Below are 218,908 nucleotides of genomic sequence, written 5' to 3'. Positions count from 1 at the left end.
TTAAAGAAGCAGTAGCAGGACATTTGGAAAAGCAAAATTCGGTCATGCAGAGTCAGCATGGATTTATGAAGGGGAAGTCATGTTTGACAAATTTGTTGGAATTCTTTAAGGATGTAACGAACAGTGTGGATAAAGGAGAACCAGTGGATGTGGTGTATTTGGACTGCCAGAAGGCATTTGACAAGGTGTCACATAAAAGGTTACTGCACAAGATAAAAGTTCACGGGATTGGGGGCAATATATTAACATGGATAGAGGATTGGCTAACTAACAGAAAACAGAGAGTCGGGATAAATGGTTCATTCTCTGGTTGGCAACAGGTAACTAGTGGGGTGCCGCAGGGATCAGTGCTGGGACCCCAACTATTTAGAATCTATATCAACGACTTGGAAGAAGGGACTGAGTGTAACGTAGCCAAGTTTGCTGACGACACAAAGATGGGAGGAAAAGCAATATGTGAGGACACAAAAAATCTGCAAAAAGGACATCGACAGGCTAAGTGAGTGGGCAAAGATTTGACAGATGGAGTATAATGTTGGAAAGTGTGAGATCATGCACTTTGGCAGAAAAAAAAATCAAGAGCAAGTTATTATTTAACTGGAGAAAGATTGCAAAATGCTGCAGTACAGCAGGACCTGGCGGTACTTGTGCATGAAACACAAAAGGATAGTATGCAAGTACAGCAAGTGATCAGGAAGGCCAATGGAATCTTGGCCTTTATTGCAAAGGGGATGGAGTATAACAGCAGGGAAGTCTTGCTACAGCTATACAGGGTATTGGTGAGGCCACACCTGGAATACTGCATGCAGTTTTGATTTCCATATTTACAAAAAGACATACTTGCTTTGGAGGCAGTTCAGAGAAGGTTCACTAGGTTGATTCCGGGGATGAGGGGGTTGACTTATGAGGAAAGGTTTAGGTTGGGCCTCTACTCATTGGAATTCAGGTGATCTTATCGAAACGTATAAGATTATGAGGGGGCTTGACAAGGTGGATGCAGAGAGGATGATTCCAATGATGGGGGAGACTAGAACTAGAGGGCATGATCTTAGAATAAGGTGCCGCCCATTTAAAACAGAGATGAGAAATTTATTCTCTGAGGTTTATAAATCTGTGGAATTCGCTGCCTTAGAGAGCTGTGGGAGATGGGACATTGAATAAAGTCAAGACAAAAATAGACAGTTTCTTAAACGATAAGGGGATAAAGGGTTATGGGGAACGGGCAGGGAGGTGGAGCTGAATCCATGATCAGATCAGCCATGATCTTATTAAATGGCGGAGCAGGCTCGAGGGGCCGTATGGCCTACTCCTGTTCCTATTTCTTGTGTTCTTGTGTGTCTGCCAATTTCACCAATCTATGTCCTCCTAAAGTTTAATAGACAGGCTAAGTGAGTGGGCAAGGTGGTGAGAGATTCAGTATAATGTGGGGAAATGTGAAATTATCCACTTTGGTCGGAAAACAGAATGTTTTGTTGGTATGCAGAGGGATTTGTACTTGTACACATCACAAAAAGTATAATACAGGTACACCAAGCAATTAGGAAGGCAAATGGTATGTTTATTGCAAGGGGGTTGGAGTACAAGAGTAAAGAAATCTTGCTGCAATTATACAGGGCTTTGGTGAGATCATGCCTAGAGTACTGTGTACAATTTTGATCATCATACCCAAGGAAGGATATACTTGCCTTAGAAGGTTCACTAGATTGTTAGGATGAAAGGGAAGTCCTATGAGGAGAGATCGAGTAGAATGGGCCTAAATTCTCTGGGAATACACGACAGCACCCAGCTCTACTTCACCACCACTACTCTCGATCCCTCCACTGTATCGAAATTGTCAGATTGCTTGTCCGATATCCAGTACTGGATGAGCAGAAATTTCCTCCAACTAAATAATGGGAAGACCAAAGCCATTATCTTCAGTCCCCACCACAAACTCCATTCCCTAGCCACCGACTCCATCTCTCTCCCTGGCAACTGTCTGAGGCTGAACCAGACTGTTCGCAACCTTGGTGTCATATTTAACCCAGAGAAAAGCCTCACATATCACGTCATCACTAAGATCACCTATTTCCACCTCCGTAAAATCACCCGACTCTGCCCCTGCCTCAGCACATCTGCTGCTGAAACCCTGATCCATGCCTTGGTTACCTCGAGACTTGACTATTCCAATGCACTTCTGGCCGGCCTCCCATCTTCCACAATCCGTAAACTTAAGCTCCAAACCTCTGCTGCCCATGTCCTGACTCGCATCAAGTCCCGCTCACCCATCACCTCACACCTCTCTGCGTTGAATTTCCTCTGCCATGTGTCCACCCATTCTATGTCTTCTTGAAGTTTATTACTATCTTCCCGCACTTCCAAGTTTTTTGTCTTCTGCAAATTTCAAAACCGTACCCTGTACCCCCATGTCCCATCAACATCATTATAAGCGGTCCCTCGAAACATCCAAGTCTTTAATGTATATCAAAATCAGCATTGGTCCTAGTACTGAACCCTAGGGAACTCCACTGTATACCTCCCTTCAGTTTTCTATGCCTTAGCCAATTTTGTATCCATGCTGCTACTGCTCCTTTTATCCCATGGGCTTTAATTTTGCTAACAAGCCAAGTATGTAGTACTTTATCAAACACCTTTTGAAAGTCCATATACACATCAATGGCACTGCCCTCACCACCCTCTGTTACCTCAATCAAAAAACTTAATCAAGATAGTCAAACATGATTTGCCCTTACAAATCGGTGTTGGCTCTCCTTTATTAGTCCATGCTTGTCCAAGTGGCTGTTAATTTTCTCCCAGATTATTGTTCCTAAGGGTTTCCTCACCACTGACATTAAACTGACTGTCTGTAATTGCCAGGTTTCTCCTCTTTTGTGAGGAAAGTGTGTAACATTTTCAATCCAGTCCTTGGCACCACCCTGTCTGTATCCAAGCAAGATTGCGGTCAACACCTCTGCAATTTCTACCTTTACTTCCGTCAGCAATCTTGGATGCATTCCATCCGGATCAGTGACTTATCCACTTTAATTACCGCCAAACTGTCTAGTACCTCTATTTAAAAAAAATCTCATTCAGTATCCCAGCAACCTCCTCATTTACAAAAGCTTTGGCAAAGCCCTCTTCTTTGGTAAACACCAATGCAATGTACTCATTTAGTACCTCAGCCATGCCTTCTGCCTCCACCAATAGTTCACCATTTTGGTTCTCTATTCTGCCCCATCATCATCATAAGCAGTCCCTCGAAACAAGGATGACTTGCTTCCACGTCAAAAAGGGATGAGTTCAGAGGTGTTTCAATGAAGGATCTAATATTCCAGGTCCCAAACTACATATTGAAGGGTGGAAGATGCCTGTGCATGGATTTTTTTTTAAACGTGTGGTGACTGTTGCACACCAGCCACCACATGGGCTTAACAGAGCTAGGTCTTTGTGGTCCAGTTGCAAGGATTAACCAAGACAACTGGAGACCAGCTCTGCTGCAAGGACCTAGTGTGTCTCAGCTCTCCACTGACAACTGTTTTACTGTTAATATGCCTATAGAAGACCTTTGCATTCCCCTTTATGTTAGCTGCAATGAATTAAGCAAATAAATACGCATACTGCTTGACTTGTCAGGAGTGGGATATACTGAAATTGGGGGTCAAATTAAAAAACTCTTCCATGGCTAACAGTCATTAGCATTACAGGCAATTGTGACGGATATGTAACATACAAGTGTCATACAATTCCTATGGGAGATTTTAATGGAACACATTACCTATATAAAAATATTATATTGATATTCCTCTACCCATGTATTTTATTATCTCTTAACTTTTTTTTAAAAACTTAGGATGCATAGCAAACTGTGATTTGATGTAGTCCTAGTGGGGGTTGTGAGGCTCTCCGGCACTGGGAGGGTGGCCATAGACTTTCGTAGAACTGCAGAGGGCTGCTGGAGTTCATAAGCATGGCAAGCAGTATGAACCATTGTGGATGGAAACCTGGGGCGTGCCGTAATTAGGGGAGTGCACAATGAAATGGTGGCTCTGGTATATTTCTGTGTCTTTAATCAGTGAGGGGAGAGCAGAGGGCATAGCACTGGTGGGGGACAAGGACCAGGGTTTGGCAGCACTGGTAAGGAAGGGTGCTTGCTAGGCCTGACCGCAATGATTCATAAATTTCTAAGAGATCTTGGACGTATGTCCGTTTCTCTGTGGCACACACGTCAATAATTAGAATGTTTACATTTTCTAACTTAATAAAACGTGTGTGATGCTATGACAGAAACTTTCAAAATTCAATTCACTTATTTATTTTGGAAAAAGAAAAAAGTCCTCAAATGAGGACAGTAAAAGACACTGTTCCTTCATGTCTCGATGTGTGGCCCTCAACTCAACAAGTTTTCTGAAGTTAAAAATAGCTTTATTGAAATGGGCAATAAATTTTTAGTTGAAACATTGCTCAATTTCTTTGCCCCAGTCAAATCATTTTCAAAAACACTCAAATAAGAGACGTAATTTTACTTCACGCACAGAGAAACGTAGACAGGGTAGAGTTTCTACTCATTTACGGCAGTGATATCAGAGCAACCCGGTGGAAGCGTCCGAACCAGCGCAAAAGATCGGGGAATTTTAAATTTAATTGAGTTATGCCCAATATCACATATATTCGTGTTTTCCGCGATCTTTTATGCTGCAAGATTCACTTTGCACAAAACTGGCTGTGCCCCAGGTCAAAATTGCGAGATTCCACTGGTTCCGATGTCTCTTCAAATTGCGCTCAATTTGTTAGGTGCACAAGCACTTTAAACGTTTTTCACATCAAAAAATATTTCATTTACTGAGAAACTGACCCGTGTACACCAAAGAAACTAATACATGGTTCATATATATATATATATCTTTTTAAAGTCATTTTCAGTGTTTTAAAATCAGGTGGAGGACTGGACACCCTTACTTATTTTTGCTGATGAACCAATTTTTAGCTGAATAAAACTACACCAGGGTACCATTCTTAAATAAATCAAGGAATACTTTTTCATTGAAAAAAAAACAGTACATTCTATTACGGTGCCTGACTGTGCTGGTTCAAGGAAGATTGTGTGTTTGCGATTATACTAATGAAATTTAGCGGAAATTTGAACTGTAATCTAATTAACGCAATTGGTGCAATTTCCCAATTGCATCCAAAGCGGAAACTCTACCCCAAAATATCTGTAACTCAAAAATAAAATTAAATAAAAGGCATAATTAGTCTGCTTCATTTAAAATCTTTTTGTTACACAAACGTACACAGCCCATTTTAAAAACACTCAATAGAAACTTTACCTGAATAAAGGCTTTTGAAATTTGACCTCCAGCTTATCTTCATATAATCATGAAAAACAGCCATTCATGTATGCTGGATACAAAGATTTAATTTTTTTTAAAAAAGCTAGTGAAGATGAAAATAGATAAATACCTTCGAAACCCACCGAGAAGGACAAGGACAGCAGGCAGATGGGACCACCATCTCTCCAAGTCACACATCATCCTGACTTGGAAATATATCGCGCTCCTTCATCGTCACTGGGTCAAAATCCTGAAACTCACTCGCAGCACCTTCATCGCTCGGATTGCAGCTGTTCAAGGCGACTCACCACTACCTATTTACCAATAAATGCTGGGATTGCCAGCGACTTCCTCATCCCATGAATGAATAAAAAGGAGCATTTAGAAAATAACAAATTTTCTCAATATACAGTAAACAGTACATTAAATACATTGATTGCAATTAAAAATCCATTGTAAAAGTGTGTGCACAGTGAAACCTGTAAATTATAGACACCTTGGGGACTGGCATTAAGCTGTCTTATTTTTGCAGGTGTGCATTATTTTTAATATATTATATGTACTGTAAAAATTCTCAGTCGAATGGAGTGTTCTTTACCGAGCATCCATAGCGGCAGACAAACCGGTCTATCCCTGGTAAAGAGCCGTACAAACATTCAATCCCAGAGATAGAGCGGTTTCTCGGTCACGCTGGATGCTAGGTAAAGAGCCTCCACATTGCACAAAAGCCGTTCCTTTCACAAAACCCGCTGCCGCCTTATGTTGACTGTTTTAAATTGTAAAGGGGCTTGGTGCATTCAGGGCTGTCCGTAGTTTGTCATTTGCAAGTGTTTCTTGTATATTTTACCATGCAAGTTATTTGGATCTCTCAATAGTTTCCGTTTTTTTTTTCAAAAGGAGTGTCCGTTTATACAGGTTTTAATGTACTTACAATATCCCATAAGCCTGTAGGTGGCCCTGTGGTATAATGTTAAATGTAACAGGAGATAAGAAATATGAGCAGTAGGCCATTTGGCCCCTTGAGCCTGCTCCACCATTTAATAAGATCATGGCAGATCTGATCTTGGGCTCAGCTCCATTTCCCTGCCCGCTCCCGATAACCCTTCGCTCCCTTAGCGTTCAAAAATCTATTTCCACCTTAAATATATTCAGATCATTCAGGTTAAAATATTGGATATCATATAGCATTCCTGTCATTATAAAATAACATGATTATCATGGGCAGTCCCTCGAAATCAAGGAAGACTTGCTTCCACTCTAAAAGTGAATTCTCAGATGATTGTACAGTCCAATTTGGGAATTACAGTCTCTGTCACAGGTCGTTGAAGGAAAGGGTGGGTCCGAAGTCTGGTTTGCTTCACATCCTTCCGCTGCCTGTGTTTGTTTTCTGCATGCTCTCGGTGACGAGACTCGAGATGCTCAGTGCCCTCCCGGATGCTCTTTCTGCTCTTAGGGCGGTCTTGGGCCAAGAATTCCCAGGTGCCGGTGGAGGTGTTGCACTTTATCAAGGAGGCTTTGAGGGTGTCCTTGAAACGTTTCCTCTGCCCACCTGGGGCTCACTTGCCGTGTGGGAGTTCCGAATAGAGCGCTTGCTTTGGGAGTCTCGTGTTGAACATGCGGATGATGTGGCCTGCCCGACGGAGCTGCTAGAGTGTGGTCAGTGCTCCGATGCTGGGGATGTTGGCCTGATTGAGAACACTGATGTTGGTGCGTCTATCCTCCCAGAGGTTTTGCAGGATCTTGCGGAGGCAGCGTTGGTGGTATTTCTCCAGCACTTTGAGGTGTCCACTGTATATGGTCCACGTCTCAGCCATATAAAATACCATATCCTTTAACTCACTGCTAAAATGATAACACTGAAAGCACATATTTATCCCATCATGTCACACTTTGTGTCACACCCAATTCACAAGCTTCCTGCAGTTTTAGTTCAAATTTCTATTCGTAAACAAGCAACAATTAAGGAGGTAAGAATATATAGATCAAAATGTGAAGAAATAGTGTCTAGGAAACTGCCAAAGCAGTGAGGTAAACCTACCAAGAAGAGAAAAGGAGATAACGAAGCAAAGAAATTACTCAAAATATTTTGTAAAGTTGATTTAAGCTGCTACCGTGAACTTTTCCAAGCTGAAAATTTACCAGCAAAAGTAACATTTATTACGCAAGGAATCCATAAAATGACAATTATGAAAAAACATGCTTATTATTACTCAGAGTTGCTTGTAAATTTCAAAAAAATATTTTCTTGGGAGGCCTGATACTCAATGCAGCCTAAAGGCCTAGAATTTAAATTCTTCACATGGACTAACTGTGGTGAAAATGATCTCCCATGGCTGAGGTTTCCGCTGGAGTTCGATGACATACATGCACTACATTGCATGTATTACTTCCACTATTGGTAAAGCAGCTGGAAGGGCTCCTGTTGTGGCTGCTTTCATCGCCACCATAGCAGCCGCACCACTGTACCCCAACCCCCGCAGTGTTGTGAAACCTTCTATTACTCCCAGATTCCCACACCCAAGTATTGCCAAAATGGAAGGGCCTCGGTTTTCCCCTTCCCCAAACTGCTGCTGAAGCTGATGCAGCTAAACCTCAAGGTCCCCTTTCAATACTACCAAACTGAAACACCTCTACAGTGTTTCCAAACTTCAGGACCTTTTTAAATGCTCCATTTCAGTTCACCCAAGCCACAAGTGCCAAGTCTTCCAGGTCCTATGCCTCATAATGGCTCCCACAAAGCAAAGCCTCTACAGCACCCCACCCCCCCCCCCCCCCCCCCAACAATGTGGCAACCTAAAGTGTACCCTCAAGCACCCCCTCCTTCCTCAGGGCCTCTGCCTCCCCATTCCTGCCAGCCTCAATCTCTAGACTCCACTTTCTCTCATTTGTGTGTGTTCCATCACATCCAGGAGAGCCTCTCCCTTGGTATATGTAGCCCAAGCATATTTTTGTGTCTCCTGCACTTTTAAAAAGCTAAGAGCTACATATTGAATATGTAGGTTTAGGAGCTGAGTTTCTGTGCGGATTCTCCCCTTGCCTGTTGCAACTTTGGCGGAAGAGCTACGGAAAACCTGGAAATATGGTGCAAGTGATGTTTCTGGCAGTTCTCGGATTCTTCCACCTAAGTTATGATGGATGTTATCAAGGCCACTTACAGAAATTTAAGTTCCGGTAAAATTACCAGAATACTATACAATGAACATTGAATTTGGCTTATTCAGTCCCCATAAAATCAGTGGCCCTGATATTATATTCAATGTTATACATCATAAAACAGTGTATCCTCCGAGTCATAAAGAGTAATGACATGAAAGATCTATTGGTATTTAAATAATTTGCTGTGTCAAGGATCCTAGTGCCTGTAACACACCTGGCAAGTTGCACACAATTTGAATAGCAGTATATTAAATGAAGAACATGTTTAGTCAATTAATAACTAATACATGTTTTCTTTTAGACAAGTAAATGCAGTTCATATTGCAATGATTAAATAAAATAATTTGGCACAGATCTCTAATATTCATTAAATCAAAGCAACACGATTTGGAATGAATGAAAGGAGAAAGGAAGAGAACTTGCATTTATATAGTGCCTCATCACTTGTCAAAATCCCAAAAATCCCAACTTCAAAAAATGAATGAGTTTGTGCACTTACTGTTATCTGGATAAATTGAAGTAGCCAATCCAGACATCGCAAGGTCCCACATAGAGCAATGAAATGAATGATTATAGTTAAGCTTTTCCTGCTATTGGTCAAGGGAATCATTTTAAACTAGGACACCGGAAGAATTTCCTGCTCTTTGAATAGTGCCATGGGATGTTTAATGTTCACCTCAATCACTGGAATGGGCTTAGTTTAATGCATCATCTGAAAGGCAACATCTCTGACAATATAGCACTCCCTTAGTACTGTAATGAAGTGTCCACCTAGATTCTATGCTCCAGTCCTTGTATGGAGATTAACCCACAATGCATTTTATGGGTCACAACTACAACATTTAAGGTTTCAGTTTCCCTTACAGGGTAATGGGAATTTGAAGCCTGCCCATAAAGCAGACATCAAATATGCAGGAGCACCAACTCCTAAAATAGTTCTGGCACAAAGTCAGACCAGCATCAGACTTGCTGCAAATCCAGTTTTTATTCCATTTAGTGAATAGATCCAGCAACTGTGATCATAACCTCTTGGTAAGACTTGTAAATAACTACTTTATCAAAATAATCTTTTGTCAATTTTCAATAGTTTGTTTTGTACAGTCCACCCTGAATATCAAGGCTGTGTGTAGCGTAAAGCTCTTGATCTCAGAATTTTTCTTTCTACAAATTGAAGAAATGTGATGATAAAAAAAAACTACAAATGGTTAAAAAAGCAATTAATTTTGAGAAAGAAGTGGAACAGTTCAAGAGCACTCATTAAGTTTAGGCAATGAAAATTCTATTGCATCTTTCTCCACTTTTGACCAACATGCTACATCACCCGTTTTGCTGCAGACCGTGGACTTGCAGAGTCCTGTTTTGGTAATGAATATGATTCAGCAAGCAGGATACTGCGTTTTCAGATTGCTGTTTCTCAATGAACGGAACAACTTTCAGCCAAAAGCTCCATGGAACAATACACAATTTGAACTTCAATTCGGTTTATTAGATCTGTGAAATATTCCATGATCAATCATTTTTTCACATTGTAGTAATGTATCCTCTGATCAGCAGTGATGAAGCAGATCAATGCTAAATCCAACTGAAATCCTCATTACTACAAAAGGCCATTACAAAGCATTAAGCAAAGTTCAAATTAGGCCAAGTCCAACAATCTGTGTTCTTGAATAAAGAAGTCCCCTCAAATTTCTTCTGGTGGGGTACTGTACTGCTTTTAATGCAGTTTATTTTTGGCAGTTCACCACAACGATAATTATTATACCCAAATAATTTTTATGTCTTTCGTTAACCTCTCACACATCATCATCAGATGTATCGCTGCTGCTCGTCTCTATGTCATCATTAACAGTAGGCTTATAAGTGCTCTTCCACGTACTAAATTTTAAGTTACAAGTCAGGCCATTTTTCAGAAGACCATTTTTTCGAAGGCTGTTTGTCCGCAGCTGAAAGAAGAAAAATAAAACAATTATATAAAAACATCTAAAAAAATAAACTACACAGAACATAGAAATTTACCATTTCGGCCCATCGAGCCCGCACCAGCCGACAAAGAGCCACACGGCCCTTGGCAGCAGCCCTAAAGGTTACATATAAGCCTATGAACAATGACGGAAAGGCAAAGAGCACCCAGCCCAACCAGTCCGTCTCACCACAACTGCGACATCCCTTATACTAAAACATTCTACACTCCACCCCAACCGGAGCCATGAGATCTCCTGGGAGAGGCAAAAACCAGATTAAAAACCCAAACCAATTTAGAGAGAAAAAAATCTGGGAAAATTCCTCTCCGACCCATCCAGGCGATCGAAACTAGTCCAGATCATCACCCTGGCCGTATTCTATTCCCTGCAGTACTTACCATTACATCTGCGCCATCCAACAAAATGTCATCCAGTCTAATCCCAATTACCAGCTCTAGGTCCGTAACCCTGCAGGTTACGACACTTCCAAGTGCCCATCCAACCATTTCTTAAAAGTGGTGAAGGTTTCTGCATCCATCATTCTTCCAGGCAGCAAATTCCAGATCCCCACAACCCTCTGCGTAAAGAAGCCCCCCTCAAATCCCCTCTAAACTTTCCACCAACCCACCTTAAAACTATGCCCCCTTGTAACAGACCCGTCCACCAATGGAAATAAACCTTTACTATCCACTATGTCCAGGCCCCTCATTATTTTGTACAACTCAATGAGGTCTCTTCTCAACCACCTCTGTTCCAATGAGAACAAACCCAGCCGATCCAATCTGTCCTCATAACGAAGATTCTCCATTCCAGGCAGCATTCTAGTAAATCTCCTCTGCACCCTCGCTAATGCAATCACGTCCTTCCTATAATACGGCGACCAGAACTGCATGCAGTACTCCAGCTGTGGCCTAACCAAAGTATTGTACAATTTAAGCATAATCTCCCTGCTCTTATATTCTATGCCTTGGCCAATAAAGGCAAGCATTCCGTATGCCTTCTTAACCACCTTATCCACCTGGCCTGCTACTTTCAGGGATCTGTGGACAAGCACTCCAAGGTCCCTTTGTTCATCTACACTATTAAGTGGCCTACCGCTTAATGTGTATACCCTTTCCTTATTAGCCCTCCCAAAGTGCATCACCTCACAGTTCTCTGAATTAAATTCCATTTGCCACTGCTCTGGCTACCTGACCAGTAGATTGATATCCTCCTGCAGCCCATGACTTTCCTGTTCATTATCAACCACACAGCCAATTTTAGTGTCATCTGCAAACTTCTTAATCATACTCCCTATATTCAAATCTAAATCATTGATATATACCACAAAAAGCAAGGGTCCCAGTACTAAGCCCTGCAGAACCCCACTGGAAACATCTTTCCAGTCACAAAAACATCCAATCATTAGCCTTTGCTTCCTACCTCCAAGCCAATTTTGGATCCAACTTGACACTTTGCCCTGTATCCCATGGGCTTTAACCTTCATGACCAGTCTACCATGTGGGATCTTCACTACCCTCATCGACCCGCTTGGTTACCTCCTCAAAAAATTCAATCAGGTTAGTCAGACACGATCTTCCCTTAACAAATCCGTGCTGACTGTCCCCAATTAATCTTTGCCTTTCCAAATGCAGATTTATTCTGTCTTTCAGGATTTTTTCCAACAATTTTCCCACCACTGAGGTTGGGCTGACAGGCCTGTAATTACTCGGCCTATCCCTTTCTCCCTTCTTAAACAAGGGTACTACATCAGCAGTCCTCCAATCCACCGGCACCATACCCAGATTCAAAGAGGACTGGAAAATAATGGTCAAAGTCTCTGCTATTTCTTCTTTTACTTCACTCAACAGCCTGGGATGCATTTCGTCCAGGCCTGGGGACTTATCTCCTTTCAAAGCTGCTAAACCCCTTAATACTTCCTCTCTCACTATAGTTATTTCATCCAGAATATCACACCCCTCCTCGATAGCAGTATCTGCATTATCCCTTTCCTTTGTGAAAACAGATGCAAAGTATTCGTTAAGAATCCTCCCAACATCTTTTCCTCCACATAAGGATTACCCTCATGGTCTCTAATGGGCCAGGCCTTTTCTTTAGTTACTCTCTTACTCTTAATATATTTATATAACATATTAGGATTTTCCTTAATTTTACTGGCCAAGAATTTCTCTTGCCCTCTCTTAGCATTCCTAATATCCTTTTTAATTTTGCCTTTTAACTTTCTATATTCCTCTAAAGATTCTACAGTATTTAGCCGTTGATATATATATATAATTTTTACAACCACCTTCTCAGCGTTATCCAACATTTATAAAGTGAGAAGGCATACAACAACCTGTTCCCAAATCTTTTGCTAATACCACTCTTGAATCTGCCATTAAATGTAGGGGAGGGGTGAAGATTGACTCAACCGTTGATTTTCTTTCCCTCTCTCAGGGGGAACATATCAATGAAAAGTGGCAGGGAGGAGTGAAAGAATGAGGTAAGAAAATTACAGGAATAAATACACTATCCTACTATGCCTCAGTGCAGTGAGTGCACCAACCTACAATTTAGATTTAACGGTTTTAAATTGATGATATATGGTGTGATGAAAAAGGCAACTACTCCTGTTCCAGTTTTCAAATCTGTGCTTCACTAACCAAGTGAGCTGCTAGCAGTAACTAACTGTTAAGATTTCCTTCCAAATTCTGCTACATTTTTTGAATCAATATACTCAAATTACAACTCTAGTGTTAAAATAAAATATATTTTAGTTGTGGACCAACATTTTGAAAAACTATACTGAATGCAATCACACAAACTGATCCCTCTTAGAAGATTTTGGATTAACTTAGGTCAGCACAAATCCTAATCTAAATAATTCCAAATGTATGTTCTTACATAAATATTGATAAATATGTCTTTTATCCCATTTGCAATTTTTAGTTTTATTTTGTGATTAATAATAGTGGCTTAAATTTATGTGATACTGTACAAGTATAATTTCTCCGTAATCTGTTCCCTGGTAATTATGTAATGTCACAAAGGAAGATAACGCCATCTTGTAAATACTATAGCACTGAAACGACGTTTCTGGTAACAATGTGGATGGGAGTTTGCATTTTTATAATAATTTTTTCCAGATATTGAGAAATGAATTCAAATTTGTAACCTTGTGGTTTAGAAGAAATTCATAAACCACTGAAGCCTCACTCCTATAGTTTATAAATGATAAAGATTAAATTGCAGCCTGACAACTTAATTTTAGTATTGTACCTCTTGAATCAGACGGTTTTCTTTATTCCATCAATCTACAAATAAAAAGTTATCCAAGTTTCCAGCACAATATAATACAGAGCATTCTAAGGTGTTTAGTGCAAAAATAATGAATTATTCAGTCATGTGAATTAGGCAATGCAAATAACATAGGAAGTAGGAATAACTCAAATTGGATGTGCAAACTTCAGGAATCTAGTTGCTGAGAGCAAATCAAAGTTTGATTTTAAAAACAATGTTATCGATATCACATGTTTGATTTCCCAAATTCCAGATTCAAGGCCTTTTAAAAGGCATCAAGTATTTAATTTTAAGAGCATATTACTGTAGCACCAAATTAAGTTACTTGCATTTGTGTATAGCTTAGAACAATAAACAATTGTTCAATTCTACTTTAAAATAATACAAGAAAAGAACATTATAACTTTAGATGCTCCAATAGTGTTGCTTATTTGAACATGATGCAGGGTGTCCTCAAGTGTGAAGACATGGTTCACTAATGTCCTTTAGGGGAGGAAATCTGACGCCCTTACCCAATCTGGCCTATATGTAACTCCAGACACAGAGCAATGTGGTTGACTCTGAACTACCCTCTGAAATGGCCTAGCAAGCCACTCATAAGAACATAAGAAATAGCAGGAGTAGGCCATTTGGCCCCTCTAGCCTGCTCCACCATTCAATGAGATCATGGCTGATCTTCTACCTCAACTCCACTTTCCCTATATTCCATGATTCCCTTAATATCCAAAAATCTATCTGTCTCTGTCTTGAATATGCTCAACAACTGAATTGCACAGCCCTCAGGGGTAGAGAATTTCAAGGTTTCACAATCCACTGAGTGAAGAAATTTCTCCTCATCTCAGTCCTAAATGGCCGGCCCCTTATTCTGAGACTGTGACCCCTGGTTCTAGATTTCCCAGCCGGAGGAAACATCCTCCCTGCATCTACCCTGTCAAGCCCTATAAGAATTTTGTGTTTCAATGAGATCACCTCACATTCTTCTGGACTCTAGAGTATATAGGCCTAATCTACTCAATCTCTCCTCAAAAGGGACAATCCCCGCCCCATCCCAAGAATCGGTCTGGTGAAACCTTTGTTGCACTCCCTCTATGGCAAGTAAGTATATCCTTCCTTAGATAAGGAGACCAAAACTGTACACAATAATCCAGGTGTGGTCGCACTAGGGCCCTATATAATTGCAGCAAGACGTCTTTACTCTTATATTCAAATCCTCTTGTAATAAAGGCCAACATAACCATTTGCTTTCTTAATTGTTAACTTTCAGTGATTTGTGTACAAGGACACCCAAGTCCCTCCGAACACCAACATTTCCCAATCTCTCACCATTTAAACATGCTCCGCTTTTCTATTTTTCCTACCAAAGTGGATGCTAGTGCTGTTGGGGAGGAATTCTAAACTAATATGGCAGGGGGATGGGAACCTATGCAGGGAGGCAGAGGGATATAAAGAGAGAGAGAGAGAGAGAGAGAGAGAGAGAGAGAGAGAGAGAGAGAGAGAGAGAGAGAGAGAGAGAGAGAGAGAGGCAAAAGATAGAAAGGAGAATAGTAAAAGTGGAGGGCAGAGAATCCCAAGGCAAAAAACAAAAAGGGCCACATTACAGCAAAATTCTAAAGGGACAAGGTGTGTTAAAAAGACAAGCCTGAAGGCTGTGTGTCTTAATGCAAGGAGTATCCGTAATAAGGTGGATGAATTAACTGTGCAAATAGATGTTAACAGATATGATGTGATTGGGATTACAAAGATGTAGCTCCAGGATGAGCAGGGCTGGGAACTCAACATCCAAGGGGATTCAACATTCAGGAAGGATAGAATAAAAGGAAAAGGAGGTGGGGTAGCATTGCTGGTTAAAGAGGAGATTAATGCAATTGTTAGGAAGGACATTAGCTTGGATGATGTGGAATCTATATGGGTAGAGCTGCAGAACACCAAAGGGCAAAAAATGTTAGTGGGAGTTGTGTACAGACCTCCAAACAGTAGTGTTTGGAGGTCTGTACACAACTCCCACTAACATTTTTTGTTGGGGAGGGCATCAAACAGGAAATTAGGGGTGCATGCAATAAAGGTGCAGCAGTTATCATGGGTGACTTTAATATGTATATAGATTGGGCTAACCAAACTGGAAGCAATACGGTGGAGGAGGATTTCCTGGAGTGCATAAGGGATGGTTTTCGAGACCAATATGTCGAGGAACTAACTAGGGGAGAGGCCATCTTAGACTGGGTGTTGTGTAATGAGAGAGGATTAATTAGCAATCTCGTTGTGCGAGGCCCCTTGGGGAAGAGTGACCATAATATGGTGGAATTCTACATTAGGATGGAGAATGAAACAGTTAATTCAGAGACCATGGTCCAGACCTTAAAGAAGGGTAACTTTGAAGGTATGAGGCGTGAATTGGCGAGGATAGATTGGCGAATGATACTTAAGGGGTTGACAGTGGATGGGCAACGGCAGACATTTAGAGACCGCATGGATGAACTTCAACAATTGTACATTCCTGTCTGGCGTAAAAGTAAAAAAGGGAAGGTGGCTCAACCGTGGCTATCAAAAGGAAATCAGGGATAGTATTAAAGCCAAGGTAGTGGCATACAAATTGGCCAGAAATAGCAGCGAACCCGGGGACTGGGAGAAATTTAGAACTCAGCAGAGGAGGACAAAGGGTTTGATCAAGGCAGGGAAAATAGAGTACGAGAGGAAGCTTGCAGGGAACATTAAAACAGATTGCAAAAGCTTCGATAGATATGTAAAGAGAAAAAGGTTAGTAAAGACAAACGTAGGTCCCCTGCAGTCAGAATCAGGGGAAGTCATAACGCGGAAGAAAGAAATGGCAGACCAATTGAACAAGTACTTTGGTTCGGTATTCACTAAGGAGGACACAAACAACCTTCCGGATATAAAAGGGGTCAGAGGGTCTAGTAAGAAGGAGGAACTGAGGGAAATTCTTATTAGTCAGGAAATTGTGTTGGGGATATTGATGGGATTGAAGGCCGATAAATCCCCAGGGCCTGATGGTCTGCATCCCAGAGTACTTAAGGAGGTGGCCTTGGAAATAGCAGATGCATTGACAGTCATTTTCCAACATTCCATAGACTCTGGATCAGTTCCTATGGAGTGGAGGGTAGCCAATGTAACCCCACTTTTTAAAAAAGGAGGGAGAAAACAGGGAATTCTAGACTGGTCAGCCTGGCATCGGTAGTAGGTAAAATGATGGAATCAATTATTAAGGATGCCATAGAAGCGCATTTGGAAAGAGGTGACATGATAGGTCCAAGTCAGCATGGATTTGTGAAAGGGAAATCATGCTTGACAAATCTTCTGGAATTTTTTGAGGATGTTTCCAGTAGAGTGGACAAGGGAGAACCAGTTGATATGGTGTATTTGGACTTTCAGAAGACTTTCGACAAGGTCCCACACAAGAGATTAATGTGCAAAGTTAAAGCACATGTGATTGGGGGTAGTGTGCTGACATGGATTGAGAACTGGTTGGCAGACAGGAAGCAAAGAGGAGGAGTAAATGGGTACTTTTCAGAACGGCAGGCAGTGACCAGTGGGGTACCGCAAGGTTCTGTGCTGGGGCCCCAGCTGTTTACATTGTGCATTAATGATTTAGACGAGGGGATTAAATGTAGTATCTCCAAATTTGCGGATGACACTAAGTTGGGTGGCAGTGTGAGCTGCGAGGAAGATGCTATGAGCCTGCAGAGTGACTTGGATAGATTAGGTGAGTGGGCAAATGCATGGCAGATGAAGTATAATGTGGATTAATGTGTGGTTATCCACTTTGGTGGTAAAAACAGAGAGAAAGATTATTATCTGAACGGTGACAGATTAAGAAAAGGGGAGGTGCAATGAGACCTGGGTGTCATGGTACATCAGTCATTGAAGGTTGGCATGCAGCTACAGCAGGCGGTTAAGAAAGCAAATGGCAACTTGGCCTTCATAGCCAGGGGATTTGAGTACAGGGGCAGGGAGGTGTTGCTATAGTTGTACAGGGCCTTGGTGAGGCCACACCTGGAGTATTGTGTACAGTTTTGGTCTCCTAACTTGAGGAAGGACATTCTTGCTATTGAGGCAGCAAAGGTTCACCAGACTGATTCCCGGAATGGCGGGACTGACATATCAAGCAAGACTGGATCAACTGGGCTTGTATTCACTGGAGTTCAGAAGAATGAGAGGAGATCTCATAGAAACGTTTAAAATTCTGACAGGTTTAGACAGGTTAGATGCAGGAAGAATGTTCCCAATGTTGGGGAAGTCCAGAACCAGGGGTCGCAGTCTAAGGATAAGGGGTAAGCCATTCAGGACCGAGATGAGGAGAAACTTCTTCACCCAGAGAGTGGTGAACCTGTGGAATTCTCTACCACAGAAAGTTGTTGAGGCTAATTCACTAAATATATTCAAAAAAGAGTTAGATGTCGTCCTTACTACTAGGGGGATCAAGGGGTATGGCGAGAAAGCATGAATGGGGTACTGAATTGCATGTTCAGCCATGATAATATTGAATGGTGATGCAGGCTCGAAGGGCCGAATGGCCCACTCCTGCACCTATTTTCTATGTTTCTATGCTTCACATTTCTCCACATTATATTCTAATTTGTCACGTTCTTGCCCACTTACTTAACCTGTCTTGAAGCCTCTTTGCATCCTCCTCACTACTTAAATTCCCACCTAGCTTTGTATCATCAGCAAACTTGGATATATTACATTTGGTCCCCTCATCCAAATCATTTATATATATTGTGAATAGTTGAGGCCTAAGCACCAATCCTCGTGGTACCCCACTAGTCACAGCCTGCCAACCTGAAAATTACCCGTTTATTCCTACTCTCTGCTTTCTGTCCATTAACCAATCCTCAATCCATGCTAGTATATTACCCCCATCCCATGAGCCCTAATCTTGTTTAAAAACCTATTGTGTGGCACCTCAAATGTCTTCTGAAAATCCAAATACACCACATCAAAAAACTCGAGATTTGTTAAACTTGATTTCCCTTTCATAAATCCGTGTTGGCTCTGACCAATCTTATTATTTTCTAAGTGTCCTGTTACCACATCCTTAATAATAGATTCTAGCATTTTCCCTATTACTGATGTCAGGCTAACTGGTCTGAAGTTCCCCGTTTTCTCTCTCCCTCCTTTCTTAAAGAGTGCGGTTACATTTGCTACCTTCCAATCCATGGCAACCATTCTAGAATCTGTGGAATTTTGGAAGATGACAATCAATGCATCCACTAATTCTATTACCACCTCTTTCAAAACCCTAAGCCATCAGGTCCAGGGGATTTATTAGCTTTCAGACCCATTAATTTCTCCAGTACCATTTAAAAAAAAAACGAATACTAATTTTTTTTCAGTTCGTCATTCTCGCTAGACCCTTGGTTCTCTACTATTTCCGTCAAGTTTTTTTTTGGAGTCTTCTTCTGTGAAGACAGACACAAAGTATTTGTTTAATTTCTCTGCCATTTTCTTATGTCTCAGCTTGATATTAATGTTTTTCATTGCACTTTAATACAACAGAGTATAAGAATAAAACCGGACAGACCACCCAGCATCAACCTGGGCACTGGCTTCAAACACGACAACGGCACATCCAGCCATGTCAACTCTGCAAAGTCCTTCTAACTAACATCTGGAGACTTGTGCCAAAATTGAGAGAGCCGTCCCACAGACTAGTCAAGCAATAGTCTGTCATGGTCATACTCAGAGAATCATACCTTTCAGCTAATTTCCCAGACTCAACCAACACCATCCCTGGGTATGTCCTGTCCCATGTTCCCTTTTAGCTGCACGGATGGATGGCCCCGCAGCAAGTTTGACTGAGCCGTGCAGTGAAAGAAATCTTCCGCTCACTCCCTCGGGTTCACAACGGGGGTTTTAATAACAGAGCAAAGTCGCAGCAGCCAAGTATCCAATCAGGGAGAGGGGGCGGGGGCTTACCTGCCATTAACGACAGCCCGCTGCACTGATGTAGCTGCCGTCAACGCTAACCAATGCAAGGGGAGGTGGGGGAGGTCCTGAGGTTCCGGTGGATGAGCCAAAAGCAGACGAGGGCCGACAGGTGCCTTCCCTGTGCCTAAATCACTCGTATGCCCATCATGCCTGTGCCGGCTCCTTGAAAAAGCTATCCGATTAGTCCCACTTCCCTGCTCTTTCGCCATAACCCTGCAAATTTTTCTTTTATAAATATGTAAATTCCCTTTTGAAAGTTAATATTGAATTTGCTTCTGCCGCCCTGCATACCGGATCAGAACAACGCCCTGTGTAAAAAAAAAAATTCTTATCTCGCCTCTGATACTTTTGCCAATCACCTTAAATCTATGTCCTCTGGTTACCGACCCTCCTGCTCGTGAAAACAGTTTCTCCTCATTTACTCTATTAAAACCCATTCACATTTTTAACACTTCCATTCAATCTCCTCTTAATCTGCTATGTTCTAAGGAGAATAACCCCAGCATCTTTAATCTCTCTAGATAACTGAAGTTCCTGATACCATTCTAGTAAATCTCCTCTGCAGCCTCTCCAAGGTCTCAAGATATTAGAATCCAACCTGGGATTGCTTGATATGAAGAGGGGAAATAGGGATTATCGCCATTTTTGGGCGATAATCGCGGTAAAACTTTTTAAAAAAGTGCTGGGGTACAGTTACCGCCGGACCTCGCAAAATTCGCCAAATGACCAACAGCAATAGCGATAAATCCGGCATTGCACAACAGAATGTGTGCGCCGGAGCGGAAACTTTCGATCGAAAAAAAAATTGGACCATCTGCGCATGTGCGAATTTTTTTTCTCCATTTTTTTTCTTCTTCCCGCGTTTCTGGTCAGTTGTCAGGGAGTACCCACATGCGCAGTACACCCAGGGCTGAATCAGCCTATTTTAGATTTCAGTCAGTCATGATGAAAGCAGGCAGAGAGCGAGGAAGTTTAGTAATGAGGCCAACGAGGCCCTCGTCACTGCTGTGGATAGGAGATGGGGGAGAGGGGGAATTAAATAGGACACATGCAGGTAAACACCTCCGAGGTTTTTCGGTGTATTTGGACCAGCATTGCTGAGGAGGTGTCTTGTATTGACTACATCAAAAGGACCCACACCCAGTGCCGCAAGAGGGTCAATGACTATAGCAGGATCGCCGAAGTAATATTTTTATTGATGCACTCCATTACTTAAATTATAAATCTGATGCACGTTGGTATAGGTAGGCTTAGTGTTGCACCTTATTTGCCATGAATGATCGTTACACATTATTAAGACTGCTTTCTGAGATCTTAAAAGATGTTTCTGCACTTCGATGTCTTCCTCATGAACCATGTGCAACTTCTAGGGCCATTAAACAGAGGACTGTATTAAATGCACACAGTATGGTATAAGTGCTTTGATGGCTATGTGTTTGTGCCACAAGAGCAGATGGGCCCTCTGGTAACCATTCCCATTGTCAGCTTTGCAGGGAAAGTTGTCCCACAACATCCGGGAGCGGCGACGGACAGGCAGCAGTCCGCTGATAACAATGCCTCCGACAGACCTGGAGGAGCGAGTGGCTGGTCTGATCGGTGCCTTGGAGGTCGACTGCCTGTGGGGGTGCTGAGCCCCTATTTGAAATTGAGGGCAAGTCCTGCAAAATCCCTGGGCTGGGTTGGGGCAACATGATGTAGTGTCTGTGAACTAGGATTCGGACAATGTGATATAGTGTCTCTGGACTACATATAATGGAGTAGCGGCAGTCCTTCAAATCAGCCTGTGCTCTGTGACCTTACTCAGGTCACCCTGCCCCCTCCCCTGCTGCTAACCATGAGTCTATTGTTTTCTATTTCCAGATAAGGCATCACATGCACCACATCCTCCAATGGAAGCCTCCACCTCAGCCTGTCATGTGGGGTGGAGGAGGGGGACGAGGGCGAGGGTGAGGCCGAGGAACCTCCACAAGAGGACCAAACTGAGCAACCTATTTCGGGGGGGGTGGGGGCAGTGCACTCGACATTTCTTTTTTCTCCGGTCAGCAGCTCGTCTGAGGAAGAAACATTCTCGGGCTTTGATCCATCCAAGGCCCCGGGTACAAGTGGCATGCAGCAATGCACTACTGGAGTTGAATCCCATATGCCGTCTCTCCGGAGGGTGCGTCGGCAAAGCCGGTTTGCTGACAGACAGGCTGACGCACACCTGGACATGGTGGGACTGTCAAGGGAGAGCGTCCAGCTCACCCAACAGCTCTTAAAGTCTTGGGTAGGATTCCCGCAAGCATTGCAGCACTATCCGCGGACATGAGGGAGGGCATGTCACAGATTGTCGGTGCGAGCCGCGAAACCACCAAGGCTGTCAATGCCCACGTGCAATTGATGGCCTCCATCTTTGACACTGCAGTCCCCAGTGTCACACCCAGACCAACATCACTTGTGAATGGAGAGGCCAAGCAAGATGCTCACCGCTCAGAACCTAGGCCTTCCATACCCAGAGCTGCCCCAGGGGATCCACACATGGAGTCTCCATTGTCTCCCCCTATTCCAGCAGGTCTCTGGCCATCTTGCTGCACAAAGTCTTGGTGCCACCTTGGGTAGGTTCATGAGATGAGGGAGTGGGGTTCGGGTGGGGGGAAAAAGGCATTCGGTGCAGGGGTTGTTGTTTTGTTGCTGGTGCTATTTTATAAAAGTTTTTAAAGTTTTCCAATTCACAATAATGCTTAATAAATTTGATTCCAGTTTTGAAATGTTTAATAAATTTTATTCAAGTTACTGTGAACTGTCTCATTTGCAGACTAAGAGGGAGAATAAACAACATAGTGGGATCGAGTGACCAGGCAACGGTCAAACGTGCCGTTCACTCAAGTAAAGCATTAAATTATGAGTTGCTGACGTAAGGCTTTTGCAGCGGTGAAAAGCTCCAATAGGCCTCCTCTGTGGTGGAGGGGGTGGGGGTGGCATGGGTTCCTCGCCAGGCTCCTCGTCCTCCTCCTTCCCCGAGGTGGTACTGCAGCCCCCAGTGGCAAATCCTGTTCCCTCATGATGGCCAAGTTGTGCAGCATGCAGCACACCACAATGAACGCAAAAGACCTGCTGAGCGGAGTATTGCAAGCAGCCTCCAGGGTGGTCCAGGCATCGGAAGCGCTGCTTGAGCACTTCAATTGTCTTTTCAACGATGTTGCGTATGGCTATATGGCTGTCATTATAGCGATGCTCAACTTCTGTCCGAGGGTTCCAGAGGGGGTCATGAGCCTGGTGGCGAGGCCGTAATCTTTGTCCCCCAGCTTCCAGCTCTGGCCTTGTGGCTGACACTCAAACAGGCATGAGCTACTACTCTCACGCAAGATGAAAGCATCATGGATGCTCCCTGGATATTGGGCATTTACTGCCGTGATGTGCTGAGTATGGTCGCAGACGATCTGTATGTTCATGGAGTGGAATCCCTTCCAGTTTCGGTAAACCTCTCAATTGAGTAAAGGTGCTCGCAGGGTGATGTGCGTACAGTCAATGGCACCCTGAACCTTGGGGAAGCCAGCAATTCATCCAAAACCTCTCATTCTGTGCCTCCTTGGTCATTGGCAAGTTTATGAAGTCCATCCTGTGTGCGTACTGTGCAGTAATCACCTGGCGAATGCAGCGATGTGTAGCGTACTGCGAGATGGAGCATATGTCCCCTGCTGATGCCTGAAAGGAGCCAGAGGCACAGAAGGCAAGTGCTGCAGTCACCTTCTCCTTGACGGGCAGTGCATTCCTGTTGCCGCTGGTAGGCTCTAGGTCTTGCTTTATGAGCTGGCATATCTCGGTGACCACCTCTTTTCAGAAGCGCTGCCTTCTAATGCACTGTGCTTCAGAGAGCTGCAGGTATGAGCGATGTTGCCTGTAAACTCGAGGGGGGGGGGGAAAAAGAGAGTAAGGCCTCCTCCCCAGACGTCTGTGAGCTCTTAGATTACGCTCAAAATGCAGCTCAACGCTGCATACAAAAAGCAGCCAAGAATAATGGCTGACATTTTTTTTTTTTAAATGTCCTGAAAAATCATTTAAAACAAACCATAAACTCACATAAAATTTCAGTGTGTAAAACGCAGCCTTCTTCTCCCAATCCTTTTATGCAACAAACTCAGTTTTCAAGATGGCTCGTTAGCGTCGGGTGCGACCTGGGTCCGACGGTTCTTTTCCGGGCGGGTTTCCAGGAGGGCGATAAAACGGGTGATATCGCCGAATTTTCCGCCCGGGTCGAAAGCGCAGCGTTGCACGCCAATTGAAGTCATCAAAACGCTTTTTAACAACATTTTTTTTTTTTTTTTTTTTTTTTTTAAATCGGGCAGCCAGTAAACATAAACTTAGAAAATAGGTGCAGGAGTAGGCCATTTGGCCCTTCGAGCCTGCACCACCATTCAATGAGTTCATGGCTGAGCGCCAACGCAAAACCAATGCCGATATTTCCACCCGGGCACAAAATGTTGTGCGACTCGTTTAGCGCCCCTAATTTGGCTTCGCCCGGGCGATAAAAATGGTCGCAAAACTGTCGAAATTCTAGCTCACAAAATTAAGATATCAAGTCATGAACGCTTCAAAGACTCAAATGTATTTGTGCAAGGAACAAAAATAATTAAAGACCTGAATTTTCTGTTGTTGCTACTGTTGGTGGGTAGGGTGTTGTTGTTGTTAGCTGCCATGGACAAAAACCTCAGGAGTTTGTGGCTCGCCCAGTATAAATAACAATTAGAGGGAGCATTGGTCCCGTCACATCTGCAGGACAGAACCACTTTGGTATTTCGTCAGGGGGAGTAGCCCTCGGAGTCCTCGATGTTGACTCCGGACACCATGAACTCTCATGCCATCAGGTCAAACATGGGCAAGGAAACCTTCTTCTGATTACCACCTAACTCCCTCCCACGGCTGATGAATCAGTACTCCTCCATGTTAAACACTACTTTGGAAGAAGCACTGACGGTAGCAAGGGCACAGAATGTACTCTGGGTGGGGGACTTCAATGTCCATCACCATGAGCGGCTCGGTAGCATCATAACTAATCATGATGTGCAGAGTCCTGAATGACATTGCTGCCAAACTGGGCCTACGGCAGGTGGTGAGAACCAACACTAAGGAAAAAACAACCTGACCTCATCCACATCAACGTGTCGCAGATGCATCTGTCCATGACAGCATTGGTTGGAGTGATCACCGCACAGTCCTTGTGGAGACGAAGTCCTGTCTTCACAGAAGACACCCTCCTTCATGTTGTGTGGCACTACTACACATGCTAAATGGGATAGATTCAGAACAAATCTCGCAGCTTAAAATTGGGCATCCATGAGGCACTGTGGGCCATCAGCAGCAGAAATGTACACCTGTACCACCACAATCTGTAACCTCATGGCCCAGCATAGGCCTCACTCTACTATTACCATCAAGCCAGTGGACCAATCCTGGCTCAATGAGGTGTGTAGAAGAGCATGCCAGGAGCAACACCAGGCGTATGTAAAAATGAGATGCCAAACTGGTGAAGCTACAACACAACTACATGCATGTTAAACAGCAAAAGCAGCATGTTATAGACAGAGCTAAGCAAACCCTGCCACATCCAGTCGTTAATGATGGTGAACAATTAAACAACTAACAGGAGGAGGAGAAGGCTCCATGAATATCCCCATCCTCAATGATGGCGGAACCCAGCACGCGAGTGCAAAAGATAAGGCTGAAGCATATGCAACCAGTTTCAGCCAGAAGAGTTGATTGGATGATCCAGCTCGGCCTCCTCCTGAAGTCCTCACAGAAGTCTTCAGCCAATTCAATTCACTCCACGTGATATCAAGAAGCGGCTGAGTGCACTGGATGCAGCAAAGGCTATGGGCCCCAACAACATCCCAGCTGTCGTGCTGAAGACTTGTGCTCCAGAACTAGCTGCGCCTCTAGCAAAGCTGTACAGCGACAGCACGGGCATCTACCCAATAATGTGGAAAACTGTCCGGTCCACAAAAAACAGGCAAATCCAATCCGGCCAATTACTGCCTCATCAGTCGACTCTCAATCATCAAAGTGATAGAAATAACCTGCTCACCAATGCTCAATTTGGGTCCAGACCTCATTACAGCCTTGGTCCATACTTGTACAGAAGCTAAATTCCAGAGGTGAGGCGAGAGTGACTGCCCTCGACATTAAGGCAGTGTGGCATCAAGGAGCCCTAGTAAAACTGAAGTCAATGGAAATCAAGGGGAAAACTCTCCACTGACTGGAATCATACCTAGCACAAAGGATGATGGTTGCGGTTGTTAGAGGTCAATCATCCCAGTCCCAGGATATTGCTGCAAGTCCGAGGCCCAACCATCTTCAGCTGCTTCATTAATGACCTTGCCTCCATCATGTCAGAAGTGGGGATGTTCGCTGATGATTGTACAGTGTTCAGTTCCATTCCCAACTCCTTAGCAAATGGAGCAGTCTAGGCTCGCATGCAGCAAGACCTTAACAACATTCAGGCTTGGGCTGATAAGTGGCAAGTAACATTCGCGCCACACAAGTGCCAGGCAATGACCATCTCGACCAAGCGAGAGTCTAACCACCTCTCCTTGATATTCAATGGCATTACTATCACCAAAGCCCCCATCAACATCCTGGGGGTGACCACTGACCAGAAACTTAACTGGACCAGCCACATAAATACTGTAACAAGAGCAGGTCAGAGGCTGGGTATTCTGCGGTGAGTGTCTCACCTCCTGACTCCCCAAAGCCTTTCCACCATCGACAAGGCACAAGTCAGGAGTGTGATGGAATACTCTCCACTTGCCTGAATGAGTGCAGGTCCAACAACACCCAAGAAGCTGGACACCATCCAGGACAATGCAGCCCACTTGACTGACACCCCATCCGCCACCTTCAACATTCACTCCCTCCTCCACTGGCACACCGTGGCTGCAGTGTGCACCATCTACAAGATACACTGTAGTAACTCGCCACGGCTTCTTCGACAGCATCTCCCAAATTTTCGACGTCTACCACCTAGAAGTTCAAGGGCAGCAGGTGCATGGTAACACCGCCAACTCCAAATTCCCCTCCAAGTGACTTGGAAATATATCGCCGTTCCTTCATCGGCGAGTCAAAATCCTGGAGCTCCCTACTTCAGCACTGCGGTAGTACCTTCACCACACAGACGACAGTGGTTCAAGAAGGCAGCTCACTTCCACCTTTTCAAGAGCAATTACGGATGGGCAATAAATGCTGGCGTCAGCGATGCTCACATTCCATGAAAGATTGTTTTTTTTTTATTCATTCAGCCAAGGATTTTTGTTACCCTTCAAGATCCTGGATGGTAAATCATGTGATCAACTGGTCATAACATAATTACAGTAACATTCTCAGTAACTCGACACCAACTTTGCTCACTCTGGTCAGGTTAGGACAGGCCAAAATGAAACCTTGCTGTTAAAAAATTAATTATAGGTCACGGCCTGTTAAGGGAAATGTGTTAACACTGTGTAGAGAAAGGCGCATCCTTTGGTGAATGTAGCAAATACCTTCTAGGTTTGAAGCATTTGTAGTCAATGTTGGGATAGGCTTGAAATACTCACCTCGGGAAGGAGACAATTATTACATTTTAGACCATACCAAGAAAGTCCAAGTATTCTTTCCAACTCTAAATCACCCAGTGGGGTAAGAATGGATTAGGAATATCAATCAGGATGTTCCAGGAGAAATCTAGAATCCTAAAACTTAGACTTAGCTAAATTAAGAATGGTTGGTAACAGCTGAACCAACACTATGGGCAGCACAAGACATCCAAATGCCTGGACTGTCGTGATAGGAGGGAGTCAGCTCAAGATAAGCAACTGCACTTCAGCTTCAGAAAAAGTGAATTTACATGATGTGTTGCTTTTTAATGAACTGTGGAGGCTGCTAAACAGTGGGGACCAAGGAGTTTTTTTGATTAAAGTAGTTTGTTTTGTGTGTCTTCACAATCGTATCTTGGAGAACAGTCAGAAGCAGTGGAAGAATTCACAGACCGATTTACAGTCCGACAGGCTCCTTCCACAGCCATAAACATCTCATATCTATCGGTAGGGTGGCTGGAGGGTATCTCCGGGCTTCTAAAATCCATACAACGATGGGGGGATGGGGGCGGGGGGGCGCAGGTCCAGCCACACCCACCAGACTTGAGTATCCAGCTGGGTTCCAGAATGGAGAGCCGAATCTCTGATCTCCACTTGCCTGGACTGTCTGCAGCAGAGTTCAAACCCTGCACCTTCTGACTCCAAGTCAAAGGCTCACTCCTAAAACAGCCACCCCTCCAACTTGACAATTTTAAAATTCTGTCATCTTGGCATATTGGTTCGTAACTATTTAATCCAATTAACATCCAACAAGGTACATGACTAAAAATAGAAAAAAATTTTAAAAAAGGGGAAAGAGGAGGTTAAAGATTGGAGAATTGACCCAATTCTTTCTATTAATGAGCAGGATGTCGTTACCTGTTCACTGATGGCCTGGAATTCCCTCATCTCATCCTCTGTTAATGGAGCACAAGTTTCATCATTTTCACTTTCTTCCTGCCAACCCATCTCTTTAAGTAGCCTAGAAGTAAACAGGAAGTATTTAGTAGAAGAATACTAAACTATAGATTATACCAAGATGAAGGAAATTCAAGCTCAAACATTATACATTTATTGCATAAAACTCTTCACTGCCATCTAAAGGCTCATTTTATTTTAAATATAATCTAGCCACAGCAAATACAGGACTTCAGTTTAAGGTTCGTCATTCGTCAGCTGCCATCAGTTGTTTTCAGCGTTATCTAGATCATGCCAAGTTAGAATTGTGAAGTCCAATGCATGGACAGAATGCAAACTACGAAGTCTAATTATTGAATACAATATTTTTCCACATGTATTAAACACTGAATTGTTCTGTCTTCTTAACAGATGCAAATATTATACACCATAAGCTAATATCTGGGATGGTAAGCAGTGCAGTCGGAAAGAAAACAAGGCGATGGGAAAAGAATCCCTGGATGGTTATGACAATTACAGGTCAGAAGGTGCAACAGTGACAAAAAAAGTAAAAATCTGAGATAGAAAGGATCTGTAAAAGGGGAATGAAAAAAATCCCAAATCTAAAATCATGCCGATGTACTGTAAACAGTGCAACTCTTAACAGCAAAAGAACGAGAGACGGAGATGGAAGTTGCATTCGGACATGGAAACAATCAATGCTCCAATTGGACAGTTACATTCATAGCACCTGGCAACATAATGTCCAGGTCCTGCTGGAGATTGTAGGAAGGCAAGTTTCTTGCAACTTGTAATTTTTACTCCTTCGCAGTTTTGTGGCATCTAATCAATAAGAAATTGAAGTTTAAAATTTTAAAAGTTTGTTGATACGATTTTACACACATACCTATGCTCAGCTTCCAGCGAACTTGATAAAATATTAGATTGGGGGAATGTTGATGGGTGAATGGTTGTCTGGGATAGAACTCGAGCATTTCCATTCTCCCTAGGATCACCATTTTTATCAAAATTTCGATTTCCATCTCTCTCTTGATGAGTATTCTTGTTTTGTTGCATGTGAAACATTTCATAATCCTGCAAGTGATAGACCAAGAGAAATAAAAATAAATCTTGCAAGCCAGCTGTTTTCTATCATTTATTTCTTAAAAATCAAAGTACACTTCTGGAGTGACAAAAAAGTTCTAACTTTTAAAGTATCACTTTGATAGTGCAACATGTTTTATCCCAGGTAAGCAGGTATTTTACTTTAAAATAGAGTTTGAGACAAAAAATGTCCAGTTGATTGATCAACAACAATTTCTACTTTGAAAGTAAAAGCTAATTCTATAAGTTGATGGAAAATGGACTCACTCAAAAAGCATAGCACTTTCACCTGAGTCAGAAGGTGCAAGTCTCACTCCAGAGACTTGAGCACAAAAATCTAAGCTGACACTCCAGTGCAGTACTGAGGGAGTCCTGCACTGTCGGAGATGTCGTCTTTTGGATGAGAGGTTAAACTGAGGGCCTACCTACCTTCTCAGGTAGACATTAAAGATCCCGTGGCACTCTTTCGAAGAGCAGGGGAGTTATCCTAGACAATATTTATCCCTCAATCAACATCATTAAAGCAGATTATCTGGTAATTATCACATTGATGTTTGTGGGAGCTAACCGTTTGTAAATTGGTTGCCACGTTTTCGACATTACAACAGTTTTTTAAAATTCATTCACAGGATGTGGACGTCGCCGGCAATTTATTGACCATCTCTAAATGCCCTCAAGATGGTGGTGGTAAGCTGCCATCTTGACTACAACCAAGTGGATTGCTCGACCATTTTAGAGGACAGTTAAGAGTCAACCACATTGTTGTGGTCTGGAGTCACATGTAGGCCAGACCAGGTAAGAACTGCAATTTCCTTCTCCAAAGGACATTAGTGAACCAGATGGACAATCCATTACTGTTGATTCCAGATTTTTTTTTATTTATTTAATTTGAATTTAAATTCCTCAGCAGTGGAGGGATTTGAACTCGTGTCTCTGGATTATTACTCCAGGCTTCTGGATTACTAATCCAGAAAATTAACCTCTATGCTACCGTACCCCTTAAAACTTGCATATAAATAGTGACAACATGTCAAAAGTACTTAATTGACTAAAGTGCTTTGGGACGTCCTGAGGGCGCTATATAAATGCAAGTTTGTGTTTCATTTTCAGAACTGAATAATTATAGGAAGTCATCATCATAGACGGTCCCTCGAAACGAGGATGACTTGCTTCCACGCCAAAAAAGGTGAGTTCACAGGTGTTTCAATGAAGGATCTAATATCCCAGGTCCTGAACAACATCCTGAAGGGTGGAAGATGCCTGTGCGTGGATTTTTTTTTTTTTTTTAAACGTGTGATGGCCGCTGCACACCAGCCACCACAGAGCTAGATCTTGGTCCAGTGGCAAGGGTTATCCAAGACGACTGGAGACCAGCTCTGCTGCACGGGCCTAGTGCACACACGTATCGCAGTGTGGGCTGGCCCGTGCTGCCCCTGGGTCCCTGGCCCCGAACTCACGCCTCTCCTGGGCCCCGATCACATCCCTCCAGTCTCTCGCCGCTCCTGCTGTATCTGCCCACGTTCCAATCATCGACCTGGACCTTGATGACGTCACTCTTCACTGCGGTCGCCCTCCTGCACCAGCTCGCGCTGTACCTTGCAGTAGTATGCCGCCACGCTGCTCCCGGGCCGCCGCACCTCCGCTCCTTTTATGACCACTAAATTCCTAATTTGCACATTGACAATTGTTCTTTTTGCTAGTACAGTAAATGGACATAATTCAAATAATTACATATATATTCTTGGTAGAGCTGCATAACTTTCAGCACCGTGGTCTGCAGTAAAGAGCTCGGAGAATGCTGGGTTCAGACTGCCAAAAAGGTACAAAATATTCATGGGATCCCATGAACCCAACATTTGCCTTACAACTAATGTGTGTAAATCGCACACATTGCCTGTGAATGCAATACCACTGTTCAATCCAGCATAAACATTCAAAGCAGAAACATGCACATATCCGAGGTTACACAATGAAACTTGTCCTTACCATCCTCGTACAATTTTAGCAGTTTAGATATATATGGACGATCCTCGTCACTCTTGATTAAAACAAAATCTCCAATGCTGATGCACTGTCTGGTGGAAGCTCCTTTACATGCTATCTGAATACCTTCATAATGTGAATTCTATCCAATTTAAGCCCACTGACTCCCACAGTTACCTGGACTACACTTCCAGAGGATGATCTGTTGAACGTGGAGGCTGGTGGGGTGAAAGGCGAGGACAAGGGGAACCCTGTCAAGGTTCTGAGAGGGAGGGGAAGAGATGAGAGCAGAGGTGCGGGAAATAGAACAGACACGGTTGAGGGCCATGTTAACTACAGCGGAGGGGAATCCTCTGTTGAAGAAAAAGGAAGACATGTCAGAGGCACTAGTGTGAAAGGTGGTGTCGTCAGAGCAGATGTGACGGAGACAGAGAAACTGGGAGAATGGAATGGAGTCCTTACAGGATGCGGGGTGGGAGGACATGTAGCCCAGGTAGCATAGGAAATAAGGGAATGTCTTATAATCCAATATAAAATATACTCCACTCTCCTGCACATCATGGGGTACAAAATTAGCTGCATACGCTCAAGATGGGTCACCTCATCTCCTTTGGGGAGGGAACTGAAAGGCTTAAACAATACACAGTGAACATGCATGAACAATGCAACTACAACCTCCAAATTGGATATTTCACCTCTCACAATGGTAAACTGGAAGGTTTACATTAGAATTTTCAGGTCCTTACACTCAACCAAATTCCTCTCACGCCTTTTACGTAAATATTTTTTCCCCTGATCTCAGTAAGCAAACATTTACGCCAAGAATTTCCTTGGCACGGTTTCCGCTCTGCGAGGAAATTCCCAGCCATAGTCCTTTCTTGAAAATTCATCATCCTATTTTAATTACAGTTTCATTTAATTACAGAGAGAGTGGAGAGCACCAGCTCCAACTGTGACAGGAGGGAGAGTGGAGATCACCAGTTCAAAGTGTCACAGGAGCATCCAGTCGTGCCCCGGTAACTGCCCCCAAAGGAAGTGGTGTGTGGGAAATTGCACTCCGCTTCCATTGAGGGGTGGTAAGGCCAATTCTGCGGCGGGAGCAGGACTTCCATGCTGGGGGCTAAAATTCCCGGCCCCAGAAGGTTACTGCCCCCAAGATGGGAGCCTGTGCGGAGAGGCAGAGGGAAGACGGGTGCGGGGGATGGAGGGGAGAGTGGTGGAGGTGGGGGGGCGGAGAAACCCAGGGCGGGGGACGGGAGGGGTCACATTGCAGCGGAGGTCTGGGGGGCGAAGTGTGTTGGAGGGGCGGGCCTGGGGGCTCTGTGCCTCGGTGCGGGGAGTGTTCAGTGTGGGGTGGATGGGTCGACTGCGCAGATGGCGGTTGGTGGATGTGGTGTGGTTGGCGTCGCGGGGGCGTGGCTCCGGGCTGGCGGCTCGACATCTGGGGGTGTTCGGCATTTGGGAAGGATTCTGACGGGACGGGATGGGTTGGGTGTGGGGGGAGTGTTCCCGGTGTTGGGTAGGTCCGGAGCCGGGGGGGGGGGGGTGGGGGGGGAAACACAGTCTTGGTATGGGGGGTGGGCTGTTTGGGGCTGGGATGGGGAGAGACTGCTTCATTCGGGGAATTGTTGACCTGTGGGGTTACCTGCCACAGAGAGTTGTTGATGCCAGTTCATTGGATGTGTTCAGGAATTGGATGTGGTCCTTGCGGCTGGGGGCGTGGGGGGGGGGGGGCTGCTGGAGTGGGTGATCAGCCATGATCTTGTTGAATGGCGGTGTAGGCTCGAAGGGCCGAATGGCCTACTCCTGCACCTATTTTCTATGTTTCCATGCTTCATCAAACTAAATGAATTACAGAAATTATATTAGTCTATAAAAATATTCACCAAAAATAAACCATAAGGGATGTTCTGTGTATAATGAAGACCAAGTTAAGCAGGCCCAAATTCACTGGTGGTTTATTATCCTGAAATAAAAGTCCACCATATATTGTATTTTTTTTTAATCCAAGTTTCATTGATTTGTAGCACAGAGTACCAAAATAAAAATCCAGTATGCATTTGTACAGGTCTGGCAGCTGTTAAGAGGGTCATTCATTGACAATAGATACCAGGCTTCAGTCTGCAACAGCGAGAGAGGGGGAGGCGGAGAGAGAAACTCAACAAGCAGATGTTTGTTGCATCAAATAGTCTAGAACATTCCCAACAGAAAAATATATTAAGCACCCATTTGTGAAATAGCCCAACAAAGTCAGCTGCTGTTCTAGATCTAATCCTTGGTAATGATTCAGGCATTTTACACAAGCTTGGTGAGTAAACATGACTTGAATGAGTGTATATTAAAATAAAGAATAGCTGAGTATCTATTAAAAGAATGAATAGCACCTTTCACAACTTCAGGATGTCCCAAAATACTTTACAACCAATGAAGAAAGTCCTTTTGAAGTGTAGTCATTGGTGTAGGAAATGCAGCAGCCAATTTGCGCACAGCAAGGTCCCACAAAAAGTAATTAGATAATAACCAGATAATTGAAAGTTCAGAACTGAATGCAATTAATGGTAGAATCTAGGCGTGAACATGTTGATGTTCCCGTAAGTGGAAGGAATCTGCTGGGACCTCTCCAGAATCCAGGGAATTTTGGTAGATTACAACTAATGCATCCAATACCTCCGCAGCCACCTATTTTAAGGCCCTAGGATGCAGGCCATCAGGTCCAGGGGACTTGTCCACCTTTAGTCCCATTAGCTTGCCTAGTACTTTTTCTCTAGTAATAGTGATTGTTTCAAGTTTTCCCCCCTCACAATAGCCCCTTGATTATCAATTATTGGAATGCTTTTAGTATCTTCTACTGTGAAGATCAATACAAAATGTTTGTTCAATGTCTCTGCCATTTCCCCGTTTCCCATTATTAATTCCCCAGCCTCATCCTCTAAAGGACCAACGTTTACCTTAGCTGCTCTCTTGCTTTTTATAGACCTGTCTGTTTTTATATTTCTTACTAGTTGACTGTCAAACTATCTTCCCTCTCCATTATTTTTTAGTCGTCCTTTGCTGGTTTCTAAAAATGTCCCAATCCTCTGGCCTTCTACTATTCTTCGCAACATTGTATGCCTTTGTTTCCTATTTGATATCATCCTTTACTTCCTTAGTTAGCACAGATGGTTCATCCTTCCCTTAGTCTCTCTCACTGGAATATATCTTTGATGAGAGTTATGAAATAGCTCCTTAAATGTTTGCCACTGCTCATCTACCGTCTTAACCTTCAATCTATTTTCCCAGTCCACTTTCGCCAACTTTGCCTTCAAACCTTTGTAATTGCCTTTATTTAAGTTCAGAACCCTAGTTTCTCACCTTCAAACTGAATTTGTAATTCTACCATGCTATGATCACTCTTCCCAAGAGGATTCTTTTTATGAGATCATTAATTAATCCAGTCTCATTGCACATTGCCAGATCTAAAATAGTCTGCTCCCTGGTTGGTTCTACAACGTATTGTTCTAAGAAACCATCCTGAATACACTATGAACTCTTCCTCAAGGCTACCTTTGCCAATTTGATTTGTCCAATCAATAAGGTTAAAATCACCCATGATTATTGCCGTATCTGTTACAAGTCTCCATTATTTCTTGATTTATACTGTGCTACACAGTGTAGCTACTGTTAGGGGGCCTAGAGACGACTCCCACCAGTGACTTATTTCCCTTATTATTTCTTATCTCCACGCAAACTGATTCTACATATTGATGTTCTGTGCCAATATCATTTCTCATTACTGCACTGATCTCATCCTTTATTAACAGAGCTACCCCACCTCCTTTTCCTTTCTGCCTATCCTTCTGAAATGGCAATTACCCCCGAATATTCAGTTCCCCGCCTAGGGCACCTTGCAACCACGTCTCTCTAATGGCTACCAGATCATATCCACTTATTTCTATTTGTGCCATCAACTAACTCATCTATCATGTTATGAATGCCGCATGCATTCAGATTAAAAGCTTTTAATTTTGTCTTTTTACCATTTTTCCCTACTCTGACCCCATTTTCTGTTGAATTCTTATGTTTATACATTCTGTCCCTTCCGGTCACCCTCTGGATACCATTACCCCTATCGCTACCCTGCTCTATTGCCTTCTCCTTTCTTTTTGACTTTTTAAATTTCCATTCACCTGATCCCTCCCACACCCACTATTTAGTTTAAAGCCCTATCTACAGCCCGTCTTATTGGATTCACCAGGACACTGGTCCCAGCCTGGTTCAAGAGAAGCCAATCCCGACGGAACAACTCCCTCTTAGCCCAGTACTGGTTGCCAGTGCCCCATGAATCGAAACCCATTTCTCCCACACCAATCTTTGAGCCATGCATTTATCTCTCTGATCTTATTTACACTATGCAAATTTGCTCGTGGCTCAGGTAGTAATCCAGAGATTATTATCTTTGTGGTTCTGCATTTTAATTTAGCCCCAAGCTGCTCATACTCCCTCAGCAGAACCTCCTTCTTTGTCCTACCTATGTCATTGGTACCTATTTGGACCATGACAACTGGATCTTTGCCCTCGCACTCCAAGTTCTTCTCCAGCCCATTTCCTGTCCTTAACCTTGGCAGGCAACACAGCCTTTGAGATTTATGCTCTCGGCTGCAGAGAACTGTATCTATCCCCCTAACTATACTGTCTCCTACTACGACATTTATTTTACTCCCCCAACTTGAATGGCCTCCTGTACCACGGTGCTGTAGTCAGTTTGCTCATCCTCTCTCCAGTCCCTGTTCTCATCCACACAGGGAGTAAGAATCTCGTACCTGTTGGACAAGAGCAAAGGCTGAGGTTCATCCTGGGTCCCCATACCTGCCTCACTCAGTCATACCCTCCTGTCCCAAATTTGAACAATTTAACCGAAGGGGTGTGACTCTTCGCTGGAACACAGTGTCCAGGTAACGCTCCCCCCTCCCTGATGTATCAATGTTCCTCGAGCAGCCAACAGTTACTGCCGATGTGGTCACCGTGGATCGACCAGCTCAGGCATGCTGCTGCTGCAACACATCGCCTGCCCTGCCATCTTTATTGTATTTTATTAATTAAGTTTTCAAGTTTGGAAATACCAATTATCTATGTTTAATTTTTAATCCCAGCTCTTAATTTAAAGCAATACCCAAGTTAAGAAAAAAAGAAATACTGACCAACCAATCACTTATGTGCTTTCCTGCGACGTCACACTTTGATTTATTTTTACTTCTCTCCCCTCACAGGTCCGTTGGGGCTACTCCGGGCTAGCTCTTTTATCCCCACTCTGGTCTGTTGTTCTCGCACATTCTCCAGATCATCAATGCAGGCTTCTGGATTACTCGTCCAGTAACACCATCATACCCAATGTACTGATTAGGAGGCCATCTGGCCCATCTAGCTGATCAACTATTAAATCACTAATGTGAATTACTTTACAAAATAATTCTGAACGTGCCTTTTAAGAATTTGTACCAAAGTGTCCCTGTCCTGCAATCATAATTTAATTTAAAATTGTGCTCCAGATTAACCTTTCCATTCCACTAAATACCTTACATACTTTCACATTTACCTTCTGTCAAATTTTTCTAACCTATTCTCATATTTCTTACACTGAAGTTCATTCTTCTTTGCACCACTTCCAAGGCTTGGATGTTTTCCTTGTGCTATGGTGACTGGAACTGAATATAGCACTCAAAGTGCAAGCTGGCGTCAGTACTACACAATTTTATCAGAACACCCTTATAAACAGTCTTATAGTTTACTGATTGAACATAGAAACATAGAAAATAGGTGCAGGAGTAGGCCATTCGGCCCTTCGAGCCTGCACCACCATTCAATAAGATCATGGCTGATGATTCACCTCAGTACCCCTTTCCTGCTTTCTCTCCATACCCCTTGATCCCTTTAGCCGTCAGGGCCATATCTAACTCCCTCTTGAATATATCCAATGAACTGGCATCAACAACTCTCTGCAGTAGGGAATTCCACAGATTAACAACTCTGGCTGAAGAAGTTTCTCCTCATCTCAGTCCTAAATGGCTTACCCCTTATCCTTAGACTATGTCCCCGGTTCTGGACTTGCCCAACATCAGGAACATTCTTCCTGAATCTAACCTGTCCAGTCCCATCAGAATTTTAGATGTTTCTATGAGATCCTCTCTCATCCTTCTAAATTCCAGTGAATAAAGGCCCAGTCGATCCAGTCTCTCCTCATATGTCAGTCCAGCCATCCCAGGAATCAGTCTGGTGAACCTTCGCTGCACTCCCTCAATAGCAAGAACGTCCTTCCTCAGATTAGTAGACCAAAACTGAACAAAATATTCCAGGTGAGGCCTCAGCAAGGCCCTGTACAACTGCAGTAAGAACTTCCTGCTCCTATACTCAAATCCCCTAGCTATGAAGGCCAACATACCATTTGCCTTCTTCATTGCTTGCTGCACCTGCATGCCAACTTTCAATGACTGATGTACCATGATACCCAGGTCTCGTTGCACCTCCCCCTTTCTTAAACTGCCGCCATTCAGATAATATTCTGCCTTCGTGTTTTTGCCCCAAAAGTGGATAACCTCACATTTATCCACATTATACTGCATCTGTCATGCATTTGCCCACTCACCTAACCTGTCCAAGTCACCCTGCAGCCTTTTAGCATCCTCCTCACAGCTCACACCGCCACCCAGTTTAGTGTCATCTGCAAACTTGAAGATATTACACTCAATTCCTTCATCTAAATCATTAATGTATATTGTAAAGAGCTGGGGTCTGAGCAGTGAGCCCTGCGGCACTCCACTGGTCACTGCCTGCCATTCTGAAAAGGACCCGTTTATCCCGACTCTCTGCTTCCTGTCTGCCAACCAGTTCTCTATCCACATCAGTACATTACCCCCAATACCATGTGCTTTAATTTTGCACACCAATCTCGTGTGGAATCTTGTCAAAAGCCTTTTGAAAGTCCAAATACACCACATCCACTGGTTCTCCCTTGTCCATTCTACTAGTTACATTCTCAAAAAATTCCAGAAGATTTTTCAAGCATGATTTCCCTTTCATAAATCCACGCTGACTTGTACCGATCCTGTCACTGCTTTCCAAATGTGCTGTTATTTCATCTTTAATAATAGATTCCAACATTTTCCCCACTACTGATGTCAGGCTAACCGGTCTATAATTACCCGTTTTTTTCTCTCCCTCCTTTCTTAAAAAGTGGTGTTACATTAGTTATCCTCCAGTTGTGCGAGGCCCCTTGGGGAAGAGTGACCATAATATGGTGGAATTGTACATTAGGATGGAGAATGAAACAGTTAATTCAGAGACCATGGTCCAGAACTTAAAGAAGGGTAACTTTTAAGGTATGAGGCGTGAATTGGCTAGGATAGGTTGGCGAATGATACTTAAGGGGTTGACTGTAGATGGGCAATGGCAGACATTTAGAGACCGCATGGATGAGCTACAACAATTGTACATCCCTGTCTGGCATAAAAATAAAAAATGGAAATAAAAAAGGCTCAACCGTGGCTATCAAGGGAAATCAGGGATAGTATTAAAGCCAAGGAAGTGGCATACAAATTGGCCAGAAATAGCAGTGAACCCAGGGACTGGGAGAAATTTAGAACTCAGCAGAGGAGGACAAAGGGTTTGATTAGGGCAGGGAAAATAGAGTACGAGAGGAAGCTTGCAGGGAACATTAAGACGGACTGCAAAAGTTTCTATAGATATGTAAAGAGAAAAAGGTTAGTAAAAACAAACGTAGGTCCCCTGCAGTCAGAATCAGGGGAAGTCACAACGGGGAACAAAGAAATGGCGGACCAATTGAACAAGTACTTTGGTTCGGTATTCACTAAGGAGGACACAAACAACCTTCCAGATATAAAAGGGGTCAGAGGGTCTAGTAAAAAGGAGGAACTGAGGGAAATCCTTATTAGTCAGGAAATTGTGTTGGGGAAATTGATGGATTGAAAGCCGATAAATCCCCAGGGCCTGATGGACTGCATCCCAGAGTACTTAAGGAGCTGGCCTTGGAAATAGTGGATGCATTGACAGTCATTTTCCAACATTCCATTGACTCTGGATCAGTTCCTATGGAGTGGAGGGTAGCCAATGTAACCCCACTTTTTAAAAAAGGAGGGAGAGAAAACAGGGAATTATAGACCGGTCAGCCTGACATCGGTAGTGGGTAAAATGATGGAATCAATTATTAAGGATGTCATAGAAGCGCATTTGGAAAGAGGTGACATGATAGGTCCAAGTCAGCATGGATTTGTGAAAGGGAAATCATGCTTGACAAATCTTCTGGAATTTTTAAGAGGATGTTTGCAGTATAGTGGACAAGGGAGAACCAGTTTATGTGGTGCATTTGGACTTTCAGAAGGCTTTCGACAAGGTCCCACACAAGAGATTAATGTGCAAAGTTAAAGCACATGGGATTGGGGGTAGTGTGCTGACATGGATTGAGAACTGGTTGTCAGACAGGAAGCAAAGAGTAGGAGTAAATGGGAACTTTTCAGAATGGCAGGCAGTGACTAGTGGGGTACCGCAAGGTTCTGTGCTGGGGCCCCAGCTGTTTACACTGTACATTAATGATTTAGACGAGGGGATTAAATGTAGTATCTCCAAATTTGCGGATGACACTAAGTTGGGTGGCAGTGTGAGCTGCGAGGAGGATGCTATGAGGCTGCAGAGCGACTTGGATAGGTTAGGTGAGTGGGCAAATGCATGGCAGATGAAGTATAATGTGGATAAATGTGAGGTTATCCACTTTGGTGGTAAAAACAGAGAGACAGACTATTATCTGAATGGTGACAGATTAGGAAAAGGGGAGGTGCAACGAGACCTGGGTGTCATGGTACATCAGTCATTGAAGGTTGGCATGCAGGTACAGCAGGCAGTTAAGAAAGCAAATGGCATGTTGGCCTTCATAGCGAGGGGATTTGAGTACAGGGGCAGGGAGGTGTTACTACAATTCTCCAGGGCCCTGGTGAGGCCACACGTGGAGTATTGTGTACAGTTTTGGTCTCCTAACTTGAGGAAGGACATTCTTACTATTGAGGGAGTGCAGCGAAGGTTCATCCGACTGATTCCCAGGATGGCAGGACTGACATATCAAGAAAGACTGATCAACTGGGCTTGTATTCACTGGAGTTCAGAAGAATGAGAGGGGATCTCATAGAAACGTTTAAAATTCTGACGGATTTACACAGGTTAGATGCAGGAAGAATGTTCCCAATGTTGGGGAAGTCCAGAACCAGGGGTCACAGCCTAAGGATAAGGGGTAAGCCATTTAGGACCGAGATGAGAAGAAACTTCTTCACCCAGAGAGTGGTGAACCTGTGGAATTCTCTACCACAGAAAGTTGTTGAGGCCAATTCACTAAATATATTCAAAAAGGAGTTAGATGTAGTCCTTACTACTAGGGGGATCAAGGGGTATGGCGAGAAAGCAGGAATGGGGTACTGAAGTTGCATGTTCAGCCATGAACCCACTGAATGGCGGTGCAGGCTCAAAGGGCCGAATGGCCTACTCCTGCACCTATTTTCTATTGTTCTATGTCCAGACAAACTGATCCAGAGTCGACAGACTGTTGGAAAATGGCCACCAATGCATCCACTATTTCTAGGGCCACTTCCTTCAGTACTCTGGGATGCAGACTATCAGGCCCCGGGGATTTATCGGCCTTCAATCCCATCAATTTCCCACCTAAAAAGGATATCCTTCAGTTCCTCCTTCTCACTAGACACTCGGTCCCCAAGTACTTCCGGAAGGTTATTTGCATCTTCCTTTGTGAAGACAGAACCAAAGTATTTGCTCAACTGATCTGCCATTCCTTTGTTCCCCATTATAAATTCACCTGAATCTGACTGCAGGGACCTACATTTGTCTTCACTAATCTTTTTCTCTTCACATATCTATAGAAGCTTTTGCAGTCAGTTTTTATGTTCCCGGCAAGCTTCCTTTCATACTATATTTTCCCCCTCCTAATTAAAATCTTTGTCCTCCTCTGCTGAATTCTAAATTTCTCCCAGTCCTCAGGTTTGCTGCTTTTTCTGGCCAATTTATATGCCTCTTCCTTGGATTTAACACAATCCTTAATTTCCCTTGTTAGCCACGGTTGAGCCACCTTCCCCGTTTTATTTTTACTTCAGACAGGGATGTACAATTGCTGAAGTTCATCCATGTGATCTTTAAATGGTTACCATTGCCTATCCACCGTCAACCTTTTAAGTATCACTTACCAGTCTATTCTAGCCAATTCACGTCTCATACCATCGAAGTAACCTTTCCTTAAGTTCAGGACCCTAGTCTCTGAATTAACTGTGTCACTCTCTATCTTAATAAAGAATTCTACCATATTATGGTCACTCTTCCACAAAGGGCCTCGCACAAGATTGCTAATTCGTACTTTCTCATCACACATCACCCAGTCGAGGATGGTCAGCCCTCTAATTGGTTCCTCAACATATTGGGCCTGAAAACGATCCCGAATACACTCCAGGAAATCCTCCTCCATTGTATTGTACCAGTTTGGTTAGCCCAATCTATATGTAGATTAAAGTCACCCATGATAACTGCTGTACCTTTATTGCACACATCCCTAATTTCTTGTTTGATGCTGTCCCCAACCTCACTACTACTGTTTGGTGGTGTGTCCACAACTCCCACTAACGTTTTCTGACCTTTGGTATTCCGCAGCTCCACCCATACCGATTCCACATCATCCAAGCTAATGCCCTTCCTTACTATTGTGTTAATTTCCTCTTTAACCAGCAACGCCACCCCACCTCATTTTCCTTTCTGTCTATCCTTCCTGAATGTTGAATACCCCTGGATGTTGAGTTCCCAGCCTTGGTCACCCTGGAGCCACGTCTCCGTGATACCAATTATATCATATTCATTAATTGCTGCCTGTGCTGTTAATTCGGCCACCTTATTACGAATACTCCTCGCATTGAGGCAGAGCCTTCAGGTTTGTCTTTTTAACACACTTTGCCCTTTTAGAATTTTGTTGCAATGTGGCCCTTTTTGATTTTTGCCTTGGGTTTCTCTGCCCTCCACTTTTACTTTTCTTCTATCTTTTGCTTCTGCCCCCATTCTACTTCCCTCTGTCTCCCCTGCATAGGTTCCCATCCCCCTGCCATATTAGTTTAACCCCTCCCCAATAGCACGAGCAAACACTGCCCCATGGACATTTGTTCCGGTCCTGCCTAGGTGCAAACCGTCCGGTTTATACTGATCCCACCTCCCCCAGAACCGTTTCCAATGTGCCAGGAATTTGAATCCCTCCCTTCTGCACCACTCTTCAAGCCATGTATTCATCTTTGCTATCCTGCAATTCCTACTCTGACTCGCACGTGGCACTGGTAGCAATCCTGAGATTACTACCTCAAGTCCTACTTTTAATTTTTAACTCCTAGCTCCCTAAATTCAACTTGTAGGACTTCATCCCGTTTCTTACCGCTATCGTTGGTACCTATATACAGCACGATAACTGGCCGTTCACCCTCCCCCTTCAAAATGTCCTGCACCCTCTCCGAGACATCCTTGACCCTTGCACCAGGGAGGCAACATACCATCCTGGAGTCTCAATTGCGGCTGTAGAAATGTCTATCTATTCCCCTTACAATAGAATCCTGTACCACTATAGCTCTCCCACTCTTTTTCCTGCCCTCCTGTGCAGCAGAGCCACCCACGGTGCCATGAACTTGGCTGCTGTTGCTCTCCCCTGATGAGTCATCACCCTCAACAGTACCCAAAGCGGTGTATCTGTTTTGCAGGGGGATGACCGCAGGGGACCCCTGACTACCTTCCTTCCACTGCTCTTCCTGTTGGTCACCCATCCCCTATCTGGCTGTGTACCCTTTACCTGCGGTGTGGCCAACTCACTAAACGTGCTATTCATGACTTCTTCAGCATCGCGGATGCTCCAGAATAAATCCACCTGCAGCTCCAGTGCCGCAATGCGGATATACTTACCTCACATGTAATGTCCCTGACTTCCCACATAGCACAGGAGGAGCATAACACGTGTCTGAATTCTCCTGCCAATCCTTAACCCTTAGATTAACTTAATTTGGCAACAACAATGATAAAATTTACCTACTGAAAGGAAAGAAAAGAAAAAACGACTCACCAATCACCAGCCAATCACTTACCCCCTTGGCTGTGACATCACCTTTCGATTTCTTCCTACTCTTTGTTTACCTTCTGCCCCTGCAGCTGCACCGGCTGGCTGCTCGACTGCCCGAACTCCTCCTCGACGAGCTTTTTATAGGCCTCCGACCCCGAGCTCCCGCTGCTCAACTCATATCATAGAATCCGTGGGCCCAAATTTCCCCATGAGTTGCACCATTTTATTTTGGTGTAATTTGATTTTTCTGGTGTATCTTTTTAGTTGCAAATATGGCCATTTAATTTGCGCCAGTGTAAGTGAGTTAGTTAGGTTTTTTGGGCCCAATTTTGGCCATGAGTTGCATCAATTTTTTTTGGAGTAAATTGTTTTTTCTGGCGTAGGTTAGAAAATGGCATTTTCCCAAAAAAATTTGCTCCAGAGTAAGTCAGTTAGGATTTTTTTTAGGTCAGTGTTTTTTTCCCAAAAGGGGGCGTTCCCAGACACTTATGTCAGTTTTGGCCATTTATACCACTTTGGTCAGCAAAAACGTATTCCAGATCTACTTAGGTCAGTGTATGTGGCCAGCTCTAAAAAAACCTTGTGGGCAGTTAAGAAAAAGAAGCACACAGTCAACAGACATTAGGGCAGGGATAGGGAACTGGAGAGGACCTCAACATACAAGCAGCAAACATTAAGGAAAAGCTCAAACCAATAAATTACAATTAAAAAAGTAGTAAGTCCTACCTTATCTTTAAAGTCTGCCCGGCAAAGGCAGCCGGCTGGCCTGTGTGTGAGGCCATTCGGCCTGGGATAATGGAGGGAAGACGCACTGGAGAAGTTGCAGCTGCTGCTCGTTTAATCGCAGGGGGGGAGGGGGTGAAGAGAGAGAGAGCCCGCCGAGCCACCCGAGAAGCTGCTGGAGTTGCATTTAATGTGGGGGAAGAGAGAGCCCGCCAAGAAGCTGCTGGAGTTGCGTTTAATGGCCGGGGGGGGGGGGGCGGGGGGAGCCCACCAAGCCACCAGAGAAGATCTGCCCGAGAAAGGCAGTGGGCCGGCCTGTGTGTGAGGCCATTCAGCCTAGGATAGTGGAGGGAAGTTGCAGCTGCTGGAGCCAAGTTTTCTTTCTATCTCTGTCTATTGCGCATGCGCACACATTGGGGCTGGCACCAATGCGCATGCGCAAAGGTGCCGGCAGTGTTTTTGGCGCGGGCGTTTGGCTCCGCCCCCCACTTAAACATCGACGCCATGCCAGGACTGTGGGGACTGCACTCAGCGGCCAGGATGGGGCGGGTTTTTACCGGCGCCGTTTCCAGTGGGCAAAGTCCGTGCGCTTAAGGTCAGTGCGTCGACAAAACTTGTTGGGGAAAATCTAGCCCTTTGTTAGGTCAGTTTTTTTCCCAGCCACTTACATAATTTATGCCAATTTGGCCAGAAAAAAGTTGTACTAAACTAACTTAGGGCAGCGTATGTGTCCACTTTTGTCCACACAAGACCTTACTTACAGTTAAGGAACCGGTGCAAGTAACAACATTTCAAGCACCACCAAGCACCAAACAAAGCACAAGCAGTAATAACCATTCAATAAAAACTAAAGAACTGAAGTAAATAATTAAATTAACAAAGAGCTGAAGTAAATCCTACCTTCAACTAAACTCGCATGGCTGACCATGCAGGAGTCCCTTCGGCCTGGGATAGGAGAGGGGGCTGCCAACTTTCAACCCTTTTCGGGCAGGAATTTTTTCCCTTTTTGCCCATTTTTCGAATTTTTGGTCGGGCTTTAAAAACGGAAGCCTGAAACCTAGCAGAGGCATGGGGCTTCGGCTCCCTCGCGTGAAGGACCGCAGACGACTCCATTTAGCCCCGAAAGGAGTTCGGAGATCGAACTGACTTGGGCGCACGCTCAACGGTTGGCAAGTGTGCTCGAGCCAGGCGGGCCACGTGTGGAAGGACACAGAGGTCCAGCGCAACACACGGCACTATGATTCTAAGCATCTTTGCACACTGACATTTTCAAAGAGCTTCACACATAAATTATTTGTAAAACAACCTAACTGCATGTTGCTGGTTACTGATTGATACACAGGATGGGATGTAGATTAAGCACATGGCTGTCACTGTATATGTGCTTCTTTAATATGACAAGACCGCCACCCAACCAAATGAATGCAAAGCCAGCCCAGCATGGCAAGCAACATCGCTACACGACAAGCCATCCTCGGTCCAAACCACTAGACTGCAGACAAAGACGACCAAACTCTCCCCCCTCTCTCTTGCCCCGATCAAAACTCAGTCGCACCAAACCGGTTTCTTGTAGCCCTCAGCAGCCGACCTGTGCGGCAGGCCATTCGGCCTGGAATAGGGGCTGGATGCGTTCTGCAGGCATCATCACCACAATCATGGGTCGGAGCTACTGCGCATGTGCGACCGCTCTACTGCGTACGCGCGCAGCTGCCGGCAGTTTTCAGCGCAGGGCTGTAGCTCCGCCCCCCATTCCACGAGGAACGCCGCGCCAGGACCTGGGACACACAGCAGAGCAGCCAGAATCATGAGTAAGTTTTCGGCGCCGGTTCCAGCGCACAAAGTCAGCGCATCTCGGGAGAGTGCGCCGAAAAAAAGGGGTTGGGGAAATTTGGGCCCATAGCACAGGAGGCCGCCACTCGGCCCATCGTGTGCGCGCGCTGGCTCCCACACACTCACCTTCTGCCTGTAATCCTGCAAGTTCCTCATCCTTAAGTACTTGTCCAACTTCCTTTTAAAAGTATTTATCAAATCAGATTCCCCCACCTTTTCAGGTACAGCATTCCAGATCCCCAAAACTCAAGTGAAAATATTTCTCCTCATCTCCCGATCAAATCTTTTGCCAATAATTTTAAATCTATGACCTCTGGTTATTGACTGACTCGCCGAGGGAGCAGTTGAAATAGGAGCAGCAGTAGGTCATTTGGCCCCTCGAGCCAACTCTGTCATTCAATAAGATTATGGCTGATCTGATCATGGACTCAGCTCCACTTCCCTGCTCGCTCCCCATAACCCTCGACTCCCTTATCGTTCAAAAATCTGTCTATCTCCATCTTAAATATATTCAATGACAGCCTCCACAGCTCTCTGGGGTAGAGAATTCCACAGATTCATGACCCTCCGAGGAAATTCCTCCTCATCTCAGTTTTAGAAACATTGAACCATAGAAAATAGGTGCAGGAGTCGGCCATTTGGCCCTTCGAGCCTGCACCGCCATTCAATGAGTTCATGGCTGAACATGCAACTTCAGTACCCCATTCCTGCTTTCTCGCCATACCCCTTGATCCCCCTAGTAGTAAGGACGACATCCAACTCCTTTTTGAATATATTTAGTGAATTGGCCTCAACAACTCTCTGTGGTCGAGAATTCCACAGGTTCACCACTCTGGGTGAAGAGGTTTCTCCTCATCCCAGTCCTAAATAGCTTACCCCTTATCCTTAGACCGTGACCCCTGGTTCTGGACTTCCTCAACATTGGGAACATTCTTCCTGCATCTACCCTGTCTAAACCCATCAGAATTTTAAACGTTTCTACGAGATCCCCTCTCATTCTTCTGAACTCCAGTGAATACAAGCCCAGTTGATCCAGTCTTTCTTGATATGTCAGTCCCGCCATCCCTGGAATCAGTCTGGTGAACCTTCACTGCACTCCCTCAATAGCAAGAATGTCCTTCCTCAAGTTAGGAGACCAAAACTGTACACAATACTCCAGGTGTGGCCTCACCAAGGCCCTGTACAACTGTAGCAACACCTCCCTGCCCCTGTACTCAAATCCACTCACTATGAAGGCCAACATGCCATTTGCTTTCTTAACCACCTGCTGTACCTGCATGACTGATGTACCATGACACCCAGGTCTCTTTGCACCTCCCCTTTTCCTAATCTGTCACCATTCAGATAATAGTCTGTCTCTCTGATTTTACCACCAAAGTGGATAACCTCACATTTATCCACATTATACTTCATCTGCCATGCATTTGTCCACTCACCTAACCTATCCAAGTCACTCTTCAGCCTCATAGCATCCTCCTCGCATCTCACACTGCCAGCCAACTTAGTGTCATCCGTAAACAACTGGGGCCCCAGCACAGAACCTTGCTGTACCCCACTAGTCACTGCCTGCCATTCTGAAAAGTACCCATTTACTCCTACTCTTTGCTTCCTGTCTGCCAACCAGTGGGCAACTCCTTATTCTGAAACTATGCCCCCTAGTTCTAGATTCCTCCATGAGCAAAACATCCTCTCTGCATCTACCCTGTCAAGCCCCCTTGTAATCTTATAAGTTTCAATAAGATTACCTCTCATTCTTCTAAACTCCAATGATTATCGGCCCAACCTTTCTTCACAAGACAACCACTTCATCTCAGGAATTAACCTAGTGAACTTTCTCTGAACTGCCTCCAAAGCAAGTATATCCCTCCTTAAACAAGGAGACCAAAATTGTACGCAATACTTCAGGTATGGTCTCACCAACACCCTGTACAGTTGTAGGACTTCCCTACTTTTATACTACATCCCCCTTGCAATAAAGGCCAATATTCCATTTGCCTTCCTAACTACTTGTTTTACCTGCAAGCTAACTTTTTGTGTTTCATGTACAAGGACCCCCAGATCCCTCTGTACCGCAGCATTTTGTAATCTCTCCCCATTTAAATAAGGATTTGCTTTTTTATTTTTCCAACATTTTGTAATTCAGTATTTGGACATTCGGTGGATAACCTCACATTTTCCTAAGTTATACTCCATCTGCCAAATTTCTGCTCACTCACAGACCCTATCTATATCTCTTTGCAGATTCTGTGTGTCGTCCTCACAACTTGCTTTCCCATCTATCTTTGTATCATCAGCAAATGTGGCTACATTACACTTAGTCCTTTCATTCAAGTTATGAATATAGATTGTAAATAGTTGAGGCCCCAGCACTAATCCCTGTGACACCCCACAAATTAGTTTGCCAACCGGAAAATGACCCATTCATCCCAACTCTCTGCTTTCTGATCGTTAGCCAATCCTCCATCCATGCTAATATATTACCCCCAACCCCGTGAGCTCTTATCTTGTGCAGTATCCTTTTATGTGACACCTTATCGAATGCCTTCTGGAAATCCAAATACACCATATCCACTGGTTCTCCTTTATCCACCCTGCTCGTTACATCTTCAAAGAACTTTAGCAAATTTGTCAAAACATAATTTCCCATTCATAAAACCATGCTGACTCTGCTTAACTGTATTATGATTTTCTAAATGTCCTGCTACTACTTCCTTAATAATGGAGTCTAGCATTTTCTCATCTTGAAAACCTCTATTAAGACACTTCTTAACCTTCCCTGTTCCAAGGAAAATAGTCCGAACCTTTCCACCCTATCCTCATAACTGATGTCGTTCATCTCGAGTAACATCCTGGTAAAACTCTGCTGCTGTGGGGGTGGGGGGAAATTGCTGCTGTGGGGTGGGTGGGGCGGGGGGGGGGGGGGAGAAGAGAAAGAGACTGAAGAGTGAGAGAGACAACATTTTTATTTTACAGCTAAAGATGCATACCGCCAACTGAAGATCGACTTAAAACCACCTTTTCCAGGGTAGCATGTCGGTGGTAAGTGATGAATTTTGCAATTTTGGGCGACATGTCGGCAGTGTGCATGGGCAGACGGTATGCATACCGCCCGGCGGTATGCCGCTGATGAATTTTCCGTCGGGCGGTATGTAGATATTTTTTTGCTGAATTTCGTGATTTTGGGTGCTATGTCGACCAATTTCGGTCCTCATATCTCTAAACAACATAGAGAATACTAAATTTTGGTTGGTTAGTACCCTGTAAATATCTGTTAATCCAAAAAAGATACATGTACAATAATATACTAACAGATGGCAGTCTAACCTTTGGTTACTTGACATCTGTGTGGTGCAACTAACTCATAGTAATAACAAAAAGTTACCATGCAATGCAGCAGATAATAAAAGGAGTAATAGAAAATTAAGTCAATGAGATGCGTTTAACATCTAGGCACAGTTACCTTTTCTTTATCTATATTGTCTCCATCATCATGATACCCTTCACCAGGTTTGTCCTGTTTCAACATCTTCAGAAACTCACTCTTCTTGTCAGAGCGCATGCGTGTCAGTTTCAACATACGAGGTTGACTTGCTATATCAATTGGTGAAGAAGAATTCGAGCGACTACTCTATTTAAAGAAATTGAATCAGTAAATTAATTCAAAGATGATATACAACACATTTAACAGACGAATATTGCATTTGTTTATGTTGATGGGTGTTTAAATGTACTATTTCGAGACAGCTGACAGAAATTCATTCAAAACTACAGAAAAATGTCATAGATCGGAGATAACACTGCAATAAAAATGTCAGCAGTGAACATGTAGTGTTTAATTTGGTACACAAGTTGCAACTCTATGCACATTTTTAAAAGATACATCACTGTCCTTGGGGACAATTTAGCTTTAAAACTAAAATGACAATTATAATATGAATATGACTTATGAATGAATGCAGCGATAATGTGCCGACTTGAGAAACACATTGGTGCCCATAATATACATTTACTATTAAACACGTTAGCGACGCCCACATCCCATGAACGAATTTAAAAAATGAATCAAGAGGGACAATCTACATCTTCATGAAATCAAGATAAAATAAAACAGATTTGAGGGAAGATTTTCCTTTCACCTGTTTCCCGCAGTAATTGCGGCACAGGTTTAAGCGTTTTAACAGGAAAATGGGCCGAATCACAGAATATGATTTCCAATATCCAGGACAATCCTGTAATCCTATACAATAAAAACCCAATTTGACTTAATCAAAAAATCAAAGGGCCTTTAACTGTCAGAACCATGGGATTCTGAGATTGTCTTTGTTCCAGCACATTCTAAGTAATTAAAATCACTCTCAGGTATCCACTATAGATGTAATGTAAAACATTTGTAACTTTTTTTTTAAATAAGGGTAAGTACTGTAGTTACTGGTTTGTGCCTATAAAACTGACTCATAAACACATGTTTTTCTGATGGAAATATCTTTGATTAAAGAAAGATATATTCACGTTTCCTCAATTCTAAAGAACTGAGGATTTGTAAATTATTGAGTTGACATGTGTACTTAGAGGATGACCATAGTACGTTACATTTATCATTTGAGTCCCTTTGCTGAGCAGAAGAGTCACTGCAATGGTCAAGACTTGTTTTAGGCCAAATCATAAATCTTGTTCTTTCTACTGGATGATAATATATGTTGGAAAGAAATCAGGTAATTTAAGCTACATCTATTCAGCACTTTATAAATAAAGCTCATTTTTAAAAATCATCCTTAGATAGTTTATAAATTAGGATAGAAAAAGTATTTTCCATTATTCCCATTCGGAAACTTTAACATGCTTCCAAAATTGTATACAGGCAGAATTTTTGCATTGCATGAAATTCTCCCTTCTAATTCTTCCTATCTGACACATTAATCTAGCCAGACTCTGTAGCTGAAGTGTACAAATGTTTTCCAATAAGTATGCCACTTGAATTAGAATTTTCATACAATGAGTGAAATGGAAATGTGACACTTCAATTCTGCACTTGGGTGAAGATGTTTCCTTCGTCATTACTGTCGGATGTCATTACAAAATCAACCACTTCGGTTTTAGCATAGCGACAGACCAAAAAATCAATTCGGTTACATCAACAAAAATGTGGTATTGGTCCTCCATGAACAAAAAGCTGCTTTTATATTGGATTTAATGGCATGCTACACCAATGTGCACGTCCAGTACTGCCAGGGGTAAACCCAAAGCAAATAAGTCACATTCATTAAGTCTGGCCTCTGGGAATGTTTTTTTTTTTAAATGCAGCTCTATAAAGGCCAAACGAAGCAAATTTACACAAATTTGGCTTCCAAAAATAATGATTAACTTTCCAACAGTGCAAGTCTGTGCATAGAACTAAGAGCGCCAAATAGAACTATGATCTTAAATGATTGTGATCATTTTAAAATGTGTTTTACAAAAGTATTTCAATAATTAATTGATGCATAAAAATTATACCTCCTTTAAAGAGTTTGGTGATGAACTGAAAGTCTGAGGTACAGGTTTTAGGAGAGCATTGAAGCTGACAAACGGAGTCCCATGTTTGTTCTCCTTTGCTGAGCTTTTCCACTGTGCAGGCTAAATAGAAAATCAATAGTAAGTGGCATACAATTTACAAATAGAACCATTAATGGGGGGGGGGGGGTTTAGAGACAGAAAGATTGAGAGAAACACAGATCAATCAAGAGAGAGGGGTGGGGGAAAGAGGGGAGTGAGAGGAAGAAAAGGATTAAAAGAGCGTACGAGAGAAAGAGTTACACACACTGCTATATGCTTTATATGTAGAATAAATGGGTTTTAAGCAATTAATGGCTACAATCTAAATCAAGGGATTCACAGAACTTCAAATAGCACGACTCAAGTGGTTTGTGGTCATTATTTGAATCACCAGATTAAGTTTCAGTTCTGTACTTACTGAACCAATTTTTAACAAACTAGTTACAAATTTGATTTTTCTCAAACCAAATTGTACAATGATGTAATTAGGAAGGTGTGTGGTCGAGAATCAATGTTTGAGAAGGTATGATGACTTTAATACAGAAATATTGTCACAGTTTATGGACGATATAATGAGGGAATTATTTCCCAGTGGGATGCACTATTACAGGTAATAAGCAGCTAGCTCATATGAGCAGCACATTGCATTGAATTTTGGTTAGTTTGCAATGCCATCTCTACCAACAACTAACAAATATAAATTAATGAAAATGTGTCACCTATTCAGGTATAACAAGTCACCACCACCTCCAAATTCCCCTCCAGGTCACACACCATCCTGACTTGGAAATATATCACCGTTCTTTCATGCCATTGGGTCAAAATCTTGGAACTCCCTATCTAACAGCACTGTGGAAGTATTTTCACCACACGGATTGCAGCGGTTCAAGGCGACGGCTCAGCACCACCTCCTCAAAGGCAACTAGGGATGGACAATAAATGCTGGCCTTAGCAGCGATACCCACGTCCCGTGAATGAAAAATTTAAAAATAATGCTTATTATATAAAAAATGCAAATTAAAATATTTTGGAATCAGATGTCTATCACACCTAACACAAGAGGTTAGGTCAGGTCTCTAGGTGACTGGATATGTACCGGAAAACTGGAGAGTAGCTCCTGTAGTACCAATTTGTAAAAAGGGATATAGAAGGATAATCAGGTAATTACAGGCCAGTTCATTTATCTGTGGTAGGGAAAAATTGTGTCTTTAATTAAGGAAAAAATTACCATATATCTAGATAAAGGGAAAGAGATATAGTCAGCATGGATTTTAAAGGAATGATGGTGGTTGACCAACCTCAATTTTTTTTTTTTGAGGAGATAACAGACATGGTAGATGGAGAAAATGCAATGGCTTTTGAGCAATTAATGACTTTTGGAAAGTCTTCAACGAGGTATGCACAAGGGATTTTACTAGAGAAGATTAAGAGGTATGAAATTGAGAGGACAGCAAACAGGATCAATAATTAATTAAAAGGGAGTAGGAGTTAAGGGCATTTTTTCCCCCCAGAGTGGTTGGAAGCAGGTAGTGGTTTCCCTCAGGGTTCAGTTTCAAGGCCACTGCTGTTCATTCTGTACATTCCATGCTCCAACAGCCCTCTCCATAAAGAAATTTCTCCTAGCCGCGCTCTCCACTCATTGAGTGACAATTTTAAATTGCTGACCCTAGTCATTGGCTCGCTAACCAGTGGATATAGTATTTCCCTGGTCACTCTGTAAAAACATATAATTTCAGTAATGCCAACTCCACTGTCTCATAAATGAGACTTGCTTAGAAATCATGAGTTGCTATTTTTTGGTTTATAAACCTAATTAATGATTTTATTTAATCTCCAACAGGTGAGAAAAACCATATTAAGGCATCAGAAAATGGTTTATAAACATCTTTTAAAAATCCTACCCATTATCACTACCCTTCACCTGGTGCCCAACACAACCATCATACAATGCAGTCCCTGCAGCTGCCAACCAAAGGTAAGTTTTGGCGGGAAAAAAAATCAAACACCTTTCCATGGAGACAGGAGTTGCAATCAGTGAACATTTATGTGATTGATTATGTAAAAACATTTATCTTCCATTTAGCTGATAGGTAACCTTACAGTTTCAGCAACATGCCTGTTGAATACTTCACCACATGACACCTGTCTGCTCTTCCGGGAGTAGTTTTAGGCTTGGTGGCTCCTGCTGGGAACACTGGTATCATTTCAGGCATAACCCTCCATCACCCACCTACACACTACTCAACTGCTGAGTGTTTCAGGGATTTTTCTTCCCCCTCTGCTGTTTACCGGCCTGTCTGCACAGATCCCAGTTTGAGAACAACTGGATTATTCTTCCATTGTCCAAATACATGGGATGACTGCGGTCATATCCAATTAGCAAATTATAATAACAAGTGTGTTCAGATTGAACTTGGGCAATGCTACATTACCGAATAATGGCATATAAAATCACTTCAGTAAACTGGGCGAGTGGGCTTAGCGACAGGAATAAGAACATGAGAACATAAGAAATAGGAGTAGGAGTAGACCACCAGGCCCCTTGAGCCTGCTCCACCATTTAATAAGATCATGGCTGATCTGATCATGGACTCTGCTCCACTTCCCTAACCCTTTCCCCATAACCCTTTATTGCTCAAAAATCTGTCTATCTCCGCCTTAAATATATTCAATGACCCAGCCTCCACAACTCTCTGAGGCAGAGAATTCCATAGATTTACAACCCTCTGAAGGGTAAGTTTACCAATTCTATACTTCCAGTGAGGAAGTATGCTCAAATGGAGCGTGACTGTGAGATGGGGCTAGAGTGTTGTAGTCCTTTATCCAACCCATGCTCCTATTGAGTACCACTATCCCTGGGAGCATAGGATCGGAGAATTTGCCTTGCAAATGATTGAAATGAAGCCCTGCATGCCATAATGGGAAAGAAAATATACTGCAGGAAGTGCCATGAACAAATTGCCATGTATTGTAATGACTTTTGTCACTGGACTCAAGAAAACCATCTGGTGCAGCCTAAAAACTTGAACACCCTCCTCATCCATCTACCAGTCTCATCCCTTCTCCTCTCTCCTCTCCACTCCTCCCCTTTGTCTCACCCCCTTACCTCTGGTTTCTCTCTTCTGCCCCCTCCTTCCATTATCTCTCTCTCACATCTCTGTCAATTGTTCTCCCCGTCTCTCTCAATCTTTTTCCACTACCTCAGTTTCTTTCTCTCATCTTTGTCTCGCCCACCCCTTTCTCTGCATCTCTATCTCACTATCACATGCCCTCTGTGTCTACCCCGCTCTCCACCTGCCCGGTCTCTCTCTCTCTCTCTCTCTCTCTCTTCCTCCCCCAATCCTTTCTCCTCTTCCCCTCCCCCCGGCAATCTTTTGCAACCGCAGCTCCATCCCTTTCTCTCTCCCTCCAACGGTTTCGATCTCTTTCCCCCTCCCCCAAGTCGCATCCTCTCTCTCTATAGCCCCATCTCTCCCATTCCTCTCTCTGTACCCCATCTCTCTCTCCCATTCCTCTATTTGTACATTCCACCCTACGTAAACTAGAGGTAATTCAAATCTCAGCTGGCCATGTCCTGATTCGCGCTAATTCCCACTTAGTCACGACCCGTGCTCGCCGACCTACATTGGCTCCCAGTTAAGCAACGCCTCGATTTCAAAATTCGCATCCTGGTTTTCAAATCCCTCCATGGCTTCGCCCCTCCCTATCTCTAATCTCCTCCAGCCCCACAACCCCATACCCCTCCATTTCTGTGCTCCTGTAGTTATGCCCTCTTACGCATCCCTGATTATAATCGCTCAACCATTGGTGGCCAGACCTTCTGTTGCCTAGGCCCCAAGCTCTAGAATTTCCTGCCTAAACCTCTCCACATCTCTCCTTAAAACCTACCTCTTTGACCAAGTTTTTGATCACCTGCCCCAATTTCTCCTTATGTGGTTCGTGTCAATTTTTGTGTCTCATAATACCTCTGTGAAGTGCCTTGGGACGTTAAAGGCCCTACATAAATACAAGTTATTGTTGTATCTCCACCCGTCTCACATTCCTCTCTGTACCCGCTTCTCTCTCTGCATTAATCTTTCCCACCTCTTTCTCTGTGGCTCCATCTCTCTTCCATTCCTCTTTCTGTACCTCCATCTCGCCCGGTCACATTTCTTTCTCGCTCTGTACTTCATCTCTATCTCCCATTCTTCTCTTTGTACCTTAATCTCTCTCTCTCCCCCAGCCACTCTTCCCCATCGCGCGCCCGTGGTCTCGCTCTCTGTACCTCCATCTCCCTGCCTATCTCTCTCTCCATGGCCTAGAAATTGGATATAGCCACAAAACGGGCAGTGTTAAGGCCTAACAATGTTAAGCTGTGCCACCGCAAAATGGTCCAGGTAGCATGCAAAATTTGTGCTCACTCATCAATATAATTACAGTCTTGATTTCATTGCTAAAACTGCTGCACATTTGCTTAATGCTAAACAGGTGGACCAGTATCAGGGCCACTCTAATTCCCAGTCATGTGCGGCACAGGCTTTATTTAGGATTTTATGGGGCGGTGCACTGATGTTGCAGCACCTCACTGTCAAGGCAGTTCCAACTAGAAGAAGAAGAAGAAAGGAAGAAGGAACTACAAAGCCATGGTGGAGCGTCCACAAAGGGAGATAGCGTGTAGATTATCGAACACAGGTCTGGAGTCGCTGGTTGTGGTCGCGGAGTGGAGGTAGGCTGTCCCCTTCCCATAGACTAGAAGGAAGCCCTAGCCACAAACCTTCCGCGGATGTGGCAGGAGATAGCCGCCAATGTGACGGCCAGCACTGTGGTGCCAAGATCGGCAATCCAGTGCCAAAAATCGTTTAATGACCTCACACGAGTGGTCAAGGTGAGTGAAGGCATCAGCAAATGCCACATCCCACCATCTGCACTGCAAGCCTCACACACTGCTCAATGCACCGTACCCCCAGCACTCACCTACCAACAATCTCTACCTATTACCACTCACATCTCACAATCAGAACTTCACTTCACCCTTACAACCTTACCACTGCTGCAACACTCACCCATATCTCACACGTTGCACACACGGATAGTTATTCAATTATGGGAGGCACACTTCACTTTCTTTTGCAGGCCAAGGTGGCATACAAACGCCGTGAGCAGCAGCAGGTTAACATCCAGGACCTCAGGTTCAGGTGAGCAGAAATTTAACAAGTCAAAGAGAAAGGAGAAGGCAATGGAGTAGAGTAGCGATGGGGGAAATGATAACCAGACATTGACAGGAAGGGACAGAATGTATAAAAATAAGAGTGCATCAGAAAGTGGGGTCAAAGCAGGGAAAAATGGTAAAAAGACAAAATTAAAGGCTCTTTATCTGAATACACATGGCATTCATAACAAGATAGATGAGTTGACAGCACAAATAGATATAAATGGATATCATCTGATAGCAATTACAGAGACATGATTGTATGATGACCAAGGCTGGGAACGGAATATTCAGGGGTATTTGACAATTCGGAAGGACAGACAGAAAGGAAAAGGATGCGGGGTAGCTCTGTTAATAAAGGACGAGATCAGTGTAGTTGTGAGAAATGATATTGGCTCAGAAGATCAAGATGTAGAATCAGTTTGGGAGGAGATAAAAAATAAGGGGAAGAAGTCACAGGGGGCCGATAAACTATGCCCAGCAAACAGTAGCTACAATGTTGGATAGAGTATAAATCAAGAAATAATGGAGGCTTGTAAGAAAGGTACAGCAATAATCATGGACAATTTTAATCTTCATATTGATTGGACAAATCAAATTGGCCAAGGCAGCCCTGTGGAAGAGTTCATTAGAGTGTATCCGGGATGGCTTCCTTGAACAGTATGTTGTGGAACCAACCAGGGAGCAGGCTATCTTAGATCTGGTACTGTGTAATGAGACAGGATTAATAAATGAACTCATAGTAAAGGATCCTCTAGGAAAGAGCAATCATAGCATGGTTGAATTTCAAATTCAGTTGGAAGGTCAGAAAGTTGGGTCTCAAACGTGTGTCCTGATCTTAAATAAAGGCGATCACAAAGGTATGAAGGCAGAGTTGGCTAAAGTGAACTGGGAAAATAGATTGAAATGTAAGAGGGTTGATAAGCAGTGGCAGACATTAAAGGATATATTTCATAACTCTCAGTAAAGATATATTCCAGTGAGAAGGAAAGACTTTGAGAAGGGAGAACCATCCGTGGCTAACTAAAGAAGTAAAAGATGGTAGCAAATTGAAAACAATGGCATACAATGTTGCCAAGATTAGTGGGAGACCAGAGGATTGGGAAATTTTTAAAACCAGCAAAGGATAACTAAAATAAGAGAGAAGATGGATTACGAGAGTAAACTTGCAAGAAATATAAAAATAGATAGTAAGAGCTTCTACACTTATATAAAAAAGGAAGAGAGCAGCTAAAGTAAACGTTGGTTCCTTCGAGGATGAGACTGGGGAATTAATAATGCGAAACAGGGAAATGGCAGAGACTCGGAACAAATATTTTGTACTGGTCTTCACAGTAGAAGACACTAAAAGTATCCCAATAATTGATAATCAAGGGGCTATTGGGAGGGGGGAACTTAAACAATCACCAGAGAAAAAGTACTAGGCAAACTAATCGGACTAAAGATGGACAAGTCGCCTGGACCTGATGGCCTGCATCCTAGGGTCTTAAAAGAGGTGGCTGCAGAGATATTGGATGCATTGGTTGTAATCTACCAAAATTCCATGGATTCTGGAGAACATAAGAACATAAGAACATAAGAATTAGGAACAGGAGTAGGCCATCTAGCCCCTTGAGCCCGCTCCGCCATTCAATAAGATCATGGCTGATCTGGCCATGGACTCCGCTCCACTTACCCGCCCGCTCCCCATAACCCTTTATTCCCTTATTGATTAAAAATCTATCTATCTGTGACTTGAATACATTCAATGAGCTAGCCTCAACTGCTTCCTTGGGCAGAGAATTCCACAGATTCACAACCCTCTGGGAGAAGAAATTCCTTCTCAACTCGGTTTTAAATTGGCTCCCCCGTATTTTGAGGCTGTGCCCCCTAGTTCTAGTCTCCCCGACCAGTGGAAACAACCTCTCTGCCTCCATCTTGTCTATCCCTTTCATTATTTTAACTGTTTCTATAAGGTCACCCCTCATCCTTCTGAACTCCAACGAATAAAGACCCAGTCTACTCAATCTATCATAAGGTAACCCCCTCATCTCCGGAATCAGCCTAGTGAATCGTCTCTGTACCCCCTCCAAAGCTAGTATATCCATCCTTAAGTAAGGTGACCAAAACTGCACGCAGTACTCCAGGTGCGGGGCCTCACCAATACCCTAAACAGTTGCAGCAGGACCTCCCTGCTTTTGTACTCCATCCCTCTCGCAATGAAGGCCAACATTCCATTCGCCTTCCTGATTACCTGCTGCACCTGCAAACTAACTTTTTGGGATTCGCGCACAAGGACCCCCAGGTCCCTCTGCACCGCAGCATGTTGTAATTTCTCCCCATTCAAATAATATTCCCTTTTACTGTTTTTTTTCCCCCCCCAAGGTGGATGACCTCACACTTTCCGACATTGTATTCCATCTGCCAAAAGAGGCCCCAGCTGATGGGAAAACCGCAAATCTAACGCCCCTATTTAAGAAAGGAGGGAGACAGAAAGCAGGAAACTATAGACCAGTTAGCGTAACATCGGCCATTGGGAAAATGCTGGAGTCCATTATTAAGGAAGTAGCAGCAGGACATTTAGAAAATCATAATACAGTCAAGCAGAGTCAGCATGGTTTTATAAAAGGGAAATCATGTTTGACAAATTTGCTAGAGTTCTTTATGAGGATGTAACAAGCATGGTGGTTAAAGGGCAACCAGTGGATGTGGTGTATTTGGATTTCCAGAAGGGATTGGATAAGGTGCCAGGTAAAAGGTTACTGCACAAGATAATAGCTCACAAGGTAGGGTGTAATATATTAGCATGGATAGAGAATTAGTTGATTAACAGAATGGGTCAACATCCGGTTGGCAAACAGTCACTAGTGGGGTGCCACAGGAATCAGTGCTAGGGCCTCAACTATTTACAATCTACATAATGATTCGGATGAAGGGACTGAGTGTAATGTAGCCAAGTTTGCTGATGATACAAAGATGGGTGGGGAAGCAAATTGTGAGGAGGACACAAAAAATCTGCAAAGGGATATAGACAAACTAAGTGAGTGGGCAAACATTTGGCAGATGGAGTATAATGTGGGAAAGTGTGAGGTTATCCACTTTGACAGGAAAAATAAACAAGCAATAATTATTTAAATAGATTACAAAATGCTGTAGTAGAGGGACCTGGGATCCTTGTGCATGAAACACAAAAAGTTAGTATGCAGGTACAGCAAGTAAGCAGGAAGGCAAATTTCAAAGTTGGCCTTTATTGCAAGGTGGGTGGAGTATAAAAGCAGGGAAGTCCTGCTACAACTGTTCAGGGTATTGGTGAGACCACACCTAGAGTACTGCATACAGCTTTGATCTTTTTTAAAGGAGGGATATACTTGCATTGGAGACAGTTCAGAGAAGGTTCACTAGGTTGATTCCTGAGATGGGGGGGTTGACATATGAAGAAAGGTTGAGTAGGTTGGGTCCATACTCATTGGAGTTTATAAGAATGAGAGATGATCTTATTGAAACATACAAGATACTCAGGGGGCTCGACAAGGTAGACGCAGAGAGGATGTTTCCACTCATGGGGGAATCTAGAACTAGGGGGCATAGTTTAAGAATAAGTGGTCGCCCATTTAGAACTGAGATGAGGAGGAATTTCTTCTCTGAAGGTCGTAAATCTGTGGAATTCTCTGCCTCAGAGAGCTGTAGAGTTCATTGAATATATGTAGCAGAGAAGGTTGAGGGGAGATTTGATAGACGTGTTCAAAATCATGAGGTATCTGGACAGAGTACATAGAGAGAAACTGTTCCCATTGACAGAAAGGTCAAGAAACAGAGGACACAGATTTAAGGTGATTGGCAGAAGGAATGAAGGCGTCAAGAGGAAAAACTTTTATCTTTAAACGCAGCAAGTGATTAGGGTCTGGAAATGCATTGCCTAAAAGGGTGGTGGAGACAGATTCAATCGTGGCTTTCAAACCTGAAAGAAAGAAATTTGCAGAGCTATGTAAGGGTAAAGGGCAAGGGAGTGGGACTAGCTGAGGTTCTCTTGCATAGAGCCTGCACGGACTCAATGGGCCAAATGGCCTTCTTCTGTGCTGTAACCATTCTATGATTCTTAAATCGTAGATTGATACAGCACAGAAGGAAGCCATTCAGCCTATCGTGTCTATGACGGCTATTTGGTAGAGCTATCCAACTTTCACATACCTCTGCTCTTTCCCCACAGCTCTGAAAATGTTTTCCCCTTCATGTATTTATCCAATTCCCTTTTGAAAGTTACACCACTGTTTCAAACAGTGCATTCCAGATCACAACAGCACACTAAAAAAAAAATCTTTCCTCATGTGGCCTCTGGTTCTTTTGCCAATCACCTTAAAACTATGTCCGGTTACTGACCCTTCTGCCACTGGAAACAATTTCACCTAATTTACTCCATCAAACCCATTCATGATTTTGAACACCTCTAAAATCTCCTTTTAACCTTCTCTGTTCTGGTACAATTTTAAAGGGGGTGCAAGGGACCTTGGGGTGCTTATACACAAATCTTTGAAGGTGGCAGGAGAGGTTAATAAAGCATATGGGATCCTGGTCTTTATAGAGGCATAAAGTACAAAAGCCAGGAAGTTATGCTAAACCTATATAAAACACTTGTTCGGCCCCAGCTGGAGTATTGTGTCCAATTCTGCCCCACCACACTTTAGGGAGGACGTGAAGGTTATACGAAGAGTCTGGTGGCAAGCCAGTAATTTTTTCTACTCCTCTTTAGGTTCACCTTCCCGCCCCGCCCCAAGTCCTTCTAAAGTAATGTACAAAGCTTTAGATGCAGACACATACAAAACTGGAGTAGTGAAGTCAAACACAGGATTACAAATATTAAGTAATATTTAGCATGGCATTATTATTAGTAATTTACTTGGTAGAAGATATTTAGGATTTTTAAATCTTGACAATTAAAACCAAAAAAGTCAGTGAAAAACTGTCATGCAAAGTACTAGATGAATGCTTTTGCAAATAATCTCAAAATAGAGTACTGCTTTAATCTAGACATTTAGCAATATGCTGTCTTAAAAGTTACCTACACATTTAAAAAGCACAAAACTGGAGTTTTGAACTCCAACCTCTATTGGCATCTGAACCAGGCTACACTTAAATGGATGATGAGAGAAGAGGCTAGAATGCTAAACGTTCATGTCTGAAGAGGAAATGGATACATACATTGAAAAGAAATGGAATGGTAGTTAGAAATTTTCCACACCACAAATTAAACTAGGATTGTTATTGTCGATAGAAGTGATGTCTCAACTTACCTTTGCTGGAGGGCCAGCAGTCTTGGGAACCAATCCCTTATATACACTGGGTCCTGTCCCATTCTTCGCAGGCTGGGGATGAGATCCCCCTGTCAGAGGGTATCCTGGTAGTATTGGTTCTTCTTTGAGGACCTTCTTAATGACCAGCATTTTGGACGTTCTAGATTTTGGATTTGGAGGATTTTCTACATCATAGAAAAAATATATATGTAAACGTGAATCTGAACAGATGACGGTAGTTATCAAAGCTGCTACTGATTGCTCAAATCGTAAGGTTTGCAAAAAAAAACCCCCATCAGTATGATTGAAGGTGAAAAAAAAGTTTTGTTTGCACTGTTCTTGAAGTGAGATGGGGGCGGGGGGAGGGGGGGGGGGGGAAAGAGAGCTGAGGTAGGAGTTGAAAGCAATGGCAGCTGTGAAAATTGAATAACATGGCAGATAGCAAGAGATGAGATTTCTTTAATCCACTGTACACTGGCTGATAGCATAGCAATATCAAAAGCAAAGGACCACGGTTCGCGATCAAGATTCATATCAACGTAGAAAATAGCTGCAGGAGAAGGCCATTCGGCCCTTCCAGCCTGCACCACCATTCAATATGATCATGCAACTTCAGTACCCCACTCCTGCCTTTTCTCCATACCCCTGATCCCTTTAGCCGTAAGGGCCACATCTAACTCCCTTTTGAATATATCCAACAAGCTGGACTCAACAACTTTGTGGTAGAGAATTCCATAGGTTCACAATTCTCTGGGTGAAAAAGTTTCTCCTCATCTCGGTCCGAGATGGCTTAACCCTTATCCTTAGACTGTGACCCCTGGTTCTGGACTTCCCCAACATCGGGAACATTCTTCCTGCATCTAACCTGTCCAATCCCATCAGAATTTTATATATGTTTCTATGAGATCCCAGCTCATTCTTCTAAATTCCAGTGAATGTAAGCCTAGTCGATCCAGTCTTTCTTCATATGTCAGTCCTGCCATCCCATCTGGTGAACCTTCGCTGCACTCCCTCAATAGCAAGAATGTGGTCTCATCAAGGCCATGTACAACTGCAGCAAGACCTCCCTGCTCCTATACTCAAATCCTCAAGAAAAAAAAAAATCAGGAATTAGTGATTGGGAAACACAAAGCTTGGATTTAATATACTGTGGAGCAAGGAGGAGAAGAGGCGAGCCAGCATCTTTTCATCCAGCATGCTGATCCCAACAACACAATCATTAAAACACTTGAGTACTGGCCATGGTGCAATACTGAGCCACATGAATCCAAGGTAAAAGATGGGACTGGATAGAATTTGGTTGAAGAAACAAGGAATACTCCTAGAGAGAGAATGTCAGATGAGAGAATGTGATGACTGGAGTCCGAAAGGGCTGTTTCTAAGCCAATGCCTAGAAACTGAAACCAAATGCAAGTTTATCACACGTGCTTACAACAAAAATGAGAGCAGGAGAGGCAGTAAACGCAGAAAAAGATTTATGCAGTATATAAATGGAGAGAAAATGGCAAGTGAAATATAAATGCAATTATTTTTTATTCACACGGGCGTTGCTGGCAAGACCAGCAGTTAATGCCCATCCATAATTGCCCTCGAGAAGATGGTGATGAGCCACCTTCTTGTCTTGCTTTGCCTTTTCAGAGGACAATTAGGAGTCAATCCATTATTGTGGGTAGAGAGTAACATATCGTTGGCAAATTTACTTTCCTAAAAGGACATTAGTAAACCAGATGTGTATTTAGGACAATCTGGTAGTTATTTGGTCATCATTACTGGTACTAGCTTTTATTCATTCAAGATTTATTTAATTAACTGAATTTAAATTCCCCAGTTGCCGTGATGGAATTTGAATTCATGTCTCTGGATTACTAGTCCAGTAACATATAACCATTATGTTGCCTTTTCCGGTAAATAAAAATATAAAGCACAGCACATTGGTGAAAAAAGTATATAATGAATAGATTTGAAAGAATTAGCACTGAGAAACTCAAAAAGGGATCTAGATGTAATCATAAATTCATCACAGTAAATATCTGTACAATATAGTGAAACTATTAAAGATATTAGAATGCTGGGATATGCAGTCAGACCAGGATTATAGAAGTTATACCAAGGCTTTGAAATGTCAGATTACAAGAGTACTGTGTTCAATTTAGTACCATGTTGCAAAAAACAAGTACATGCATTGGGGAGGTACAGAGATTGACATAAAAACTGATTCCAAGTGTAAATAGGATGAACCATGGGTGAAAGAAGCTCAAACTTCAGTGAATGGGGGGGGGGGGGGGGGGGAAACGACAGTGGGACCTCATCAAAGTATACAAAATATTAAAATGGGATGAATAGAAATATATAGGAGTATGCCACGCAGCCCTTTGCACCTCTTCCACCATGCCATTAGAATATGACAACTCCATTTTACCTGCTTTTTCTCCATTTTACTTTGAGCATAGAGCTGGATAAATCGCAAGCAAGTGGAAGAATTTGATGATAGTAGGAATCAGCGGAGAGGAGGAAGGTGGTTTCTCAAATCCAAATCAAAAGGAGGACTCCTATGTATCCAAGATATAGTTTCTATGTAGGGCTCAATTTTCCCCAATTATCTGTGGCGGATTTTTGGCGTGCACCGTTTTTTTTTATGGAGTAAATAAAAATCTCTAAGTTTCTCCAAAGTTTCTGCGCCAGCGTAATTCAGTGAAGTACGCTTTTTTTAGGTTATATTTTTTTGCGTCATAGGGGGCGTAACCTGATGTCTGCACCAGTTTTTCAGATTTCAGCAAGTTTGATCAACTTACATTTTTCTTAGGACGGCGTATGTGACCACTCCCAAAAAACCTTCTGGGCACTGAAGAAAAACCAGCGCACAGTAAAAAAATCGACGCAGAAAGACACCATTGTTTATCGTCGAAGTTTTGGTGGCAGTCAAGAAGGCAAAGAATATGCATCATAAATATTAATTGTTTCAAAGTTATAAGGGAGAAAATGAAAGTCTAATGCAATTCTTTAATTTTTTTCAAAGTACAACGCCACCATTGAACGTCTCCTCCCCAGGCTAGAGTGTCGGCCGGGAGAATCGCTCCCTCGCCCAGACACAGGGGCTCGGGTTCAAAAGAAGCCCAGAGGGTGTGGTGGAGTGGAAGCAGAAATGAACTGCCAGCCACTTATATATGGGATGAGAACCCTTAGGTTATACAGCAGCTTCAAAAGAAGCCCGGGTTGGGGGTGGGGTTCGGGCGAGGGAGCAATTCTGCCGTCTGACGCGCCAACCCTCAAGCCCGGTGTAGAGACGTTCAGTGGTGAGGTGGTACTTTGAAAAACATCAAAAATTAAAGAATTACATTCAATGTCTTCATCGAATGCCTAGTTTCCCATTCTAAGCAAGCCTATTGTGCATATCAGGGTGTGGTCCATACTAGGGCGTGCACCTTGGGGAGAGAGAGAGAGAGAGAGAGAGAGAGAGAGAGAGAGGAAAGAAGGTATGAGTGCTTTGTCCTGCTGTTATGAGCCTCTTGCAAAGCTACAATTAAATTATGGGGGCAATATTGACAATGCCTACCTCGTGCAAGCCTTCTGCATGATGGTGCTGCGGAGGAAAAGAATGATTAGGCATCATCACCTGAGGAGTACGTAGGATGATGAGCAGGAGGCCGAACTCACATCGGGTATATTGAGGCAGGCGTTCATACCTGCACGATGCAGACTGTGTGAGAAGGCTGCATTTCCGCAAAGAAGTTGTAACCGAGATCTGTGAGTTAATAAAAGCGGACCTGCAACCTAGAAGCATCCGGAGGACTGCTTTGTCAGTTGAAGCCAAGATTACAGCTGTACTTTCATTTTATGCATCTGGATCATTCCAGGCCACAACTGGGGACGTGTGCACCATTTCTCAACATGCAACATATATTTGCATTCGGCAGGTGACTGCTGCACTATATGCCTGGAAGAATGACTACATAAAGTTCCCCATGACCGCCCAGGCAATGCATGGCAGGGCTGTGGGCTTCTCCAGGATTGCTGGCTTCCCAAAAGGTACAGGCTGCATTGACTGTACCCACATCGCCTTGCGGTTACCTTTGGAGGATTCAGAGATGTACAGGAACAGAAAAGGCTTTCACTCCGTGAACGTGCAGCTTGTCTGTGACGACATGCATCGCATCATGGCAGTTGATGCTTGATAGCCTGGGAGCACCCATGATGCGTTCATCCTACGCGAGAGCGATATATCTGCCATGTTTCAGCAGCAGCCAGAAGGGCAGAGCTGGCTGCTGGGGGACAAAGGGTACGGCCTCGTCACCTGGCTCATGATGCCTCTACACATAACCCGGACAGAAGCTGACTGGGAATACAACATGTCGCACATTGCGACGTGCAGCATAATAGAGAGGACCATTGGCATCTTGAAGCAGCGTTTCCAATGCCTGGACCATCCCGGTGGCTACTTGCAATACGCCCGAGATTGTCGGTCAGTTCACTGTTGTCTGCTACATGCCGCATAACTTAGCCATCATGAGGCAGCAGCAGCTGGCAGTAGAAGACCCACTGGAGGCGAGAGTGGCTGATGATGAGGAGGATGATGCAGATGACGAGGAGGAGGACAATGAGGACGCCATGCAACTACCAAAACCCGGAGCATGACGGCGGGCCATCGTGCCCCTTCTCCCGCATTCTCCACTCCTCTTTAATTCTCTGCCACAGAAAGTTGTTGAGTCCAGTTCGTTGGACATATTCAAAAAGGAGTTAGATGTGGCCCTTACAGCTCAAGGGATCAGGGGGTATGGAGAGAAGGCTGGGGTGAGGTTGAATGATCAGCTATGATCATATTGAATGGTGGTGCAGGCTCGAAGGGCCGAATGGCCTGCTCCTGCACCTATTTTCTATGTTTCTATGTTTAATATGATTGCTCGAGCCTTGCTCCATCAGCTCATCCATGAACGCTTTGATGCCTGAAGGCTTAGTGGCAACTATTCCAAATGGACCATGTTTACTGTTTGGACCTGTTCCTTAATGTTGTGATGTCTTAATGGAACAAATAATGGAAATGATTCAGTTATAACTTAAAATATATTTTATTCAAAAGTGTAACAATTGTCTATACTTAACTTAAATAAAAATATTCTTGTATCAAACTTTAAAGTATTCACTTACAAACTTTAAAACTTGTAAAGTTACACCACTTACAAAAATCTTCTAATTTGAGAAGTTACAACAGTAACAATATTAACAACAGCAGCAAAGAAAGGCTGCATCCATCTCTCCTCCACCGTACTGTAAAACCGCCTGCTACGCTTGGGCTTGGTGACTCCACCCCTGTCCGCAAGCGGTGGCGCAGCTTTTCTCGGGTTGGTATCAAGCTTATTCTTTCGAGCATCTCGGGTACTGCGCATTTCTTGATGGGCATGGGCAAGCAGTAATGTGGAAGGCCTGGCTGGGCCTCTTCAGAGGTTGGTCTGGGCATTGGAGTGGGAGTGGCAGTTGATTCCCATCAACAACCGCGGGGTCTGGGCGTGTTCCATTATTGCAGCAGTTACCTCCGACATTCCCTCACTCATGTACCCAGTGTATCAGCTACCTGCGACATTCCATTCCTAATGTGCCTGGACAGTGTTCCCAATTCTCACAAGAGTATTGTTACTTTTCCTGACAGTCACGATACCTCATCACCCACCCCACTGATGGTGTCCAGGAGTGATCGCGTAAGGTCAATCCTCTCCCCAGTCATTGCCATCCTCTGAACCACATCTGTTAGATCCTGCACCTCAGGAGAGCGCTGTCAAGCTCTCCTTCTTCTTCTCCTCACCCTGGGTGTGGCTCACTGCATCCCACTGGGACCTGCAGCCTCGGACAGTGGGGCCCTGGATGTGGTTTGCTGCACCGCACTGGAACCTGCAGCATCAAGACTGTGTGAAACCATGAAATGTCCCACTCGTACCACTCAGGAAAGGGCCTGGCACCTCAATGGACGGCACCTGCACCGCCTCCAAAGTGAGTACAACAGTGGGGGTTTCATCCTCCCCCTGCCCCTTCCACCCATGCTCTTGGTCTGGAAGATGTTCTCCTCTTCAGGCTCATCCACATCTGAATCTTCTGCATCGGCTTCAGCCTAGTCAGGGTTGGCCTCAAGTTCTTCAAAATATAACACAACAGACAAATGGTTATCAGCAGAGGAGGGGGCAGGGTGGCATGAGTAGGCTCACACAACGCAGACAGCAGACTCATTTGAAAGACCTTAATGAATGATCGCACATTGCATCAATTGAAGCGTAGCTGATGGAGACATCCCCATGAACCGAAGCATGGCGAGCCCATGCATTACTTAATATTTCGCAAAGCCAGACTGTGGAATATGCAGGACTTACCCTCTCCCTCGAGTGTGGGCCCAGCTTGTGCAGTGGTGATTGCTCTTCTCCAGGCAAGACCCATCAAAGCAGCGACCCTCTCTTCCAAGGGTGTCAGTGGGTGCAGATTTGCTGGGCCTCCTCCGGTTCACGTTCTCTCTCTTTTGTTGTGTGCCACCTTCCTCTGCAAAGATGAAAATATAACTTTTTAGAGAGGGTGTCTTTCCGCTGGGTGGGACATATACAGATGGTCACATTTACAATTGCAATTCGTGAATAAATGAAAATATTACTTACACTAACTGCTTAACCAAGGTCCTGCCACTTCTTTATGCACTGGCCTCCGGACCTCGGGATGGTCACCACTGCACAGTAATCTTGTGAAAGTTGGTTCCAGCGTTTGTTAATTTCTTTTGGTGAAACTTATTTGCCCTCTGCTGGTGTCCATTTCATGCCATCTGGCCTCAATTAGAGTAACTTAGTCATGAGTGAAATTCTTGGTCCTTGAGCCACGTTGCATATTGCAGCTCTGATTTTAAAGTTCTCACACACCACTCAGAATTAAAGTTCTCATACACAACTGGCTCTTTAAAAATGGCTGAATGCAGATCGGGAGATATACTGGGCATAGGAGCCCATAGCAGTCACATAAATAACATCATTTTTTTCCCGCACATGCACAGACATTTGGCTCCACCCCCGGAAGCTAAAGGAAAGGCTGCGCGGTGCCAATTTCAAAAATTAGAAAGGGGAAATTTATGGGTTTTTTTGTAGTGGGGTCCAAAAAAAGTGGGTGTAACTCTTGAAATACACCAAAAAACGGCATTGGGGAAAACTGAGCCCTTTGTGTTGATCTCTGTGGTTCTTGTTAAACACAAGTACATTTTTGGCTTTTTTCTCTCTAATTTAAGTCAGTGGGTTAAACTAAAGTTTAGTTAGTCGTCTATTAAATTGATGTATGGCAAGGCACCCCAGTCCCGTCAAATGCACAATCTGTGCCATGTGGGAAGTCCAGGATACTTCCCACGTCCTGGACAAGCTGGAAGTCATCGGCCAGAGGAGCTTGAGCTCCAGGTTTTGGGAGCTTGAGCAGCGGCTGGCATCACTACAGTGTATCCGCAAGGCTGAGAGCTTCGTGGATAGCACGTTTCGGAAGGTGGTCAACCCGAAGCTTAAGAGTTTGTAGGCAGAGAGACTGCTAGATAGACAAGGAGGACCAGGGAGACAGTGCAGGAGTCCCGACTGCATCTCACACTCTAACCGGTATTCTGTTCTGAATACTGGTAAGGGCGATGGTTCCTCTGGGGCGTACAGCCAGAGCCAAGTCCACAGCATGATGAGTGGCTCAGCTGCAGAGTGCAAGGGAAAGGGGGGAGGGGGGAGGGGGGAGGGGGGGGGCAGAAGGAGAAAGGTCAGAAAAGCAATGATTTAGACTTCAATGTTGGGGGCAAAATTAAGTAGTTTGCAGATGATACAAAAATTGCCAGTGTGGTCAATAGTGAGAAAGAAAGCTGCAGACTGCAGGAAGATATCAATGCACTGGTCAGATGAGCAGAAAGGTGGCAAATGGCATTCAATATGGAGAAATAGGAGGTAATGCATTTGGGGAGGGCTAACAAGGCAAGGGAATACACAATAAGTAGTGGGACAGAGAAGTGTAGAGGAACAGAGGGATCTTGGAGTGAATGTCTACAGATCCCTGAAGGAAGCAGGACAGGTAGATAAGGTGGTTAAAAAGGCATACAGGATACTTGCCTTTATTAACCGAAGCATAGAATGTAAAAGCAGGGAGGATATGCGAGAACTATATAAAACACTCGTCAGGTGACAGTTGAAGTACTGCATAAAGATGTGATTGCACTAGAGAGGGTACAGAGGAGATTTATGAGAATGTTGACAGCACTGGAGAATTTCAGCAATGAAGATTGGATAGGCTGGGGTTGTTTTCTTTGGAACAGGAGGCTGAGGGGAGACTTAATTTAGGTATATAAAATTATGAGGGGCTTAGCTAGAGTGGATAGGAAAGACCTATTTCCGCGAGCAGAAAGGTCAATAACCAGATTTAAAGTAATTGGTAGAAGGGTCAGAAGGCACTTGGAGAACTTTTTCCACCCAGAGGGTGATGGGGGTCTGGAACTCATTGCCTGAAAGGGTGGTAGAGGCGGAAATGCTCAGCACATTTAAAAAATACTTGGATATCCCCATGAAATGTCGTAACCTACAGGGCTACGGACCAAGAGCTGGAAAATGGGAACAGGCTGGATAGCTCTTTTTCGGTCGGCACGGGCACAATGCGGCGAATAGCGGCCTTCTGTGCCGTAAATTTCTAGGATTCCATTCTATACTTGACACCAGTACGTAACAAAAGTCTATCGATCTCAAGTCTTGAAAATTTGAATTCACCCTGCATTCACAGCTTTGTGAAGAAAGTGTCAGATTTCCATCATCCTTTGTGTGAAAAAATGCTTCCTAATATCACTCCTAAATGCCCGAGCTCTAATTTTATTATCCACCCCCCACCCAAGGAATAGTTTCATTCTATCTCCCCTATCAAATCCCTTGATCAGTTTAAACACCTCAATCAATTTAAACACCTCAATAAAGGTCACCCTCCTCAATCTTCTAAACTTAAGGCTATGCAACGCAAGTTTACGAAACCTGGCCTCATAATTTAACCCTTTAAGCTCCACTATCATTCTGGTGAATGTGCATTGTGGCCCCTCCAAGGCCAATATAACTTCCCTGAGATACTGCGCCCAAAACTAAATAGAAACATAGAAACATAGAAAATAGGTGCAGGAGTAGGCCATTCGGCCCTTCTAGCCTGCACCGCCATTCAATGAGTTCATGGCTGAACATTCAACTTCAGTACCCCATTCCTGCTTTCTCGCCATACCCCTTGATCCCCCTAGCAGTAAGGACCTCATCTAACTCCTTTTTGAATATATTTAGTGAATTGGCCTCAACAACTTTCTGTGGTAGAGAATTCCACAGGTTCACCACTCTCTGGGTGAAGAAGTTCCTCCGCATCTCGGTCCTAAATGGCTTACCCCTTATCCTTAGACTGTGACCCCTGGTTCTGGACTTCCCCAACATTGGGAACATTCTTCCTGCATCTAACCTGTCTAACCCCGTCAGAATTTTATATGTTTCTATGAGGTCCCCTCTCATTCTTCTGAACTCCAGTGAATACAAGCCCAGTTGATCCAGTCTTTCTTGATAGGTCAGTCCCGCCATCCCGGGAATCAGTCTGGTGAACCTTCGCTGCACTCCCTCAATAGCAAGAATGTCCTTCCTCAAGTTAGGAGACCAAAACTGTACACAATACTCCAGGTGTGGCCTCACCAATGCCCTGTACAACTGTAGCAACACCTCCCTGCCCCTGTACTCAAATCCCCTTGCTATGAAGGCCAACATGCCATTTGCTTTCTTAACCGCCTGCTGCACCTGCATGCCAACCTTCAATGACTGATGTACCATGACACCCAGGTCTCTTTGCACCTTTGCAGTATTCCAGATGGGGCTTGACCAAGTATCTGTACAAATGAAGGATCACTTCCTCACTTCTGTATTCCAACTCCTTAAGATAAGGGCCAACAATCCAATTAGCCTTTTTTGAGTATTTTTAGTACCTGTGCACCAGCATTTAGTGATTTGTGTACTTGGGACACCCAAATGCCTTTGCTCCTCCACAGTTCTTAGTTGATCATTAAGAAATTATTGCGATCCAAAGTGGATGACCTCACACTTCATCAGTCATAGTTTTTGCCCACTCATTTAATCTGTCTAACGCCCTTTGTAGCTTCCTGCTTCCATCTACACAATTTACTATGCTTCCAAAATTAGCATCATCTGCAAATTTTGATATACATCTCTCTATTCCTTCCTGCAAGTAATTAATATATATGGCAAAAAGCTGAGGTCCAAGTAGGTACCACCACTTGTGACCGATGTTCCCCCAATTTTATTTTGGGTGTGTTGCCCCATAAAGCCCATTCACTGTTTCGCGCATGCGCAAAACTCAACATTGAAAGAGCCGGTCTTTGGCTGCACGGGACCGGTAAAGAGCTATGCAGCCACACAGCTTAGAGGGAACATTGCTCGTTACATCCTGCCAATCGAAGAAGGTTCCATACTCTGTCTTCTACCTCCCAACCAATTGCCAACAACAACTTGCATTTATATAGCACCTTTAACATAGTAAAATGTCCAAGGCTCTTCACAGGAGCATTATGAAACAAGATTTGGCACTGAGCCACAAAGATATATTAGGATAGTTAATCTTGGTCAAAGAGGTAGGTTTTAAGGAGTGTCTTAAAGAGAGAGGTAGAATGGCAGAGGGGTTTAGGGAGGGAATTCCAGAGAGTAGGGCCTAGGTAGCTGAAGGCAAAGCCACCAATGGTGGAGCGAAAAAATCAGGGATGCGCAAGAGGCCAGAATTGGTGGAGCGCAGAGTTCTTGGACGGTTGTAAGGCTGGAGGAGGTTAGAGAGAGATAGGGAAGGGCAAGACCATGAATGATTTGAAAACCAGGATGAGAATTTTTTTTTTTAATAAATTGAGGTGTTGCCGGACTGGGAGCCAAGGTCTGCGAGCACAGGGGGGTTGAGTTAATGGGACTTAATGTGAGCTAGGATATGCGCAGCAGAGTTTTGGATGAACTCAACTTTAGGTAGGGTGGAAGATTGGAGGCCGGCCAGGAGAGCATTGGAATAGTCAAGTCACAAGGTTATCTCCAATTCGTGCAGTTTCATTTTTGATGATCCCTTGTGCGAAATCTTATCAAATGCCTTCTGACAAAGTCCATATAAACAACAGCCATAGATACTCCCCTTCCTAACATGTCAGTAACTCCATCAAAAAAACCTCAGTTATGACCTAATATTCACAAATTCATGCTGATTTTCTTTGAGCAGCTCATACTTGTTCAGTCACTCTGTCTCCGACAGATTCCAGTAACTTCCCCATAATTGATTGTAAACTCACAGGTCTTTGGTTATCTGTTTTTTTTTCACCTTCTCAAATAATAAAACATTTGCAATTCTCCAATACATAGGCACAATTCCTGAATCTAGGGGAGTTTGGAAAATTATGTACAAGTAGTGGAACATCTCGGCAATAGTGACCATAATATAATATGCTTTAAGATGATAATTCAGGACAGAAGTATAATAAGAACCAGGGTAATAGATTGGAGAAAAGCTGATTTTGAGGAGCTGAGAATACAACTTGGGCAATTAAAATGGGCAACAGTATTGGCAAAAAACGATGTAGAACAGCAATGGGAAAACATTTAAAACGGTTCAACAGAGTGCAGGAACAATATATTCTGCAAAAAGTAAAGAATAAACTAAACACTAATGAGACTCCATGGAATAAATAAAGCCATAAGGGAACAGTTGAGGGTAAGGAAACAGACATACATTAAGTTCATAGACAACATGATAAGGGAGAATACATTAGGAGAGAAGTCAGAAAAACAACTAGGAAGGCAAAGAGGAACTATGAAATTAAATTATCAAGGAACATAAAACAAAATAGTAAAATATTTTACAGGTACATCAATAAAAAAAGGTTGGGCTGGGAATAGGGCCTGTAAGGGATAGTCAGGAATATACCACAGGTTACAATAGAAAGATGGCAGAAATATTAAATAATTATTTCGCTTCAGTATTTAGCAGGGAAATAGAACAGGTGGACAAGACATTGGATGATGAGATTAGTAATGAGATAAGTGCATTTCAAATAAAGAGAGGGTGTATATTAAATAAACTAATCAAACTCAATAAAACTCCTGGATTGCATCTACACATTTTAAAAGAATCTTGGGAAGAGAAAGCAGGGGCATTACGACACATATTTAACAATTTTTTAGAAAAAGGTGTAGTGCCAGAGGATTGGCAAATAGCTCTATTTAAGAAGGGGGATAGAATATGTCCAGGAAATTACAGAGTCAGCTTAACATCGGTGGTGGGAAAAATAATGGAATTCCTACTAGTGGAGAAAATAGAAGAGCATCTCAATACCAAAAATATAATGATGAATAGTCAGTATGGATTTCAAAAGGGAAAGTCTTGCTTGACCAACCTCATTGAATTTTTTGAAGAGGTAACAGAGAGAGAAGACAATAGTAATGCAGTAGATGTAATTTATCTAGATTTTCAAAATGCCTTCGATAAGGTACCCCATAATAGACTAATGAATAAGGTCAGAGAATGCGGAGTTAGGGGACAAGTAACAGAATGGATAGCTAGCTGGCTTCAAGACAGAGGGTAGCTATTCACAGTGGCAGAAGGTGGGTAGTGGTGTTCCACAAGAATCAGTGCTGCAACCACTGTTCACAATTTACATGAATGATTTAGACTTTGGAATCAAAAATACAATTTCTAAATTTGTGGGTGACACCAAATTGGGGAGGTGGGGGTAGAATAGTCAATACTGAGGATGACTGCAACAAATTACCGGAGGACAATAAACAAACTTGCAGAATAGGCATATAATTGGCAAATGAAGTTCATCACAGATAAATGCGAGGCATTACATTTTGGTAGGAAGAATAAGGAAGTTACTTATTACTTGGAAGGTGCGAGTCTAGGTGGGGTAGAGGAACAAAGGGATCTCTGGAGAATAAATACATAAATCACTAAAAGTAGCGACACAGATTAGCAAAGCCATAAAAACAGCAAACCAAGCACTAGGGTTTATTTCTAGAAGTATAGAATTAAAAAGTAGGGAAGTTATCCCAAGCCTGTATCGATCCTTGGTTAGACCACACTTAAAGTAGTGCATACAGTTCTGTTCGCCATATTATAAAAAGGATATAGAGGCACTGAAGAGGGTGCAGAGAAGATTTACAAAGGATGATACCAGAAATGCGAAGGTAGACATATCAGTAAAGGATAAACAGGCTGGGTCTATTTTTCTTGAAAAAAGGCTGACCTAATAGAGAGGTCTTTAAAATTGTAAAAGGTTTTGATAGAATGGATAGAGAGAATGTTTCCACATGTGGAGCAGAGCATAACTAGAGGCCATATCAAAATAAGATAGTCACCAAGAAATTCAATAGGGAATTCAGAAGAAACTTCTTTACTCAAAGAGTGGTGAGAATGTGGAACTCACTACCACATGGAGTGGTTGAAGCAAATAGTATAACTGCATTTAAGGGGAGGCAAGAGAAGCACAAGGGTGAAGGGAATAGAGGGTTATGCAGATAGATTTACATGAAGACAGACGGGAGGAGGCTCGAGTGGAGCATAAATGCCGGCATGGACTGGTTGGGCCGAATGGCCTGTTTCTGTACCTTATATCCTATGTAATTTCGTCACCTATTTATTTTAATACCCTGGGATGGAAACCATGTTCTGGAGATTTGTCTACCTCAAGTCTAATTGTTTTCTCTATTACCACATGTAAAAGAAAAGTATATTTAATCCACTCATTCCTGGACATTTTTTTCTCAAGTTCTCCAATACCACTGGTAATTAAAATAAACCCAGATGTAAGTCAGGAAAGAAGACTGAAGTAACAAATTTAAATTGGTGAAAAGTAAAATATAAATACAGATATTTGGAAGAACTTTATTACTTAAAAGATGATTAGTGTTTGAAATAATTAGCCAGGCAGAGTAATCCAGTCAAAAACATTGGGGATGTTAAAAGTTGGATACCAAAATGGAAGTTAGAGTACGAGAAAGATGAGGTTCTATGATCGAAAGTCCTTTTTTCCTATGGCTGTTTGTAAGCCTAGGTAGTAAGAATGAGCATTCTGTTTGAAAAATGGACATTTGGATGAGGTGCTGTCCCACATCAAATACGGCTCACCCATCAGCCATAATCTTATTGAATGGCGGAGCAGGCTCGAAAGGGCCAAATGGTGTACTCCTGCTCCTATTTCTTATGTTCCTATCACACCTCTGTGCTTGCTGACCGACAGTGGTTCCTGGTTCACCAATGTCTCAAATTTTAAAATCTCATCCTGGTGTTTAAATCCTTCCAAGGCTTTGCCCTTCCCATCTCTAATGTTCTCCAGCACTACAAACATCCAAGAACTCTGCGTTCCTCCAACTCTGGCCTCTATAGTACATCTCTGCTCCCTTCTCCTCACCACTGGCGACCATGCTTTCATTCATCTGAGCACTACGCTTCAAAAGTCCCTCCTAAATCTCTGCCTCTCCACCTTCCTCTAAGCTTTAAATACCCTCCTAAAAATACAGCTCTTTGACCAAGCTTTTACTGATCCTTAATATTTGGTACGGCATCTATTGTTTGATGATTCTTCTTGGCAACACCATGGGCTGTTTTTCTACATTAAAGGCACTATACAAATAAAATATGGTTGTGCTGGAGTTACATTCTTATGTGCTAATTAAGGACTGCCAAGTGACAGAAGAGTCCAACCTCTTATTCCCACATCTGCAACCCTACTTCAACTGGTTTTCTTGCAGTACAGTCGTTTTGTAACTGACTAAGTGCTTTTTAGATTTAGACTCCATACTATTTCAACAGTTCACATGCTCTGTTGAGGTGAGTTATCAAACAAACCCATCCTCAAATGATCGCTTTCCATTGTTTTAACCTTTCTTGCCATCCCTTTCTTGTAGAAGCTTGAAGTTACACTGCTGGTGGCACCAAAACAGAAAACACAGGACAGATCTATTCAATGGTTATTCAATGCAGGAAGATCAGAGGGCAACAGCAAACACAATTCAAACTAAGATTTCTCCTTTTGAAGAATAGGACTAACCGTAATGTAGGCAAACAATAAAAAGGAAAATCATGGTTCTATTATAATTGTCCCAATTTCTGACATCACATCATTTAAGTCATGAAATTACTGACATTGGGGGATAGTCTTCCACAGGAACCTAGTCCGAAATATACATTTGCTCAAAATTTTAAGATAAAGATAGAATCATGTAATAGAATCATAGAATGGTTACAGCACAGTAGGAGGCCATCTGGCCCATCGAGCCTGTGCCTGCTCTCTGCAAGAGCATTTCTGCTAGTCCCACTCCCCTGCCCTCTCCCTGTAGCCCTGCAATTGTGTGTGTTCAGGTACTTATCCAATTCGCTCTTCAAAGCCACTATTGAATCTGCTTCCACCACTCTTTCAGCAGGGCATTCTAGATCATAACCACTCGCTGTGTAAACAAGTTTTTTTTCATGTTACCTTTGGATTCTGCCAATCACCTTAAATCTGTGGCCAAAAGATATTGCACAAACCCTAGGAAACCTAAGTAAATTCGTTTTGTGTGCTTTGACTAAAGGAATAAGAAATAGCTGAAAAGTTGTCAACTAAATAAATGGAAAGAGTGAGTACCAGAATTCATGTACTCTTTAATATATGACTGAACCCAGATACAAATATACAATTAGTCAGCTAACAAATGTTTGCATTTGGATAGAAACAGAAAATAGGTGCAGGAGCAGGCCATTCGGCCCTTTGAGCCTACACCAACATTCAATATGATCATGATTGATCATGCAACTTCCGTACCCTACTCCTGCCTTCTCCCCATACCTCCTGATCCCTTTAGCCGTAAGGGTCACATCTAACTCCCTTTTGAATATATCCAACGAACTGGACTCAACAATTTTCTGTGGTAATTGTAAATAAAAACATATGATGTAACCTAAATAAGAGAGACATTGTAGCCAAAAATATGTAACATCTGTTACTGTCTCCAGATGGAAAAAATCAGCAATATAGCCACTACAGATATTAAAAGCTAGTTAACTGAGGATTATTCAGTGCTGTTTGAGGAGTTTCAGAAAATGCAAACAGTTAATAAAAATTACACAGTGTGGGTACTAATATTGAAATTTGTTTGTGGTTTTTGACTTGTGTGTTTTACTAATGAAACCACTGTTATCTGGTCAGTTGGAAACTTTTTTTTTTAATATGCATCATACTAATTATTGCAATGGCATGAATGTATTTATCTTTTCTTTGCTGAGGTCAGGAACAAGAAAGAAACACTGAAATAGCCCATGGCCTAACCCAAATTATTCAGTGCTGATGCAGAACCCAGATCCATCTATTTTTCTTGTTTGAAAAGTGCAAAGATTAATTACCTAGTCTAGAACCAAAAGCAGTTTATATTGGTATTGTTATACTGACATCAGCTCCATTCCAACCCCCTCTGTCTCTTGATTTCAGCAAATGATGGAAACTTAATTAAGATACATTGGATTTGAAGCAATGGAGAAGTCCGACACCCTTTCATGAACTCTACCAGCTGAACATTATATATTTAAGATGATAAGGAAAGGGAATAATGCGGGTAATTTTAAAAAACCTCATCGCCATTTGTTGAAAATCAGCAGCCCTCTATTCACTCCATACAGCTGGTAAATATGATTTTAACACATTAGAAAATAGCACAGTAGCAAATATTCACATTAATGTTACAATAACAAAATCACATTGTTAATTAAAAACAAATTCAGGAAACCCAATTTATTTATTATATGATTTACTGGATGCAGCTGACTATACGAGGAAGTAGTTAATATTCTAGATATACTATCGTACAGTAAACACTACATTCCAGATTGTCAGCTTCAGTAGCTTTTACTCCAGTGAATGAAAAATTAAAATTAACTTCCCATAAAACAATGCACGATTGAGTGGGGCCTAGTTTTAACATCCCTCTACCTAGGAAATCCAAACTGCAGCCTTGGAGCCACCTGCAGCCCAAGGCAACATTATGGCCCTTAAAGCTCTGGCAACTCAGGACTATTTGCACTTAACATTTCACAGAATGTTTTATTCTATTTGAATTTTATGGATCTGTTTTTAGCGCTATTGCCTCAATGATAAATAAATCAGAACACAAGATCAGATAATGTCAATAACTTGAAATATATGAAAATTAATGGATTTAAACTTTGTGTATCCCCAAGGCTTCTTGGTGTGCATTAAAACAGTCCAAAAGACAAAAGGCTTGGATATTCTTGCTCTACATCAATGTTAGCTGTGCATTTATAGTTAAACTCTTTTTGCACCAGTTATATATTACAGGCAACACTACAAAAGTAGTCAGTAACTCACCCCATACTCCTGCAATGGATTTGTTCTTGCCAAGTTCTTTTTTAGACTCCGGATTAAGTGATGGCTGGAAGGAAAAGTAACATGGATAAACTTTAAGAATTAAGAACCTGCTTGCAAACATTTTCATTTTTTTCTAATTACAACCTATTATCACAAATGAAAAATAAATGTTATTACTAGAAACTTGGGAGTACTCAAATAATAAATAACCACTTAAAAGAAAACTAAGCCTCAAGATACAATGCTCTTTGATAAGACTTAAAGCTGGACAATGTAACATTTGCCTCTTAAAAATGCCAATAATGCTACTCTTTTGCTGACCTATCAGAAGTGGCCAAAGCATGGTGGTGGTCAGAGGGAGGGTGGGGTGTAAAGGTAGTTACTATCACTGAAGCTAGTTCCTCCCCTTTCCCACAAAATCCAGATGCAAAGGCAAAAATCCTTTCCCAGAAACCCAATGCAAATATGGGGGAACCCAGAATCTGAATTTGACGCTCATATTGGAATCAAACAATCTAGCTGAAGAACTACTCAGGCCTCTTAGTTAATGCTCTTCCTCTACAGGCATCACGCATCACTGCCGAGGCTGAGAGCAAACAGAACTTTCTCAGGCCTCTATCAATCGCAAAAGTCACCCGAGGTAATTTGCTTTTTAATTTCTCCATAGGACAAATTATAAGTCATAGTCATTCTGCTAATTGAATGCTGGGCTTCATGACTGTGTTCCTGAGGGTAAGTTGGCAATCACAAAACCAAAGATTTAGTATCGTCACAAGGCTCTCAAACATTAACTTACTGATCCAGTTCCTCTTAAATTACAGCAAATTGCTGGAAACTTCCACTAATTTTCTATCTGAAGTAAGTTGCTAATTGTACAACAGTTATCACAGGTACTGGTTTTCAGAGAAGTCTCATTATTAGTACCTCATTTAAGAAAGGTTGTCTATTGACATGAAACAGTCTATTAATCATTTCATGTTTATAAGAGTTGCAGGTGACCTCCCTCCCCCTATAAAATTCACTACTCTATGTGAAAGAAAGAGATTTCAGAATTAGTGAGTTTATTCATTTATTCAACTGATTTTCAATTCTTCATGTTGGTCTCTTATAATTATCAGTTGAAAAAAATGTGTGCATGGTAATAGGAAAAGTGACTGAAAGGATCTTCTGAGCTCCAAAGCATGAGGCAGCTTATTTTACTTCAGTAGATGTAGACATTAACCCTAGGTGCTTCAGGAATCCACTTCATTCAAATAGATTGATTTTGTGGTCTCCTCGTGTAAAAGTTTAATCTCCAAACCAAAAGCAATATATTTAACATTCAGAGATTGAAACAAAAAATCAGAAACTCCAAAAAGAATGATAATTAGAACTCCTTTCAATGGTTAGAATTTAAAAATGATACCAACAGTGAAACTCCCACTTTAAAAATTATAGAAATTCCAAAATTAATTGGGTTCGAGTACACTGCTCATTCCAGTGAAGCCAAATGTATTGCTCACAATTGATTTTTTATATTCGGCAGCCTGCTAACTTATTCATGCCAATATAGAAGCCACACTAAAAGTTCATATTTCTTCAAAATTTACATTGATACATCTTATGGACCAGATTGTATATTAGTGACGTGGAATATCTATGGTGACGGTACCCCAACAACGTGATCTTATCCTCCAATGATAAACATAATAATTGAACAAATCATTTTAGAACATCTGATACCGTAATATGAGATAAGACAGTAAAAGGTATAACTACTTAATTCCTGTGGAGCAATCATTAATACATTTTGATATGGAACCAAAAAGATCAAACCAAGTTACAGATTGACCTTTAATAAAAGGTAAAGTACAAGGTCAACCAGTTGTGTTTCTTTATCACTTTTCAATAGAATTTTTTTTGGCATTCCACAATCAAATTTAAATAAATTTCCGATATTACTGTATGCTAGAATTTCAATATACTAGCAGATCTTGTGGCATTGTTCATAATGAGTCAGAGCACACACAAAAGCGTGATGGCAGCAAGTGTGATGCTCCCAGGAATGCATGCTATAGACAAGACATTTAATATAGTATCAGTTGATCGATCATGGAGTTGCTTATGATGACTCCGAGGTTATGTTGTTTTATAACAATGGGGGCATTTATGCAATGTAAATCATAATAGTAAACCACTGATTTACAGGAAATGAATGTCCAATTCCACGGTGTGATTTTACTTCTACTTTGATGCTTGAATTCCATGATGGTCTGCAAAACTGTTAATGAATTATTACACGCATTATATATCCTCTGTATTTAACATTTATCCTTTACCATTTTTGAACTTGAGAATACAAAGCACAATGGTATGCACGATGTACCAACTGGAAGCAGATATCTAGGACCTGAATTTCATTGGGATGTGTGGCAGTTCTCCAGCAGGCAAAGCATGGAGAGGGCAGTAAATGGGTCAGTAGTCTGTCATTTTTTCCATCACTCGTTCTCATATGAATGCACACACCCTCCTGGTTTCTTAAAAAGTCAAATATAATCTATATCTGAAATTTGTCCTTCAGCTTTTCTTCATACAATTTTGAAAAGAAAAGCAGAAGCTACTGAGGCAAAGATAGCAGACAGGCAGTTAGTTCTCAGGCCTCTGTTAATGTTGTGCTGAAGAAAAATATTTCAGCTGTTTGGCTGAATCAACACCGTAGATGCATCCCTGGAGACTGAGCACACTGCAGATAAAATGTTTTGGGTCTGCATATAATATTTTCCCCTGTAATGAGATCCTTCATCCCTTGCAACCAGTTTACCTTTACTGCACTACAACAGTGACTACACTTCCCAAGTGCTTTGTTAGCTGTAAAGTGCTTTGGGAAGTCCCAAGGTCATGAAAAGTGCAATATAAATGTAAGTCTTTCTTTCTTTTACCAAACATCGTGCCGTACGGTATTGTGGCCTGGGGGTCATGACAATGAAAAGCCCTCGTTACATGAATTGGATATGGTAATCTCACACTTATCCATACATGCGTTTCTCCCATCTTCTGGATGGGAGACTGATGAACACGATGAGACAAAGCCAAAGCTCAGACTGCACAATCTGTATTCAGGCAACAATCGCAGCCTTACATTTTACTGTTTTACATGCCAAACTTGAATTATTAAGTTAGTCCAAAATTTCCTGGTTTACTAATTAGAATACATCACAACGAGCATAGCAGTGAAACAGAAAAGCGAATACTTGAAGAAACCAATCCATGCATGAAGGGCTCAATTCTTCCTTTCGTCTGAAATAATTTAGTGAATAACTGTACAAAGTTGATAAAACAATTAATCCCTTCATCATTTAACATAGTAATGTAATATTGCATACTTTCAGCACAAGCATACTTACCACCCAATATTGGGAAAAATATAAAAATGTAATAGGGTCAACCGTCCTCAGTCTTTAGGACCTCAACAAAATATCACCTCATTTTTGTTGCATCTAATATTAAAACCTCCATTAGATCAATAAGAATGTGACTTGCCACAGCATCAGGCAAAGAAGAAAAGGAGAGATGGCTAACAATTTTTTTTTGAATAAAAAATGTTCACATCTGTAGGATGGTTTATGATTTCCTGCTTCTAACAGCAGTGTTTTACATTTCTGCAAAATTAGGACCGTCTCAAATGTAGAAACATTTCAGATATTAACATAGTAAGAAATCATATAGGGCCTAAAGGTCACGTAAGCAGAGATTGTCTCAAAACGCCAATAAAGAATGCAAAGTAACATTCCCTGGTATATTTCCAATATTTAGTAAAAGAGGAAAGATCACCAATAAAATGTAAGGTTGGAATTAACTGGTTGGCAATCTAGGATGAAAATAGGGTCAATTTCATAATTGGGAATATTTTCAAGACAGTAGGACTGGTACAAGAGATAGCCTACACCTAAACAAAGCAGGAACAAGGAGACTTGCAAGGAACAGTGAGGCAGCTATTTAGAATAATTTAAATAAATGACAGAGTTGGGGGGGGGGGGGGGGGAGCAGGGAGAAAGCTGAATCTCAACAGTCATTGAACAATACAAACAGTATATTTACAGATTACAAATTTTACTACTTTCATCTATGTCAGGACAACAGGAAATAACCTACTTGACTTCATCCTCGCCAATCTACCTGTCAGATGTCTGTCCATGACAACATTGGTAGGAGTGACCACTGCACAGTCCTCATGGAGAGCAAGCCCTGCCTTCACAGAGAACAGCCTCTATCATGTTCTGTGGCATTACCACCGTGACATTACATCCCTCCAGCACGAATGCAAAAGACAAGGCTGAAGCATTTACAACCATCTTCAGCCAGAAGTGCCGAGTGGATGATCCTTCTTGACTTCCGATGGAGGTCACCACCATCACAGATGCCAGTCTTCAGGCAATTCGATTCACTCCATGTGACATCAAGAAATGGCTAAGTGCACTGGACACAGCAAAGGCTGTGTTCTGACAACATCCCAGCTGAACTGGAGTGCTCTCGAACCACTCGCACACCTATCTCAGCTGTTCCAACACAACGACAACACACATCAACCTGATAATGCAAAAATTGCTCAGGTACGTCCAGTCAACAAAAGCAGGACAAATCTAAACCAGCCAATTAGCCATCAGCCTACACCCAATCAGCAAAGTGATGGAATGAATCGGCAACACTGCTATCAAGCAGGACTTACTCACCATAACCCACTCATCAATGCTCAGTTTAGATACCACCAGAACCACTTGGTTTCAGATCTCATTACAATCTTGATCTAAACATGGATTAAAGAGCTGAATTCCAATGGCGAGTTGAGAGCGACTGCCCTTGACATCAAGGTAGCATTCAACAGAATGTGGCACCAAAGAGTCAAAGTAAAACTGAAGTCAATGGGGATCGGGGGAAAATTCTCCAATGGGTGGAGTCATAAGTGGCACAAAGGAAGATTGTTGTGGTTGTTGGAGATCAATCATCTCACCCCCAGGACATCACTGCAGGTGTTTCCCGTGGAATCAATCTAGGCCCATGTATCTTCAGCTGCATCATAAGGTTAGAAGACAGGCTGTTCACTGATGACTGCAATGTTCAGCTCCATTCGCAATTCTTCAAAGAAATGAAGCAGACAATGCCTTCATACAACAAGACCTGGACAATATCCACACAAAAGTGGCAGGCAATGACCATCTCCAACAAGATAGAGTGTAATTATGTCCCTTTGACATTTAATGGCATTACGATCTCCAAGACACCCATCATCAGCATGCTGGGGGTGACATTCACCAGAAACGCAGCTGGGCCAGCCATATAAATACCATGGCTACTGGAGCAAGTCAGAAGGTGGGGATTCTATGGCAAGTGGCTCACACCTCTACTCCCAAAACCTCTTCACCACCTACAAGGCACAAGTCAGCAATGTGATGGGAATATTTTCCACTTGCCTGGATGGGTGTAGCTGCAACGACGCTTAAGCACGACACCATCCAGGACAAAGCAGTCCGCTTGATTAGCACTTCATCCAGTTGGCTAAACATTCACCCACGCCACCATCAGCATAACCTGGATAAAAGGTGTAATATCTACAGCATGCACTGCAGCATCTCACCTCGGCATCTTCGGCAGCAACTCGCAAACCCACAATCCAAATGGACAAGGGCAGCAGGTGCATCACCTCCAAGTGCCCCTCCGAGTCACACGCCATCTTGTCTTGGACAGACATCAACATTCCTTGATCGTAGCTGGGTCAAAATGCTGGCACTCCCTACCCAACAGCATTGCGACAACACCATCACTATTACAGACTGCAGCATTTCAAGAAGGCGGCCCACTATCATCTTCTCACTGATGCCAACGTCTGTAGAATTAATTAAAATACAAGGGATTTTCTATGCTAACACGCAACATAAAATTGTCCCTTGAAATGTGGACATCCTTTTATTGCTATACGCTACCACAAAGAATCTGATTAGAAAGAGTTGGTGCTGTTATAGGGATGCTCCAAAGGTCCCATCATTAACGCTTCCAACATCCTTAATGCAATGGGTCAGAAAGCAGTCATGCATTACATTTACAAGTTCACATCTCTTGGGTATTCCCAATTCATATTAGGTTGTATAAAATGCCACTATAGCGTGATATTCCTATTTGTACCTACATTCCTCATCTTGTACAATAAAATGCACTTTTTTATGCTGACCTGGTGGTTCATAGCAATTACCTTGGGATGCGTGCAATAAAGGTACAGCAGTTATCATGGGAGACTTTCATCGACATATAGATTGGGCTAACCAAATTAGTAGCAATATGCTGGAGGAGGATTTCCTGGATTGTATAAGGGATGGTTTTCCAGACCAATATGACGAGGAACCAACTAGAGAGCTGGCCATCCTAGACTGGGTGTTGTGTAATGAGAGAGGATTAATTAGCAATCTTGTTGTGCAAGGCCCCTTGGGGGAAGAGTGACCATAATATGGCAGAATTCTTCATTAAGATGGAGAGTGACACAGTTAATTCAGAGACTAGGGTCCTGAACTTAAGGAAAGGTAACGTCGATGGTGTGAGATGTGAATTGGCTAGAATAGACTGGCGAGTGATCCTTAAAGGGTTGACAGTGGATAGGCAATGGCAAACATTTAAAGATCACATGGATGAACTTCAACAATTGCACATCCCTGTCTGGAGTAAAAGTAAAACGGGGAAGGTGATTCAACAGTGGATAACAAGCGAAATTAGGGATAAAACCAAGGAAGAGGCATATAAATTGGCCAGAAAAAGCAGCGAACCTGAGGACTGTGAGAAATTTAGAATCAGCAGAGGAGGTCAAAGGGTTTAATTAGGAAAGTACGCTTGCAGGGAACATAAAAACTGACTGCAAAACCTTCTATAGATATGTGAAGAGAGAAAGATTAGTGAAGACAAATGTGTGTCCCTTGCAGTCAGAATCAGAAATTTATAATGGGGAACAAAGAAATGGCAGATCAATTGAACAAATACTTTGGATCTGTCTTCACCAAGGAAGACACAAATAACATTCCGGAAATACTAGAGGACCGAGGGTCTAGCGAGAAGGAGGAACTGAAGGAAATCCTTATTAGTCAGGAAATTGTGTTAGGGAAAATGATGGGATTGAAAGCTGATAAATCCCCAGGGCCTGATAGTCTGCATCCCAGAGTACTTATTAAAGTGGTCATTTTCCAACATTCTATAGACTCTGGATCAGTTCCTATGGATTGGAGGGTAGCTAATGTAACCCCACTATTTTAAAAAAGGAGGGAGAAAGAAAACATGGAATTATAGACCGGTTAGCCTGACATCGGTAGTGGGGAAAATGTTGGAATCAATTATTAAAGATGTAATCGCAGCACATTTGGAAAGCAGTGACAGGATCGGTCCAAGTCAGCATGGATTTATGAAAGGGAAATCATGCTTGACAAATATTCTAGAATTTTTTGAGGATGTAACTCGTAGCGTGGACAAGGGGGAGCCAGTGGGTGTGGTGTATTTGGACTTTCAAAAGGCTTTTGACAAGGTCCCACACAAAGATTAGTGTGCAAAATTAAAGCACATGGTATTGGGGGTAATGTATTGACGTGGATAGAGAAGTGGTTGGCAGATAGGAAGCAAAGAGTAGGACTAAACGGGTCCTTTACAGAATGGCAGGCAGTGACTAGTGGGGTACCGCAAGGTTCAGTGCTGGTACCCCAGCTATTTACAATATACATTAATGATTTAGATGAAGGAATTGAATGTAATTTCTCCAAGTTTGCATATGACACTAAGCTGGGTGGCAGTGAGAGCTGTGAGGAGGATGCTGAGAGGCTGCAGGGTGACTTGGACAAATTAGGGGAGTGGGCAAATGCATGGCAGAAGCAGTATAATGTAGATAAATGTGAGGTTATCCACTTTGATGGCAAAAACAGGAAGGCAGAATATTATCTGAATGGTGGCAGATTAGGAAAAGGGGAAGTGCAACGAGACCTGGGTGTCATGGTACATCAGTCATTGAAAGTTGGCATACAGGTATAGCAGGCGGTGAAGGCGGCAAATGGCAAGTTGGCCTTCATAGTGAGAGGATTTGAATATAGGAGCAGGGAGGTCTTACTGCAGTTGTACAGGATCTTGGTGAAGCCACACCTTGAATATTGTGTACAGTTTTGGACTCCTAATCTGAGGAAGGACATTTTTGCTATTGAGGGAGTACAGCGAAGGTTCACCAGACTGATTCCTGGGATGGCAGGACTGACATATGAAGAAAGACTGGATCGACTAGGCTCATATTCACTAGAATTTAGAAAAATGAGGGGGGATCTCAGAATCATACAAAATTCTGACAGGATTGGACAGGTTAGATGCAGGAAGAATGTTCCCGATGTTGGGGAAGTCCAGGACCAGGGGTCACAGTCCAAGGATAAGGGGTAAGCAATTTAGGACCGAGATGAGGAGAAACTTCTTCACTCAGAGAATTGTGAACCTGTGGAATTCTCTACCACAGAAAGTTGTTGAGGCCAGTTCGTTAGATATATTCAAAAGGGAGTTAGGGCTAAATGGATCAAGGAGTATGGAGAGAAAGCAGGAATGGGATACTGAAGTTGCATGATCAGATTGAATGGCCTACTCCTGCACCTATTTTCTCTGTTTCTATGTTTACCTTTGCTCCCTTGGAACTATTTACATCCAGTTAAATAAACTCAATGGGAAGCTATCCTGTACAAATGAATCTACTTTCCTTACTTCAGGTGTCCCCAATATAAAAACGTACCCCACTTTCCTTCCCTGTCTAATCTGTCATTCATTGAACCCTTGCATGTTGTGTTGTCTCAATCATTAGGAGTTGGCCATGTTTGGGAATCATGATGCAAGAGCAATAAATCACAAAAGCTTTAAATTCAATCACCTTATAATGAATTGATCCGATATATATGCATTTCAGTCGGTAAAGCCTATTCAAAACATTTATTTTATTACTTGATTTTTCTACGATTGATATAATGGATTGGGCTTAGGGATGGGGAAGAGCACCAGATCAACAGAATCTCTTCAAGGCATGAAGCTCAAAAGAAACATTATACTTAGGAGTTTGAGATTCATTTGGACATGGGACTATTCATCTTACTGTAGATGCTTAAGTTGTAAGGATGATCTTATTGAGAATGAGAACTAATTCAACAACTTAGAATAATGTTCGAATGTTAGAGATTATTTACAAGGTTTAAATTATAATGGCTGCTTTGCTCAAATCTAAGTCTTGACCACCTTTAAATTTATCTGTCGCTGATCAGATTACATTATTTTGCTTTTAAGTACCATCCCAAAAGTCTTTTGATTTCCATTATTGGCTTGTATTGAATAATACAGGTGATTTTCTAACTTTGTGCACCTGTCAGGGTGATGTACCACCAAGGGTGCTTACAGAACATTCAAGTGTCCAATCATTTAAAATAATGGCCTGAAAATGGTGGGCAGTGTGCACCCAAGTTTCTGATATGTGCATTAGTGGGAAAAGATCGCCACTAGGAGCATTTAAAAAAAAACAGAAAATTACCCCAAATATTAGCTTGCTCATCTATTGATGGAGAGAAAAACAATTGATGGAGAACCAAAAATTGCCTTTTTTTTAAAAAAAAAGGTAAGCAAAATAAAGCAATTTAAATTCAAATTATAGAATTTATTGCATCATGTATTCATATTTTGTGAAATGGCTTCCAAATACATACTGAACATCTTAAATCAGATGGTGATGACCTAATGCACAACTACAGACATAAATGTCAGATTATTTGCTGAATTTACAATTTATGTTAAAATAAAAGACATTAACATTAAACCTTAAATCAGCTGAGCGGAAATTTTAAAAGTAAAAAGAAAAAGGCAGTAGTGCAGAGTAGCAATAGGGGTAATGTTAACCATACGGTGACAGGAAGGGACAGAACAAAAAAATGCAAGAATGCATCAGAAAGTGGGGTCAGAGTAGGGAAAAATGGTAAAAAGACAAAATTTAAAGGTCTTTATCTGAATGCATGCAGCATTCGTAACAAGATAGATGAGTTAACTGCACAAATAGAAATAAATGGGTATGATCTGATAGCCATTACAGATGACAGAGGCTGCAAGCTGAATATTCAGGTGTATTTGACATTTCGGAAGGATAAGCAGAAAGGAAAAGGAGGTGGGATAGCCCGGACAGTAAAAGATGAGATCAGTGCAGTAGTGAGAAATGATATTGGCACAGAAGATCAAGATGTAGAATCAGTTTGGGTGGAGATAAGAAATAATAAGGCAAATAAGTCACTGGCGGGAGTATTCTATGGGCCCCCTAACAGTAGCTACACTGTCGGATAGAGTATAAATCAAGAAATAATGGAGGCTTGTATGAAAGGTAGGGCAATAATCATGGGTTATTTTAATCTTCATATTGATTGGGCAAATCAAATTGGCAAGGGTAGTATTGAGGAAGAGTTCATAAGAGTGTATTCAGCATAGTTTCTTAGATACATTAAGTTATGGAACCAACCAGGGAGCAGATTATTTTAGATCTGGCAATGTGTAATGAGACTGGATTAATTAATGATCTCATTGGAAAGAGTGATCATAGCGAGAAAGTTAGGTCTCAAACTAGTGTCTAGAACTTAAATAAATAAAGTCAGAATTGGCTAAAGTGGACTGGGAATATATATATAAAAGGGTAAGACGGTAGATGGGCAGTGGCAAACATATAAAAAGAGATAGAGATATTCCAGAACTCTAAGCAAAAATATATTCCAGTGAGAAAGAAAGACTAAGAGAATGATGAACCATCTGTGCTAACTAAGGAAGTAAAGGATGGTATCAAATAGGAAACAAAGGCATACAATGTTGCAAAAAATAGTGGAAGGCCAGAGGATTGGAAAATTTATAGAAACCAGCAAAGGATTAAAAAAAAGCGAGAGAAAATAGTTTATGAATGTAAACTTGCAAGAAACACAAAACCAGACAGTAAACGCTTCGACTGGTATATACAAAAGAGAGTAGCTAAAGTACAGGTTGGTCCTTTACTTTAGGATAAGACGGGGGAATTAATAATGGGAAACAGGGAAATGGCAGAGACTTTGAACAAATATTTTGTATCGGTCTTCACGTTAGAAGACACTAAAAGCATCCCAATAATTGGTAATCAGGGGGTTATTTGGAGGGAGGGGAACTTAAAACAATCACCATCATTAAAGAAAAAGTACTAGGCAAACTAATGGGACTAAACATGGACAAGTTCGCTAGGCCTGATGGCTTGCATCCCAGGGTCTAAAAAGTGGCTGCAGAGATAGTGAATGCATTGGTTGTAATCTACCAAAATTCCCTGGATTCTGGTGAGGTCCCAGCGGATTGGAAAACCACAAATGTAACACCTCTATTTAAGAGAGGGAGACAGAAAGCAGGAAACTATAGACCAGGTAGCCGAACATCTGTCATTGGGAAAATGCTGGAGTCCATTATTAAGAAAGTAGTAGCAGGACATTTAGGAAATCATAACCCAGTCAAGCAGAGTCAGCTGGGTTTTGAAATGAGAGAAGTAGGGCTAGGCTTATATTATAATGGCAATACTTGAATTGTTAGTAAAGTGCATCTTTGAAATAAACACTGTAGATGGTAATGGGTCTTCACCGAGGCATGATGGGATGCTTGAACACGGGTATCTTAAGAGACAGCTAGCTTATTTAGAAGCTTGGGAAAATTACTCATGGTTGTGTTCAAAACAAGAAGATAGGGAGAACAAAGGCCAAATAGGGGTTGCCATGGGAATGACAGGCTGAAGGCTAGAAGGAATTAAGATAACGGGAGATACCTGCTGGACTTGAATAACTCCACTGATTAACTGGGTTGTGAAGCTCATGTGATAAGTGTTGAAACAGTGTGTTCCGATTTACAAATGGCAAAACAACCCAAATTACAGTAACTTGTGTATTATGCTACAAACTCTGTATTGTTGAGTGTGGTGTCTCAGGCAACTGAGGATTACTCCCTTCCATTAGCTCGAATAAACTCTACTTGCTGGATTTAGTAGACTCGAGTGTGGTCATTTTTACCACAACAGTTTTATGAAAAGGAAATCATGTTTGACAAATTTGCTGGAGTTCTTTGTAACAAACGGGGTGGATAAAGGGAAACCAGAAGATGTCATGTACTTGGATTTCCAGAAGGCATTCGATAAGGTACCACATAAAAGGTTACTGCACAAGGTCAGAACACAAGGGGTTGGGGGTAATATATTAGTTAGTCAATCCTCTATACATGCTAGCAGAAAACAGAGTCTCAGGATAAATGGATCATTTTCAGGTTGGCAAACTGTAATTAGTGGGGTGCCACAGGGATCAGTGTTGGGTCCTCAACTATTTACAATCTATATTAATGACTTGGATGAAGGGACAGAGTGTAATGTAGCCAAATTTGCTGATGATACAAAGATAGGTGGGAAAGCAAGTTGTGTGGAAGACACAAAGAATCTGCAAAGGGATATTGATACGCCAAGTGAGTGGATAAAAAATTGGCAGATGAAGTATAATGTGGGAAAATGTGAGGTTATTCACTTTGGTAGGAAAAATAAAAAAGCAAATTATTATTTAAATGGAGCTAAATTACAAAATGCTGAGGTAGAGAGATCTGGGGGTTCTTGTACATGAAACACTAAAAATTAGCATGCAGGTACAGCAAGTAATTAGGAAGGCAAATGGAATTTTGGCATTTATTGCAAGGGGGATGGAGTATAAAAGTAGGGAAGTCCTGCTACAACTGCACAGGGCGTTGGCGAGACCACACCTGGAGTACTGCATGCAGTTTTGGTCTCCTTATTTAAGGTGGGATGTACTTGCATTGGAGGCAGTTCAGAGAATGTTCACTTGGTTGATTCCCAAGATGAAGGAGTTGTCTTCTGAAGAAAATCGAGCGGGTTGGGGTTTAGAAGAACGAGAGGTGATCTTATTTAAACGTTTAATATTCTGAGGGGGCTTGACAGGGTCAATACAGAGAGGATGTTTCCCCATGTGGGGGAATCTAGAACTAGGGGCCTTAGTTTCAGAATAAAGGATCGCCCATTTAAAACGGAAATGAGGAGGAATTTCTTCTCAGAGGGTCGTGAATCTTTGAAATTTACCCCAGAGAGCTGTGGAGGCTGGGTCATTGAATATATTTAAGGTGGAGATAAAAAGACTTTTGAAGGATAAGTGAGTCAAGAGATAATGGGGAGCGGTCAGGGAAGTGGAGTTGAGGCCAAGATCAGATCAGGCATGATCTTTATTGAATGGCAGAGCAGGCTCGAAGGGCCAAATGGCCTACTCCTGCTCCTATTTCTTATGTTGTTATGTTCTTAATCTAAGATTTTTTTTTTTAAATCAACCTACAAAATCCTCAGCCTCAAATTGCTTAGGTTTCTCCTTTTCCTTTTTTCCATTTTCCTCTTCCGTTAAGTTATTTTCATGCAATGCTGGGGCTTTTCCTCCATGAAAAGTACCACTGCGAGGACGGGGATTTCCTCCATGGTAGCCACTTCGTGGAGTTACAGTTTCTGTGCCTCGTCCTTGTGACCGCCAACCATTCTTCTCTTTTCTTCCAAAGTTTCCTACAAACCAAATATATTTTATTCCCAATCTTCAAACAGTAATAAAGTAATAAGAAACCAATACATTAGTTTGACAATAACATTTCCTAAAAGGAACGAAAATCCCATAATACAAGATCCTGTCTTCAGTAGTCTCAAAGCGGATTCCCCCACAGAGGATGAGGATTCAACAGTTTAGATTAATTAAATTAATTTAAAGGTATTTTGTGCAAAACCAAGACAACAGAATCAGATGGCATGATTACAAGCTAAAGCCTTGAGCCAAAGTGAAGAAAGAGAGATTGAGAGCGCAGTAAATAACGACTCAACCAAAGTATTCCAAAAAGGTAACTGGGCCAATTGCTGATTTAACAGTGAGAGGACATAGGTTTGGTGTTGCAAACATGGCCAAATCAAGTCTGTCAAAAGTTCTGGATGACCAAGAAAGTGAGGTGTGCTATATGGGCCTTCAATGTTCTTACATTCCTATGTACAGGTACTAACTTCAGAAATTGAGAAAATACTCTAAACCCACATCACAATAATAGTCGTTGTACATGAATCACAGAAAGTTAACATGCAGGTACAGCAACTGATCCAGTTACCTTTTGGAATGCTTCGGTTGAGTCATTATTTACTGTAGAGTCAACACAGTTTTAGGAAAGGAAAATTGTGTTTGCCAAATCTATTATGGTTCGATAATCTATTTTTGATGGTGCAACTCGCCCCATCAGAATAAACAGGTCATTTTCAGGTTGACATGTTGTAACTAGTGGGGTGCTGCAAGGATCAGTGCTCGGGCCTCAGTTATTTACAATCTAGATCAATGATTTAGATGAGAGAACCGAGTGTAATGTACCCAAATTTTCCGCCGATACAAAGCGATGAGAAGGACACAAAGAGGATATACTTGCTTTAGAGGGGGAGCAATGAAGTTTCATTAGATTGATTCCTGGGATCAGAGGGTTGTCCTCTGAGGAGAGATCGAGTAGAATGGGCCTATATTCTCTAGAGTTTAGAAGAATGAGAAATGATCTCATTGAAATGTATGACATTTTTATAGGGCTTGGCAGGGTAGATTATGAGAGGCTGTTTCCCCTAGCTGGAAAGTCGAGGTCATAATATCAGAATAAGTAGTTGGCCATTTAGGACTGAGAAGAGAAGAAATGTTTTCACTCAGAATGCAGTGAATCTTTGGAATTCTCTATCCCAAAGAACTCTGGAGGCTCCATCGTTGAGTATATTCAACACTGAGATTGATATATTTTTGGGCACGAAGAGAATCAAGCGATATGGGGATAGGGCAGGAAAGTGGAGTTGATGTAGAGGTTCAACCATGATCTTATTGAATGGCAGAGCAGGCTTGAGGGTACAAATGGCCTCCTCCAGCTCCTATTTCTTATGATCCTGATCCAGTTTTGTACTTGCAGTCTCTCGCTGCACTGGAAACAAACCATAAAGGAATATAGGGCATCAAAAAAAAAATTCAACCTAATTAGCTTCACCCAATTTTAATATATGATTAAAAAAATGGACGTGCTTATTTGCACTATAAAATGTTATTATTGGCTCTCCATGATCACATGACCTGATGGAAGATTTATCCTCCAAGAGAACCAGACACACCCAGTAGTTTTTCTGGAATGTGAAATTAGAACTGCCCAGCCCAAGTTCTCAGTGACTTTGCAAAGTGCAATTCGAGCCATTCTGACTGCCATCTCCAGACAGGATAGAGCACCCACATCACAGCCCCAGCCCCAGAACTTACCACCGGACCATAGATGGGGCATTGTGTGTAGGTAACAGATTGTTAATAGGTTTATTGAGTACGAAGTGAATAATGACACATGCACCGAACATTCCGGGAAATCAGGTGTGGGTGTAAAGGAAATGGGGTTGGAAGAACGTAACCCATCTTCCCAGAGTTCCCTCTCCTATCCTCTTTCCCCCTCCCTTGTGTCCCCTCTCTCTCCCTACCCCCCACCCAAGTCTCCCCCCCTCTCCTGCATCCCCTCTCTCTTTTCCCCCCAACCACCCCAGTGTCTCTCACCACCACCCCCCCCCCCACCACCCCAGTCTCTCCCCCCATCTCTGCCCCCTCCACAGTCTCGCTCTTTCTCTCTCAAACCAATGTCCTAATCTTAAATCAAGGAGACTACAAAGGTATGAGGGCAGAGTTAGCTGAAGTGGACTGGGAAAATAGATTAAAGTATAGGACAGTTGATGAGAAGTGGCAGGCATTTAAGGAGATATTTCATCACTCGCAACAAAAATATATTCCAATGAGAAAGAATAACCATATGTGGCTAATTAAGGAAATAAGGGATGGCATCAAATTAAAAACAAGGGCATATGTGGCCAAGACCAGTGGGAGGCCAGAGGACTGTGAAACTTAAAAGCCAGCAAAACATAACTAAAAAAATTATAGAGAGGGAAGATAGATTATGAAAGTAAACTAGCACGAAATATAAAAAGAGATAGTAAGAGTTTCTACAGGTACATAAAAAGAAAAAGAATGGCTAAAGTAAATGTTGGTCCCCTAGAGGATGAGACTGGGGAATTAATAATGGAGAACAGGGAAATAGCAGAGACGATGAACAAATATTTTGCATCGGTCTTCACAGTAGAAGACACTAAAAGCATCCCAATAATGGATAATCAAGGGCCTATAGGGAGGGAGAAACTGAATACAATCACTATCACTAATGAAGTAGTACTCGGTAAAATAATTGGACTAAAAGCAGACAAGTCCCCTGGGCCTGATGGCTTACATCCTAGGGTCGAGAGGGGTGGCTGTAGAGATAGTGGATGCATTGGTTGTAATCTACCAAAATTCCCTGGATTCTGGGGTAGTCCCAGTGGATTGGAAAATCGCAAATGTAACACTCCTATTTAAAAAAGGAGGCAGACAAAAAGCAGGAAACTATAGACCAGTTCGCCTAACTTCTGCCATTGGGAAAATGTTGGAGTCCATTATTAAGGAAGTAGTAGCAGGACATTTGGAAAAGCATAATTCAATCAAGCAGAGTCAACATGGTTTTATGAAAGGGAAATGACGTTTGACAAATTTGCTGGAGTTCTTTGAGGATGTAACGAGCAGGGTGGATAAGGGGGAAACCAGTGGATGTGGTATATTTGGATTTCCAGAAGGCATTCAATAAGATGCCACATAAAAGATTACTGCACAAGATAAACGCTCACAGAATTGGGGGTAATATATTTGCATGGATAGAGGGTTGGCTAACTAACAGAAAACAGAGAGTCAGGATAAATGAGTAATTTTCCGGTTGGCAAACAGTGACTAGTGGGGTGCAGCAGGGATCGGTGCTGGGTCCTCAACTATTTACAATCTATATTAATGACTTGGATGAAGGGACCAAAGTGTAATGTAGCCAAATTTGCTGATGATACAAAGATGGGTGGGAAAGCAAATTGTGAGGAGGACACAAAATCTGCAAATGGGTATAGACAGGCTAAGTGAGTGGGCAAAAAACTGGCAGATGGAGTATAATGTGGGAAAATTTGAGGTTAACCACTTTGGCAGAAAAAAAAAATAGAAAAAAGGAAATTATAATTTAAATGGAGAAAAATTGCAAAGTGCTGCAGTACAGAGGGACCCGGAGATCCTTGTGCATGAAACACAAAACGTTAGTATGCAGGTACAGCAAGTAATCAGGAAGGCAAATGAAATGTTGGCCTTTATTGCAAGGGGGATAGAATATAAAATCAGAGAAGTCATGCTACAACTGTGCAGGGTATTGGTGAGGCCACACCGAGAGTACTGCGTACAGTTTTGGTCTCCGTATTTAAGGAAGGATATACTTGCATTGGCGGCTGTTCCGAGAAGGTTCACTAGGTTGATTCCGGAGATGCGGGGGTTGACTTATGAAGATAGGTTGAGTAGGTTGGACCTATACTCATTGAAGTTCAGAAGAATGAGAGGTGATCTTATCTTAACATATAAGATAATGAGGGGGCTCGACAAGGTGGATGCAGAGAGGATATTTCCACTCGGGAAACTAAAACTAGGGGACCTAGTCTCAGATTAAGAGGCCACCCATTTAAAACTGAGATGAGGAAGAATTTCTTCTGAGGGTTGTAAATCGATGGAATTCTCTGCCCCAGAGAGCTGTGGAGGCTGGGTCATTGAAAATATAGACAGATTTTTGAGCAATAAGGTAATAAAGGGTTATGGGGAGCGCACAGAGAAGTGGAGCAGAGTCCATGATCAGATCAGCCATGATCTTATTAAATGGCGGAGCAGGCTCGAGGGGCCAGGTGGCCTACTCCTGCTCTTATTTCTTATGTTACGTACCCCCTCCCCCAGTCTCACGCTCTCTCTACCCTCTACCCCCTCCTCTAGTCTCACGCTCTTTCCACCCCGCACCCCCATCCAATTTTTTTTCTCTCCCACAGAAGGCTGCAAAAATGTGTGTAGATAATCACAGCGATATTCTAGGCAAAAGTCCTGAAGATAATCCATAGCCAGAAACTTAACTGAACCAGCCACATAATACTGTGGCTGCAAGAGCAGGTCAGAAGCTGGGTATTCTGCAGCAAGTGTCTCACACTGACTTCCCAAAGCCTTTCCACCATCTTCAAGGCACAAGTCAGGAGTGTGATGGAATACTCTCCACTTGCCTGGATGAGTGCAGCTCTAACACTTAAGAAGCTCGACACCATCCAGGACAAGGCAGCCCATTTGATTGGCACCCCATCCTCCACCTTGAACAGTTACTTCCTCCACCACCATCGCAACGTGTCTGCTGTTGCACCATCTACAAGATGCACTGCAGCAACTCCCAAACCCACAACCTCTACTACTATAAAAAGGACACAGGCAGCAGACGCGTGGGAACACCATCACCTGCATGTTTCCCTCTAAGTTGCACTCTATCCTAACTTAGAAATATATCGCCATTCCTTCATTGTTGCTGGATCAAAATCCTGGAAATCCCTCCGTAACAGCACTATCGAGAGTACCTTCATCACAAGGACTGTAGCGATTCAAGAAGATGGCTCACCACCACCTGCTCAAGGGCAATACATGCTGGCCTTGCCAATGATGCCCACATCCCAGGAACGAATAAAAAAAACTTTCCCGCCTGATACCTATATCCTTCATTCCCCTAGAATCCAAAAATCTATCGATCTCAGTCTTGAATATACTCAATTACTTGAGCTTCCACAGCTCTTTAGGATAGCATATTCCAAAGATTCACATCCTTCGGTGAAAAAATTCCTCCTCATCACAGTCTGAATTGGCCGACCCCTTATCTTAAGACTATGCCCCCTAGTTCTGCACTCTCCAGCCAGGGAAAAGAACCGTTTAGCATCTACCCTGTCATATCCCCCTCAGAATCTTGAATGTTTCAATGAGAAACACCTCTCATTCTTCGAAACTCCAAAGAGTATAGGCCCAATCTACTCAATCTCTCCCCAGAGGACAGCCCTCTCGGGAATCAATCTAGGTGAACCTTTGTTGCTCTGCCTCGAAGGCAAGTAAATTCTTTCTTAGATAAGGAGACCAAAACTGTGCATAGTACTCCAGATGTGGTCTCACAAAGCCCTGTACAATTGTAGTATGACTTCCTTACTCTTCTACTCCAACCCTCTTGCAATAAAGGCCAATATGCCATTTGCCTTCTTAATTGCTTGCCGTACCTGCATGCTGTGTTTCCTCTAAGAGGACACCTAAATCTCTCTGAACACCAACATTTAAGAGTTCTTACTATTTAAAAAATATTCTGTTTTTCTATTCTTCCTACCAAAATCTTTCTCCACATTATACTCCATCTGCCACCTTATTGCCTATTCACTTAACCAAACTATATTACTTTGTGAGCTCTTTGTATCCTCACGGCTTTCTTTCCCACCTAGGTTTGTAGCGTCAGCAAACTTGGATACATTGGACTAAGCCATTAATGTAGACTGCAAATAGCTGAGGCCCAAGCACTGATCCTTGCGGCACCCCACGAGTTACAGCCTGCCAGCCAGACTCTGATTTCTGTTCATTAACCAATCCTCGATTCATGCTAATACCTTACCCCATGAGCCCTTATCTTACGAAAGAACCTTTTATGTGGTACCTTATTCTTTACTTAATATATTGTAATTTCTCAAGTAAAGAATAATAAAAACAATGGACTTCACAGCAATTAATTTGATACCAAATAATGTCAAAAGGACAACACAGATAAAATCTTATGCAAAAAGTTTTATCCAATAGGCTGGACAAGTCAGTCCAGATGTAAATACACTCACTCGTGACTTGCTGAACAAGCTATATTGATACAGTCCTATTGTAGCCTGGACACTACATTACAGGAAATAAATTACAAAAAGTGAACAACATATTCAAAATAAGTGACTGAGATTTAAAACACTTTTACGTTAAGGTATTTTAATTCCAATATTTAGCAAAGCCAAGTACTACTGTTATATACTCTATTTTTAAACACTCCACACCCCGCCACCCCTCCGCCCCAAAACATGCTACCTCTAAACATGCTTTTAATTTTCTCACCACACTTATTAGTTGATGAATTAACACACCTCCGCCAGAACGTGCCCCAGCAGACTCCAAACTATCTGAAGAGTTGTGCCGCCTGCGATTCACATCATAACGATTCTCTGGTCGGACCAAAGTTTCAGGATTCTTTTCAACATTAAGTGACTGCTACAAAAAAAAACACATACCAATATATGAATTGAAAGCAAATATTAGCAATTTTAGTAGAAAAAGATCTAAAAGACTTGCACATGGCACCATATCACATCTTTCAAGGATACAAAAAACTTCATATATAATGAATTGCTTTGAGGTGAGATGAATTATTTGGACAAACACAGTAACCGTTTCGTGCACAGCAAGAATCCACAAAAGCAATGAGATGACCAGCCAGCTAATCTGTTTTTAGTAGTGTTGGTTAAAAGTGGAGCCAGAACTTGCAAAAAGTATCTTGACTAAATGACTCATCTAACAAACGGCATCTCAGACAATGCAGTACTCACTCTTCACTGCATTGGAGTATACACACACACACACGGGGTTTCAAACTTCTGATTCAGAAGCAAGAATGCTTCCAACTGAGCCAAGCTGATTTTTCAGATCAACTTTCAGTTGCACCAGATAAGCACTCCCAGTCGCACCAGATAAGCACTCCCAGTCGAGCCCCAACAATGAATGGATTTGAACATGATCACGTCGCAAATCAATCAAGCAAACAGCTGCTTTGCAGCTGTCGCAGTCATCCATTGTGTTTCTGTAGCACAATAGATGACAGAGCAAGCTGCAATGCAGCAATTGGCTTGAGAAAGTCAAATAGCTTCATGAACTGCAAGAATGAAGTTTGAGTGGTTATGAACATAAGCATAACTTCCGAGATGAAATGACTGCTTAAACTGCATGCATGATAGCATTGTAAAGAATAACTGTGATCTTTTCAGTTATATATGACTAGGTATACTTAGTTCACTAGAGGCTGTACACAAGTGAAAAATGCAGTGACAGTGAGAATTGAAGGGATTATTTGATGTCATACCCTTTCAGTTCCTACGTCACCATATAGCATTGCTAATTTCCTAAAAAGAAGATTGCGAGGGAAACGTACCGGTTACATGCTTATCAAAATGAGTATGACATTTGGGATGGCAAGGCTCCACTCAAGCGCTTGTATGGTTCAGCAGTCTAATATACACACACACACACAAGGGGCAGACGTAACCACATACAGAACAGGTGAATTGAGTGCTTTTTGTTGCATTCTAGTTTATAATTTATGTTGCTGCCGTAAAGCTTCCATTCTACCAAAGTGGCATTATTTGGTGAATGACCTTCTGCAGTCTGACTCAGTCCAACAGAAAAAAGTACAATGGCTTAGATAATGGAGAGCATTTTCATTCTCTGCCCCCTCCCCAGGAATGGTCACACGAGAGCGAAAATGCATGCATGAGAAAGCAAGAGTGAGAAAACAAGAGTAAGAAAACATGCGCGAGAGAGGAAACACAAGAGTGAAAACATGAGAGACAGAGGCAGAGAGAAACAAGAGCTTTCAATTGGGTTTCAGTGTTTAAGATCCAACGAATGTTAAATGCAACTTTAAGCTATTAAAACCACCAAAAACTGATCCCATTTCAAATCTAGCTTCATCAAATAATGAAGAAATGTTACTCTCTGGTTATCACAAATGACATCAAATGCCCAGACAGTGGTGGGCAAAATATACCAAAGATTCAAGTCCATGTTTTCCATAGTTACAATCTCCTCAGTGATAAAACAGCCCAAAAATTCTTCAAGAATCAAGAGAAGGCATTGGACTCAATAAGTTCATCCTGTTTCAACCATTGTCACCCCATCGAACCACAATCCATTTTACACCAGAAACTATACAAGTTGCCTCTTGAATTCAAGTATGTACGGTGTGCTTCAAAGATGTTAGGGGGTAATGCAATTCATAAATCGATTATCTTACGTAAAAGATATCCCTCTGACTTCACTGCTTACTCTACCAATTTTTTTTTAATTACATTTTAAAATCAGTGTTGAGGGACAGGCAGCAAATGTAGCTCAGCAAGCACAAGAGTGATGGGTGAGCAGTACTTGGTGTGGGATATGATACAGGAGTTTTTAAATTGAACTGAAGTTTATGGAGGGCGGAGGATGGGAGGGCGGAGGATGAGAGGCCAGCCAGGTGAGCATTGCAATAGTTCAGTCTGGAGATGACAAAACTACAGATGAGGGTTGCAGCAGCAGATGGGCTGAGACAGGGGCAGAGACAGGTGATGTTAGAGGTGGAAGTAGATGGTCTTTGTGATGGAGAGGATATGGCTTCAGATACTTGGCTCAGGGTTGTGAACAGTCAGTTTCAATCTGAGACAGTGGCCAGGGAGGGGGAAGGAGTCAGTGCTGTAAATGTGGAGTATGTGGCAGGAGGCAAAGACAATGGCTTCTGTCTTTCCAATGTTTAAGTGGAGGAAATTGGGGCTTTGCAGGATTGGATGGCGGACAACACAGAGGCGGTAGAGGGGTTAAGTGAGGTGGTGAAAAGGTGGGTTTGAATGACGTCACTCTACACATGGAACCTGACTCCATGTCTTTGGATGATGTCGCCAAGGGGCAGGAGGAGGTACTAGATCCTTAGAGTACTTCAAAGGCAAAGGTGAGGGGGGTGGGAAGAGAAATGATTGCTGGATGTGCTCTGCCTATGATTGTATAGGGAGAAGTGAAGCTAAGTGAGGGCAATCCCACTGAGCAGCGTAGGAGGAAGAATTAAAATGGTGAGGCTGACAATGTCAAAGGCCGAGGTCAAGGAAAACAATGAAGGATAGTGCACCACGGTCACAGTGACAGAGAATGTCATTTGTGATTTGGATCACGGTAGTTTCAGTGCTGAGGTAGGGGTGGAAACCTGACTAGAGAGATTCAAGCTTGCAGTTGCAGGAAAGCTGAGCACAGATTTGGGAGGCAGCATGTTCAAGGACTTGAGAGAAAAGGGAGGTTGCAGATGAAGTGGTAGTTTGCAAGGATGGGTTTTGAGAGGAGGGGGTAATGACAGCAGTTTTGAAGTGACAGGAACAATAGCTATTGGGAGAGAACTATTTTAAATGTCAACTGTCAAGTCTTTGACAGGCTTTGGCTTTATATAGTTGAGAGATCCTGAGTGGGTGGGGGGGGGGGGGGGGGAGGGGAATGTTTAGCACAAAGAAACAATGTTCCTTAGAGGTAGCTTTAGCAATAAAAGATATAGGCATTCCATTTGAGACCAAAAATGTCAACAGACAAAGCAGCATTGAGGGATTATGGGTAGAATAAAAAGGAAAATGACAGCAGCTATTGGTTTGACCATTAGCTGGTGCCTTACCTGTGAGCAGGTGGTACAGTTAGCTGCTTTCTGATTTTTATTTCTTTTAGCAGTTGAGCTTTTGTGCAAGTTAAAAATATAAACTTAATTTACTAATCTGGGCTGGTTTGAACTGTAATATTAAAGTCACCCATTAGTATTGCTGTTATTCCTCTTAATTTCAAAGAAGATGCTTATGGTTTTCAGAGGCTAGCCATCACAGTTCCCAGACATCATTGCAGGAGTTCCTCAGGGAAGGATCCTTGTCCCAACCATCTTCAGCTATTTCATCATTCATCTTCTAAAGTCAGGAGTGGGGCCAAGTACTGACTATTCTATTGTATTGAGCTCATTCATAACTCCTCTGATAGTAAAGCAGCCCATGCCTACAGCTTGACTTAGATAACACCAAGGCTTGGGCTGACAAGTGGCAGGTAACACTCACACCAAGTGCCAAGCAATGACCATCTGAACAAGAGAAAGCCATCTACCCTTGACATTAAACAGAGAGTCCCCCACTGCTAACAGAAAATCATTTTCTTTTTGGAAAAGGATGATATTCACAGTGACACTCATCAGTCCCAATGTCACATCACTGAAGCTGGAGTCAGAAGTCAAGGCAATTGTGACAATAAGGCTTATACGAGTACCACTTTAAATTCATTACTGCAGACTTGACTTTGGTGTTGGAAGAGAATCTATATTCACACGTCTGACTGGAGTTTGAAGAAAGTTTCAGGTCCTTCAGTCACCTGTTGTGAAAGCTGGCTCTTCCCACCCACACACGCTGAAAGGTTACGTTTCAAAATATGCAAGTGTTAACAGACGATAACACTAATTCCTTTATTTATACTTTGGACACGAAACTGTCATTGTTTGAGAAGTAGTTTACAGAGGCTGCAAAAGCAGACCGAGCCAATTGTGGATCTATCAGGAGAGATAGGGTTGTTGTTCCAAAAAATGTCAGCCAGGCTCTTGACACTCTGACTGAACAGCTCGATCCCCAGGCAAGAAATATATCCAGCAGCTTTTGGCTCATTCAGCGGTTCCTCCTGTTCCACTATACAGCAGTCCACGTGGAGGTAAGCAGACAAGACATCCGGAGGGTTGAGCTCACATATAAAACTTTGTATTACGGATGCCAGTCCAGGCTTAGTATTATTAGGAGAGTTAGGAAAGCAATACGGCTCTTTTTAGTTTTGAAACTGCGAATTAAGAATATCAGGTTTTAAGCTAATGAAATAAATCTACTGTTCTAATTTCTTGCTTCTGTTTAATGTTTACCTTTTAATAAACTTGATTCATAAATTCAGCCCAAGCCACAAGGTCGGACAGTGATTATTCTTCTGTTATCTGAAGATGAGGAGGACGAGAGGGAGCTTGTGTTATTTTTAAAGAGCAAATTATAGTAGCATGGGGGTTCTGCTTAATCCTGGGCAATGCTAAATTACCGGATATTGCAGTACACAAAGTCACACTTGGATTTGTTGGGAGGACTTGCTTACGGAAATGATCATTTGTACCGGAGCCATTTTTACAGCTCCTGAGAGTGAGATTGCCACGATGGGATTTTAAACACGTTTGCATAAAATTCTACTTTTTGTTTTAACAAAACCAGTTTAAAATAAATGTGGAAGAATTTGATGAAAACACATTAACCAATATATTACAAATAATGCATAGAGGAATTTCAACCAAACTGGGGGCAGTTTTCACAATGATCTTACAGCTTTTAGGAATGGAATGGAGACTACATGGATTAATTTTATGGCATAGATATGATTATGTTGATCATTCGAATGTTGGAGTTGAAGTGAAGTGCTATGCCAACCAGGTATGTATGTGAATGTATAATATGTAAAAATATAAAGCAATTAGTTATATATATAAAAATATAGCAAATGAACTGTAACTGACTAAGCACCTTCGCATCACCATGGCCAAGTTCACTCCACCTAAAAATTAGTACAAATGTACACAGAGCACATATACCAATAGGGTAAGCTTATGATTTTATTGACAGACAAAATGGTAAACTACTTAGCAATTCCTACATTTCATTCAAAATTTTACTAAAAGTTTGAGACAATTCAGCATCCTCCTTTTGATATCTAATCTGTGTTATTTACCTGTATACTATCCACACATACAAGAAATATCTTTCAATGGAAGATACAGCATCAGAGGACAAAAGAGAAACCCAAAGCATATCGACATGCACAGCAAACAAACCTAGACACCTAGAACCATAGAATGGTTACAGAACACAAAGAGGGCATTCAGCCCTTCGAGCCCACGTCAGCTCTCTGAAAGAGCTCTTCAGCTCGTCCCACTTCCCCCTGCCCTTTCCCCGTAGCCCTGCAAATTTTTTTCCCTTCAGGTATTTATCCAATTCCCTTTTAAAAGCCACGATTGAGTTTGCCTCGACCACTCTTTCAGGCAGTGCATTCCAGATCCAAACTACTCGCTGCGTAAAAATGTTTTTCCTCACGTCGCCTTTGGTTCTTTTGCCAACTCCTTAAATCTGTGTCACAAGAACACAAGAAATAGGAGCAAGAGTAGGCCATTTGACCCCTCGAGCCTGTTCCGCCATTTAATAAGATCAGGGCTGATCTGATCATGGACTCAGTTCCACTTCCCTGCCCATTCCCATAACCATTTATTCCCTTCTCACTCAAAAATCTGTCTATCTCTGCCTTAAATATATTCAAAGACCCAGCCTCCACTGCTCTCTGGGGCAATGAATTTCACAGATTAACAACCCTCAGAGAGAAGAAATTTCTCCTTCAGTTTTAAATGGGGGGGCCCCTTATTCTGAGACTATGTCCCCTAGTTTTAGTTTCCCCCATGAGTGGAAATACAGGCCCCAAGTTTCCACATGATTTGCTCCTGATTTTTAGGAGCAACTGGTGGAGAACAGAGTATCTTAGAAATCGCAATTCTCCACATTTAAGTTTTCTGCAGTTCTAGTCATGTAGAACAGTTTCACTTTTGAACAGAATTTTTTTTTCAAAAGGGGGCATGTCCGGCCACTGACGCCTGATTTGAAAGTTTCCACAGTGAAAACGTACTCCAAACTAACTTAGAATGGAGCAAGTGAAGATTTTTGTAGGCCTGAAAAAATCTTGTCTACACTTTAAAAAATCAGGCGCAGGTTACAAATTAGGCATCCGGAACGAGTTGGGGGATAAATCCTTAGTTATACTTATACAAATATTATACAAATAATTCCAACCTGAATAAAAATTTATAAGCAAAGAAAAGATTAAATAAACCATGTTCCTACCTGTGTGAAAGTGCTTCAGGCAGGGAGAAGGCTGCAGGAAGCCTCAAGTTGAGGCAGTCGTTCCCGATGGCTGGGGGGGGGGGGGGGGAAGAGGCAGCCGTTCCTGATGGCGGGCGCGGGGGCGGGGAGGAGGCAGTGAAGGCCCGACCGACGGCAGCGGGGGGGAGGCAGCCGTTCCCGACGGCAGGTTGGGGGGGAGGCAGTGAGAAGGCTGCAGGAAGCCTCAGAAGTTGAGGCAGCCATTCCCGACGGCAAGGGGTGGGGGGGGGGGGGGGGGCCCCTGCCGTCGGTCGGGCCTGTCGGGAAACGGCTGCCTCAACTTCTGAGGCTTCCTGCAGCCTTCTCACTGCTGCAAGAAGCCTCAGTGCTGATCATGGAAGGGCAATGTGGTTTTATTAAAAAATGTTAAAAATTGAACAGCTACAAAGAACTACAAAAATGGCCGAGTGCCAATGTTTCCTTCACACTGCGCGTGCGCGAACGCTCCAATGCGCACGCGCAGGGTTGCCGGCACGAAAAAAAACTCATTTAAATGGTACCCGCCCCCTCCTAGTTACAAAATCGGCGCGAGTGGTAGGCTCCGCGCCAAGCTGTAAAGCACTCGAAAATAGTGCTTTTTTTTTTTAGGCGCCATATTCGGCGCGAAAAACGGGCGCCCAGCTCGGAGGGGCACCTGTTTTGCCGCGTGTGGAAACTTGGGGCCATACTCTCTGCTTCCACCTTGTCGAGCCCTCTTTATCGTATATGTTTCGATAAGATCGCCTCTCATTCTTCTGTACTCCAATGAGTATAGACCCAACCTACTCAAGCCATCTTCGTAAGTCAGCCACCCCCATCTCAAGAATCAACCTAGTGAACCTTCTCTGAACAACCTCCAATGCAAGTATATCCTTTCTTAAATACGGAGACCAAAACTGCACGCAGTACTCCAGGTATGGCCTCACCAATACCCTGTACAGTTGTATCAGAGCTTCGCTACGTTTATACTCTATCCCCCTTGCAATAAAGGCCAACCTTCCATTTGCCTTCCTGATTACTTGCTGTACCTGCATACCAACTTTTTGTGTTTCATGTACAAGGACCTCCAGGTCCCTTTGTACTCCAGCACTTTGCAATTTTTCTCCATTTAAATTATAATTTGCTTTTCTATTTTTTCTGCCAAAGGGGATAACCTCACATTTTCCTACATTATACTCCATCTGCCAAATGTTTGCCCACTCACTTAGCCTGTCTATATCCCTTTGCAGATTTTGTGTCTCCTCCTCACAATTTGCTTTCCCACTATCTTTGTGTCATCAACAAACTTGGTTACATTACACTTGGTCCCTTCATCCAAGTCAATAATATAGATTGTAAATAGTTGAGGCGCCAGCACCAATCCCTGTGGCACCCCACTAGTTACTGTTTGCCAACCGGAAAATAACCCGTTTATCCCGACTCTCTGTTTTCTGTTAGTTAGCCAATCCTCAATCCATGCTAATATATTACCCCCAACCCAGTGAGCTTTTATCTTGTGAAGTAACCTTTTATGTGTCCTCTCGTTCTCGAACCTTCCGCCAATAGGATCAGTTTCTTTCTACTCTGTGCAGACACTTCATGATTTTGAATACTTCTGTCAAATCGCCTCTCAACCTTCACTGCTCAAAAGAACGCCAGCGTCGCTGGTCTATCCACGTAATTGAAGTCCCTTGTCTCTGTAATCATTCTTGTAAATCTCTTCTGAATCCTCTCTCAGACTTTCACATCTCTCCTCAAGTGCAGCGCCCAGAAATGAACACTATACTCCAATTGAGACTGAACCAGTGTTTTAGAAAGGTTCATCATAACTTCCTTCCTCTTGTACTTTTTGCTCTATTTATGAAGCCCAGTATCCCATATGTTTTTTTTTTAAAACCAGTTTTCTCAACCTGCCCTGCCACCTTCAATGATTTGTGCACATATACCCCCAGGTCTCTGTTCAAGCACCCCCTTCAAGATTGTACCCTTTAACTTATATTGCCTCTCCTCGTTCTTCTTCCCAAAATGTATCACTTCGTACTTTTCTACGTTCATTTCATCGGTCACGTGTTCGTCCATTTCACGAGCCAGTCTATCACTATCCTCTTCACTGTTCACTATACTTCCAAGTTTTGGTGTCACATGAACATTTTGAAATTGCACCCTGTATACCAAAGTCCAAGTCATTAATATATATCAAGAAAAGCAGCGGTCCAACCCCTGGTGAAAACCACTGTATACCTACCTCCAGTCCGAAAAACAATCATTCTGTTTCCTGTCACTTAGCCAATTTCATATTCATGTTGCCACTGTCCCTTTTATTCAATGGACTTCAACGTTACTGTCAAGCCCATTACGTGGTTCTTTATCAAATGCCTTTTGGAAATGCATATAAACCAAGTCAACCACATTGCCCTCATCAACCCTCCTTTACCTCATCAAAAATCTGAACAAGTTAGTTAAACACTATTTGCCTTTAACAAATCAGAGCTGGCTTTCCTTAATTAATCCATACATGTCCAAGTGATTGTCAACTTTGTCCCCGATTATCATTTCTAAAAGCTATCCCACTACCAAGGTTAAAATGACTGGCCGTAGTTGCTGGGTTTATCCTTGCACCTTTTTTGAACAAGGGTGCAACATTTGCACTTCTCCAGTTTTCTGAAACCACCCCGTATCTAAGGAGGATTAAAAGATTATGACCAGTACCTCGGCGATGTCCTCCTTCATCTCCCTCAGCATCCTAGGATGTATCCCATCCCGACCTGGTGACTTATCAACTTTAAGTACAGACAGCCTTTCTAGTAGCTCCTCTTTATCAATTTTTATCCCACCCAGTATCTCCACTACCTCGCCTTTCACTATGACTTTGGCAGCATCTTCTTCCTTGGTGAAGACAGATGCAAGACACTCATTTAGTACCTCAGCCGTGCCTTCTGCCTCCATGCGTAGGTCTCCTTTTGGTCCCTAATTGTCCCCAACCCTCCTCTTACTACCCATTTATTATTTATATGCCTATAGAAGACTTTTGAATACCTCAAAGCATTCACAATACCATTTCTACAGGTAAAGAAATTCAAACCATACACACCTACAAATCCAATCAAATTGATAGCAACTATGGCGGGAATTTTCCAGAGAGTCAGCGGCCGGAATCGGTGGAGAGTCAGATGGGAAATTAGATGTTGTTTCGACAGCGGGCGGGATTCTTTCGTCAACCTGCCGGAACGCATCTTTGCCAATGTCGGGTCTGTCAGCGCTGAGCATACCAGACAGGCAGTAGTGGGCGACCCAATTAAACTCAAAGCATCTGGTTGACAGATCATAAACAGCTTTTTTTTTTTAAACTTACCTTTTCACTTTAACTTCATGGCCACGGGAACCACGCTGTTCAGGGACCACGGCTGTCAACTGGAGGTGCAAGTTTAGTGGCCATTGCTCCAGCTGATTACATTTGAAGCTGTCAAGTATAGTAAAAGCTCCCAACTGACAGATATTCAATTTCCTCAGCCACAAGCTGTTTCCCAGACCATTTCCAGCACAGATTCTGCAAGTTTTCCTCTTTCCACTCTTACCTCATTAGGAAGAACTCTCTCACCATTGACAGAATGCTTCTGCCATCTCTATTTCACCTGCCACTTATTCCATCAACATGGGTGCCCTTTATACGGTCTCATCTTGGTCCTCAGAATCCAACCACGATCAGCCCCAATACCAACCTTCTCTGCAACCACCTGATGATGCACAGGACAGAGGGCATCAGCACCCGACCACATTGCTGCCCAGGAGGCCACGGATAGCCTCACCATGGTCAGATTTACTTCACTTGACGCTATACACCCTGGCTGCCACATGATGTGCCAGGTTGCCACCACCCCACAGCAGCACCATAAAGCATCCCTGCAATGACCAAGCCATTCCTTTCACACTCACCACCATTGTGGAGGATCAGTTATGTCTCACCATTCACTGCAACGCACTAAGCCACTTCCAAAAGGTGCACACAAATCTGTCCAAGAATGGAAAGTGTTGAAAATAAATATTTCAATGTTTCACAACACATTAACAGAAACTTTACATGAACTTTGGATAAAAGACTCAAACGGCTACCCTGTGCTGCTGTTAGTTGGTATGATGGCACTAGGATGAGAACGTGTGTGAGGGGAGGCTAGTGAGATGGGGATGTGATAATTTAGATAGAGGGGGATGGGTGGATGCGCATGGTAAGTTGGAGTGAGTAAGGATGTGCAGTACGGTATGGAAGGCAGAGTAATGGGGATGTGATGGGAGGCACAGCAGGATGAGGTTGAGTGTGGCTTTGTACTAACGTTTCCTGATCTATTGAGATAATTGAAAGGTTTTTAACACTGCAGCCAGGTCCTCCTGACCACATCCCTGCTTGTGACCTCCTCTGCAATGTGCAATCAGGCTGTGTTGGTCTCCTGGGGATAGACAAGATAGAGGCAGAGAGGCTGTTTCCACTGGTAGGGGAGACTAGAACTAGGGGGCACAACCTCAAAATACGGGGGAGCCAATTTAAAACTGAGTTGAGAAGGAATTTCTTCTCCCAGAGGGTTATGAATCTGTGGAATTCTCTGCCCAAGGAAGCAGTTGAGGCAAGCTCATTGAATGTATTCAAATCACAGATAGATAGATTTTTAACCAATAGGGGAATTAAGGGTTACGGGGAGAGGGCGGGTAAGTGGAGCTGAGTCCAAGGCCAGATCAGCCATGATCTTATTGAATGGCGGAGCACCCTCGAGGGGCTAGATGGCCTACTCCTGTTCCTAATTCTTATGTTCTTATGTCTCTTCAGCCCATTGGAAGTGAAGAGGACATCGTTGCGTGCTCTGACTTCCTCCATAAGAACATAAGAAATAGGAGCAGGAGTAGGCCATTTGGCCCCTCGAGCCTGCTCAGCCATTCAATAAGATCATGGCTGATCTGATCATGGACTCAGCTCCACTTCCCTGCCCGCTCCCCATCACCCTTATCGCTCAAAAATCTGTCTATCTCCGCCTTAAATATATTCAATGACCCAACCTCCACAGCTCTCTGGGGCAGAGAATTCCATAGATTTTCAACCCTCTGAGAATTCCTCATCTCAGTTTTAAATGGGCGGCCCCTTATTTTGAGACTATGTCCCCTAGTTTTAGTTTCCCCTATGAGTACAAATATCCTCTCTGCATCCACCTTGTCGAGCCCCCTCATTATCTTATATGTTTCAATTAGATCATCTCTCATTCTTCTGAACGCCAATGAGCATAGGCCCAACCTACTCAACCGATCTTCATAAGTCAACCCCCTCATCTCTGGAATCAACCGAGAGAACGTTCTCTGAACTGCCTCCAATGCAAGTATATCCTTCCTTAAATACGGAGACCAAAACTTTACGCAGTACTCTAGGAGTGGCCTCACCAATATCCTGCACAGCTGTAGCAAGACGTCCCTGTACAATTGTAGCAGGACTTCTGTGCTTTTATACTTCACCCCCCCTTGCAATAAAGGCCAACATTCCATTTGCCTTCCTGATTACTTGCTGTACCTGCATACTAACTTTGTGTTTCATGCACAAGGATCCCCAGGTCCCTCTGTACTGTATCGCTTTGCAATTTTTCTCCATTTAAATTATAATTTGCTTTTCTATTTTTTCTGCCAAGATGGATAACCTCACATTTTCCCACATTATAATCTATCTGCCAAATTTTTGTCCACTCACTTAGCCTGTCTATATCCCTTTGCAGATTCCTTGTGTCCTCCTCACAATTTGCTCTCCCATCCATCTTTGTATCAGCAGCAAACTGGGCTACATTACACTCTGTCCCTTCATCCAAGTCAATATAGATTGTAAATAGTTGAACTGGGCACAGGTCAGGGTGCATCCAGCTGCCTCGTCTGTGACTTTGGTTAGTACATGGCCTGTACGTATATCAGAGAACTCCCAGTACTGGTCGTCTGAAGCACTGAGCAGGTAGTCACCCGTAGCGTGCAGACTGAAGCTGATGACCAAACCCTCGTGGGCCCAGACAACTTGCACGCAGGACGTGGTGAAAACTGACCAGATTCGGGTGGTTGCGTCAGGAGAGGACGAGAAGACGTTTGATCTTCGGTACATAGAAACATAGAAACATAAACCGGGACCATTGACTCACAGATCAAGATCTGGGATCTGAACGAACGAATGAACGTGGCTAATTTCCCGGGACACTCGCCTTCTCCGAGAACGGCTACTACTACACAGCTGCCGACGACTCGCAGGTCAAGTTCTGGGATCTGCGCAAGAACAACAACTTCAAGACCATCCAGCTAGATGATCACTACGAGGTGAAATGCTTCACCTTTGACAAGAGCGGCTCGTACCTGGCTGTGGGGGTGGACTGCCATCTGGGTGTACGTGTGCAAGCAATGGGCCGAGGTGCTGCACTTCAGAGCACAGCGGGCTGTCCACGGGTGTGTCGTTCGGTAAGCACTCCCGCTTCCTGGCCTCATCCAGCATGGATCACAGCCTCAAGCTCTACAGCCTGTAGCCCCTCCCACTCCCGCAACCATGGGACCTCAGCCCCTCCCACTCCCGCAACCATGGGACCTCAGCCCCTCCCCACTCCCGCAATCATGGGACCTCAGCCCCTCCCCACTCCCGCAACCATGGGACCTCAGCCCCTCCCCACTCCCGCAACCATGGGACCTCAGCCCCTCCCCACTCACGCAACCATGGGACCTCAGCCCCTCCCGCAACCATGGGACCTCAGCCCCTCCCCACTCCCGCAACCATGGGACCTCAGCCCCTCCCACTCCCGCAACTATGGGACCTCAGCCCCTCCCCACTCCTGCAACCATGGGACCTCAGCCCCTCCCCACTCCATGGGACCTCAGCCCCTCCCCACTCCCGCAACCATGGGACCTCAACCCCTCCCCACTCCGTAACCATGGGACCTCAGCCCCTCCCACTCCCGTAACCATGGGACCTCAACCCCTCCCCACTCCGTAACCATGGGACCTCAGCCCCTCCCACTCCCGTAACCATGGGACCTCAGCCCCTCTCACTCCCGCAACCAAGAAACTTCAGCCCCTCCCCGGTAACTCTGGGACATCGATCTGTAGCCCCTCCCCTGTCTATTTCCTGTCCTGAACCGCTCTAAATAATTCTTGCTCACTCCAGGCTCCCCACTGCCTCCTCTCTCTTCAAAACCCCCTTGTCTCAAACACTTTCCCCAGACCCCCACCTCTCGCCCCGTTTTATTCTGGTTTGGGGCCAGGTTTTGAGGTCCCAGGGAAGCGGCACAGGTCTCAGTACCACAACACATGCCCAGGAGGATCCCGGCCCATCGCTGTAACCCGCAGAGGAGCGAGGCAAGCGATGTCCACAACTTGAGGAAGACAACACGCAGGGCTGAGTGTTTCTTCTCTCTCTCTCTCGAATTTGTTGCTGAAAAGATTTGAAGTAATGCGAAGATTGTGTGTGTTTTTTTCTAAAATAAAAACAATGAAATTTGCGGTTGGAATTATTTATTTGTTTCGCCTCAGAACTCCCGCCGCCCCCCCTCCTCCCGATATCCGCAAGGTACAGACAGTGACTGTTTGTGGTCCGTGTGATACTGAGCCCCACACACACACACACACAGCAGGAAAGCTCCAGTATCCAACAACAGCAATTTGTAGTTGCAATAGGACAACTGGATTGGACATCATCAATGTCCAGGTCGGTGATTGGAGCGTGGGCGGGTACAGCAGGAGCAGTGAGGTCAAGGCAAAGGAGCAGCGAGAGATCATGGAGCGACGTGATCAGGCCCAGGAGAGGTCAGAGTTTGAGGCCTAGGAGAGGCGAGGGCCCAAGGAAAACACGGGCCAGCCCACACTGCGATGTGTGCGCGCACTAGGTCCATGCAGCACAGCAGGCCTCCACCCGACTTGGTTAACCCTTGCCATGGGAACATGACCTAGCTCTGTCAAGCCCATGTGTTGGCTGGTGTGCAACGGTCACCCCACGTTAAAAAAATCCCCACAGAGGCATTTTCCACCCTTCACGATGTAGTTCGAGACCTGGAATATTAGGTCCTTCACTGAAACACCTGTGAACTCATCCCTTTTTGGCGTGGAAGCAAGTCATCCTCGTTTCGATGGACTGCCTAGGATGATGAAATAGTTGAGGCCCCAACATAGATCCCCAGCACCCCACGAGTGACTGTTTGCCAACTGGAAAATGACCCATTTATCCAGACTCTTTGTTTTCTGTTAGTTAGCCAATCCTCTATCCATGCATATGGAGGGAGTCATGGGAGAACCTGGGTACAACCCTGCACCTCTGCACAGTGATTGGCAGTGTTTGCAGCACTTCAATTCTGTGGAACACTGACAGCACAAATGTTAAAAGAAAGTTGGCCATAATCCCTTTAAGCTGATGACGTGTCATGAATGACGTCACCAGACCCGCTTCCTCTAATTGGCCTGGTAAACACACTAGGTGGGCTTAACAAGCCCCATCAACAGAAAATTATTTTCCAGAGTGGGAAGGAGAGAGCAGCAGTGTTGGGACCCGCCACCGACTTCGCCCGCCACAGACCCACCAAAGTAAGGAAAATCTCAGACTATATCTTTGTCCTACAAGGAACAATTTAAACTTTGAATATACCAATTAGCACCAATCTCTGCAAAAGGATCATGGGTAAATCAAGAAAAACATTTTATACTTGGGTTAATCCAGCAACAGAAACAAGATAATACCATCACAGACATAAGTAACTATTTTTCACCCTTTTGACTGCAAATGGCAATACAAATTGTGTGAACTGAAACTTCATTATTCTGTAAATCAATGGAAGTTCATTCTAGATGAATTACAATCTGATGTGTTAGTCCAAATGGTGTGACCACTATGTGACCTTTCAAACCATCAGCATATACGAATGTGAAAAAAAATCAGTCACATTCAGCTTAGACATACTTGAACAAAATAATCTACAAAAAAGTATACTTACCAGCATATTAGGCAAATATATGTGGATTTTTGAAGATATACTATGGTGAAGAAGGGATGCTGAATATTACAAACAGTAAGATGTGGGTGTTGTGTGATGCAATCAATGAAAAACCACATGTCAAGCCTCCTACTCTATTCAAAAAGAAAAATACCTAAGTAATAGTATTACAATATAGAGATTAGTCAATCAAGAGGGGATCTTGCATTCAGATATTTTGCTGGCTTCAAACAGATTAGCAGGTATATCATTTCAAATGGTATGTTAGCAGTCCCAATGCCGACTTGAACAACCTACCACGAACCTGTCTCAAATCTAGGCTGCCATTTTGGACTTCAGCGATGGTGAAATGCTTGGAAGAACTGCGACATACAGAATGGATTCCTTATCGAGGACCCCACAGTACAATCTGTAAAATCAAACCTCCCTCGCAGAGGATGGTTGATGCTGCCACCTTCTCCATAGGTGGAAGATTAAAGAATCTCCATCATGCGACTGTGGAGCTCCTAATCAGACGCTAAAGCAAATCATTGAGCACTGCCCTCAGGAAATTTGCAGGCAGCCTGCAAGATATCCACGCTGTTACACTGGAAGCTTTGGCCTGGATATCCAATTTGGATATTGACTTTTGATTTGCTACTACATATGAAAGAAGAGTTTAATAAATGACCCAGAAAGAGAGCAAATGTTATCATTTATGTGGACTATGGAGTACATTATTAGTTAGCTTTGCGCCCAGATTCCAGCGCAATCGACCGAACCAGTGCAAAGATCGGGACTTTTAAACATGAGTGTTAAGCCCAAAACCACATACGTTAGTGATTTCTGAGCCGGTTCAAGATTCAATTCACCCACATCACCACGCCCACAAAACTGGCCATGCCCCCCAGGTCAGAATTGCAAGATTCCACTGGTTCGGGAAAGCTCTTCAAATTGTGCTCACAGGCACTACTAGGCACATTTTTTAAGTTTTTTCGTATCAAAAAATATTTCATTTACTAAGAAACTGACAAGTGTACACCAATTAAACTATTATATGGTTCACAGGATCAGCACAGGAGTGTAAGAATAAACGTGTTCAGTAATAAAATTGATTCTATGTCTAAATGTTTAAAGTGTAGACTATACGAAGAGACAGTTTTGAATGATTCAAAATGGAAGCTCGCAGACCTCTAGCATGCTGTTTGTGTATTTATTAATTGGAAAGCCATTAAACCTAATCAAGGGATAGCTGGGCCAGTCCAGCAGACACATGAGTGAGGAGAGCCAATAAGGAACTGCCCTGGAACCAAGGTCCAATCCTGAGGCTTTCAGAGGAACAAAGGACTTAAGGGATATAAAAAAAACTCTCCCACATATACCTTTTTATAAATCATCACTGTAACATTGTATCCGTTGTAACTAGTAACGGACGACTGCTGATAAATGTGCATGTGTGTGTGTTTAATAAACTGTTCTGAATTGTTTTAAAAGAATCATCTTGCTGTCAATTTAATGCCAGAGATATAGAAATCTTACAAATTGGTGGAGAATTCGGGCATCTGGCGAGACAGCTTTTTGATTATTCTTTTTTACAATTGGAAATTTCGAGAGTTGTGATTCTAATCTATGTTGCGAAGTATAACTTATAAATGATTAAACGGATCAGGAGAGTTGCGTCTTAGGAGCAGTCGTCTCAATAGTTGTAACTGTTTAAGTGGGGACCCACCAGTAGTTATATTCAAAAGGCACAGGATGAAGGGATCGGTCATTAACTGGACGCCAACAATAAAGAAATGTTGAGCTTGTTTATCAGGAGCAGTTGTCCAAAAAGTTCCTGATACAAGACCTCGAAGAGTTAAAGGCACAAGCACGGTGGGTCAACCTACATTCTTCGGGAAGCCGGTGACACTTATCCAGAAGAGTGTAGATAAAGGAGTGCTAAGGTCAAAACGGGCAAACAGTCTCGTGGCATTCAGGGCATTTTATTGTGCCTGGAGAGATGAGTAATTAATGAGGCAGAAGGCTAAAGTGATACAGGATTTGAAAGAATTGCAAGTAAAAGAGATTCAACTAAAAGAGAGATTGAAGGTATAAAACAACAAAAGGAAGGCAGCCTCCAACTTGTGAAGCAGTTAAAAAAAAAGAGGGAAAAATACAGCATTTAAGACAAGAAATTGGTCAATTAAACCACAGTATTAGGCAATTAGAAACAGGGGCCACACAGGCAGCTTCATTACTGCAACAACAAAGCATCTCAAATTTAAATGCCACAGCAGCCGTTGTTGAAACAAATTAGAGTTAAAAAAATATAAATTGGAAAACTTGAGGCTCCAGCAAGAGATAGAAGATGCTAGGGGAGCATTAAGGGAAGTAATTAAGAAGCCACATAGGGAGGCAGATCACTCCCAATGCCAACCAGAAATAGCGAGGCTAAAAAGTAAGTCTGGGGAGCAGCAGGCCCTGGTATCCGCAGTAACACAGGGAGCCACAAACAGAGACAGCAGAAGGGGACAAGGGGGAGACAGATTGGGAAGAGGAAGGCAGTCAGTATAATCCCTAGGAGGGTGGTGTAGGATGGGATACCTTGGAGACACAAGAGCCAATCGTAGCCGTAGTAACCACTTCTTTATGACCTAATGCGCACAGCAACATCACCAGTAACCATACCGACTCATGGCCCATTTCTGGTGCTGACGCCGTGTAGCCACGAGTTGGGGCCCATTAATGATGGGGGCGACCCACTGGAAGTTAATAGGAGGCGGGAAAATTTCAGGAGGGGTCACCCAGAGTTGGAAGAGAGAGACTTAACACGAGTCCCCTCCTTGGCCTGTTCCACTTCCCCAAAAGATAATCTGCCAGACACAGTCCTCCAGTCTGGCGCAGCGGCCGATGCACTCATGACCAAGATCCTAAACCATTTAATGATCCAAAACTTGAACTTCGTGACTCTATTTAATCAGACCAAGCAGCGCCCAGAAAAGACCCCGAAAACCTTCAGTAATTGCCTGTACAATATCTATCAACGTACGCAGAACCAGGCACTCGCAAATGCTACAGTAGGAAAGAATCAGGAACAATTTATATTGATGTTCCTGACCCAACTCCACCCTTCAGTTAAATCCACCCTGGGAATAGCCATGAGACCCAATCAGTGGACAGATATAGAGACCAGCACTCAAATAGCCCGGGCGATGGTAAAAGACCAGTTAAAGGTGAAGTCACCACCCACTGCAAATAAACTAGTGTCAATGGTGGAGGGATCTCGAAACTACCCCTTCAAAAGGGACAGTGCTTTAATTGTGAGAAGATAGGCCACCTAGCAAACGACTGCAGCAAACCCAGACCAGCACCGAACCATGATGCAACACATAGATACCTCCCAAGGGATGAATCCAAGCCCTCTGGGACAGAACAACGATTGGATCAATTGATAACACTTATCCCAAACCAAATTGCCACGGGGAGGATGCAAAATCATTTACCGGTGCACGCAATCGCCGATGCACACTCATTAGAGAGACCCATTCAAGGATTGACCCCATGACAGGGTTTGGTCGGAAGTGGGGTTCCAACGTGATAGTAGCGGGAGACCAGTAGTCCTTGTTGTCTTAAAAAAAAAAAAAGAGGGCAGCAGATGATGCTCATCGATACTGGTTCAGGCGTTACCATCATACACACCCCATACCCTGAACGGCATGCAGCGGGCAAGTGTTGTAGGACCCTTAAAGGGTTTAACAGTGATACAACCACCGCGTGCGTATAAAAGGAAGGTCACTGAACTTCAGTTGGGAAGCCTCATCTGTAAGGTCCCAGCGCCGATGCTAATGACCACCCCCGACGGAAGGGGAATTTTAGGGACTGATGTGTTGAATCAGTATGGCACGGTGATAGATTATAATCAGCACTGTGTTTGGATGGGATTGAGAGATAAGGCAGGAGTGATAGAAATTTCAGATGCTCACTTGATTTTTGCTATTGAAAAGCCATCTGAATATGACCCTCCAGGGAGCGAAAATGAAGCTGTGGCAAAACTAATCCAGGAGCACCGAGCAGTGTTTGCCACATGCAAACATGACTGTGGAAAAATGGCAGGTGAGGAATCTATTGAGGGACCCCCCCCCACTCATTCACTAAACAGTATCCCATCCCAAGGGAGAGTCACCCTCACAGCTGAGATACCATAACACCCGAGTCAAGCAGGGTGTTCTTCGGACAGGCACTTTCACGACCAATTCACCCACATGGCCGGTTAAAATGCCTGATAGCAGTTGGCAACTGACTATTGATTACAGAAAGTTAAATTCTGTAACACCACCGTGCTCACCAGTAGTAAGAGAAACTCCCACCGTATTCTCTCAAATTCCTGCTGGTTCCAAGTATTTCTCGACCCTCGACATCGCCAATGGATTCTGGAGTATCCCTGTTAAGAGGGAAGACCAGTACAAATTTGCGTTGACATTTGAGGACCAGAGCTACACCTGGACATGCCTGCCTCAGAGGTTCCACAATGACTCCACGATATTCCACAAACGAATGGCTGCAATTTTAAAAGACTTTTCCCACCCTACCTGCTTGCTGCAGTACATAGACGACCTACTGCTGGCAACTGACAGCATGGAGGAGCATCTGTTCCTTTTGCACGAACTTTTGACATTGTTGGCTCAGGCAGGACTAAAGGGGAAGCCCTTAAGGCTCAATTAGTAAAAGAACGGGTCACCTTTCTCGGAGTGTCCATTTCTCTAGAGGGATCATCCCCCGACACTCACAAGGTGGAGATAATACAGCGACTGCCATTACCCACTTCCAAAACAGCCCTATGATCATTCTTGGGTTTGGTGGGGTACCAAAGGAACTTTATCTCAGGTTTTGCAGAGCGTGCAAAGCCCCTGTATGATTTAATAAAACTGCAGGGTGATGACATACGCCCGGCATGGACTATTGCCCATACCCAATCCGCGGCTAAATTAAAAACTGCAGTGATACAACCCAATGTCTGATCACTCCTGATCCCATGTAGCCCTTCCATTTGGAGGTAGGGGCCACAGAGCAAAGCCTCACTGCAGTTCTGTGCCAAATGTGAGCTGATCGACATATGCGTCTCGAATCCTGCAAGGGGGCAGAAAAGACATACACCGCATGCAAGCACCACCTACTGGCCGTCTTCTTGTCAGTACATCACTTTACCTTTATTACTGGGTTACAGGCTACAATCCTGCACAGCGGACACACACCTCAAACTACTGATGAAACCTGGAGATTCCCTAGTTTCCTCCTGCATGCACTAACCGAGCCTCGCTTCAAAGCGCACTCCCACCTCAAGGGCCATGGGTTCACCTCCAGATAGACTTCATTGGGCCACTTCCACAGGCGCAAGGCAATTTTCAGCATGCCCTAGTGGTGGTGGATCAATTCACTAAATGGATCGAAGCATTCCCCTGCCGCTCCAACACAGCTATCACAGCAGCCAAAACACTATTGAATCATGTGTTTTGTAGGTGGGGAGTACCAGTACAAGTGGACAGCGATCAAGGTTCACACTTTACTGGTAAAATTTTTACCCACCTGCAGGAAATGTTGGGGATAAAACACAAATTTCTCACCACCCCCAGTCGTCCGGAGGGGTCGAAAGGGGAACAGGACCCTCAAGTTAATGATAAAAAAATTGTGTGTGGACCACCCCACTCAATGGGCTAACATGCTGCCAATGTGCTTAATGGCAATAAGGTCCACACCTCAGAACAACAGGGGTCTCCCCATATCAGACCATGATCGGGAGGCTCATGAGAACATCAGGCCCGCTAACACTAACAGGGATGAGTCCCCTGAAAATGAAAACATGTTGTTCCAAGTGGCTGGAACAAGTGGTAGATCGCACCGATCAGATCAATCAATTTGTGGTCACCAAATTGGGGAAGTCAAGAAGACAAATTAAAAGGTACTTTGACAAGAAAGTACGTCCCTTTGAATATGAGGTGGGAGACTCAGTAATGATTAAAATTATGGGAAAAAGAAGCATGTCTTTGAGACCGGGCGGTGGGGACCACAAGATTATAGACCGATTGAACCCTGAGGTTTATTTGATTCAGTTACTGGGAAAAAATGGTGTTAAGTACAAGAAGTGGTTTCACACTAATCAGTTAAAAACTGCCAAAGAGTAAATATTGCACTGATCTTGTTTCCCACAGACCATGTTACGCAACCTCACGCTAGTCAGGACGATACTGGTCACGACCGAATCCAAGGGAAGATGGCGAAGCGGGAGCTGCAGCTTGGGATCGACTCAGGATCAGTTCCTCAGGGTAGCTAATATAACACCACTTTTTAAAAAAAGGGAGGGAGAGAGAAGCGGGTATTTATAGACCCGTTAGCCTGACATCAGTGGTGGGGAAAATGTTGGAATCAATTATTAAGCATAAAATAGCAGCGCATTTGGAAAGCAGCGACAGGATCAGTCCAAGTCAGCATGGATTTATGAAAGAGAAATCATGCTTGACAAATCTTCTGGAATTTTTTGAGAATGTAACTCGTACAGTGGACAAGGGAGAACCAGTGGTTGTGGTGTATTTGGACTTTCAAAAGGCTTTTGACAAGGTCCCACACAAGAGATTGTTGTGCAAAATCAAAGCGCATGGTATTGGGGGTAATATACTGACGTGGATAGAGAACTGGTTGGCAGACAGGAAGCAGAGAGTCGGGATAAACGGGTCCTTTTCAGGATGGCAGGCAGTGACTAGTGGAGTGCCGCAGGGCTCAGTGCTGGGACTCCCACCTCTTTACAATATATATTAATGATTTAGATGAAGGGAGTGTAATATCTCCAAGTTTGCAGATGACACTAAACTGGGTGGCGGTATGAGCTGTGAGGGGGACACCAAGAGGCTGCAGGGTGACTTGGACAGGTTAGGTGAGTGGACAAATGCATGGCAGATGCAGTATAATGTGGATATAAATGTGAGGTTATCCACTTTGGGGGCAAAAACGCGAAGACAGAATATTATCTGAATGGTGGCAGATTAGGAAAAGGGGAGATGCAACGAGACCTGGATATCATGGTTCATCAGTCATTGAAAGTTGGCATACAGGTACAGCAGGCGGTGAAGGCGGCAAATGGTATGTTGGCCTTCATAGCTCGGGGATTTGAGTATAGGAGCAGGGAGGTCTTACTGCAGTTGTACAGGGCCTTAGGTGAGGCCTCACCTGGAATAGTGTTCAATTTTGGTCTTCTAATCTGAGGAAGGACGTTCTTGCTATTGAGGGAGTGCAGCGAAGGTTCACCAGACTGATTCCCAGGATGGCCGGACTGGATCAACTGGGCCTTTATACACTGGAGTTGAGAAGGATGAGAGGGGATCTCATCGAAACATACAAGATTCTGACGGGACGGGACAGGTTAGATGCGGGTAGATTGTTCCCGATGTTGGGGAAGTCCAGAACCAGGGGACACAGTCTTAGGATAAGGGGTAGGCCATTTAGGACTGAGATGAGGACAAACTTCTTCACTCAGAGTTGTTAATCTGTGGAATTCCCTGTCGCAGAGAGTTGTCGATGCCAGTTTATTGGATATATTCAAGAGGGAGTTAGATATGGCCCTTACAGCTAAAGGGATCAAGGGGTATGGAGAGAAAGCAGGAAAGGGGCACTGAGGGAAATGATCAGCCATGATCTTATCGAATGGTGGTGCAGGCTCGAAGGGCCTACTCCTGCACCTATTTTCTATGTTTCTGTAACTCACGATCATCAATGTGCTTTGAGAAGCAATGGTGCATTGAAGATACGGGAAGGGGAGCGCCTCCGCTGGAGATGTTATTGTATTATAGTAAATCCCCTACATGTGGCCTACGAGGTGGGGACCAAGTCAGACCATCCACTTTTCTCTCCAAGTTTAAAACCCATAAACAGCAGAGTTATCAGAATCCTCTCAATGTTTATGATATGTGAGCCTTGAGGAGATAAACCATATGAGGTGTCATTAAGGATATTTCACCCTCAAGGTGGGGAGTTTGTAAGAATAAAAGTGTTCAGTAATAAAATTGATTCTGTGTATGTATAAATGTTGAAAGTGTAGACTATACGAAAAGACAGTTTTGAAAGATTCAAAATGGAAGCTCACAGAACTCCAGCATGCTGTTTGTGTATTGAGTTAATTGAAAAGCCATTAAACCTAATCAAGGGATAGCTGGGCCAGTCCAGCAGACACACGAGTGAGGAGAGCCAATAAGGAACTGCCCTAGAACCAAAGTCCAATCCTGAGGCTTTCGGAGGAACAATGGACTTCAGGGATATAAAAAAAACTCAAGCCACAGTTTGCCCTCTCTCCTGGGCACACGGCAAAACGCCTGCTCAAAGACCAGCCGAAACAGCAGGCCGTATATTTAGCCAGCCAGCCAGCCAGAGGAAAGTGACGTATACCTTTTTATAAATCATCATCATAACATTGTATCTATTGTAACTAGTAACTGACGACTGCTGATAAATGTGCATGTGTCTGTGTTTAATAAACTGTTACGAATTGTTTTAAAATAATCGTCTCACTGTCAATTTAATGCCAGAGATTTAGAAATCTTACAGGAGAGCATTCTGCCCATCATGCCTGGTGCCTGCTCTTTGAAAGCACGATCCAATTAGTCATACTCCCATTCAGGTGTAGATTTTTAAAGTCATTTTCAGTGATTTTAAATCAGGTTACTAACAATTGGAGGGCTGGAAACACGTAATAAAATTGCTTATTTTTGCTAATAAATCAATTTTTAGCTGTAATAATAAAAATGCACTAGGTAACCATTTTTAAATACATCAAGGAATATATTTCTCAATGGAATAAAAAAAAGTTATGTTCTGTTACGCTACCCAATTGCGCTGGTTCATTGAAGATTGCATGTTTGTGATAATACAAATTAACTTGAAGCCTAATCTAACCAGCGCAATTTTAAGCACATTTTGGGCCCAACTTCCCGATTGGATCCAATTTCCCGATGGGACCCGAAGAGGAAACTCTCCTCCCATACATCTCAAAAGGACACCAATGACACAATGAACAGGATGAGCGGATAGTGACTTGACGACTAGGAAAGGCATCAGTGTGATTACAACTTTCATTTATATAGCGCCTTTAAAAGTAGTAAAATGTTCCAAGGCACTTCATAGGAGTATTATCCAACAATATTTGAGATCAAGTAACAGAAATATTTGGATAGGTGATCAAAAGCATGGTTTTGAGGAGCATCCTAAAGGAGGAGAGCATGGTAGAGAGGCGGAGAGGTTTAGGGAGGGAATTCCAGAGCTTAGGGCCGAGACAGCTGAAAGAATGGCCCTCAATAGTAGGGCAATAGAAATCGGGGATGCACAAGAGGCTGAAATTGGAAGAGCGCAGAGATCTCGGAGGGTTGTAGGGCTGGAGGAAGTTACAGAGAAAGGGAGGCGCGAGGCCATGGAGGGATTTGAACACTAAGGTGAGTATTTTAACTCAAGCGTTGCCAGACCAGAAGTCAATGTAGGTCAGCGAACACAGGGGTGATGGGTGAACAGGACTTGATGCAAGTTAGGAAGGATACAGACAGCAACGTTTTGGATGAGTTGACATTTACAGCGGGTGGAAAGTGGAAAGCTTTGGAACAGTAGAGTCTGGAGGTAATAAAAGCATGCATGAGGGTTTCAGCAACAGAAACAACATTGCATGTGTTAATGAACTCTACTACCCAAGCTGTGTAATGATGCAAACATACCAGACTTCAGTTTTAGGTACTCAAACAAAATGAGTCATAGCCATCAACTCCAAAGAATATTCAGTGAAGAAATAAAATCTTTAAGTGTTGGATGCCGGGAAGAAGAAGACAACATAGGTAAGAACCCGCAACTGTCCCATACTTCATCCAAGTGGCCTTTCTTCATATGTAAGCCTGGACAATAAGTGCTGGAACATAGGGTTTTGTGTTCAATCCAGTGATCCTTTAAATATCTATTACGTTTTTTTGTACAAGAAAAGCATAACACCACTGGGAATTGTTACTGTACATTATTCTAGTCATGTTTTTAAAACTTAAAAAGCACTGGCTAGGCCAATAGCATAGAGCTCCCGTTTTTGTTTCCAACTTTCTTCTCGCCTGCCCTTCACTTTTGCTGGATGCAATCCCCCTTGCTGGGTATAACTGAATGAGTGCCAGCACCCTTCTGGCACCTCACCCAAGTGGCCATTCTTCACATGTGCACCTTGTTGGCAAAATTATTAATTTATGGAGCAGCAGTGGTAGAGAATTACAATCATGCCCAAACATCATCCAACACCTGTATGTGCACTTTCTAGTGGTCAATGGATGGCAATCAGGACCTGGAACCAGAACCTCAGCTGCTTAACCCCTCCCTCGCTGAGGGACGATGAAACCAATTGCAATACCCCTACTACTATCACAGCGGAGATCAGAGATTGGAACTCTAACTGAGCTCTGTGGGCAGCTCAGCACAGATCTCCTTTAAGCATCTAATCTTTGCATAACACTATGTTCTTAAGATCCACACTGTGACGATATTAGCCAATCATTATCAACTCGGCCCCAAGCTCCAGAATTCCCTCGCTAAACCTCTCCACTTTGCTTTCCTCCTTTAAGATGCTTGTTAAAACTTATGTCTTTGTCCAAGCTTTTGGTCACCTGTCCTTGCATCTCATGTGGCTCAGTGTCAAATTTTGTTTGATAACGCTCCTGTGCAGCACCTTGGCACAATTTATGATGTAAAAAAAACACTATCTAAATGCACGTTGTCATCTTATATACTAACTCGGGTATTACAATGCTAAAATAGAATGTCTATACGCATTACTACAAGGAATGCTGATTACTGTATCTTTGCGAGAAATCTTTTTAAATTTCAGAAATAGTCATGAATCTTTTAAAAGCAAATCTAACAAGACTAACATTCGGAAGGATACTGTGGCACTCACCACTAATAACAATACACTAGGATGTACCAGCACAAGAGAATAAATCACAATAACACTGGCTGCATATACCCAACCACAGCAAAATCCAACTGTACATGTGGAAAGAACAGGTTCCATAGAAACACAGAAAATAGTAGGCGGCCATTCGGCCCTTCGAGCCTACACCGCCATTCGATATGATCATGGCTGATCCTCTATCTCAACACCATATTCCCGCTTTCTTCCCATACCCCTTGATGTCTTTTGTGTCTAGAAATCTATCTATCTCCTTCTTAAATTTATTCAGTGACTTGGCTGAATTCCACAGGTTCACCACCCTCCGAGTGAAAACATTTCTCTTCATCTCAGTCCTAAATTTCCTACCCCATATATCTTCCATAAGGCATTTGACAAGGTGCCACATAAAAGATTACTGCACAAGATAAAAGTTCACAGGGTTGGGGGCAATACATTAGCATGGATAGAGGATTGGCTAACTAACAGAAGACGGAGAGTTGGGATAAATGGTTCATTCTCTGGTTGGCAACCAGTAACTAGTGGGGTGCCGTCGGGATCAATGCTGGGACCCCAACTATTTACAATCTATATTAACAACTGGGAAGAAGGGACTGAGTGTAACGTAGCCAAGTTTGCTGAAGTTACAAAGATGGGAGGAAAAGCAATGTGTGAGGAGGAGACACAAAATCTGCAAAAGGACATAGACAGACTAAGTGAGTGGGCAAAAATTTGGCAGATGGAGTATAATGTTGGAAAGTGCGAGGTCGTGCACTTTGGCAGAAAAAAAATCAAAGAGCAAGTTATTATTTAAATGGAGAAAGATTGCAAAGTGCTGCAGTACAGCGGGACCTGGGGGTACTTGTGCATGAAACACAAAAGGATCGTATGCAGGTACAGCAAGTGATCAGGAAGGCCAATGGAATCTTGGCCTTTATTGCAAAGGGGATGAAGTATAAAGCAGGGAAGTCTTGCTACAGTTATGTAGGATATTGGTGAGGCCACACCTGGAATACTGCATGCAGTTTTTGTTGCCATATTAACGAAAGGATATACTTGCTTTGGAGGCAGTTCAGAGAAGGTTCACTAGGTTGATTCCGGAGATGAGGGGGTTGACTTATGAGGAAAAGTTGAGTAGGTTGGGTCTCTACTCACTGGAATTCAGAAGAATGAGGTGATCTTATTGAAACGTATAGATTATGAGGGGGCTTGACAAGGTGGATGCAGAGAGGATGTTTCCACTGATGGGGGAAGACTAGAACTAGGGGGCATAATCTTAGAATAAGGGGCCGCCCATTTAAAACTGAAAAGAGAAGAAATTTCTTCCCAGAGGGCTTTAAATCTGTGGAATTCCCTGCCTCAGAGAGCTATGGAAGCTGAGACATTGAATAAATTTAAGACAGAAATAGACCGTTTCTTAAACAAGAAGAGGTTATGGGGAGCGGACAGGGAGGTGGAGCTGAATCCATAATCAGATCAGCCATGATCTTATTGAATGGCTGAGCAGGCTCGAGGGACCGTATGGCCTACTCCTGTTCCTATTTCTTATGTTCTTATTCTTGTGTCCTGAGACTGTGACCTCTTGTTCTAGACTTCCCAGCCAGGGGAAACATTGTCCCCACATCCAGTATGTCCAACACCATCAAAATTTTATACATTTCAATGAGATCGCCTCTCATTCTTCTAAACTCTAGTGAATACAGGCCTAGTCGACCCAATCTCTCCTCATAAGACAGTCCTGCCATTCCAGGAATCAATCTGGTGAACTTTCACTGCACTCCCTCTATGGCAAGTATATCCTTTCTTAGGCAAGGAGACCAAAACTGCACACAATACTCCAGGTGCGGTTTCACCAAGGCCCTGTATAACTGTCGTAAGTCATCCTTGCGCTCCTGTACTCAAATCCTCTTGCAATGAAGGGCAACATACAATTTGCCTTCCTAACTGCTTGCTGCACCTACATGTTTGCTTTCAATGACTGGTATACAAGGATACCCAGGTCCCTCTGTACATCGACACTTCCCAAGCTATCACCATTTAAATAATACTTTGTCTTTATGTTTTTCTAACCGAAATGGATAACTTCACGTTTATCCACATTATACTGCATCTGCCATGTGTTTGCCCACTCACTCAACCTATCTAAAATCGCCTTGCAGTGTCTTTGCATCCTCCTCACAACCACACCTAGTTTTGTGTCGTCAGCAAACTTGGAAATATTACATTTGATTCCCTCATCCAAATCTTAATATATTGTGAACAGCTGGGGCTCCAAGCACTGATACCAATGGTACCCAACTAATCACTGCCGGCCACCCCAAAAAAGACCCGTTTATTCCTACTCTCGGTTTCCTGTCAGTTAACCAATTTTCAATCCATGCAAGTATATTACCTCCAAGCCTATGTGCTTTAATTTTGCACACTAATTAGATTCAATTAGATGACTGATTTGCATAGCTAAATAAAACACAACATCCCATGTCTGACTGTGTTTAATACCAAGTATAGAAGACAAAAACATACCACTGCTTTCCAAAATAAAATAACCTTTAGGCTCACACGGCTGGATAAATTAAGTAATTTCAAGTAGAATTGAAAAACTAAGAAGAGCTAACTTTTACAGCTCTGAATACTCCAGAATGCTTGAGATGCTCAAGTTATTTCATGTTCTTCAGTCTTGACTGAAGATGTACTTACTGTCGATTTATTTCCATCAAGACACTTGCCCAGAGAATTCTTTCAATACACTCTTATTTTAGCACAGTGCTCATGGCCAAAACACTTTGCATATTCAAACTGAGATGAGGAAAAATTTCTTCTGAGGGTTGTAAATCTATGGACTTCTCTGCCCCAGGGAGCCCTGGAGGCTGGGTCATTGAATATATTAAAACCGGAGAGACACAAAATTTTGAGCAATAAGGGAGTAAAGGGTTATGGGGAGCGGGGAGGGAAGTGAAGCTGAGTACATGATCAGATCAGCCATGATCTTATTGAATATCGGAGCACGGTCGAGGGGCCAAATGGCCTACTCCTATTTCTTATGTTATGACAAGCAGATATGATATCATCCCTAATTGAGCAACCTGAAGAATCAGTAATGAACAACAATTTGCATTTATATGGAGTCTTTAACATAGAAAAAACTGCAAGGCACTTCACATTGGAGTCAAAATATAAAGACGCCAAGTCAAAGAAGCAGATATTAGGCAGGGATAACCAAACACATGGTGTAAAATGTCAGTTTTAAACAAACAGAGACTTAAAAGGAAGAGGAAGTGGAGAGGCAAATGATTTGGGGAATGAATTCCAAAAAAAGAGGGACCTATGCAGCTGATGGCAAGGCCAACAATGATGGGGCAAAGGGACGGAGAAATTCACAAGAGAGTCAGAGGAATACAGTATGGGGAAGGGGAAAATGTAGGGCTTGTCGTGCTGGAGCAAATTAAGAGATAGAGAGGGATGAGGCCATAGGAAAATGTAAACACATGGATAAGAATTTTAAATCCGAGATGTGGGAGACCAGGAGCCAACGTAGGTCAGTGATGGGCAAGCAGGGTAGGAGACAGGTAGCAAACATTTGAACAAATGTAAACTCTGAGGGTGCAAGCTGGTCTCCCACCCAAGAGATTAATGGAATTTCAACAGCAGATGGATGAAGGTTGGGGCAGATGTGGATAATATTATGGGGTTGGAAGTCTTTGTGATGGAGAGGATATTGAGCCAGAAGCTCAGCTTGAGGTTGAATTGACACCGAGGTTGCTACAGTTTGGTTATGCCTGATACAGTCACCAGGGAGGGAGATGGAGTGGGGAAGGTACAGAGGAGTCAAAGGTAGTTTTTTTTGAGGGGGGTGCTGATAACAGTGGTTTTGGAAAGGAAGGGGAAAGTGTCTAAGGAGAGAGGGTCACTTACAATATCAGCTAACACGTGGGTCAGAAAAGGAAGTTGATTGTGTGAATGTCTGCCTGAAACACATGCTAAAGAGTATTTTAAAACTTGCAGAAAATGAACATACAAGTAGAGGTGAAAATATATTTGCAAATTTTATAAACCAGCACAAACAAAAAAAAAAAGATTTTTTTTTTGCTTTTACTGCTGCCTTAAGATGAAGTGCCATTGAAACACTATCTTTACCCGTTTACCGTGCATTAACAAGCCAGGCATAAGGAACTCCTACAGTACTATCTAAATTTCCTCACAAAGAAACAGTCATCTAAAATAAACGAAGAGGCGATGAGGTATTGAGAGATTTTAAAAAGTACTGTGGCAAAAGGGACAAGGGATATAAAAAAAAGTGAGAAAACCAAGAAAAAGAATAAGGTTCAAGGTTTCAAAAAAAAAAAACTGGTCATGAAAAACATTAATAACTATGAAAAGACATGATATAAAAGCTATAACACAGTTGTATAATACAACCTTAGTTTTGGACAGCACCAGGAACTGAATATTCCTATTTATAACAATTTCAACAGACATAGGGAAGAAGAAAGTTATGGGGAGCACCACATTTTAGGAAGGATATCAAGGCCTTGGAAAGGGTGCAGAAGAGATTTATTGGAATGGTACCAGAGATGAGACACTTCAGTTATGTGGCAAGACTGGAGAAGCTAAGACTATTCTCCTTAGAGCAGAGAAGGTTAAGAGGAGATTTGATAGAGGTCTTCAAAATTATGAACATTTTTGACACAGTAAGGAAAAACTGTTTCAAGGAGGATCAGTAACCAGAGGACACCAATTTAAGGTGATTGGCAAAAGAACATGGGTGACATGGGGAAGCATTTTTTTTTTTAAAACAGAGTTGTTGTGATCTAGAATATAATGCCTGAAAGAGTGATGTAAGCAAATTCAATAGGAACATTCAAAAGTGAATTGGTTAAATACTTGGAAAAAATATTTTACAGGGGTATGGGGAAAGAGCAGGGGAGTGGGATTAACTGGATAACTCTACCAAAGAGCCAGCACGGGCACAATGTGCCAAATGGCCTACTTCTGTGCTGTAACATTCTATGATTCTATGATTGTCCAACAAGGAAAGACGTATTGCACGATTTGGTTCTTAATAATGAATTAGGTCAATTACTGACTGAGGAATGGAAAAACAATTGGGATAGAGCAATCAAAATTAGTTTAGAAAAAGTAATAGAGTCATAAGGTTCTGGACTGGCAAAAGACAAAGTTCAAAGAGATATAAAAAGAGTCATGCCAAATTAACTGGGTACAAGAGTTAAGAAACAGGTCAATGGATCCTCAATGGAAATCTTTAAATGCGAGATGAATAGAATACATAGTAAATATATTCCTATGAAGGGGTTGCATCAAAAAAATACAGTTCTCTGGATAAAGAGAGATTAAAACTAAAAAGGGAGGCATGTGATAAAATTAATATAATGAACAATATAACAAGGCTAATGGGGGGGGGGGGGTCAAAAGGGAGCTTAAAAGACTAAAAATATATAAAACAAGATATTATGAAAGGAAATAGAATTAGGAGCAGGAGTAGGCCATTCGGCCCCTCGAGCCTGCTCTGCCATTCAATGAGATCATGGCTGATCTTCAACCTCAACTCACTTTCTTACTCTATCCCCATATTCCTCGATTCCCTTAATATCCAAAAATTTGTCGATTTCAGTCTTGAATATACTCACTCAAAGACTGAGCCTCCACAGCCCTCTGGGGTAGAGAATTCCAGAGATTCACAACCCTCTGAGTGCAGACGTTTCTCCTCATCTCAGTTCTGCATGGCCCTTATTCTGGGACTGTGACCCCTGGTTCTGGATTCCTCAGCCAGAAGGAACACCCTCCCTGCATATACCCCGTCAAGCCCTGCAAGAATTTTGTATGTTTCAATGAGATCAGACCTCATTCTTCTAAACTCCGGAGAATATAAACCTAGTCTACTCAATCTCTCCTCAAAGGACAATCAACCCCATCCCAGGAATCAGTCTGTTGAACCTTTTTTGCACTCCCTCAATAGCAAGTATATCTTTCCTTAGGTAAGGAGACCAAAACTGTAAACAACACTCCAGGTGCAGTCTTACCAGGCATCGATATAATTGCAGTAAGACGTCTTTACTCTTATACTCAAATCCTCTTGTAATAAAGGCCACCATACCATTGGCTTCCTTAATTGCTTGCTGTACCTGCATGCTAACTTTCAGTGATTCGTGTACAGGGACACTCGGGTCCCTCTGAACACCAACACTTCCCAATCTCTGACCTTTTTACCAAAGTGGATAACTTCACATTTCTCCACATTATATTCCATTTGCTATGTTCTTGCCCACTCACTTAGCCTGTCTATATCCCCTTGAAGTTTCTTTGCATCCTCCTCACAACTTACATTCCCACCTAGCTTTGTATCAGCAGCAAACTTGATTACATTACATTTGGTCCCCTCATCCAAATCATTGATGTAGATTATGAATGGCTAGGGGCCCAAGCACCAATCCTTGCAGCACCCCAATAATTAAAGTCTGCCAACCTGAAAATTACCCGTTTATTCCGACTCTCTGTTTTCCATCTGTTAACTAATCCTCAATCCATGCTATTATATATTACCCCCAATCCCATGATCCCTAATTTTTTGTTTATTAACCTCTTGTGTGGCACTTATCGAATGCCTTCTGAAAATCCAAATACACCACATCCACTGGGCTCCCCCCCGCCCCCTTATCTATTCTGCTAGTTACATCAAAAAGCTCTAGCAGATTTGTCAAACATGATTTCCCTTTCATAAATCCATGTTGATTCTGCCCAATCCTATTATTCTTTTCCCTGTTACCACATCCTTAAGAGATTTCAGCATTTTCCCTGCTACTGATGTCAGGCCCTGTTTTCTTTCTCCCTCCTGTCTTAAATAGCAGGGTTACATTAGCTACCTTCCAATCTGCCGGCAGCGTTCCAGAATCGATGGAATTTTGGAAGATAACAACCAATGCATCCACTATCTCGACATCCACCTCTTTCAAAACCCTAGGGTGCAAGCCATTAGGTCCAGGTAATTTATCAGCTTTCAGTCCCATTAATTTCCTCAGTGCTATTTTTTTTTACGAATACTAATTTCTTTCAGTTCCTCATTCTCGTTAGACCCCTGATACTCCACTATTTCCGGGAGGTTTTTCGTGTCTTCTTCCATGAAGACAGACACAAAGAAGTTGTTTAATTTCTCTGCCATTTCATTATTCCCATTATAATTTCTCTTGGCTCAGCTTGTAGGGGACCCACATTTACTTGCGCTAATTTTTTTTAAAAAACATACCAATAGAAGCTTTTACGGTCTGTTTTTATGTCTCACTAGTTTACTCATTCTAATTTCCCTTTCTTTATCAATTTTTTGGTCCTCCTTTGCTGAATTTTAAAATCCTCAGGCTTACTGCTTTTTGGCAACATGAAAAGCCTCTTCCTTTGATCTAATACTATCTTTAACTTCTCGTTAGCCACGGTCGGATCACTTTTCTTGTGGGGTTTTTGTGCCTCAAAAGGAAAGTATGTTTGTTGTAAATTATGTATTAATACTTCAAATTCATTCTTTAAATAGTACAGGCTTTTATAAACATTTAAAAAAATAACAGGGTAGAACTACTCAGGGATGAAAGCAGTCTAATTTTGGAGGATGTAGTTATGACATTAAATAATTATTTTGATGCAATTTTTTACAAATGACAGTCGAACTAAGAACATTGTTGTACTGGAGGAGGATGTGGAATAATTGTTGGATATAACTGCAAAAGGAATTTGTTCACACAAATTAGCAGAATTCGTGGTCCAGCTGGTATGAATCCTAAGCTGTTGAAAGAAGTCAGAGAAGATACCGTAGGATCTAGCCACACATTTTGAATTCATCTGAAAATATGTAAATTATCTTTAAAAAATGTAATTCTTTTTGGGATGTGGGTGATGCAGGCAAGGCTGTATTCATTGTCTATCCACAATAGCCCCAAGAAGGTAATGAAAGTCTTTGTTTGAACAACAATCCTTGTGGGTGAGGATTGGCGAGCTGGTTATTGGTGAGTAGCTGTTGCTTGATGGTACTATTGATGGCTCCTTCCATTACGGGTTTATCCCAATCAATATGATTGGGATGACACTGACCGTGTAATTAGATTTGTCTCGATTTTTGGGAATAGGACATACCTTCCATATTGTTTGAAAAATGCCAATGTGAAAGCTTAGCTAATGGAGCGGCCTTCTCTGGTACATGGCTGCAACAATACCACTGGGATGTTATCAGGCTTTGCTGTGTCCACTGCACTTAGCTGTTTTATAATGTCACGTGGAGTAACCCAAATTGACTGGACATCTGTATCGATGATGGTGGAGATCCTGGAAGGAGGCGAAGTCGGCTCATCCATTCAGCACTTTGGACTGAAGAGACTTACTAACGCTTCAGACTTTTCTTTTGCACTCATGTGCTTTTCTCCACCGAGGTTGAGGATGGGGATGTTCATAGTGCCTCCTCCTTCTCCTGTTAGTTGCCTGGTTGTGCACCACCATTTTCAACTGAATGCGGTAGGGCTGTAGAGCTATGCTCTGATCCATTGATCGCAGGGCCACTTCGCTGGCTATAGCCTCTATTTTAGTTTTTTTAGCATGAAACCCAGTGTACAAATTCACTAGGTTCTTACCTCATTCTAAGGTCTACATTTTGCTGTTGTGAACACACCCTTCTGCACTTTGCATTGAACCAGGGTTGGTCTCTTGGCTTGATAGTGGCCATCATAGAAATTTATGGCACAGGAGGCCATTCAACCCATCATGTCTGTGCCAGCCGAAAAAGAGCTATCCAGCCTAATCCCACTTTCCAGCTCTTGGTCCGTAGCCTTGCAGGTTGTGGCACTTCAAGTGCATATCCAAGTACTTTTTAAATGTGATGACCATTTCAGCCTCTACCATCTTTTCAGATAGTGAGTTCCAGACCCCCACCACTTTCTGGGTGAAAATAGTTCTCAACACCCCTCTAGTCCTTCTACCAATTACTTTAAATCTATGCCCCCTGGTTATTGACCTCTTCTGCTAGAGAAAATAGGTCCTGCCTATCCACTCTATCTAGGCCTCTCACAATTTTATGCACTTCAATCATCTCCCCTCAGCCTCCTCTGTGACAAAGAAAACAACCCTAGCCTATCCAATCTTTCCTCATAGCTAAAATTCTCCAGTCCTGGCAACATCCTCAAATCTCTTTTGTACCCTCTCTAGTGCAATCACATTTTTCCTGTAATGTGGTGACCAGAACTGTACTCTAGCTGTGGCCTAACTAGTGCTGTGGCCACCAGTCCATGGAGTGAGGAATGTGCCAAGCCCCAAGGTTACAGATTTGCGGTATACAATTATGCTGCCGATGAGGATTCACAGCATTTTATTAATGTCTGAGTTTAGGCTTACTCGATCTGATCTTAGTCCATACCACTTAGCACAGTGGCAGTGCCTCACCACATGATAAACAATGTTTTCACAGTAGAAACAAAATGTTGTCTTTGGAAGGTGGTCACTTCTGCCAATTCTGTTTTAGACAGATGTGTCTGCGACAGATCGCTGAAGATGAAGTCAATTAGATTACTTCATCACCTGACCCAGGCCCTGTCTGGCAGCTAGGTCCTTCAGGACCCAGCCAACTCTGATTAGTGATGGTACTACCAAGGCACTCTTCATGTGCACAATGAACTTCCCCACCCAGATCACATGGTATACCCATGCTTCCTGTAAGTGATGTTCATAAGTTGAGGGGAGGAAGTAGGTGGTCAACAGTAGGGGTTTGCTTTGGCCTTGTTTAACCTGAAGCCATAAAATTTCATGGGATCCAGAGTTAATGTGAAGGACTACAAGGGCCATTCCCACCCAACTGCACATCACTGTGCCCCCGCCTCTGGTGGGTCCATCCTGCCATTAGGACATATAGCATGGTCAAGAATTATGCTGGAGCGGTCTGGAAAATTGGAGACATATACAATTCTGTGAGTACAACTAGATCAGGCTGTTGCAACTTGGGCACCAGCTCACAGATGTTCACGAGGAGGAATTTGACTGGGCTGAGATTGCCTTTGCCTTATCCTAATACAATATCTGGATCATAGGAAAACGAGGAGGCCATACAGCAACTTAAGCAATTAGCTCATGGCCGATCTGCACTTCAACTCCATTGCTGATAGGTCCAAACTTTCTTCTTATTGTTGAACTTTGTAGCGATTGCTTACAAATGGGTGGGTTGCGAGGCCACTTAGCAAGAGTCAACCACATAGTGTGGGACTAAAGTTACCTGTGGGTCAGACCGGGTGGGAGTGGTTGGCTCCCCTCCCTGAAGGACATGAGTAAACCAGTTGGGTTTCTACAAAATTCCAGAAGCTTTCATGGTTATTTTTCTGGTGCTAGCCCATAAATGATCAGATTTATTTCATTCAAGTGCAAAACTTGCTACGGTGGGATGTGAACTCACCACCTCTCGGATGCTAGTCCAGTATTATAACCACTAGGCTACCGAACCTGTAGATTCTGCCCTTGAACTGGAAAGTTGACAATGTTCCTCCAACACCTTTATTCTAGAAGGGGGAGAAAGATAAAGCGAATAACTAATAACCGGATAGTTTATCAGTCATGGACAAACTCTTGGAATCCATAATTCAAGATAAATTGGTGAGCGTTTAGAAATATATAGGCCAATTAAGGACAGCCAGCATGGATTTGTTAATGATGATGCATGTTTGACATATTTAAGAGTGTTTTTTTTTTTTAAAAAGAAGTGACAGAAAGGACAGATGACCATGCTAGATGTCCTAACGGCAGGATGGACCCACCAGAGGCAGGGGCACAGTGATGTACAGTCGGGTGGGAGTGGCCCTTGGAGTCCTCAACATTAAATCTAGATCCCATGAAATGTTATGGCTTCAGGTTAAACAAGGCCAAAGCAAACCCCTGGACAAAGGGTTCAATTAGGAGGGGGAGAATAGAGTATGAGAGGAAGCTTGCTGGGAACATAAAAACTGACTGCAAAAGATTCTATAGATATGTGAAGAGAAAAAGATTAGTGAATACAAACGTAGGTCCCTTGCAATCAGATTCAGGTGAATTTATAATGGGGAACAAAGAAATGTCAAACCAATTTAATACTTTGGTTCTGTCTTCACTAAGGAAGACACAAATAACCTTCCGGAAATACTAGGGGACCGAGGGTCTAGCGAGAAGGAGGAACTGAAGGAAATCCTTTAGTCAGGAAATTGTGTTGGGGAAATTGATGGGATTGAAGACCGATAAATCCCCGGGGCCTGATAGTCTGCATCCCAGAGTACTTAAGGAAGTGGCCCTAGAAATAGTCGATGTATTGGTGATGATTTGTCAACAGTAGCTAATCTAACACCACTTTTTTTTTTTTTAAAGTGAGAGAAAGCAGGTAATTATAGACCCGTTAGCCTGACATCAGTAGTGGGGGAAATGTTGGAATCAGTTGTTAAAGATGAAATAGCAGCACATTTGGAAAGCAGTGACAGGATCGGTCCAAGTCAGCATGGATTTATGAAAGGAAAATCATGTTTGACAAATCTTCTAGAATTTTGTGAGGATGTAACTCATACAGTGAACAAGGGAGAACCAGTGGATGTAGTGTATTTGGACTTTCAAAAGGCTTTTGACAAGGTCCCACACAAGAGATTGGTGTGCAAAATCAAAGCACATGGTATTGGGGGTAATGTACTGACGTGGATAGAGAACTGGTTGGCAGACAGGAAGCAGAGAATCGGGATAAACGGGTCCTTTTCAGAATGGCAGGCAGTGACCAGTGGAGTGCCGCAGGGCTCAGTGCTGGGACCCCAGCTCTTTACAATATACATTAATGATTTAGATGAAGGAATTGAGTGTAATATCTCCAAGTTTGCAGATGACACTAAACTGGGTGGCGGTGAGCTGTGAGGAGGATGCTAAAAGGCTGCAGGGTGACTTGGACAGGTTAGGTGAGTGGGCAAATACATGGCAGATGCAGTATAATGTGGATAAATGTGAAGTTATCCACTTTGGGGGCAAAAACACAAAGGCAGAATATTATCTGAATGGCGGCAGATTAAGAAAGGAGGAGGTGCAACGAGACCTGGGTGTCATGGTACATCAGTTATTGAAAGTTGGCATGCAGGTGCAACAGGCAGTGAAGAAGGCAAATGGTATGTCGGCCTTCATAGCTTGGGGATTTGAGTATAGGAGCAGGAAGGTCTTACATAAGTTGTACAGGGCCTTGGTGAGGCCTCACCTGGAATATTGTGTTCAGTTTTGGTTTCCTAATCTGAGGAAGGACGTTCTTGCTATTGAGGGAGTGCAGCGAAGGTTCACCAGACTGATTCCCGGGATGGCAGGACTGACATACGAGGAGAGACTGGATCAACTGGGCCTTTCTACATTGGAGTTTAGAAGGATGAGAGGGGATCTCATAGAAACTTAAGATTCTGACAGGACTGGACAGGTTAGATGCAGGAAGAATGTTCCCAATAATGGGGACGTCCAGAACCAGGGAACACAGTCTTAGGATAAGGGGTAGGCCATTTACAACTGAGATGAGGAGAAACTTCTTCACAGAGAGTTGTTAACCTGTGGAATTCCCAACCGCAGGGAGTTGTTGATGCCAGTTCATTGGATATATTCAAGAGGGAGTTAGATATGGCCCTTACGGCTAAAGGGATCAAGGGGTATGATGAGAAAGCAGGAAAGGGGTACTGAGGGAATGATCAGCCATGATCTTATTGAATGGTGGTGTAGGCTCGAAGGGCCGAATGGCCTACTCCTGCACCTATTTTCTATGTTTCTATGTCTCACAAAAGGCTTGTTAGAAAGATTCAGTGTATAGTATGAAATAAAAATGTAGCAGCATGGATAGAAAGTTAGGTGACGGAGAGGGTGCAAAAGGTTAGCTAAAATGGACAATAGGCTCAGATTGGAGTAAGTTGGAAGTTATGTACCCTTGCGATCAGCATTGAGTGCACTTTTTTTCTCTGTGTATATTTAGATGATAGGAAAAATACCAATTTGCTGACAAATTTGTCGAGATTTTGACAAACAGCAAAGAGGACTATAGACAGACAAGTTAGTGGAATGGCAGACAAACAATAGACACCATTTAATGTTGTACAAGTGTGCAATACATTTTGGGAGGAAAACCAAGGAATAGGAATATACAGTCAATGGAAAGATGCTGAAAGGTGTGCAGGAAGAGACCTAGGAGTTCAAATACATAATTTCCTGAAAGTAAGTAAAAGTAGATAAAGCCACAAAAAGGCCAACAGCATTTTGAGTTTATAAACAAGAGGCACAGAATGCAAGAGTAAACTAGTAAGCAGAAGTTTTTCCACTGGTTAGACCACAGTTAGATTACTGCATGCAGTCTTTAGTGCCCCAATTATGGAAAGGACATTAAAGACAGAGACAGTGTTTTGAAGGCCCGACCGGAGTAGTAGCGCTCTGATTATCGCAGTGAAACATTTACCATCCCATTCCCGCTTCCAATCCACCAGCTGCCATTTTAATATGCAGAGGCTCAATAACATGCAAACTTAGGACCCTGCTGCAATTTTGGAGGTACCAATAGGTGGAGCATGCACCAATCACATTTCGCCCACTGGTACCAGGCACTGAGCAGCCAAACCAGCGATCCTCAATATGCATCAAGTACAAGTTTTGTCAATAAATTTGCTGACCCGCCCATGCACCCCTCCTCTCGTTGCGTGATTGCCTCCCCGCTCCACCCTTTAGCACACTACTTCCAGCTTGGCCCACCCCCCCAATCTAGCAAGCTGCCTATGAGTACTGGAAAGCGCTCACAGCTCAACATGGTAACCAAATGAGACTGGGCCTCAAAATGGCTCAGGCTTTTCAGCTAGGACGGATAGCAGGTGGCATAAGCTCTCTAGCCACTGCCTGTCCAATTTTAAAACCACCCCCAGAGTCCGTTCAGTGTAGATTCACCTTGATGATGCCAGGAATCAGAAACTATATTGAGGAACAATTCGAGAACCTGGCACTCTTTCCAATGGAGCAGAGAAGGCTAAGAATTATTAAGGCTTTGAATAGAGTGAATAGGGAAAACTATTTCCTCTTGTTGTGAAGTTAGTGACGAGGGGTCATCGATTTAAAATTGTCACTAAGAGACTTAGGAGATTGGTTAGGTGAAATTTCTTTATGCAGAGACTTATTGGAGTATGAAATGTTTTCTAACAGGGATTGGTGAGGCAGAGACTATTGCAGCTTTTAAGGGAAAACTGCAAACATATTTGATGCAAATGAAGATGAAGGGTTACGGGGAGAGTGCAGGAAGCAGGATTCGTTTTCGAGCAAAGAGCTGGCTTCCATCTGTGCTCTGAAATTCTATGGTGCTACTTGTACCAATGCAAATTAAAACATTCCAATTTATGTTGGGACACATTATCTAATGTTACTTGAATGCAGCACTAGAAAGTCCCTGAGTATTCAAGAGTTCCCACATCATCAGGAAATAACCTAACATTTTCTTGCTGTTTTTAAATGGATGCTTCATAAATCTGACTAAAGGTCAAAACAGCCCAATCAAATCTGTTAAGAATTCACAGGCCACATTGATCCTCAATGAGAAAAGAAATGATTTACAATTCTTACAAAATTATAACAATGCATCTCCTCGCACACGTGTAAAACAAAACACATTATGTGCACCAAAAACAATGAGGGGAAAAAAAGGACATAAGTATTCAAACACTCAAAAGTGCAAATATTAACAATTGTTTCGTAATACCTTGGTTGATGATGGTGGAGTTGGAAAATTAAGCCAGGCTGGAGCAAAGTCATGCTGCGCCATTTAGGTCCTATGTCTCAGAATTTTAAAATAAGGTATCAACACCTCATGGCAAATCCCTGCAAAAGTGAAAACTTATGATTACCTTGAGTTCAGTTATTTGCTTCCCGAATGCAAATTATCAAAGAATACAAGAGCTTTTTCTTTACCCAATTTTTTTTCATTAAGAAATATTTATTTTATCTTTAATTATTGATAAATATCTACAAATAGGCCATTGCACTATTCCCGAAAAGCAATTCAGGATCTATCAAAGTACCTTTCTCCAAAGAAAGGGAGCAATTCCACAGTGTGAACTTCCCAGCAACAGCACCACAAGACTCTGCTTCTTTTCATCGCAGCACAACGTAAGGGTCATTCAAAGGTTCATTTTTCCAGTTTTAAGCGCACCAGCATTTATTGCTGTATGAACCCGGCAAAAGGTTTGAAAACTGTAGGAATACACATTTAAAATGAAATTCAGACGACATTTTCATGGAATTCAAAAGCAATCCCCTTATCGTCTATTTAGAAAAAAAAACACCATCTGCAAAAGAAAATCTGTTTGACAGTTGGGACTTTACACTGGAAGGGCTTTTTTTGGCAGTGAAGTGACTGCTATTGTGTACTTTCGGAAATTCAATGAGTAGATCGTAAATTATCCAGTTTGGCAACAATGATGACTATGTACAGATTATGAACATTTTCAAATATCACACCACCAACACACAGCCCTGACGTTCATGAAACTTTACATATTCTCTCCTGTTTCATGGACTGCTCAAGAAAGATTTACACAAATATCGCACTCCCTTAGGCCCACCAAGGCTAGTTTGAAAAAGATGATTAAATACCAGAAACCCTTCACAACTCCAGAAATGGCACCTAGTACTATGCAGTTTGTACTGACTCATGTTGAGCAATACAAAACAGAGAGAGGGGATAAACACAAATATCAAAGAGAAATAAAGATTTCATACTAAAAAGGAATATCAATAGTGGCAATATGTCTATTTCCATACAGGAAGTAGGTGAAAGCTACAAGATTACAGCTAAACACAAAAGACTATTGTAGTAATCAATACTTGGCATTGAAGACATTTATCTTGTTAAATCACGCAATACCTTTAACTCAAATGTATACCATATTAATTCACAAGCTCAAGGTTTCCACCAAGTAGTATTTAAATTAAAATCAATGAATTCAATTAAGTACCAAAAAAGAAAGCATAACTGTATTTAAAATATGCTGGGCATCAATTAAAAAAGGGAATAGATTTGTGATTTCTGAACACTCCTAAAAGGGAAATAAATTAACCTTGAGATAGCAACTCTGAAAGCTGTGACACACAGCAAGAGTCAGATGCTCTGTTAAACTACAACTGTAACTAGGCAATGTGTCAGAACTGCATAATCAAAAAGTGAGGCAAACAAGCGTGATTGGGCTTGGATGACAATTTCCTTTTATCCATAAATACAACATCATGTTTAATTACAACATTTTAAATGAGAACAGTATAATATAATTTACTAGAATTTAAATCGAGACTTACTAATTTGTCATGAGAAATTATATCCATCAAATTAGACAGACATGAATATCTAATATAGATGCCTTTATGGCAAAGAACTGCATCTCTATAATGAATGTACATAATACATTACCCTTACTAAAGATGAGAAAGCAAAAAAAATGTCAAAGCTGAAAACAGATGATATACAGGTAATCATCAATTGAACTCAAATGCACTTAACAAACCCCTTTCTTCCCTACGAGTCAGAAACTAATGCAGATTGCCACCACTAAAAAAAGTCAGCTGACTCAAATAAATCTAAAATATTTCAACCAAGTACATTAAAAACTTAACACTTCCCTCTCATTACCATCACCTGACACCAGACTCCGACTTCGAAAACAGAATAATATATAAATAGGAGACACCAAAACTACAAACATTCTGTTCACGCAGAGCTCGTGAGAATGTTTGTGCTCAAGATAAGGAATGTTAATACTGACAAACAAATCATTTTTCCCACTTTTGGCGGCAGGTGTCAGCATCAAGCATTCAAACATTAAGTGCAGCCAAATTAAACCTCCCTGTATGCCTTGCCAACAAGGTCTCAAGTTCAGAAAAGTACCAAATATTTACATATAATAAGCCTTTTATATTTCTTACACTAGCCATTGCTGTAGCATCTAACTGAGACTGATAATTTAGTGACCAAAACTGCATTGAGATTGCCCAAACCCATTTTAAGAAGGACCCTTACATCTAACAAACTTGAACTGAGCTTGAACCCAGGTCCAAGCTATGAGGGTGCATTAACCCACTATATCACATCATCCCTTTCAAACTGTAGGCCATTCTTAATTTGGACCACAATTCTGATTCCTCCCACCTCACTCAACTACAAAAAAGACCCCAATCTGTCCAATTCAGTTCAGATCCCTAACCAGCTAACAAAATTTAAAGACTGTATTAGCAACAATATCTTGCATACTTTTCAGAAATGAAGTTGCAGAACTACTCGCCACTCATTTACTACAGGTACCACAAAGGTCATATTCATTCAAGTCAGAATGGCTCAAAAATCAACATAATTTCCTAGACTTTATCACGAACAACATGCATATTTATATAGCACCTTTAAATGTAGTAAAACATCCCAAGGCACTTCACAATAGCATAATCAGACAACAATTTACAGTCAAAGAAGGAGACATTCAGACAGGTGACCAAAGCCTTGGTCAAAGAGGTTGGTTTGAAGGACATTGGTTCAATTCAATTTACCTGCTAAATTTGAATTCACAGACGCTCAAAAACATCAAGGCTCTGGAATTTTAAAATCCAATTAGCCATCCTCCTCTTGAAAGAAACTGTCTTTACCGTAGCTGTGGTCCTAATCTCTTCAGTTTCTAACAACTGGAATTTAGTGTTTTTTGCAAATCCACACAATGATTTTTTTTAATACTTTGTTACACTGGCTAATATCAAAATCAATTCATAAACATTTTTCCCAAATTGTGCTAGACCACAAACCCCATGAAATTGAAGGTTTAAATTTCAATTGTAGGCGTTTTTGTATATTTAACCAATCAGGTTATTCAGTTATGTTTATACTACAAGTGTCAATATGAAAGCCGGTATACATAAAATTCAACATTTAAAAAATATGAAATATATACTTACTGTTGCAGATATCCCGCGGCATAACAGTGAAGTTGAGTTACCTTAACCAATAATATGATGTAATTAATGCCAGATTCAAAAATATTCAGATTGAACACAAGGAAGTTCTGACAAGAACTCGGTAACAGAAAGTGAAGTTTTAATAACAAACAGCAACGGTTTTATTTTTATTCTGGTTTACAAATAGCGATAATTAGGCCTCAGAAATTTTTCACGTTTGTAAATATTTGGGAAAGCGGAATGAATGAAAAGATTCAGGAAATCTACCAATCTGAGAGGAAGAATAAGCTGCAAACACACGCACGACAGGGCTTCATCGCCACTAGATAAAAATGCAACAAGAGTCAAGCACGGAAGACTGCTCCTTTCCTGATTCTAAATTAAATCCTCAAACTCTTCCACTGCCTTCACAATCTGGAAAGTTGGGCGACCTCGGGCAACGGATGATGACGTAAACGGCCTGGTCGCTTTCCTGACGTCACGACGAAACTAAGAAGCGAAGAAAAAGCAAAGTAGGAAGCTCCAGCACGCGCGGGGGCTGCGCACACACCGCTGCTGAGGGCGCTCAGCTCTGCCACCTCACCTTTCGCTCGCTCAATTGCTGTAACATATTAGGTGAAGAATAAAGGTGCTTTACAGGGTGACCTTTACGTGGGTGACGTTCAATAAGGGGTCATCCAATTGGAATATATTTTTAAAGACCGCGCATCAGTTCTCGCGAGAAAAGCGCGCTGCCTGGTGGGTCTGCTCAGCGGCTGCAGGCAGCGCGTGCTCCCGAAGGGATGGCGGTTAGATTTAAAACTCAAATTCAAACTGTACGCAGCATGAGACAGGAGCGAGAGACAGCAACCCGTCCTGTGTGGGGCAAAGAGGCCGTGACCCATCCAACAGGGGCAGAGAGTTAGTGACCTATCCAACAGGGGCAGAGGCCGTGACCCATCCAACAGGGACAGAGGCCGTGACCCATCCAACAGGGACAGAGGCCGTGACCCATCCAACAGGGGCAGAGAGTCAGTGACCCATCCAACAGGGACAGAGGCCGTGACCCATCCAACAGGGGCAGAGAGTCAGTGACCCATCCAACAGGGGCAGAGTCAGTGACCTATCCAACAGGGGCAGAGAGTCAGTGACCCATCCAACAGGGGCAGAGAGTCAGTGACCCATCCAACAGGGGCAGAGTCAGTGACCCATCCAACAGGGGCAGAGAGTCAGTGACCCATCCAACAGGGGCAGAGAGTCAGTGACCCATCCAACAGGGGCAGAGAGTCAGTGACCCATCCAACAGGGGCAGAGTCAGTGACCCATCCAACAGGGGCAGAGAGTCAGTGACCCATCCAACAGGGGCAGAGAGTCAGTGACCCATCCAACAGGGGCAGAGAGTCAGTGACCCATCCAACAGGGGCAGAGTCAGTGACCCATCCAACAGGGGCAGAGAGTTAGTGACCTATCCAACAGGGGCAGAGAGTCAGTGACCCATCCAACAAGGGGAAGAGAGTCAGTGACCTATCCAACAGGGGCAGAGTTAGTGACATAATAAGAATTAGGAACAGGAGTCGGCCATCCAGCCCCTTGAGCCTGCTCCGCCATTCAATAAGATCATGGCTGATCTGGCCGTGGACTCAGCTCCACTTACCCGCCCTCTCCCCGTAACCCTTAATTCCCTTCTCGGTTAAAAATCTATCTATCTGTGACTTGAATACATTCATTGAGCTAGCCTCAACTGCTTCCTTGGGCAGAGAATTCCACAGATTCACAACCCTCTGGGAGAAGAAATTCCTTCTCAACTCGGTTTTAAATTGGCTCCCCCGTATTTTGAGGCTGTGCCCCCTAGTTCTAGTCTCCCCTACCAGTGGAAACAACCTCTCTGCCTCTATCTTGTCTATCCCTTTCATTATTTTAAATGTTTCTATAAGATCACCCCTCATCCTTCTGAACTCCCAACGAGTAAAGACCCAGTCTACTCAATCTATCATCATAAGGTAACCCCCTCATCTCCGGAATCGGCCTAGTGAATCGTCTCTGTACCCCCTCCAAAGCCAGTATATCCTTCCTTAAGTAAGGTGACCAAAACTGCACGCAGTACTCCAGGTGCAGCCTCACCAATACCCTATACAGTTGCAGCAGGACCTCCCTGCTTTTGTACTCCATCCCTCTTGCAATGAAGGCCAACATTCCATTCGCCTTCCTGATTACCTGCTGCACGTGCAAACTAACTTTTTGGGATTCATGCACAAGGACCCCCAGGTCCCTCTGCACCGCAGCATGTTGTAATTTCTCCCCATTCAAATAATATTCCCTTTTACTGTTTTTTTTCCCAAGGTGGATGACCTCACATTTTCCGACATTGTATTCCATCTGCCAAACCTTAGCCCATTCGCTTAACCTATCCAAATCTCTTTGCAGCCTCTCTGTGTCCTCTACAAAACCCGCTTTCCCATTAATCTGACCCATCCAATAGGGGCAGAGAGTCAGTGACCCATCCAACAGGGGCAGAGTCAGTGACCCATCCAACGGGCAGAGTCAGTGACCATTCCAACAGGGGCAGAGTCAGTGACCTATCCAACAGGGGTAGAGAATCATTGACCCATCCAACAGGGGCAGAGAGTCAGTGACCTATCCAACAGGGCAGAGAGTCAGTGACCTATCCAACAGGGCAGAGAGTCAGACATATCCAATGGGCAGAGTCAGTGACCATTCCAACAGGAGCAGAGAGTCAAATGACCCATCCAATAGGGGCAGAGAATCAATGACCCATCCAACAGGGGCAGAGTCAGTAACCGATCCAACAGGGGCGGAGAGTCAGACATATCCAATGGGCAGAGTCGGTGACCCAACAGAGAGGCAGCGATTCATCCAACAGAGATAGAGTGTCAGTGACCCATCCAACAGGAGCAGAGAATCAATGACCCATTCAACAGGAGCAGAGAATCAATGACCCATTCAACAGGGGCAGAGAGTCAGACATATCCAACGGGCAGAGTCAGTGACCATTCCAACAGGGGCGGAGAGTTAGTGACCATTCCAACATGGGCAGAGTCAGTGACCTATCCAATAGTGGGCAGATAGTAACTCATCTAACAGGGCAGGGAGTCTGACCCATTCATAGGAGGGATATAGTTAACATTGAAGAAGACTGCGACAAAATACAAGATGCTATTAACAAACTTGCGAAAGGGGTGTGTAAATGGCAAAGGAATTTCAGTTAGATAAGTATGAGGTGGTGCATTTTGGTAGGAGGAATAAGGAGGCCACCTACTCCTTGCAAAATAGGAGTGTAAATGGGTTGAGGAGCAAAGGGGTTTAAGGGTACAGATTCACAAATCATTAAAATAGCAATGCATGGTCACAAAAGTAATAAGTGCAAATAAAGCTTTGGGGTTAATTTCTTGAATAGAATTGAAACGCAGAGAAGTAATGTTAAACTTATATCGAATCATGATTGGACCACAGTTGGAGTACTTTGCACAGTTTTGGTCTCCATATTACGAAAGGATGTAGAAGCACTGGTAAAAGTGCAAAAAAGATTTAACAAGGATAATGCCAGAACTGAGAGGTTCAGGAAAAACCGAACAGGCTCGGGCTCTTTTCCTTAGAAAAGAATAACTGAGAGATGACCTGATAGAGCTCTTTAAAAGTATGAAGTGGTTTGACCACTTGTGGGGAAGTCCAAAACTAGAGGCCATAAATATAAGATAGTCACTCATAAATCCAGCAAGGAATTCAGAAGAAACGTCTTTACTCAGACAATGTTGAGAATATGGAACTCGCTACCATATGGAGTCTTTTGGGCAACAGAGATGCATTTAAGAGGAAGCTGGATAAGCACAAAAAGGGAAAAGAAATTGAAGGATATGTTGATGGGGTGAGATGAAGTAAGGTGAGAGGAGGCTTCTGTGGAGCATAAACACTGATATAGACCAGTTGGGCCAAATAGCCTGTTTCTGTGCTGTCAAATTCTATATAATTGGAGTATCTCACCCAAATGTTGGGGGGAGAGAGCTGAAGAGGGAATCGGTTATCCAAACAGGAATAGTAACCCACCCAAACGGATAGAATCAATGAACCATCCAAATGGGGGGACAGGAGAAACATAGAAAATAGGTGCAGGAGCAGGCCATTCGGCCCTTCGAGTCTGCACCAACATTCAATATGATCATGGCTGCTCATGCAACTTCAGTCCCCCACTCCTGCCTTCTCTCCATACCCCTTGATCACTTTAGCCATAAGGGCCACATCTAACTCCCTTTTGAATATATCCAACGAACTGGACTCAACAATTTCCTGTGGTAGAGAAGTCCATAGGTTCACAATTGTCTGGGTGAAAAAGTTTATCCTCATCTCGGTCCTATATGGCTTACCCCTTATCCTTAGCCTGTGACCCCTGGTTCTGGACTTCCCCAACATTGGGAACATTCTTCGTGCATCTAACCTGTCCAATCCCGTCAGAATTTTATATGCTTCTATGAGATCCCCTCTCATTTTTCTAAATTCCAGTGAATATAAGCCTAGTTGATCCAGTTTTTCTTCATATGTCAGTCCTGCCATCCTGCGAATCTGGTGAACCTTCGCTGCACTACCTCAATAGCAAGAATGTCCTTCCTCAGATTAGGAGACCAAAACTGCACACAATACTAAAGGTGTGGTCTCACCAAGGCCCTGTACAACTGCAGCAAGACCTCCCTGCTCCTATACTCAAATCCTCTCGCTATGAAGGCCAACATGCCATTTGCTTTCTTAATTGCCTGCTGTACCTGCATGCCGACTTTCAATGACTGATGTACATAAAACCCAGATCTCATTGCACCTCCCCTTTTACTAATCTATCACCAGTCAGACAATAATCTGCCTTCCTGTTTTTGCCACCAAACTGGATAACCTCACACTTATCCACATTATACTGCATCTGCCATGCATTTGCCCACTCATCTAACCTGTCCAAGTCACCCTGCAGCCTCTTAGCATCCTCCTCACAGCTCACACTGCCACCCAGCTTAATGTTATGTGCAAACTTGGAGATAGTACATTCAATTCCTTCGTCTAAATCATTAATATATATTGTAAATAGCTGGGGTCCCAGCACTGAACCTTGCGGTAGCCCACTAATCACTGCCTGACATTCTGAAAAGGACCCGTTTATTCCCATTCTTTGCTTCCTGTCTGCCAACCAGTCCTCTAACCACGTCAATACATTACCCCCAATCCCATGTGCCTTAATTTTGCACACTAATCTCTTGTGTGGGACCTTGTAAAAAGCCTTTTGAAAGTCCAAATACACCACATCCACTGGTTCTCCCTTATCCACTCTACGAGTTACATCCTCAAAAATTTCTAGAAGATTTGACAAGCATGATTTCCCTTTCATAAATTCATGTCAGGCTAACATGTCTATAATTCCCTATTTTCTTTCCCTCCTTTTTTAAAAAGTGGGGTTACATTACCTACCCTCCAATCCATCGGAACTGATCCAGAGTCCATGGAATATTGGAAAATGATCACCAATGCATCTACTATTTCTAGGGCCACTTCCTTAAATACTCTGAAATGCAGACTATCAGGCCCTGGGAATTTATCGGCCTTCAATCCCATCAATTTCCCTAACACCATTTCCTGACTAATAAGGATTTCCCTCAGTTCCTCCTTCTCGCTAGACCCTCGGTCCTTTAGTATTTTCGGGAGGTTATTTGTGTCTTCTTTAGTGAAGACAGAACCAAAGTATTTGTTCAATTGGTCTGCCATTTCCTTGTTCCCCATTATGAATTCACCTGATTCTGACTGCAAGGGACCTACATTAGACTTCACTAATCTTTTTCTCTTCACGTATCTATGGAAGCTTTTGCAGTCAGTTTTTATGTTCCCTGTAAGCTTACTCTCATACTATAATTTCCCCCTCCTAATTAAACCCTTTGTCCTCCTCTGCTGAATTCTAAATTTCTCTCAGTCCTCAGGTTTGCTGCCTGAGAAGGAGTCAGCGACCCACCAAAACAGCTGGGTAGAATTACCTACCCAAATGGCAGGGGAGGCGGTAGTGATCCACCCAAATGGGATGGAGAGGGTCAGTAACTCACCCAAACAGAGGGAGAGACTCAATCACCCATTCAAATGAGGCACAGTAAGGATAGTGAATCTGTGACCCACCCAAACTGGGGGGCGCGGTGGGTGGAGGCGTGAGTCTGTGATCCATCTAAATGGAGTTAGTAACTCACCCCTGAGCAGAATCAATATTGTTTTTACATGGGAGCCCACTTGTAATATCATCGTCATAGGCAGTCCCTCGGAATCGAGGAAGACTTGCTTCCACTCTTGGAATGGATGTTGTAATAATGCTAATCAGGTTTCTATGCTATTGACACCAGGCATTGAAAAACCTAACCAGCACTCCATAAAAGGACCAATGCAGACCTTTCAGAAATAGGTAAGTACAAGTTAAGAGATTTTTGTGGGGCCAAGAGGAGCTGCAATTGATTTTTAGACTTAGCATTTTAAAGCCTGCAGCATCATCGTTCATGAGATTACCCTTGGTAGATGAAGAAAGTAAATCCTATTTAGAAGGGTTAATTCTCACATCTCATTTAACAAATACTGCAGCTCAGGAATAGACCAGCTACAAACTTTGAATGTTTAGAGAAAGAACCAATCTACTGAACAGTGTTCCTTTCCTGTAGCATTTCTCTCCCTCCCAGTGGCAGTGGGAGTTGGGCAATAAGGGTAGCTACCAAGAATAGGCTGCTAAAGGAAGGGAAATAGTATAGTAGATTGGTTCTATCTCTAAACATTCAAAGTTTGCAACTGGTCTATTCCTGAGCTGCAGTATTTTTAAAATGAGATGTGAGAGTCAATCCTTCTAAATAGGATTTACTTTCTTCACCTACCAAGGGCAATCTCATGAACAAGATGATGTGCATTCAGAGGAGTAGGCTGGCAAATCGTGCTCAGCAATTCCAGCCCAGCCTCACCAACTCCACCATGCAATCTTATCGACTTGAACATCTGTCCAGGCAGACCGAGTCAGGATGATTTAATTAGTGGGTCAGAGGAAATAGCACTGAGTGAGCAGGAGGACCTGGGAGTGGAAGAACATAAGAAATAGGAGCAGGAGTAGACCATTTGGCCCCTTGAGCCTGCTCCGCCATTCAATAAGATGATGGCTGATCTGATCTTGGCCTCAACTCCACTTCCCTGCCCGCTCCCCATAGCCTTTGACTCGCCTATCGTTCAAAAATCTGTCAATCTCCACCTTAAATGTATTCAATGACCCAGCTTCAACAGCTCTCAGGGGTAGAGAATTCCAAAGATTCATGACCCTCTGAGAGAAGAAATTCCTCCTCATCTACATTTTAAATGGATGACCCCTTATTCTGAATCATGCCCCCTAGTTCTGGTTTCCCCACATGAGGGGAAGCAGCCTCTCTGCGTCTACCCTGTCCAGCCCCCTCAGAATCTTGCAAGTTTCAGTAAGATTCCCTCATTCTTCTAAACTCCAATGCGTACAGGACCAACTTGCTCAACCTTTCTTCATAAGACAACTCCTTTATCTCGGGAATTAACCAAGTGAATCTTCTCTGAACTTCCTTCAGTGCAAGTATAACTATCCTTAAATAAGGATGCAGTATTCCAGATGTCCAACCAACGCCCTGTAGTTGTAGCAGGACTTCCTTACTTTTATACTCCATCCCCCTTGCAAAAAAGGTCAATATTCCATTTACCTTCCTAATTACTTGCTGTACCTGCATGCTAACGTCAACAATACAAAGCAAAATACTGCGGATACTGGAATCTGCAATAAAAACAGAAAATGCTGGAAATCGCAGCAGGTCAGGCAGCATCTGTGGAGAGGAAGCAGAGTTAACGTTTTGGGTCGATGACCCTTCGTCAGAACTGAGAGTATTCGAAAAGAACAGATTCTTAACAAGCACTGAAAGGGGGAGGGGAAGAAAGAACAAAAGGGAAGGTCTGTGATAGGTTGGAAGACAGAAGAGATTAGAGAGACAAAAGGGATGATGGCCCAAATTCAAATGGTAATGCCAGGGGTTAGAAAAACATCAATCAAGATAGGATGTGAATGGTGGGAAAATGACCAACTGCCATTCGAGACAAGGAGAAAAAAAGAAACAGGCTGTATGCTAACTTTCTGTGTTTCATGTACAAGGACCCCCCCCCCCAAATCCCTCCACTGCAACATTTTGTAGTCACTCTCTATTTAAATAATAATTTGCTTTTTTATTCTTCCTACCAAAGTGGAGAACCTCACATTTTCACACGTTATAATCCATCTGCCAAACTTTTGCCCACTCACTTGACCTATCTATATCCCTTTGCAGATTCCTTGTGTCTTCTTCACAACTTGCTTTCCCACCTATCTTTATAGCATCAGCAAATGTGGCAATATTACACTCGGTCCCTTCATCCAAGTCATTAATGTAGATTGTAAATAGTTGTGGCCCCACCACTGATCCCTGTGGCACCCCACTAGTTACAGTTTGCCAACCTGAAAATGACCCATTTATCCCGACTCTGTTTTCTGTTAGTTAGCCAATCGAAGTGTGATGTCACAGCCAAGAGGGTAAGCGATTGGCTGGTTGATTGGTGAGTAGCTTTTTTTCCTACATCTTTTTTCCTTTTCTTATCAGTAAGAAACCTTTGGCATTGTTGCCAAATTAAGTTAATTTAAGGGTTAAGTCATGGCAGGTGAGCCCAGACCCATGTCATCCTCCTCCTGTGCGATGTGGGAAATCAGGGACACTTCCAGTGTCCCTGACTACTATGTGTGTGGGAAGTGTATCCAGCTGCAGCTCCTATCAGATCGCATGACGGCACTGGAGCTGCACATGGATTCACTCTGGAGCATCCGTGATGCTGAGGATGTCGTGAATAGCACGTTTAGTGAGTTGGTCACACCGCAGGTAAAGGTGACTGTCATGTATCCTACATATCTACTGTTGGTACTATCGCAAGGTGTGCCACCAGAGGGCACAGCAGTGGGAGACTTGTAGGTTACCTGTACAGGTATGCCTGGCCTAGTATAAAAGGCAGGCCACCAGGTGTGATCCTCACTCTGGAGTTAACTAATAAAGGACTAAGGTCACTACATTTCAAGTACAACACATTGCCTCGTGGAGTCATTATTAGAGCATCTAAGGACACAATTGGCAACGAGATTACGAACTTTCACGCGAAAATGGCTACCCATGGTACATTGTAGCAGTTTGCCAATGGTGATGATTGGGACGCCTTTGTGGAGAGGCTCGACCATTTCTTCACAGCAAATGACCTGGCAGGAGATGACCCGGCCACACTGGCTGATAAGCGCAGAGCTAACCAGTTGTGGGCCAACCTTCTATGGTTTCATCGGGGACTTGCTGACACTAGCGAAGACAACAAGCAAGACATACAAGGAGCTTGAAACCCTGATCCATGAGCAACTCTAGCCCAAGGAGAGCATCCTCACAGCCAAACAGCGGTTCCGACAGCCCGAAGGTCAGGAAATTGCGAAATACACCACAGACCTCAGGAGGCTGGCGGCACCGTGTGAGTTCAGCAACCACCTCAACGAAGCGCTGTGGGATATTTTTGTCATTGGAATTGGCCATAAGGGCCTTCTTCATAAGCTGCTATCGGCACATACCACAGTCACACTGCAGAAGGCCATCTCCGTGAGCCAGCATTCATGACCTCAATCTGCGACTCTCGGCAGATGACTCACCCTCAGGACTCAAACCCGGCAGGTACTATGCACAGAGTGGCATCGTTTAGAGGCTGGACTGCAGAGCGCGAACCCTCTCAGGGAAGAGAGAACAGTCCCCCGAGTCCCTTAACTCAGAGTCTGCCGAGGGGGGCTCCATGGTGGCGTTGTGGAGGGAATCACAGGGCTCACCAGTGCCGCAAAGGCTGCAGCACAAAGGGCCACTTCCAGCGAATGTGTAAAAGAAATATGACTCACTGTGTCGATGAAGAGTCTGCAGATGGCCATGAATCCATGCGGATTATGAAACGATAGGCAGAGAGGCAGCTCAGCCCCACGATGAGGTATATAGCATGTTTACCTTCACCACCGAGTGTTCCCTGCTGAAGATAGAAGTCGAGATAGATGGCGTTCCAGTCTTCATGGAAGTGGACATGGGGGCGAGCCAGTCAGCAATGAATCAAGAAGCCTTTGAGAGGCTATGGGACAGTCAAGCTGAATGACCCAATTTAGTCCCGGTTCAGGCAAAGCTGCGCAGCTACACCGATGAAATTATCCCAGTCGTTGGTAGTGTGAATGTAAAGGTACTCCATGATGGCGCGGTGCACAAGTTACCTCTGTGGATTGTTGCAGGTGATGGACCAACGCTACTTGGCAGAAGGTGGATGGAGAAGATCCATTGGAAGTGGGAAGACTTCAACCCTCCAGCGATTGACATCCTCCGTGTTTGGAGGCACAGCAAGCCCTCACCTGAGGTTGGATCCGGCACCAGAGAGCAGACTAGCACAGCACCCGAGGCATAGACCGCTCAGCACGACTGCGTGGAGATGATCCAGCTGAGATGACCTGAACACACCTTTGGCATGACTCAGGTGGAAGAAAATCGGAACCAAACGCGACTTCCCAGCTTCGGTGGCAAAACCCGGGGAGAAGAGGATCACCACAGTCGACATCGTGGATGGAGGAAAGATGCCACCCAAACCATGAGGTGAGGCGCTGAAGAAAAAGATGGCCGCTGATGGAGCAACACATGGCACCGAACGAAGAAGAGGATTGGGGTAAAGCAAGCAAGTCTCTCTTAAAGGAGGCCTGCAACCCACTACAATTAAAGGGACAGTTTACACACTCAAGCAATGTAATAGCAACTGTAAGTTAGAGACAAAATGTGTAACTGACGATCAGAGTTGTATACATGAAATAAGCAAGGAAAAGTCGCGCGATCATGTAAAATGTGTAATTGATGATCTGAATTGTGTACATGCAACCAGCGAGGAAAAGTCGCGCAATCGCGATCGAAACTACAGAGTATCCATCATAAGTAATGAAAAGTTGTGCGATATCGGATTTTAACTGCACGCAGCCAATGCAGCGGGCAGACACCCATCGGGAGCACACAGGTCCAGCAAGCTACCCAATGTTGTAGCCTGCGTCCCGGGGACCAGAGTCATGCACCATGGAGTGTGGCCACAAGCAGCCAACACACACGAGCTGCAGAGCAAGCGACCTCAGCAGGGCAATGGGCACCGGTATCGATACCCTGCCCCTGATCGGCTTCACCTCTCAGGCACCCGATGGCACCAACCGCCACGAGCCTGAAAGAGCAGAGTGCGCCTCCCCAGACCCCATCATCACCAAGGTCATACCCATAAACGAAGGGTCACCCGCTGCAGCCCCCCAAAAAGGAACCGGGACCAGCCAGGATCCCAAACTAAACAACGCCCAGGCCAGCGAGTTAGCAGTTCCCTGTGCACTGCTCGACGACAGCGCCTCAGAGAGCAGCAGCGATCCAGGGCGCAAAGAAAGGACAGGGAAGTCACAGGCATCCGTGAACCTGCCCGACGCTAGGAACCACGGCAACAGCCCCAAGAGCAGGCAACTTGAGCCAACTGGGTTCAAACTGCCAGTACTGGGCACCGCGCCGCCACCAGACTGCAGGGACACCATCCAGCAGTTCTGGAACTAGTTTGTCCACACGCACGGTCACCACATCGATAATGTATCTCACCAGTCTAACATGCTTGTCTCACAACGGAACCACAAATGTAATGCAACCATGTTTTTCTGAACTTGAATGTATATGAATGCAATGAGCCTCTGGCATAATCTATATGTGGGGGGAGGGAGGGAGAATGGAGTGGTCAGGGACACACACAAACAGCAACCACCAGCACTCTACGGCACCAACCACTCACCCAAGATTAAAACGACCTGCCAAGGGTCAATCAGATAGAGCCCAGATAGCTAAACCCAGAGCACAATCAATGCAGAGGTGATTTGCACTTAAGGCTTAGAGGAGAGTGATGTCATGTATCCTACATGGCTACTGTTGGTACTATCACAAGGTGTGCCACCAGAGGGTACAGCAGTGGGAGACTTGCAGGTTACCTGTACAGGTGTGCCTGGCCTAGCATAAAAGGCAGGTCACCAGGTGTGATCCTCACTCTGAAGTTAGCAAATAAAGAACTAAGGTCATTGCAGCTCAAGTACAACACATTGCCTCGTGGAGTCATTATTAGAGCCTCTAAAGACACAACAGTTACAAAGGCAAATAGGGGATGGGTGACCATCAGGCAGAGCAGGAGTAGGAAGGTAGTGCAGGAGCCCCCTGCGGTCATCTCCCTCCAAAACAGATATACCCCATTGGATACTGTTGGGCGAGATGGCTCATCAGGGAAAGGCAGCAGCAGCCAAGTTCATGGCACCATGGGTGGCTCTGCTGCACAGGAGGTTAGGAAAAAGAGTGGGAGAGCCATAGTGGTAGGGGATTCTATTGTAAGGGGAATAGATAGGCGTTTCTGCAGCCGCAGTCGAGATTCCAGGATGGTATGTTGCCTCCCTGGTGCAAGGGTCAAGGATGTCTCGGAGCGGCTGCAGGGCATTCTGGAGGGGGAGGGTGAACAGCCAGTTGTAGAAGTGCATACAGGTACCAAAGATATAGGTAAAAAAACAGCTCCTACCAGCTGAATTTAGAGAGCTAGGAGTTAATTTAAAAAGTAGTACCTCAAAGGTAGTAATCTCAGCATTGCTGCCAGTGCCACGTGCTAGTCAGAGTAGAAATAGCAGGATAGTTAAGATGAATACGTGGCTTGAGGAATGGTGCAAGAGGGGTGGATTCAAATTCCTGGGATATTGTAACCGGTTCTGGGGGAGGTGGGACCAGTACAAACCAGACGGTCTACACCTGAGCAGGACTGGAACCGATGTCCTGGGGGCAGTGTTTGCTAGTGCTGTTGGGGTGGGTTTAAACTAATATGGCAGGGGTATGGGAATCTATGCAGGGAGACAGAGGAAAATAAAATGGGGGCAGAAGCAAAAGGTAGAAAGGAGATAAGTAAAAGTGGAGTGCAGAGAAATCAAAGGCAAAAATCAAAAAGGGCCACATTACAAAATAATTCTAAAAGGACAGAGTGTTAAAACAAGCCCGAAGGCTCTGTCTCAATGCAAGGAGCCTTCGTAATAAGGTGAATGAATTAACTGCGCAGACAGCTGTTAACGGATATGATGTAATTGGGATTACGGAGTCATAGCTCCAGGGTGACCAAGGCTGGGAACTCAACATCCAGGGGTATTCAATATTCAGGAAGGATAGACAGAAAGGAAAAGGAGGTGGGGTAGCATTGCTGGTTAAAGAGGAGATTAACACAATAGTAAGGAAGGACATTAGCTTGGATGATGTGGAATCTGTATGGGTAGAGCTGCGGAACACCAAAGGGCAGAAAACGCTAGTGGGAGTTGTGTACAGACCACGAAACAGTAGCAGTGAGGTTGGGGATGGCATCAAACAGGAAATTAGGGATGTGTGCAATAAAGGTATAGCAGTTATCATGGGCGACTTTAATCTACATATAGATGGGGCTAACGAAACTGGTAGCAATACGGTGGAGGAGGATTTCCTGGAGTGTATAAGGGATGGTTTTCTAGACCAATATGTTGAGGAACCAACTAGAGAGCTGACCATCCTAGACTAGGTGTTGTGCAATAGAAATAGAGAAAATAGGTGCAGGAGTAGGCCATTCGGCCCTTCGAGCCTGCACAGCCATTCAATGAGTTCATGGCTGAACATGCAACTTCAGTACTCCATTCCTGCTTTCTCACCATACCCCTTGATCCCCCTAGTAGTAAGGACTACATCCAACTCCTTTTTGAATATATTTAGTGAATTGGCCTCAACAACTTTCTGTGGTAGAGAATTCCACAGGTTCACCACTCTCTGGGTGAAGAATGTTTCTCCTCATCTCGGTCCTAAATGGCTTACCCCTTATCCTTAGACTGTGGCCCCTGGTTCTGGACTTCCTCAACATTGGGAACATTCTTCCTGCATCTAACCTGTCTAAACCCATCAGAATTTTAAACGTTTCTATGAGATCCCCTCTCATTCTTCTGAACTCCAGTGAATACAAGCCCAGTTGATCCAGTCTTTCTTGATATGTCAGTCCCGCCATCCCTGGAATCAGTCTGGTGAACTTTCGCTGCACTCCCTCAATAGCAAGAATGTCCTTCCTCAAGTTAGGAGACCAAAACTGTACACAATACTCCAGGTGTGGCCTCACCAAGGCCCTGTACAACTGTAGCAATGCCTCCCTGCCCCTGTACTCAAATCCCCTCGCTATGAAGGCCAACATGCCATTTGCTTTCTTAACCGCCTGCTGTACCTGCATGCCAACCTTCAATGACTGATGTACCATGACACCCAGGTCTCGTTGCACCTCCCCTTTTCCTAATCCGTCACCATTCAGATAATAGTCTGTCTCTCTGATTTTACCACCAAAGTGGATAACCTCACATTTATCCACATTATACTTCATCTGCCATGCATTTGCCCACTCACCTAACCTATCCAAGTCACTCTGCAGCCTCATAGCATCCTCCTCGCATCTCACACTGCCACCCAACTTAGTGTCATCCGCAAATTTGGACATACAACATTTAATCTCCTCATCTAAATCATTAATGTACAATGTAAACAGCTGGGGCCCCAGCACAGAACCTTGCGGTACCCCACTAGTCACTGCCTGCCATTCTGAAAAGTCCCCATTTACTCCTACTCTTTGCTTCCTGTCTACCAACCAGTTCTCAATCCACATCAGCACACTACCCCCAATCTCATGTGCTTTAACTTTGCACATTAATCTCTTGTGTGGGACCTTGTCAAAAGACTTCTGAAAGTACAAATACACCACATCAAAAGGTTCTTCCTTGTCCACTCGACTGGAAACATCCTCAAAAAATTCCAGAAGATTTGTCAAGCATGATTTCCCTTTCACAAATCCATGCTGACTTGGGCCTATCATGTCACCTCTTTCCAAATGCGCTGCTATGACATCCTTAATAATTGATTCCATCATTTTACACACTACCGATGTCAGGCTGACCGGTCTATAATTCCCTGTTTTCTCTCTCCCTCCTTTTTTAAAAAGTAGGGTTACATTGGCTACCCTCCACTCCATAGGAACTAATCCAGAGTCTATAGAATGTTGGAAAATGACTGTCAATGCATTCACTACTTCCAAGGCCACCTCCTTAAGTACTCTGGGATGCAGTCCATCAGGCCCTGGGGATTTATTGGCCTTCAATCCCATCAATTTCCCCAACACAATTTCCTGACTAATAAGGATTTCCCTCAGTTCCTCCTTCTTACTAGACCCTCTGACCCCTTTTATATTCGGAAGGTTGTTTGTGTCCTCCTCAGTGAATACCGAACCAAAGTACTTGTTCAATTGGTCTGCCATTTCTTTGTTCCGCGTTATGACTTCCCCTGATTCTGACTGCAGGGGACCTACATTTGTTTTTACTAACCTTTTTCTCTTTACATATCTATAGAAGCTTTTGCAGTCCATCTTAATGTTCCCAGCAAGCTTCCTCTCGTACTCTATTTTCCCTGCCCTAATCAAACCCTTTGTCCTCCTCTGCGGAGTCGTAAATTTCTCCCAGTCCCCAGGTTCGCTGCTATTTCTGGCCAATTTGTATGCCACTTCCTTGGCTTTAATACTATCCCTGATTTCCCTTGATAGCCACGGTTGAGCCACCTTCCCTTTTTTATTTTTACGCCAGACAGGGATGTACAATTGTTGTAGTTCATCCATGCGGTCTCTAAATGTCTGCCATTGCCCATCCACTGTCAACCCCTTAAGTATCATTCGCCAATCTATCCTAGCCAATTCACGCCTCATACCTTCAAAGTTACCCTTCTTTAAGTTCTGGACCATGGTCTCTGAATTAACTGTTTCATTCTCCATCCTAATGTAGAATTCCACCATATTATGGTTACTCTTCCCCAAGGGGCCTCGCACAATGAGATTGCTAATTAATCCTCTCTCATTATACAACATCCAGTCTAAGATAGCCTCCCCCCAGAGTTGGTTCCTCGACATATTGGTCTAAAAAACCATCCCTTATGCACTCCAGGAAATCCTCCTCCACTGTATTGTTTCCAGTTTGATTAGCCCAATCTATGTGCATATTAAAGTCACCCATTATAACTGCTGCACCTTTATTGCATGCACCTCTAATTTCCTGTTTGATGCCCTCCCCAACATCACTACTACTGTTTGGAGGTCTGTACACAACTCCCACTAACGTTTTTTGCCCTTTGGTGTTCTGCAGCTCTACCCATATAGATTCCACATTATCCAAGCTAATGTCCTTCCTAACTATTGCATTAATCTCCTCTTTAACCAGCAATGCTACCCCACCTCCTTTTCCTTTTATTCTATCCTTCCTGAATGTTGAATACCCTTGGATGTTGAGTTCCCAGCCCTGATCATCCTGGAGCCATGTGATTGGGTCTCTATTAACATCTATTTACATAGTTAATTCATCCACCTTATTACGGATACTCCTTGCATTTAGACACAAAGCCTTCAGGCTTGTTTTTTAACACCCTTTGTCCTTTTAGAATTATGATGTAGTGTGGCCTTTGTTTACTCGTCCTTCCACTATTGCTTTTTACCTTTCTACCATCTGTTTCTGACTCCAGATTACTTCGCCCTGTCTCGCTACATAGGTTCCCATCCCCCTGCCATATTAGTTTAAACACTCCCGAACTGCATTAGCAAATGTTACCCCCAGGACATCGGTTTCAGTCCTGCCCAAGTGCAGACCATCCCTTTTGTACAGGTCCCACTTCCCCCAGAACCGGTTCCAATGTCCCAGGAATTTGAATCCCTCCCTCTTGCACCACTGCTCAAGCCACGTCTTTATTCTAACTATCCTGCTCCCTCTACTCTGATTAGCACATGGCACTGGAAGCAATCCAGAGATTACTACCTTTGAGGTCCTACTTTTTAATTTAACTCCTAGCTCCCTAAATTCAGCTTGTCGGACATCTTCCCGCTTCTTACCTATATCGTTGGTACCTACATGTACCACGACAACTGGCTGTTCACCCTCCCTCTCCAGAATGCTCTGCAGCCACTCCGAGACATCCTTGACCCTTGCACCAGGGAGGCAACATACCATCCTGGAGTCTCGGTTGCGGCCGCAGAAACTCCTATCTATTCCCCTTACAATAGAGTCCCCTATCACTATAGCTCTCCCTCTTTTTTCCCGCCCTTCTGTGCAGCAGAGCCACCCATGGTGCCATGAACCTGGCTGCTGGTGCCTTCCCCTGGTAAGTCATCTCCCCCAACAGTATCCAAAACGGTATATCTATTTTGGAGGGAGATGACCGCAGGTGACTCCTGCACTACCTTCCTGCTCTTGCCTTGTTTTTGGTCACCCATTCACTATCTGTCCTAACCCTTACCTGCGGCGTGACCAACTCACTAAATGTGCCATCCACAACATTCTCAGCATCGCGCATGCTCCAGAGTGAGTCCATCCGCAGCTCCAGCGCCGTCATGCGGTCTGTCAGGAGCTGCAGTTGGACACACTTCCAACACACACAGTAGTCAGGGACACTGGAAGTGTCCCTGATTTCCCACATAGCACAGGAGGAGCATGACACGGGTCCGAGCTCTCCTGCCATGACTTAACCCTTAAATTAATTTACTTACTAAAATTTACTTACACACCAAACAGCGACTTAGTAGTTCGCTGCCAATTAAACCAATCTAAAAGTCAATCTAAAGGAGAGTTATACTTACCAGCCAAACAGCCAACCACTTACCAGCTTGGCTGTGACGTCACCTCTCGATTTCGCACCTCTCTATCTTTGTCTGCAGCTGGTTGGGCTTGTATCTGGGCCACTGTCTCCTACTCTCGCAATCCTTATCAGCTGCTCTAGTGTCAGCACTGGTCGGAAAAACAAGACAAAACAGCACCTGCCACCCCCACTTGCCCTTAAAACTCACCCACTTACCAAACTCACGAATGCCACTGTATGCTGCTGCACTCTGTGCTCTGCACGAGCTGCCTCTTTTTAAACTGTATCTAGGTCAGATGACTCACTACTGGTCAGTCGTTTACAGAACTGGTTTTAACTAGCTGCTAATTTCCTCCTACTGGAGAGTTACCTTGTTTTTCTCTGCCTAAACCTGAAAGATTCCCAACTATTTAACTTTTCCCCTTTAAATTAAACTGCTACTTACTTAGAAGCTACTGGCAATTGCCACTAACAATTTACTCCAGCCTCCAAATGGTTTAAAGAGAATAACCCTTAAAACTCACCCTCACCAAACTCATGAATGCCACTCTATGCTGCTAATGAGAGAGGATTAATTAACAATCTTGTTGTGCAAGGCCCCTTGGGGAAGAGTGACCATAATATAGTAGAATTCTTCATTAAGGTGGAGAGTGACACAGTTAATTCAGAGACTAGAGTCCTGAACTTAAGGAAAGGTAACTTCGATGGTAGGAGATGTGAATTGGCTAGATAGACTGGCGAATGGTACTTAAAGGGTTAACGGTGGATCGGCAGTGGCAGACTTTTAAAGATCACATGGATGAACTTCAACAATTGTACATCCCTACCTGGCGCAAAAGTAAAATGGGGAAGTTGGCTCAACCGTGGCTAACAAGAAAATTCGGGATAGTGTTAAAACCAAAGAAGAGGCATATAAATTGGCCAGAAAAAGCAGCAAACCTGAGGACTGGGAGAAATTTAGAATTCAGCAGAGGAGGACAAAAGGTTTAATTCGGAGGGGGAAAATTTAGTATGAGAATAAGCTTGCAGGGAACATAAAAACTGACTGCAAAAGCTTCTATAGATATGTGAAGAGAAAAAGATTAGTGAAGACAAATGTAGGTCCCTTGCAGTCAGAATCAGGTGAATTTATAATGGGGAACAAAGAAATGGCAGACTAATTGAACAAATACTTTGGTTCTGTCTTCACTAAGGAAGACATAAATAACTTTCCAGAAATACTAGGGGACCAAGGGTCCAGCGAGAAGAAGGAACGGAAGGAAATCCTTATTAGTCAGGAAATTGTGTTAGGGAACTTGATGGGATTGAAGGCCGATAAGTCCCCAGGGCCTGATAGTCTGCATCCCAGAGTACTTATTAAAGTGGCCCTAGAAATAGTGGCTGCATTGTTGGTCATTTTCCAACATTCTATAGACTCTGGATCAGTTCCTATGGATTGGACGGTAGCAATTGTAACCCCACTTTTGAAAAAGAGAGGGAGAGAGAAACAGGGAATTATAGACCAGTTAGCCTGACATCGGTAGTGGGGAAAATGTTGGAATCAATTATTAAAGATGTAATAGCAGCGCATTTGAAAGCAGTGACAGGATTGGTCCAAGTCATCATGGATTTATGAAAGGGAAATCATGCTTGACAAATCTTCTAGAATTTTTGGGGGATATAACTAGTAGAGTGGACACTGGAGAACCAGTGGATGTCGTGTATTTAGACTTTCAAAAGGCTTTTGACAAGGTCCCACACAAGAGATTAGTGTGCAGTGTGCAAAATTAAAGCACATGGGATTGGGGGTAATGTATTGACATGGATAGAGAACTGGTTGGCAGACAGGAAGCAAAGAGTGGGAATAAATGGGTCCTTTTCAGAATGGCAGGCAGTGACTAGTGGGGTACCGCAAGGTTCAGTGCTGGGACCCCAGCTATTTACAATATACATTAATGATTTAGATGAAGGAATTAAATGTAATATCTCCAAGTTTGCAGATGACACTAAGCTGGGTGGTAGTGTGAGCTGTGAGGAGGATGCTAAGAGGCTGCAGAGTGACATGGATAGGTTAGGTGAGTGGGAAAATGCATGGCAGATGCAGTAAAATGTAAATAAATGTGAGGTTATCCATTTTGGTGACAAAAACAGGAAGGCAGAATATTATCTGAATGGTGACAGATTAGGAAAAGGGAAGGTGCAACGAGACCTGGGTGTCATGGTAGTCACACCATGGAACCACACCAAAAAACTTGCAAAACCCACTTACTTGAACTTGAATGTACATGAATGTTAGGAGCCCCCGCCACACCAATATGGGGAGGGGGTGGAGAATGGAGTGGTCAGGAACACACGCACACACACAAACTGCAACCACCAGCACGCTACTGCACCAACTACCCACCCAAGGTTGAACTGGCCCGCCAGAGGTCTACCAGACAAAACCCATATCGAGCCAAGTCCAGAGCACAGTTAATGCAGAGGCGATTTGCACTGATGACTATGGGGGGATTGATGTCATGTATCCTACATGGCTACTGTTGGTACTATCTTAAGGTGTGCCACCAGAGGGCACAGCAGTGGGAGACTTGTAGGTCACCTGTACAGGTAGTATAAAAGGCAGGCCACCGGGCGTGATCCTCACTCTGGAGTCAACCAATAAAGGATTAAGGTCACTACAGTTCAAGTACAACACACTGCCTCGTGGAGTCATTGTGAGAGCATCTAAGAACACAACAGCCACGCTGCTTAAAAGCAGTAGTCTCCGGATTACTCCCTTTACCATGTGCTAGTGAGTTTAAAAAATAACAGGATGCAGCAGATGAATGCGTAGCTGGAGAGATGGTGCAGGAGGGAGGGCTTTAGATTCCTGAGTCATTGCTACCATTTCTGGGGGAGGTGGGATCTGTACAAGCCGGATGGGACCAATATCCTCATGGGAGGGTTTCCTCGTGCTGGTGGGGAGGGTTTAAACTAGCGTGGCAGGGGGATGGGAATCTGAGAGCTGATTCAGAAAGGAGAGAAGCAGGGTGGAATTGGAAATATGAAATCAGGAAATGCATTTGGAAGGCAGAGGAAACAAAGCCTGGAAAATAGATAACAAGAAAGTTTGGTAGTGCTAAATGGCATATACTTCAATGCAAGGAGTCCAGAGAATAAGGCAGAAGAACATAAGAAATAGGAGCAGCAGTAGGCCATTTGGCCCCTTGCACCTGCTCCGTCATTCAATAAGATCATGGCTGATCTGATCCTGGCCACATTTCCACTTCTCTACCCGCTCCCCATAAACCTTGACTCCCTTATATTTAAAAAATCTGTCTACCTCCATCTTAAATACATTCTATGACCCAGCCTCCACAGCTCTCTAAGGTAGAGAATTCCAAAGATTCGCGACCCTTTGACAGAAAAAAATCCTCCACATCTCTGTTTTAAATGGGCGGCACCTTATTCTGAAACTATGCCCCCGAGTTCTATATTCCCCATGAGGGGAAGCATCCTCTCTGCATCTACCCTGTCAAGCCCCCTTAGAATCTCATATGTTTCAATAAGATCATCTCTAAGTCTTCTAAACTCCAATGAATAAAGGCCCAACCCGCTAAACCTTTCTTCATGTGACAAGTCCTTCATCTCAGGAATTAATCTCGTGAACCTTCTCTGAACTGCATCCAGTGCAAGTATATCCTTCCTTAAATAAGGAGACCAAAACTGCACGAAGTTGTAGCAGGACTTCCCTACTATTATACTCCATCCGCCTTGCAATAAAGGTCAATATTCCATTTGCCTTCCTAATTACTTGCTGTAACTGCATGCTAACTTTATGTGTTTCATGCACAAGGACCCCAGATCCCTCTGTACCACCGCATTTTGTAATCTCTCACCATTTAAATAATAATTTGCTTTTATATTTTTCCTGCCAAATTGGACAACCTCATTTTCCCACATTATACTCCATCTGCCAAATTTTTGCCCATACTTAGCCTATTTATATTCCTTTGTAGATTATTTGCATCCTCCTCATAACTTGCTTTCCCACTATCTTTGTATCATTAGCAAACTTGGCTACATTACACTCGGTCCCTTCATCCAAATCATTAATATAGATTGTAAATGGTTGAGGCCCCAGCACCGATCCCTGTGGCACCCCACTAGTCACTGTTTGCCAACCTGAAAATAACCCATTTATCCCGAATCTCTGTTTTCTGTTAGTTAGCCAATCCTCAATCCATGCTAATATATTACCCCCAAGCCCGTGAGCTCTTATCTTGTGCAGCAACCTTTTATGTGGCGCCTTATCGAATACTTTCTGGAAATCCATATAAGAGCTCAGAGCACAGCTAGACAAGTGGGAGTATAATATTGTTGCTATTACTGAGAGATGAATGTGGAAGGGCAGGTATGGCAGCTCAACATTTCTGGTTACAGGGTTTTCAGATGGGATAGCGAGGGGGATAAGAAAGGAGGGCGGGGGGGGAGGTAGTCACAGTATTAATTAAAGAAACATTTACAGCTGTAAGGAGAGATGATATGTTAGAAGGATCATCAAACGAGGCCATAAGGGTTGAATTGAAGAACAAAAAAGGGGCAAAGAGACTGCTGGGAGTGTACTATAGACCCCCAAACAGTGAGAGGGAGATAGAAGAACAAATATGTAGACAAATTTCTCAGAAGTGCAAAAACTATAGCGCAGTAATAGTAAGGTATTTCAACTACCCTAATATTAACTGGGATAAAATTAGTGTGAAAGGTACAGCGGGTGCAGAATTCCTAAAATGCATTTAGAAGAACTTTTGAAGCCAGTATGTCACACGCCCAACAAGGGAGGGGACAGTTCTGGACTTAGTTTTAGGGAATGAAGCTGGGCAGGTGAAAGGGGTATCAGAAACATTAATCACATTTAAAAAATACTTGGATGTGCACCTGAAGTGCCGTAACCAACAAGACTATGGGTTGGCAATCAGTAACTTGTGGGGCGCTGCAGGGATCAGTGCTGGGATCCCAACTATTTACAATCTATATTAACGACTTGGATGAAGGGACCAGCTGTAAGGTAGCCAAGTTTGCTGACGATACAAAGATGGGAGGAAAAGCAATGTGTGAGGAGGACACAAAAAACCTGCAAAATAACATAGACAGGCTAAGTGAGTGGGCAAAAACTTGGCAGATGGAGTATAATGTTGGAAATTTTGAGGTTATGAATTTTGGCAGAAAAAAATCGAAGAGCAAGTTATTATTTAAATGGAGTAAAATTGCAAAGGGCTGGGGGTCTTGGTGCATGAAACACAAAAGGATAGTATGCAGGTACAGCAAGTGATCAGGAAAACCAATGGAATCTTGGCCTTTATTGCAAAGGGGATGGAGTATAAAAGCAGGGAAGTCTTGCTACAGTTATACAGGATATTGTTGAGGCCACACCTGGAATACTGCATACAGTTTTGGTTTCGATATTTAAGAAAGGACATACTTGCTTTGGAGGGAGTTCAGAGAAGGTTCACTAGGTTGTTCCAGAGATGAGGGGATTTGACTTATGAGGAAAGGTTGAGTAGGTTGGGCCTCTACTCATTGGAATTCAAAAGAATGAGAGGTGATGTTATTGAAACGTATAAGATTATGAGGGAGCTTGACAAGGTGGATGCAGAGAGGATGTTTCCACTGATACGGGAGACTAGAACTAGGGGCAATAATCTTAGAATGAGGGGACGCCCATTTAAAACTGAGATGAGGTGGAATTTCTTCTCTCAGAGGGTCGTAAATCTGTGGAATTCGCTGCCTCAGAGAGCTGTGCAAGCTGGGAAATTGAATAAATTTAAGACAGAAATAGACAATTTCTTAACCGATAAGGGAATAAGGGGTTATGGGGAGCGGGCAGGGAAGTGGACCTGAGTACATGATTGGATCAGCCATGTTCGTGTTAAATGGTGGAGCGGGCTGGAGGGGCCGTATGGCCTACTCCTGCTCCTATTTCCTATGTTCTTATGCAAGAGCTGGAAAGTGGGATTAGGTTGCATAACTATTTGTCAGCCGGCAAGGACACGATGGGCCGAATTGGCCTCCTTCTGTACTATAAATTTCTATGATTCTATTTGATACATCCTTACTATACAGTATAAATGCACATGAGGCCCATGCTTCAGAGAAGGTCAGTCTGTGACCTGTCCTTTATTCCTTAGCACTCAAGTGATGGAAGTGGGTGGAGCTTCCCCTTTTATACCTGAAGGTCCAGGTTAGGAGTGTCTCCCACAAGTTCACCACCTGGTGATCATTGTTCTCACAGTGTACAACTTAGGTCCGATTATACATGGGTTACAATGACGGTTGAATACATGACATCACCTCCCCCCCCAAAGTCTTATTGGGATCACAGGTTGAGTCTCTCTGGTGGTTTACGCTCTCTTGTAGAGCGCCTGAGTTAGGGCTCCGGTTGTTGGGCGCTGGCCTGAGTGTCTGCTGTTTGCGGTGTCTCAGGCCTATCCGGACTGCCCACAGTGACTGGGCTCTCCTCCATTTGGTTCCGGTGTTCGGTCACCTGTGGCGGAGTGAACTCTATATCGTGTTCTTCCTCTGCTTCTTCTATGGGTTGCTGAACCTCCTTTTTGTTTGATCCATGTGCTTGCGGCAGATTTGTCCATTGGTAAGTTTAACTACCAGAATCCTATTCCCCTCTTTGGCAATCACAGTACCTGCAAGCCATTTGGGCCCTGCAGCGTAGTTGAGGAAAAAAACAGGGTCATTTACATCAATACATCAATCCCTCGCATTCCAGTCATGGTAGTCATATTGTGACTGGCGCCTGCTCTCGACAATTTCTTTCATGGTGAGGTATATAAGGGATAACCAGGTTTTGAGTGTCCTTTTCATTAGCAGCTCTGCGTGTGGAACCCCTGTGAGTGAGTGTGGTCGGGATCTGTAGGCCAACAGGAAGCGTTATAAGCGGCTTTGTAGGGAACCCCTTTGAATTCTGAGCATCCCCTGTTTGATTATCTGCACTGCTCGTTCTGCCTGGCCGTTTGAGGCCGGCTTGAACGGTGCCGTTCTGACATGGTTAATTCCATTGCCTGCCATGAAGTCCTGGAATTCAGTGCTTGTGAAGCACGGGCCATTGTCGCTAACCAAGATATCCGGTAGACCGTGGGCGGCGAACACTGCCCGTAGACTTTCTACCATGGTAGAGGATGTGCTTGAATTTAAAATGTCGCACTCGATCCATTTGGAGTTGACATCTACTACAACCAAAAACATTTTTCCCATGAAAGGACCTGCGTAGTCCACATGGATGCGTGACCAAGGCTTGGCGGGCCATGGCCAGAGGCTAAGGGGCTTCCCTGGATGCATTGCCCAGCTGGGCACATGTGTTGCACCTGCGAACACAAAGTTCCAGATCTGCGTCTATCCCTGGCCACCAAACGTGTGACCTGGCAATTGCCTTCATCATGACAATGCCCGGGTGCTCATTGTGAAGTTCTCTGATGAACACCTCTCTGCCCATCTGGGTATGGCTACGCAGTTTCCCCACAGTAGGCAATTGGTCTGAATCGAGAGTTCATCCCTGCACCTGTGAAATGGTTTAAATTCCTCAGGGCATGCCCTGTACGTGGCTACCCAGTCCCCATTCAGGACACATTTCTTGACTAGAGACAATAGCGGGTCTCTATTTGTCCAGACTTTAATCTGACAGGCTGTCACGGGTGAGCCTTCGCTTCCGAGAGCTTCAACAGCCATGACCATCTCAGCACAGCATGCTCGGTAGCCCCCTCAGTGGTGGCTAGTGGGAGCCTGCTGAGTGCATCGGCGCAATTTTCGGTGCCCGGTCTGTGCTGAATTGTATAGTCATAGGCGGCTAACGTGAGTGCCCACCTCTGTATGCAGGCCGATGCATTTGCATTTATGGCCTTGTTGTCGGCCAAAAAGGACGTTATGGGTTTGTGATCTGTCTCCAGCTCAAATTTCCTGTCAAGCAGGTACTGGTGCATTTTTTTTACCGCATATACACATGCGAGCGCCTCCTTTTCTACCATTCCGTAGCCCCTTTCTGCCTGGGACAGACTTCTGGAGGCATAAGCTAATGGCTGTAACTGACCCTTGGCATTGACATGCTGCAACACATACCCGATACCATAGGACAACGCATCGCACGTTAACACAAGTTTCTTACATGGGTCATATAGCATTAACAGATTGTTGGAACATAACAAATTACGTGCTCTATTAAAAGCCCTTTCCTGGCTGTCCCCCCCAGATCCATTCGCGATCTTTGCGTAGGAGCACGTGTAGCGGCTCTCGCAGCGTGCTCAATTTGGGAAGAAAGTCACTGTGGGCAGTCCGGATAGGCCTAAGGCACTGCAAACAGCAGATACTCAGGCCAGCGCCCAACAACTGGAGCCCCAACTCAGGCGCTCTACAAGAGAGCGTAAACCACCAGAAAGACTCAATCTGTGATCCCAATAAGACTTTGGGGGGGAGGTGATGTCATGTATTCAACTAGCATTGTAACCCATGTCTAATCAGACCTAAGTTGTACACTGTGACAACAATGACCACTAGGTGGTGAACTTGTGGGAGACACTCCTAACCTGGACCTTCAGGTATAAAAGGGGAAGATCCACCCACTTCCATCACTTGAGTGCACCATTAACAGATGTTGATGGCCCCATTACTGGCCGCATTATCCCTTGCAATGGCGTGAATCGCCGTTCAGCTTGCCATTATCTCTGTCGAACTCCCCCTCTGGGTTTGACTACATGTTGGGACATGCCCGATTGCCCTTGTCTGCCTGGAGAACTGTGTGCTGCTTTAACAATGTTGAATCTCTGTCCCAACCATTCCTTAACACAGTACCTCTCGTCTGTTCTGCTCGCGTGGTTTAAATCCCAGTTTCTTGTCGCCATTGATACGTCCTTACTATACAGTATTAATGCACCCGAGGCCCATGCTTGAGAGAAGGTCAGTCTGTGACCTGTCCTTTATTCCTTAGCACTCAAGTGATGGAAGTGGGTGGAGCTTCCCCTTTTATACCTGAAGGTCCAGGTTCGGAGTGTCTCCCACAAGTTCATCACCTAGTGGTCATTGTTCTCACAGTGTACAACTTAGGTCCGATTATACATGGGTTACAATGCTGGTTGAATACATGACATCATGAAAGTAGTGTAATGGCACCTCTAATATTTCTTAACTCTAGCCATAGATTCTGTCCTTGACCCCTCCAGGACATCCTTCCTCTCTAGCACTATAAGATTCTCCTTAACCAATACTGCCATACCACCTACTAATTTTCCTTCCCTATCAAATCCCACCACGGCAGCTGGGGGAATTTAAATTCAGTTAATTAAATTAATCTGGAATTTAAAAAAATAGCTAGTATCAGTAATGCTGACCATGAAACTACCGGATACATACATACACTGTAGACCCATCTTAGAGCATTCTGTATTCTCTTTTAGTTGGACCCCACCTAATACCTTACGATTTCTTACTTTCATGCTCTCTGCCTCTCCCAATCCTTTGAGCACTTTCTTTCCCTTTTCTAATGTTACATCCTGGTGCCCATCCCCCTGCCAAACTTGCAGGCAAAGAAAAGTGTCACTTAACTTTATAAGTGCCTTAGATCAGAGAGCGGTGAGAGTCAAGCCAGGTATCGTCACTCGTGCATAAGGTGAGTTCAGTTGGAACTGAAGATCCAAGTGGAACTGGATAAACTTGTTACCAAAATGGGCTCATCATACGCAACACTCAGGATCTTATGGAAGGAAGTAGATTTACTCAACCACACTGTTCCTGAGAGCGGGGCCATGTCGGTCATGGCACATAGACTTGAGCTATTTAATAGATTGGCCATTCAAAGCTGTTAACTTGTCAATTCTTGAAGGAATTACTCTTAAAGTAGTCTCACCAATTTATAACCTGCTCAGCATCCGTTAGTGCTGATTTACAGTTATACACTGAATTGTCTGTGTAACTCGTTTTGTTAGGTACCTGTCCATTAATGATTTTCTACTCAACTGCTGGATAACTCTGACTACATTTATGCATGTGTATTAAATGTTCATATACACAACTTTAAATTGTGATTTGTAAACAATAAATAGTGTTTGCTGCAAACTTGTGGTTTGGTTTGGCTTCTTCCTTGATGATTTGGCAAGAAAGAGTTAATTCACTAACTCAGCAGCTTGAGGGTACATAAGAACATAAGAATTAGGAACAGGAGTAGGCCATCTAGCCCCTTGAGCCTGCTCCGCCATTCAACAAGATCATGACTAACCAAGGGTGAATAAATTACATTCATTTTGATCTGAACTAGGTTTAATGTAAAACAATTCGAGAACCAGGTAGGCCTCAGTCATCCCTATTAAGAAGGCATACGGGAAACATTCCACTAAGCTATGAGGCCGCACAGTCGTGCAGCTGTCTGGAGGTCCTGTGCAGCCTGGGACCGGCTTTTCAAATGGAACCGCGCAACCCCAAAAAATTAGGTGGAACATTGCATATGGGATACTTTCCTTTATTAGCTGAAGCATAGGACACAAGAACAGGGACGTTATACCAGAACTGTATAAAACACTAGTTAGGCCACTGCTCGAGTACTGCGTCCAGCTCTGGTCATCACGTTTCAGGAAAGATGTGATTGCACTAGAGAGGGTACAGAGGAGATTTATGAGGATGTTGCCAGGACTGGAAAATTTTAGCTATGAGGAAAGATTGGTTAGGCTTCTTTGGAACATAGGAGGCCAAAGGGAGATTTAATTGAGGTGTACAATATTGAGGGGCCCAGATAGAGCGAATAGGAAGGACCTATTTCACTTGGCAGAGAGGACTATAACCAGAGGGCATATATTTAAAGTAATTGGTAGAAAGATTAAAGGGGAGTTGAGAAGATTTTTCACCCAGAGGGTGGTGGGGGTTTGGAACTCTACCTGAAAGGGTGGTAGAGGCAGAAACCCTCATCGAATTTAAAAAGTACTTGGATATGCACTTGAAGTGCTGCAACCTGCAAGGCTACGGACCAAGATCTGGAAAGTGGGATTAGACTGGTTCGCTCTTTTTCGGCCGGCATAGACACAATGGGCCGAATGGTCTCCTTCTGTTCTGTACTTGCTATGATTCACTGCATCTGTCACTCGCAGACACCAGCTCAGAAACTGGCACTGCACATAATTTAGAGAGTAGTGAAGAAGCAGGATTTGCACAGGGTGAGGCACCAGGAAATGAGTGGGCCAAAGCAAGGCAAGAGGGAAGGTGTAGCTTGTGGGCCAACTCCCCGAAGGGTGAGTTCGTGCAAGTTCTGCTGCACAGGACTCAGATGAGGACATTGATGGGTGTGGCCTTCAGATGAAGGGTGATGGGCATGCAAAACAATTTGCTGGGTGCAATGGCAAGCCTGCCATAGAATCTTTTGGTAATGTCAAGGAGCATGGAGGAGTCTGCCTCCAACATTCCACTGGGCTTTTTGCAGAGGTTGGAGCCCAGGATTTCCAGGCTGGAAATAATGGACAATTCCCAAAGAAACCTTGTCGACCCAGACATGATGCTGTGTGTGATGGGCGATGTCACAGCTACCATTGCAGCACAGGTGGAAGTGACCCAATGTCTTAGTGCTGCAGTGGAAGTGCAGACTGATCTCATGCAGTCTCAGCTTGCTGCCAACCAAGCTCAGAGTGCTGCCATCATGACTCGGTTTACAAATGTCGATCGGGGCTTGCAGAGTGTCACATCAGCCCAGCTATCTGTGCTCCAACATATTGCTAGCAATGTTGAAGGGCCGCCCCGGGGGTGTGACAGTGGTTCAGTGGAGCAGGACCCTGCTGCCCTCTCTCAGGATGACAGCATTCTTGTTACCATCACTGCCACTCTAACATTGCCTTTGCTGCTGCCCGTCAGCTAGCCAGCCCAGACCAGACTGCTGTCCATGCCGACGTGGTGCATTCTACAGCCAGACCTTCTAGGTCAGAGCAGCTCGCGGTCGTCCTGTAAGGCTTTCTGAAATCTCCCCCATCGAAATTCCACTTGCACCAACATGACCTGTTACCTTAGGACTTTCAAAGAAGTTTATAAAGCTGCTGAAGTTGCAGAATGTTGCCCAGTTCCAGTCAAACTGCAAGTTGTTTTTTTATTCGTTCATGGGATGTGGGTATCGCTGGCAAGGCCAGCATTTATTGCCCATCCCTATTTGCCCTTAAGAAGATGGTAGCGAGTCGCCTTCTTGAACTGCTGCAGTCCATGCGTTGAAAGTATTGTCACAGTGCTATAGGGAGAGAGTTCCAGGATTTTGACGAAGTCAGGATAGTGTGCGACTTGGAGGGGAACATAGAGGTGATGATTTTCCCATGCGCTTGCTGCCCTGGTCCTTCTAGGTGATAGAGGTCGCAGGTTTGGGAGGTGTGCCCAAAGAAGCCTTGGTGAGTTGCTGCAGTGCATCTTGTAGATGTTACACACTGCAGCCACAGTACATCGGTGGTGGAGGGAATGGATGTTTTTTTAAGGTGGTGGATGGCGTGCCAATCAAACGGGCTGCTTTGTCCTGAATGGTGTCGAGCTTCTTGAGTGTTGTTGGAGCTGCACTCATCCAGGCAAGTGGAGAGTATTCCATCACATTCCTGACTTGTGCCTTGTAGATGGTGGAAAGGCTTTGGGGAGTCAGGAGGTGAGACATTCACTGCAGAATACCCAGCCTCTGACCTGCTCTTGTAGCCACAATTGGTCCAGTTAAACTTCTGGTCAATGATGATCCCCAACAGAATGTTGATGGTGGGGGATTCGGCGATGGTAATGCTTTTGAATGTCAAGAGGCAGTAGTTAGACTCTCGCTTGTTGGAGATGGTCATTGCCTGCCATTTGTTTGGCGCGAATGTTACTTGCCACTTCTCAGCCCAAGCCTGAATGTCGACCAGGTCTTGCTTCATGTGGGCATGGACTGCTTCATTATCTGAGGAGTTGCGAACGACACTTAACACTGTGCAGTCATCAACGAACATCCCAACTTCTGACCTTATGATGGAGGGAAGGTCATTGATTGGGCCTAGGACACTGCCCTGAGGAACTCCTGCAGCGATATCCTGGCCTGTGATGATTGATCTCCAACCATCACAGATGTCATGTTTGTAACTACAATGTAACACCACTGTATTACTGTATACACTCAACTTAGATGCACACCTTGACCACAGGGGGTGAACTTGTGGGAGACACTCCTTACCTGATCACACAGGTATATAAAGGGAGGTCCCACGCAGGGTCATCAGTTCTGGAGTCCTGTAATAGAGTTAAGGTCACAGAGTGGCCTTGTCCCTGGAATGTGCCTCATGTGGTTTCATGCTTTAGAGTGAAGACTTTACATTGGCGACGAGAACCAGGAATTCACGACCCACGAAAATGGCCACCGGTAGCACAGAGGAACGGTACTGTGTTGGGGAAGACTGGGACAATTTTGTCGAGGGGCTTCAGCAAAGCTTCATTTCGAAAGACTGGCTGGGGAATGCAGCGGCCGACAAGCGACGGGCTCATCTCCTGACAAGCTGCGGGCCAAAGATTTATGCGTTCATGAAGGACTTACTGGCACCCGAAAAGCCGTCGGACAAAACCTTTGAAGAGCTGAGCAAATTAATCGGGGAGCACCTCAAACCGGCAAACAGCATATACATGGCCCGACACAGATTCTACACCCACCGATGTCATGAAGGACAGAGCGTACTGGACTTTGTAGCAGACCTCCAGCATTTGACCAGCCTCTGTAAGTTCACAGATGCCTGCAGGGGGGAGATGCTAAGGGACTTCTTTATCGAGGGTATCGGTCATGCGGGAATTTTTCGCAAGTTAATTGAGACCAAGGACTTGACCTTGGAAGCGGCAGCGTTGTTAGCTCAAACTTTCATGGCGGGGGAGGAAGAGACGAAAATGATTTACGCGCGCAATTCTGCCTCTAACGCGGCGATGGATCAGGGAGTCAACATCATCAATGCTACTCAGAGCCCCGCAGGCAGGCAGGGGCAGTCCGACATTTACCAGGCAGCAATAGACCCCAGAGCAGGACCTCAATGGAGACAATGGCAGGCTGAACGGACAATGCGGCCCGGGATGGGGCCATTGACATCCACTAATAGGGTACTTAAGAGCAGTCAAAGGGACAGTCAGCATGGAATTCCTGGCCTGAGTCCTTTTGTCCCCAACAATGGAAACTTTATCTCATGCTGGAGGTGTGGGGGAAAACACTCAGCCAGATCTTGCAGATTCCAACAGTTTGTCTGCAGAAACTGCAATCTCAGTGGCCATTTCGCTCGAATGTGCAGAAAACCTGCAACCAGACTAATATATGAGGCAGATGGACCAGAAGAGGGTTCTGTGAGGCAGGCTGCCTTTTGGGGCAAATCGATGGAGCCGAGGTTCAGAGGCGAATATTCACAGTTCATACACCAAAACGCCACCAATGATGACGAGGGTTCTGTTGATCAGTATCCCAGTACAGATGGAGCTGGACACTGGGGCCAGCCAGTCACTCATGGGAGTTCAGCAATTTGAGAAGCTATGGCCACTCAAAGCCAGTAGACCCAAATTAGAGACACAATTACGGACTTACACCAAAGAAATCATTCCGGAGCTCGGCAGTGCAATGATGGCTGTCACACACAATGTGTTAGTGAATCGGCTGCCGCTCTGGATTGTCCCGGGCAATGGTCCCGCGCTGTTAGGGAGGAGCTGATTAGCCGAGATGAACTGGAAATGGGGGGATGTTCACGCAATGTCCTCGGTGGAGCGAAGTTCGTGCTCACAAGTCCTACAATAATTCGAGTCACTATTCCAACCGGGTGTCGGGACTTTCAAAGGACTTTCACTAAAGTAGTGATACACATCACCCCGGACGCCAGGCCAGTGCACCACAAAGCCAGTGCAGTGCCATATGTGATGCGGGAAAAAAATCGAGAGCGAATTGGACCGGCTGTTGCGAGAGGGCATCATCTCACCTGTTGAATTCAGCGACTGGGCGAGCCCCATCGTTTCCGTTCTAAAAGCAGATGGTTCTGTCAGGATCTGTGGTGACTACAAGGCCACCATCAATCGGGTGTCCCTACAAGACCAATACCCGCTCCCAAGAGCAGAGGATCCCTTCGCCACGCTGGCAGGCGGCAAGCTGTTCACCAAGTTGGACCTCACTTCAGCCTATATGACCCAGGAACTGGCCGACGAATCCAAACTACTGACCACCATCACCACGCACAAGGGACTGTTTGTGTATAACAGGTGCCCGTTTGGCATTCGATCAGCGGCCGCAATTTTTCAACGCAACATGGAAAGCCTGCTTAAATCCATTCCGGGAACGACATCCTCATCACGGGTCGAGACACCGAGGAACACCTCTACAACCTGGAGGAGATGCTATGCTGACTGGACCGGGTAGGCCTGCGACTCAAGAAGTCTAAATGCATGTTCTTAGCTCCTGAGGTTGAGTTTCTGGGCAGGAGGGTTACTGCAGATGGGATTCGGCCTACCGAATCCAAAACAGAGGTGATTCGACGAGCACCCAGGCCCTGCAACACATCGGAGTTGTGTTCATTCCTGGGACTGTTGAACTATTTCGGGAACTTTCTGCCGAACTTGAGCACGTTGTTGGAGACGCTACACATGCTCCTGCGTAAGGGTTACGATTGGTTTTGGGGGTGTCTGTCAGGAACGGGCTTTTGATCGGGCGCAAAACCTACTTTGTTCAAATAAGTTGTTGACCCTGTACTACCCCTGTAAACGTTTAGTTCTGACATGTGATGCATCGTCCTATGGGGTTGAGTGCGTGTTGCAGCAGGGTAATGCTGAGGGTCAGCTACAACCTGTGGTTTATGCCTCCAGGTCGCTCTCTCAAGCAGAACGGGGCTATGGGATGGTCGAGAAGGAAGCGCTTGCATGTGTCTGTGGTGTAAAAAAAATGCATCAGTACCTCTTCGGTAGGAAGTTTGAATTAGAGACGGACCACAAGCCACTCACATCCCTGTTGTCAGACAGCAAGGATGTCAATGCCAACGCATCAGCTCACATACAGCGATGGGCTCTCACACTAGCTGCTTATGACTATACCATCCGGCACCGGCCCGGCACTGAAAGCTGCGCTGACGCACTCAGCAGGCTTCCACTGCCCACCACCGAGGGGGCAGCTGAGCAAAGCGCTGAGATGGTGGTCATGGCTGTCGATGCCTTTGACAGTGCAGGCTCTCCCATCACAGCCCGCCAGATCAAAATCTGGACAAATAGAGATCCCCTCCTATCCTTGATTAAGAAATGTGTCCTGACTGGGGATTGGGCGCCCGCACATGGAGCATGCCCTGAGGAGGTCAAACCGTTCCACAGGCGGATGGATGAGCTCTCCATCCAAGCCGACTGCCTACCATGGGGCAGCCGGGTAGTCATGCCCTAGAAGGGCAGGGAGGCATTCATCAGGGAACTCCACAGCGAGCACCCAGGCATTGTGATGATGAAGGCCATTGCCCGGTCACACGTTTGGTGGCCTGGAATCGATTCAGACCTGGAACACTGTGTTCGCAGGTGCACGACGTGTGCCCAGCTGGGATATGCCCCAAGGGAGGCCCCGCTCAGCCCATGGCCCTGGCCCACCAAGCTATGGTCACACATTCACGTTGACTATGCGGGCCCATTCATAGGGAAGATGTTCCTCATTGTAGTAGATGCGTACTCGAAATGGATCGAGTGCATCATCCTGAATTCATGCACGTCGTCCACCACCGTGGAAAGCCTACATGCGATCTTTACAACCCATAGCTTGCCAGACATCCTGGTTAGTGATAATGGCTCATGTTTCACGAGCTATGAACTCCAGGAGTTTATGTCGGGCAATGGCATCAACCATGTCAGGACTGCGCTGTTCAAGCCGGCCTCCGATGGCCAGGCGGAACGGGCAGTCCAAATCATTAAGCAAGGTATGCTCAGGATTCAAGGACCCTCCCTACAATGCCGCCTATCCCGCCTTCTGCTGGCCTATAGATCCCGCCCGCACTCGCTCACGGGGGTCCCGCCCGCAGAGCTACTCATGAAACGGACATTCAAAACTCGGTTGTCCCTCATCCACCCAGTCCTGACCGACATAGTTGAGGGCAAGCGCAAGTCACAAAACGAATACCATGACCATAATTCGAGCGGGAGATGTATAGAAATAAATGATCCTGTATTCGTCCTCAATCACGCCATGGGGCCCAAATGGCTTGAGGGTACTGTAATTGACAAAGAGGGGAATAGGGTCATCATGGTAAAACTCAACAATGGCCAGATATGCCGTAAGCATCTGGACCAAGTAAAAAAAAGGTTCAGCATGGACATGGAGGAACCTGAAGAAGACCATGAGATGGAGCTCACACTACCGTCAGCGAACATGCAACAAGAGCAATCAGAAGAATGCACAGTCCCTGAGGTCAGCTCGGACAGACCGGAATCACCACAGGTGACAGACACTCACGTCAGTGTCCAACAACCAGAGCCCCAACTGCAGCGCTCCACGAGGGAGCGTAGACCACCTGAAAGACTAAACCTATGATCCCAGTAAGACTTTGGGGGGGGGGGGGGGGGGAGGTGATGTCATGTTTGTAATTACAATGTAACACCACTGTATTACTGTATACACTCAACTTAGATGCACACCTTGCCCACAGAGGGTGAACTTGTGGGAGACACTCCTTACCTGATCACACAGGTATATAAAAGGAGGTCCCATGCAGGGTCATCATTTCTGGAGTCCTGCAATAAAGAGTTAAGGTCACAGAGTGGCCTTGTCCATGGAATGTGCCTCGTGTGATTTCATACTGTAGAGTAAGGACTTTACAACAACCATCTTCCTTTGTGCTAAGTATGACTCCTGCCAGTGGAAAGTTTTCCCCCTGATACCCATTGACTTCAGTTTTACTAGGGCTCCTTGATGCTGCACTCAGTCAAATACTGCTTTGATGTCAAGGACAGTCACTCTCATCTCACCTCTGGAATTCAGCTCTTTTGTCCATGTTTGGACCAAGTCTGTAATGAGGTCTGGAGCTAAGTGGTCCTGATGGAACCCAAACTGGATATCGGTGAGCATGTTATTTGTGAGTAAGTGCCATATGATAGCACTGTCGATGACACCTTCCATCACTTTGCTGATGATTGAGAGTAAACCGATGGGGCAGTAATTGGCCTTGTCCTACTTTTTATGACCAGTTTTGAGCTGCTAGATCTGTTTTGAATCAATCCCATTTAGCACGGTGGTAGTGTCACACAACACGATGGAGGGTATCCTCAGTGTGAAGATGGGACTTTGTCTCCACAATGACTGTGCGGTGGTCACTGTCAGTGCTGTCATGCTGTCATTGGCAGATACATCTGCGACAGGTAGATTGGTGAGGATGAGGTCAAGTATGTTTTTCCCTCATGTTTGTTCTCTCACCACCTGCCGCAGGCCCAGTCTGGCAACTCTGTCAGTAGTGGTGCTACCGAGCCACTCTTGGTGAGGGACATTGAAGTACTCCACCCAGAGTATATTCTGAGCCCATATTATTTTCAGTGCTTCTTACAAGTGGTGCTCAACATGGAGGAGTACTGATTCATCAGCTGAGGGAGGGCGATAGGCGGTAATCAGCAGGAGGTTTCCTTACCCATGTTTGACCTGAGGCCATGAGACATCATGCGGTCCGGAGTCAATGTTGAGGACTCCCATCCGACTGTATACCACTGTGCTACCCTTGATGGGTCTGTCCTGCCGGTGGGACAGGATATACCCATGGATAGTGATGGAGGAGTCTGGGACATTGGCGGAAATGGATGATTCTGTGAGTATATATGTCAGGCTGTTGTATGAATAGTCTGTGGGACAGCTCTCCCAATTTTGGCACAAATCCCCAAATGTTAGTGAGCAGGTCTTTGCAGGGTCGACTGGGCTGGGTATACCATTGTCGTTTCCGTAGCCAAGGTCGAGGCTGTCTGGTTTTATTCTTCTTATTGTTTCTTGTAGAGGTTTGGTACAACTGAGTGGCTTGCTTAGCCATTTCAGAGGGCAGTTAAGAGTCAACCACATTGCTGTGGGTCATGAGTCACATATAGGCTATACCAGGTGACGGCAGATTTCCTTCCCAATAGGACATTAGTGAACCAGATGCATTTTTACAACAATCTGATAGTTTCATTGCCACCATTACTGGTGCTACCTTTTTATTCCAGATTTTTACAACAATCTGGTCATTTCATGGTCACTAGCTTTTTATTCTAGATTTATTTAATTCACTGAATTTAAATTCGCCAGCTGCTGTGGTGGGATTTGAACTCACATCCCTGGATCATAAGTTCAATCCTCTGGATTACTGGTCCAGTAACATTACCACTATGCTACCATTCCCGATGTTGCTGATGATTCCTTTAAATACCACTGCTGAAGTCTCTTTCCTGCTTGTCAACGCTTGCTCAGGTAGTCGCACTTAAGGCATGTCGGTAAGTGGAGTGGCAAAGTTGAAACTCGCAGATCGGGCGTCAAACGATCTGCTTCATAATAAGAACATAAGAAAATAAGAAATAAGAACAGGAGTAGGCCATATGGCCCCTCGAGCCTGCTCTGCCATTCAGTAAGATCATGTCTGATCTGATCATGGACTCTGCTCCACTTCCCCGCCCGCTCACCATAGTCCCTTATCCCCTTATCGTGTAAGAAACTGTCTATTTCTGTCTTAAATTTGTTCAATGTCCCAGCTTCACAGCTCTCTGAGGCAGCGATTCCACAAATTTACAATCCTCTGAGAGAAGAAATTTCTCCTCATCTCTGTTTTAAATGAGCGGACCCTTATTCCAAGATCATGCCCTCTAGCTCTAGTCTCCCCACATCAGTGGAAACATCTGCATCCACCTTGTCAAGCCCCCTCATAATCTTATATGTTTCGATAACATCACCTCTCATTCTTCTGAATTCCAATGAGTAGAGGCCTAACCTACTCAACCTTTCCTCATAAGTCAACCCCCTCATCCCCAGAATCAACCTAGTGAACCTTCTCTGAACTGCCTCCAAAGCAAGTATATCCTTTCGTAAATATGGAAACCAAAACTGCACGCAGTTTTCCAGATGTGGCCTCACCAATAGCTTATATAGCTGTAGCAAGACTTCCCTGCTTTTATTCTCCATCCCCTTTGCAATAAAGGCCAAGATACCATTGGCCTTCCTGATCACTTGTTGTACCTGCATACTATCCTTTTGTGTTTCATGCACAAGTACCCCCAGGTCCCGCTGTACTGTGGCACTTTGCAATCTTTCTCCGTTTAAATAATAACTTGTTCCTTGATTTCTTTCTGCCAAAGTGCATGACCTCACACTTTCCAACATTATACTCCATCTGCCAAATTTTTGTCCACTCACTTAGCCTGTCTATGTCCTTTTGCAGATTTTTTGTGTCCTCTTCACACATTGCTATTCCTCCCATCTTTGTATCGTCAGCAAACTTGGCTACGTTACACTCAGTCCCTTCTTCCAAGTCGTTAATATAGATTGTAAATAGTTGGGGTCCCAGCACTGATCCCTGCAGCACCCCACTAGTAACTGGTTGCCAACCAGAGAATGAACCATTTATCCTGACTCTCTGTTTTCTGTAGTTAGCCAATCCTCTATCCTTGCTAATATATTACCCCCAACCCTGTGAACTTTTATCTTGTGCAGTAACCTTTTCTGTGGCACCTTGTCAAATGCCTTCTGGAAGTCCAAATACACCACATCCACATAATTCTCGCGATCACTGACATCAGCAGCGCTGGCGGCCACCAGAAAATGGTGGCTATTGTGGGACCCACCGGCCGCCATTTTTTCCAAAATCTGGCAGTAACAGGTAGCACTAAACCCCTGAATTCTTAGCCCAGTCAGAGAAGACAAGTTCTACCAATATTCGCCATATGTGACTGTGTGAAGAAGAAAGAATAGAAAAGCAAAGAGAAGGAATGGAGGAAGAAGAGAGGAAGGAAGGAAGAAAGGAAAGAAGAGAGGAAGGAAGGAAGAAAGGAAAGAAGAAAGGAAGGAAGAAATTCTGTCTTTATTGGGTTGTGAAGAAAGAAAGAAAAGAACATACATTTATAATGCTTTTCATGATCTCAGGACATCCCAAAGTGCTTTATAGCCAATTAAGTATTTTTGAAATTAGTCATTGTTACAATGGAGGAAACGTGGCAGCCAACTGAGCCACCGCTGATTCTTAAAGCTGTAAAGAATCTTGTGCTGGCATACTACTTGGTGCTTGAGCTCAGTAATAGCACTCTCATCTCAGTCAGAAAGTTATGGGTTCAAGCCCTACTCCAGAGACTTGAACACATAACCTAGGCTGGCACTTCAATGTGGTAATGTGGAAGTGCTGCAATGTTGGACGTGACACCTTTTGAATAAAGCATTAAACTGAGGCTACATCTTTCCTCTCAGATGAACGCTAGGGCCGCCATCGTCGAGCCGACCCAAGAATCGGACGATAAAAATAGATGGCAGCCCAGGGCACAGGTGCCCTCCTCTTTAATCAGCGCCCTGAGAGCATTTGCCCATGCCAGCCTCGCGGCCTGTGGGACAATTTCCCCCGCGGGGCTTTAAGGGGTTGGCGTGGGGCGGTGGGGGGACAATGATGTCACCACTGGTTGCGCAGTGGCCTAGGACAGTAACCACAGGTGCCTTCGCAAACTCCAGGGCCATTTCCTGGGAGGCGGTAGCGCACCCCCCCATGCCTTCCCCCAGCCGAAAACTGCCTTGCAATGTGGCTGTAAAAAGGGGCAATTTCATCCCCTGAAAGTCTGATTTTAATACACAATTTTGGTCCTAATTGCTGATTGAACTTGCCTGGAAGTGCTAATCAGAGACACCTGCATGTTTAGCACTCAAGTGCTGAATAGATGCAATTTTCGTGAAGCACCTATATGTGGACTCCACGTACCCACTTCCACTGAAGGTGTGGAATGTACTGGCTGACACACAACAGCACATTTCAGGATGGCTCAGGAACCGAGTGAGAGGGCATACAGGTGCTCGGATGTGGCACTGGAGATCCTGGTGAAGGAGGCATGTCCTGTACCAGCAGCGAGAAAGGAGTCCACTTCGCCCTCCTGTCCCTCTCCCCTGTAGCAGCTGGTGCTGTTCTGCCTGGCTTCATGTCCTCCTCCTCCTCCTCCTGCAGAGCAAGGATGGCCCCTAACAAGATGCTGATGACCCAGCACTCCCTTTCTATTGGTGACTCTTATAAGGTGTCCAATAATGTAAGTTTGTCATCCGTAGGGATGCGGGACAGGGATTGTTCGAGGCTGGAGTAAAATCCCTCTTTGGCCTCATCTGTTGTGTCAAGTGTTGGTACGTACGCACTGATAACTGTGGTGCACTGGTTCCAGGATAGGGTGAGTCGGAGAGTCATGAGATGTTCGTTAATCCCGCAGGGGGAGTCTCTGAGGCGGTCGACCAGCTCGTTCTTGATAGCGAAACCGACTCCGGGGAGGCAGTGTTGTTCCTCTAGTTTGCCTTTCCAGAAGAAGGTGCAATCTCCACCTTGTTCTTTGAGCTGGCCTTCCTCTACCCGCCGGGTCTCGCTAAGGGCAGCGATGTCGACATCGAAGCGTCTAAGTTCCCGGGCAATGATGACAGTGTAGCGTTCCGGTCTGACGCTGTTGAAGTTGGCCATGAGTTTCCTGATATTCCAGTTCCCGAGCTTCATTTTGAAGGGTGGAAGGTGCCTGTGCGTGAGTTCTTTTAACGTGGGATGGCTGTTGCACACCGGCTACCACACGGGCTTAGCAGAGCAAGGTCTTGGTCCAGTGGCAAGGAGGTCCAAGACAATTGGAGACCAGGCACTGCTGCATGGGCCTAGTTGCTTACGGCAGGATGTGAGCCGTAAGCTCAGCGCTGAGCAGCGCCCTTCGGTGAGATGGTGAGAAAACCGAGGCCTGGCTGAGGGCAGGCAATGGGATGGTCAGAGGTCCATTTGTGGAAGGAGGAGAGGTCGAATAGGTCAAAGTGACCACAGCAATTGTGCACTTACTGCAAAACAGCTTTACAGACAGCTTAAGGCTGAGGTCCAACAAAAAACCCGCGACCGAAAGAATAGATGGTGGGTGCAGAAAACACAGGAGATTCAGCAGCTGGCCAACAGCCATGATGTGCGAGGATTCTTCACCTCAGTCAAGTCCACCTATGGCCCAAGCACCCAAGGCCCCACCTCACTGCTGGCCAAAAATGGGGAGACACTCATCAAGAACACCGAGGCAGTGAGGACCAGCTGGAAGGAGCACTTCGAGGATCTCCTTAATCGAGATTCTGCCTTTGACACGAGTGTCCTCAACTCCACCCTGCAGCATGTACCCACCACCACCTGAATAAAACCCCAGCCCTGCATGAGGTAGAAAAGGCCATCCATCAGCTCAAGAATAACAAGGCATCGGGAGCGGATAGAATCCCCACGGAGGCACTGTAGGGTGTTTCCTTTTCACTCTACCCTGATTCTTAGACCTCGGAACTTATAGTGGGAAAGGACAACACGTGGCACAAAATTTAGGCTATATCAGTGTCAGTTTTATTACGTAACAAAAAACAACTAAAACTACAGGACTAGGCTGCTGAGAGAAATTTGACTTTAGATATACAATCACCAGAGATTCGTGACCATTGATTCTGTGACCTGCTGTTTCTTCTTCTGGCTGTTCTCTGCAGCTTCTGCCGCTTCTTCTGTCTTCCTGTCCTGCTTCTGTCTTCCTGCCCTTCTTCTGCTCAGCTGCTTTTTTAGCTCGCATATTTATATTCAGGTTTTGAATAAGTTTCCTGCTGGGCTGAGATCTGATAATCGATGTGGTGATTTATTTAACTGGCTGTGGTGATGAGCTTGAATGGCTACTAATTTGCACACCGAGTTGACAATGCAAAAGATATTTCCTTATGCTGAATGCTGTTATCCAAAAATTTGCATTTCATAGGGTCCTTTGTTGTCCGGTCTTTTTACAGACTTGATGTCCTCAGTGGGCTGTTTTCCCCATCCTGGTCAATCAAGTTCAAGGCCTTATATAACAACTCCATTGTTATTATGCATGAAGTCAGTTTTAGTTCCGGACCACAGAATGTCCTTAATTGTCCAGCTTAATTCCAAAAGCTTGCATTAAATTCCAAAAGCTTGGATTAATCAAATTTTAGTTCATGGTCTGTGTTTTTCTGAAGATTAGTAACCGCACACTCCCTCCTTTTAATGTCTCTTATAATAAACTGAGACACATTACTCTGGGTGTCTTCTTTTCCACGAGCGTTTTGGGTGATTGCAGCCTTCAGTCAAATCTCCCCATGACATTCCTTTTTACACACAAAATTCAATGTTTTTATAATACAACAGTGTTTCTTACAACAAAACCGCGTTTGGCCTTAATCTGACTTCGGTTTATACTTTTTTACAAACACTTCGGCCTGGGTTTACTTTAATAAACCTTCCAGATTCTCTTCCCTCGTCCTTTTCTTTAATTTATAGGAGAGGACAAGTAGATACAACACTATTATCAACTGTACAATTACAAATGAGTGTGCTACGATTCGAACCGAGGGGCGGGGGGGAAATTTCAATATTGAGTCCCAGATCCCATCATGGAGAGGCCATCATTTCCTCGATTTCTCCTTTACTTTATCATTCTCCTGGTGTAACGTGTAATAATGTTTGTGGGCCAGCTCGATGTTCTTTAATAGTTCAGTCAGATATTCGGGTAACGGTGGGATATCGTATCCAAAACGTGATATGTATTCCTGGAGGTTTGGTAAAGTACCGTTGACTGTGATATTTATGTGTTTGTGGTCTGAAATAGGAATTATCCTTTCTTGTGCTACTTGTGTCTCTACCTGGGGTTTGAAACAAAAGGTAGAATCCCTCACTGGACACCAAGTGTCCTGGTGTATTCTATACCGACTTTCGCTGGTGGTGACACAGTATGTCTCATTTCCCTTATACGCAACCTGTGGCGGGACATGGTCGTGAGCCGTCACTTCCATGATAGAGCTTATAGACTGCCCATCCTCGTACTTGAATCCACATACCAGCCCGTCGAAAGGGTTCAGATGATAGGGACACAATATCACATGTGTACCCCCTCTCTGGCATCCCTCCACACTAGCACCGGGTAGTGAACCTCCCAATTTTACCACATACTGCGGGGTTTTATGATGTTTCACATGTACCCCGTTCTGAATTACCCCAATGTTTTCCACCCGGTATATCGGTCCAGGTCGTTGTGACTGATCCAACACCGGTACTCAAAAAGCATGATCCCCATTATGGATTGTTTACTTTGACCACAGTTGACCGGAACTGGATACGCTTCGGAGGCTGACGAATTCAGGAGGTTGTTATAGACACTCAATGCTTTTAGGTGCTTATTACTGACCCATGACGGTATGTGGCCTTGTTTTAAATCCTCTAAAGTACTGCGTCCTTCATTTAACAACCAAGCTCCGTACATGACACACATGCCATTCTGAGCAGCTTGATCTGATGCATTTCTACCCTCCTTGATTTAAGCATTGATGGTCTAAGCGTGTTTTTCCACCTCAGCTACCATCTCTTTCAAATGAATTGCCATTGCCTGGTCCTCCTATAATTTGTTACCCTCTATGTCGCTACCCTCCTCCAGTATTTTCTTTAACTGATCGCTTAAGGTATTCACTCGGACTTGCAACTGCGCCTTGTCCACACTATTTACCAGTGATGTCCCAGTATTACATGCTGCAGCTACATCACTCATTAGCCCCCTGTTCCGTCTTGGTTTGTATGCTTCCCGCTGACTCTCGTCCCTGTAATTCTTTTGATAGAATTGTTTGAACATTTCCTTTAACAATTTTTCATATAACTTTTTCATTTCTGGCAGGCACCATCAGGGTAATTGTAACTCTGTTAAATTTAGAATAACCGACGCTACTTCATAATATACAGAATGATACAACATTTTCCCTGTTGCGATTAACACCAGCCCATTCTTCGGCCCGGGTTTTAGGCTAGGACATGGAATTTCTTGGTTTGGAATCTCCAGCATTTTAAGGAGTGGCTTTAATTTGCTCGCGATCAGCTCGGTTGCATTGACTGTGTTTGGAGAATCTGGGAGCACACAGACATTGGGACTCCAACCCACACAGACACTGGGACTCGAACCCATGCAGACATTGGGCCTCAAACCCACACAGATGGAAATCCCTTGTTCCTCCTTCCACCACTTTTCCCAATACAATTTTGTATCCTTGGCTCGATTCGCTCCTATTAAGACAAAAAATGAAAGAAAATTATTTTGTTCTAAGGGGACCTCCCCCTCACAGGTCCTTCTTCAGTTATTCACATATGTACATAACAACACCTTTTTACGATCACTGCTTCCCTCTCAAAGTTCAAGTTCGGTAACACCTTGAGGTTATTTCAATATGGTAATCAGCACTCCTGCTTAAAAGAAAAGAAAAAAAACATCCATTGTGGCTTTCCTGCCAATCCAATGGGTTAATTTATCAATTCTGATCCCCTTTTTGTTACTGAGGGAAACATCCACTCAAATTCGAAACTTAAAATTTGCTTTAAAATTTTACAAATTCTCAGAATATTTATTCAACTCTTCACAAGGTGTTGCTTTCTGAAGTCTTGTACAGAGAGTTTCCTTCCTGTTTTTTTGCATTTTAAAAGTTCGACAAACACATAACAATGGTACTAACAATCTGTGAAGCAATGCCACGCATACCAATGGCTTACACATTACAATGATTCTCTCTTTCACACATAATAGTAGTCCCTCCCTTTTTCTCCACTGGTCACATATTCTTGAATTGGTCAGAAATTTTTATTTTTAAAATGCCAAATATATATGTGATTGCCTCATGTCCGGAACTAGAGGTTTTTCACACAATTTAAACCAACCAAAATTCCACCATGGCCATAATGAAAGTCTGGTTGTCACAGGTTAATTAACCTCAATAACTCCAAATTCATTCAAACCAATCTCAAACTAACCAGTGCCAGCTGAGAAAAACTACATGCCTTTTTAAAAACAACTTCAAACATCCCTGAAAACATCAAAGGTTTTTACACAGACATGCTTTCACAGACAACACATTGCCTGCCCCATTCATCATATATGAGTGGACACAGGTACACAGGCTGGGCACACCGTCACAGTGGGGGTGCTGACGCATTGGGTTCCTTTTCTCCCACTGCTGCGTCCAGCTTTCCTCTACCCGTGCCCATAAACTACTGTATTGCGGCCACTAAAATCTGTACTGGGTCGTCAGCTGCCTTCCTGTGGCTCTGTTTTGCCTCAGCACCCTCGTAACCTGGCTTCCCTCCTTTTGGGAGCCTACAATCCCTGCTCCAGTGTCCCAACTTCCCACAGTTATAACATTCTTCACATTGACCCACTTTACCTCCCTCTTGTCTCCATTCTTTCTTTTGTCGAACCTCTCTTTTAACTTCATGCACCTTCCCTTTTAGTTTCTCCTCCTCCCCTTGCCTGGACTTAAAAACTAGAGTTAATCCTCACAACACCCCTGCATCTGTATTCTGGAGGTCGTCTGGGTCAAACCATGCTTCGACCTTTGTTCTGAACCGTGGCAAACTGTTAGCACTTACAGTTCTCAATCAATGGTTCCTGGGTTCCCTTATTAAGTCTGCCCGTACCATATTCCCTCCAGTGGCCCTTAACTAAGTCGGCCACAGTCTATCTGCAAACGTATCGGGTGATTCGTTTACTTGCTGCCTAGTCTGTTCGACCTGCCAGAACAAACTGCCCTGACTGTACCCTAATGCTGCCATGATTTCCTCCTTTAAGCCCTGTGGGGTTCCTCCACCTAACTTGGTGGCTGTTGACAAGCTCTGATAAAGCTTCCCATCTAGCGAGAGCAGTGTTAGCTTCACTTTCTCCTCCTCTCTGCAGTTATTTAAACCCGCTATCTGCTCTATATTAGCAAAATGAACGGAGGTATCTCCTCCTTGTTTTAACTTTTTTTTTTCGTTGCCAATCTTTCCAATTCTTTGTCAAATCACAAACGCCAGAGGTCACCTTGCACACATCAAGGATCACTCTGCGCCAATGCTCTTAGCCAAAAGGCCGAGAGCCATTGCACCGTTCCTGGAAGTACTGCAATACCAGGTTCGTGCCATGGAGGTGGATGGGTCAGGCCCCCCACACACCTCCGTGGAGGTGGATGAGTCAAGCCACCCCACCCACCTCCTATTTCCAAAAAGCATCGGAGAATCACCTTCCTGATCCAGGAAGAACCACGTTGGGGTCATGGTTACTCCCCTGTCAGGTCAGTTACGCATGATCTTAGCCAAAAGGCCGAGAACCCGAACTTTACTACACTTTTTTTTTGAAATTCGTAGCCAATCGTTCCAATTCTTTGTCAAATCACAAACGCCAGAGGTCACCTTGGGCCCATTCAAGGATCACTCTGCGCCAATGCTCTTAGCCAAAAGGCCTAGAGCCACTGCACCGTTCCTGGAAGTACTGCAATACCAGGTTCGTGCCATGGAGGTGGATGGGTCAGGTCCCCCACACACCTCCGTGGAGGTGGATGGGTCAAGCCACCCCACCCACACTACACTTTACTACACCCGTCAGCATCTCCTGCAGCTGAAACAGTGTGTATGGGATCACATAGTCACTCTGTAATTGAGTCGGACCACCGTTTGGTGGGGGTGGGCCGAATTTCTGCTGTCTCAAAGGACACATCGATTTCCGGGGTCCCGGTGCCTCAGGAGCCGGCCAAGGCTTGCTATACTCGGGCCCATCGTCAGACTCTTTCCCTTCTGGATCCCAACCTTCCTCACCTATTCCAGGTGTCATAAGACAAACCATCCCTTTGGCCCCATCTAACTCTGCCGTTAACTTGCGGATCTTTTCCTTACAAGGTCCGTGATCTGTTCTCTCGTAACCCTGTTTCTGCGATAGCTGATAGGCTATCTTGATTCTGCTGAGCTGTTCCTCTGCTTCTTTGGCTTTTTCAAAGTGCCTTTCACTTTGTTCAATGTAGGTCTGCTGCTGCTTTTTGCATTCGGTCACCTGGCATTGTAAATACTCGAAGTGATTCCGCCCCGTTTCTTCCTTCCTACCCTGGTCCTGGCTTTCTTTCTCGAAACTGGCTACCTCATCTGTTAACCTTTTATTCTTCGCCTCCAGCTTTTCTACCTTTTCTCTTAACAGTTGTGCCTGTGAGCCAAACTGCCTTCTCTTTTGACCCTTTGTGGTTGCTACTGACTGTTCACTCTGTCGCTTTTTCCTGCGGATCCCCAGAGTGCAACATTTCCCGTGCCCATGGCTCTGAAATGTCCAATTTGTTGCATATATATGCAGCCACCTTAGCCCCCATGGACTTTCTATGACTGCTCTTAGCTGCGGGCTCCACCGCGTTTTGCTGCGGTGAGTCCATTTCCAATTTCTGGCTGAGAAATTGTCCCTGACTACCTTCACCTCAGAGTAACCTGCGGTTCCTGTTACTCAGGCATCTCTCTTTGGCTACCCTATTTGACCCGAGACTACTCCGGTCAGCCAGAGACTGTTTCTCTCCTGGTCATCTAGTCGCCTTTGAGATCACCCTTGATATCACCCTTGGCCTCACTAAAACTCCTGCATAGACTACCTGTGACTTCTTTTCTCCGTGGTTACCCAGGTCAACCCGGGATTACTCCAGCCTACCCAAGACGGATTCTTTCACCTGCTGGCTGCCCTAGCTGCCCGAGTGTTGTGTATCTTTAAAGCATGCACTCCCATGTTCCGCCACCAGGGAGCGCATCCCCTGAAGTCCCAAGGGATCCCAGCATCCATTGGGAGCACTGTATATAAGCCGGCCCCTAAGGCCTGTTCCTCACTCTGGAATGTCTGAATAAAGACTGAGGTCACTGTTACTTTAACCTCCCTGTGTGCAGTCTCATCTGTGTTAGGAACACAATAACTGGCGATGAGTATACGAATCCAACACAAAGATGTAGCAAACTGTGGGCATCCTGGAGAAGTTCTCAGAGGGTGAGGACTGGAAAGCCTATGTCGAATGGCTAGACCAGTACTTTGTAGCCAACGAGCTGGACGGAGAAGGAAGCGCTGCAAAAAGGAGAGCGGTCCTCCTCACGGTCTGTGCGACACCGACCTACAGCCTCATGAAGAAACTTCTGGTTCCGGTGAACACACAGATAAGTCATATGAGTAGCTGTGTACATTGGTTCGGGAGCATCTTAACCCGAGGGAGAGCATGCTGATGGCGAGGTATCGGTTCTACACGTGCCAGCGAGCTGAAGGTCAGGAAGTGGCGAGCTACATCGCCGAGCTAAGGCGACTTGCAGGACAATGTGAGTTTGATCGCTACCTGGAGCAGATACTCAGAGACTTTTTTGTACTAGGCATTGGCCACGAGACCATCCTATGAAAACTTTTGACTGTAGAGACACCGACCCTCAGTAAGGCCATTGCGATAGCACAGGCGTTTATGTCCACCAGTGATAACATCAAACAAATCTCTCAGCACACAAGTGCTAGCAATGTTCATCAATTAACTGGAACTGTGTTTGCGAGCAGAAATGTACAGGGCAGAAACCACGAGTCTGCAGCTGCCAGCAGGCCTCAGGTGACCCAGATGACTCAGAGTCCCCAACAAAGGATGAATGCAAGGCAATTCACACCTTGTTGGCATTGTGGAGGCTTCCATTCAGCCTATTCATGCCGCTTCAAAGGGTATGTTTGCAAGAGCTGTGGAACAATGGGGCACCTCCAAAGAGCTTGCAGATGAGCTCAAGCTCTGCAAAACCTGCTAACCACCACGTGGCAGAGGAAGATCAGTCCATGGTGGATCAAAGCAATTTCGAGCCTCAGAGAGAGGAGGCATTTGCTGAAGTGCATGGGGTGCACACATTTTCGACAAAGTGTCCATCTATAATGCTAAATGTAAAATTGAATGGCTTACCCGTAGCCATGGAACTGGACACTGGTGCTAGCCAATCCATCATGAGTAAAAAGATGTTTGAGAGACTGTGGTGCAACAAGGCACTCAGACCAGCACTGAGCCCCATCCACATGAAACTGAGAACATACACCAAAGAGCTCATCACTGTCCTGGGCTGCGCCATGGTCAAGGTCACCTGCGAGGGCACAGTGCACGAATTGCCACTCTGGATTGTCCCGGGCAATGGTCCCATACTGCTTGGAAGGAGCTGGCTGGGCAAAATCCGCTGGAACTGGGATGACATCCGAGCGCTATCACATGTCAACGAGGCCTCATATACTCAGGTTCTGAACAAATTTCCTTCCGTTTTTGAACCAGGCATTGGAAACTTTTCCAGGACGAAGGTGCGGATCCACTTGGTCCCAGAGGCACGACCCATTCACCACAAGGCGTGAGCAGTACCTCACATGATGAGGGAAAGAGTGGAAATCGAGCTTGACAGGCTGCAATGCGAGGGCATCATCTCCCCAGTGGAATTCAGCGAGTAGGCCAGCCCAATTGTTCCAGTACTCAAAAGTGATGGCACGGTCAGCATTTGCGGCGATTATAAAGTAACTATTAATCGCTACAGGACCAATACCCGTTACCTAAGGCAGACGACCTATTTGTGACGCTGGCAGGAGGCAAGACATTCACCAAGCTCGACCTGACTTCGGCCTACATGACGCAGGAGCTGGAGGAGTCTTCGAAGGGCCTCACCTGCATCAACATGCACAAGGGACTGTTCATCTACAACAGATGCCCGTTTGGAAATCGGTTGGCTGCAGCGATCTTCCAGAGAAACATGGAGAGCCTACTCAAGTCGGTACCACGCACAGTGGTTTTTCAGGATGACATATTGGTCATGGGTTGGGACACAGTTGAGCACCTACAAACCCTGGAGGAGGTCCTCCAGCGACTGGATCACGTAGGGCTGCGGCCGAAGAGTTCGAAATGCATCTTCATGACAATAGAAGTGGAGTTTTTGGGGAGAAAGATCGCGGCGGGCGGCATTCGGCCCACAGACGCCAAGACAGAGGCTATCAGGAACGCGCCCAGGCCAAGAACGTCACGGAGCTGTGGTTGTTCCTGGGGCACCACAACTGTTTTGGTAAATTCCTACCGGGGTTAAGCACCCTCTTAGAGCCCCTACATGTGTTATTGCATAAAGGCGAGAACTGGGTATGGGGAAAAAAACAAGTAATTGCTTTTGAGAAAGCCAGAAACATTTTATGCTCCAACAAGCTGTTTGTATTGTATAACCCGCGTAAAAGACTTGTGCTGGCATGTGATGTGTCGTCGTACGGAGTCGGGTGTGTATTACAACAAGCTAACATTGTGGTGAAGTTGCAACCTCTCGCCTATGCCTCCAGGAGCTAAGGCCGAGAGGGCCTACAGCATGATTGAGAAAGAGGCATTAGCGTGTGTGTTCGGGGTAAAGAAAATGCATCAGTACCTGTTTGGCCTCAAATTTAAGCTGGAAACTGATCACAAGCCCCTATATCCCTGTTCGCTGAAAACAAGGGGATAAATACTAATGCCATAGCCCGCATACAAAGGTGGGCACTCGCACTATCAGCGTATAACTATACCATCCGCCACAGGCCAGGCACCGATAACGGTGCGGATGCTCTCAGTCGGCTACCATTGCTCACCACGGGGGTGGAAATGGCGCAGCCTGTAAACTTGTCGATGGTGGCATAGCCCGCAGACTTGTTGATGGTCATGGAAGCGTTTGAAAATGATAAATCACCTGTCACGGCCCGCCAGATTAGGACTTGGACCAGCCAAGATCCTCTGCTGTACCTAGTAATAAAACTGTGTACTGCATGGGAGCTGGGCCAGCATCCCCGTTGAAATGCAAGAGCTAACCAAGCCGTTCCAGTGGCGAAAGGACGAGCTGTCCATTCAGGCAGACTGCCTGTTGTGGGGTAACCGTGTAGTGCTACCAAAAAAGGGCAGGGAGACGTTCATCTCGGATCTCCACAGCACACACCCGGGTATAGTAATGATGAAAGCGATAGCCAGAGCCCACGTGTGGTGGCTCGGTATCGACTCTGACTTAGAGTCCTGTGTACGGCAATGCAGCGTATATGCTCAGCTGAGCAACGCGCCCAGAGTGGCACCACTAAGTTTGTAGTCCTGGCCCTCCAGACCATGGTCGAGGATCCATGTCGACTATGTGGGCCCGTTTCTCGGTAAAATGTTCCTGGTGGTGGTGGATGCTTTTTCAAAATGGATTGAATATGAAATAATGTCAGGAAGCACCGCCACCGCCACCATTGAAAACCTGAGGGCCATGTTTGCCACCCACAGCCTGCCTGACATACTGGTCAGTGACAACGGGCCATGTTTCACCAGTGCCGAATTTAAAGAATTCATGACCCGCAATGGGATCAAACATGTCACCTCAGCCCCATTTGAACCAGCCTCCAATGGGCAGGCAGAGCGGGCAGTACAAACAATCAAACAGAGCCTCAAACGAGTCACAGAAGGCTCACTCCAAACCCGCCTGTCCCGAGTACTGCTCAGTTACCGCACGAGGCCCCACTCGCTCACAGGGGTGCCCCGGCTGAGCTACTCATGAAAAGAACACTTAAAACCAGACTCTTGCTGGTTCACCCCAACCTGCATGATCAGGTAGAGAGCAGGCAGCAGCAACAAAATGTAAACGATGGTCGCGCTACTGTGTCACGGGAAATTGATCTGAATGACCCTGTGTATGTGCTAAACTATGGACGTGGTCCCAAGTGGATCGCGGGCACAGTGATAGCTAAAGAAGGGAGTAGGGTGTTTGTAGTCAAACTCGGCAATGGCCAAGTTTGCAGAAAGCACCTGGACCAAACGAGACTGCGGTTCACAGACTGCTCTGAACAACCCACAGCAGACACCACCTTTTTCGAGCCCACAACACACACCCAAAAGGATCAACAACACCACGCCGGACCAGGAAATTGAACTCATCACACCCAACAGCCCAGCAAGGCCAGGCTCACCCAGCAGCCCTGCAGGGCCAACAACACGTCAGCCCAGCGAGGGCAGAGCCAACACACCAGAACAGACATTTGTACCGAGGCGGTCCACCAGGGAAAGAAAGGCTCCCGACCGCCTCACCTTGTAAATAGTTTTCACTTTGACTTTGGCGGGGGAGTGATGTTCTGTATCTGTAAAGCATGCACTTCCATGTTCCACCACCACGGAGCGCATCCCCTGAAGTCCCAAGGGATCCCAGCATACCTTGGGAGCACTGTGTATAAGCCGGCCCCTAAGGCCTGTTACTCACTCTGGAGTATCTTAATAAAGACTGAGGTCACTGTAACTTTGGTCTCCCTGTGTGCAGTCTCATGTGTGTTAGGAACACAATATTGAGAAGATCCTTTTCGACTACCTTAGCCTACCTTACACTTAACCCAACCTCCCTCGGGGTTCTTGCCCTGGTTTTGTGTCCGTGATCCTATTCTCAATGCCGAGGTCCTGTCGTCAGTCAGCAATTTCTGTAGGGTGTTTCTTTTTCACTCTACCCTGTTTCTTAGACCTCGGAACTTATAGTGGGAAAGGACAACACGTGGCACAAAATTTAGGCTATATCAGTGTCAGTTTTATTACGCAACAAAAACCAACTAAAACTATGGAACTAGACTGTTGAGAGAAATTTGACTTTAGATATACAATCACCAGAGATTCGTGACCAACTGATTCCGTCACCTGCTGTTTCTTCTTCTGGCTGTTCTCTGCAGCTTCTACCGCTTCTTCTGTCTTCCTGTCCTGCTTCTGCTCAGCTGCTTTTTTAGCTCGCATATTTATATTCAGGTTTTGAATAAGTTTCCCGCTGGGCTGAGATCAGATAATCGATGTGGTGATTTATTTAACTGGCTGTGGTGATGAGCTTGAATGGCTACTAATTTGCACACCGAGTCGACAATGCAAAAGAAATTTCCTTATGCTGAATGCTGTTATCCAAAAATTCGCATTTCATAGGGTCCTTTGGTTGTCCGGTCTTTTTACAGATTTGATGTCTCCAGTGGGCTGTTTTCCATACCCTGGTCAATCAAGTTCAAGGCCTCACGTAACAACTCCATTGTTGTTCTGCATGAAGTCAGTTTTAGTTCCTGACCACAGAATGTCCTTATTTGTCCAGCTTAATTCCAAAAGCTTGAATTAAATTCCAAAAGCTTGTATTAATCAATTTTAGTTCACGGTGTGTGTTTTTCTAAAGATTAGTAACCTTACAGCACTAAAGTATGGCGGAGAGGCACTATTGGCACGAATGCATGACCAATAAGGTAAAATTTTGCAGCACTTATTCTTTTTCAAAGTCCTCAGAGAATTTCCAGAATAATTATTTCTAAGAGCATTGGTAAAGTCTTAATAAAGTTTCTCAGAAAGTCTCCTGCTGTGTTTCTAAAGTCCTCTTCTAACCTCCAGTAGCAAGTTAACAGTAAAAGGTGATATACCTTTAAGTAGCGCTCGAAATCCTCTGCAACGAATTCTTTACTCCTAATCAGGTGATCACCATTACGAGAGGGCGTTAGGTCAAATGCTATCCACCAAAATGCGGTGCAGCCTCCTTAATGAGGACTAACAGGGAATTTAAGTGGAAATCAGTCCCTTGCCCCCTCCTCCTGGCAGCTGTTCCAAGCACAAGCTTCAGCTCCTTTACCAAGATGCCATCTTGTGTTCAATGCTAGCTAAACTGGCGTTTAAATTAAGACCCTATCTTGACCACCTCGGAGGCTCTTTAGCATTTAGAATATCCAAAGCAAATTGGCCCCTTTATCTTCTTATGGAAACAGCAATCTGGCCTGTAACACAAAAGCACATCTTTTAGAAGAGGAGGAGGAGTAGCCCTGATCATAAAGGATAAGGACAGCAGAGAGTAAGAATCTTAGCTCCAAAAATCAAGAAGTAGAATCAGTTTGGGTAGAGCTAAGAAACAACAAGGGGCAGAAAATATTGGTGGGAGTTGTTTATAGGCCCCCAAGTAGTAGTTATAATGTAGGGCAGAGTATAAATCAGGAAATTAGAAGTGCACATAACAAGGGTAATACGGTAATCACGGAGTACTTTAATCTATATATAGACTGGGCAAAGCAAATTTGCAGCAACAATGTGGAGGAAGAATTCATGGAATGTAAACAAGATAGTTTTCTAGATCAGTATGTTGAAGAACCAACTAGGGAACAGGCTATTTTAGATCTAGTATTGTGTAATGAGAAAGGGTTCATTCATAACCTTGCAGCAAAGGTCCCTTCGAGAAGAGTGACCATAATATGACAGAATTTTATCTTAAATTGGAAAGTGATTCAGTTGAATTCAAAATTAGGGTCTTAACTCGAACAAAGTAAACTACTAGGTATGAGGGGTGAGTTGGCTAAGGTAGATTGGGAAACTACATTAAAAGGTATGACAGTAGACGAGCAATGGCTAGCATTTAAAGAATTAATACATAATTTACAACAAACATACATTCCTTTCAGGCACAAAAACCCCAGAGGAAAAGTGGTCCAACCATAGCTAACAAGAGAAGTTAAAGCTAGTATTAGATCAAAGGAAGAGGCTTATAACATTGCCAAAAAGAGCAGTAAGCCTGAGGATTGGGAGGATTGTAGAATTCAGCAAAATAGGACCAAGAAATTGATAAAGAAAGGGAAAACAGAATATGGGAGTTGGAGTGTCCTTACACCTTACTATAGAATCACGCGAGGGATGTACTGCAGACAAGGTCACTACGTGACCTGAACCTTTATTCCCAGGACCGAGAAGTGCTGACCCTGCATGGGACTTCCCTTTATATACCTGGATGACCAGGTGAGGAGTGTCTCCCACAAGTTCACCCCCTGTGGTCAAGGTGTGCATTACTCAGGTGTCTACAGTGTACAGTGTTGTTACATAAAGGTTACAGTTATGTGAAGGTTACAAACATGACATCACCTCCCCCCAACGACTTTGGGTCAAAGATTGAGTCTTTCAGGTGGTCGACGCTCTCTCGTGGAGCGCCGCAGTTGGGGCTCTGGTGGTTGGGCCTTGGCATGCGTCTCTGTTGCCTGAGGTGATTCCGGCCTGTCCGGGCTGGCTGCAGGGACTGTGCATACTGCTGAATGTTCTTGTTGCTCGTTCACTGCAGTGGTGTGGGCAACATCTCATGATCTTCCTCAGGTGCCTCAGTGTCCATGCTGAGCCTTTTCTTTACTTAGTCCAGATGTTTGCGGCATATCTGCCCATTGTTAAGTCTGACCACTATGACCCTATTCCTCTCGTTGCCAATTACAGTACCCTCAAGCCACTTGGGTCCCAAAGCATGATAGAGAACGAATACAGGGTCATCAATTTCTATGCATCTCCCCACTGAGTTGCGATCATGGCACTCGATTTGGGACTGGCGCTTGCCCTCAACAATGTCTGACAGGTCTGGGTGAATGAGGGACAACTGCGTTTTAAGCGTGCGTTTCATGAGTAGTTCCGCGGGCGGGACTCCCGTGAGTGAATGCGGGCGGGACCGATAGGCCAGCAGGAGGCGCGCTAGGCGGTACTGAAGGGAGGGTCCTTGAATCCGGAGCATGCCCTGTTTTATGATTTGAACCGCACATTCCGCCTGGCAATTGGAAGCTGGCTTGAACGGTGCTGTCCTGACATGTTTGATACCATTACCCGACATAAACTCCTGGAATTCATAGCTAGTGAAACACGGGCTATTATCGCTAACCAGGATGTCGGCAAGCCGTGGATCGCAAAAACCGTACGCAGACTTTACACGGTAGTGGGTGTCGTGCACGAATTCAATATGATGCAATCGATCCATTTCGAGTATGCAACGACAACAATCAGGAACATTTTTCCCGTGAACGGGCCCGTGTAGTCTACATGGATACGTGACCATGGCCTGGTGGGCCAGGGCCACGGGCTGAGAGGGGCCTCCCTGGGGGCACACGTCGTGCACCTGCGAACCCAGTGTTCCAGGTCTGAGTCAATTCCCGGCCACCATACATGTGACCGGGCAATGGCCTTCATTAGCACAATGCCTGGGTGCTCGCTGTGGAGTTCCCTGATGAATGCTTCCCTTCCTTTCTGGGGCATGGCTACCCGGCTGCCCCATAGCAGGCAGTCGGCTTGGATGGAGAGCTCATCCATCCGTCTGTGAAACGGCCTGAACTCCTCAGGGTACAGTCCGTGTGCGGGCGCCCAATCCCCAGTCAGGACACATTTCTTTATCAGGGATAGGAGGGGATCTCTGTTGGTCCAGATTTTGATCTGGCGGGCTGTGATGGGGGAGCCTACGGTGTCGAAAGCCTCAACGGCCATGATCATCTCCGCGCTTTGCTCTGACGCCCCCTCGGGTGGTCGCCAGTGGGAGCCTGCTGAGCGCGTCAGCGTAATTTTCGGTGCCTGGCCGGTGCTGTATGGTGTAGTCATAAGCAGCCAGCGTGAGGGCCCACTGCTGTATGTGAGCTGACGCATTGGCATTGACAGCCTTGCTGTCGGACAAGAGGGATGTTAACGGTTTGTGGTCCATTTCTAACTCGAACCTTCTGCCGAAAAGGTACTGTTGCATCTTTTTCACCCCGTAGACACATGCGAGTGCTTCCTTTTCAACCATCCCATATCCCCGTTCTGCCTGGAAGAACGACCTGGAGGCATAAGCCACAAGTTGGAGTTGGCCCTCATCATTACTCTGCTGCAACACGCACCCAACCCCATAGGATGATGCATCATACATTAAAACCAGTTTCTTACAGGGGTTGTACAAGGTCAACAGCTTGTTCGAACAAAGCAGATTCCGCGTCCGATTGAAAGCCCGTTCTTGACAGTCCCCCCAAAACCATTCACAACCCTTATGCAGGAGTACGTGCAGCGGCTCCAGCAATGTGCTTAAGTTTGGCAGAAAGTTCCCAAAGTAGTTCAATAGTCCCAGAAATTACCGCAACTCCGATGTGTTGCCGGGCCTGGGCGCACGACGGATCGCCTCCGTTTTGGATTCGGTAGGCCGGATCCCGGCTGCGGCAACCCTCCTGCCCAAAATCTCGACCTCTAGGGCCACACACTTGGACTTCTTTAGCCGCAAGCCTACCCGGTCCAGTCGGCATAGCACCTCCTCCAGGTTGTGGAGGTATTCTTCGGTGTCGCGACCCGTGATTAGGATGTCATCTTGGAATACGATTGTTCCAGGGATGGATTTAAGCAAGCTTTCCATGTTCCTCTGGGAGATAGCGGCCACTGAACAAATGTCAAACGGACACCTGTTGTAAACGAATAGCCCCTTGTGTGTAGTGATGGTGGTCAGAAGCTTGGATTCTTCAGCCAGTTCCTGAGTCATGTCGGCTGAACTGTGGTCCAACTTGGTGAACAGCTTGCCACCTGCCAGCATGGCAAAAAGATCCTCCACTCTCGGAAGCGGGTATTGGTCCTGTAGTGACACTCGGTTGATGGTGGCCTTGTAGTCGCTACAAATTCTGACCGAGCCATCCGCTTTAAGGACAGGAACGATGGGGCTTGCCCAGTCACTGAATTCAACAGGCGAAATTATGCCCTCTCTTAGCAGCCTGTCCAACTCACTCTCAATTCTCTCACGCATCACATGCGGCACGGCTCTGGCTTTGTGGTGCACTGGTCTGGCGTCCGGGGTGATGCGTATCACTACTTTGGTGCCCTTAAAGGTCCCGACACCTGGTTGAAAAAATGGCTCGAATTTCTGTAGGACCTGTGAGCATGAACTTCGCTCCACAGATGAAATGACGTGCACATCCCCCCATTTCCAGTTCATCTCAGCTAGCCAGCTCCTCCCCAAGAGCGCGGGACCATTCCCCGGGACAATCCAGAGTGGCAGTCGATTCTCCGATCCATTGTGTGTGACCACCAAGTTTGCACTGCCTAGTACTGGGATGATCTCTCTGGTGTACGTCCGTACCTGCGTGTCAATGCGTTCCAGTTTGGGCCCGTTAGCTTTGAGTGGACATCATTTTTCAAATTGTTGGGCACTCATAAGTGACTGGCTGGCTCCTGTGTCCAGCTCCATGTGTACTGGGATGCCATTGAATAGAACTTTCATCATCATAGGTGGCGTTTTGGTATACAAGCTGTGGACGTCTGCCACATGAGCCCGCTGGACTTCAGCATCCATAGCTTTGCCCCAAGCATCACCCTGCCTTGCAGACCCCTCGTCTGGTTCCTCTGCCTCATAAACTAGCCTCACTACGGGCTTTCTGCACATTCTGGCCAGATGTCCACTGAAGTTACAGTTTCTACAGATAAATTGTTGAAACCTACAGGTTTTCGCAGCATGTCTGCCACCGCACCTCCAGCATGAGCTGAGATTGTTGTGAACAAAGGAACTGTTAACAGACATTTCTTTCTGTCTCTTTGATTACTCCTGAGCACTCTGTTGCTGAGTGTCAATGGTCCCATCCCGGGACGCATTGTCCCTTGTGATGGTGTGAATTGCCAATCCCCCTGCCATTGTCTGTTGCTGGCCCACCCTAGTGCCTGTTGCTGCTTGGGCGGTGTCGAATTACCCTTGCCTGCCTGCAGGGTTCTGAGTCTCGTTTACAATGTTAACTCCCTGGTCCATCGCCACGTTGGAACCAGGGTTGCGCATGTAAATTATCTTGGTCTCCTCTTCCCCTGCCATGAAGGTCTGAGCTATCAGCATTGCCCTTTCCAAAGTCAAATCCTTGGTCTCAATAAGCTTCCTGAAAATCACGGCATGACCAATGCCCTCAATGAAGAAATCCCTTAACATCTCCCCCCTGCAGGCGTCTGTGAACTTACAGAGGCTGGCCAAACGCCGAAGATCCACAATGAAGTCCGATCTGCTTTATCCCTCCCGACGCCGGTGTGTATAGAACCGGTGCTGGGCCATGTGTATACTGCTTGCCAGTTTGAGGTGCTCACCGATCAGAGTGCTGAGCTTTTCAAAGAACTTGTCCACCGGTTTCTCGGGTGCGAGCAGGTCCTTCATCAGCGCATACGTCTTGGATCCACAGCTGGTCAGTAGATGCGCCTTCCGCTTGCCAGCCGCTTCCTCTCCCAGCCAGTCCTTCGTGACAAAGCTCTGCTGGAGCCTCTCAACGAAATCGTCCCAGTCCTCCCCAACACAGTACCGTTCCTCTGTGCTACCAGTGGCCATCCTCAAGGGTCGTTGATTCCCGTTTCTCGGCGCCAAATGTAGTGTCCTTACACCTTACAATAGAATCACACGAGGCCTGTACTGCAGACAAGGTCACTACGTGACCTGAACCTTTATTCCCAGGACCAAGAAGTGCTGACCCTGCATGGGACTTCCCTTTACATACCTGGATGACCAGATGAGGAGTATCTCCCACAAGTTCACCCCCTGTGGTCAAGGTGTGCATTACTCAGGTGTATACAGTGTACAGTGTTGTTACATAAAGGTTACAGTTATGTGAAGGTTACAAACATGACAAGAGTAAACTAGCGAGAGACATAAAAACAGACTGTAAACTGTAGACCAGTTAGCCTAACATCTGTCCTTGGGAAAAGGCTGGAGTCCATTATTAAGGAAGCAGTAGCAGGACATTTGGAAAAGCATGATTCAATCAAGCAGAGTCAGCATGGTTTTATGAAAGGGAAATCATGTTTGACAAATTTGCTGGAGTTCTTTGAGGATGTAACGAGCAGGGTGAATAAGGGGGAACCAGTGGATATGGTGTATTTGGATTTCCAGAAGGCATTTAATAAGGTGCCACATAAGAGGTTACTGCACAAGATAAAAGCTCACGGGGTTGGGGGTAATATATTAGCATGGATAGAGGATTGGCTAACTAACTGAAAACAGAGAGTCGTGATAAATGGGTCATGTCATGTATGTAACCACAATGTAACACCACTGTATTACTGTATACACTCAACCTAGATGCACACCTTGACCACAAGGAGTGAACTTGTGGGAGACACTCTTTACCTGATCTCACAGGTATAAAAAGGGAAGACGCACGCAGGTTCATCGTCTTTGGAGTCCTGTGAATAAAGAGTTAAGGTTACAGAGTGACCTTGTCCCCAGAATGTGCCTCGTGTGGTTTCATACTGTCGAGTAAGGACCTTACAGATCATTTTCCGGTTGGCAAACAGTGACTAGTGGGGTGCCGCAGGGATCAATGCTGGATCCTCAACTATTTACAATCTATATTAATGACTTAGATGAAGGGACTGAGTGTAATGTAGCCAAGTTTGCTGATGATACAAAGATGGGTGGGAAAGAAAATTGTGAGGAGGACACAAAAAATCTGCAAAGGGATATAGACAGGCTAAGTGAATGGGCAAATATTTGGCAGATGGAGTATAATGTGGGAAAATGTGAGGTTATCCACTTTGGCAGAAATAATAGAAAAGCAAATTATAATTTAAATGGAGAAAAATTGCAAAGTGCTGCAGTACAGAGAGACCTGGGGGTCCTTGTGCACGAAACACAAAAAGTTAGTGTGCAGGTACAGCAAGTAATCAGAAAGGCAAATGTAATGTTGGCATTTATTGCAAGGGGGATAGAGTATAAAAGCAGAGAAGTCCTGCTATAACTGTACAGGGTATTGGTGAGGCCACACCTGGAGTACTGTGTACAGTTTTGCTCTCCATATTTAAGGAAGGATATATTTGCATTGGAGGCTGTTCAGAGAAGGTTCACTAGGTTGATTCCGGAGATGATGGGGTTGGCTTCTGAGGATAGGTTGAGTAGGTTGAGCCTATACAGTTGGAGTTCAGAAGAATGAAAGGTGATCTTATTGAAACTTATAAGATAATGAGGGGGCTCGACAAGATGGATGCAGAGAGGATACTCATAGGAGAAACTAAAACTAGGGGACATAGTCTTAGAATAAGGGGCTGCCCATTTAAAACTGAGATGAGGAGAAATTTCTTCTCTCAGAGGGTTGTAAATCTATGGAATTTCTGCCCCAGAGAGCTGTGGAGGTTGGGTCATTGAATATATTTAAGGCGGAGATCGACAGATTTTTGAGTGATACTGGAGTAAAGGGTTATGGGGAGCGAGCAGGGAAGTGGAGCTGAGTCCATGATCAGATCAGCCATGATCTTATTAAATGGCAGAGAGAGCAGGCTCGAGGAGCCAGGTGGCCTACTCCTGTTCCTATTTCTTATTTTCTTATGTTCTTAAAAACTTCTATATGTATGTAAAAAGGAAAAAAATTAGTGAAAGTAACACATGGTCCCTTACAGACTTGAGACAGGAGTACTTATAATGGGGAATAAGGAAATGGCAGAAATGGCAGAGAAATTAAACAAATATTTTGTGTTTGTCTTCACGGAAGAAGTTGCAAAAAATTTGCTGGAAATAATGGAGAACCAAGGATCTAGCAAGAATGAGGAACTGAAAGGAATGAATATTAGTTAAAAAAATAATACTGGAGAAATGAATGGGACTGAAAGACAATAAATTCCCTGGACCAGGTAGATTACATCCTAGGGTTTTGAAAGAGGTGGCTATAGAGATGGTGGATGCATTGGTTATCATCTTCCAAAATTCCATAAATTCCATAGATTCTAGCCGATTGGAAGGTAGCAAATGTAATCCCGATAATTAAGAAAGGAGGGAGAGAATCTATGATTAAGGATATGGTAACAGGACACTTAGAAAATAATAATAGGATTGGGCAGAGTCAACACAGATTTATGAAAGGCAAATCATATTTGGCAAATGTTAGAGTTTTTTGAGTTTGTAATTAACAGAATAGATAAGGGGGTACCAGTGGATGTGTTGTCTTTGGATTTTCAGAGGGCAGTAGATAAGGTGCCACAGAAGAGGTTATGAAACAAAATTAGGGCTCATGTAGAGAAATGTGAACTTATCCATTTTGGGAGGAAAAATAGAAAAACAGTATTTTTTAAACGGTGAGCGATTGGGAAATGTTGTCGTTCAGAGGGACCTGGGTGCCCTTGTACATGAATCATTGAAAGTTAATATAATGCATTTGCTTCATAGCTTCTTTGCTTAAGAATTCATAGCAACACATTGCTATTAAGAACTAGTTAGTTTATTAGCAATAGGTTTAACAATCACACTATACATTACCAGTTAATCCACCAGACTCACAACCACCTGATACATCGTGAATTCCCCAAACCCAACTGGCTGGGGTTTTATTGAGTCTTGTGAACACCACATGACTGGCTAAGCCACTCCCAACTCAAGAGCTCTACAACTATTTTAATTAACTGATAAAGCCGAGAGCTCCCTTATTACAGGGACACCGGAACCCACAAATTACCAAATAAACTTTTAAGGAATCTTAACTGATCAAATTAAAATTTGGGTGCCGGGATATGCACTCCAGTCCTTCCAGTGCCCACCTCTTGCGGAAGGCCGCGAGCATACTGATAGACACCATGTGCTCCATCTCCAGGGACACCCTGGTGCTAACGTAGCCGCGGAAGAGATGCAGGCAGTCGTGCTGAATGCAGCAGCTCAGAATGGTAAAACAGAGTTTGGTAAGTGGGAGAGTCTTAAAGGTTAATCTCTTTTATACCATTTGGAAGCTGGTGGCAATTGCTAGTAGCCTCTAAGTAAGATTAACAGTTAAATATTTCAGGCTGAAGTAGAGACAACTAGCTAGCTAGCTCTCCAGTGGTTTGCTAATTGGCCAGTTAGTTAAAATTAGCTAAAACCAGTTCTTTGAAGAGCTGACCAGTGGGGATTCATCTGAGCCATAAGCAGTTTAAAAACCAAGGACTGGGTGCTGCTCGCACAGAGTGCAGCAGCTCAGAGCATGAAAACAAAGTTTGGTAAGTGGGAGAGTTCGGTGAAGTGGGGGCGGGAGGTGATGCTTTGCCTTGTTTTTCTTAACTTTTTCCGGAGCGGCGGTGTACCCGAGCGGGAGCAGACCCAGGCCCGAGAGTGGGGATAAAAGTCACAGCAGACCACAGCATACGGCCAGTGTCATCTCCTGGACTAGTTTCGATCGCCTGGTTGGGTCGAGGAGGAATTTTCCCAGATTTTTTTCCTCAATTGACCTGGGTTTTTATCAGTTTTTTTGCCTCTCCCAGGAGATCGCACGGCTCCGGGTGAAAACTCTGCTGTGTGACATCACAGGTAAGGCAGGAAAGTGATTGGTGGTGATTGTGGGCTAAGTTTTTCTTTTAAATTAACATATAGCATAAACTAAATACCAAAAACTAACCTTTATTTGTTTAACTAATTTAATAAACTATATAGGGTAAATAATTGATTAACGCTAAATTAATGAATTAAATAAAATAATGGGAAAACAGGAGAGGTGTTGCTGCTACAATATGTGGGAGCTTCTGGACGTTTTGGTCCAGGGCGACTACATCTGCGGTAAGTGTCTGCAGCTCGACGAATTTCGGCTCCGAGTTGAGGAGCTGGAGTCCGAGCTGCAGACATTGCGAGACATCAGGGAGGGAGAAAGTTACCTGGACCTTTTGCTCCAGGACGCTGCCACACCCTCTAGATTAAATACTTTAGAATTAACACATGTTCAGGGACAGGAGGGTGTGACTGCGAGTGAAGTAAGGAGATCCAGGAGGTCGTATTGCAGGAGCCTCAGTCCCTGCACTTGTCCAATAAATTTGAAGTTCTTGCAACCCTTGAGGACAAGTGTGCAGACTGCGAGGTGGACGAGCAGACTGACCAAGGCACCGTGGTGCAGAAAGCCGTTCAAGTGGGGGGAGTAAAGAGGCAGGTGGTTGTAGTAGGGGACAGTATAGTTAGGGGGATAGATAGGATTCTCTGCAGCTGAGAGTGTGCGTCCCAAGGGCTGTGTTGCCTACCCGGTGCCAGGGTAAAGGACATCTCCTCCGGGCTGGAGAAGAACTTGGAGTGGGAGGGGGAGGATCCATTTGTCGTGGTCTACGTAGGTACCAATGACATAGGAAAGATTAAGAAGTTCTGCTGAGAGAGTTTGAACAGCTAGGGACTAAATTGAAAAGCAGAACCACAAAGGTAATAATCTCTGCATTATTACCTGAGCCATGAGCAAATTGGTATTGGGTGAATACGTGGCTCAGAGGTTGGTGTGGGAGAAGTGGGTTTCGATTCGTGGGGCATTGGCACCAATACTCGGGAAAGAGAGAGCTGTTCCATGGGGACGGACTACACCTGAACTATGCTGGGACCAGAGTTCTAGTGAACCAAATTACTAGAGAGGTAGACAGGGCTTTAACTAAATAAGGCCAGGAGGATGGAGGGGGTTGGGGTGGGGGGGTAGTACAGTCGCAGTGGAGAGAAATCTAGAATGCGAATGAGAAATGAAAAGGAAGCAATGCAGGAAAGTGACTGTGGTAAGGATAACCAGATTATGTCAGGAAGGGACAAAGCATACAAACAAAAGAGTGCACCAACAAATAGAGTCCAGGTAAGAAAAAATAGCGTTAAAACAAATAGCGCTATAGTACAAAATAATGTTAAGATGTCTAATAATGTTAAAAAGACAAATCTAAAAGCATTGTATCTGAATGCACGAAGCATTTGTATTAAGATAAATGCATTAAGAGTGCAAATAGAGGCAAACAGATACGATATAGTTGAAATTACAGAGACATGGTTGCAGGGTGACCAGGGTTGGGAACTGAATATCCAAGGATATTCGATATATAGGCAAAAAGGAAGAGGGGGTGGTGTGGCGTTGCTAGTAAAAGGATGAAATCAGAGCAATAATGAGAAAGGATATTGTCATGTATGTAACCTTTATGTAACAATACTGTATATACTTAAGAAATGCACACCTTGACCACAGGAGATGAACTTGTGGGAGATACTCCTCACCTGGTCATCCAGGTAAATAAAGGGAGGTCCCACGCAGGGTCATCACTCCTTGGTTCTGTGAATAAAGGTTCAGGTCATGGAGTGACCTTGTCCATAGAATGTGCCTCGTGTGGATTTGTGGTATTGTGTAAGCACTTTACAGATATTGGCTGAGTGTAATGAGAAGAGACTAATTAGCAATCTTGTTGTGTGAGGCCCCTTGGGGAAGAGTGACCATAATATGGTAGAATTCTTTATTAAGATGGAGAGTGACACAGTAAATTTAGAGACCAGGGTCCTGAACTTAAGGAAAGGTAACTTCAACGGCATGAGGCGTGAATTGGCGAGAATAGACTGGCGAGTGATACTTAAAGGGTTGACGGTGGATAGGCAATCGTCTGGTGGCGGCGCAGTGCCCCATGCTAGTGGGTCTGTGGGCGAGGTGAGCTAATTTTGCTCGAGTTGCCAGAGCTCAGGGCTCTTGCCATTACTCCTAGTGTCGGGCAGGCCAAAAGACAGCTGATGTGTCTGTGACCTCCCTGTCCTTTTCATTTGCACAGTGTCACTGCTGCTCCCTGGGAAGCGGTCTGAGCGAGTGAGCGTTTTGTTTAAGCGATGGTGGGGCTGCCTCGTCTTGTCTAGCAGTTTGCAGAGGACTACTGACACACTTTCTTTGAAGGCACTGTTGTGAGCACTCTCAAGTTTGGGATCCTGGCTGGTCCCGGTCCCATTCGGAGGAGCCGTTGCGGATGACCCTTCGCTCTTGGGCATTGCCGTGGTGGCGAGTGGGTTTGTGGGCTGTGCCTTTTCCACCCGGGTGGTGGGCGACGGTAACATAGGCGAAGTTTACTGTTTCTGGCCTATGGCGGTCCATGTCATCGGGTCCCTGCAATGTTAAACCAATCTGAGGCAGGGTATCGCTCCCGGTTCCTCTGCTCTCCGGGGATCGTTTACTCTGCGGCTTGACTATATTGTGTTCCTAACACAGATGAGACTGCACACAGGGAGGTTAAAGTAACAGTGACCTCAGTCTTTATTAAGACACTCCAGAGTAAGGAACAGGACTTAGGGGCCGGCTTATACACAGTGCTCCCAAGGGATGCTGGGATCCCTTGGGACTTCAGGGGATGCACTCCCTGGTGGCGGAACATGGGAGTGCATGCTTTACAGATACACAACATCACTCCCCGTCAAAGTCAAAGTGAAAACTATTTACAAGATGAGGCAGTCGGGAGCCTTTCTTTCCCTGGTGGACCTTCTGGTGTGTTGGCTGTGCCCTCGCTGGGCTGGCGTGTTGTTGGCCCAGCAGGGCTGCTGGGTGAGCCTGGCCTTGCTGGGCTGTTGGGCATGATGGGTTTGATTTCCTGGTCCGGCATGGTGTCGTTGATCCTTTGGCTGTGTGTTGTGGGCTCGAAAAAAGTGGTGTCTGCTGTGGGTTGTTCAGGGCAGTCTGTGAACCGCAGTCTCGTTTGGTCCAGGTGCTTTCTGCAAATTTGTCCATTGTCTAGTTTGACTACAAACACCCTACTCCCTTCTTCAGCTATCACCGTTCCCGCGATCCACTTGGGACCATGTCCATAGTTTAGCACATACACAGGGTCATTCAGATCAATTTCCCATGACACAGTAGCGCGACCATCATTTACATTTTGTTGCTGCTGCCTGCTCTCTACCTGATCATGCAGGTTGGGGTGAACCTGAGGTTTTAAGTGTCTTTTTCATGAGTAGCTCAGTCGGGGGCATCCGTGTGAGCGAGTGGGATCTCGTGCGGTAGCTGAGCAGTACTCAGGACAGGCGGGTTTGGAGTGAGCCTTCTGTGACTCATTTAAGTGCTCTGTTTGATTGTTTGTACTGCCCACTCTGCCTGCCCATTGGAGGCTGGTTTAAACTGGGCCGAGGTGACATGTTTGATCCCATTGCGGGTCATGAATTCTTTAAATTCGGCACTGATGAAACATGGCCCGTTGTCACTGACCAGTATGTCAGGCAGGCCATGGGTGGCAAACATGGCCCTCAGGCTTTCAATGGTCGCGGTGGCGGTGCTTCCCGACATTATTTCACATTCAATCCATTTTAAAAAAGCATCCACCACCACCAGGAACATTTTACCGAGAAACGGTGCCGCATAGTCGACATGGATCCTTGACCATGGTCTGGAGGGCCAGGACCACAAACTTAGTGGTGCCTCTCTGGGCGCGTTGCTCAACTGAGCACATACGCTGCATTGCCGTACACAGGACTCGAAGTCAGAGTCGACACCGGGCCACCACACGTGGGATCTGGCTATCACTTTCATCATTACTATACCCGGGTGTGTGCTGTGGAGATCCGAGATGAACGTCTCCCTTTTTGGGTAGCACTATGCGGTTACCCCACACAGGCAGTCTGCCTGAATGGACAGCTCGTCCTTTCGCTGCTGGAACGGCTTGATTAGCTCTGACATTTCAACAGGGATGATGGCCCAGCTCCCATGTAGTACACAGTTTTTTACTAGGGACAGCAGGGGATCTTGGCTGGTCCAAATCCTAATCTGGCGGGCCATGACAGGTGATTTATCATTTTCAAACGCTTCCATGACCATCAACAAGTCTGCGGGCTGCGCCACCATCAACAAGTTTGCAGACTGTGCCATTTCCACCCCCATGGTGGGCAATGGTAGCCGACTGAGAGCATCCGCACAGTTCTCGGTGCCTGGCCTGTGACGGATGGTATAGTTTTCCGCTGATAGTGCGAGTGCCCACCTTTGTATGCGGGCTGAGACATTCGCATTTATCACCTTGTTTTCAGCGAACAGCGATATGAGGGGCTTGTGATCGGTTTCCAGCTCAAATTTGAGGCCAAACAGATACTGATGCATTTTGTTTACCCCGAACACACACGCTAATGCTTCTTTCTCAATCATGATGTAGGCCCTCTCGACCTTGGACAAGCTCCTGGAGGCATAGGCAATAGGTTGCAACTTCCCCACAACGTTAGCTTGTTGTAATACACACCCGACTCCGTACGACGACGCATCACATGCTAACACAAGTCTTTTACACGGATTATACAATACAAGCAGCTTGTTGGAGCATAAAATGTTTCTGGCTTTCTCAAAAGCAATTACTTGATTTTTTTCCCCATACCCAGTTCTCACCTTTACGCAATAACACATGTAGGGGCTCTAAGAGGGTGCTTAACCCCGGTAGGAAGTTACCAAAATAGTTGAAGAGTCCCAGGAACGACCGCAGCTCCGTGATGTTCTGTGGCCTGGGCGCGTTCCTGATAGCCTCTGTCTTGGCGTCTGTGGGCCGAATGCCGTCCGCCGCGATTTTTCTCCCCAAAAACTCCACTTCTATTGCCATGAAGATGCATTTCGACCTCTTCAGCCGCAGCCCTACACGATCCAGTCGCTGGAGGACCTCTTCCAAGTTTTGTAGGTGCTCGACCCTTGACCAATATGTTGTCCAGAAAAACCACCGTGCGTGGTACCGATTTGAGTAGGCTCTCCATGTTTCTCTGGAAGATTGCTGCAGCCGACCGAATTCCAAACGGGCATCTGTTGTAGATGAACAGCCCCTTGTGGATGTTGATGCAGGTGAGGCCCTTCGAAGACTCCTCCAGCTCCTGCGTCATGTAGACCGATGTCAGGTCGAGCTTGGTGAACGTCTTGCCTCCTGCCAGCATCTCAAATAGGTCATTTGCCTTAGGTAGCGGGTATTGGTCCTGCAGCGAGAAACGATTAATAGTTACTTTATAATCGCCGCAAATCCTGACCGTGCCATCACTTTTGAGTACTGGAACAATTGGGTTGGCCCACTCACTGAATTCCACTGGGGAGATGATTCCCTCGCATTGCATCTTTTTCCTCAAGATAGATTTGACTTGCGCCAGTGTCCAGTTCCATGGCTACGGGTAAGCCATTCAATTTTACATTTAGCATAACAGGTGGACACTTCGTCGAAAATATGTGCAGTCCATGTACTTCAACACCTGCCTCCTCTCTCTGAGGCTCGAAATTGCTTTGATCCACCATGGACTGATCTTCCTCTGCCACGTGGTGGTTAGCAGGTTTTGCAGAGCTCGAGCTCATCTGCAAGCTCGTTGGAGGTGCCCCATTGTTCCACAGCTCTTGCAAACATACCCTTTGAAGCGGCATGAATAGGCTGAATGGGAGCCTCCACAACGCCAACAAGGTGTGAATTGCCTTGCATTCATGCTTTGTTGTGGACTCTGAGGCATCTGGGTCACCTGAGGCCTGCTGGCAGTTGCAGACTCATGGTTTCTGCCCTGTACATTTTTGCTCGCAAACACAGTTCCAATTGCTCGCACTTGTGTGCTGAGAAATTTGTTTGGTGTTATCACAGGTGGACATAAACGCCTGTGCTATCGCAATGGCCTTTACGGAGGGTCGGTGTCTCTACAGGCAAAAGTTTTCGTAGGATGGTCTTGTGGCCAATGCCCAGTACAAAAAAGTCTCTGAGCATCTGCTCCAGGTAGCCATCAAACTCACATTGTCCTGCAAGTCGCCTTAGCTCGGCGACGTAGCTCGCCACTTCCTGACCTTCAGATCGCTGGCACGTGTAGAACCAATACCTCGCCATCAGCACGCTCTCCCTCGGGTTAAGATAGAAACATAAAAACATAGAAAATAGGTGTAGGAGTAGGCCATTCGGCCCTTCGAGCCTGCACCGCCATTCAACAAGATCATGGCTGATCACCCACCCCAGCACCAACCCCCCCAGCTGCAAGGACCACATCCAACTCCCTCCCGAACACATCCAATGAACTGGCATCAACAACTCTCCGCGGCAGGGAACCCCACAGGCCAACAACTCCCCGAGTGAAGAAGTCTCTCCCAATCCCAGCCCCAAACAGCCCACCCCCCATCCCAAGAGCGTGCCCCCCCCCCGGCTCCGGACCCACCCAACACCGGGAACATTCCCCCCGCACCGAACCCGCCCCGTCCCATCAGAATCCTTCCCAAATGCCGAACAACCCCGGATGTCGAGCCCCCAGCCCCGGCCACCCCGGAACCACGCCCCCGCGACGCCAACCACACCACATCCACCAACCGCCATCTGCGCAGTCAACCCATCCACCCCACTCCGAACACTCCCCGCACCAAGGCACAGAGCCCCCAGGCCCGCCCCGCCTCAGGCAGAAGTTGGGGAGAGGGATGGAGTCTGTGGCTAGGGAACGGAGTATGTGGCGGGGACCTAAAACTATGACTTCGGTCTTCCCAATAATCAGGTAAAGTCCAGCTAGTCCATCAAACCAGTCCCATAGTGTTATGGGACATCATGACCCCCTATCGGCCCCCACCCACCAGCAGCCACAAGATCACCTGGGAGAGGCAAAAAAAACTCGTAAAAACCCCAAAGGCAATCCAGGGAAAACAATCTAGGAAATTCCTCTCCGACCCCCAGAAGGTGATCAAAACAAATTCCAGGAGAACCAGTGACCATGAGATACACCAGCCAATGTCCCACCTACCTTTTGTAAGCTGTAATATCGGCCATACTTAGGGTATATTACAATTCCTTTTTAAACTCTCGCAACAAATCTACACTCACTACACTATCATTGTAGAAAAACATAAAAAATAGGTGCAGGAGTGGGCCATTTGGCCCTTCGAGCCTGCACCACCATTCAATAAGATCATGGCTGATCATTCACCTCTGTACCCCTTTCCTGCTTTCTCTCCATACCCCTTGATGCTCCAGAACCAGTGTACACAGCTCCTCATACGACTTATCTATGGGTTTCATCGGAGCCAGAAGGTTCTTCATGAGGCTGTAGGTCGGTGCCCCGCAGACTGTGAAGAGGACCGCGCTCCTTTTTGCAGCGCTTCCTTTTCTGTCCAGCTCGTTGGCTACAAAGTACTGGTCTAACCATTCGACATAGGCTTCCCAGTCCTCACCCTCCGAGAACTTCTCCAAGATGCCCACAATTTGCTGCATCTTTGCGTTGGATTCGTATACTCGTCGCCAGTTGTTGTGTTCCGAACACAGATGAGACTGCACACAGGGAGGTTAAAGTAACAGAGACCTCAATCTTTATTAAGACACTCCAGAGTGAGGAACAGGCCTTAGGGGCCGGCTTATATACAGTGCTCCCAATGGATGCTGGGATCCCTTGGGACTTCAGGGGATGCACTCCCTGGTGGTGGAACATGGGAGTGCATGCTTTACAGATACACAACAGTCTACTTCTGTCAGCTGTGGGAACACTTTATGATACATCGTTCTGGTCCCGGGGACGCAGGCTACAGCATTGGGTAGCCCGCTGGACCTGTATCTGCCCGCTATATTGGCTGATTGCAATTTGCACCCGACATCACTCAACAACATTTTGCTCGTTACAGCTTGACATTTACATTGGTTACCAATTTTAAGCATTTCATTCAAAAATGGCGGTTGCTGGCTTCCTTTAAAATGGCCTTACTACTTTTACCCCAATTGTCTTCCTTGCGTGGAACCACGTGTCGTTGCTCCATTAGCGCTGCACCTCGTGGTTTGGACACCATCTTTTCCCTGTCCATGATGTCGACTGCTGCGATCTTCTTTCCCAGGGATTCTGCCACTGAATCTGAGAAGGCGCCCTCGGATCCAATCTTCCTCCCCAGGAGTACTGCCACTGAAACCAGGAAGGTGCGTTCGTTGCCTCGCAGTCGTGATGAGCGGTCTGTGCCTCGGGAGCTGCACGGATCTGCTCTCCGGTGCCTGGTCCAACCGAAGGTGGGGGCTTGCTCTACCTCTGAGCACGGGGGACGTCGATCGCTGGAGGGATGAACTCTTCTGAGTTCTGATGAATCTTCCCCATCCATCTTCTTCCAAGTAGCGTTGGTCCATCACCTGAAACAATCCACAATGATAAATTGTGCACTGCGCCATCATGGGATTCACTTACATCCGCACTACCAACAACTGATATCAGTTCCTTGGTGTAGCTGCGCAGCTTTGCCTGAACCGGGACCAGCTTGGGTCATTCAGCTTGGTCGTTCCATAGCCTCTCAAAGGCTGCCTGGCTCATTACTGACTGACTCGCCCCCGTGTCCACTTCCATGAAGACTGGATCGCCATTTATCTTGACTTCCATTATCACTGGAGGACAATCTGTGGTGCAGGTATATACTCCATCCACTTCATCCTGGGACTGAGCTGCCTCTATAGCCATCTCTTCGTAATCCGCGCTGGATTCACAGCCATCTGCTGACTCCTCATCCACGTGGTGAGTCACAGCTCTTTTGCACATTCGCAGGAGGTGGCTCTTTGTGCTGCAGCCTTTGCACACATAGTCTCTGAACCGACACTGATGAGCCCTGTGATTACCTCTGCAACACCAGCATGGTGCTACTCGACTTACGTTTGCACCCCCCGGCTGACTCCGAGTTAAAGGACTCGGGGGGCCTGTATGCTCCGCCCTGGGCAGATTCACGTTCAACAGTTCTGCCTGTGAAAGGCGCCATTCTATTCACTGTACCTGCCGGGTTTGAGTCCTGAGAGTGAGTCATCATCTGCTTGGAGCTGCAGCTTGAGGTCATGAACACCTGGCTGATGCTGATGGCCTTCTGCAGACTGACGGTGGTTTCGGCAGACAATAGCCTGTGAAGAAGGGCCTCATGACCGAAGCGAATTACGAAGACGTCCCACAACGCATCGGCGAGGGAGGCGCCGAATTCACACGGTCCTGCCAGCCTCCTGAGGTCGGCAGCGTACTCCGTGATTTCCAGGCCCTCGGGGCGGCAGTGTGTATAAAATCGATGCCTGGCTGTGAGGATGCTCTCCTTCGTTTGAGTTGGTCCCGAATTAGCACTTTCAGCTCCTCGGATGACTTGGTCATTGTTTTCTTTGGTGCAAGCGAGTCCCTGACGAGGCCGTCGACCGCGGGCCCACAACTGGTCAACAGGATAGCTCTGCGCTTATCTGCCAGCGTGGCCTACCAGGTCGTTTGCTACAAAATATTGGTCGAGCCGCTCCATAATAGCTTCCCAATCTTCACCCTCTGAGAACTTTTCTAATGCACCAATGTTAGTCATTTTTGCATGAAAGTTCGTAATCTCGTCGCCAGTTGTTATGTCTTTAATACTCTTATGAATGACTCCACAAGGTCTAGTATTGTACTTGAGCTGTTGTGACCTTAGTCCCATTTATTGTAACTCCAGAGTGAGGCACAAACATGGTGGGCAGCCTTTTATACTGGGCCCTGCACACCTATGCAGGTGACCCTCAGATCTCCCACTGCAGTGCCCTCTGGTGGCACACCTTATGTGACTATACAGTTAGTATACATGGTCTGCATACATGACACTATCAAAACATAATTTTGAATGCTTCTATTAAATTTCCCCTTAAACTTCTCTACTCTAAGGAGAACTCTCAGCTTCTGTCCCAAAACATTTGTTATTCTGTGCTTTTATTCCATTCTCATGGTGGGAATGTACATTGTGAGGAGGATGCAAAGAGGCTTCAAGGAGTTAGAAACAGGCTAAGTGAGTGGGCAAGGACATGGCAAATGGAGTATAATGTGGAGAAATGTGAAGTTATCCACTTTGGTAGGAAAAATAGAAAAGCAGAATATTTTTTAAATGGTAAGAGATTGGGAAGTGTTGGTGTTCAGAGAGACCTGGGTGTCCTTGTGCATGAATCATTGAAAGTTAACATGCAAGCAATTGAGAAAGCAAATGGTATGTTGGCCTTTATTACAAGGGGATTTGAGTATAAGAGTAAAGATGTCTTCCTGCAATTATACATGGCCCTGGTAATACTTACCATTGAGGGAGGCTCACCAGACTGATTCCTAGGATGGGGGGATTGTCCTATGAGGAGAGATTAAGTAGACAATGCCTATATTCGCTAGAGTTTAGAAGAATGAGAGGTGATTTCATTGAAACATGGCTTACACGGCTTGACAGGTTAGATGTAGGAAGGATGTTTCCCCTGACTGAGGAGACTAGAACCGGGGTCACAGTCTCAAAATAAGGAGTTGGCCAGTGAGGACTGAGATGAGGAGACATTTTTTCACCCAGAAGGTTGTGAATCTTTGAGCTCTGGAGGCTCAGTCATTGAGTATATTCTAGACGGAGATCAATAGATTTTTGGATATTAACGGAATCAAGGGATATGGGTATAGTGCAAGAAGGTGGAGTTGAGGTAGAAGATCAGCCATGATCTTATTGAATGGCAGAGCAGGCTCGAGGGGCCGAATGGCCTACTCCTGCTCCTATTTCTTATGTTCTTATAAACATAATCAGGATAACGAAAAAACAGATTAGCTGGTCATTATCACATTGCTGTTTGTGGGAGCTTGCTTGTACGCAAATTGGCTGCCGCGTTTCCTACATTACAACAGTGACTACATCCCAAAAGTACTTCATTGGCTGTAAAGTGCTTTTGGGACGTCCGGTGGTTGTGAAAGGCGCTGTATAAATCCAAGTCTTTTATTTATGTTTCCATGCTTTGTAGATGTGCCTTACTTTGTGGAAATTCATAGTGCATTGCTTTGACTCTTCGGACTTTCTGAATCATTTACTCAATCTGAGCAACTTTTATTTCTTCTGGCTCTAAATCCTTAGGTTGTCTGCTTCGATCCAGAAAATCTTCAAATATGTCGTACAATACATATTGCACTGTAACCATCTTTTCAGAAAAAAAGCGCAATTGTTCTATTCGAGACTACTCCATGCATTCCTTATTGGCATCAGTAGAGAATATCTCTGACCAAAGTAAAGCCTCAACGCAGAGTCGTCTTCCGATAGTTAAATTAGAATTCCATTCTGACTTGGCAGTCACAGGTTGTGATGCCTTCAATAGATCATAAATTCACAAGATAAATACAGATGAGCAAGGTCAATATGTGTGTCCTAGCTCAACCATCCAGAAAGTCTTACACTCATCCATCACAACATAGAATGGTCAACTTTGTGTTGTGGGTAATACCCTCGCCTCTGAATCAGGCCAACACTGCACGAGGTAGAAAAAGCCATAAGGCAGCTTAAAAACAACAAGACTACGGGAGCGGATGGAATCTCTGCTGAGGCATTGAAGTATGGCGGAGAGGCACTGTTGCTGCAAATGCATGAACTCATCTTTCTCATCTGGAGGGAGGGGAACATGCCGTGAAATCTCAGAGATGCAGTGATCATGACCATCTTTAAAAAAGGGGACAAGTCCGACTGTGGCAACTACAGAGGAATCTTCCTGTTATCAGCCACTGGGAAAGTCATCGTTAGAGTCCTCCTCAACTGTCTTCTCCCTCTGGCCGAGGAGCTCCTCCCGGAGTTGCAGTGCAGATTTTATCTCCTACGGAGTACAACAGACGGGATTTTTGCAGCGCGACAGCTGCAGGAAAAATGTAGGGAGCAGCACCAACCCTTATACATGGTCTTCTTCGACCTTACAAAGGCCTTTCACACTGTCAACCGCGAGGGGCTATGGAGCGTCCTCCTCCGTTTCGGATGCCCCCAAAAGTTTGTCAACATCCTTCGCCTGCTCCACGACGACATGTGATCCTTACGAATGGATCCATTACAGACCCAATCGACGTCCGGACTGGGGTCAAACAGGGCTGCGTCATTGCCCAACCCTCTTCTCAATCTTCCTCGCTGCCATGTTCCACCTCACAGTCAACAAGCTCCCTGCTGGAGTGGAACTAAACTACAGAACCAGTAGGAACCTGTTCAACCTTCGCTTCTCCAGGCCAGGTCCAAGACCACCCCAACCTCTGTCATCGAGCTACAGTACGTGGACG

The 218,908-nt window shown here is 44.3% G+C and overlaps 1 protein-coding gene and 1 pseudogene across 4 annotated transcripts; both read right to left on the bottom strand.

Moving 5' to 3' along the window:
* Positions 1 to 9,446: 9,446 nt before the first annotated feature.
* On the bottom strand, positions 9,447 to 144,410 carry LOC139240573 (vasculin-like). 4 transcript variants are annotated; one of them, XM_070869127.1, is made up of 13 exons: positions 144,392 to 144,410; positions 143,809 to 143,849; positions 140,898 to 141,069; positions 140,579 to 140,697; positions 99,391 to 99,514; positions 92,639 to 92,856; positions 79,266 to 79,329; positions 61,883 to 62,067; positions 51,389 to 51,508; positions 49,356 to 49,523; positions 29,039 to 29,226; positions 28,114 to 28,216; positions 9,448 to 10,408 (listed from the first exon to the last, which is right to left on the bottom strand). In XM_070869127.1, the coding sequence occupies exons 4-13, from the start codon at positions 140,639 to 140,641 to the stop codon at positions 10,259 to 10,261; spliced, it is 1,383 nt and encodes a 460-aa protein (XP_070725228.1). In that variant the 5' UTR covers positions 140,642 to 140,697; positions 140,898 to 141,069; positions 143,809 to 143,849; positions 144,392 to 144,410; the 3' UTR covers positions 9,448 to 10,258. The 4 variants fall into 4 exon arrangements, with proteins under 4 accessions (XP_070725236.1, XP_070725242.1, XP_070725228.1 ...); XM_070869119.1 differs by lacking the exon at positions 144,392 to 144,410 and adding an exon at positions 144,076 to 144,294; XM_070869135.1 differs by lacking the exon at positions 144,392 to 144,410 and having other exon boundaries at positions 9,447 to 10,408; positions 99,391 to 99,511; positions 143,809 to 144,298.
* A 45,188-nt stretch (positions 144,411 to 189,598) lies between these two features.
* On the bottom strand, positions 189,599 to 189,836 carry LOC139252073 (U2 spliceosomal RNA; annotated as a pseudogene).
* Positions 189,837 to 218,908: the final 29,072 nt, after the last annotated feature.

The sequence above is a fragment of the Pristiophorus japonicus genome, chromosome 2 (genome assembly GCF_044704955.1).
Source record: "Pristiophorus japonicus isolate sPriJap1 chromosome 2, sPriJap1.hap1, whole genome shotgun sequence".
Lineage (NCBI taxonomy): Eukaryota > Metazoa > Chordata > Chondrichthyes > Pristiophoridae > Pristiophorus > Pristiophorus japonicus.
The sequence above is the reverse complement of the archived record's forward strand: the minus strand, read 5'-3'. Positions and strand labels throughout refer to the sequence as shown.

Excerpts from the sequence above, each read along its gene's own strand:
- LOC139240573 (XM_070869127.1), bottom strand. The coding sequence starts at position 140,641 with ATGGCGCAGCATGACTTTGCTCCAGCCTGGCTTAATTTTCCAACTCCA. Across the intron at positions 79,330-92,638 it reads AATTTGAGGCTGAGGATTTT|CCATCACTTAATCCGGAGTC; the intron begins GTAGGTTGATTT and ends TTTTCCTTCCAG. Across the intron at positions 10,409-28,113 it reads TCCAGGCCATCAGTGAACAG|CTGCGGACAAACAGCCTTCG; the intron begins GTAACGACATCC and ends TTCTTCTTTCAG.